Raw genomic sequence first — 285,475 nt, 5'->3', positions numbered from 1 at the left:
CTTGGCAGGGTTGGGAGGAAGGATTGACTCTGACTTCCTGCTGATTGTACGTTTGGTGGCAACCCTGGGTTTCCCCTGGGCAATGCTATCTCAGGATGTGGCCAGAAGGCATGCAGTACAGCAGTTGGGCTGAAGATGAGCAAAGGCTGAGGCTAGTGAATGCCTGGGTGGGGGACCGTTTGGGGAATCTGAGCCGTGGAAGAAAGAGGAAATGAAATAATCGAAATAAAGCAATATATTTCAAACAGTCTTAATAAGTTCCCAAGGACAGGCATTTCTGTGCATATATACATAGCACTGTGTGATGAATTTCAAAGTTTTTGCTGGATAAGCCCATTTTTAAATCTACACCATGGTTGAAATGAGAGCTACCCACTGAAATCAATAGAGAAATCCAGGATGCTGTGTGATAACATGTTCCCTTGCCCCCACCCCCACCCCCCGCTCCAACAAAAAGTATCAGCAAAGAGAAAAAGTGTTATATTTTAAATATTGGAACATTTTGTGATTGATGTATTTTTAACCAATTCTTAAACATTTTAAGAAAACGGCCCTGAGAACACAAATTCCAGTGCTGTTCTTCCCATGCTTAGGAATATTCGCAATCTGCCTTCTGCCAGTGCAAACTATTTATCTATCAAACCCAGTGCTGTCGATTCTGACGGAGTGGATTAACAATCAATCCCTTTCCCCAGGGAACTCTGGGAATTGTAAGTCCGTGAGAGGGAAGAGGAGAACCCTAACAACTCTCAGCACCCTTAACAAACAACAACTCCCAGGATCCTTTGGGGGAAGACGCGACTGCTTGAAGCAGTATCGCTGTGCTTCAAAGGCATTGTGTGAACGCAGCCCTGGATGGCTTTTAAAGGTGATTGGACAAATCCACATCCGCTCTTGGGGATGGCATCTCTCTAAATACCAGTTCCTGAGAATCACAACTAGGCAGAGTTGTCCTCAGGTTCTGCTTGTGGGCTTCCCAGAGGCACAGCCTAAGGGTCCCAGGCCCTAAAGAAGCCAGACTATCCTCCACCAGGGCCAGGGCCTTTTCAGTGATGGCACCGACCTGGTGGAATGCTCTGTCCCATGAGACTAGGGCCCTGAGGGCATTGCTCTCCTTCCACAGGGCCTGTAAGACACAGTTATTCCGCCTGGCCTTCAATTGAGCCTGACCCTCCATTCCTGTTTCCCTTCCCTTTTTCTATGAAGAAACCTTTCTGGGTCCCCACATTTAAATACTTCCCTGGTCTCCTTGCTGGCCTTAGCAGGACTAACTTGGCCAGTTAGCCCTGGTGATGCTATATTTATGTTGTACTTTATGTTGTTTTAAAGCTGTTTTTAAGTCGTTTTTCATCAATGTTTTATATTTGTTGTTATATCATTCATCAATGTTTTATATTTGTTGTTATAACATTCATCAATGTTTTATATTTGTTGTTATAACATTATTATGTTATGTTATCCTATATAATAAAGTGCAAGTGTCTCTGCGTCCAGATTCCATGTGTCCCGTTTTCCGTGCTACTGAGCATGTGCCCCAGGGACACAGGGATTGGACGCAGAGACTGCACACACACACACACACACACACGCTCTCCCCACCCCCCACCCCTCTGCCCTGCACTGGCTCAATAAGCAGTTAAAACAGATGCCACCAGGTGGAAGGCAGGAGCAGGCAGCAAGGCCCCTAAGCAGGGCAGGCCCTCTCTCAACGTGCCCAAGGGCCTGAGGAGGAAGCCGGGATGCCAAAAAATCGAGGCCCCGGCTTCTCCTCACTAACAGGCCCGAAATTGAGGCCCAAACAGCGCAAGCAACCGGGAGACCCCCGCTGGGCCGGAACGGCCAGGAAAGGTGCAAAGCTCCCTTTCCTGACGCAGCAGGTGACTGAAAAACAGCCGCGGAGGCCAACAAAAGTAGCGGGAGCCACCCCCACCCCCGAAAAACTGGGCGTACACCCCAGAGCAGCCGCCCGGGCCGTCCAGGAGCCAGAATTCAGCCAATGGGCCCTGGCAGCAGCAGCGCTATTGACGGGGGGAAATTAGGAACCAAACGGCAGGCGCAAAAAGCGCACGAAAACAGGGTGGGGAGGGATCTGCACTCCAAACACAAGCTTCGGAGGGGGTAAAGGAAGAAATACCCCCCCCGCATCCCCCAGCCGAGCCCGGGCTATAAAGGTAAAAAAGGGGGGGGGACTTTGGCTTGGGGTTTGGGAACTGGGGGGGGGGAGAAAATTAGGGATAAATTAAGGATCAAAGGGAGGGGGGAAGGAACAATCAATTAGACAAGGAATAAAAGCCCCCCACGCGCCGCTGCCACCGAAAAAGGCCGAATGTTCTAGCGCCCGTTTATTAAATGGGCTGAATGACACTAGTAATATTATAATATTATATCAACTAATATATTATAACAATAATATTATTATGTGTTGTTGTTGTTGTTGTTGTTGTTGTTAGATGTTCATTTGCCCTGATCCAGCAGAACTCTTCTAAACTTTGGAAGTACCGGTAGTTTAAAAGTAGGTTACAGCAGGCTCACATGACTGCAGGAGATTAGTTAAAGTGGTTTTGTATGTGTGTGTGTCTCCACCCCCACCCCCCATAAAGGAAGGAAGTGGCATATTCTTTCTCAAATTCTAAACTTCCTTGATGTGGAAAACATTAGTATACCCTCAAAACCCTGCCAACAGAAAGAGATTACTGGCACGTAAGGAAAGCAGAATACCACATCCGCCTCTTCCTGACCGCAGAGCAAGCATGCATGTGATCGGAGGAAGCAGATCGTAAAAGGCAAGAGTTCTATCTCACGTTGCATACAAAAGCACTCCACATCTGCATTTCTAAGTTGCAGTATAAAGAGGCTTCCACAGTAGTGTCGCTTTCCGGTTTGTTTTCCTTCGTTTTTATATTTGAGACGATGACAGGTCTCAGTTTCCCAAGAAGTGTTGACCAGCTTCTCTTAGCGTTGGTTCCATCAAGTCTGGCTTGCGCAAAACATCACAGCAACAGCCTACTTTCACGAGAGCAATGTAGCATGGGGGCAGCGCGGACCCACACAAGATCACACCCTTCCTTTCCACAAGAAATCACCAGAAGAGACCCCTTATTTTGGAGACTGTCCAGTTTCTCAGCTGGAGTTCTCATTGGGTTCCACGAGGCTCCTTGTGATAATACCCACCTATTCAAGGCCTAGAGAGGATGTGCAACATTTCCAAGAACATGGAGTCCTCTTGTGGTCAGGAGGAGGCAGTAAATAATAGAACAGCTCCTTATCAGCTGCTGTTTGGGTCTCTTATCTGTAGCTCTGGCCCAATCCCCACCAACGGCAAGGGCACAGGGATGCAGCCAATAAAGAGATTCCTGGAAGCCTAGATTTGCCAATGTTGTAAGAGGGGAGGTATGGAAGAGACTGAAAAGGGGGTGGGAAAGGAGTGGGTGGTGGTATGAATTAATAAGAACAGAATAGTACAAATATTTAGCACGTATACAACAAAACCCCAGAGTTCAAAACACTTATGCCGTGCATGGTTTTGCTTTGAGCATTTGCCCTGAAAAACTTGGACCCATGTTACAGATTTCTCTGCTTGGCCACTGCACTTGTCAGATGGGGCACTGCCGAGAGTATTGCCTGCCCCAGGTGTCTATTTCGTTTGTACTAGTAATCTGGCCTTTAGTGTTGCAGCTCCAGCCCTCTGGAATGAGATGCCAGTTTTTGTTCAAGGCTATCCCCGAAGTGTGCCCCAGTCATTTATGGAATGTTACCTGAACAAATTTTCAGAAATAGTTGCATTGTTTTTATAGTCTCCATCTTTTATTATATTTTATCTCTTGTCAACTTCTGGTACACCACTTTAGTGGCTTCTGGTTACGAAGCAGTTCATAAATCTGTTAATAATAACAATAATAATAATAATAATGTATTATTTATACCCTGCCCATCTGGCTGGGTTTCCCCAGCCACTCTGGGCGGCTCCCAACAGAATGAAAAGCACAATAAAACATCAGATATTAAAAACTTCCCTAAACATTAAAAGAACCCTGAGAGACTGATATAATTTAGATTTCTAGGCATTGAGTTACAGGAGGATCTGTCCTGGAGTGTTAATACAAGGGGGCTTGTGAAGAAGGCGCAGCAGAGACTGTATTTTTTGAGAATTTTAAGGAAAAACCATCTTCCACAAAAGCTGCTGTTTGCCTTCTATCACTGTGCCATACAGAGCGTGCTCACGTACGGTTTATGTGTGTGGTACGGAAGCTGTACTTCTCAGGACAGAGCAGGGCTGTGTAGAATTATTAAAACAGCAGAGAGCATTATTGGCTGCTCACTCACCACCTTAGAACAAATTTACACCACCAGGTGCCATAAAAAAGCACTAGACGTATCAAGAGATCCAACACACCCTGGTCACCATTTCTTTCAGCTCCTGCCATCGGGACGGAGATATAGAACTATGCAGGCAAGAACGAGCCGTCTCAGGAACAGTTTCTTCTCTAGAGCGATTTTGGCCTTAAATGGAAAGCCTGGACTTTGAAGTCATCTTATTTTACTTGTTATTTGTATTATATTTACTGTTTTTAATTAGGTTTTTAATTTTGGATTATGCGGAATGCTTTATCTGAGTGGATGTAGCAACCGAGTAATTTCGTTGTTCCCGCAAGGGGACAATGACAATAAAGGTATCTTATCTTATAATCCCCATGCTTTAAATGGGGCACTGGGGCTGACGGGATAGCTTTCGTTTCTTTCCCCATCAAATTTAAAAATTACCAAACCAAATCAAAAAAAGCATGCATTATAGATTTTTTTTACGGCTGCTTTGATTGTATACGGTAATCAATGTTACCACGCAACTGGAAGTATGACGCTGTGAGATTCATGTCTCTGAGGGTGGGAGGGTGGGGTCCTGCTACATAATGTGTTTTTTATGCTTCTTAAGGTCAAGTGGTGTGGGAGGTGACACAAGACTGCTGTTTTTGCTGCGAGGCACTGACAAGGCTTCCCCTCTAGTGATTTAATGACTGAGATCACACAGCCATTATGCAACGTTTTTGTTTACACAAGCCTATCAAGCCTATGTAGGATGCTGACAAAGTGTCTAAGTCTGGTTTCAAGCTTACCGTTGATTTCAATTATTATTATTATTATTTTGGAACGTTTTAAACAGTTGCTTTTAATTGTATGGTATGTCTGTCTCCCTCATTACTGATTTTTCAGGAGGAATTTGTAAAACATCCCTGTTTGCCTACCCCAGAGGTTTTCAACCTCTTGACCAATTGCAGCAGCCCTGTGGAGCTCAGGAGCCCAGTTATGTCACCCCTTGCAGAGCTGGCAGCCTCTCACCCTTTTTTGAACACGCTCCCTTGCGGGGTGTTCCCTTAGCCTTCTCTCCTCTCCCCTCTCCTTGGGAGTCCTCTGGGCAGCCACTGCTGCCGCCCTGGTTACTGAGCTGCCCCCCCCCTGCCCCAAAGAGAGGTGCTTCCTCACACTGCCCCACAAGGGCCTGGGAAGAGGATGCCACCAGTCTTAGTGGCCCAACAGAGACTGGCCAAAGGTCAGGCCAGCACCTTTCCGTAGGAAGCAGCAGTAGCAGCGGGCGCTGCCAGGCCTGCATGGCAGAAAGGCTCTCCTTCAGCACCGGGCACTCAGCTCCCAGGCAGGCCTTGCACACAGCAAACACAAGAAAGGCAAGCGCAGCACCTACCTGCCTGCCTGCTCGGCTTCCCACTTCTGCCCATTCCCAACAGCAAGGGCTGGAAGACTCGCTGGCTGGGCTCTCTCACCCACTTGCTTGCTTACTGCAAGGCCACCTCAGCTCCTGGCAACCAGCACCCGCTGGCTTGCCAGCCCCAGAGGCACCATTCACCTGGGGAGCTTGTAGCCAGGGCTGCTGCAACAAACAGCTGTGCAAGCCTTTGGGAGGCAGAGATGCAAGAGGGCATCAGAAGAGAAGAAGAAGAGTTTGGATTTGATATCCCGCTTTATCACTGCCCGAAGGAGTCTCTAAGCGGCTAACATTCTCCTTTCCCTTCCTCCCCCACAACACACACTCTGTGAGGTGAGTGAGGCTGAGAGACTTCAGAGAAGTGTGACTAGCCCAAGGTCACCCAGCAGCTGCATGTGGAGGACCGGAGACACGAACCCGGTTCACCAGATTAGGAGTCTACCACTCTTAACCCTACACCACAGGGACGGAAGGAAAGACAGAGGGGGGAGGGGGGAATGCTGCTGGCAAAGTGGGCCAGCTCCCCCCTTCCTCCAATTGCACGGGGTATGGGGTAGGCTTGGGAGTTGTGGGCAGGTGGCATGCCAAATGTCACCCCCCTCAGCGAAGACACCCGGGGCGTTCTGCTCCCACCATACCCCACTTCCTCTGACCCTGACCCCAGGGTGCCACGGCACACGTTCAAAACCACCACCTAGGCATTTGATGGCTGAAAGACATTGTTACTGGCAAAACCTTGAGATCCCTGGCTGGGAAAAGGGTCTTAAAAATATTTTCAGGATGCTTAAAAAAAGGTTTTATTATTGATGTGTTTGCCACACTGGGCACCTTCGGGAGGAAGGGTGTGATATAAATCGAAAAGACGATAACAATAATAATTCATACTTCGCTTGTTTGCACTGTATCCCACCAGGCCACTCACTAGGTGAGTTCTTAGTTGGTGGGTATGAAAGACGCAACCTTGATGGCAGAAAGTGAGGAGGAATTAAAGAACCTTTTAATGAGGGTGAAAGAGGAGAGCGCAAAATATGGTCTGAAGCTCAACATAAAGAAAACTAAGATCATGGCCACTGGTCCCATCACCTCCTGGCAAATAGAAGGGGAAGAAATGGAGGCAGTGAGAGATTTTACTTTCTTGGGTTCCATGATCACTGCAGATGGTGACAGCAGTCATAAAATTAAAAGACGCCTGCTTCTTGGGAGAAAAGCAATGACAAACCTAGACAGCATCTTAAAAAGCAGAGACATCACCTTGCCGACAAAGGTCCGTATACTTAAAGCTATGGTTTCCCAGTAGTGATGTATGGAAGTGAGAGCTGGACCATAAAGGATTGATGCTTTTGAATTATGGTGATGGAGGAGACTCTTGGGAGTCCATGGACTGCAAGAAGATCAAACCTATCCATTCTGAAGGAAATCAGCCCTGAGTGCTCACTGGAAGGACAGATCGTGAAGCTGAGGCTCCAATACTTTGACCACCTCATGAGAAGAGAAGACTCCCTGGAAAAGACCCTGATGTTGGGAAAGATGGAGGGCACAAGGAGAAGGGGACGACAGAGGACGAGATGGTTGGACAGTGTTCTCGAAGCCACCAACATGAGTTTGACCAAACTGCGGGAGGCAGTGGAAGACAGGAGTGCCTGGCGTGCTCTGGTCCATGGGGTCATGAAGAGTCGGACACGACTAAACGACTAAACAACAACAACATGAAAGAGTATCACCCACATCTTGACAGCTGTGTGCTTTCCTGCTTACACAAGCAACCAGCTAGGCAGTGACCCTGGAAAAAGATTCCCCAAAACAAACAAACTGGGCGTGTGGAAATCCTCCATAGAATGATAAGCTTCCTTGTATAATCACAAGATAGTGCTGTGTAAGCTAGGAAGAGCTGCTGACCTTTTTTTGTTTAATGCAAGATCTAGATTAAATGCTCTAGGTTCAAAACAAGTGGAAGGAAGTAATTCCTTCCCCACATCCACAAAGCATGTGTCATTGTGATATCCTTTGCCAGCAGGTGATGTGATGTCCAGTAGCAGAAGCTGCGGAAGTCACTTTCTCAAGAGGCACTCGCTTCCTGTCTTATTTCTAGGTATTTGCCCCTTCCATCCTGCCTATATCGCCTCCCTCCCCATTTCCGCTTCTGCTTTTGAACCTGTCATATTTGCACACGCTTTCTCCTCCTCAACTAGGCTTCTCCTTTTCTTCCAGTGCCGGCCCACCCAAGAGGCAACATGAGACGACTCCCTCAGGCGGCAGGATACACAGGGGTAGCAGATCCAGCTTCCAAGGAATGCATTGCTGACTGCCACTGCTGCAGTGTGCTCCTTCAAGGCCAGATCTGGTCTCCTCCTGCCCTTGTTAGTGATGTTGATCTCTATTCCCCCTCCCTTATTCCTTTTTTTTTAATGTTTCAAATCTTTATTGTTTCTTATTAAAAACATAATACAAATTTAAAATACAGAACTAATTACAAAAATTATTTCCCTTTACTTCCTTCTGCAACAAATTGTCCCCCTCCCTTATTCCTGATGGAGATCGTCACTCATCCATTCTTCCATGGTGGATGGGAGGCGCCATTTTGTGGTTTGCCTCAGGTGCTAGAACAGGCACCCCCAAACTTCGGCCCTCCAGATGTTTTGGACTACAATTCCCATCTCCCTGACCACTGGTCCTGTTAGCTAGGGATCATGGGAGCTGTAGGCCAAAACATCTGGAGGGCCGCAGTTTGGGGATGCCTGTGCCAGAATGTCTTGGGCCGGCCTTGCTTCTAGTCCTTGGTAGTTGGACAATATATTATATAGTTGCCTAGGAACTGCAATGCACACACACACACACACAGTTGAAGCCTGGCCTACACAGAGTGCAAGAGAGTGCAGAGCTACAGTTCCCAGCGCCCTGAACTTATCTCAGTTCCCAGGATTATTCAAGGGGACGCCACGGCCGAGTCTCATTCTACCCCCAAGTAGGCCTACTGAAATTAACGGGCATGACTAGGTCTCTTCATTTTGGTGACTCTACTTACAACTCAACACACTTGAAGTGCCGTGGCCTTCCTCCAGATTGTGAGAACTGCAGCTTGTTATTTATTCTGGGAATTGTAGCACTGTGAGTCTCTCAGCCTCACTCACCTCACAGAGTGTTTGTTGTGGGAGAGGAAGGGAAAGGAGATTGTTAGGCACTTTGAGATTCGTCAAAGGGTAGTGATGAAGCAGGATATCAAATCCAAACTCCTCCTCCTCCTCTTCCTCTTCTTCTTCTTCATATGACATCACCTGAGGTTCAAAACATCAGCCATTTCCCTTCTACTTTTGCACCCTTTTTCATTTCCTCTGTTCTGCACAGACTCATCTCCTAGAGTCCCCTTTGGCTTCCTTCTCCAGTGCCTCCCTTCCTGTTTTGTACCATGTGGTTTCTATTAAGGGTTTACTTGGTGGTAAGGGTGCCCCGGGACAGAAAAATGTGATGGTATTAACAAATAGAGAATAAGAGAAGGGGCAGAACCATGGACGTAAACCATCACAGGCAAACAGCTCACAGTTAACAAGCCTTCCACGAAGGAGATTTCATAATTTCCCATGACTATCCTTTCGTTGAACATATTTTACAGGAGGGCTGCTTAGAATCATAGAATCGTAGGGTTGGAAGAGACCACAAGGGCCATCCAATCCAACCCCCTGCCGAGCAGGAAACACCATCAAAGCATTCTTGACATATGCCTGTCAAGCCTCTGCTTAAAGACCTCCAAAGAAGGAGACTCCACCACACTCCTTGGTAGCAAATTCCACTGCCGAACAGCTGTTACTGTCAGGAAGTTCTTCCTAATGTTTAGGTGAAATCTTCTTTCTTGTAGTTTGAATCCATTGCTCCGTGTCCGCTTCTCTGGAGCAGCAGAAAACAACCTTTCTCCCTCCTCTATATGACATCCTTCTATATATTTGAACATGGCTATCATATCACCCCTTAACCTTCTCTTCTCCAGGCTAAACATGCCCAGCTCCCTAAGCCGTTCCTCATAATGCATCGTTTCCAGGCCTTTGACCATTTTGGTTGCCCTCTTCTGGACACATTCCAGCTAGTCAGTATCCTTCTTGAACTGTGGTGCCCAGAACTAGACACAGTACTCCAGGTGAGGTCTGACCAGAGCAGAATACAGTGGTACTATTACTTCCCTAATTCTAGATGCTATACTCCTATTGATGCAGCCCAGAATTCCATTGGCTTTTTTAGCTGCTGCATCACACTGTTGACTCATGTCAAGTTTGTGGTCTACCAAGACTCCTAGACCCTTTCCACATGTACTGCTCTCAAGCCAGGTTTCACCCATCCTGTATTTGTGCCTTTCATTTTTTTGCCCAAGTGTAGTACTTTACATTTCTCCTTGTTGAAATTCATCTTGTTTGCTTTGGCCCAGTTCTCTAATCTGTTATGGTCATTTTGAAGTGTGATCCTGTCCTCTGGGGTATTAGCCACCCCTCCCAATTTGGTGTCGTCTGCAAACTTGCTCAGGATGCCCTCAAGCCCATCATCCAAGTCATTGATAAAGATGTTGAATAAGACTGGGCCCAAGACAGAAGCCTGTGGCACCCCACTAGTCACTATTCTCCGGGATGAGAAGGAGCCATTGATGAGCACCCTTTGGGTTCGGTCAGTCAGCCAGTCAGCTTAAGAACGTCAGCACAGCCTTGTTGGATCAGGCCAGAGGCCCATCTAGTCCAGCATCCTGTTCTCACAGTGGCCAACGAGTTGCTTATGGGGAACCCTCGAGGAGAACCTGGGCACAAGAACGCTCTCCCCCCCTGTAGTTTTCTTTTTAGAAGGATGATGCCTTTGACTCGAGCAGAGCAGAGCTGTTATGGCTGCAGACCCTCCAAGTCTCTATATTTTCCAGGGACCATCCCAGATTTACAGAAGCCATCTTGGTTTCTGACGTCCCTATTTTCATCAGAGTGATGTTGGAGGGTATGGAGTTATGCGCGCGCAAACCCCCCCCCCCCGAGTCAAGGAGATGAGTAGCTATACAACCTTTAGAAAACGTCTTAAGGCAGCCCTGTATAGGGAAGTCGGTTTTTTAATGTTTAATGTTTTATTATGTTTTTATATATCTTGGAAATCACCTAGAGTGGCTGGGACAGTCCAGTCAGATGGTATAATAATATGGTATAAATGAAATCCTAATGGCAGAAAAGGACTAACCCGGTTGAAATGTAATTATGATTAAGAGTATAAAGAATATAAGAAATCAAGGGATAAACAGAAATAATGTAGGACATCCCTATTTTCATCAGAGAAATGTAGCTGGTAGCCATTGATAACATTGTCAGTTTCCCATATTGATACTTGCACGTCTCTAGTCTGAGAGAGATGTAATAAATTACCACTTTCTCACAACCTTCAAGTAGAAACCGCGTATTCATTCCATAAAGAGGTGTCTTAAGAGTTTCAGTGGGTTGGATGACTTAATTTGATTTCTCTTGTGCAAGCGACCCTAAGGAGATTATCTTGCTGGGCATCTTGTTGTTTCTTTGGAAGAAGCTCCAAGGTGTTCAGAGAAATAAGGGTGTGAGTGCAAGGCAAAAAGCACACAGCTCAGGCTTAGAAATATCTGCTCCGCAGGTATTGCCCCCACCTCCTGTCACCTCATCAGATTCAGAAGGCAACAAAGATGGCCGAATGGCGAACAGGGAATGGTTGGCCTAGGTGAGGGAACATTTACCTCAGGGGTGTGATACCTGAGTTCTCAAGAAGTGATATGAAATGTTTACGAAGGCAACTGGAAGACGTCCCAACAAGTTCAGGTTGCAATAAAGCAGAGTTTAGGGTTTGGTGTTAGGAAATCAAAAGCTTCCTTGGCTGCCTGTCACAGTTCCGTGAGAGTGATTTAGTCACATTAGGTGTATGCAACAAAGGCAGGTGAAATGTGATGTAAAAAACCCACTCTTCTAAAAAAAACGACAACAAAAAAACGCTCAGACTTTTTTCAGCAAGGAAGGTGGTAGCACCCCTTTACCTAAAGTTTAGGGCAGGCACCCCCAAACTTCGGCCCTCCAGATGTTTTGGACTACAATCCCCATCATCCCTGACCACTGGTCCTGTTAGCTAGGGATCATGGGAGTTGTAGGCCAAAACGTCTGGAGGGCCGCAGTTTGGGGATGCCTGGTTTAGGGTGATGATCGATGGACGGGAAGTCAGGCAACCTCTCTGCAAACAAATCCGGATGACTGCTCAGTGAATAGCAGGTGTTGTACAATCTCCACGCAAGGTTTGTGGAAACAAATATGGATCAATGCTCAACAAACAGGCCGCCTGGGAGCTGCTAGGCACAATGGCTCTGCTCTCTGCTTCTACGGTCAAAGAGGCAGCAACGCTTCTGAATGCTAGGTGCTGGAAATGGCAGGAGGGGAATTGTGCTTGATATTTGATACTGCTTTAAATGTAAGGTGCCGGTGGGGCTTGTGTGATGCAAGAGAGAGGAGCCTCTAATATCTGGTGTGTGGCAACATGCTTTCGTTTTACCCACATGTTCACCACAGAAATGTGGTGAGGAAATCCAAGGCTGATGACAGCTTTTGAAATCCAAAATGAAACGCGTGTCATAGGGCAGCTTCACGCTTGGCTTTGTTGCAGGTTCGCCACAATAACACACTGGTCTCAGGTCACCGCACACACACAAAAGGCAGGGCGATCGCATAATGTGTCACTTCGTCGGTCCCATGTGAAAAATGGGCCTGCTGAGCATTATAGTCGTCAAAGGGTTTTGAATGGGGCTGCCATTGTGAGAGAACTGGAAACTTCATCACGAATTAGAGTGAAGTACAGTACACGATGAACTGTACAGTAGTTTTGTTTCCAGATTGCAGATCTGCTCCTGGTTGTTATTATTTGCCACGGCCACCAAACCTCAAATACGCCTTTCCCTTCCCTTCCTTTGCCTCCCACCGAAGCCTCAAGGAGGATGAACTTAACCTTCTTCCTCTTTCTGCCTCAAAATGGTGGGGCTATGATGTGTCCCTTGCATCAGACAGGATTTGCTCAGCCTGATAACTCCCTATCTTTTTTTAAAAGGGAATTTCTGCACTGCAGTTTATTTGTGCACTTGCTGCTGCCCTGGCCAGCACTTTCCTACACGGCATCATCCTCACCAAAATACCACCCCATTTTGTTTTCTCGTTTAATCCAGATGATTAATCACCAAGGGGTGGTTAGGATTTGTTTGGCTTGCCTTTTCAGGTTCAGACATAGCTGCCAAGTTTTCCCTTTTCTCACGAGGAAGCCTATTCAGCATAAGGGAATTTCCCTTAAAAAAAGGGAGAACTTGGCAGCTATGGGTTCAGGTGGAGTATAAATGGGGCTATCAACCATCAAGGCTTCTTTCCTTCTGGTTTCATATTTAGGGTTGCCAGACTCCATAGAGGACAGGACTTCTGTGCCTTTAATTGCCCTGCTCTCATTGAGTATGGAAACCTTAAAGATAAACCAGCAGACCCTTTGCTTGGAAATTAAACATAGGGTCTGCTGGTTTCTCTTTAAGGTTTCCAGACTCAAAAGAGAGCAGGGCAATTAAAGGCACAGAAGTCCTGTCCTCTATTGAGTCTGGCAACCCTAATATATTTTACTTTGGGGTCAGTGTCAAATAAAACCATAAGAAGAGCATAAAGGCCCTGGCCCATCCAGTCTGTCATTCTGTTGTCATAGTGGCTTCTTTCAAAAAAATCCTAGCTGGTGGCCATCACTACCTCTTGTTGGAGTTGTTATTTTATTGAATAATGCAACCATTTTGAACCAAAGGGGGCCTTTTTTAAATTGATTCCACAACCCAATTCACAGGCTGCACTCCACAACGCATCCAAAAAATATGTGGGATGACCAACTTGCAAAAGGTCTACCGTGTTTCTCATATTATAAGACACGTCTTATATTTATTTTTTCCTCAAAAAAACACACTATGGCTTATTTTCAAGGGATGTCTTATTTTTTTCCTCCTCCTCCTGCCGCGGCCGGCATTGCTGCTGCTCCTATCACTATGTCTTATTTTCGGGGTATGGCTTATATTCTTTGAATGCTTAAAAATCCTGCTATGGCTTATTTTATGGGGATGCCTTAAAATATGAGAAACAGGGTAGTCAAGGCACGAAGGGGTTAATGCCATAGAGTGAGCTGTCCTGCCAGGTTTAGCTAGGTCACTCCTCCACACTCTTCGAAACTTTCACCACTGTGACTAAGACAGTTTTACTGAATGATGTATGGAAAATCACATGAACCTGACCTTTGAAGGGTTTGTGAGTAAACCAATTGTTAATTTACCAAACGTGCGGTCTTTTCCTATGCTAGAGGAAAAGGGAAGCTTTATAACTCACAAGGGCATCATTTTAATGGTTTGATAGCCTTTATTTCCATGTTATACTTTGCTGCGTGTTTGTGTCCTGAAGTTGGGACTTCAGGGCACCACACACAGCAGCTGTGCTAAGCTGCTTGGCTGTGCTAAGGCGTTCACCACAGGGAACTCGTTTCTATGCTCAGTTCGGCACGCTTTGGGTGTTCCTCCACAGAAGCCTGTTCTCTGCAGGCATCAGGTGTGTGAGGGAGTTGCTTGCAAGGAACTCTCTTGCACATCTGATTCACCAGGTTTTGACTCTAGCTGAAACCTGCTTCCACTCGCCAGCTGGGTGTGCACTTTAATGCTGATTGTGCCTTGGCAGCCGCGTCTCAACACCCACAGATCTGATGTCACACATCAGGCGGCTGTAGCTTGGGGAAAACAGTCTCACAGGCCAGTTTTGAACCCCTGGTAAGTCAAGGTTAAAAGGTTTAAACCACGTGATTTCCCCCCCAAATAATCCTGAAGTTTATTAAGGGTGTTGGGAACTGTAGCTCTGCGATGGGTAAAAACTACTGTTCCCAGGCTTAGTTTTTTTGGAGAGGGGGAAGCTGTGTGCTATAAATTTGTGTTACATGTGTTTTTGATGCATGGTGTGGCTGTGACCTCCCTTTGCCCTGAGATCACAAACAGCTCTCAAGTCACCAGAAATATGAATCAAAGATATTTCCCCATAGCTTTTGCTCAACTGGTTTAAAAAGGACTGGATGAGCCAGCAGGGTGTCGTGGTTTGTGTCAGATTAGGACCAGGGACACCCTGGTAAATAATAATAATAATAAAAAAATCCCCACCCACTCATGAAGCTTATGGAATGACCTTCAGCCAGGGAGCTTATTCTGCCTCACAAGATGGATGGGAGGAGAAAACAGGCTGTTGGGTCATTACCTCCCCGTAGGAAGAGCAGGGTAGATATGACCTTTTCAAAAAGGGTGCAGTCATCTTGGTCCCCACCCCCCACCCCGTCTTCTCAGAGTATATGAGTGAAACTGAAGCTGTGGGCAGCTCAGGGGACCTCTGAGCAACAGCCTAGCACCCTAAATTCACATATATCCATATACCGACAGGCCTGCCAGTTCAGACAATAGTTTATGGGAAGTGGGTGTCCCCAAAAGCCTAGACTGGCACGAGTTTCCATGCTAAACTAGACCAGGCATCCTCAGACTACGGCCCGAAGGGCTCATTTTTCCGGCCTGTGGCGACACCCGCTGCTGCTGCTACCACCCACTCTTACCGGTGTGGCGCGGCTGCCCACTTCCGGGTCGCAGGAACACCGGAAATAGCTTGCGCGCAAGCGTCATTTCTGGCGCACTTCCAGGTCGGAGGAGGCCCGTGCGCATGCACACAAGCTATTTCCGGTGCTCCTGCGACCTGGAAGTGCACTGGAAATAGTGCGTGCGCACGCGTATGGGCGGGCGCTCCTGCACGCTCCCCCACCCTCCGGCCCACAGCGCGATCGGTGCTGCAGGCACTGGCCCTAAGCACGGTAAGTTTGGAGACCCCTGAACTAGACGTTCCTAGACCATTCTAGGAATTGTGGCTCTCTGAAGGGAACAGGGGTCTTCTAAACAACAGTCAACACCATTAACAAACTACAGCTCCTAGAATTCAATTGTTTATAGTGGCATTATAGTGTTTTAAATGTATGGTGCAAATTTGACCTATATCTGGCCTTTATCAAGCATTCATCCTGATTTGTTTATGGGGAAGTTATATGGCAAGGAAGGAGCAGTCCTGCTGTTTTGCTCGCAGGCTGTTTGCATGTCTTCCTGTTAATTGTTCATTCACACACACACACACACACACACACACACACACACACACACACCCCACATACTTTTCAACACGTTTCCTTGTAACTTTCCAACCTGCAAACAAACACCCCGCCCTCTGGCAAGTGGAATTCCCCCCCCCCACATTTTAACCCACATTAACTGTGCAAACCTAAAGTTATGGCATGTGCTTGAATTCCTCCTGCACAATGGAAGTACACCCTAAGTACATCAATGGTCAGATTGGTAACAAACTCCCGGGATTTTGCTTTTCCTTGAAGGATACGGCTTGACTTTGTTGAGCACGTCACCCAGAACCCTCTACTCTGCACACAACTAGACCACAGCCTCTCGTTTGCTTCTGATAGAGTGAGTTGATACAGTATGTAAGAGCTAGTTGGCCATGAGCCTTATGTTTAATTTGATTTGTTATTGGAGCCTTTCTTGGCCGTTTCTTGAGAGCCAGTGTGGTGTGGTATGGTGTAGTGGTTAAGAGCAGTGGATTTGTAATCTGGTGAACCGGGTTCGCATCCCCCCTTCTCCACATGCAGCTGCTGTGTTACCTTGGGCTGGTCACACTTCTTTGAAGTCTCTCAGCCCCACTCACCTCACAGAGTGTTTGTTGTGGGGGAGGAAGGGAAAGGAGATGGTTAGCCGCTTTGAGACTCCTTCGGGTAGTGATAAAGCGGGATATCAAATCCAAACTCTTCTTCTTCTTGGGTTCATTCAGCTACTCACAAAAATAAGAAATGTACCTAGCACAATTCTTGGTAGCATTACCGATGCTACTACCTACGGAAACAGAGGGTGGAATTCAACACTCTCTCTTGATCAACAGAATAACTTTTAACTGTGCAATTGAACATCCCCTCTCTGACTTCTTCCTGCGCCCCTCGCAAATCAGTTATTGATTTCCCCCCAACCCTCTGGAGCAATTTGGGGAAAAGGAGTGGGGAAGTCCCATTGAGCAGCTAAAGGTCCTTGCAGTGACAGAACGAGTGCATTGGATATCACCCAAAATCTCCCATCTTGGTGCTTATCACTCACACCTATGTAGTAACAGTGATGTAAAGGTAAAGGGTAAAGGGACCCCTGACAATTAGGTCCAGTCGTGACAGACTCTGGGGTTGCGGCGCTCATCTCACTTTATTGGCTGAGAGAGCCGGCGTACAGCTTCCGGGTCATGTGGCCAGCATGACTAAGCCACTTCTGGCAAACCAGCGCAGCGCACAGAAACACCGTTTACCTTCCCGCCGGAGCGGTACCTATTTATCTACTTGCACTTTGACGTGCTTTCGAACTGCTAGGTTGGCAGGAGCAGGGACCGAGCAACAGCTCACCCCGTCGTGGGGATTCGAACCGCCGACTTTCTGATTGGCAAGCCCTAGGCTCTGTGGTTTAACCCACAGCGCCACCCGCGCTGAAGTACTACTAGGCTATAGCCTGCTTGAGCAGGCTCTTGGTGACCATTAAATCCCTTCTGAACCTAGGAAACTGCCGTATGCTGAGCTGGTCCATTTAGCTCAGTGTTGTCTACAATGACTGGCAGTGGTTATCCGGGGTTTCAGATAGGGATGTCTCCCAACACTACCCAGCGATGTTGAGGATCGAACCTGGAACTGCCAGCAAATGCTTTTCTCCCTGAATTGCAGCCCAGAAGCCCCTCTTTGCAGTCATCTGGTCCCCCCCTTTTCTATTATATCTCCTAGCCCACTGGGCTATCCTCCTCCCACAACACTTTGACAGAAGTGTCAGTCAGACCAAAAGAAAAAAGAAAAAGTGTGTCTCATGTAAAACATTTATTCACTTTTGTTCACAGAACATACAGAGTTCAGACAATTCATCTGCAATAGCGTGGACACGCACAAGTGCAATTCGCAAAAGAAATCTACGGCAATTTCGGAAATGCTGGTGTGGAAGCGGTCACTGCTTTTGAGAGCATGCTTACACAGTAAGCAAACACTGCTGGCTAATATCCAGAGCAGAATAAATTTTAACTCAAGTCTCCTATGATGCCTTTGCTGTTCCTCTTCACTGTGTCCTTCTCTGTCAATGAGCCAGAATTGCTGTGGCTTGTTTTTTTCCATCAGCCACAGAATTGTCAGAGCTTGTGGGGGGGGGGGGTTGTTACCGGTCTGGTTTTCTGTACTCTCAGAGCTGTCACACTAATAATTTCCCCACCAGACCAGCTAATAACATCATAGCACCATCCTCCAATGTTCCCAACCCTACTTTAATCTTCATAATTTTTTAAAATATTTCCCCACTTAAGCTCTAATACGATTATGTTCGGCCACGACAGAGAAAGACGTACATTAAAAGTTGTGTGTGTTTTTATTTCAGCCCAACAGTGTAAGCCAGCCAGCATTTTCACTTGCAAACTCCCAGTTTCACGAAGATTTAAATTAAGTCAGTTTAAATTAAACACATTAAATTATACATATTATTAATTACTATTATTATTAATTAAATAAATATTAAATTAACATCCTTCACTCTGCCTGCCAGATGTCTGATCTGCTGCAGAAATAAAATAACATTTTTTAAAAAAACAACCTTCCCCTTTCCGTTCAAAATGTAGTGCTGGTTCAAGTTTCTTTTGACGTCAGTCTTGCTGGGTTTGGAGCAAAATTGCTCTAGAATGCCAGAAGGAGCTGGCTGTGTTTCAAACGGCATTTAACTCATTCGTGGCTTGAATTCTGCTTTTTTTCCCCTCAAGCCAGATGTGAGCACTCCAGCCTGGGCTCCCCCCTCAAAGTTCTCTCCCCTTAGGGGTCTTCAGAAAGCAGCTGGCCTCTGCTCCAAAAACTGAGTGATGTCGATGGCGGATTCGGCTGCCTCCCAATCTCCCCAGTCCCAACCGGTGCTATTGGCTGCCTCTTCGATTTCTAAGGAGGCCACGATGAGCTGCTCAAGGAGGTTCTCCCCCAGGGATCCCCTCATCTCTGGAGAGCAGACAGAGACGTTTTCCTCCGCATTCTGGGAGGCGTCCACGACAGCGAAGTCTTCCTCAGCACTGTAGACTTGGAAGAAGATGATAGTGAGAAGGATAACGAAAAGGTGTTTGACGTAGCTTCGCTCCTCTGCGGGATAGTAGCGCTTTACCTGTAAGGAGAGGAAGAGCAGGCAATTAGAAACACATTCCCATTTGCAGTTAAGCGTGTTTCCCAGAATCCCTTTCAGCTGGCAACAGCGGCAGCCTAGAAATCCAGGTGCAGGGCGGCCCTTTTCCCAGAATGCAATGCTGTTTCCCACTCTCCTTTGCACCAAACTCACCAGTTATTTCCCTCTGCTCTCAGCAGGCTGCATTTCTCAAAACACACCCCTCCTAATCTCACCTATGCAGTTACTTAGCTCCACCCCACCCCCACCCCAATTCACAATCACCCTTCCTCAGATCAAAATTCAAGGGGGGGGGGGAAACCCCAAAACAAATATTGGCTCTGCTCCACTAGGGAGAGTCCTTGCTACCAAAACCTTATAGAGGAGAGGGAACTATCTCCCCATTGCTTCAGTGGGGAGGGAAGCAGGTAACATGGGATCCTGCCTCTGTACCTGTCTCAGCATGTTTGACTGGGTTGCCATCTTCCCTGCTGGCAAAGCTCTTTGTTTTTTTCCCCTTCATCCACTCCCCCCGCCCCCACCTTTTTGGCAAAGCCCATGCGTTCCTGGCAGATGCATGACGTAAATCAAAGAGCTTGCCTCCTCACCTTGCAGATAGATGCAAGGATAGGGAAAGTTTTGCCCGTGGGGGGGTTTAGTCAGCCTCAGCCGTGCAACTTTGGGCAGCTCAGGAGGCTTGCCAGGAAAGGGTGGGAACTAGGAGTGGATATTATGGAATGCGCACCGTACACAGAAAACACATTCTGTCTCTACACAAAGAATCCTGGGAACTGTGTTGTTGTTGTTTTAAAAGAATGTGCTGGGAATTGTAGCTCTGTGAGGGGCAAACTAAAGTCCCCAGAATTCTCAGGGGTGTTCTTTAAATGTAGGGGTGTTTGCAAAACCTTATTTAGCTCCTCTTCCTTTCCCCCACCCTTCTTCTTAGAAACCTAGAATCCTGCTCTTGCCCTCTGCGTTATTCTCTTGAGGTGGATTGGGGAGAATCTGCTGATCTCCCCAAAAGCTGCCATCCTACCTGGGGGAAAAGCTCCCACTGAACTCATTGGGCTTACTTCTTGGGTAGAGGCGCTGTTAAGAGGAGACCCACTTCTCTGCCCCTCAGGAAAAACCGCGCCCCCACCCCCTTCCAGATGAACCCAGGAGTCCGAGCTCCCCTGCTGGGCGTGAGTGCGCTCACTTACCACTCGGGGATAAAGCACCCTCCGGGATCTCTTCTTGATCCTGCTCGGTTTGGAGAGGTTCCTGGGAGCCGGGCTTTCCCCGGCTTCCGGGAGAGGATCGAAAGTGAAGTATTGGGGCCCGGTGGGCTCAGGCCTGCCGGGGCCAGGGACCATCTTAAGGGCGGGCAGAGCTGGCGTGCAAGCGTAGCACATCGTCGCAGAGGCGCCGTACAAGGTATTGGTATTCATGCAGCGAGAGCAAGCAGAGAGCGAAGCGACCGTTTGTCAGATTGACTAAGGCGCCCGCCGGCCCGGGGTTTTTATGAATGGCAGAGGCCGCGCCCCCGCCGCCACCCGATTGGCCAAGGGAGCCTGATGCTCAGCAGACAGCTCAGCCTGGAAAATCCAGACCTTCCAAAGTGCAGAGCTGGCTGAGCGCCCGGGAGGAAATGTGAGGCAATGGCACGCACAGAGAGAGAGAGAGAGAGAGAGAGAGAGAGAGTGAAAACGGAGGGAAGAAGGCCAGCATTGCGTAATTTGCAAAGAGCAGAGCGATATAGGCTGAAAACAAACAAGCGCGCCAGTGCCCTTTCCTCATTTAATAGCTCGCTGCCTATATGGATGCACAAATCCAGGGCCGGATTTAGGTTTGATGAGGCCCTAAGGCAGCTACTGAAGGTAGTGGGGCCCTTTATATGTCCAGATGTCTTTTGTCAACAACAAATTGCCGCTGTTTTTTGTGTTGAATATACAGGTGAAAAACTCGGAAAATTAGAATATCGTCGAAAAGTGCATTTATTTCAGTAATGCAACTTATTATTTTTTCTTTTTCTTTTAATTTTTAGAAATGCTTTCTTTTGGAAATTCCACAGTAATAAAACAAATAGTTACAATAATACAAAAATAAACATTGCTATTACATTTCATTAATTACATTCCATTTATAAGTGACCCACCTAATGACAAATAATTACAGTTACAATACATAAAGGCTTGACATATCTTGCTTTGCATATAGCTTGTTTAGCTTATACAGTGGTACCTTGGGTTAAGAACTTAATTCATTCTGGAGTCCATTCTTAACCTGAAACTGTTCTTAACCTGAGGTACCACTTTAGCTAATGGGGCCTCCCAACGCCGCGCGATTTCTGTTCTCATCCTGAAGTAAATATCTTAACCCGAGGTGGTATTTCTGGGTTAGCGGAGTCTGTAACCTGAAGCGTCTGTAACCTGAAGCGTCTGTAACCCGAGGTACCACTGTACATAAATCCGGCACTGCACACATCCTGCCCTGGCCTTTGAAATACACAAAGAAGCCAGTGCAGAAGGTGAATAAAGAATGGATAATATTTAAAGAATATTTGAAAAACTATTATGATAGCAAACACCTCCTGGCAGACCTTAAATGATTCTTGTAATGTATAGACAACAAACTAAAAAATATTTCTCTGAAGGAAATTAAGAAAACAATGTAGAATAATATGATACTATGTGTCAGGGAGTTGTTGCGGCTACTGCCGAGTAAAGACACTCCAGTCCGTTGTGTCTTTAAAGGTTTTATTGTGCATACTATTTACAGTGCAGAGATAGCAGAAAACATGACCTCCTAGTCACTCTCAGAACCCGGCAATGGCGCCCATCGGCTTCGGGGCCAGCATAATAACCTGGGCACCCTGAAATGCCAGCCCCTCCCCTGCGTTTGGGTGCGCGCCTCAATTCGGGTGCCAGAAGGAGCGGTGCCCCTTCTTCCCCTTGCTGGATGGGGCAGTGCCTGGGCTCCGACGTCTCCCTGAGCCGTCCCTCCTCCACTTGTTGGTCAGAGGGCTCTGATGCCTCGCTGAGCCTTCCCTCCTCCATTCCCCTTCCCCCTGACCCGCAGCTAGCACTGTCGCTGGGCGAAGTGCTGGTCAGGATGATGGGGGGAGGCTCCCTGTAGGGAGTCCCCCTGACACTATGTAAAACAAACAAACAAACAAACAAATGAGACTTTGTTGTTTTGAGAGCAATCAGAAGTTTATTTTGTCCTTTTTATCTTCATTTTCTATTTCCTTTTCCTTTTCCTTTTTTGTTGTATTTTTCTTTTTCTTGCGCAGTGTTTGTGCATAAACTGTAATATGGCAAATTGTTGTGTAAATATGTGCTGAATGTTTCACCAAGATTTGTAAAAACAGAAAGGGGGGAAAAGAAATACACAAAGAGGCCAGTGACTTTTATAAATCTATGCAGCGCAACATCTGCACACACAGACAGGTGTTGTTGTTGATGATGATGTTGTTGGTGGTGGTGCACTGGGGTCTACTTGAACAGATAGAAGTGGACAGGGGTTCTGTCATGGATGCTTTAATAATAGAATTGTAGCGTTGGAAGGGACCCTGAGGATCATCTAGTCCAACCTGCTGCAATACAGGAATACGCAGCTGTACCTGATTTGCCTGGCAGGTCAAAATTTTAATAAGGAACGGTGAAAAATTATAACTTATCTTAAAAAACCATTGTAAACAGTTAAAATCGTTAGCAGGATTGGAATGGCACTTGTAGTTTAATGGTGGATTTTGCACACAAATGGAGGGGTAAAAGATTTTGGATTGTCATAAAGGATGCAGGAGGAAATGATTAACAATAGGGCCCACAAAGGGGAGGAGGGAAGGCCAAGAGATTCCTTGGAATCTTGTTTTTATGTCGTAAGTTGGACATCTGACTGTAAAATTTTAATTTGAGAAACAAAATAAATAAATAAATTAATTTAAAAAAGAGAAAAGAATAAGCAGCTGTCCCAAATGGGGATTGAACCCACAACCTTGGCATTATCAGCACCACAGTCTAACCAACGGAGCTATCTAGCTGACATATTTAACTGAGAATTCCCGCACTGCAGAGAGTTGGATGAGATTACCCTTCGGGCCCCTTCCAACTCTACAGTTCTACGATTCTATGAAAGCTTAAAGGTAAAGGGACCCCTGACCATTAGGTCCAGTCGCGGGCAACTCTGGGGTTGCGGTGCTCACCTCGCTTTATTGGCCGAGGGAGCCGGCGTACAGCTTCCAGGTCATGTGGCCAGCATGACTAAGCCGCTTCTGGCGAACCAGAGCAGCACACGGAAACGCCGTTTACCTTCCTGCCAGGGGGGGTACCTATTTATCTACAGTACTTGCACTTTGCTGTGCTTTTGAACTGCTAGGTTGGCAGGAGCTGGGACCAAACAACGAGAGCTCTCCCCGTCGCGGGGATTTGAACCACCAACCTTCTGATCGGCAAGCCCTAGGCTCTGTGGTTTAACCCACAGCACTACCTGCAACCCCTATGAAAGCTTACGGTGTAATAAATGACCGTGTTGGTCTTCAGGGCGCCACAAGACTCTGCTGTCCTACACACACACACACACACACACACACACACACACACACAGAGTGAATGGACAATGAAAGATTCCTGCATTGCCGAGGGGGGTTGGACTAGATGACCCCTGGGGTACCATCCAACTCTGCAATTCTATTATTCTATGGCTACAAAGCGCATGGCTATGTTCAGCCTCCACTGTTGGAGGCAGCATGACTCTTGGATACCAGTTGTCGGGAGCTGCAGGCAAGAGAAGACCTCACAAAGATGTGCCAAGAGGCAGTTCCAGGTAAGGAAAAGAACAGGAAAGAACAAAAGACCTTGGTATGACGGAGGAGATTTGGAAGTGGAGGTGCTGAAGGTCACAGACAGCATTGAGGTGAGGATAGAGAGAAATAAGGGCAGGAGAGAGGCAAGGAAGGCTTCAAAGGTAAACACAGGGCTTGGCTGCAGGTTGAAAGCCAGTGTAGGGACTGAAGGAGAGGACACTTTTTATACACTCTCAAAATATTGCCCTGAGTTTGGGGAGGGGAGAGTAGGCTCTATGCCGAGATCCCTCTAATGCCTGGGTCCTTTGAACAGCCAGGCTAGCTTCCTGGTGAGGTGATAGCTGGGTGTTGGGCTATTAAGGGGAACAAAGGAAGTGGCTCTGTGCCAGAGGACAAATGGGTAGGTCCCTTTGCCTCAACATGCTAGTAGTTACAAAGAGTCAGATTGATGCTTGATTTCTGTTTGAATCCAAGACTGCGGCTACAGATGAAGCTAGACCCTCTTGGGGTTTAAATGCTGTGAACCCCTCTGTTATAGGCTCAGGTTGAACGTACATATATGTAAATAAACCATACATCATAAAGACACAGCAGTCTACTGTACCTCATTCCAAAGAAAACACGATTCTTGGGTAAGTGACTGGAACCTCTGGAATCTTGCACCGCTCAGAGATTGGGGTTGAACATAACAATAGGCTTGTTGTATTTTAAGGTCTAGGGACGCGGGTGGCGCTGTGGTCTAAACCACAGAATCTCTTGGGCTTGCCAATCAGAAGGTCGGAGGTTCGAATCCCCGCGACGGGGTGAGCTCCTGTCCCAGCTCCTGCCAACCTAGCAGTTCAAAAGCACATCAAAGTGCAAGTAGATAAATAGGTACCAATCCGGCAGGAAGGTAAACGGCGTTTCTGTGTGCTGCTCTGGTTCACCAGAAGTGGCTTAGTCCTGCTGGCCACATGACCCAGAAGCTGTCTGGGGACAAACACCGGTTCCCTCAGCCAGTAAAGCAAGATGAGCACCGCAACACCAGAGTCGTCCGTGACTGGACCTAATGGTCAGTGGTACCTTTACGTTTACCTTATTTTAAGGTAAAAGGTAGAAAGGTAAAAGACCCCTGGATGGTTACATCCAGTCAAAGGCGACTATGGGGTATGGCGCTCATCTCGCTTTCAGGCGAAATGGGTCATGTGACCAGCATGACTAAGTCGCTTCTGGTGGAACGGGACATTGTGACGGAAACCAGAGCGCACAGAAATGCCGTTTACCTTCCCGCCGCAGCTGTACCTATTTATCTCCTTGCATTGGTGTGCTTTTGAACTGCTAGGTTGCCAGGAGCTGGAACAGAGCAATGGAGCTCACCCCATTGCGGGGATTCGAACTGGCAAGCCCAAGAGGCTCAGTGGTTTAGACCACAGCCCCACCCGAGGACCTTAAGGTGAAGAATGGATAAATAACAACAATCCTCAAAATAGGTAAAATTGATGATGCTTTCCAAAGACCATCACTTTACCAGGAAGGTATGAGGAAGCAACAGGGGTCAGATGTATAGCTGTGCACCCCCCATAATATGTCATTTCGGTCTCCCCCACATAAAAATTATTTTGCCAAATGTAACTTCTCTCTGGCACACACCCTCCGAGCGCATGAAATAAACAAGCAACTGTGGCAACACAAATATGCCCTCGTCCTGTCATAAACATCCTGCATGAGGTCCACCCCCACAGCATCCCACTGCTACCTTTAACACGCTCTCCGGCCTCATGAAATTTTGCAAACACACAAACAGTAAGGCCACATATTAGACATGTGCACTTGATGAAATATAGGTCTGACACATGAAAAGGAGAAGAAAGGGAGGCGTAAACAGGCCAAGAAGAAACGTAAAGTTCAGTAGTTGTGGTTTAGTCATTTAGTCGACTCTTCGTGACCCCACGGACCAGAGCACGCCAGGCACTCCTGTCTTCCACAGTTCAGTTACTGGAGGAAAAAGAAAAAGAAAGAAACTGTGGATACGAGAAACAAGTTTAAAGTTTGTAATACAGTCTCATTCACTATTCCCATTCATGTTTGATAGCTGTCAGCTGCCACACAACCTGATGGGGACTCAGGCAGCTGACATAGAATCACTGAAAAGCATGAAAAAAAACCCCACCATCCCTCCAAAGTTTAATTAATACTTACAACCAGCTTACAAAGTGTTGGTGGGGAAACTAAAATGACTGATAAAGTATATATTGCAGTGGAGAAGCAGCGATGAGGTGTGTGTGCTTAACCCAGGCATCCCCAAACTATGGCCCTCCAGATGTTTTGGCCTACAACTCCCATGATCCCTAGCTAAGAGGACCAGTGGTCAGGGATGATGGGAATTGTAGTCCAAAACATCTGGAGGGCTGAAGTTTGGGGGTGCCTGACTTAACCATTTCTCTGATAAGTTTTCCCACTGAAAAAACCCCCTCTACCCACCATCATGTATACACACACACACACACACACACACACACACAGAGAGAGAGAGAGAGAGAGAGAGAGAGAGATGCATTCAAGTCATTTTAGACTCTGGACGTAATGGTAGGGTTGCCAGACTCAATAGAGGACAGGACTTCTGTGCCTTTAATTGCCCTGCTCTCTTTTGAGACTGGAAACCTTAAAGAGAAACCAGCAGACCCTTTGCTTGGAAATTAAGCAAAGGGTCTGCTGGTTTCTCTTTAAGGTTTCCAAACTCAAAAGAGAGCAGGGCAATTAAAGGCACAGAAGTCCTGTTCTCTATTGAGTCTGGCAACCCTACTGCTGAGTTCTGCAAAGGCAAAACTGAAACGAAGGATGAGGAAGCAGACAGGTTTGTTAAGAAGGCAGGGAGGCAGGCTTGTGGTGACGGCAGCTGGCTAAGGTTGGTGTGGCTATGTGTCCGTCATCCTGATGGACCAGCCTCTGTTGCTTCTGAGTGCAGGCTGCCCGGATGCCTAATATTCAGGGCCATTATCCATGTCAAAGGATGGGCCAAACTGACAGTAGAATTAGTCTCCCATTGAACCATCATTGTCTCAGCCTCCCTGGTGTTCCGTGTAGATTAGGAACCTCCTTATATCTCAATTAATTGGCTCCACCCAGTTAAGGACCTCTCTCACTTCTTTTCAGCAGTAAATTTGGATTTCCCGTATCCAGGGGCGATCTGAATTGGGAGAACAATCCAGCGCCAGACTGTCATCATTTTGTTACCAGACGCATTGCAGTGGGATCCCCTCCCCTATCATGTGTCTGAGTCAGAACGCTTCCCCCCCCCCACCTTTTACATAGATGCTACTCCCCCTGTGTTTCTCATTGATTTCTCAGGAATGGATTGCCGCAATGCACTCCGCGTGGGGCTTCCCTTGTGCTTGGCCTGGAAACTAGAGCTAGTGCACAATGCTGCAGCATTGAGAGCCAGTGTGGTGTAGTGGTTAAGAGCGGTAGACTCGTAATCTGGGGAACCGGGTTCGATTCCCCGCTCCTCCACATGCAGCTGCTGGGTGACCTTGGGCTAGTCACACTTCTCTGAAGTCTCTCAGCCTCACTCACCTCACAGAGTGTTTGTTGTGGGGGAGGAAGGGAAAGGAGAATGTGAGCCGCTTTGAGACTCCTTAGGGTAGTGATAAAGCGGGATATCAAATCCAAACTACTCTTCTTCACGGTTGCTGACAGCACCACAACCCTGTCAGCATATTGCACTTCTGCTCAGATATCTGCACAGGTTGATTTGTTACTGACCCAAGCTTGAGGTATATAAAGCTCTTAATGGCTTGGGACCAGTTTATTTGGGGGGAACCATAGTATCCCATAGGAGAAGGGGGACAATGTGGATAGAGGCTAGTTCAGGGGTCAGTCAGCAACCTTTTTCAGCAGTAGGGGCTGGTCCACTGTCCCTCAGACCTTGTGGGGGGCCGGATTATATTTGGGGGGGGGGAATGAAGGGAAATGAACGAATTCCTATGCCCCACAAATAACCCAGAGATGCATCTTAAATAAAAGGGCACATTCTACTCATGTAAAAACCAGGCAGGCCCCACAAATAACCCAGAGATGCATTTTAAATAAAAGTACACATTCTACTCATGTGAAAACACGCTGATTCCTCAACCGTCTAGTTCACACGGACTACAGGTATGGACAGGAAACAGCAGTTTAGTGTGAAGAGCGTCGAGATCAAATGTGCTTTTTTTGTGGACTACACTTGGTCAAATGGTGGGAGGGGAATATACCCTGAACGTATTATATCCTGTTTGCGTCTAGACAGACCTTATATTTTATGAATGTATTTCTGACGGAGTGTCAACTGTATTCCTGAGAAGACCAAATGTGAACTGGAACTTGTTCGGTTTGCATCATCTCACATTCACAGTAAGTCAACCCCACGAACATAAAAGTTATAAATATCTCACAGCCCCTTACTCATCATTCTTGCCAAGAAGGGTGAGGAACAGAGAAAGTGCGGGAACTCAGCTGGCAGTAGCGGCAGTAGGAGGAACATTATTTTTCCCATCAAGGAAAGAATTGAAAGTTAGAACACACACACACACAGAGAGAGAGAGAGAGAGAGAGAGAGAGAGAGAGAGAGAGAGAGAGAGGAGGGCAAGGGGGGGGAACCGAGAAACTGTTCTATAGAATGCACCAGTTCAAAATGAACTAGTTCTATTTAACAAAGTTCATTGAATTAGTTCAAAAAAATCTCTGAACTAAACCTGAAGGTGGTTCCTACAATTTCTGGGTGAACCAAACGTGAATTAAGTTCATTTGGGGGCAGAGCTTTGAGTTTGTTCCCTCACCTGTGCTTTTTTTTACTCTTTTAAACTCTTTTGGCCTTTAAGCTGAAAGATAGGAATTGCAGGGCAAAATAAATTAAACAATTCACATTCCAGTGTGTGTGTGTGTGTGTGTGTGTGTGTGTGTGTGTTAATTTTTTTTGTGTTCTCAAGCATATTTAATCCCTAGACACAGCATTTTGTAACATTCCCGAATGCTGAAAATAAATTGCCAGATTTCATTTGAGTCAACTTGAATTTAACAGTGAACTGAAGTAGTTCGTTCCGTAAAGGGGACAGATGTGCACATAAATTCTTCTTTTCTACATTTTGAACTAGTATTATTTGTTCCTTTTTTTAAAATGAACTTTCCAAATTCTGCCTGTATCACATTTCATTTGGCCCTAAGTGAAGGTCTCTTTTAAAAATGGAAATTTTACGTGATTTGTTACTAATGTAGGTATATCTGACACGCTACATAGTCTACATTCCTCCCTATTGGTGGGTGTTTGCAGTACACAATCCCAAGTTTCCTCTTTCCTCCCACCACATGACCCAAGATGCCCCAAGAAACTGTGTTGTTGTTTTTTTAAACAGTGGGTGGATTTGACAAGGCAACTGTTTATAGGGAACCCTGGCACGAGATATTCTTTGTGTGCAGTTACTCTTCAAGCCATGTTTACATCTGGACCCAATTCATGGTTATACAACAAAGAATAGGAATTGGGGGGAAGTGTTATCTTGTTTCTTCCCAGTCACATAAATAGCTTGTGTGTCCAAGGGCAATTTGGGTAGATGAATGGAAAGGGGGGGGGAACCCTATTGGCAATCTTGCAGGCAGAGGAACTCTGCCATTCTAGAGGGAGAGCCAGCTCTGGGTTCCTTTCTCTCCCTCACTCAAAAACTATATTAAAAATTTACAGTCCAAGCAATCCAGATTCCCTTCATTGCAAGCCAGGGATGAGTGGGAAAGAAACATTTCTAAATTTTGCATCATATTTCTAGGAACCTCCTTCAGATGATGCCTGAAACCTATTTCTAGAAATATGAGTAGAAATATTTATTGGCACCTGAGTAGCCAGAACCATAGCAGGTCAAAAGCTTGTTCCAAGTTCAACCGCACTGTGTGCTTAATGTAAAATGAGCCACGGGGTCCTGCTATTCAAAGCTCACGTTGCATTTTGGGGAGGTATGAACTGATGCTCGCAGGCGAGCAACGAGCGCACCTGACTTTCAGTTCACCCTAAAGAACACGAGAAGAAGGCCCATGTTGCAGCTCAGTAACACGCTGAGTGTAAATGCAGAAGATCCCGGGTTCAATCTTTGCCATTCCCAGGAAGAGATTAGAAAATCACGGCTCTGAAACTACCAGCCAGTTTGGTCAGTGTCGAGCTAGACGGACCAATGGTCTGACTCCTGTGTAATGTAAGAAGAGCCCTGCTGGATCAGGCCAAAGGCAAATAGTTCTGTTTCCCAGTCTCCAACTAGATGTCTCACGGAGCAGCTGTTCAACTGCATCCAATGCAGCTGAATGTTGGAAGATTCAGGACAGATGAAAGAAAGCAGAATTAAACTATGGAACGTGCTCCCACAGGAGTCGGTGATGGTCACCAAGTTGGGTGATCTCACTCAGCTTTAACCCTACACTCTGCAAGGGATGTAGGGGACGTGGGTTTGCCGATTGGAAGCTCGGCGGTTTGAATCCCTGCGACGGGGTGAGCTCCCGTTGCTCCGTCCCAGCTCCTGCCAACCTATTATTATTATTATTATTATTATTATTATTATTATTATTATACATCCGACCCCTTTTGTTTCCTCATACCTTCCTGGTAAAGTGATGGTATTTGGAAAGCATCACCAATTTTACCTATTTTGAGGATTGTTGTTATTTACCCATTCTTCACCTTAAGGTCCTCGGGTGGGGCTGTGGTCTAAACCACTGAGCCTCTTGGGCTTGCCATTTCAAATCCCCTCAATGGGGTGAGCTCCATTGCTCTGTTCCAGCTCCTGCCAACCTAGCAGTTCGAAAGCACGCCAGTGCAAGTAGATAAATAGGTGCCACTGCGGCAGGCAAAAGGCGTTCCTGTGCGCTCTGGTTTCCGTCACAGTGTTCCGTTGCACCAGAAGTGGTTTAGTCCTGCTGGCCACATGAGCCAGAAAGCTGTCTGTGGACAAACGCCGGCTCCCTCGGCCTGAAAGTGAGATGAGTGCCGCAACCCCATCAATGCCTTTGACTGGACTTAATCCGTCCAGGGGTCCTTTACCTTTTTATCTTTATCTTTTGCATGAGAGAGAGAGAGAGAGAAGAAAGAAAGAAAGAAAGAAAGAAAGAAAGAAAGAAAGAAAGAAAGAAAGAAAGAAAGAGAGAGAGAGAGAGAGGGAGAGGGAGAGGGAGAGGGAGAAAGAAAGAAAGAAAGAAAGAAAGAAAGAAAGAAAGAAAGAAAGAAAGAAAGAAAGAAAGAAAGAAAGAAAAGTTATCATCAGGAAAGCCTATGGCTGCCATCTTGCAATTTAAGAAAAACTAGATTGAGGTGAGCCAGGGGCAAGTTTTAACTGGCTAGGATAGGAGTGGCGAACCTCCAGGATTGGCCTGCCAGGGGGTTCAAATTTGGCATGGGATACCGTTTCCCAAAAACTACACCCGCCGTGCCTGCACCTGATGTGATGTCTGATTTGGCAGATATGGAGACGAAGCTGCCATGCCCAAGCAGAAGTGTTAAAGTGCACTCCTAGCTGTGCATTGGCAAGAGAAAGCAGGTTTCAGCTGATGGGCCAAAACCTGCTGAATCAGGTGTGCCGGAGAGTCCCCCGCAAGCAACACCCTCGCACACCCAATGCCTGCAGGAAGCAGGCTTCTGTGGGCGGTACAGCCAAAGTCAGCTGAATCGAGTGCAGAAGGGAGTTCCTTGTGGTGAACACCGCAGCACAGCTGCTGGGCGGGGTTTCTCTGAAGTCCTAGCTTCAGGACTTCAAAGGGGCCAACCACCTGGTGCTGTCGTGACATCATGGGATGCGCAGGTGGGCACCTCCTGTTAGATTTGGTCCGGGAGGCCAGATGCTGATAAGGATTTGGCCTGTGGAGCAAGAAGTTCCCCCATCTCTTAATTCCATCTTAGAGTATGGTGAACTTTTAGGTAGTAGATGCTAAGGTACTTTTTGAGTATGTTGAAAGTGGAAACGAGGAACTTCTGAGAGTCTTGGAAGAATAGGCGCCAACTCCTAGGGGCCGAGGTCCCTTCGCCACCCCCCAAAAAATCTGAGGGGGCAAGCCCCCCCATTTGATGGGCATTGCCATTCAAATGAGGGGGGGTGCTGCATCTTGTGATGTGGGGCTTACAGACCCTCCAAGTGTCCCTATTTTCCAGGGATGGCCCCAGATTTACAGAAGCTGTCCCAGTTTCTGATTTGATCCTGGAATGTCCCACTTTTCCTTAAAAAGGTAAAGGTAAAGGGACCCCTGACCATTAGGTCCAGTCGTGACCAACTCTGGGGTTGCGCGCTCATCTCGCATTATTGGCAGGAGCTGGGACCGAGCAACGGGAGCTCACCCCGACACAGGGATTCGAACCGCCGACCTTCTGATCAGCAAGCCCTAGGCTCTGTGGTTTAACCCACAGCGCCACCTGGGCCCCCCACTTTTCCTTAGGACATCTCTATTTTCACTGGAGAAATGTTGGCGGGTATAGAGTTATCCAACCCCTGAACCAAGGAGATAAGTAACTCTTCAAACATTAGAAGACACCTGAAGGCAGCCCTGTATAGGGAAGCTTTTAAAATGTTTTATTATGTTTCTATATATGTTGGAACCTGCCTAGCATGGTTGGGGCAACCCACTCAGATGGGTAGGGTATAAGTAATAAAATTATTATTAGTAGCATTATTATTATTATTATTATTATTATTATTATTATTATTATTGAGCCAGTGTAATCTGGGGAACCAGGTTCGCGTCTCCGCTTCTCCACATGCAGCTAGTCCCACTTCTCTGAAGTATCTCAGCCCCACCCACCTCACAGAGTGTTTGTTGTGGGGGAGGAAGGGAAAGGAGAATGTGAGCCGCTTTGAGACTCCTTCGGGTAGTGATAAAGCGGGATATCAAATCCAAACTCCTCCTCCTCCTCCTCTTCTTCATATGACATCATCTGATGTTCAAAAGGTCACCCATTTCCCTTCTACTTTTGCACCCTTTTTCATTTCCTCTGTCCCGCACAGACTCATCTCCTAGAGTCCCCTTTGGCCTCCTTCTCCAGTGCCTCCCTTCCTGTTTTGCACCATGTGGTTTCTATTAAGGGTTTACTTGGTGGTAAGGGTGCCCCGGGACAGAAAAATGTGATGGTATTAAAAAATAGAGAATAAGAGAAGGGGCAGAACCATGGACGCAAACTATCACAGCTCACAGTTAACAAGCCTTCCACGAAGGAGATTTCATAATTTCCCATGACTTTCCTTTCGCTGAACATATTTTACAGGAGGGCTGCTTAAGAACGTAAGCACATAAGAACAGCCTTGTTTCTATATATGTTGGAACCTGCCTAGTGTGGTTGGGGCAACCCAGTCAGATGGGTAGGGTATAAGTAATAAAATTATTATTATTATTATTATTATTATTATTATTATTATTATTATTATTATGCCAGTGTAATCTGGGGAACCAGGTTCGCGTCTCCGCTTTTCCACATGCAGCTAGCTGCTGGGTGACCTTGGGCTAGTCACACTTCTCTGAAGTCTCTCGGCCTCACTCACCTCACAGAGTGTTTGTTGTGGGGGAGGAAGGAAAAGGAGAATGTGAGCCGCTTTGAGACTCCTTCGGGTAGTAATAAAGCGGGATATCAAATCCAAACTCTTATTATTATTATTATTATTATTATTATTATGGAATAGGACGTCCCTATTTTCATCAGTGTTGAAGGGTATGATTTTTATTCAAGTTGGCATCGCTGTTTTACAGTTAAGATCTTTCACAAATAACTTTGCACACCAACACACACACACATACACACACATACACAGAGAAAATTGGTTGTTTCATTCATGGTAAACTTTCCCCCCAACACGTACAAAAACAACTTTGGGGGGCAGGAGTTGGAGCAGATAAAGAGTGGGAGATGAAAGGGTTAAGCATCAGGGAAAGGGCTATAGCTCAGTGGTTACAGCCTCTCCATTGCCTCCAGATGTTCCCCAGAAAGGGAGAGAGTCCTTGTTTGAAATTCTGGAGGGCTGCTGCCAGTCAGTGTAGTCACTACTGAACTGGGCAGATCAGTGGTGTGACTCAGTATATGCCATAGCCGTGTTTCCTTCCCCTGGCCCCACGGCAGCCTCTGAATCTGCTTTTGATTCTTTATTTTTTTAAATAAAAAAAAACTGACTGAAACATGAGTAGAATCACGTCGCCGAGCATAATGTGTCGTTTGAGCTTACCGTATGGGAGTGGATGTGGTTGCAGCAGCCACAAAGCCAGCGCTGAGCGCCTTGCAAAGGCGTCATCTGCTACCAAGTGCTATTTCAGGCAGGATGTTTCCTGGAAAGAAAGTGGAAGTAAGCTAACATACTCCAGTAAGCTAACATGCTCCATTGCATCTCGCGCAATTCCACCGGTTCAATTGGGTCCCGCGAACAGGGAAAGAAAAAGGCGGGGGAGGTACGCGTGGGAGTGTTTTTTTGCTGATCCCGGGCTATCCATCATTTTGCTCTGAGGAAACCCATTCTACAAGTACCAGGGTGAACAAATGAAGTGGGAAGCATTGGGCAGAAGCGACACTATTCGTAATTCAAGTGAAAAAATAGGGCAGCTTCAAGAGAAACATTTCAATCTGAAAGTGATAAATGCCACAAATGCCAGAGGCTATAGAGTACAAACCCACATCTCATTTAGCAGGATTTCTGCCTATACAATCAAACCTCAGCTCCCCAACACTTCCGCCACTGTACGTTTCGGCTCCCGAATGCCGAAAACCCAGAAGTAAGTGTTCCAGTTTTCAAACATTTTTCGGAAGCCGATCGTCCGACGTGGCTTCAGTTTGAGAGCAGGAAGCTTCTGCAGCCAATCGGAAGCCGTGCCTCGGTTGTCGAACATTTCGGAAGCCAATCTGGAACAGATTAACTTCAACAACAGAGGTTTGACTGTATTACCAAAATCACCTATATTGCCAAAATATGCACATTTACATATTGCTATTATTATTATTATTATTATTATTATTATTATTATTATTATTATTATAACGTATTCTGCTTCTCCTGTTCATGGTGAAGAACGTTGATGGGCTGTGACATCCCTAAGACCACTGTCCCGAATCCTGTTCCTGCTTTGGAGATGCTTTGGAGGCAATGTCTGAAATCTTATGGTATAGAAACTTGCTTTGCCTTTTTTAAAAAGAAGCTGCTGAGAGTCTCAGGAGGCTGGATTTGGCATGCAAAACCAGTGTCCATGCTTGAGTGGTGAGTAGGGATGGGGAAGAAGTTTGACTCAGTTTGCACGTAATGGTGAATCGACCCAGTTTGCGCTTCCTGAAACAATATGGGAGTTGAAACACAGCCATCCTTTGACCTCCGCATTTCCCCAAATTTTGCAGGGCAGTTCTCTAACCAAGTAAAATGTACCAAAAAAAAAGTACCAGGGAAAAAGAAGGCATATAAATGTATGTATTAGTGAAAATAAGATACAAAATTGTATCATGCTGGGGGAAATTGCTTGCAGTTATCAAAACTGTATGCAAAATGTGTTTATTGGGAGAAATTCGCACTACAATGTTGATGCATTTCCCATTTAGGTGTTCTGCTCCCCAGCCTGCTAGAATTGGCCAGAGCCTGTGCCCTGCCATTAGGCAACAGGGTGAACTGGCCACACCCCAGCCCTGGCAAGAAAAAGGCTACCAATTGTCAATATGGATGTGGTGTGGGTTTTCATTCTGATTCATTCTCTGACTTAGCAAAGTATCTTAGGCCATCCCAGCCCAGAGCAGTTTTGGAAGTGTTCTTAAGGATTTAATTGCTTTTTAATTAACTGAAAGGATGAGCACCTCCTTGCATAAACATATCCACCTGCCTGAACATGTACGCAATCCTTTGAAAAGAAGAAGGAAAAGGCAAGGTGAATTCTTGTGATATTTCGGCAATGTTCAAGATCTTCCTCCATCCCTCCTTTCCTCTTTCCACTTGGGAATGGACTTGTCCACATGGCAGCACCAGGGGGGGGGAGCAAGGGGCAAGCACCCCCCAGGCAACCCTCTGCCCCCACCCCCATTGCTGGATTTTGTCAGTAGCATATACAGCCATACCTTGGAAGTTGAATGGAATCCAGTCCAGAAGTCCGTTCGACTTCCAAAACATTTGGAAACCAAAGTGCGGCTTCTGATTGGCTGCAGGAGCCAAGGTGTTTGAGATCCAAGGTACGACTGTAATGGTATTATTTCAGAGATGTTAACAAGTGGAACACAACTATGGGTGTAGCCGTAGGGGCAGGGGGGCAGCTGCCCCCTCAAATCAAGTAAATAAAGAAAAATACTTAACTAAAGTAGAAATTGCAGAAAGATTTTGACAGATTTTTCTGAGCACTTGGGGTCAAAAGAAAGTAATTTAAAAGAACTGTTGTTGAGACATGGTAGCTGACAGCGTTCGACACACACGATAAAAGAGCAAGCAATTAAATGTTAAAGAGAATGACAGTGCAGGGAAATGATTTGCTCCTCTGCTCAGGAGCTCAGCCAGAAAAGACATGATAGCTTTAGGAAGTAGTGGGCATGGAAAGGGGAGCAGCCGAAAGCGATGATTGATGCATCCACCCCAAAACCATTGAAACAAATCACCTGCGACCCTGAGTGGAACGCTTTGGAGCATGATTTTCCCCAGTTTATCCGATTGCCTCTGTACAGGGGAAACCCAGATTTACCTGAAGGTAAACCCAGTATACTTGAAGGAGCATCTCCACCCCCATAGTACTGGTTGGGGAAGAACCATTGGAACTGGGAGTGGCCGCAGAGACCATATAACACCGGTCCAGAAAGACCTACATTGGCTCCCAGTACGTTTCCACGCGCTGCTCTGGTTCGCCAGAAGTGGTTTAGTCATGCTGGCCACATGACCTGGAAGCTGTACGCCGGCTTCCTCAGCCAGTAAAGCGAGATGAACGTCGTAACCCCACAGTCGGTCACGACTGGACCTAACAGTCAGGGATCCCTTTACCTTTACCTTATGTTTCAAAGTGTTGGTGCTGACCTTTAAAGCCCTAAACGGCCTGGGCCCAGTATACCTGAAGGGGTGTCTCCACCTCCATCGCTCTGCCTGGACACTGAGGTCCAGCTCTGAAGGTCTTCTGGTGGTTCCCTCCGTGCGAGAAGTGAGGTTGCAGGGAACCAGGCAGAGGGTCTTCTTGGTAGTGGTGCCCGCCCTGTGGAATGCCCTCATATCAGATGCCAAGGAAATAAGCAACTATCCGACTTTTAGGAGACATCTGAAGACAGCCCTGTTTAGGGAAGTTTTTAATGTTTGAAGTTTTATTCTGCTTTTAGTGTTTTTGTTGGGAGCCGCCTAGAGTGGCTGGGGAAACCCAGCCTGATAGGTGGGGTATAAATAAAATCGTTGTTGTTGTTGTTGTTTCCATGGGAAAGCATCAAGATTGGTGTTGTTTGAGGGGAACATCGCACAGACTGCACAAATTAAATGGGAAAATAAGCAGCTGCAGCCACACAGTAAACTCTGGTGTGGAAAGACCCAAGGCCTGTAATTTATCCACAGAAAGAGGTAGACAGAGGCTGTCAGAGGCAGAGGCCCTTTGCATGAGAAGAGTCAGCATGAATGTCCATGTTGGCATTTTGCCTCTTTGAGGTGCACCTGGAATGCTGCTGGCACGACTGAGCTGGATTTGGAAAAATTTACATGCGGGCCCGCCATTTATTTTTAGCTCCAGGCAAGCGGAAAAGCTGCATGCCCGGGCAGCAACCTGGGCATTTCCCCTGAAATCTATTCCATCTTCCCTTTCGCTCTTCTAAACCCGAGGCACATCCTCCTTGGCTAAGGACCAGGAAACCTGGCGGGTGATGCTGTTATGTTTTAATCCTCGGTAGGAGTAGAGTGATTGATGACAATTAGGGAGCGGGACTAAGACAAGCTATAAGGAAGGTGTTATGTACACTCGGAGTCGAGAGTGAATTTCAGAAGGGATTATCAAACAACCATAGAGAGCAGCTCTCGCCCATGTGGGTCTCTACTCAGAAGTAAATCTCTACACATTGGAGTGGCTGCAGGGTAGGAGTGATGCAGGCTTCAGGAGAGATGCTGTGCAAGTCTTCCTCCAACCTCCAAATGTGCTTGGACTACAGCCCCCTTCACCCTCTGGACCATTCAGCCATGCTGGTGGCGGTTGATGGGAGCCCCAGGCAGCTGTTTTGAACAGGATGTAAATTTGCTTCCCGTCTGCGGTGTCCACTCACCATCTCCTTTTACCCAGAAGGCAATGCCCTGGCATATAGATCTAGGCAGATGTCTAGAATCCAAGGCTGCTCAGTGAATAGAGAGAAAGTGGGCCCATTGGCCAAATGGGTGGGCATGGGGTTAAAAAGCGAGACCCTTACTCCAAAACATCCCGTAGGCTGGTTTCCCATTGGGCTGATCCATCCAAGTGGTTGTGGAGTTGTGTGGCCAGACCCTCCGACATTTCCCCGATGAAAATAGGGATGTCCTATTCAACAACAACAACAACAGTGCTTTTTTTCTGGGGGGACGCAGGGCTACACATACCCCTAAACATTTTGTGAATCTTTGTACTTTTGTCCATTTACTGTATTTATTTCCCCCAGTTTGAACTATAAAATAGAGATTTTCTTGAGTCAAAATGAGAGTTTTTTAGTTTAGTCTAGTCGTTTAGTCGTGTCCGACTCTTCGTGACCCCATGGACCATAGCACGCCAGGCACTCCTGTCTTCCACTGCCTCCCGCAGTTTGGTCAAACTCATGTTCGTAGCTTCGAGAACACTGTCCAACCATCTCGTCCTCTGTCGTCCCCTTCTCCTAGTGCCCTCAATCTTTCCCAACATCAGGGTCTTTTCCAAGGATTCTTCTCTTCTCATGAGGTGGCCAAAATATTGGAGCCTCAGCTTCACGATCTGTCCTTCCAGGGTGCACTCAGGGCTGATTTCCTTAAGAATTGATAGGTTTGATCTTCTTGCAGTCCATGGGACTCTCAAGAGTCTCCTCCAGCACCATAATTCAAAAGCATCAATTCTTCGGCGACCAGCCTTCTTTATGGTCCAGCTCTCACTTCCATACATCACTACTGGGAAAACCATAGCTTTAACTACCGTATACGAACCTTTGTCGGCAAGGTGATGTCTCTGCTTTTTAAGATGCTGTCTAGGTTTGTCATTGCTTTTCTCCCAAGAAGCAGGCGTCTTTTAATTTCGTGACTGCTGTCACCATCTGCAGTGATCAAGGAGCCCAAGAAAGTAAAATCTCTCACTGCCTCCATTTCTTCCCCTTCTATTTGCCAGGAGGTGATGGGACCAGTGGCCATGATCTTGGTTTTTTTGATGTTGAGCTTCAGACCATATTTTGCGCTCTCCTCTTTCACCCTCATTAAAAGGTTCTTTAATTCCTCCTTGCTTTCTGCCATCAAGGTTGTGTCATCTGCATATCTGAGGTTGTTGATATTTCTTCCAGCAATCTTAATTCCGGCTTGGGATTAATCTAGTCCAGCCTTTCGCATGATGAATTCTGCATATAAGTTAAATAAGCAGGGAGACAATATACAACCTTGTCATACTCCTTTCCCAATTTTGAACCAATCAGTTGGTTCAAATGAGAGTACTGTACACCTAAATGTTTTGGGTTTTTATTTAAAGAAAAAAGGACTAATAATAATAATAATACCTCACCTATCTGACTGGGTTGCCCCAGCCACTTTGGGCAACTTCCAACAAATATAACAGCATAATATTTTATTTTATTTTATTTTATTCCATTTATTTATTGAATTTATATACCTCCCTATACCCGAAGGTCTCAGGACGGTTCACAGAACAAAAGCAGAAAGTTATATAATATAAACATTGAACACTGAAATTTTCCTTATGCAAGGCTACCTTCAGATGTCTTCTAAAGCTTGTCTAGTTACTTATCTTCTTGTCTCGGGAGTCGCTTAACTCCGCACCCTCCAACATTTCTCCAGTGAAAATTGGGACATCTCAAAGAAAAGCGAGACATTCTGGGATCCAATCAGAAACTGTAAATCCAGGACTGTCATTGGAAAACAGGGACACTTGGAGGGTCTGTGTGACTAGGGACATGGTGGGCTGATGAGCTGCCTAACACCTTACCTTCCAAGTCCCGGACTGCAGAATCCGGGACCGGCAGCCGTGTGACACCGGAAGTTGCGTTGACGCAACTTCCGGTGTCGTTCCGCCCATCTATGAGCACCAAAAATGGCCGCCGCCGACACTGGAAGTCGCGTCTATGCACTTCCTGTCTTGCATAGAAGTTACTTTTGAAGCCGGCGGCGGCCATTTTTGGTGCCCATAGAAGGGCAAATCAGAAAGAAAAAAATAGCCGCCGGCAGGAGAAAATAACGGAGAAAAACGGGAGACGAAGTGATACGGGGGACCACCGGGAAAAGGTAAGTAAAAACGGGGGTTTCCCGGGGTAAACGGGGTACTTGGCAGCTATGCCTAACACTGAGTCAGATCAGTGGTCCATGTATGTTGTCAATTCTGACCAGCAGTGGTTCTCCAGGGTTTTAGACAGGATCTCTCCCAGCCCTACCTGGAGATGCCACGGATTGAACCCGGGACCTTCTGTTACTCAGCTGTGGCTTTCCCCCAAGCCTTCCCATCCTCAGCTCTCCTAAGCGATTGTTGCTCAGCTGCAAATCTGTTATTCAGAAGAGTTTCCTCTGGAGGTGGGTTCTTGACCTCCAGGGAACACAATCATGGAAATCGGTTTGTTTTTATTTTGACCAGAATCCAGTGGGCAGCAGAAGGGGTGCTTTCCCTCCCTAACCAGGGACGCAATCCAAACTTTCCTTCCCATCTGCTTTGTGTAAAGCGAGGATGTCCTCACAACAGCAGCTGTAATCTCTCTCTCTGGCTCGGAAGATGCCTCACTAGAAGAACCCAAAAAGTAAACACATCGCATCAAGGCGCAGGAGTTGGGAAAGACCTCGTTTCTGGTTTCCGTCAACTCGGTTCGACTCTGTAGTCAACCTGGATTCCAGATGCAAACTCCCCACTCTGTTTATTTCGGTCACTCGCGGGGCCACAGAAAGCTATAACTGCCAAGTTTTCCCTTTTCTCGCGAGGAAGCCTATTCAGCATAAGGGAAAATCCCTTTAAAAAAGGGATAACTTGGCAGCTATGCAGAAAGCCCAAACCCAAGAATTCGCACGCAGCCCTCTGCCTTTGTCTGAAGCCGCTGACTCATACTTTGGAATCCGGAGAACGCTACTGTAAGATTTTCTCCCCCCTTTTCCTGCTCCATTATTAGAGCCTCTTCGCCCCTACGTCACCCGCTTGCTGAGTCATGCTGCACCAGCACAGAAGCCGCTCTGAGGTCATGCATGTCCAATTAGAGAGAGAGAGAGAGAGAGAGAGAGAGAGAGAGAGAGAGAGATGAAGGAAGAAGAAAGCAGTTTCTTGGGGTCATGGAGGAAAGATATTAGTGTAGGATTGAGCAGGTTATTTATGCCAAAATGCCCCCTCCCTAACCTTTGTGTGTCCGGCTTCACAGAGGAGCCATCTGTTTCATGTTCTGTCCTTTCCAAGTCTAGTTTAAGGTCTATTTAAAGAATCAGAGGAAGGGGACGCTGGATCCTTGAAGTTGCCCATCAACAGTTAGCATCCAACAGGCAGCAAACAAAGCAGGTACACTTGGCCACTGCCTTCCCCACCGTTGTGCTTTATCATAGTCATTATTTCTACTTCTGCAGCTGTACATACAAATTACCATACATGCATCTTATACAAATCTCTGTCCTCTTTTGTCCACCCCTCAACTGCCCCACACATCCTGTTTCTTCTCAGGAGAGCGCAGCAGCCATTTTGGGTGCTGTGATCTCACACGATTCCACGCTGTGATCTCACACGATTCCGCGCTGTGATTCCCCCCCCCCCGAAAACGATCTTGGTTTTGGGCATCATGCCTGAAAAAGCACTTTTTCAGACCCATGATTTTGTGTGGGTGATTTGACTCGCACAGGAGTTTGGCCCCGGAAGATGGCACCCCAGTTTTTCATTGTGACGTGTTTATGGTGACGTGTATGCGGCCAATTGGTGGCCTGGTTCACATAGCATGCCAAGCCAGACCATGGCTTCGCATGACTGCATAAGAATCCAGGTTCCAGAAGAGGCTGCTTCATGGCTCCCTGGTTGTTCTGCTGGTGTGCGTAGCTAAACCATAAGTTTCCCAAACCAGGCTTGTGGTTTATCTCCCCTGGACAAACCATGAATCATGAACCACTGAATAAACCTTGGTTACAGCTCATGTAAAGGTAAAGGTAAAGGGACCCCTGACCATTAGGTCCAGTCGTGACTGACTCTGGGGTTGCGGTGCTCATATCGCGGTTTTGGTACAGCTTCCAGGTCATGTGGCCAGCATGACAAAGCCGCTTTTGGTGAAGTTCCAGAGCAGCATACGGAAACACCGTTTACCTTCCTGCTGTAGCGGTACCTATTTATCTACTTGCACTTTGATGTGCTTTCAAACTGCTAGGTTGGCAGGAGCTGGGACTGAGCAACGGGAGCTCACCCCGTTGCGGGGATTCGAACCGCTGACCTCCTGAGCGGTGAGCCCTAGGCTCTGTGGTTTAACCCACAGCGCCACCCGCATCTGCTCTACAGCTCATGTAGAGAGAGCTAAACCACAAGTCCAGGTTCTGAGCACGTGCTAAACCAAATTATGGCTTAGCTCAGTGTGGTACAGTGTGCAAATTCACACAAGGCTGTGCCTTGGCTTAGCACGACTGTATCTGCTATTGTGTCGCCTAACATATATTACTATTTATTTATTTATTTGACCGATTTGTTGCCCGCTGTGAAAAAGCCACCCTTGTAAAAGGGGGTGAGTCAAAAAGGCGTAACACAGAAAACAGTACATTTCCATAAAACCATTCTGATAGCTCTTAAACAATCCCACCGGGGGCGGGGAATCGAACAAGAACATTCAATCGAATAGGCCAGCAAGCCAGCTTCTCATAATCCATCAGACGCTTGGCAGCAGATGTGAATTTTAATCTGGTGCTGAAAGGATGCAAATGATGGTGCCAGGCAGACCTCGGTGGGGAGAGCATTCCACAGTTGTGGAGCCACAACCAAAAGGACCCTTTCCCTTGCTGCTACTGAATCTCCCTCAAGGGAGATGGCCATATGTCACAGATGATTTAAGCTGCGATTCCTGCATTGCAGGGGGTTGGACTAGATGTCCCGTGGGGTCCCTTCCAACTCTACAATTCTATGATTCAAAGTAAATATATCTATCCTGAGAGCTGCTGGTGAAGGACTGGTAATAAATTTATTTATTTACTACTGCCTACTGATGATGATGATGATGATGATGATGATGATGATAAGTAGTAGTAGTCATTTTAAATGAGGTGTGGAGGATCAGACGGACTGGTAATAAATTTTTATTTACTACTGCCTACTGATTATTATGATGATAAGTAGTAGTAGTCATTTTAAATGAGGTGTGGAGGATTAGATAGATAGATAGCTAGACAGACAGAAATAAACACAAACTAAATGTAAAACCGTGAAATTCCCTGAAATGAGAAGTAATTGACTATAATAGGGGTTTACTGAAAATAATTACCACTTAAACAAATAACTAAGGAATATCAAAAACTTCTAGAACAAAACTAAACGATATAGAAAACTGGTTTGTAAAAGATTCAAAAACTGGGATGTAAAAGCTCCAGTGATCTGTGTTACTGATGTTTGGCAATGTCTGCTCACTTTGCCAAACATCAGTTTTTGAATTCTTTTAAAAGCTAATACAGCTTAATTTGAATTCCCCCTTGTTTTCTGCACTTTAGGTTTCCAAACCTTTTTGAAAATGCAGAATTAGAGTTTTTATGTTTGGGTGTCTAACCCCTTATTAAAGGTAAAGGTAAAGGGACCCCTGACCATTAGGTCCAGTCGTGACCGACTCTGGGGTTGCGGCACTCATCTCGCATTATTGGCCAAGGGAGCCGGCGTACAGCTTCCAGGTCATGTGGCCAGCATGACTAAGCCGCTTCTGGCAAACCAGAGCAGCACACGGAAACGCCGTTTACCTTCCCACTGTAGCAGTACCTATTTATCTACTTGCACTTTGACGTGCTTTCGAACTGCTAGGTGGGCAGGAGCTGGGACCGAGCAACGGGAGCTCACCCCGTCGCAGGGATTCGAACTGCCGACCTTCTGATCAGCAAGCCCTAGACTCTGTGGTTTAACCCACAGTGCCACCTGGGTCCCTAACCCCTTATTACTGGAATGTTATTGGCTTCCTTTAAGTCCAATTAAAATAATCATAAGTTTTTCTTTCGGTGGATTTTCTTACCCTTTATCTTTGAATTTTGGTCATTTAGAGTTTAGTATCTTTCTATTTCCTTCTGAGGAAACTGTTAATCACAGTGAAACGAGGTTTTGTAGCCGGCATCCTGTTAAGGTTTTTGATTGTTTCTTAAGTTATTTCTATATCGTGACTGTCTTTCTTGCTACTAGGCAGACAGATATGGCTTGCTTCAGTACAGGACATCTTCAGAAAGCAGAAAAGATTGCACTTGCTGACAACACTTCTCCTACGCAGCCATGAAAATGACAAGGAGACCTGACTTTTTTTGACACCTCCAAGGAATGCTAACGGTCAGGAACCTCCTCTTGCTGCAACCCAGGAATTGCCCTTCCGTGGCAGTCTCTGTTGCCTGCTGCTACCGCAACCTTTGCTAAATAATTAGTCAGGGGATAATTTAGGGTTTTGGTATGTGGCTTCGCCCTGGGCAGGTCAGTTGCATTGCGTAACAAGGGTGTTATTTAATGTGCAGGACAGAGATGGAAAAAGACTGATTGCCTGTCAGAGCAAAAAAAAAAAAAAACACCAACAAAGCTCGCATATACGTGCAGATCTATTAAAATGTTGGCGCTAGAAAGTAATAGCATGAAATACAAAAGGACTGTTCTCCACAGCACTAATTGGCAAATGCACAATCGTCTTAGTATTGCAGAGTGAAATGACAATACAATCAGAGTTTGAACATATGGGAAGTTAGCACAGTGACACCCCACCAACCTCAGCCAGCATGGCCCATAATAGTCAGTGATGGTGGGAGTTGAAGTTCTGAGAATGAAAGGTTCCCCACCCTTGTTTTTATTTTATTTTTCAAATAATATTTATTCGTTTTCAAACACTACAAAAAATCACAAAGAGCAAAAACAAAAAGACAAAAAGCAAAAACAATACATAGAAAACAACAAAAAAGGGAAAAAGAAAAAAACATATCAATTATAACATTTTTTACTTAACATTGTAGACTTCCTCGATCCCCCCCCCCCCGGGTCCATATTTAAATCCAAATTAAGCAATTTTCATATTATGTTGTTGTTGTTTAGTTGTTTAGTCGTGTCCGACTCTTCGTGACTCCATGGACCAGAGTACACCAGGCACTCCTGTCTTCCACTGCCTCCCGCAGTTTGGACAAACTCATGTTCGTAGCTTCGAGAACACTGTCCAACCATTTCGTCCTCTGTCGTCCCCTTCTCCTAGTGCCCTCAATCTTACCCAACATCAGGGTCTTTTCCAAGGATTCTTCTCTTCTCACGAGGTGGCCAAAGTATTGGAGCCTCAACTTCCCAATCTGTCCTTCCAGTCCTTTCTGTCCTTTTCATATTATCTCTTATATCATTTTACACATTTTTATCATTATCTCTCAATTACTTTTATTCTAAAAATATCAACTCTCCTAAACCTAAAATACGCCAATTAATCCAAATCTAACTTTATTTTTCCAACCATCTATCTACTTATTCCCCCTTAGCCTAAAATTTATTCCCAAAAATTCTCCATAAATTCTAATATTACTTCTTCTAACCTAATAACATTTAAACACTTAGATCTAATTCAGCCCCCCCCCTCCCCTGGACTCAGGGTCTCCCAGAAGAATCAGCCAGCTCCATAAGTCGTTCCAGTTTCGGACCATCTTAATCAGTCAAAAAATAACATCCATTATTACTTCTCACCCCACTCCCACTCTGTCACACCTTATCCACCACTCTTTGTTTTTAGAGAGAGAGGCACAGCGGCTGCTAAAAGAGTGAGCAAACCTAGTAACCACACCGTTCCACCGAGTTCAACTGGACTTCCAATTGGACAGTGTTGTGAGCTTATGGAAGCTATTCTCATCCCTGATCTACACTGCTGCTGGGGGTTGGGGTACAGTGGACTTTCCCTTCTCCTGCCCTCCGCCAGCCACTGCTAGCTGGGAGAGCCTCTGCCACCACCCCACAGCCTCCTGCTGCAGATGCAGAAAGCAGGACAGAAGAAAGGGTGCAATTGGTGGAGGCCCCTGAAATGGCAGACCCTCCAAGTGGCCCTATTTTCCAGGGATGGCCCCAGATTTATAGAAGCCGTCCTGGTTTCTGGTTTGATCCTGGAATGTCCTGCTTTTCCTTGTTGTTGTATAGTCGTTTAGTCGTGTCCAGACACTCCTGTCTTCCACTGCCTCCTGAAGTTTGGTCAAACTCATGTTCGTAGCTTCGAGAAAACTGTCCAGCCATCTCGTCCTCTGTTGTCCCCTTCTCCTTGGGCCCTCCATCTTTCCCAACACCAGGATCTTTTCCAGGGAGTCTTCTCTTCTCACGAGGTGGCCAAAGTATTGGAGCCTCAGCTTCAGGATCTGTCCTTCCAGTGAGCACTCAGGGCTGATTTCCTTCAGAAATGGATAGGTTTGATCTTCTTACAGTCCATGGGACTCTCAAGAGCCTCCTCCAGCACCATAATTCAAAAGCATCCATTCTTCGGCGATCAGCCTTCTTTATGGTCCAGCTCTCACTTCCATACATCACTACTGGGAAAACCATAGCTTTAACTATACTGTACGGACCTTTGTTGGCAAGGTGATGTCTCTGCTTTTTAAGATGCTGTCTGATTTTTAAGCTTATGTCTCTGCTTTTTAAGATGCTTTTCCTTAGGACGTCCCTATTTTCGTCGGAGAAACGTTGGAGGGTATGGCGTCATGCGACCCCCGAGCCAAGGAGATAAGTAACTCTATGACCTTTAGAAGACACCTGAAGGCGGCCAGAGTGGGAAGACATAAGGGAAGCCGCCCAGACTGGCTGAGGCTTCACAGTCAGGTGGGTGTAAAGATGATGGTGGAATATGTCCATATTTTATTGGAGAAATGTTGGAGGGTATGAAATGGGGGATTGGGGAGGTGGAGCTGAGCTGGCCAAAGATCCACCAGATCCTGATTCAGCCCAGTGCTCAGAGAAGGACCTACTTTAGACTTCTCTGCTGCATTGGTGCAGCAAAATGAATTTATGGATTTTACTGCTCCCCCTCCCTTAAATAAGAACAGCCTTGCTTGATCAATCCACTGGCCCATCTATAGTAGTAGTAGTAGTAGTAGTAGTAGTAATATATTATTTCTACCCCCGCCCATCTGGCTGGGTTTCCCCAGACACTCTGGGCGGCTCCCAACAGAATATTAAAAACACGATAAAACATCAAACGTTAAAAACCTCCCTAAAAGAGGGCTGCCTTCAGATGTCTTCTAAAAGTCAGATATTGGTTTATTTCCTTGACATCTGGTGGGAGGGTGTTCCACAGGGCGGACACCACCACCAAGAAGGCCCTCTGCCTGGTTCCCTGTAACCTCACTTCTTGCAGTGAGGGAACTGCCAGAAGGCCCTCGGCTCTGGACCTCGGTGTCCGGGCTGAACGATGGGGGTGGAGATGCTCCCTCAGGTATACTAGTCCAGCATCCTGTTCTCACAGTGACCAACCAGATGCCTGAAAGCAGGACCTGAGTGCAGGAAGCCCTCTCTCCCATTTTGTGATTCCTGCAGCTGGTATTCACAGGCTCAGGCAGTAGCAGGAGAGCATCTGGTCTAGAAGCCATTGCTAGCTTTATCCTCCATCTGCCCTGGCTGGCAGGAGAAGCTGGGTTTTGCATGCATGGTGGCTCCTGCTTCTCTGTTCCACTCTGTTGTTCAGAGTTAGAATTGCTCTGTAAACATGGGGTTTCAATGGGCCAATGCACGCTCTGTTGTGTTGCATCCCAACCAAGTTGCACAGCTCCAACTTGACCATGAAACTTTTTTTCGTTTTGGGGGGCAGGGATCAGATGCACCCTTCAAAGTTCGTGAGCCCCATGGGTCTCGGTTGCTGTGTATATGGGAGAGCTGCAAGCAACTCCTTTTGCCCACGATGTTCATTCGGCTAGTGAAAACCAGCTCTCCCTAAGGTGCGAGACTGTCCAGGTCACTTCCAAGAATTCATGCTCCAGCAAGCTCCGCATAAACACCTTGCAGCCCATTAACAACCAAAAAAGAAAAGAAAAAGCCCCCCTGGCATGTTTACCAAACACAGCACCTTAATAGCTCCTATTTCTTCCTTCCTGGCATTCTTTAGGCTTCTGGTATCCAGAGAGACTGTTCACAAGACTAATGGGCTGCAACTAGGTGACCAGAGGCAAATTGCAAGGTGGGGGGCAACTCCTGTAATGATGTACTTGGCAGTTTCGAAATACTTTTGCTAACATTCTTCCAGTAATCCCTGCAACAAACCAGAAAAGCATGCCAGCTCCCCTGCTCTGAAGACAAGATTGGCACTGCGATCTTATGCATGCCTACTCAGAAGTACACCTGAATGAGTTTAGCGGATCTTAAGCTCCGTTCACTACAAAACTTTGACAGGGGTTTGGAGTGAACGGGACAGTGCTGGGTTTCTAGGGGATACCTATGACGCCTAGTTTGAGTATCAGTTACTGATTTTGGGAGTTTGCCCTTCAAAACGACTACAAAGCATTGGCACAGATCTGGAGTGAATGGCGCAATGTTGGATTTAACTACGAAGTCTGGTTCGGTGTACAGTGGTACCTCGGTTTGTGACTGCAATCCGTTCCACGGAGGCGGTCGCTCCCCGAGGCGTTTGTTCCCCGAAGGCATCCGGGTTCTGCGCTGATACAGCGCTTCTGCGCACACACGAGCTGCACAGATCACATCTGCGCATCTGACGCCGCGGAACCCAGATGTAAACACTTCTGGGTCTGCAGCGGTCGTAAACTGAGGTGTTCACAAACCGAGGTAGTCGTAAACCGAGGTTCCACTATCAATTACTCAGTTTTTTTTTGGGGGGGGGGTTGCTACAAAACGCAGGGTTTGCCCTACAAAACGACTACAAAACCCTACAAAAGGGTTGGAGGGGATCCCAAATTTTGGGGTTTGTAGTTGACGAAGCTCAGGTTTTGCTACCCAGGTAAGTAAAAGGTAAAGGTAAAGGACCCATGGATGGTTACGTCCAGTCAAAGGCTTGCCAATCAGAAGGTCGAAGCTGGAAGTGTGAAGAAAAATAAGGCACCTTTTATCATATGTGGTGGTCTTTAAAGTAATAAAAGCATTCTGGGAAATAATATATAATGAATTGAAAATATATATTTAAACTAACCTTTATGGGGGGGGGGAACCCAGTGGCTTTTCTGTTAGGAATTGTAGGTGCTGATATTCCAAGGGGGCAGAAAAGACTTTTTATGTACACGTCGACAGCCGCACAGATGCTATTAGCCCAGAGATGGAAAGAAGATAAAGTCCCTACCAGAGAAGAATGGCAAATTAAATTGTTGGACTATGCCGAAATGGCAAAACTGACTGAAAAGCTCAGGAACAAAGAAGACCAAAACTTCAATAAAGAGTGGGAAAATTTTATAATTTATCTTGGAGACCACTGTAAGCAGATGAAAACATAAGCAGGATTGCAATAACACTTGTAGTGTAGCAAGTATTATGGAGATAATGGAGTTATATAAAAAATGGACTGTTGGAAAATATGCAGTAGAAAAGGTTAACAACAGGACACACGGAGGGGAAGGTGCGAAGTCCAGAGATTTGGAGGAATCTTTAAATGTGGATGTATGTGATTGTTTTATAATTTTATACTCGTAAAATCAAATACAAATTATTATTTTAAAAAACCCATCCCACCCTTTTCGTCAATGAATGGAAGGTAGTGTACATGATTCTCCCCACCACTCCAACCCTGTGAGGTAGGTTAGGCTGAGAGGCAGTGACATGCCCAGGGTCACCCAGTAAGCTTCATGGCCAAGTGGGGATTCGAACCCTGGTCTCCTGGTTCCTAGTCCAGCACTCTAACCACTGCACCAACACTTGAGGAATATGTTGAAGCATGAGTAGCAGGGGTATAGAGAGTGGCCGTGAATAAGCGCAGGACAATGTTTCTCTGTGAGGCTGGGTGCTGCTACTTTCTCCACGAGAAACATCATAGACAATCACATTGTTTCTTATTCCCAACCAACCCCCATCGCTAAACTAGGAGCGTTGCAAGCCAAGGGTTATAAACTGCCCCTGCTGGCCAAGTTCAGGAGAGGAAGGCTGTGATCTGGCTATGAGACAGTGGACCTTATACGTGAATAACGGGACCTTCGACGACTCAGAAAGTTGTCTTTGCTGATGTCAGGCCTGCTTGGCGTCTGGGCCGTGATCCCAGCGTCTGACCTGCCACTCCCCTCGTGGTCTAGACATGCCAAGAGAGGACATGTTGCACAATCCCTGAATTAGGGGTGGCCGGCCAAAACCAGTCAGCAGCAGCGACCGAGGAATTCCTAATTCTGATTCTGGTCTGTGACCGTAATAAAGTTCATTCATTCATTCCTAATTCTGCTTTCCTGTTTCTCTCCCTCCAGGCAACTGCTCACAACAGACAGACAGCAGCGCCCCCCCCAGCAAATTAATACTCTAATTGTATTGCGGGAGGTGAGAGTTATTGGGCTTTCTGGAATCCTGATATCACCAGCTTCCTGGATTAATTGCTGGGCCTTTACTCAGCTTCAAACAGAGCACATTTTGGGTAGCAACTTTTTTTAAAAAAGAAGCAAACAGTAAGGGATGGGGTTGGAATAGCAAAGCCATCCATATCAGTTTGCCTTGTCTTCTCATTTTGCAATCTTAAATTGAGTTCCGCATCAGTTTGTGATACTTTATTTTTTTAAGTGAAAATTCAATGTTTGAGTGTGAATTTTTCAAAAAAGGCACTTTTTTGGGTAATGCAGTTTTGCCTAATATCGAGAATGGTGCAAAGGAGTTTCCCCATTATTATGCATTTCTGTATGCGATTTTCACTCGTAAGCACATTTCACACTAGCGAATGCATGTCTCTCAACATCACTTGGCTAGAGTAACATTACTTGCAAAATTCAGAGAGGAGTGAATTTCGAAAGATTGTTGTTGTTGTTTAGTCGTTTAGTCGTGTCTGACTCTTTGTGACCCCATGGACCAGAGCATGCCAGGCACTCCTGTCTTCCACTGCCTCCCGCAGTTTGGTAGACTCCTGCTTCTTGTGAGAAAAGCAATGACAAACCTAGACATCATCTTAAAAAGCAGAGATATCACCTTACCGACAAAGGTCCGTATAGTTAAAGCTATGGTTTTCCCAGTAGTGATGTATGGAAGTGAGAGCTGGACCATAAAGGCTGATCGCTGAAGAATTGATGCTTTTGAATTATGGTGCTGGAGGAGACTCTTGAGAGTCCCATGGACTGCAAGAAGATCAAACCTATCCATTCTGAAGGAAATCAGCCCTGAGTGCTCCTTGGAAGGACAGATCATGAAGCTGAGGCTCCAATACTTTGGCCACCTCATGGGAAGAGAAGAATCCTTGGAAAAGACCTTGATGTTGGGAAAGATGGAGGGCACTAGGAGAAGGGGACGACAGAGGACGAGATGGTTGGACAGTGTTCTCGAAGCTACGAACATGAGTTTGACCAAACTGCGGGAGGCAGTGCAAGACAGGAGTGCCTGGCGTCCATGGGGTCACGAAGAGTCGGACACGACTAAACGACTAAACAACAAGTTGCTTTGGAAGACGATCATCAGGCATCGGCACAACATGACCAGTCCAACGAAGTTGATGTTGAAGAATCATTGCTTCAACACTGGTGATCTTTGCTTTTTCCAGTATTAGTTCACCTGTCTTCCCAAGTGATGTGTAAAAATTTCCGGAGACACTGTTGGTGGAATCTTTCGAGGAGTTGGATATGGTGTTTATAAGTGGTCCATGTTTCACAAGCATACATACATACCATAAAGAAATACATAAATAAATGACTCTTCTAGTTACAGAGGCCAGTCCACTACCACCAAAGCAGCAAGCTAGCTGGGGAATTGGGGGATAGGCTAAGCATACCCAACCCTGTACTCTAACAGAAGGAACAGATGGGGGTCGGTGGCTTGGGAGAAACAGCTAAGCGGCTGTGGCCTCTTCCCCTGCTCCCCCAGCAGAATCTGCCACTTGAGGCAGCAATGCCACTCTGCCCAATGGTAGGGCCAGCCCTGCCCGGTCCAGTTCAGCATCCATTCCATAGCATCAAAGTCTCGTTTCATAATGTGTTTGAGGTTTGCATTGCACTTTTCCGTTCCTGTTACCTTCATAATCACAACTGCATTGTGAACAGGATTTTCACTTTCCCACCCTGGCCTTCTCTTGAGCTTTCCAACAGCTGCCTTCTATACAAGAAATGTAGCCGAGGTAACATTTTAAATCACTCCATTTCCTTGCCAGGAAAGGCATTGCATTCTAAATCCCTGTGGGTCAAACTGGTGTTTAAAGGCACTCCAAGTATGGTAAGGGGGAAAGTGCATGACAACCCTACTTGTAAGATAGGTCAGTGATTTCCCCATTTAACAACTGAGATTCTGGGGCTGAGTCAGAGAGGTGACCATCTTCTGTCTTTCATTGAAGCTTCTCACCAAGATAAAAATAAACCATCGTGGGTCCTCCTTGCCAGCTTCCCAGAGACAAAGGGTTGCCACTGTGAAAACTTATTGTCTAGATGTATTTCAACCTGGGGTTTAGGCCTAGTTTTGGCACAGAGACCGCTTTGGTTGCCCTGTATGATGACCTCTGTGTTGGAATTTGTTTTTGGTTAAAAGTAAAATATGGTATGGGATACGGATGGCGCTGTGGTCTAAACCACAGAGCCTAGGGCTTGCTGATCGGAAGGTTGGTGGTTCGAATCCCCATGGCGGGATGAGCTCCTGTTGTTTGGTCCCAGCTCCTGCCCACCTAGCAGTTCGAAAGCACATCAAGTGCAAGTAGATAAATAGGTACCACTCCGGCGAGAAGGTAAACAGCGTTTCCGTGCGCTGCTCTGCTCTGCTTTGCCAGAAGCGGCTTAGTCATGCTGGCCACATGACTCAGAAGCTGTCTGCGGACAAACGCCGTCTCCCTCAACCTATAGAGCGAGATGAGCGCCACAACCCCAGAGTCGTCCACGTCTGGACATAATGGTCAGGGGTACCTTTATCTTTACCTAAAATATGATATATGTACGAGGGACTCCCTACAGGGACCCTCCCCGAGTTATCCTGACCACCAGCACTTCGCCCAGTGACAGCGCAAGCAGCGGGTCAGAAGGAGGGAATGAGGAATAGAGCGGAATGGAGAGGGGGCTCCAAGACGTATCAGAGCCTTGGCACCGACCCAGCTGGCCAGAGGAGGAAGGACAACGCAGCGAGGTGTCAGAGCCTCAGCAATGCTCCAGCCAAAAGGACGGGAGAAGGAACGCAGCCCCTTCCGGCACCTACATTGGGTCATGCCCCCAGACGTAGGGCAAGGGGACGGCGTTTTGGGGTTCCCAGACTATTATGCTGGCGCAAAGGCAGAAAAGCGCCATTGCCGGGTTCTGAATCAGACTAGGCAGTCATGTTTTCTGATGTCTCTGCACTGTAAATAGTATGCACAATAAAGCTCTTAAAGACGGACCAGGCTGGAGCGTCTTTACTCAAGAGTAGCCGCTACAATCCCCTGACAATATATAAAAGTAGAATTACCTGGGTGCCAAAAGCCAGGTTCGGGGCAAGTACTCTTTGGTGAGAGAACCCCCAGCAGAGATTTAAAATCACGAAACATGCAACAAAGTGTGGAAATAGAGGCTGTTAGACCTTTAAAATACCACCTTCTAAGTTGCTTCCAAAGTTCCCCTCTTCCTTTAGCATAGAAAGAGACCACATGTTTCTTAACAATGGTTTACTCGCAAACTCTTCAAAGGTCAGATTCACGTGCTTTTCCATACAGCAGTCAGAATGCACAGGCAGTGAAACTTAGGTTCCAAAGTGGTAAGTGTTTCTAAACACAAAGATGGCTTGCTGAAGCCACGCAGTCTGAGCTTGGAGCATCCAGCTTGCGGGCTTCTCATAGGCATCTGATGGGCTACTGTGGGAAAGGAGAGGATAGACTAGAGTGGCCTTTGGTTTTGCTCCAACAGCTGCACCTTATTGTACGTTAGGAACATAGGAAGCTGCTTTACACTGAGTGGGACCATTGGTGCAACTAGCTCAGTTGTGTCCACACTCACTCACTCACTGCTTTGTGATCCCCTTCTGTTTCCTTTGTTGGCTGCAGCCCTACTGGAAGTTTCTCACTTTTCCTCCCCACCCACCATCTGCCTTCTTGCAGATGCTGAACAGGCTTCTCACTGACCTTTTCAGGAAGTTTAAACAGGGCCCCAGGGCAGCTCTGTGCATGCAGAATGTGGCAGTGAGTTTAAAAGCCTGGGAATGGAGGAGAGACGGGGAGAAGAATAAGTCATTAAAAAGTGATTGATTTCTCTCTCTCTTTCTTCTCTCCAGCTACATCTGTTTAATATACATTAGTTCTATTTCCCCCTGCTTTTCATTCTATGCACAAGTTTCTGGAGAGCCCAGAGGTGCCATTTAAAGGTTGCTGTTTTTTTGGGGGGAGGATGGGGAAGAGATTTAGAGCACACAGTCAGGCCCGTCTTTGCCACTGGGTTTACTGGCGCAATGCGCCAGGGCACTGGGCGCTCAGGGGCGCCCCAGCAAGTGGGGGAGCTGCGCGACGGCCTCCCCTTTCCCTCCTGCACACCCGCCAGCTGCGTTGCTCAGGGGAGAGCAGGGAGGTAAGCGAGGCAGAACAGGGGCACTAGGACCCTGTTCCGCTCTGCAGCGCCTGGGTCATCCCTCATCCCGGTGCTGCGTTTCATTGGTAGAGGCGGGACTTCCAGCAAGGCAAGATGGCGATGGGTACGCTGCCACGGAACTCTTGAGAGCGGCTGGCTTGCTCACACTGCCTGAGCGGCCCCCGAGCCACCGAGACCACGGCCCCTGCCACTGCGTGGGTGCTGGAGGAACCTGGTGGACCGGCCGGGGAACCGCTGCCTGCCCCCCAGCGATTGCGCCAGGCCGGAGCCGAGGGCACCCGGCTGTCGACCACGCGGAGCTCTGAGGCCTGGGGCAGCCCAGCCTGCAGAGCACCGGTGCTCCGGAGGGGAAGAGGGAGAGCCCCGGTCTCGTGGCCACTGCCGCTGCTGTCCCCGCCCTGGACGGGGAGAAGGGGAGGAGCCTCAGTCTTGCTGCCCCTGCCGCTGCCACCGCTATCACCACCTTTTTTATCATTATTATTACTGTTATTTTTACTTTTTTACTTTCATTTTTTTTTAAAAAAAATGCTTATTTAAAAAAATAAATGCCCGCCACCTGCCCTTCCTCATTGCGGGCAGGGTACAGCAGGTAATCATTCCTGGAGTTGAGTTCAGGCCGGAGGAAAATGGGGGGGTGGCGCCGGAGGGATTTTTGCACCATGGCGCTGCATACCCTTAAGACGGCCCTGCACACAGTCTTATGCAAGCCTATTTAAGGGCGCCTCCTGGTGATGTGTTTGTTGAGGGTTCATCCCGAACTACTTGTGCAAAGTATACTTTGCATTTAGATTGTATCTGGTCTTTAAGGAACATTCCATCTGATGACAAGGAATAGCATTCATCCTGCAATCCTAATTTGCCTCTGGGTCATCCCACACTTCGATGCATCACCTTGTCACTTTCCAAAAAAAAATAAAAATGAATTTGTTGTGTTAGGGCAACAACAGAGAACTTCAATCCACTTTAAAGGGGGAAACCTACATTTCCTGGTATGCGGGTGAATCCCTCCTGCAAAATATTGACAGGTTGGAGTCACTTAAGCCTCATTGCATCGCTCTCTAGGAGAGGAAGGGAGGGGAACCTGGGTCCCACCAAAACCAGTTCATCATCATCATCATCAATCATAATAATAATCATCATCATTTATTATTTCTACCCCGCCCATCTGGCTGGGTTTTCCTAGCCACTCTGGGCGGCTCCCAACAGAATATTAAAAACACAATAAAACATCAAACATTAAAAACTTCCCTAAACAGGGCTGCCTTCAGAGGTCTTCGAAAGATCCGATAGTTGTTTATTTCCTTGACATCTGAATGGAGGGTGTTCCACAGGGCAGGTGCCATTACTGAGAAGGCCCTCTGCCTGGTTCCCTGTAGGGTCACGGGTTTGGGCCCAATGTTGGGCAAAAGATTCTTGCATTGCAGGGGGTTGGACTAGATGACCCTCCTGGCCTCTTCCAACTTCCCAATTCTGTGATTCTGCTAAAGTGGTTTATTTTGTTATTTTATTTTGTCACCTTGGAGGCTTCTAATTCGCAGTGGGTTACGAGTGCTTTAAGGAATAAAACTATTCAGCAAAAGCAGCTCACCCATCTCTCGTGAGGGGCAAGTGCGGAGCTGACCGGGAGTCACCTCTGTCGGGGAATCAGCTGGATGGCTGTCACGCAATAGAGAGATAAAGAGGATAAAGGAGGCCTTGGCTGGTTATAGGCAAATCACATGGCCAAATAGGGTGACAAAATCTTGGATGTGGCAATTTGTAGAGCAATGAGGGAGAGATGTAAGATTGTATGCACTTGAAAACATTCCTAACCGATTAACCAATCAGATAGAAAAGCACAGGCGGTGATCATGCAGATTACAATGGGGCAGGAAGAAAGTTGGGTGGAGTTGGAATGACGTCCAACTCAGGGACGTCCAACTTGCAAGAGACTGCGATCTACTCCCAGAGGGGAAAAACTAGCAGTGATCTAGCCGGGGGGGGGGGGGCGCAAGGCAGTATCGTTGAGCTTTTTTTAGGGGGGGGGAGCCAAAGTTTTTTTGGGGGGGCAAGACAAATAGTTCTGCTGCTTTGGGAGGGGCCATAAATCGCTAAACAAGTATTAATCCCGCCAGCGGTGACTGCGTCTTCCGTTTTTGAAATTGTGCGTGAATAAAGAACAGGAACAGAGTGAGGGGGTGGGGCCGGGTGCTCCTTTCCCTCCACGGAGGAAAATGAGGCCACGATTAACTGCTATCAACCGGGGATTGACTTGTCAATCGTGGTAGACAGGTTGGACATCCCTGATCTATCCTATTATTATTATTATTATTATTATTATTATTATTATTATTATTATTATCTCTTATTAACCACCTTTGCTCACTGGAAGGACAGATCGTGAAGCTGAGGCTCCAATACTTTGGCCACCTCATGAGAAGAGAAGAATCCTTGGAAAAGACCCTGGTGTTGGGAAATATGGAGGGCACAAGGAGAAGGGACGACAGAGGACGAGATGGTTGGACAGTGTTCATAGCTGCCAAGTTTTCCCTTTTCTCGCGAGGAAGTCTATTCAGCATAAGGGAAAATCCCTTTAAAAAGGGGATAACTTGGCAGCTATGACAGTGTTATCGAAGCTACCAACATGAGTCTGACCAAACTGTGGGAGTGAGTGGAAGACAGGGCTGATTTCCTTCAGAATGGATAGGTTTGATCTTCTTGCAGTCCATGGGACTCTCAAGAGTCTCCTCCAGCACCATAATTCAAAAGCATCAGTTGTTGTTGTTGTTGTTGTTGTTGTTGTTGTTGTTGTTGTTGTATTGGTGGCCTCTCTCTGGTTCTGGAACTTCCTCCCCCTGGAGGTATATGGGGTGCAAATGTAGAGATCTGTTCAGTCCACAGAGATACTGTTATGTACTGAGCTGAATCCTAGAACAATAGGATTCAGAATCAGCGGGAGCTACCCAATCCAACTCCAGGTGGAAGTGAATCCGCAACCTGATTGGCCTGCTGGAGCAGCCAATCAGGCGGCTGGCAGAAGTGAATCTGCTACCTGATTGGCCTGTAGGAGCAGCCAATCAGGCTGCAGGCAGAAGTCAATCCACAATATAATTGGCCCACAGGTGTAGCCCTGAAGCAGCCAATCACGCAAGGCCCATTGTGTAAATAATGTATATAAGCAGATGGTTTTGGGAAAAGAGCCATTCGTCTTCTCTTCTTCTCCTTGATGAATATGAGCTGAATAAAGAGCATGAAATTCACTCTCGACTCCGAGTATATTTCACTGGCGACGAAGGTGGGATCCTGCTGAGCTGACTGCCACCACGCACTGCACCGCAGCACCGCCACCTGCTGCACCGCTGCATCGCACCGTGCATCCAGGCTTCAGCTCCAGGACCCAAGGAACCCAGAATGGCAACCGACAGCAGCTTCTTGCCATTCAAACCAGCATCAGGAGACTGGGAAGGGTACGCCGCCCGTTTCAACTTCCTCCTGCAAGCGAAAGAAGTCACCAACGATGCCATGAAGAGGGCGACATTCTTCAGCGTCTGTGGAGAGGAGACGTTTGAAATCGCCCGGGCTCTCCTTGCACCTAGAGATGTCGCTACCGTCTCTTACAAAACAATAATGGAACGGCTGAAGGAGCACTTTTCACCACAGCCCTCGGTGGTAGCTTGCCGAAATGCCTTCTACGCAAAGCGGCAAGCCCCGGGGGAAACCATAACTGGGTTTGTGACCTCCCTCCGCCAAGCCGCCCGGTTATGCAACTTCTCAGAGTTGGAGAACATGCTTCGTGACCGCCTCGTCGGTGGCCTGAGGGACGAGATGTTGCAACGACGCCTCTACGCCAAAAAAGACCTCACGTTCCAGATTGCTCTGGAGGAAGCCCTGGCAACCGAAGCCGCCGAGAGGTCAACGCAAGAGGCACGACCGGCCCCGCCATCCCAACCGAGGGTCTACCACGAAGACCTCACCGACGAATCCGAATCTGACAGGGAGGAAGTACACCGAGTACAGCGGCGCACTCAAGCAGCACACACACCACAGCAGCCTCGACGAGAAGGAGGGAACTGTGCAAGCTGCGGGGAGAACCACGAGAGGAGGACCTGTCGTTTCCGCAACGCAGAGTGCAGGCAGTGCAGAAAATTGGGACACATCGCCCGGGTGTGTCGGGCTCGACTCACCCGTCGACAAGCATCAGATGACCGACCCAGGAGCCCCAGGTCACACGGCACCATGCACCAAGGCAACTCGACGGAGATCACGGACTACCAGGTATTCCAGTTGCCCCATCCCAGCACAGAGAAAATTTATATAGAGGTACAGATAGAGGGAGCCCCATGCCGCATGGAGCTGGACACGGGTTCAACTCTATCCATAATCTCGGCCCGAACATTAAGGGAACTGTGCCCTAATGGGGGTCCCAAACTAAGGCCGGCCCCATTCACCCTCCGGGACTTCCAGAAACGTAAGGTCCCTACAATGGGGGTGGGGACCTTCAGGGTGCAATATCGAGGGCGAAAGCAACAATTGGACTTGCTGGTAGTTAAGGGCCCCTATGTCAGCTTACTGGGACTGGCATGGTTTGGACCTCTGGGGCTAGCCGTTACCGGGGTGAACCGCACTAGCTTACAAGTGGACGTGGACGCCATATGCAAAGAGTTTCCAGGGGTTTTCGATGGGGCATTGGGACGATATACAGGACCCCCCATTGCCCTACAGCTAGACCCCGCTGTACGACCCATCAGGCACAAGGCCCGCCGGGTCCCGTTCGCCCTGAAACCCCGCATAGACGAGGATTTGGACCGGCTCGTGGAGCAAGGAGTGCTGGAGCCGGTGCCCAACGCCCCCTGGGAAACTCCAATTGTCACACCCGTCAAGCCTAACGGTTCGGTCCGCATCTGTGCAGACTACAAATGCACCATAAACAAGGCTCTCACGGCCCATGCATACCCAGTGCCAGTGGTCAGCCATGTCCTCGCCACCCTGGCTGGGTCAAAAATCTTTGGCAAACTGGACTTGGCCCAAGCGTATCAACAGTTGCCTGTGGACGAAGCCACAGCAGAGGCTCAGACGATTGTGACGCACAGAGGGGCATTCAGAGTAAAGCGGCTGCAATTTGGCGTTAGCGTGGCACCAGGCATATTCCAGAATCTAATGGACTCTCTCCTTAAAGGGATTCCTGGCGTCACCCCCTTCTTCGATGATGTACTGATCGCCGGGCCCACACCAGAGGAATTTGAGGACCGCCTCCGCTCCGTCCTGCACCGTTTCCAGACGGCGGGCCTCAAGGTGAAGCGGGAAAAGTGTTTACTGGGAGTGCCGCAGGTGGACTTTCTGGGATTTAAGGTGGACGCAGAAGGGGTCCATCCAACCGGTGACAAGGTACGGGCCATTTGTGAGGCCCCAGCGCCCAAGAGCAAGCCCGAACTTCAGTCATTCTTGGGACTATTGAACTTTTACCATGCCTTCCTTCCCCATAAGGCAGCGGTAGCGGAGCCCCTACACAGACTCCTAGATAAAAGGGCCCCTTGGGTGTGGGGCCAGCGACAAAGGGCCGCATTCCAGGCAGTCAAGGACTTGCTCGTCTCGAACTCGGTCTTGGCACACTTCGACGAGAGGCTGCCAGTGGTGCTGGCATGCGACGCCTCTCCTTATGGCATCGGCGCTGTCCTGGGACACCAACTCCCGGATGGAAGAGAGGTGCCGGTGGCATACTTCTCCCAGACGCTTGCTGCAGCCGAACGAAACTACTCACAGATTGACAAGGAGGGTCTGGCAATCGTGAAGGGCGTAAAAAAATTCCATGATTTCTTGTACGGGCGGCCCTTTACCATAGTGTCTGACCACAAGCCGTTGCTTGGCCTGTTTGCCCCCGAGAAGCAGACCCCCCAAGTGTTGTCTCCACGTGTCCTCAGGTGGTCAATTTTCCTTGCCGGCTACCAGTATGCACTAATCCACCGCCCTGGGAAGGCGATGGGCCACGCAGACGCACTCAGCAGGCTACCACTACCAGAAACAGGCCCCGACCCAGCGCCTGCGCAAGAGGTTATGACCCTGGAGCTGCTTCCCGACCGACCCATTCAGGCACAAGAAGTTGCGCACCATTCCACAAAAGATAGGGTCATCTCCCGGGTCCTGGACTGGGTGTGGCGAGGATGGCCCAGCAGCAGCCCCGGGCCAGAATTCGCTGGCTACACAAACCGCAAACATGAACTGTCGGCCCACAAGGGGTGCCTGTTATGGGGAAGCAGGGTTGTTGTTCCCCAGCCCCTCCGCAAAAGGGTCCTCACAGCCCTACACGAGACACACCCAGGGGTAGTGAGGATGAAGGCCCTTGCCAGGAGTTATGTGTGGTGGCCGGGGATTGACAGAGAGATAGAGGCCTGGGTCCAACACTGCCAGACCTGCCAAGAATCCTGCCCGGATCCCCCAAGGGCCCCAGTCCAGCCCTGGGAGTCCGCCCGACATCCATGGTCACGCTTGCACGTGGACTTCGCTGGCCCCTTCCAGGGAAAAACATTCTTCATAGTGGTGGATTCCTACACCAAATGGCTGGAGGTCGCACTGGTACCGTCCACTTCTATGGCGGCAGCCATCCGGGTACTACGTAAGCTGTTTGCAACCCACGGGCTCCCTGACACCCTCGTCTCAGACAATGGAACCGCATTCACGTCAGAGGAGTTCCAGACCTTCACAGCGCAGAACGCCATCCGCCACATCCGCTCAGCACCATTCCACCCTGCCACCAATGGCCAAGCGGAGCGCATGGTGCGGACCACCAAGGACAGCCTCCGCCGCATAACACAAGGGGACTGGGAATACCGCCTTGCCGCATTTCTTCTAGCACAGCACAGCACCCCAAGCACAACGACGGGCCGGAGCCCAGCTGAACTACTCATGGGCCGGCGCCTTGCAACTAGACTGGACCGACTTCACCCCGACAGAGCTCAGGATGAGGTAGTGGTGGGGAAAGGCAGGAACCCCCGGACATTTGTGGCCCAGGACCCAGTGTATGCAAAGAATTTTGGGGCAGGCCCAGCATGGGTACCCGCCACAGTCACCAAGGTGACCGGTCACGTGTCGTACGAGGTACTAACGGAAGGGGGGCAATGTTGGCGCCGCCACTGCGACCAGCTACGACGACGATTCCCAGGAGGAACCCGGGAGGAGAGCGGGACAGAGGGGTCCCAAGGGGACAGCAGGGCAGTGAGGCCTGTAGAGCGAGAGGGGTGGGCAGGGGAAGCAGAAGCAGTAGGCACAGAGGGGCGCCCCGAGGCTGGAAGGACACCGGAACCAGAGTCACAACCTAGTGGTTCAGTGGCGCCAGACCAGACAGCCCCGGCACAGCCAGCAGCCTCGGAACACGAGCCAGAACCAGAACCCCTGACCAAGGAACACCCCAGGCCACAACGCACACGGAGGCGGCCAGCAGACCTTGGGGACTACGAATGCAACTTCCCGGGCAGGACTGGAACTTAGAGGGGAGGGGTGTTATGTACTGAGCTGAATCCTAGAACAATAGGATTCAGAATCAGCGGGAGCTACCCAATCCAACTCCAGGTGGAAGTGAATCCGCAACCTGATTGGCCTGCTGGAGCAGCCAATCAGGCGGCTGGCAGAAGTGAATCTGCTACCTGATTGGCCTGTAGGAGCAGCCAATCAGGCTGCAGGCAGAAGTCAATCCACAATATAATTGGCCCACAGGTGTAGCCCTGAAGCAGCCAATCACGCAAGGCCCATTGTGTAAATAATGTATATAAGCAGATGGTTTTGGGAAAAGAGCCATTCGTCTTCTCTTCTTCTCCTTGATGAATATGAGCTGAATAAAGAGCATGAAATTCACTCTCGACTCCGAGTATATTTCAGATACAATAATACTTTGCCTCAGAATCTAGTTGATTGGCTTCTGCTCTTAATTATTCTTATGTAGATAGAAGCCCACTTCCTCTACTGCAGACTGAAGTATATTTCTTAAACCTACGTGTCCCAATTTCCCAAAGGACCACAGGCCCTGGGTGAGTGCTTGGACCTCCTCGGCAGAGCGAGCGAGACACACTCCGCTTTTGTAACAATACGATTCTTGCCCATGGGTGATTGTGCCCAAATATAGACCTCTCCTGTCCTTCACTGCAAGATTCCTTAATGGTCACCATAATGGTGAGGGAATGAATCACCAAGCTATATAGGATGAGGAGCTAGTCACCATTTTGGATGAGAATTACACAAGAGCAGTCAGCGGGGGGGGGGCTGAACAGAGTCACCCACCTTCCGATGGGGATGGGCGGGGTCTTCCTCCAACCAGTCACATGAGATGAAGGTGACTCAGGAGGACCTAAGGAAAGCTCTCTCACCAGAGGCGTGGACTTGCTGGAACCACCTCAGAAGTTCCGCTGAAGCAAAACACCAAGTTATTTTTATTGTGTGTCATGCCTCTAGGGCCAAGCATCCTTTTCGTCTAAGGGCGCCCTCCCCCACCCACCCAGCATCAAGCGAGACCAACTTCAAAGCTTTGGCCTCCTCAATCACCACCTGGATGAGCTCACCCCTCCCTCACCATCAGAGACAGGGCCATATAGCCAGACTTTCTCACTAGGTGGGGCTTCAAAGGAAGAAACGAATGGAAAACCAGCCATCTCCTCACTGCCAATGCAAACCTCTAGGCGCCAGCCCCCAACCAATTTTAGCCTGTGATTCATTTGCACCAGAAATGTGTATGTTGCACAGCGGCAATTCCTTTGAGGGCCTCTCTTTTAGTGTGTGCGGAGGGCGGGGGGGGGGTATTTCTCGGCATGCCTATTCGGCCTTACTAATTTTTTCCGTGATAGTTCCCCATTGCTACCACATAATTGCTCCAGCGCAATGAAAACAGGAGAAAAATAAAACCACTCGTGAAAAGGTTTTCATTCCTGAGAAAGAAGCAGGGCGACTGGGGTGCAAAGGGTATTTAACGTGGAATCATGTATCACTGTCCCAATAGCGTCGTGAGCACAATAAAAAGGTCATCTTGGTGGGTCCTAAGTCCAGAAGCTTTCTTCTCCTTCTAAGCTGGAAGGTGTGCAAAGGAGGGCAACCAAGGTGATCAAGGGTCTGGTAACAAAGCCTTAAGAGAAATGGTTGAGGGAGTTGGGTATATTTAGCCTGGGAAAGAGGAGACGGAGAGGAGATATGCCATCTTCAAATATCTTGAGGGCCATCTTCAAATATCTTGAGGGCTGTCACATGGAAGATGGAGCAAGCTTGTTTTCTTCTGCTCTGGAAGGCAGGATAAGCCAATGGCTTCAAGGACTAAACATCAGGAAGACCTTTCTGACAGTAAGAGCTGTTCAACAGAGGGAGGGACTCCCTTAGGAGGTTGCGGACTCTCCTTCCTTGGAGGCTTATAAGGAGAGGTTGTCTGGCCATCTGTCACACATGCATTGCAGCGAACTGGACTAGGTGACCCTCAGGGTCCCTTCCAATTCTACAGTTCTATGGTTCTAGCTCTCCTGTCTCCCAAATGTCTGGTTTCCTCAGCCTATCCTGCAACAAACTTTCCCATGTCCTGTCTGTGTGCCCTGTGTGGGATGTTTCTACCCAACCAACCCAACACAACCTTCCATTTCCCTTGCAGCAGCTGTGCTGAAAGCCAACTTTCCACAACTGATTCATCCGCACCAAGTGTCACAATTCACACGAACCTTCTGTGACATCACAGCTGCTCAGCCAGTGGCTAATGGAGCTTCGTAGAAAGATATCTTTTTAGTTTTGTCAGTCATTCCCTTCGTGTTGCAAGGGAAGCAGCGTTCTGTGTGTGAGAGAGAGATAAATAGAAATACAGTCATACCTTGGTTTAAGCACGCTTCGGTTTGAGTACTTTCAGTTTAAGTACTCCGTGGACCCGTCTGGAACAGATGAATCCACTTTCCATTAATTTCACTGGGAAAGTTCGCTTCAGGTTAAGTACGCTTCAGGTTAAGTACAGACTTCCGGAACCAATTACACTCATACTTCGGGTTAAGTATGCTTCAGGTTGAGTACTCCACGGACCCGCCTGGAACGGATTAATCCACTTCCCATTACTTTCAATGGGAAAATTCGCTTCAGGTTAAGTACGCTTCAGTTTAAGTACAGACTTCCAGAACCAATTGCGTACTTAAGCCAAGGTACCACTGTAGTTATTAGCAGCTTTGATGTGCAGAACAATGGGAATACCACACTTTGTTGTTGTTTAGTCATTTAGTTGTGTCCGACTCTTCGTGACCCCATGGACCAGAGCACGCCAGGCACTCCTGTCTTCCACTGCCTCCCGCAGTTTGGTCAGACTCATGTTGGTAGCTTCGAGAACACTGTCCAACCATCTCATCCTCTGTCGTCCCCTTCTCCTTGTGCCCTCAATCTTTCCCAACATCAGGGTCTTTTCCACACTACCTACGGCCCAACAAGATCTCTCAACCTCCAGATTTTCTGGTGTCTCCTTCCACTTTCCTGCCTCCCCCTTGTATGAATCAGTAACACTCCATTAGTCTGCAAAGAGGATTTTGAATCAAGTTACTTATTATCAGTCCCTGGGTTCCAATTTCCTTTTTCCACAGCCAGGGGGGTGGGGGTGGGGGGTCTGAACATTAAGAGTCCTGCTTGGTGACTGCTAATTCTGAGCTCCATTTGAAGCCAGAGGGAGCTAGACTGGAACCTCTTAAAACTAATATACTTCATAATGACGCATTGTTTTTTCAGATTGAAAAACAGTGCCGAAGGCAGAGAAAGACTACCATTATTGCGACTCCCAAGTGATAAGTACCGGATGCAAGAAGGCAGAGAAAGACTACCATTATTGCGACTCCCAAGTGATAAGTACCGGATGCAAGAATTTCTTATTTAGTGACACCCTGCTCCTGTCCAAAATGCCTTCATACCTGACTGAGTCTTCTGGAGGGGAATAATTCTTTTTCAGGAAGCCTCTGGTCCTCACCACCATAGAAGGGAAGTTCTTACAGTGAAGTTATGGCAAACTATCTTACAAAGCCTTGGTGGGACAGCGGGATTGTTCAAGCAGTCCTCAGAGAACTGTCTAGAGAGCAGAATGGCCCCTTAGGACATAGGCTAGCCTCCCCCAAAACTGCTGCCCTCCAGATGGGAGCCAGTGTGGCACAGTGGTTAGAGTGTCGGACCAGGACTTGGAAGACCAGGGTTCAAATCCCCACATGGTGATGGTGCTCACTGGGCTGGTCACTGCCCCATTGTGTGGTATTCCCATTGTTCTGCACATCAAAGCTGCTAATAACCTTGGGCTGGTCACTGCCCCATTGCCAACCCTAGCTTCACAAGGTTGTTGTGCAGATTAAAAACGGCAGAGGAGGACCTTATGGGCTCCCTTAGAGGAAAACAGGTGGGATATGAACACAAAGTAGGCCAGACTGAGAGAGATTGGCCCAAGGTCGCCCAGTGAGCTTCACAGCTGCTCAGAATTTGCATTCGGCTCTTAGTCCAACATTCTAACCGCTAGACCACACTGCTCATCTCTGATAAACTTCCTGACAGTAAGAGCTGTTCGACAGTGGAATTTTGCCGCTGTACTATTTTTGCAAGAGATCTCCCCCTGGTGGAATAAATCTGTGTGCATCTCTCAGAATAATAGGATTCCCTCTAGGAATGTGGATGGTTTTTAACATAAGGCCTCCCCTTCTGTCCTTATTGCTGCTTCTGATCTTAAATGGAACTGGTTTCTAACTGATATGCCAGGTGAAAAGGACTATCACCACAGTGGTGCAGAAATGGAGAGGTGCTGCTCTCTTAACTGCCAAGTATCCCGTTTTTCGCGGGAAACCCCTGGATTTTAATCCATTTCTCGCTGTTCTCCCAAATGGAGAAAAATCCCGGAAATCCCCCGGATTTCCTACCTGCCAGGGAGCTTCCATTTTGGATGCTGCTCTTCCCATGTGTGGGCACCGGAAATCGGGCAGAGCGGCACCAGAAGTCACTTCTACGCATGCCCGGCGGCCATTTTGGTGGTGGCCGCATGGCGGCGGCCATCACCAAGATGGCTGCTGCTATGTGGCCACCACCAAGATGGCCGCCGGGCATGCATAGAAGCGACTTCCGGTGCCGCTCTGCCCAATTTCCGGTGCCCACACATGGGAAGAGCGGCCCCAGAAGTTGCTTCTACGCAACTTCCGGTGCCGCGCCGCTGCTGATCCCGCATTTTTCAGCGGGAGACTTGGCAGGTATGGCTGCTCTATTTGCCCACAGAGAACCACAGCCAACTGCAGCTTTTAATTCTATACCAGCAGCACAGACTGTGTGTTATACTCTAATATTTTCTTACCTGTGTGGTTTTCTAGGTACTACAGTGGTACCTCGGGTTACAAATGCTTCAGGTTACAAACGCTTCAAGTTACAAACTCCGCTCACCCAGAAATAGTACCTCAGGTTAAGAACTTTGCTTCAGGATGAGAACAGAAATCGTGCTCTGGCTGCGCGGCAGCAGCGGGAGGCCCCATTAACTAAAGTGGTACCTCAGGTTAAGAACAGTTTCAGGTTAAGAACGGACCTCTGGAACGAATTAAGTTCTTAACTAGAGTTACCACTGTATAGCACTCCTTTAGGCACTTTCCCACAGGCTGTGAAGCTGTGTGGAGTCATTGCCCCACATTTCTCTACTATGTGATGTAGGTTTAATCCTCAACAGATTATTTCCAACAACTCCTAGAAGCATGTATACAAGGCCAACTTCCAGGGAGACTTCCTGTCCTTTGCAAAAGTGTAACAAGCGCTCTTCTGGATCAGTCCAAAGACTCCTCTAGCCCTGCATCCTTCTCTCTTCAGGGAAGACTGCAAACAGAATTGTAACACTTAAAAAAAAAATAGGAGGAAGGATTTTGGCAGGTATATATGTTTTGTCATGCAAAGACAGGGGAAACATTTTTCCCTAGCTGAAAATGACTGAAAATTCATTTCCCACTCATTCAGGTATTATACATACTCAGTGCTTTTTTTCCTTTAAAAAAATGTTTAGGGGTACTTTCATTTTCCTACTCATATTGAAATACTGCCCCTCAAGGAGGCCAAACTTAGATTCACAAATTGTTTAGGGGTATGCGTACCCCTGTGTCCCCCCCAGGAAAAAAAGCACTGTACGTACTTGAGCATGGTCCTCCTTTGCATACAATGACCCACAGAAACATTATCTGCATTAGAACTGGTATCCTTCTCTCCTTTGCTGGGTTCCTGGGACGATACGGCAGGCAGAAATTCAACAGGCAAAGCTTCCTCTTCCTTGCATCTTCACGCTGTGCGTTTGTGAAGGTGTGTGGCAGCCCCTGCAGTAACCTGCGTTACTGGGACATTACATGTGTTATTTATATTTATTTGCACTGGGAGCAAATGACACACAAAAAAGTGGCAGGCCTGCTTCCTGTTCAGTCTTTTTTAAACCTGGTTTTCTTAAAAGTGCGGTAAATTCGCCCAAGCTGAAACAACCCAGTGAGCTGTAGTGTGAGTAGGTGCCGCCACCTGCTGATCAAACTTAGTTATTGCACAGTACCCTTTGGGCTTAATACAATTACAGTAGATGTGGCTCTCAAATGATTGAGGCACTCATGATGGCACTGGGGCAGATGTGAGTGATCTCACTTTCAATAAAATGTGTGCCTGCAAAAGCTTCCAGGCAGGGTGGTTGGGACAGTTCATGTCCCATAGCTTCCTGCTGAAATCCTGTAATGTTTCTACAACAAATGTTTCGGGTTTGTTTTTGGTTCTGCTTTTGTTCCATTACAGCAGCATTTCCCAACCTTGGGCCGCCAGCTGTTTTTGGACTACAACTCCCATCATCCCTAGCTAGCAAGACCAGTGGTCAGGAATGATGGGAATTGTAGTCCGAAAACAGCTGGAGGCCCAAGGTTGGGAAACACTGCATTACAGTGCAAGAATGCCCCCTCCCCGATGGTAGTCCCTCCCTCTGTTGAACACCGTTACGGAAACCAGAGTGCATGGAAACACCATTTACCTTCCTGACGCAGTGGTACCTATTTATCTACTTGCACTGGCATGCTTTCAAACTGCTAGGTTGGCAGGAGCTGGGACAGGAGCTCACCCCTTCGTGGGGATTTGAACCGCCGACCTTCCGATCAGCAAGCCCAAGAGGCTCAGTGGTTTAGACCGCAGCACCATATAATGCAGCAACATTGGTGGAGCATTGCAGGACAACAAATAAAGTGGCATGGTTTGTGGAGAATCCAGTGTAGAGTGGAATTGTGCCCCCCCCCCCAGCACTATTATTGCATCTATGACATGTTGCCAACCGCAAACACACTCGCCAACAAACACACACACACATCCAGTCTGGAGAGATTTTACTTCCCTGTATGTCCCTCAAGCTCTGAACTCGCCATCTCTCTTGCATGAGGGTTTGCTTTTAGAACAGGCATAGGAAAACTCGGCCCTCCAAATGTTTTGAGACTACAATTCCCATCATCCCTGACCACTGGTCCTGTGAGCTAGGGATGATGGGAGTTGTGGTCCCAAAACATCTGGAGGGCCGAGTTTGCCTATGCCTGATTTAGAACATCCTTGCGCAGAATCGTGTGTGTGGACTGCGGCACTATTCCAGCAGCAGAAAAGACGCAAGGCAACCTCGCCACCTCCTAAGCCCATGCACATTAAGATGTTATTAGAACAAAGCAGTCTCTTTGTGGGTGTCATGGACTGGTTAGGCATGGAGGAATGGTGGGAGGAACCAGCTGGGGAACCAGCAAGGAAAGAAGGCTCAGCGTCCGGGGAGTGGGGGGTGGGTGGGACGGTGATGACTGGTCAGAGGGCAGGTGTCTGAAGCTGAAGAGGTAACAGGGCTTAGTGAGCTGGGAGAGTCTGCGGCAGAGAGAAGTTCAGGATCAGAGGCAGAAGCTAAAGCAGGACGGAGGCCAAGAGGCAGAGAGGAGTCCAGCTGGCGAAGAGCCACAAGTGTATCTCTCTCCTGCTGCGACCAGCTCCCCTCCCCCCTGGCCTCCCAGAACCAGGAGAGGCATGAAAAGGATGGAGGAGAGGTTGGCCTCACACCATAGCTGCCAAGTTATCCCTTTTTTACAGGGATTTTCCCTTATGCTGAATAGGCTTCCTCGCGAGAAAAGCGAAAACTTGGCAGCTATGCTTCACACAGGTGCAGTCTCTGATTACTTGGGGGGGGGGGACCTGGAGAGGAGGGAACTTAGGACAGCTGTGGGGAGATGGGGACTTTCAGTCTTGGCAACCGACCTATGGGACAAGACCTACTGGGGGTGTGCTGCTGTGTTCATTAGGCCCCACACTCCACCAAGTCTGTGCAGGTCCTAACTCTTTATTGCTAGTAAAAAGTTAAGTCCAACTTGAACAGTGTGATTTACCGACGGCTCCCTCCTGAGAGTGGGTCTCCTTCTTCCCAAATCAGTATGGATTGATGGAGCAGTGGGGGGGAAGCATCTTTTCCTCCACAAACGTAGTGTGGATCTATGAGGATCCTCTCCTAGAGGGCATTCAGCGTACCCAGTTGCTGGCTGGTAAGAGAAAGCCTCCATCGGCCTCAGGTGCACTTCCCTAAAACTTCTCACACACCCTCTCCAAGTGCCCTGTGCCCCCTTGACGGTAACATGCACAAGATGAGCAAACATGTGGAGGCTGGTCCATTACGGGGATTGGGGCACTGCCCAATCAACCTGGTTATGCCCTCATTCAGCTTCCACCTGCCTGCTTGCTTGCTTGCATACATCCAGTCCAGGAGTGGCGCTAGCTCTCAGCAACCATTAACACATAGCTGCCAAGTCTCCCGTATTCCCCGGGAAATCCCCGTTTTTCCAGCTGTTCCTAGCTGAAAAAACTGATTTTTTTGTTTTTTCCCAGTTTATTCTGGCGCGGCGGCCATTTTGGAACTGGGCAAAGCAGCATCAAAAGTCACTTCTGAGCATGCTCCGCCCAGTTCCAAAATGGCGGCAGCGCTGCTTCTGGTCTGCTACTTCCGCCCGGTCCCTTATTTCTCCGACAGCAACTTGGCAGGTATGCATTAACAGCCACATTCACTAGGAAGTGACCCATCTATGAAAACAACACATAGGTGGCACACACACACACACACACACACACACACACACACACCCTGCATGGTCCAGAACTGAGCTGGGGCATCCAAACAAGTCAGCTCAATATGTTTTGCCGTCTGAGGCAAAGGACAAGATTGTGTCTTCCTTCTATTCCATGTACAGAAACTGACCAGGTTGGGGATAAGACAGTGTCTTGCCCCAACCTGAGGGCAGCAAGCAAGCTTGGGGTGGGGGGCAGGTGCACAGCAGGTTGAGCAACATATACGCCAACATCTTGCTCTGCTTCCCTGGCCTCCAGCACCTGCCTTCTGAGTGGACTGGCTCACATTGTCACATTGCAATGACATAAGGGGGCCCAGAGGCCTCATAGAATAATAGAATCATAGAGTTGGAAGAGACCACTAGGGCCATCCAGTCCATCCCCCTGCCAAGCAGGAAACACCATCAAAGCATTCTTGACATATGCCTGTCAAGCCTCTGCTTAAAGACCCCCAAAGAAGGAGACTCCACCACACTCCTTGGCAGCAAATTCCACTGCCAAACAGCTCTTACTGTCAGGAAGTTCTTCCTAATGTTTAGGTGGAATCTTCTTTCTTGTAGCTTGAATCCATTGCTCCGTGTCCGCTTCTCTGGAGCAGCGGAAAACAACCTGTCACCCTCCTCTATATGACATCCTTTTATATATTTGAACATGGCTATCATATCCCCCCTTAACCTTCTCTTCTCCAGGCTAAACATGCCCAGCTCCCTAAGCTGTTCCTCATAAGGCATCGTTTCCAGGCCTTTGACCATTTTGGTTGCCCTCCTCTGGACACGTTCCAGCTTGTCAGTATCCTTCTTGAACTGTGGTGCCCAGAACTGGACACAGTACTCCAGGTGAGGTCTGACCAGAGCAGAATACAGTGGTACTATTACTTCCCTTGATCTAGACGCTATACTCTAGATCCTTTCGCAGTGATATAAAAGGAGGAATTTCAAGAACCAAGGCCCCGAAGAACAGCATAATTTCCTCGTCAACACAGACCACAAATGCACACACAAACACTCTCTCTCACACACACACACGGACCACACACAGACCACACACACACACACACACACACACACACACACACACAATGTGCATGCACAGAGGGAGAAAGATTGGCGCTGACATTTGGTAGTGCTGCTTTTATTAGCTCCGCCCTCCCGGGCTGAGTCAGTCTGCAAACAGCTTCGCAGAGGGCTGTGTTGTCGTGCTAGCCTCCGTAATGGATACTGGATCTATGTGCAGTATTCCAGCTATGCGCCACATGCGTAAATACGATAGCGAACATGGGCCGCCAGCGTGGCCCATGCAGGGATTGCTTCTCGGGAATGCTCCCTCTTCCAGAGCAAAGGTTACAAAGCAATAAAGCTGCCGCAGAAATATGTCACTGGTTGTCCCACACCGACGAACAGCAGATTCTGTCTTCTTCTATGCTCTTACTATATAGGTCACCCTGATTTCCCTTCCAACAGCGATATAAATATCTTACTTGCAGGGCTAAATAGTAGTTTTCCCAACCAGCGTTTCTGTATGAGTCAGGGAAGAAACATTCCCCGCTCCCTGCTTGGAAAACTTTGACTACCCAACGTTCTGTCTCGCGACAGAAGCGTAAAACTGTTAATTCTAACCTATGCATTCAGCAACTGAGTGTCAGGTCCAAAATACATCTGGACTGATCTCAGGATTGCAAGGTTTTAGAACTGGTGCAGCTTGACACTTGTTTCACTGGCCATTCAGTGGCTGAGATTTGGGTCGTGCTCTGCTGAAGAATTTCACCTTCTGTCCTGGGGACCACAAACCTGCCCATGATTTCATCTAAAAGGAAAGCTGAGGCGGTCATCTTCATCAAAGGCCATTATTCTTAAAACTGATTAGAGAGTGCCTGCACTAAAACAGAGACACAACCCTCTGCATAGTTACCCAGAAGCAAACCCCACTGAGTTCAATGGGACCGACTCTCAAGAAAGTTATGCTTAAGATTGCAACTGCAAGAACGACACAAGAAGATTTCTAAAAACAGAATGCGTTAGGATGTTTTCTTGCATCGCCTGGTTTTTCGGCTTACTGGCTCTCATAGCAGCAATGCCACGAGAAAGCATTGATCGCGTGCTCAAATCCCCAAAGGGAAGCTACCCTCTAGGATGCGAGCTTGGTCACTTGGGTTGGTGACTGATTTATCACTGCACACAAACGCAGAGGGAGTGGCAGCTAGGAACAAGGTAAAAGCGTGGAAAGGTCCTTTGGCACACGGTCAGCTATTAAAGTTTCACGTCCCAAAACAGGGCTGTGGGATCCCCTTCTTGTCTGTGCTTTCCAGCTGCAGAGCCCCTTCTTCTCAGCTGAGCAGTCTGCACTGTTCAGGACCCCCTTGCTTAGGAAAGCGCAGTCTCCAACGCCTTCCACTTCCGAACTGCAAAGGGAGAGTAAACAGACACGTAAACAATACAGCTGTTTGCCTGCGAAAATTCAGAGCTGCTTTCCCAACCGATAGGCCCAAAGCGACATGCACTATTAGTTTACTTATATATAGCTCAGTTGGTAGAGCGTGGGACTCTGAATCTCAGGGTCATGTGTTCGAGACCCATGTTGGGCAAAACATCCCAGCCTTGCTTGCTTTGCTTTGCGCTGCACTCAGAGCTGTCGTTTTTGCTTTCCTGGGAAACCTGATGGAGAAGCAAGATCTGCTAAGAGTGTTAATGCTGTGAACCCCTCCAGCATGTGCTCAGGTTGTGTCAATATATGTGTCAATAAAACCATATAAGGTAAAAAGGTAAAGCACCACTGGATGGTTAAGTCCAATCAAAGGCGACTCTGGGGTTGTGACACTTATCCCGCTGTCAGGCCAAGAGAGCCGGCATTTGTCCACAGACGACTTTCCGGGTCATGTGGCCAGCAGGACTAAACCGCTTCTGGTGCAATGGAACACCATGACGGAAAAGCTGGCATGCTTTCGAACTGCTAGGTTGGCAGGAGCTGGGACACAGCAACAGGAGTTCACCCCGTCACGGGGATTCGAACCACCAACCTTCCGATCGGCAAGCCCAAGAGGCTCAGCGGTTTAGATCACATATGGTATATCCTAGACTGACACCACAACTCCCACTGACCTAAGAAAACAAAACCCTGGTAACCATTGGTGCCTCTTGCCATTCAGAGATTGGGGCGAGCACAACAAGCTAGATGGCAGGGTGTTGTTGCTGTTGTTGTTGTTAGTTTTACTATTATTATTAAGCTAAACAACAACTACACAACCCACTATGAATGCCTCCAGGCCAGGGGTCCCCAAACTAAGCCCCGGGGGCTGGGTGCAGCCCAATCGCCTTCTAAATCCGGCCCGCGGACAGTCCGGGAATCAGCATGTTTTTATATGAGTAGAATGTGTCCTTTTATTTAAAATGCATCTCTGGGTTATTTGGGGGCATAGGAATTCATTCATATATATATTTCAAATTATAGTCCGGCCCCCAACAAGGTCTGAGGGACAGTGGACCGGCCCCCTGCAGAAAAAGTTTGCTGACCCCTGCTCCAGTCTGTTACTACTTTGCAGGCGGGATTCAAGCACTCACCAGATATTAGGTTTCCGGAGTCCATGCAGATTAAATGTCACCCTAGCACAGCCAATCCATTACGGAAAAAATACCCCTCCCTTTCTGTGGTTAGGAAATGTGCTGAAAAGTGTGGGGCGAACAAATGGTGAAAAGGAAGACATGTAAACACCCTGCAAAAAGATCAGGATGAACGCTCTCTGCGGTACAACTGGTCCGTAAACAAATCAGAACAGCTGATCAATCAAGACTAGGCATAGTCTAACCGCTACGTAAGCTTTGAGTAAGCAAATCAGGAAGTATGCTGCCTGAACAGGATTTGTGGAGGAGCTTATAAATTGTCAAAGTATTTCAACACCAGAACAAACGACACCGAAACAGCACAAGAACGCCACCAAGCACAATTCCCAATGATGTCTAGCAAATGGCTGTTGAGAACAAGAGTCTTTAGCTGATGGTGCAATGGATGTATGGTGGGGACTAAGCTAAGCTCCCCAAGGGTGTCATTTCATAGCATTATAGAATCGTAGAGTCGGAAGGGACCCCAAGGGTCATCTAGTCCAACCCGCTGAAATGCAGGAATGTCAGCAGTTGCCCAGTTGTGGGTGCTCAGGCATGAAGAACTCACAGGTTGTTGAAATCTGTCCCATCGATCCATTTCCAGCTCCCTCCCGATTCTCTGAGGAGGCCAACCCAGTGGTCAAAGGGGCCTTTGTCTTGCATGGCGACATTCTGGTTCCGAAAGAGAGAGAATGTGGGGTTCAGAATGTTTCAGGGCTGGATTTTGTACATTTAGGATAGCCAAGAGACATGACTTAAAAATAACTAAATACTGGGCCAACTACCAAATTTATGCATATTATGTGTTTATATGAAAACCAGACCAGAGTTGAGAGATAATAGCTAGATTTCCTCTCGGGAGTACGGGGGACCAAGCTCACATATTTGTTTGTTTGTTGGACTGATCAAAATTCTTAAATACCACGATTTCATACTATCAAAGTGGTATACGATTGTCTGTGCATGTGTGCATACATGTGCGTCTACACACACACGCTAAAAAAAAACACCTCCTAAAGATAAAAATTATAGATTATTGTGCTTGGTGACATAGAGAAGTTTTCATCCAGTGTTGTGTGGGAATATTCAGGGAGGCAGGAGAGGATATATTGTTTATTAATATCCTTATATTAATATCAATATCCTTATTAATATTGTTTATACCGTATAATATACTTAGCAGAGTTTCACATTCCCCTTTTAACACACAACGGGTAGCTAGTTGCAGGCTTGTTTAAGCCTCTCAATATCATACAAATCAGTATTGAATTGTATGTTCCTGGTAAGTCCCCTTTATATCCCTCCTAAAAGAATAAACACGTCACAATCTTGTGTGAAGTACTGTAAATAAAAGACGTTTACTCACATCATCATCAGTTCACAGTTGGATCCCTGAAGGTAGACTTAGTTACAAAGTATATACATGTGGAACTATCCCATATGGGGATAATCCCAGCGTCCTCTGTTGGCTGGAAGTCAACAGAGCATCTTTAGCTAAAAAGCTGCTCCAAAGATGGAGGAAGTAAAAAAGAGAGTCGAAGAGAGAGAGAGGGTGCTGCGTGCCCTGTCCTTTTGTTACCTGGACAGGTAAGGTCATGCCCACCTCTAGTCACATGCAAAGGAAGTATGTCCCAGCCCAGGAGGAAACAGGAAGTTCCGACTAGCTGGACCAAGCATTCCCTTGCATGTCCCCTCTAGGAAAACAAGGAATGTTGTACTTGACTGCTACTTATGTATCACATCCCACATGTTGAAACGTTAAAACTGAAGACACATCTTCCAGTTTGGATATAGCAGTGCAGGAACTGCTGTCGTGATGCCTTCCAGACATTGCTGGACTCCAACTCCCATCAGTTCCAGCCAGTTGGAGTTGTGGTCAGACGACACCTGGAACGAACCACATTGGCTACTGCTGCATATTAACAGGATGCATGCTCTGAAATGAAGCCTTTAAAAAAGTATAAAGCATGCAATCTGAGCACCTTCTCTTACCAGTTTTTCCAAGTTTGCAACCACAGCCAGGGAGGCACTGAGCGAGGAACAGTGGCGCTGGCTGGTATCCCAGGACCCTTCCAGTTGCAAGTCGTGATAGCAGCTCCCTTGGTTCACGATCCAGCCAGATGGGCAACAAGGGGCTGGAAGCTCAACTTTAGCCTCTGACAACGAGAACCATCATTGTTTCATTTGTTATAGAAACCCGTCCACTTCCTGAGGAACTCAAGGGGCATGGCAGGAGACACAAAGATTCCCCACCACCCACAATGCAACTGGCCAGTTGTCATGTAACTTCCTCCCTCATGGTACTCGCTCCCATCCATTGCTATTCTACCTGATCATTATATGAATGCATTGTATGACTGTCCTGAACCGCAGTCCCAAAGGAGGGCTCCTGGGAGCAGTTGGGTGCAGGGATACCAAGGAAGGATGTCCACAATGCCAGAGTGATCGGTTCTAGTGCTTTATTAAAGAGAGGTGCAGAATTACAGCAAATCAGCCTACTTTACAGATTCAGGACCGGCACCGCATCAAGAAGATGGCATGTCCACACCCAAGCAAACATTCATACATTCTGTATACACAAAGCAGCACACGTCACTCTAGCCAGAGCTTCCCATCTCTTCACCTGTTGTCAGGCTTCGGGGAAACAACTTCCTCCCTCCCTTTGGCTGTGGATAAGCAGAACAAAGCGAAAATAGTCTCTTACCAGTTAAAGAGATGTTTAATGTTCACAGAGAAAGAACAAAGACTCCCTTCTCGGAGGAAAGGCATAGCTGCCAAGTTTTCCCTTTTCTCCCGAGGAAGCCTATTCAGCATAAGGGAAAATCCCTTAAAAAAAGGGATAACTTGGCAGCTATGAGGAAAGGTGCTCCCAATTAAGGTTTCCACCCACTTCGCTCTGAGCCACCCCTGTCACTTCCTCGTCTGGCAACCTGATCTCACAACCATTTGGCCTTCTGCATAGCTACCTTATCTGCTCTCCTTGACCTTAGACTGAGCGCTGGGACACTTTCCAGAGAAAGGGAGTCTGTTAATTCTCTCTCTCCCTGTTCTTCTCCTAGCTCTTCCCCACTCAGTTCTGCCCAGCTGTTGCCTTCCAAACTATGTCCCTCTGCAAACCACTGCTCCAAATCTATACTGCTCCACTGCTCCTGGACAGCTTCAGGATCCTGGTCAGGAGCAGGAAGAGGGGGAGGCTCCCACCATTCCCCACCAGAGTAGCTTTCCTAGCCTGGTCTCTGACATCTGCCCAGGTGAGGTCATAGGTGGCAAATACCCAAATCTTACAGATAGCTCCCCTTTCCTGGGCTTTTCAGAGCCCAGCACCCCAGTCCCGCAGATAAGGGTAACATCAAAGGAAGCCAATTAGCTAATAGCAAAGCAAGCGAATATAATAATTTATGAGCTTGTTGCTGCAACAATTACCAATCTATTGACAATACTTGGTTGTTTCCCACTCACTTGTGAAAACGAATATTGTTGTCACCAAGCCCACAATCTGGATGATGAACAGTACCAGGAGGATCCATGTCATGGAATTTTGGACCCTGGAGTTTGTTGCAGTGCCTGTGAAGAAGGGGAACACACTCTGCTTATTTATTTACTTTGGGGTTTGGGTTTGTTTGTTTGCTCGCTTGCTTTTGCTGCGTGCCCGAATTTCCACTCCGTATGTGCTCCCTAGGTGATGTGCGACTAAAGCAACAACGAACACAGATGCGAAACCAATATGACTTTAAAAATACAATAAGAAGAAGAAGAGAAGAGTTTGGATTTGATATCCCGCTTTATCACTACCCGAAGGAGTCTCAAAGCGGCTAACAATCTCCTTTCCCCTCCTCCCCCACAACAGACACCCTGTGAGGTGGGTGGGGCTGAGAGACTTCAGAGAAGTGTGACTAGCCCAAGGTCACCCAGCAGCTGCATGTGGAGGAGTGGAGACGCGAACCCAGTTCCCCAGATTACGAGTCTACCGCTCTTAACCACTACACCACACTGGCTCTCAATATAATACCACACTGGCTCTCAGTATAATACCAAAACCCAGGGAACACCACCACCAGGCAGAGTATAAGACAGCCATGCCACATAAATCCAATCCTAGTAAGCGCTAAAACAATCTCATGAGCCCCATATCCAATTGTCATAGCAGCAGAGTCAATAATAAAACATCAGGCTGTTAAATGCTATGATTGATGGTTTAAACCAGGCATCCCCAAACTGCGGCCCTCCAGATGTTTTGGCCTACAACTCCCATGATCCCTAGCTAACAGGACCAGTGGTTGGGGAAGATGGTAATTGTAGTCCAAAACATCTGGAGGGCCGAAGTTTCGGGATGCCTGGTTTAAACGATCACAATATTATATTGCTTAAGAGGCCGGGGAGAATAAAAAAGACTTAGCTTGGCGCCAGAAATGCATCAATGTAGGCAGCCCAAGGTAAGCGTCTCTGGGGAGAGCACTCTACAGAACCAGGGGGCCACCGCTGACAATTAAAATAAAGTTATTTTGATTGCTTGGCAGATTATTCTGGAGGCTGATGCCATAACCCAGAACTCCATAGGTCCAGAAGACTAAAGAGAGCTCTGCAGAAGGCTTTAGTGTATTGCCTACTGACTGGCAGTGGCTTTTCAGATTTCAGACAAGGGTTTCTCCCTGCCCAGAGATTTTGGGAATCGAAACTTGCACCTGCTGAATGCAAAGCAGAGGCCCAAAATGCCTCTGTGACAGAGTCCTGGTTTCTGCTTTGCCAGGGCCAGTTCTCCTTTCTCAGTGGCCAAATCCTGACAAGTTGTGTCAGATGTCTAACAATAGCTTAGGGTTTCTCCCGTTCGTCACAATATTGTGGGAGGAATTCAAGCACATACCAGAAATGTAGGTTTGTGCAATTAAGAGTGGATTGCAGTGCGCTGTTGTCCGAGCACAGTAAATCACTTTAAAAACATTCAGACTCGAGGTGAGCTGTGAATAGTTGTATCACTCTCTTTATGCTGCGTATATCTTATTACACTGATTTCTCTCTTTTGGGGGGGGGGGGAACTATACAAAACAACAACAACGCAGAGTTTTTGCTGTTAGGAAAGCAATGGGACAATGCAATGAAAAGTGTGGAGCGGATGAAGATGTTTAAACGTCCCGCAAGCAAATCAGGATTGCTCATTGTTGTATAACTGCCTCATAAGCAAACCAGAACAAATGCTCAATAAAGACCAGCCGTAGTCGAACCCCTGCATAAGTTTTGTGCAAGCAAATCAATAGACAGGCTACCTGAAGGAGTTGCAGACCCTTGGGTAGCTCCAAGCAGGCAACTTCTTCCAACAAGCTCTGAAGCTCACACTTCAATCCCTCTTGGGCCAAACTATACAACCCAGGGCCAACCACCTTCTTGAAGGTGTTTCAAAGGTGCAGTAGTCTGACCTGGATGCTCAGTCAGTTCCCACCTTGTGCGTTGCCTGTGCTGGTGAGCAGGAACCAGAGGCTGTACAAGGGTTCTTCAGAGGAATGTGGCTTTGAAGGGGCTGTCTACGGGGGTCCCATCTCGGCCTGCTCTAGCTCAAGGGGTCTTGGTCTGCCTTGGGTCTGAGTCTAGGTCTGGGCTCAGCACCTTCATGCCTTGCACTGCTGGCCTTTGTGGTACAGCTGGTTCAAAACAGAACACAGGAGCTACCTTACACAGAGTTGGTCCATCTAGATTTGTCAACAATGACTGGCAGAGGCCGTCCAGTTTCAGAGGGAGGTCTCTCCCAGTCCTACCCGAAGATGCTGAGGATTGAAGCTGGGGCCTTCTGCATGCAGATATGCTCTACAGTCTTTCCCCATCCTCCTCCATATCAGAGTCTTAGCAGCTTCTCAGCCAAGTCCTGTATCCCTTTATCCAAAATGACCTACCAGGTGCCTATGGGATGCTCACGAGCAAGGCTCGGAGGCAGCCTTTTCCTATGAGGAACAAAGGCTATGTCCTACCACCAGTGGCTGGGAATCACAAGTGAGGAGAGTGCTCTTGTGTTCAGGTCCTGCTTCCCAGCTTCCCATAGGCATCTGGATGCTGGGCTAAATGGACCACTGGCCTGATCCAACAGAGCTCTCCTGGCGTATTGCTTCTCTCCCCAGTGGCATGTTGAGCTATGTGGCTCTGACATTCTTAGCAAAGCTTTTTACCTTCTTCCTTATTTTCCTCCAAGTTGAAGTCAACCTGCGGCTCGATCAGCTGCATGAGCTTATCTGTGTTGTTCTTCTCATTCCCACCAAGGACCTCTCCTTTGAAGGCAAAACACAAACCGACAATGATTTCTGAACTTATCTTCTGCAGCCGTTGGAAACATTTTGTCCAGATATGTATTCATATCCAGAAACATTTTATCCGGATACGTATTTTCTTATGTATCCAGGTGTCATTGGTAAGCAGTGAGATCAGGTACGGGGCAATGTTTAAACTTTTGGTGGTGACTGTGGCGTTTTACCTCTAGGGGACCAGCAAGGGTTAATTAGTAAGGGAGAGTGAAGAGGCAATAGGAGCTCAGTAGGCAGAAGCAGGGAGGATATAAGGAAGAGAGTCAGAGAGTTGAGGGGGAGAGGGTTAGAACAGAGCTAGAGAGGTGAGCTATTGTGCTGAGTCTGAGAGAGAATTAAGAAGGGAATTTCAGAGTCAGGAGGACGTTGGGGGAACTAATAGGAAAGGATAAGTTTAAGCAAATGTACCTGAGAAACTGTGAAGAATTTATTTGCTTGTGTGATCATCTTAAATAAACTTAGTTGTTTGGTTTACCTTTCACCTGACTGGGATCCAATATATGTGTACCAGTAGAGTTACTGGTTGGTGGCAGCAAATGAGTATAAAGGCATGGGAAGCTCTGGATCAATAGATCGTGAAACGTCCGGGGGCCCTTTGCCGGTTTATCACGCCACAGTGACTGAGAGAGCTTGGAGACTGTGCTTTGCAACTAATGCTGCTTTTGAATCTGCTCACCCTGTCTGTTTGGGAATAAAAAAAATGCTCACATTGATCCAGCTAGGGACCATATGTGCAAGAAAGGAGGCTTTTTTCTGTGCATGGAACCTTAACTGGCTATGGGACTCCATGCCCAAACAGATGTCACATGCCAGATTTCCTATTCTGATCCAACCAGTGGTGTAGCATTGGAAGCCACAGGGGCGTTTGACCCAGGCACAAAATTATTAGGAGTGCAAAATTTCAACACCCAGTGCTGCCTCAGTACAGCTGCTTGCTTCCATTGCTGGGCTCTGTTGAAAACAGCTTATCCATGAGAACTAGGAAGTGACCTCTCCAGACATTGGAACAACTCTTATTTTCTTATCTCTGCAGCTGTGGTGACGCAGATGCCGCTAGGCAGTTGAATGTGCATGCACACTTATTTAGGCAGTTGAATATGCATGCATACTCTGTCTGCTTCCCTCCCTCACACCCACCCCTCCACGTGGCCCCGGGCACTGGCAACCCATGCTACGCCACTGGATCCAACACCCAGGGATACACAAGTATAGTTCCCTTTAAAAAGGCATGAAATCAATGGGGGGGATGTTCTGTATCCTTTCCTCCCTCTCCACCCCCAATAAGTTGATTAGTGCAAAGGCTCCCAGTGTTCCCCCCCCCATTGGCCGCTTGAAAAATGCCGACGGTCTTAGTGGCTCACATCTGCCTGTTGCAGCAATTGCAATGCACTGTGCTAGGTACTAGATCAGGCATCCCCAAACATCAGCCCTCCAGATGTTTTGGACTACAATTCCTGTCTTCCCCGACCATTGGTTCTGTTAGCTAGGGATCATGGGAGTTGTAGGCCAAAACATCTGGAGGGCCGCAGTTTGGGGATCCCTGTACTAGATTCACTATTTAATTGCATCGAGATTAAGCTTCTTAATTCTAGCCTCCCATCAACTTCACTTCTCATCCTCTCCACCCCTTTTAAGTGACTTCTCCCCTGTTGCTTCTGGTCTGTCCTGCTCACCTTCTGGGTGGTGGATCTACTGTACCCCACTGTTCTTCACAGACATGCCGCAGAACCCCCTGAATTAAACTCAGTGGTCTGCAGGCCATAGTCTGGGAATCCCCGGATTAGTGCAATTCTTCTTCTTCTTCTTCTTCTTTTTTGGGGGGGAGTGCCACTATAATTATACTAAACATTTTACTACCTAGAAAAAACTACCATGTTTATGTTCTAAATCAGGACTACAACTCCCACCACCCCTAGCTAACAGGACCAGTGGTCAGGGATGATGGGAATTGTAGTCTCAAAACATCTGGAGGGCTGAGTTTGCCTATGCCTGTTCTAAATCCAATGCATGGTTTCTGTTTATCTTTAAAATGTTCTCTTTCTTGTCTGCCTTCACTTGCTCTAATCAATTCTGGAAGCTCGTACACCGCTGCTACCGTCCAGATTTTTGTGAGCTATTCTTTGACTGTCGGTGGGGACTTATTTTTTCCGTTTTTGTGCTGCGAACCTTTGAAGAGCTATGCTTGCAGAGTTGAATCCCCACCTCCACCTCAAAAGAAACCAGTTCTGCAAAGCTGCCCTGGTATATCTCCCTCCCCTCGACGGGCATGGAACCATATGCCGGCGTGAGGATAAACCTGTAGGTTTTTACTTCCAGACATTTATCTAACAATTCCCATAATGTTTGCTTCAGGATATCACGAGTCATGCACTTTTCGTTACAAAATGCCATATTTCTTTACCGTTTCCTTTGTTGCAAGGCACAGTGTTCGGGTATCCTATAATGCCAGCATTGGAAGGCTCTGATCTTGGAAAACTGTCCTCCCATCTGGGAATCACAGTGTGTGATGAATGATCCCGGGATTTTCTGCAGACTGAACAAAGTGGGGCTTGATCCTCAACACAGAAAAGATTTGATATTTCCTTGTGTATCTCACAGATACTCTGAGCTGACTCTTTCGTTTCATCCACTGTGGTCAGCCGGGTGGCCTCTTCCGTTTTCCCAAGAGGTTCATAAGAGTCAGGCTTATTTCTCAGAAAGGTTTCTCTGCATCCAGGGCAGGTGACTTTTTCCTTTAGATCATCCGCCCTGGATCGGTTGGAGCACGGCGGGCAAAAGCTGTGCCCGCAGGGTTGCGTGGCTGGGCCTTGGCAAGGCTTCAAGCAGATCAGACAAACCCTTTCCCCACTGGGACTTATTAGAGAGTGTGCATCCATCACGCTGGCTAGAAAAAAAGAGGAGGAGAAAAATCTTACATGTCTAGTAGGGAGCATAATTGTAAACTGGTTGTATTACAGCATGGGTAGCCAAGATGTTTTTGGACTACAGCTTGCATTAAGCTAAAAGGTAAAGGACCCCTGGACGGTTAAGTCCAGTCAAAGGCGACTATGGGGTTGCAACACTCATCTCGTTCCAGGCCGAGGGAGCCGGCGTTTGTCCACAGGCAGCTTTCCGGCTCACGCGACCAGCATGACTAAATTGCTTCTGGTGCAATGGAACACCGTGACGGAAACGAGTGCTCATGGAAATGCCGTTTACCTTCCCACCACCTATTTAGATAGATGCTTTATTGTCATTGTACATAGTACAACAAAATTGAATGCCATCCCATAAAAACAAAACAAAAACACAATTACAGTCACACACACACACACATACATACACACCCATCACAACTCCCCAAGATAATATTATTTCGTTACAGCATTTAAGATGGTTATTGGACAGAAACTGTTTTTTAATCTATTCGTTCTTGATTTAATTGTTCTGAATCTTTTGCCCGAAGGCAACGGTGCAAAAGGACTATATCCAGGATGAGATGAATCCTGTAAAATATTATTTGCTTTTTTAAGACAACGGGAATTGTATAGAGATTTATCTACTTGAACTGGCCTGCTTTCAAACTGCTAGGTTGGCAGGAGCTGGGACAGAGCAACGGGAGCTTACTGCATTGCGGGGATACGAACTGACAACTTTCTGATCGGCAAGCCCAATAGGCTCGGTGGTTTAGACCGCAGCGCCACCCGCGTCCAGCTTGCATTAGCCGTAGCCAGAATGACCAATGGACAAGGAATCTGGAAGGCACCACTCTGGCTGCTCCTGCGTCAAGAGCCTTTTCAGCCGAGGGTGAGCAGTAGGAACAGAAACTGGTCAGTTCAAGCTTGGGTGGAAGAGGAGTTCAGGGGAGAGAACCTGCAGTTTTCAGGTGTGGGAAGCACAGCTCTTGGGTAGATCACTTGCTTTGCATATTCAATCTTACGTTTAAAAGGATCTGAGAGCAAGTGAAGTGAAAGATTTCTGCTGGAGACCCACAATACTAGGCTAGATGGACAAATATCTGGCCTGGTATAAGGCATGTTGTGTTCTTAAGTCCGACCCCATTTACAGGTGAAACTCAGAAAATTAGAATATCGTCGAAAAGTGCATTTATTTCAGTAATGCAACTTATAATTTTTTAAATTTTTCTTTTAATTTTTACAAATGCTTTCTTTTGGAAATTCTACAGTAATAAAACAAATAGTTAAAATAATACAAAAATAAGCATCGCTATTACATTTCATTAATTACGTTCCATTTGTAATTGACCCGCCTAATGACAAATAATTACAATTACAACAAATAAAGGCTTAACATTTTATGTTAGGACACCAACATAAAAATTATAAAGGAGGTGCGACCAACCCCATCATGAAAAACAGTGAGGATGAGGTGGAAAAAAGATCGGTAAGGAAAGAACAACAGAGTGAAGTCTCAGAATCATAGAATCATAGAGTTGGAAGAGACCACAAGGGCCATCCAGTCCAACCCCCTGCCAAGCAGGAAACACCATCAAAGCATTCTTGACATTTGCCTGTCAAGCCTCTGCTTAAAGACCTCCAAAGAAGAAGACTCCACCACATTCCTTGGCAGCAAATTCCACTGTCGAACAGCTCTTACTGGAGAATGTTCCACTGTTACCTTTAGTTGTCCCTCACATCAAGCTGTTACAAATTCTTGGTGACATACCTGGAATTTCACCTTCTCGACTTCCTCTCGAACCGGTTTAGGGGAAAAGTTGGGCTCCTGGCTGAATCCTAGTTTCCCACCCTAACCTCAGGCCTTCTCTTCTCTCTTTCTCAGACCAAGGAGATTTGGTCGGTTCTGACAGCTCCCAAGGAAACCGGCAACGAACTGAAAGAGGAGCTCAGCTCAGCACTGGTCCTAGGAGGGAGCTTGAGGCATAAGAGTGCTCATCCTGCCTAACGGAGCAGGCTAAATCGGGCCCAGCTTGGTTTTGCCAAGGCCAGCAGACATTAAATAACAGAGGGATGTCAACACCAAGGAGGCCGAGGGGATTTTTGGAGCGACAGGCACAAGTGCGACCCACAGTGACCCATGTGGAAGGAGGGAACATTTTAAGGGAACAATTTCAAATCCTGGGCAGTAAACAGGTCAGGTCAGCCAGCTCCAATTACAAACCTACAAACCTACAAACCTCCAATTACAAGCTCTGAAATTACAAACCTGAATCCCTTGAGTCAGTACGCAACGGGGCCCCTCAAAATGACAGTAGTATGAAAACCGGAATGCATTTTTATTCGCCACCGTTCTGGTTCCTGGGGCCTTGGGTCAAACGAAGGCTTGGGTCTTTTGGCAGTGATGTGTGTTCCAGTGCCCTTCTGAGCAGTGGGTGCCTCCAGACTGTGACAGATATTTGGCATCTGAGCGCTTATGCCTTGCGTTTCGTGGAGCTGCAAGCGTAGCTCCCTAGGCTGAAGGAGAGAGAAGGCTGACTTGCAGAAAATTCTCCCTTGCATAAGAGAGCTTAAGTTTCTTGCAGAATTTGGCCAGTTTGCAGAAGCACCCAGGGACTTGCACCCTCAAAAGTTATTTTACCAGCCCAAATATAGGGACCGACCAAAGGGCCTCAAAGGAATGTGGACTCAAAAAGTATTTATATACAGCTTTTATCACGGGGGAAAGTTATGGAAATAAGATTTAAAATTTACAGCTTGCTGTACGTTGAAAGAAAATTATATGAAAATGATGTGCCGCTGGTATCTAGAACAACTAGTAAATCAGCAAGAATGTATAGAACCGCTTCAAATATATGTTGGGAATGTAAAAAGAAAGATGTGGTGGACATGTGGGGAGGTATGTGGTGGACATGTGGGGGGGGGGTAAAAGCATTCTGGGGAATGATATACAATGAATTGAAAAAAATGTTTAAGATGACTTTAGTTTTTTTAAAAAAAACAGCTTTCTAATTAGGAATTCTAGGTATGGAATTACCAAAAGAGAAGAAAAGACTGTTTATGTACGCGACAACAGCAGCAAGGATGCTTTTAGCCCAGAGATGGAAAGAAGACAAAGTCCCGACCAGAGAAGAATGGCAGACCAACTTGATGAACTACCGTATATTCTGGCGTATAAGACGACTGGGTATATAAGACAACCCCCAACTTTTCCAGTTAAAATATAGAGTTTGGGATATACTCGCCGTATAAGAAATACGACCTGGCGTATAAGATGACCCCGACTTTTGAGAATATTTTCCTGGCTTAAAAAGTAGTCTTATATGCAGGAATATACGGTATGCCAAAATGGCAAAAATGACGGGGAAGATCAGAAATCAGGAAGACCAATTTTTTATTAAGGACTGGAATAATTTTATAACATATCTTAGAGACCAACATAAACAGGAATACAATAACACTTTTAAAGTGAAGATCTCCCTTCTATCAATCAATAATGCAAGTAAACAGTCATGCAATAAAAAGTCATTGGTGAATTTCAACAACCTGTCCTCTGTAAAGAGATCAAGGTGCGAGTTCAAGATCTCGGTATCAGTTGTAGTACAATGCATGTCAGGTGTAATGTGACTCTTTACCCTCAGGGATGTCACATCAGGTACGAGAGAAGCTTTTGTTTTCTTTCTTTCTTTTTCCTTTGGAATTGTTATGTTTGTTGGGTATAATCATTATGTAAAACTAAATTTAAAAATTTGAAAAACAAAAAAAACAACAAAAAGCATTCACACACACACACACACACACACACCACTGCACACATGAGTAACGTGTCTTCCATAAATGCTAAGTTGGATCAGGCAACAAAAGATGGGCAGAGACCCCAGGGACCTGCTGCCAGTCAGTGTTGGAAATGCTGGGCTAGATCATAGAATCATATAATTGCAGAGTTGGAAGGAACCCTAAGAATCATCTAGTCCAACCCCCTGCAGTGCAGGAATTTGCAGCTGTCCCATACGGGGATCGAACCTGCAACCTTGGCATTATCAGCACTATGCTTTCTATATTCCTAAAGTCTAAGCAAAACATAAACAAATATAAGGTTGTCTCACCAGGCTCTCACTGTCAAAACTGTTGGGATAATCAGACCTAAGAGAGAGGAGGCAGATGTTCAGTGGCAGGAGGTCTGAGTTCCCTCGTCTTGTGAGGTATTTGAAAAGCCTTCCTTCTAGTGTTCGGGTTCTTACCACGGGGCATAGACCCTTTCAGTCACATGGATGGGTCATGTGACGTTTATCACTTTGGATGCCGAGTCGAACCAGACCAAACCGAAGCAATCTAGTTCCAGCGTCCCAAAAGTTCGCCTGGTGGGGTTGTGTGTGCATGGGAAGCTGGGTGATTTTGCTCCACCCAAGGTTGGGTGGCGTGACGTCACCAGCAGTGTGCTTATCTGTTCCCAACAGCTGAGAAATTAAGTTCTGACTTGACATCCTGTATGCATCAGTCTACCCTGATCTAGTCTCATTCGCTTATCAGGCATCCCCAAACTTCGGCCCTCCAGATGCTTTAGATTACAATTCCCATCATCCCTCACCACTGGTCCTCTTAGCTAGGGATCATGGGAGTTGTAGGCCAAAACATCTGGAGGGCCGCAGTTTGGGGATGCCTGGCTTATACCGCTTTAATTCTAGAACAATTTAAGGTATGTAAATCCTTTTTGACATGTCAAGGGGACTCCGTACAGAGAGCCTCCCCCAGTCATCCTGACCAGCACTTCGCCAAGAGACAGCACTAGCAGTGGGTCTGGAGGAGGGAATGAGGAATGGAGCGGAAAGGGAGGGAGAGCGTAGTGAGGTGTCTGAGCCATGAGCAAACAGTGGAGGAAGTGCTCAGCAACGCTACAGAGCCCCTGCCCCGACCTGGTCAGCAAGAGGAAGAAGGGGCAGCGCTCCTTCCGGCGCCTGAAGTGAGGCGTGCACCCAGACGTAGGGCAAGGGGGCGGCGTTTTGGGGTGCCCAGGCTATTATGCTGGCGCAGAAACAGACGGGCGCCATTGCAGAGTTCTGAAAGTGACTAGGCAGTCATGTTTCCTGTTATCTCCGCACTGTAAATAAGATGCACAATAAAACTCTTAAAGACAGAACGGATTGGAGCATCTTTACTAGAGAGTAGCCGCAACAACCCCCTGACACATCAGGTAGAGCTTTCTGACAGCAAGAGCTGTTAGATGGTGGAACGGACTCCCTCAGGAGGTTGTGGACTCTCCTTCACTGGGGGATTTTAAGCAGATGTTGGATGGCCATCAGTCATGGACGCTGTAGTTGTGACTCTTGCATTGCAGAGAGTTGGACTATATGACCCTCCGTTCTCCGATTCCTTATTTTTTGATATGTTTATCAGGGGAGTTGCCTTGCATATCTGTGCCACTGGTGCTCTGAGCACCATACAATATTTACACAATAGCTGACACACAACAAGCGTGCAAATCAATTTATCAAATATACTGGAAAATTGCAAAAAGTTGCAAGAGGATTTCAACAAGTTACTAAAACGGGCTATACAATCCTTTTAAAATCAGCTTGTTTAGCAGCTTACCATCCGTGGTTACTGCTCATGTGGTTAGAGCAGAATATGAACCAAGCAAACAGCACCTTCACACACACACACACACACACACACACACACACACACACACACACCAACCTTTGGTACCTACACATTTTAACAGTGGATCAGAGCAAAGCTCATTTGTCAATTATCTAAAATTCGAGGGCTTACTGATTTTTCTAAATAAAAAAAATTCCTTTCAGCAGCACCTTAAGAGACCAACTAAGTTTGCCGTTGGGTATGATCCTTTCGTGTGCATGCATACTTCTTCAGATACGTTTTTTCTAAGAGTCTGAAAGCAGGACCTGCTTCTTTGGAGTTTTATAAGTTTCATCTTTTAACTATACCTATTTGCTTCATTTCTATGGTTTATTTTAGTGGCAGAACACTGGATTTTCATTGGGGTGGGGAGTTAAACCAAGTAAAACACACATAACCCTCAGGGTGAGCATCTCACTTTTATTATAATACAGCCAAAGAGCATGAAGAAACAGCAGCATAGATGCAGGAACTTTCCAAACAGCGAAAAGGTACCAACAACATCAGTTTAAAAAAACAACTATGCAAATCCCTGGGTACAATATGTAAAATAATAATAATAACAATAACAATAAGAGTTAAAGTTGGTGTTAAAAAAACAACCCAAGAAAAGGCAACAAAAAAAGAGTATTATGGCACCCCAAAAACAAATTTATTATGGCATAAGCTTTTGTGGACTACAGCCTACTTTGTTAGATGCAGAAAATGAAATCATAGTTGGCAGGTATATATGAGAAAATGATTAGGTGGGAGCTGGATGGCAATGAGACGAGAAAATTACAGTGAGTGATAATAGGGAGTTTAAATGTATGTTCAGCTGCCGCACCTCTTACAGTGAGAAAGTTACATTAACACCGAAAGTGGGAAACAGAACAGAGAACCTCCACTGCTTTATCAGCCCAATGCACTTCAAAGCAACACAATATTTTTGCACACTCTGCCGCAAAGGGGTTTTGCACAGAACACAGCACAGAGAAAACCAGAGAGTATTGTTTTCTTTGACAGTGCCTCAAGGGAGACTTGTGTGGGGCTGAACGAGTAAAGGATTTCTTATTTTGATGTCGGTGCCTTCCCTCCACTTCAGTGCCAAACTCCAGCACCATAGGGAATGTGGAGTGTGTGTGTGTGTGTGCGTGCATGTGCCACTGCCAACCTTGTGCCCTCCAGATGTTCTAAACTCCAGGTGGCCATGCTGCCTGAGGCCAATGAGACTTGTAGTCTAAAACATCTGGATGGTTCCAGGTTGGCAACAGTATTGATAGAGAGACACCTCACTAAAGCAATGCACATTGCATTCCACCCCACTCCACCTCCCCCCCAAAAAAACAAGGCACGCACAGGCACGCACCAAAAATATGTCCTGATTTATTCCACACCCAGCGTTGCATGGATATGCATGAAGCTTAGGGAAGTGTTCGCCAATGCATCCCGCCAGCACCAGAATTTCTACTTGCACAATGAGACTTCCCCCCCTCCCCCAAACTGCTGCAGAGGGTTGGGAGGACCCCAAAATAGGTTGGAGGGAGCAGGGGAGCAGTTCTCACATTCCATCGCACAAGCAGAAATCCCAGCGCATCACTAGGTTGGCTACAGCCCCACACGTACAACTGCTGCAATCGTTTGTGCGCCTTTCCCTTCTGAACTGACTGCCTCTCGAAAAGAAACAGGGTCACGTGCTTAACCACCTGACCGGTACTTAAGATTTCCATACAGGGAGATGCCCTGATGCCGTTGAGGTGACAGGTGATGGTTCCCACCCGAGTGATTTAAGTAGAGGAAGCAAGGAGGGAGGTGGCCACAGACCCCAACCGATAGAGGGGAACGTATTGCAATGGGAAGGAAGAGTGCTTAGGAGTTGCAAATCCAAGGAATGCCTACAAAGAGGAGATTCCTCAGAAATCATAGTAATCCCAAGGTTGAATAATCCCAGCCTCTAGCAGCTTCAACTCAATATCTTCTGGTTCTAACTGGCATATTTTGATGGGGCCCTTGCCAACCCAGAACCAGGGATAGATTTTTTCTCCTTTGAACGCAGCCGGAGGGAAGGTAAAGATTAAGGTTGCGGCATCGGTGGCGTTGCAAAATGACACCTCCCCTTTATCGTAATCGAGATACACCTGGATCTTCTTGAGGGGTTTTGGCACGGTCAAAGGAATAGGCCCTTGAAGGGTGAAAGCCCAGTACCCCTTCTCTGACCCAACTCTGTCTAGGCCTACTCCCCAGATTCCGTCATCAGGGTTAAAGTACAGAGGGCCCTTCCTCTCCACGGATTCCCTGGCCACCCCAGCACCCCATTCTTTTGCCTTTTCCACATCAACTTCCCAGTAGACTCTCCCTGAGGTGTATCCGTCGCAGCCCAGCACACACTGACGTTTCTCAAATCTCTTGGGGTGATAAGGCATCTCCTCAAACGACTCGTACGACTCCCAGGCACTTCCCAGGTCCTCGGAAAGGACCAGCAAGGTGTGTGCTGTGTCACGATCCAAGTACACACTTTCTGCAAGAAGAAGGGGAGGTTATAAGATGAATTACTGTATTTATTTAAAATACTAGCTGTACCCGGCCACGTGTTGCTGTGGCTCATCCCTGTGACTCCCCCCCCCCCCTGTCCCGACCCATGACCTATCCTGTCCCCTCCTCCCCCCACCCCCGGCTCATCCCTGTGACTTCCCCGACTCTGTCCCGACCCATGACCTATCCTGTCCCCTCCTCCCCCCCACCCCCGGCTCATCCCTGTGACTCCCCCCACCCTGTGTTCACCTTTCCCGCGGGGCCTCCGAATTCTGCTTGCCTCCTCCCACTCTGCCTGCCCTACAGCTGGGAGGGAAGCTGGAGGCCAGGGGTCAGCAAACCTTTTCAGCAGGAGACCGATCCACTGTCCCTCAGACGTTGTGGGGGGGGCAGACTATTGGGGGGGGGATGAACAAATTCCTATGCCCCACAAATAACCCAGAAGTGCATTTTAAATAAAAGGGCACATTCTACTCATGTAAAAACACTCCAATTCCCGGACCATCCACAGGCCGGATTTAGAAAGTGATTGGACCGGATCCGCCCCCCGGGCCTTAGTTTGCCTACCCATGCTGTAGAAGTACAGTAATATCCCCCCCTCTGCGCCTTTAACATCAGCGAAACATCCTTGCGCTCCTCCTGTGTAATGTTGCGCCGCCCGCGCACAAATGGAGCTGCGCGAAGACGCAGCGCAGGAAAAACAGATCGCACACAACCTCCCCCACAGCTGTAAGGCGGGCAGAGTGGGAGGAGGCAAGCAGACTAACAAGGCCACGCAAGAAAGGTGCGGAGGGGAGAAATATCTTTGATCGCTGCGGCCAACTGGAGTGGCAGCGCCTTTCTCGTGGGGCATTCTCAGTCTGCTTGCCTCCTCCCCCGGTAATAAATACTTTCCTATGCAGTTAACTTTTTAAAAATTGTAATAAAAATGTACTGTTTTTATTGTCATTAGATAGATGATAGATAGATACGATAGATGATTGATACATAGATAGATAGATAATGATAGATAGACAGAGATAAAAATCCTATCAATGTTTAATTGTTTTTTAATGATTGGTTTTCCTGTTTTTAGTGATTCTTATTTTTATCGGTAAGCTGCCTTGATGTAACGATCTCAGGCAGGCAGGCAAGCCTCGATAAGAATTAATGACTCCCTGGCAGTTTTATGACACATTTATTTACAAGTTACACTCAGAGAGTGGTTCCCAGCCTGCCGCTCTTGAAAGGAGTTGCTCATTCTGAAACTGCCTTGGTCACAACAGGAAATACGCCAACGTCCAGCCTTTCCCCCTGTTGCACTTCCATTGCATTCTGACCTTTACAGCTCTCCTGGAACGAGGAGAAGGAGGGGGGAGTTCCCCCACCCCATTCTCTAAGGATGAACTCTCTGACCTCTGACTCTCTGCTGGTTGCCTAGCAACTTCCCTACTGCCTATTCCTCCCCCTTCTTGTGAGCTGTCCATGTCTGCTCTAGCTGAGTCAGAGAACTCTTGGTGAAGGGGGAGAGTCGAGCCCACGACTCTTCTCCGTCCGATTTAGCCACGTCCCTGACACTTGAGGCTGTCAGGGGAAAAGGCAGAATATAAATAAATACATAAGAGGAAGAAGAATTTCCTTCACCTCTAGCCATGATTGCAAGGGATGCTGGGTTCAGCAGCATCTGGAGGGAAAAGGTTCCCTGCATCCTTTGAGTACCATGACCATTTCTGGGCTCCATCACCATAGTAACCATAACAGCACCCCAATGGTGTACAACTGCCATCGCAAGGGGTCCTGTTCGTGGATCTGCCACACCAAGTCCAGTTTGACTATCAGTTATCCCCCAGGGAACTCACCTTGTTCATATTCTTTCAGGAGTTTGTTTCTGGCTTCCCACATCTCAGTTGGCATCTGACCTAGAAAGGGGAGGGAGGATAACAGAAAGCATTAGAACAGGGGTCCCCAAACCCATTTGTGGGTGAATTTCAGTGATGTTTTCCGCAGCTTGTCTGAGGATTTGTGACTGAAGATGAGGGACTGCACATCCATCACACCAAATATTGCTATTGATTTTTAATTGCATGTTTGTGGTTGTAATTTAGTGTGCCGTATCACAATTTAAATTCTGCTCTGCTGCGAGTGAATGGGCACTGAAGAGATCTGTGAGGAGGAGAGGGCCTTCTCAAGAGTAGGGGTCCACCAAGGGCATCACGCCCAAAGGCGTTCCAGGACTGTGAGCCAGGATTGAAGCCGAGAGCCTTGTTCCACTCTTATCACAGGAAGTGAACCATCCCCTTCTCTCCTGCTTCCCGATACCTTTGAATTTCTGAAACGTCTTCTTCAAAGTTGTATTTAGCTCAGTGATTTCATAGCATTTGTTTTCCAGATCCCCAGTACTGTTTTCCTCATAATGGTCTTCACCAATCCTGGAGAGGGGAAAACAATAGCATGCTGTTCACTTGTCTTCTGTTGATTTGCTTCTGCAAAAATGAACATTTGAGGAACACAAAATTACACACACACACACACACACACACACACACACACACACACGTCACTGAAGGTATTGAACCATCAGGAAAATAGCCCAAGTGTATCTCCCACCACACTTATGTTTTAGGACAGGGGCCAGCAAACTTTTTCAGCAGGGGGCCGGTCCACTGTCCCTCAGACCTTGTGGGGGGCCGGACTATATTTTGGAAAAAAATATGAACGAATTCCTATGCCCCATAAATAACCCAGAGATGCATTTTAAATAAAAGGACACATTCTGCTCATGTAAAAACACCAGACAGGCCCCACAAATAACCCAGAGATGCATTTTAAATAAAAGGACACATTCTATTCATGTAAAAACATGCTGATTCCCGGACCGTCCGTGGGCCGGATTTAGAAGGCGATTGGGCTGCATCCGGCCCCCGGGCCTTAGTTTGGGGACCCTTCCTAAAAATACACAAAGGACTTACCCACATTGAAGCTTCAATCTATGCCCTCCCCCCTAAAAAAATCTGGACTACAATTCCTATCAGCCCCAGCAACACTCCTTGTGAAAATTGGTCTCATGGGAGCACCCACTTGCATGGCCAATAGCACCCAAACCATAAATTTCTCTTGGTAACAAACAGTGGTGCTGGCACAGAGGACAAACACAAAAACCACAACATCCTGTAAGTGAACCTGCAATTTCTCTTTAGAATGTTAAGACGGTGAAACTGATCTGTAAAAATGTTACAAGAGACATTGCACATATTTCTGTAAACCAAGAAAATCCTTAATAAATAATAATGATGATGTTAAGATGGTGATAACGGACAGATCAAAAGGAAGGAGGCAATGATTAGTGCAAAAGATCCTCTGGAGAGAGACGTCAAAAATTCTACTTGTGGAAGGTGGAGGGAGGAGGCGAAAGGATGAGATAGAGTACATACCAGTTGATTCTTGACCTCCCCTGCAAAATGAATGAGCCATGTGTAGTCATAGCTATGTTATTCTGTCTGATACCGAGGAAAAGAGAGGGGAGGCATTTGATTTATGCTCAACAAAGGATTTAACAATGTTTTATTATGTCGTCCCCCCTTGGGCAAGGCTGAATGGACTTAATTTAAATTATCTTTGGACTGGACCAGGAGTCTAAGGGAGCAATTAAAAGAAGATGAATGGCTGCTACCGGTAACTAAATCTGGCAAGAGCTTGCATTTGTGAAAAGGCTTTTTTTTTTAACTGCGTGCTGAGGAAGAACCCCAGAGTGAAATTTTAATGGGAGAGATTGGTCATCTGGTTGGGGAGTTATTTATAGTCGCAGCCTGTTGGTGAACAGCAGAAGGAATGATCCCAAAGGAATGGAATGTGACTTTGTAAACATTGAAGAAAGATGAACAGAGGAGGATGGCAATTAACTATCTCAACATACCAGGTCTGGGAATAATGTTTATGAAGGACTACACACTCGAAATGGATTTTATATTTATGAAAAGTAGCAGAGGTGCTGAATGTGAGGAAACTAGCAAGGTCAGCTGTGAGAATGGACTAACATCAAGAGAAGGATGAAGAGGAGTCTGAAGAAGAATGAAGTGGCTACATCAGGAAGCAATGGACATACGTTTGCAACAGGAGTGGGAAAACTATTTTTTTTTAAAAAGAAATTGTATTAAATTTAAATAATTTGGACTGGTTTGCAATAATTTGGAAAACCAATAAAAATAATATATATAAGATACATACCAGTTGGTGATCATGTCATATTCCTAGAAGAAGGAGAAATAGAGAAAACGAGTAGTCACGTTTCTAGCGATATGAAAAAAGGGTATCTGTGAAGTTGTAAAATCCGATTAAAATCCATCAGGATCCCGGTTTGGTGTGTCTTATCATTTTGCCGGGCTCTATGGTGACGTGGGAGAATTTCCACCCCGCAAGTGCACCCCGCCAGCCTCATGTTTAATTGTATGAAAAGATTCCAAGAGCTCTGGCCAGGTAAAGGAATAATTTTTAGAACGTTTTAAGTTGATAATAATAAGACAAATTCCAGTAGCAGTCCAGTTTTTAGAAATCCAGGACAAGGCCCTGTTTCAGTTTATTCTTCATCAGCTCTAGTTTCATAGTTTCAAGGTCAAAGTGTACCATTCATGTTTTTCTCTTGGAATCTTTTTATTTGATTTTCTCAACTCTCCAAGGACTCCAATTTATTTGTATTTCATGTTTAATTGTAGCACAGAGATTGGCGCAGCTAGGAACTGCAGTTGCCACACATTGAACAGATTTAATCCTTAGACCTCATGGCCATGTGAGGGAGTCCGAACAAATGCGGTTTCCTCATTGTTCAAATCTTGGGGTGGATTAAAACCCCAAGGTGCCATGCATACCTGCCAAGTTCCTCTCTGAAAAATAAGGGACCGGACCGGAAGTAGCATACCGGAAGTAGCGCGGTGGCCATTTTGGAACTGGGCGGAGCATGCTCAGAAGTGACTTTTGATGCTGTTGTGCCCAGTACCAAAATGGCTGCCGCACCAGAAGTCGCGCTGCAGCCATTTTGGAACTGGGCAGAGCAGCATCAAAAGTCGCTTCTGAGCATGCTCCGCCCAGTTCCAAAATGGCCGCCGTGCCAGAATAAACTGGGGGGAAACAAAAAAATCCATTTTTTCGGCTGGGGACAGCTGGAAAAACGGGGGTTTCCCGGGGAAAACGGGAGACTTGGCAGCTATGGTGCCATGTGAGGTAGCACATGGCACAACCCTGCTTGCAATCTACCACTTCGGACGGGGCGGGGGAACCCTCATTGGATTGCTCTGCCATATTAAACACACACATATACCTCCCTCGAGGTGGAAAGCTAGAACAGAAAGATAAGCTTAAAACCCTTCACTTGGATGGGCTTGTTTCTAACGTGCAGATATTTGGGGTTGATGCATTCTAGCATGGAACCGCCTCACTTGTTTTCTGAAAGCACTGCTTAGGAAGGCCTATTCCACATTCTGTACATGCATGTTCTTCAGGGTTCTTTGTTTGGTTAGTTTGTTTGTAAGTGACTTTGGGTTGCCTTGGGCAAGATAAAGTGACTTAACAAATGTAAATAGTAGTAGCAGCAGTAGTAACAGCAACAACCGAAATGTGATCAGTTTGGCTGACAGGAAAAGCAGTCTACTTATTTCTATCAGCTTTTCCAACCTGTTCCCGCATCAATTGGCATTTTTAAAAACACACCCGTACGCAAAATTGCATAATTTTTAGCATACCGTTCTTTTCTGTCTATAAGACAATGGGGTTTTTTAACCTTAAAACAATGCATAAAAATTGGGGTCTTCCTATACATGGGTAGTGCAGAGGGGGGATGGTGGAAATGATTTCTGTCTTGAGTAGTAGATTGTCACTGGCATTATTGCGGGTGATAGGCTGCTGCGGCAATGCCCGCTTGTGATTGGACGTTGCTGCGGCAATGTCCGCTTGCAATTAGTCGCTGCGGCGAGAATGTCCGCTGGCGATTGGTCACTGCTGCAGCAATTGGGTGTGTGATTGGCGGTTGCTGGTGTCGATCGGAAATAAGGTAGGAGACTTCTGCGTTGCGTTCAATCGCAAGTGTTTGGAATTTGGGTGAGCTTTCTTTTGGCATTCCTCCCATTCTGGACACACACACCCCATTTTCTTAATACTGGGTCCCCAAAATTAAGGGGCGTCTTATAGACGGAAAAGTATGGCATTTTTCTCAAATGTGCATTTGAGAAATGCACGTTTCCCCTTAATAGGCACATTTTTGCATGGCATTCAACTTAAAATACATGTTCTGGGATGCTTTTCTGAGCCCACGCCTGCATCTCAAAATTTGGAGAAGTGCGGACTCTGAAGCCTAACTGTGTTCTGATCCGCATACCAGTCTCTGGAAGTTCGCATCTAACTTGTTTGCTTAAAAATGCAAATTAAGAGCAATCTTTGAGCACCAGGAGCAGTAATGGATTGTGCTGCACAGGGTTCAATTCCCCGCAACAGGATAGGGATTACGACTGCAAATCGGGTCCTCCCTAACAAGAGGGCACGTGTTGCGGTGGGACCTGCCAATTAGTCCCTGTGTTGTGGGTGGGAACTTTGGAGCGGCCACAACACCCTATTGGTGGTCCCTCAATCTTGGGTGCAATTGGGCTAACGGGACGCCAGTCAAAGTGATCGAGGGACCACTATATATCCAGATGCACGTGTCCCTGAGCTTCCTCTTTCGGGCTCAGTGCATCGGAAGACCCGCCCACCTCTCCCTGTTTTAGGGCTTGCGCTTAACGCTTAACCTTGCTATGCCGTCATGTGTCGCCTGTCGTTGGGACAGGGGCACGGCAGGATTTTTCCCCACTTGGCTGATTGGCTGGTGCCATTTGGGTTTCGCCTGCCGCATAGCAAACCATCACAACTTGTAAGGTTGCGGATAGGCAGGGTGCCTAGCCATCCCTATGCGTTGGGTATTCCTTTAAGAAGGAATCCACGGACTCATGGTTGGTCTCGCCGTGTGGGGTTGTGCCCTGAGCCTCAGTTCAGGGCTCATCTGGGTGGGGGTGTAGCAGGGCTCCTGCTTGCCACTGTCCCAGGTGTTCACCCAAGGCTGACTTACGGTTGGTGCCCAGAGTCAGCGCTTCCTGCAGGGCTGCGGGTAGCTAGTCCAGGCATCCCCAAGCTTCGGCCCTCCAGATGGTTTGGACTACAATTCCCATCTTCCCTGACCACTGGTCCTGTTAGCTAGGGATCATGGGAGTTGTAGGCCAAAACATCTGGAGGGGATGCCTGAGCTAGTCGAACCAGAGCCTATGCAACCACTCACTTGATTTGTAATCAATAAAGCTGTGGCCTAAATTCTGCCAAAAACCAAACCAAAAATTTGAGTCTTGCCTGAATTTATTTCTGGGGGTGGTTAAAAGGCCTCCACACGCAAATGAACCATGTCTGCAATTTACACTTTGAAAGCCGCTCATGCCGTTGCTAATTGCACGAGCAGTGCAAAATCCCATGGTGATTTCTGAAACCTGGGGTTCGCAATACTCACTGCAGGAGCTTGCCTTTTTTACAACATTCTCACCTTGCAGAACTCAGCCCGTCGGTGACTATGTATCTTCTCTGCCTCACTGATCAAGGCATTGACTTGAGGGGATGGCCCTTTCAGGAGTTCAGCCCCTAGCTGAGTGCACATCTTCTCTACAGCACTGGTCAAGACATCGAGCTGAGTTACATCCCTGGTATATTCACGGTCTTCTTCCTCCTTCTTCTTTAAGATTGTGCTTTTCAGTTCTTCCAGGTAGAGCACCAGGAATTGTGCTTGATCCTTCAAAGACTGGCACAAGTTTTCGACCTCAGTCACTAACGCCTGGTGTGCAAGGCTTGCTTTATCCTGTAGTGGGACAGAAACAAAGAACAAGCCAAACAAGAAAATTATTCCTCACAGCAGAACTGTAGGGGCAAACTATATATGCTAAACCTATGATGACTGGATCATAGGCCTGCAAGCGTCTTACCCACTGCCTTTTCCAACAGATTTCATGTTAATATTTGGCTGCCTACACACAATGCATTTAAAACACATGACTTAGCCCCAAAGAATCCTGGAAACTGTAGTTTATAAAGGGTGTTGAGAAGCGTAGCTCTGTGAAGGCTACAGTTCTCAGGATTCTTTGAATGAAGCTGTATGCTTTAAATGTATGGTATGTCCCTGGCAAATCAAGTTAATGGAATATCCCAAAATGGCAAAATTAACTGGAAAGCTCAGAAGCCAAGATGACAAGAAATTCAGAAAAGAATGGGAAATGTTTATTGTCTATATGCAAAAGTATTGTAAACAAGTTAACACACTGGCAGGATTTTAAGAACGCTTGTAATTTTAGAAATACAGTAGGAAAAACTGGATGATTTTTTTTTAATAGTGATGATTAGCAGTTGAAAAGAAAAATTAAGGGACCAAAGGACAGGGTGGAGGGAAGTCCCGGGATTTGGAGAATCCCTATTTTTGGATTTGAAATTATTTTGACATACAGTTGTTGTTGTTGTTGTTGTTGTTGTTGTTGTTGTTGTTGTTTTGTGTGTGTGTGTGTGTGTGTGTGTGTGTGTGTTACTATTGTTCCTGTTTCTTCCAACCTTTGTATGGTTGGAAGAAAATCTAATAAAATATATTTTAAAATAAAATAAATGTATGGTATGTCTGCAGCCTTTATTTGATTTATTTCACACATACGTGAGTATTGCTCTGCTTTCCTTCGGACCACACCAGCAAGGCCGAGGGATGTGTGTGTCTTGTTGTCTGGGCAGCCCAGGACCTCCATACACACCACCCAGGCTTGCACCCTGGGGAGGTCACTTCATTGCTGCTAATGTTTGACTTCACCCTCAGAGGCGCACTCCATTGTCTCTTGTGACAGGCAGGTGCCAACAACATGAGTAGATAGATAGATAGATAGATAGACAGACAGCTTGTACTTGCTTTCAGTGCAACATATAAACAAGCCGCAAACTGGTGGGCAGTTCATACTGTCAGGAAGCTCTTTCTAATGTTCAGGCAATAACTTTTTGTTCTTACGTGAGGACTGAAGGACTGAAATAAAAAATGGTGATGCGCTTTTTAATGGACTGGAAAGTGTGCAAGCAAAGTGTGGTGGTTTGGACAGGACTTCTGCCCTGGGTACTCATAGCTTGCTTGTTTTGATGGTTTTATTATGCTGTGTTACTGCATAATGAAAATAAACACACGGAGAGATTGTGTGTGTGTGTGTGTGTGTGTGTGTGTGTGTGTGTAACTTGAACCCATTGGTTTGGGTCTTACCATCCAGGGCAACAGAAAATAAAATTTGGTCTCTTGAATAAGTGCCTGACCTTCAGTTACTTGACAATGACTATCAAATTGCTTAACTCTCTCTCTCTCTCTGTCTCTCTCTCTCTGTCTCTCTCTCTCCTCCTGGGGAATGAGATAAGGCATAGCAGGGGGGGGGCAGGGACATCCCCCAGCCCACAGCAGGCCTAGTACGCTGTCTGGTGTAAACCAAGCATCCATCTGTAGGTGCTGAGTGCTTATGCAAGACTTACCAGCAGGTCTTGGCCACCACATGCAGAAGCTTCTTTGAACTTTTCAACCGAAGCTTGTTGTAGCTTCAACTTGCTCAGAATTTGCTCCTAAGAGGAAGTTGTGAAGGGGAGGGGAGAATTGGATTTTAGTTTGTTCCTGCCTTCAGACACATTAGTTAGACTTCTCAGGTGTAAGAACTTGGAGAAAAGATTGTAGCATTCAGGATTCAGAGATAGTTGCAACTGGCCCCAACAACATCCAACATACCATCCCAGGACTATTTAATTGCTCATCCTCTAACATTGTGTATGCCATCAAATGCCAACAGTGCCCTTCAGCTCTCTATATTGGACAAACAGGCCAAACCCTGCGCTAAAGGATAAATGGACATAAATCTGACATCAGAAATTACAAGACAGAGAAACCAGTAGGAGAGCACTTCAATCTCCCAGGACATTCTGTACAAGATCTCAAAGTAGCTGTCTTACTACAGAAGAAAGAAAAAGAAAAGCTGTCTTACTACAACAGAAGCTTTCTTACTGGGATTAATATCGGATGACATCCCCAAAAATTAGAAAAATATGCTCCTTTATGCAACGGCAGCAGCCAGATTACTTATTGCGAAAAACTGGAAAGGGGAAAAACTCCCAACAGTATTAGAATGGAGGTTTAAACTAGTAGAGTTTGTGTAAATGGCTAAACTAACATCAAATATCAGAGGTCGCTCAAATCAGGAAACAAGGAAAAAATGGGAAGGATTAAAGGAATAAATGGGAAGGTACTGCTCTGGAATGGATAATTTACAGTAAAATAAGGTAGAAAAAACACACAGAAAGCAAAGATAAAGAAATAAGATGAAATGGGTGTATAATATATAAGAAACACAACTGATAGAAGTGGAAATAAGAAAATGGGAATGAAAGCACACAAGGGTGAGAGGAAGTCAAGAGGAGGATGTAGGAGGGAGGGAGTAATAAGGGAATGTATTGAAGTGGATTGAAATAGATTATTTGAAATGTTATTGATTTTTGTTTGTAATCTAAGTAAGCTTTGTTTTGCTTTGTTTGCTTAATGATGTATGAAGTAAAATCAATAAAAAATAGGTGGGGGAACTTCCCTAAACAGGAACCGTCTGCCACAGGGCACCCAAGCAGTTGTAGTTTTGCCATGGCACACGTAATCCCCACACATTCTAAAAAAAAGGATGGGGTGCAGCAGACACTCAGTGCTGAGGGAAACACACATTCATAAGTGATAAGGGCAAAACTTGGGGTACGGTACTTACCGTAAGTTTCCCAACTTTGCTAGGGTCTAGCCCTGCTAGTTCAGAATAAGCAAGAGACCTCAGCCAGGGCAATTGAAGCAAAACAGCAGCTTGGAAGCCTGATCGTTTATTGTTGAAACAAGGTTCCAACTCCCAAGCAAAAACAAAACAAGGAAGAAGAAAACCAGAACAAAGGACCCATGAGTAAATCTCATGGGAATGTGTGCGGCTGGTGTTATCTGGTTTTAAAACTTTCAGCACAGCTTGACCTTGCCAGAATGCTTGGGTGCTTGACCGATAACACCCAAGGTTCTGAGTAGGAGGAGGAAGGCATGAAGGTGCTGAAATAAAAAAAATGGAAAATGGTTCACACACATCTGTTTTCTGGCCTGTCTGCTCCAAGATGGATATTGAGGCTTAGAACTCATGCTGATAGCCTTTGAGCTGGACCAGAGGAAATTAGAAAGAAAATTAAGCGGGGAGGAGAGAGAGAGATATTAAAAATTAATGTTCTGGAATATTGCACTCTGCGTTTAGTGTAAAAAATCTGCCAGAAGCACCTTTTATTACAGTATACAAGCGAGTTGGGTCACTCAAACCATCAGGAGGCTTCCCCAGGAAGTTCCAAGCAGATCAGACGCCTTATATAAAGGCATTTCAAAGTTTCACTAACAGCAGGCATAAAATAAAGACCAACTAAGTTTTTATTTTGGTATGAGCTTTCGTGTGCATGCACACTTCTTCAGATACCAAGCATAAAAGTACAGAATAGGTGCAGAAAGATTCTTGCTGTGAAGACAGCAAAACAGCTGCTCTTTTCAGTTCCATTTTCTGAAAACTCATGACTTATATGTTTCCGTAACCTCACCCACTTTTGTTAGAACTTGAGAAGTGGTGAGGCCCAGGCAGCCCCCCCCCCCCCGCAACAACATATTGATTAAATAAATAAACGAAACAGGGATAAAAAGGAAGGGAATAGGAGTGGAAAGCTCTTATACGGTAGGAGGCAGAAGTGAATGTGAAATGACCAGGGCAGGGGGAGGGATGAAAGAAAACTAGCAGTTTGGGGATGAGGAATAAGGTATCAGTTGAATGCAAAAGGGGATTGGGAGAAGAAAATTACAGGAGATGGGTAAAAATAATTTGAGAGACAGGTGGGAATGGGAAGGGATCACTAAATTCTGCCTAACATGGGGAGGCTGAGTCATGATACCTCCAGAGCAGATGGAGGAAAACTGAGCTATGGAACTGCTTGCCACAAGGAAGAAATTGTGGGAAAGAATTCACCTATTTCCAAAGATGGATCAGAGAGCAGTAAAAAGTGATGTTAGTAATTGCCAGTGGATTATGCCAACCTTGGCCTCCATTTTGTGTCTGGCTCTGCCCTAAACCACCATTAGACACTTGTGGAGTGGGTTATTTATTTATTTTTTTGGCATTTAATAAGTCTGGTGGCTTGTTTTTCAATTTAGGGCTGCATATTTAAGCAAATGAGAGATGTGATTTGGCAAAAGACATTTCTTTTTGTTAACTAATACAGATTCTGCCACATTAAAAAGTTTAAAATGTTGATAAATAAAATATGTTCTGAAGGCATAAGGTTAGACCAGGGGTCAGCAACCTTTTTCAGCCGTGGGCCAGTCCACAGTCCCTCAGACCATGTGGTGGGCCAGACTATACTTTTGAAAATAATAATGAACAAATTCCTATGCCACACAAATAACCCGGAGATGCATTTTTAAATAAAAGGACACATTCTACTCATGTAAAAACACGCTGATTCCCGGACCGTCCGTGGGCCAGATTGAGAAGGCAATTGGGCTGCTGCATCTGGCCTACGGGCCTTAGGTTGCCTACCCCTGGGTTAGACCATCACGAACACATCCTCTCAGATTGGTTGATTATATAAACAAACCACTCAAACCCCCCCCCCTTTTTGGTGCCTTAATTTCATTTTGTGTATTGCCATTTTTTATTTTTATTTTATGGCTAGTGGCCTCAAAAGCTGTAAGTTGAATGGTTCTCTCTGGCCCTCTTGTGAGGGCACTGAGGCAGAGTCCTGGCTGAAATTTGACTTCGGGCAAGAAGATGCAACCTATTCTAAAATAACATTAATAACAATTACATAGTTTTGCCGCCACCCCACTCTATCTGAAAAAGCTCCGTCTATTATTACCTTTCGCTCCTCAATAGCCTTCTGTATGGACAGGATGGTGTGGTCCCGATGCTGACCCTCGCACTTCGCACAGATCAGGATGCTGTCCTTTTGGCAGAAAAGTGTCAGAGGCTCCTTGTGCAAAGGGCAGGAGGTGCTCTCGCATGCGGCTGGCTCTTTCAGGCTTCGCCAGGTGAGCTGCCGACTTGCCTCCACCATGTTCTTCAGCTGCCCGTTTTGCTGCAGCTTGGCCTTCATGAAACACCGCTTGCACTGAGGGCAGCAGGCGTTCCTAAAGGAGCCTTTCCAGTGCTTAGTGATGCAAGCCTTGCAGAAGTTATGCCCGCATCCGATGAGCATCACTGGGTCAACGAACTCCTTCAGGCAGAGGGAGCAAGTGAGGGCGTCGAGAAGGGACTGGACTGGGTTCGCAGAAGCCATGGCTTTGCTTGCAGAACGAAAGAGAAAAGTAGTCTGAAGGTGCCAACAGTTTCCTGCTATAAAGAGGGAGGAGGAGGAGGAGAGGGGAGTGTCAATTCTTGTGCTGAGATTCTCTTTTGTGATGACTTGCATCCCGCCCACTCGGGGTGGGGGTGGGGGTGGAAGAGAGACACCCCTACCTAACCCCCCCCCTTTTTTTTTGGTGTGCACAAGTCTGACTCCGGCCATATTTACACAGGGGACTACTTCAGTTTGATTAAAAACGATAATACATGGTTTAACACATTTTTAAACTTGTTTTTAAGTTTGGCAAACTGTGGGGGAATGCAGAAGCTGCCCAAGTCAAAGTCATTAATTATTTGGGAAGATACATTCAAGCAGTTGTTGAAATCCCAAGATTGGCTGTATGGTTCCATAACATGCATTATCCTCAACCATAATGTTTACATCGAACATAGCAAAATATCTGGCTCAACTTTAAAAAAATATTTATTGCATTTATATCCAACTTTTCTCCTCCAAGGAGCTCAAAGTGGGTGTAAATGGTTCTTTCTGACACGAAAATATGAAAGCATGTAATTTTAACATGCTCCCATACATTCTTATAATAAATTTGATGATATTTTGCTACGTCTTCTTCTTCCTATATTGTATACAGTGCTCTTTTTCTGGGGGGACGCATACCTCTAAACATTTTGTAAATCTAAGTTGGGCCTCATTGAGGGGCAGTATTTTAATATGAGGAGGAAAATGAGAGTACCCCTAAACATTTTTTTTAAAAAACAACCACTGATTGTATATATTTTTATATTGCTTCTTTCTACACATTTTTGTACCTTTTTATGTTTCTTTTATTTTCCTCTTTATCTTTGCATCACTTTATAATTGAAACCTTTTCAATAAAAAGATTAAATATGAAAATATGAAACCCTGCCTAAAATTTAGGAGATTAATCTTGACGCCTTGGACCACCAGAAATGTAGAAACAAATTTCCCTGTGTTAAGATGTTTCCCAACATTTACATACTTTCCTGTTTTCCTAAAGAGCATATGTTCCATTTACTACCGGGTATTTAGGCTTCCTCATCTAAAACCCATTTTCCCTCAGGCATTCCGATGAATCCCAGACAGGCAGATTCACCGCAGACAAAAGTATCAAAAGAATCATAGATGGTTTTATTTTCGACTTTATTGAAACGAAACTAAGAGGCTCACACAGTCAAACAGAAACAATAGCTATGCAAAAACGTCTCCACCTCAGAGCAGCGGAAAGGGTTTAATAAGCAGTCAGGAAGATCTGTCTTCAAGGGGACAGGCATAGATAGAATCAGAATCAGAATGCTAGCATTTCATGAAGATTATACAGGAAGATTATCATTCAGAAGAACCGCCCAAGATCTCTCTGAGGGCTCCCACCTTTAGGGTGTCAGGAAACTCAAAGTAAATGGAGAACAGTAAGATGGATGACGTAGAAATCATAGCAAACACTGACATTCCATAATGGAAGAAAGGATTGTGTTAAATTGACAGGAGATTGATTGAATCAATCAGCCAAAAAGCCACTCCACCCACCCTTTTAAAATACCAGGAAATTCAAATGCTTCTAAAAACATTCTTTTTCTAAAAAGAAGTTGTAGTGATTTTAGAGCAGGCATCCCCAAACTGCGGCCCTCCAGATGTTTTGGCCTACAACTCCCATTATCCCTAGCTAACAGGACCAGTGGTCGGGGAATATGGGAATTGTAGTCCAAAATATCTGGAGGGCTGAAGTTTGGGGGTGCCTGTTTTAGAGGATGTGGTGATATTGGAAAATCTCTGGGTGTTCAACTTTGGTTCATGAACCGTGTGGGTTTGTGAGATGGATGAACTGCAGCCTTCTGGAAAAAGGGGCCCTTTGAAAGTGAATCCTCAGCTAATTGCTTTCTGACTCTCCAAGCAAGGGAGATGCTTATCTGATTTACAGCATAAAAGTGTGAAACAGTACAAGCTGTGATTTAAGATGTGTATTGCGGCTGTAAAACTATGCTCACGAGGTTATCAGGGCTGTGATTTAAAGTATGTGCCAGAAGTGCCAACATAAGAATTTGGGGAGTCTCTAACTTTCAAGGTACTTTGAGTATAAACAGAGTTCAGCTGTGTCAGTTTTGACAATAATACAATATTTGTTTTACCTTCTGCTATTGTTGTTGTTTAGAAAGAATTAATCCTCTTCGTGACCCCATGGACCATGAAGGAAATCAGCCCTGAGTGCTCACTGGAAGGACAGATCCTGAAGCTGAGGCTCCAATACTTTGGCCACCTCATGAGAAGAGAAGACTCCCTGGAAAAGACCCTGATGTTGGGAAAGATTGAGGGCACTTGGAGAAGGGGACGACAGAGGACGAGATGGTTGGACAGTGTTCTCGAAGCCACCAACATGAGTCTGACCAAACTGCGGGAGGCAGTGCAAGACAGGAGTGCCTGGCCTGGCGTGCTCTGGTCCATGGGGTCACGAAGAGTCAGACACGACAAAACGAGGAAACAACAAGTTGTTCACAGTCAAATGAAGCCAAACACCTCTTTAGCTATCAAGTTCAGCTTTAAGGCTTGGCGGGCTGACTCTAATGGGTCTACAATAGTTAACAGATTTGGGGGAGGGGGGGGCTTGGTTTCATTGGGGCCTTGTCCTCTGCTTGACAAGAGTCTGGCTGAAAGGGGAAGCACTGACCAGCAAAAGCTGTTTGTGCACATTGTGTCACCAAAATCCTTATCAGTACATCAGACTCCGATGGGGATGGACAACTGTTATAATGATGTAATGAAACCAATATAATGACACAATAAATCAAACATAACTGATGCTGCAGAAGTTAGCCTTGGACATAAGGTAAAAGTATGACGAGAGGGCCTGATGAACACGGTTTCCAGCAGTGTTTCCCAAGCTTGGGTCTCCAGATGTTTTTGGACTACAACTCCCATCACCCCTAGCTAGCAGGACCGGCGGACAGGGATGGTGGGAATTGTAGTCCAAAATCAACTGGAGACCCAACTGGAGACCCAAGTTTGGGGAACACTGGTCTATAAGGAAATGAGGCAAGCTATTACTAAAGGGGTTTAAAAGGTAAAGGGACCCCTGACCATTAGGTCTAGTCGTGACCGACTCTGGGGTTGCAGCACTCATCTCGCGTTATTGGCCGAGGGAGCCAGCATACAGCTTCCAGGTCATGTGGCCAGCATGACAAAGCCGCTTCTGGCGAACCAGAGCAGCGCACGGAAACACCGTTTACCTTCCCACCGGAGCGGTCCCTATTTATCTACTAGCACTTTGACGTGCTTTCGAACTGCTAGGTTGGCAGGAGCAGGGACCGAGCAATGGGAGCTCACTCCGTCACGGGGATTTGAACCGCCGACCTTCTGATCGGCAAGCCCTAGGCTCAGTGGTTTAACCCACAGCGCCACCTGTGTCCCATACTGTTGTAGGAATTTCTCCACCCCACCCCACTGAATCACACACACACATTTCCACATGACTATCAAAAGGGGGACTTGGGAGCCATAATCTCTAAGCCTTATGACATGTAGGCAGGAGGCTCTGCCAACTGGACATTTCCCCATCAGTGGTGCCAGACTGCTAGCCATCTCATTCACAATGGAAGACTCCTCCGAACAAAAGACAGTGATCAACTCTTAGGAAACTGTTAATTTCTCTTTGTGTTTAGGAATTCACACCTGGGAGGGGGTGAGAGGAGGACTAGGAGAGGTGTCAAAGGTGCTCAGATTTCTACCTTGAACCCTCCCTTTTTGTGAGGTATTGATTACGTAGCTGTGATGTAGGAATGATGTATTTTGGGGGTGTTTCTTGGTGATGGGAAAACTGGTAAAAGTGGAGGTTCTCTTTTGTTCGGGGTCTCCATCTTGCTTCACTTCGTTGCAGGTGGGGCCCTGTCACGACAGTATTTTTCTTTAATTAAGACCAAGCCTACTGGCTGCTGTTTTGCTCTGATATTCTTGGCTGGAGTCTTGTTTCGTCCAAGGGAGCCCTCAGATTTCAGTTAACAATACTAAAGGGGTTAAAGTTTATGATCATGTTTAGAATTAAGTCACTTTAACTGAAGGGGTTAAAGTGACTTAATTATAAACATGATCATAATCAGACACGTTGATGAGCTTTTGCGAACTTATTGTTTAGGATTCGCATACGGTTCCGCTGAATTTGCTCTATCGCCTTTTCTGACACTGCCGGCTGACATATACCGTGTTTCTCATATTTTAAGGCATCCCTACAAAATAAGGCATGGCAGGATTTCCAAGGGTTGGTGAAATATAAGGCATACCTTGAAAATAAGCCGTACCGGCTTGTGGTGGGAGGAAAAGGAAGATGTCTCCTCAGAACCGGATGCTGCTGCCACGTGCAGCTCCGTCCGAGTGGGAGCCGGCAAGAGCGGCAGCACACCCGGCTGGACCCACAGCTCAAGCCGCAAAAAGCCCCGGCAGCTGGCAGGCAGCTGCACCAAAAGGGCGCCAAAGGGGCACGTAATGGCTGGTGTCCAGCTGAGCGCGGCAGCCAGGAGCTCCATGCAAGGCGGCAAAAGCTTCCTCTCCTCCTCTTCTTGCAGAACCAGCGAGACTATTGCCTAGAGTGGCAGCAGGCACGTGGTGCCACTCTAGGCAAGCGTCTTGCTGGTTCTGCAAGAAGAGGAGGAGAGCTCCATCCCCGGGAAGGCGCCCACTTCCGCCCGCCCGCCCTGCTGGCCATGCTGAGTGTTCCCTGCCCTGGCAGCACAACAAGCACTAAAAAGTGTGGGGGCCACCTGCCTCACCCCTCTCTGCCTCCTGCTAGCTTGACCCGGGAGCTCCTTGGGGACACATGGAGCCATGGGAGGAGGAGGGGGGAGAGAGAAAGAGAAGAGAGCCCAAGGAAATGGAGGTGATGATAGAGGAGGAGGAGGAGGAGGAGGAGGAGTGGTGGTGGGGCTGCGAGAAAAGAAAAGAGGCACAAGGTTGTGCCGGGGTTATCTGTTTTCACTGGAGAGGAGCAGGGAGGCTGGTGGTGGGAGTGAAACGGAAATCACGGGGGGGGGGGGGAGATCGCGACTGTTTTCCAACAACCCAAGAAGAAAGTGGGGAGGTGTGCGCGCACGGTTTTTTGTGGTGATGGTGGGGGAGAGACATTCCCCAGGCAGCTTGGATTGGGGCCAGTGGCGGAAGCGATAGCAGTAGCAGCAACAACAACATACAGTAATAAGGGACTTAACACCACAGACCAAGTCTGCTTCTCTCTCTCTCTCTCTCTCTCTCTCTCTCTCTCTCTCTCTCTCTCTCTCTGTGTGTGTGTGTGTGTGTGTCTTCTCCCCTGCTGGGCGATCTCTTCCTTTCGCCTGCGCGCTTCCCGATCTCTGTCTTTCCCCCTGATCAGAGTGGGTCGCTGAGAAGGTCTCCCTGGTGGCCGTAGTTTCCCCCCTCCCTTCCCGAAACCAAGGCGATTTTGAGGGTGAGCGGAAAAGGTGGTTTGAGGTGGATCCCAGCCAAGGCAAGGCGGCCGTGCTGAGCATTCAGCTGCCCGAGCAGCCGGCCAGGGTTTCTGTTTTCTGGTTTTGCCTCCCTTTTTGGGTGTGTGCGGGATCTTGCCCGCTGCGCCTTACAAGAAGGCTGTTTACCAAAGGGAAAAGGGGGGAGCTGCACCTGACGAGCTGCTGCCTGCAATTGCAGCAGATGAAGATGCAGGCACTCGGTGCAGGGTCCGAGAGTGAAAATGGAAGTCCCAAGCTGGCAGGGGGGCGCTGGAGGGATCCTTGAACCAAGGCGCCAGAAAGGCTTAAGACGGCCCTGCTGGCTGGAGCCGTGGTGCGCGAAGTTCAAGGCTTGTTGGGCTGAAAACATTGAGCTTGCACGGTATGCATGCAATGCTATTCTGTGATGCAGGAAAAGTTTGTGAAAAGCATGCTTTTATCATGCTTGTTTGGGCTCTGTTCTGCTGCTTTTGATCTCAGAAAACTTTCACTTTGTGCATGTTTAATGCAAGCTTTAATTGCATGCAATTGCTCCCCCTCAGTGTGCTTTTGCTTGGTGCAAAAGTACAATATTTATGCATGGTTTACCATACTTAATTAAAAAATAAGACATCCCTTGAAAATAAGCCATGGTGTGTTTTTTTGAGGAAAAAATAAATATAAGACGTGTCTTATAATATGAGAAACGCGGTATATATATATATATATATATATATATATATATATATATATATATGTGTGTGTGTGTGTGTGTGTGTGTGTGTGTGTGTGTGTGTGTGTGTGAAGGGGCCCCTGACCATCAGGTCCAGTCGTGTCCGACTCGGGTTGCGGCGCTCTATAGGCCGAGGGAGCCGGCGTTTGTCCGCAGACAGCTTCCAGGTCATGTGGCCAGCATGACAAAGCCACTTCTGGCGAACCAGAGCAGCACACGGAAACACCGTTTACCTTCCCACCGTAGCGGTCCCTATTTATCTACTTGCACTTTGATGTGCTTTCAAACTTATAGGTGGGCAGGAGCTGGGACCGAGCAACAGGAGCTCACCCCGTTGCAGGGATTCGAACTGCCGACCTTCTGATCAGCAATCCCTAGACTCTGTGGTTTAACCCACAGCGCCACCTGATATATATATATATATATATATATATATATATATATATATATATATATATAATTAAAGATTTCTTGGTTTAAAAAATTATGTGCAATGTCTCTTCTTTCAAGTTACATTTTCTACAGATCAGTTTCATTTGTTGAGATAATTATGTTACATTAGGAAGAAAAGTGGGAAAGAGGTGGAGGGGGGAATTGTGAGTGGGGTGGGGTGGGGTGACAATGCTCCTCTTCTTCTACTTACCTGTAGAGTATGTGTGGGGTTTTGTGTCACCGTCACTTGGGTGGGTTCTCTTTACTATTCGCTTGTATTCCTTTGGTGGTAAGAGAGGTTTGGGGTGGCCCCGAGGGTGGTTGGCTGCCTTCGATTGCCTGTAGTGAAATTTGTTTTTATGTGTGTTGTGTTTGGATCAGGTTAGCCAGATTGATACATATGCTGTTGCTGGGTTGCCGGCTGACATCATGAGATTGTTTGGGTGACTTTGGTATTGTAGGAGTGCATAGGAAGGGGCCTCCATCTGTGTACACTTGCTCTCTTGAAGAAAGTAGTGTTGCATCATGACTTTGGATGAATATCAAATTCCGAACTGAATTGGGCTTATTCCAAAGCGAGTCAAAGCAACTCTGGACCAGTTTGAAGTGGATCAGATTGATCCAGAGTGGTTTGGACTGGTCTGCATCTCAAAACCCTCTCAAAGTAAGCAGGGACTGATGGAGGAGTGGGGAGACAGACCCACCCTTCCCGCCAGTGGCACCCACAGCATCAGTACATGCCCCCACCATACCCTCCAACTCCTGGTAATAAAAATCCAGGATCAGCAGTGGCACGGTACCAGAAGTCGCTTCTACGCATGTCTGGACATGCGTAGAAGCGACTTCCGGTGCCGCTCTGCCCGATTTCCGGTGCCCAGACACGGGCAGAGCGGCACTCAAAATCGGTTCTGCGCATATCCAGACATGTGCAGAAGAAGCCTCCCTGGCAGGTAGGAAATCGGAGGATTTACGGGATTTTTCTCTATTCAGGATAACAGTGGGAAACGGGTTTAAATACGGGCGTTTCCCACGAAAAACGGGAGACTTGGCAGCTATGGCCCCCACCCCAATATTATCATTGTTATAATAATTGTAAGTTCTTAGGTATATAATAACTGTTCATAAATGTACAAGGCAAACACGTACATAAATATATAAACCACGTCTGAAACAGTACAGGAAGACAGTCCTGAAACCATTTTGACTCCCAAGCTGACCAAGTGTTCCTCTGCAAGGAGGGAGGAGGTGAAAAAAACCTTCCCATTGTCTTAGGAATTAAGTAATTACCATCTCAAAGAAATGGCCAGACTACCAGGAAAGGCAGTCAGATAAGGCATTATCAGATAACCTGGCAGGAAAAACAACAACATTCAAATTTCTGTTGTAGACCGCCTTTTCTGTGATGTAGGTATGATGTATCTGGGGGGTGGTCTTGGGCTACACCCCTTCTGTGATGTATGTATGATGTACAGAGGGGTGGTTTTGAGCTCCAGGGCAGGGAATTTCAAAATGTCCATATATATATATATATATATCAATTTGTTCTGGGTCCTCTTCCTTTCTCCAGTCCGTGAGGGAGCACCCTGTTGTAACAGTTCAATAAAGATCTGGCTTACTAGCTGCTTTGCTTCTCAATATTCTCTGGTTGGCCTCTGTTATTTCTCCTACCGACGGAGAACCTACAAAGGACTCTATAAGGGCGGATTTTGTTTAGAACATCGTCATCATTATTAGAAAATAAAATAGAAAAGTTCTGGGGAAATGGTTGTCCCTCAACAAATATCAAATGGACACCAAGCACTTCTTCCACCAGGTGGCAGCAGGTTGCCACATACAGTACACACATAAACCTTTGCAGTCTCCGTTCATGTTTATTGTTGCTTTAATGAACATACAGAACGAAGGTATTTCTGTTTCATGTTTGCAGCAGTGGTGAAGTGGAACCTTTTGACCTGTGAGTTCATCACCAGCAGTCTCTCGGTTGCAGCCCTGCCTCCTAAAGCCTTCTCAGACAACACCCACCCACAGTTTGGAGCCCTTTCTTCAGGACTTACAGAAACTTGCCTTCCTCCTCCAGGCTGAGCTCTCTCAGGTGCGGCTCAGCGTCCCCGTTTGCAGGCAGCACAGCTCTGATCTCCCTTTCAATGGCCTGTGCTCTGGCCTCCAGCCCTCTCTCGAACTCTGCCTTCTTCTCCAGCACCAGCTCCTTCACCGCTTTCCGTGCCGCGTCGCAGCCTTCAGCTAATGCGGCTCGCTCGGCAGCCAGGCTTGGTTGGTCAGCTTCCATGGCGAGGAGGCGGCCTAAGCTGCTCACACGGTCCATAAGGTACTTCTCCGACACCAGGGTGTAAGTCTCGGAAATCATGGCTACCAGCTGGGCCATGCTGGAGGCATTAAAAACATGCCCGTAAACCAGGTCAGCTGTGAAGGCCTTGGATGAGTAGCTGGAGATCTTCTGGGCTCCATCCACAGTGTCAGAAAATTCTTTCACGCTCCAGACCAAGCAGGAATCAATTAAGTTGGAGATCATTTGGAAAAACCTCACCATCTTCTCCCATTGCTCCTTCACCCTCCCCAGAGCTTCCAGGCCCTTGATGAGCATTTTTCTGGCCGTGTCAAAGTCCACCTCCTTAACTTGATAGCCTCTCATGGTACAGAGAATCTCCACCAATTCCTCGTTCTGCTTCTTGAAGTTTTCAAAGCTCCTCTGGTACTCCTCCCTCGTGGCCTTCAGCGTCTCCCGGCTCTGCTGTACTTTCAGACGGGCACTTTCCACCCCTGAGTTTGCTGCTTCCCCCATCTTGGACACGTTGGGTGGTTTGGGGGTAAAGGCCGGAGACCGAGTGTAGGCCTTGCTATAGGAGTCGAACTCCAAGGCCTTCTTGTGGAGTCGGTGTATCTCATCCAGCAAGCTCTTCCCCACAGAACCAAGGCCACCCACCGCCAAGGCCACCTTCTCCAGCTGTTGGCAAATATCCAACCCACCTTGGCAAATCTCCTGGGCTTTGACTTTGGGGTCACACCCTTCCTCTTTCTCAATGGAGTCTCTCAGCCTCTGTAGGTTCTTCTTCACCCAGTCTGTTTTGACCTCCCCACTCTTCTCATCAACAATCATAGATGCCTTAAGGCCTCCGTGTTCATCCAAGACGTTCTTCAAGCTGGTAGCAAACGTTAACAGCTCAGCAGACTTGGAGCAGATGACACTAGCTGATATAAATGGAATCATGCTGGCCAGTCCCTCCCCACTGCCCGTACCAGCTGCTTCTCCCAGACTCCCCTGCCTCCCTGCTGCCATCCGTGTAAACTCAACCGAAAAAGCACTAAGGGTCTGAGTGAGGGTGGTGACCAGCTCCATTCCCACTGCATCCCAGCCTGTGGGGATGGATTCCATGGCTTTCTTGTACTGTTGGAAGGACTCTTCCACGTGCTCCCTCATCTGGTGGTGGTACCTTTCAGCCATCTCCTTGGCCTCCTTGGCCGACTTTTCTCTGATCTTGGCTTGTTCCAGAGCCGTCTGCACTTCCTCCAGCTCCTTCTCGTAGCCCTGCTTGGCGTTGAGACAAGCCTCGAGGAGTTCCTGGATGAGGTTGATCACATCGGTGAACTTGGCCCTCACTGCCTTGGCCAGCCCACCACACTGCTCTGTCGCCGTCTGGAGGTTCCTCAGCTGGTTAGGAAGCAAGGCGGTGACCACCTCGGCCTCCTGGATGAGAGTCCGCACAATCGTTTTCATCTGTTCCGGAAGGCCGTTTGCGAGCAGCCTGATTTGGTCCATGTTGACGTGAGCCTCGTTGAAGGCAGTCCAACCTCGATTGCTGACTTGGCACAAAGAAGCCTTGAAGGATTCTGGGTACTTGAGGTGCTGGAAGCCTCCCTCTGGTGGAAGCAGGTTGATGGAGAAGTCGCCCTGCCCTGTTGAGATGAAGATCAGCTCCCCCAAGATAGCAATGGAGATGGGTGCTGGCATGAGAAACTCTTCCCAGTTGGCGTACGGTTTCATGAGAAGCTCGGTTTCTTTGCGTACGTCATGTCCTTTGCTGAGGGTCTCCACAGCCTTGACCAAACCATGTGGTTTTCCTTCTGGCAATGCCATTGTGCGAAGCCTGGGGGACAAAAGTGACATGTCAGTCGGGAAAGAAGACCTTGAGAACGAGCCCATCACATTTTTTCACTCACTCACTCACTCACTCACTCACAAACATTACTCTTTTAACCTAACAGATCCAAAGGCCATAGCACCTGAAAACAGGAGCCTGAGTCACAAGGGGCAGTCACCTAACTAGTGATAGGTCTCATAAAACCAACAAATTCCTCATCAAGTGTAGGTTGTTGAGACAAGCAAAATCTTGATACTATAGGGAACCAGAAGTTGTAAGTCTCTGAGCATATTCTCAGAGTCCCATGGACTGCAAGAAGATCAAACCTATTCGTCCTGAAGGAAATCAGCCCTGAGTGCTCACTGGAAGGACAGATCCTGAAGCTGAGGCTCCAATACTTTGGCCACCTCACGAGAAGAGAAGACTCCCTAGAAAAGACCCTGATGTTGGGAAAGATGGAGAGCACAAGGAGAAGGGGACGACAGAGGACGAGATGGTTGGATAGTGTTCTTGAAGCCACCAACATGAATCTGACCAAACTGCGGGAGGCAGTGGAAGACAGGAGTGCCTGGCGTGCTCTGGTCCATGGGGTCACGAAGAGTCAGACACAACTAAACGACTAAACAAAACAAAGAGCATATTCTTGTCAACGTGTATCTGAAGCTGCAAGATTATAACTCTATCCATTTACCAGAAATAATGCTTAGGGGGTTGTATGAGCCAGAAAACTGGTACCATGAATTGGTTTCTTGAACAAACACAAGGGGCCATGATTCTAAGATTGGTAGGCTGCTTCGCTTCCCCTTGAGAGATGGCCAGCAGGTGGCTTCTTCTGCCTAGACTCCCAACAGTCATAATTCTACAGATCTGATTTGTGTTAGGTCACCTGATACCTTCTGCATCCATGGGCAATATTGATTAAATAAATCATCCTCCCCCAACTTGGTGTCCTTCATGTATTTTGGACTACAACTCCCATCATGCCTCATCATTGGCCATGCTGGCTAGGGCTGACAGGAGCTGGAATCCAACAACATCTGGAGGGCAGAGTTTGTCATAGGCTACACACAGCCTTGGAGACTCCCAAGTCAGATCAGAGCATGGTGAGAGCTGGGTTCTTTTGAACAGAGGTGGGGAGAAGGTTGATTGGCATCTACTAGTAGATCTCTGGGCGATTTCCAGTGGATAAGCAACTCCTGTTTAACAAGAGCAGCGTCAAAATGATTCTTCTCCTTGCCACCACAATTAGACTGCTGAAATGAAGAAAACTTAGGTGTGGGTTTTTATGTGGAATGTCTGTGAGCATAGCTCACTTCTGGCATGCAAAACAAGCCAGTGTGCTCAGCAGCAGCAGCAGTTCACAGGTAGGGATGGATGGATTTGTCAATTGCAATTCTCCCATTTGTCCAACCTTAGATTTGAGATGTGGGGGTCATGTCGGATTGCTATGAGGAATTAGGAAAAATGAAGCAGGCCATGTGTGTTAATGGTGAAAGCATCATTTGACTGGGTCTGGTTTCATAAACATAGTTTCTGATCGAATCCCACAGGGCTTTTGCATCCCTGCCATTTTCTCAATGCCTGACAGTCACGTACACAAGCATCCCACACAGGCCATTTCCATGCCAGGCATCCTTGTACCATAAAGATACAAGATAGTTTTGATGTAGCTTTGTAAGCTTTAGATAGATTTTAGTGCCAGGTAAACAGTTAGCATAAAAGGGACGCGGGTGGCGCTGTGGGTTAAACCACAGAGTCTAGGGCTTGTTGATCAGAAGGTCGGTGGTTCAAATCCCTGCGATGGGGTGAGCTCCCGTTGCTCCGTACCAGCTCCTGCCAACCTAGCAGTTCAAAAGCACATCAAAGTGCAAGTAGATAAATAGGTACCGCTACAGCGGGAAGGTAAACGGCGTTTCCGTGCGCTGCTCTGGTTTGCCAGAAGTGGCTTGGTCATGCTGGCCACATGACCTTGAAGCTGTACACCAGCTCCCTCGGCCAATAAAGCGAGATGAGTGCCACCGCAACCCCAGAGTCGGTCACGACTGGACCTAATGGTCAGGGGTCTCTTTACCTTTAAACAGTTAGCACGGAAGTGCTATCTTTCCCTTTCCTGGAGTTTATTGCCTCCAGGATTTCCTACGTGCATTCCTTCTTGCCTCCTGTTTATTTGTTTTTATTATGTATGCATGCTCAAGTAGTCTTTATAGTTTAAACGTTTCCTGTTACCTCGCTGTGTCCCATGTGGGGACTTTTTGGATATGTCCAGAGAGAATTTGATTGGTTCTTTCAAATGCTGTGTTGAAATTCATTTGTTAATAAAACGACCTGGGGGCTGTGAGTGAGAACGCACTTTTCCCCCAGAGTCTTGCTGGTCAAGCCTCGTGTCTGTTTTTTAATCCCAGAATTCAGTTCTTCCTCTGCACTCAGAAAGCTACATTGGTCCTCCAGTTTCCGCAGCAAATTTGCAACTTTAGAAAAGTCTCATGAAAATCCACAGCATTTTAGTGGCAATTTCTCCTGATGCGTTCACGTATGCTATTTTCACGAATATATGCAATATATGCATTTTCATGTCCACTTTATCTTAAAACAAAAATTCCTGTACACATTGCTTGGGTGGAGAACTACACTGCAAAATTCAGAGAAGTGTGTAATTTGAATGGTGGCGTGCTTTGGAAAGTGCCAATTTGGTAGGTGTTATGTACTGAGCTGAATCCTAGAACAATAGGATTCAGAATCAGCAGTCTGATTGGTCCACAGGAGCTACCCAATCCAACTCCAGGTGGAAGTGAATCCGCAACCTGATTGGCCTGCAGGAGCAGCCAATCAGGAGGCTGGCAGAAGTGAATCTGCAACCTGATTGGCCTGTAGGAGCAGCCAATCAGGCTGCAGGCAGAAGTCAATCCACAACCTGATTGGCCCACAGGTGTAGCCCTGAAGTAGCCAATCACGCAAGGCCCATTGTGTAAATAATGTATATAAGCAGATGGTTTTGGGAAAAGAGCCATTTTTCTCTTCTTCTCCTTGATGACTATGAGCTGAATAAAGAGCATGAAATTCACTCTTGACTCCGAGTATATTTCAGTAGGTTTGCCTTCAAAAGCAAATGTAATCTCCCACATCCCTAATCACAGGGAAACATGTTCTTTAGTTCTAAGCATATGTTGTTTTGCATCTTGGTCCGTTTTGTGGCTCTTTGAGTTCCAGTAAAAAACAAGCAAGGTACTGCAAACCTGATGCCTGCTCTCCCTTCACTATGGATGGTGCTTGCTATCTAAAGGCAACATAGGGGGCCAGAATGTCAGGATTTTCCTAAAACTTAGTGGTGTCTGTGAGTTACAGCTGGGGTGGAAGAGGCCACTGGTCCCCCTCTCTGGATTCTCTTGGAAGGTAGCAGGTGCTGGAGCTACAACCAAATAACTTACGGTAGACTCAGGAGGATTCTAGAAAAGAGAATCTGAAGAAGTGTGCATGCACACGAAAGCTCATACCAATAACAAACTTAGTTGGTCTCTAAGGTGCTACTGGAAGGATATTTTTAAAAAATTTTGTCTAGAAAAGAGAGTTATAAGAAAGAGACCAGGCAGGGGAGTTTGGGAGCAGTCTAATGGGTTAGTTAGATGGAAGAAATGATACTGAAAGTTGGGGTTTCTGCGTTCTCTGAAATGGGAAGAAGATGTAGCAATTCATGGAAATGAATGGATTTGACAGCTTTGTGCATTTAATCTGAAATGCGCCTGCTTTTAGTTTACTGAGTCAATTTGCCATTTGACTGACTGGTTTATGGACTCAGACAACTCTGGGGAATTGTTGCGACATAATTTGCCGCCCTCACTTTTTGTTATCCTTCTTCAAGGATTGACAGCCTTGGATTGCCTTTGGGTTTACAAAAACACTGACGCCGTTAATCAACCACCCCTGGTAAGAACAAACAGGGTCTGGGTTGGGGAAGGGCAATGGGAACAGATGGAAAAAGCAGATAGCCATAAAAGTGGATGGGTTTATTGGCCCTTGCTTAACATTGCCTGTAAAAGGCTGAGAGAGGCTTCCTCTGTTTTGAGGCTATAAAACATTATCTTGCAGATAGGAATACCGTAGTTCCAAACATGTGGCCTATTAGTTAAGAGCCATGCAGACAAATGGATATTCAGGTACCAGTGATGCGTCCACAAACAAACAATTACTGTAGTTTGGATTCATAATATTGAAGGGGAAAAAAGAACTACGAAATTCTCAAGTTCATGTAACACAGCTTTAAACTACAAAAATAAAAAATAAAATCACACTTTAATATAGGTAAATATCAGTCCCTTCGTATGATGCAAACACCAGCTGATAACCATTTGCCCTGAGTGCATTCTTGTGCATATCTCTCTTTCTCAGGGTTTACACACTTTTCTTCTCGTCCTGCTGCTTTTGCCTGGGGGAAACTGCTTTTTTACACCAAATTGGAGCAAACAGCAATGGGCTTTTCCACAGATTGAGGTTTGTTCTGATTAAAAGCTAAAGAGCAGGTCAAGTGGGAAACTTCCCAGACCCGTGCTTTGCAGGGACAAAGGACAAGCAGAGTGGTCAGTGGGCTGTTTGCCCTTTTCATTTTTCCCATTACAAAACATGTTGCACAAATGTGTGAACTTTCAAATGGTCTACTTCTAAAAAAATACGGTACACCCCACCGAGTGCAAGTGGGGGCAAGCTTCGTGTCGCCTCCCTAGTATACACCAGACATTCAAAGCACATCTCCCCCCACCAGTCTGAGAATTGTACCTTACACCTCACAGAACTAGAACTCCCAGCACCATTAACAAGCTACAGTTTGCAGGATTCTTGGGAGGGGCAAATGTGCCCTGAACGCGCCTTAAAGGTCTGGTGTGGATAGAGCCCCCATTCCTAGCATTCAGCCCCTTACCCTTTTTCACTAGAATCTACTTCCTTTCCCCCAATAAAACTAGGAATCTGTTGTGGCAGGCAGGTGCCAATGCTCTCTGTGTTGCCCTTGTGGAACTCAGCAGAGCGAAGGATGTGAGCTAAATCTCCTGTCATTACTCTGGCTCCACCTACTGTTATTGGCTTCTTTTTGTCTTTTCCCGATAGGCATCAGTCACTACAGTGGTACCTCTGATTAAGAACTTAATTCGTTCTGGAGGTCCGTTCTTAACCTGAAACTGTTCTTAACCTGAAGCACCACTTTAGCTAATGGGGCCTCCTGCTGCCGCCACACCACTGAAGCACGATTTCTGTTCTCATCCTGAAGCAAAGTTCTTAACCCAAGGTACTGTTTCTGGGTTAGTGGAGTCTGTAAGCTGAAGCATTTGTAAGTGGAAGCATTTGTAACCCGAGATACCACTGTACTGTGTTGACCCCCTACTCAGCTACTGAAAGGTGTCTAATGATGGCTAATGTTTTTCCATAATCTTCCCCATACGCTATCCCTTTTCTTACCCTCCCTTTCATAAGCTTACTTATTAGTGTTGTTCTCTTTAACAACAACAACAACAACAACAACAACAACAACAACAACAACAACAACAACAACAACAACATTATTGGTTTTACAAATTCATTCCCATAAATAAAATTGTTGCAAATATCAACATTAAAAGAAGATTCTTCCGAATCTCAAGTCTTCTCCCTTCCCCTCTGTGGGCTCTTAAAATACCTTTGTCAACTGCATACAGTGGTACCTTGGGTTACAAATGCTTCAGGTTACAAATGCTTCGGGTTACAGACTCCGCTAACCCAGTAGTAGTACCTCAGGTTAAGAACTCTACCTCAGGATGAGAACAGAAATTGCATGGCGGTAGCGGGAGGCCCCATTAGCTAAAGTGGTACCTCAGGTTAAGAACGGTTTCAGTTTAAGAACGGACCTCCAGAACAAATTAAGTTCTTAACCCGAGGTACCACTTTAGCTAAAGGGACCCATGACCATTAGGTCCAGTTGTGACCGACTCTGGGGTTGCGGTGGCGCTCATCTCACGTTATTGGCCAAGGGAGCCGGCGTACAGCTTCCAGGTCATGTGGCCAGCATGACAAAGCTGCTTCTGGTGAACCAGAGCAGCACACGGAAACGCCGTTTACCTTCCCTCTTGGAGCAGTACCTATTTATCTACTTGCACTTTGACGTGCTTTCGAACTGCTGGGTTGGCAGGAGCTGGGACCGAGCAACGGGAGCTCACCCCATCACAGGGATTCGAACCGCCAACCTTCTGATCAGCAAGCCCTAGGCTCTGTGGTTTAACCCACAGCGCCACCTGCGTCCCTACCACTGTATTATAAATTCATCCAAATTACAGTCCTCCATTATGTCCAAAGTCTCTGTTACATTGCAAGAGTTATTAAAAGCCTGCCAAAGAGTTCGCGTGTTTACAGTGTTGTTTTATACATAATCTATATTTGTCCCAATCGATTGAAGTTTTCTGCTTTTTAGTAATGTTCTCCATCCAGTTCCCATGCCGCTCCATTAAAATCCCAAAGCCCACAAATTTGTAGCGCCTCAATAGTCACCCTCGCCACCCTGTTCATTTTGCACTAATTTTTACAGTAAAATGAGCTGGTAGTGCTAAAATCTCCAGGGATCCCCTCTTGCATCAAAGCTCACTCACCTTTCGTCGAGCCAAAAGACAAGGGTGCCGTGTGTTCAGGTCCCAACTTAGGGCCCCATTAAATAGGCTGTGGGCTGTGGGTGTGTTAAGCCACATACCCCAAGCATTTCGAAATACCTGGCTGCACAAGGACATAAATCCTAGTTCCTCCCAAGCTGATTTTTAAACCTTTGGGCTGGGTAGTGAGGAATGGGATGAGCTGCCGCGTCGTCTGCATTTTACATTCCGATTGGCTTACCATCCCTGTTATTTGCAGGTGGTCTCAGAAAGCAAAGCGTAGATTTGGAAGCACGGACGAGATCCAGAGCAAACGAGGATTACGCAAGTAACAGCTTCCAACAGGGTAAGTCTCTACAGCAAAGGAAAAGTTGGATGGGCAGTAACATTGAGTTTCTGGCACCAAATGAAAAGCATATATGTTTTATGACAGGTGACTTCTATTCCCACGCCCCAGGAATTTAAGTCAGTAGCAAGTATAATAGGGCAGGGACCGCAGGATTTTGAAAGGAGGAATTGAGTTTGAATGCGGAAATTCCAAGATTCAATCCCTGGTATCTTCGCTTGGAGATGAAAGGGAGTGGAATTGATCGGGACGGCCGCTGGCTACCAGTCATAGAATCATAAGAGTTGGAAGAGACCACAAGGGCCATCCTGTCCAACCCCCTGCCGAGCAGGAAACACCATCAAAGCATTCTTGACATATGCCTGTCAAGCCTCTGCTTAAAGACCTCCAAAGAAGGAGACTCCACCACACTCCTTGGCAGCAAATTCCACTGCCGAACAGCTCTTACTGCCAGGAAGTTCTTCCTAATGTTTAGGTGGAATCTTCTTTCTTGTAGTTTGAATCCATTGCTCCGTGTCCGTGTCAGAGTAGGCAATACTGAAGTGAATGGACAAATAGTCTGAGCTGGTATATGCAAGTTTCCAAATAATGCAGTATGGTTTTTTTCAGGCAGGACAAATCGAACAAAAAAAGGTGGGGTATGTTCAACCTTACAAGACTTGCCAATACTATTACATGAAGTCAGAATGTATTTTTTTTAAAAAAAAAAGAATGTATTTTAGAGCAAACTGGGGAAGGGGAGAAATAAGCAAGCCCATTGCTAAACTGGTGACTGGTAGCGAAGAGGGCATAATTTGTTCAGTTCAGCCTAATATGTACACAAACCAAAACATAGCTAGCTAGCCTTTCAAATTCATATTTCTCCAAATACTGCCATGCGGTTCCTTGACCCAAAAATGGGTACCCAAAAACAAACAAAAAAAGCATGTGTTAGTGGAAGGTGCACATGAAAATGAATATATTGCTCAATGTAATGTACAAAAATGCATTGTTTTAGAGGGAATTCCTTGTAGGATGTTACATCTGGCAATGTTATTCTGCACAGAAATGCACAAAATTGTGTGCATTACTGTACATAAATTAGGTGAAATGTGCATGAGGCGGTGAACAAATTTTTAATGCGTTTTTTTTAAAAAAGCAAACAAATGCAGTAACTAAGGCATTTCAGGGCTAAAGATTGGTTTTAGAAAGCATGGTGAAAGAACAAAAAAAAATTATAGTAAAATGTTTAGAAGAGGATAGGTTCCGCCACCTGATATATCACTTTACTTGTCAAAACCACGCCATAGAAAGGTAGTGCAATGTTGCCTGTTCTTTCAACACAAAAAAGGCCAGGTTTTCTGAAGACTGAGAAGGATGGAGAGACACGGTAAGTCAATGATTTGATGGCATCATATAGACGCCCAGTAAAATGTGAGTGAGTGAATCAGGCCACTGCTGGGGTTCAGGACACCAAAGAGTTACTTTGGCAGGTTACAAACAGATGATTAACTTGCCACACTATCCTCCAGTTCCCCTTTCGGACGACATTTCATAAAGACAGCTATGGTCCTCAGGTGGGTCTTGTCTTAACTTCTGACCTGATATCCTTGGACAACGGGTTTGCATTCCTGAGTGGGGTGGTAAGAGAGGACCCTCTCCCTTAATCTGAGCAAACACGAGCCTGCATGCCATATAAATGGTCTCATCTCAATTCTAGTCAGGGATCCTCCGTAGCTGTTGGACTACATTATCCCCATAATTCCTGGCTGTTTGTTATGCTTGAGGGTAAAGGGCCTTCTCGGCAGTGGCACCTGCCATGTGGCACGCCGTCCCGTCAGATGTCAAGGAAATGAACAAGTATTATTATTATTATTATTATTATTATTATTAATTGAATTTAAATATTTATTTATATCACAGAACAAAATCAAAATATAAAACCACAAAATATATAATCAAAATAAAAACAGCAGCCCAATAATGCCTCCCAAACCACAGTTTGAAAGGGCATATCTGATTTTAGAAGACACCTGAAGGCAGCCCTATTCAGGGAAGTTTTTAATGTTCAATGTCTTACTTTTCAATGTTCAATGTCTTACAATGTTTTCATTTGTTGGAAGCCGTCCAGAGTGGCTGGGGCAACCCAGTCAGATAGGTAGCTGCTTCTTCTTCTTCTTCTTCTTCTTCTTCTTCTTCTTCTTCTTCTTCTTCTTCTTCTTCTTCGTGCTGATGGGAATCATAGTCCAATTTTGGGAAGGAATCACACTGGCTTTCTCTTGCATTTGACATCTCCCTCCCTCCCTCCCACACACGCACACACAGTCCAGGCATATGATGCAAATTTTATTTTAACCCACCAAGTTGACCCACCTGCCTGGTTCTACACCTCTACGTTTTATTGACCCTCAGGGCCTTTTTGAGTTTATTCCTTATCAGCATGATGGCGATTTGCCTCTATTACTTGACTAAAAGGAATGTGGAGGCCGTTCCCTTAGGGTGGTTGGCACATCTTTGCTGATCTCAGGAGAAATTGTTTTATTACGTACAGAAACCGAGCCCTCCTTCCGATACACTGAGGAGGGAATTCCCCCTGCCAAGGGTGGGAATTAAGGCTGTTCACGAGAGAGGAAGAGGATTCCATGGCTATGAGAGCTGATATTATCTTAGGGTCGTTTTTTACAGGCCCATGTTGCAATTCAGGATGAAATGAGGCTTACGATGGGCTCCTCCAAGCACGTTCCAAGTTATTGCGTTTGGGCCAATGGGCTTCACTGACCAGAGCCAAGAAGAAAACGAGTGAATGAGTAATGTCCTGTTGCTGCATCCACATTGGGTGGTTTCTGCTTTGATCAGTGACGCTCAAGGAAGTACAATATAATGCACCAATAACTCGATCTTATGGATGTTTATTTTAATTTCAATTCAATTTGTATACAGTCGTACCTCAGAAGTCGACTGGAATCTGTTCCGGAGGTCCGTTCAACTTCCAACATGTTCAGAAATCAAGGCGTGGCTTCCGATTGGCTGCAGGAAGCTCCTGCAGCCAATCGGAAGCCGCAGAAGCCTCGTCGGACGTTTGGGTTCCAAAGAACATTCGCAAACCAGAACACTCACTTCTAGGTTTGCAGCGTTTGGGAGCCAAAACGTTCGACTCGCAAGGCATTCACAATCCAAGGTATGACCGTACTGCCTTTCTATATAACTATACTCAAGGAATGACTAAATATCCAACAACAGGAAAAATCACATTATTGTCCTATAACAGAGAAATCCTAACTTACTAGAAAGCAGCAGCTTCTTATGTTTGTTCCTGGGGGAATAAAAATGTAAGTACTGTAATAAAAACTTTTGGGAGACAAACTGGGGGCTCCATCTCTCTGGGTGGTGGTCATTTCGGGATTAGGGATGCACATCTTTCTTTCATAGTTAATGTGAAGAACCGGTGTGATATAGAATCAGGGGTCAGCAAACTTTTTCAGCAGGGGGCTGGTCCACTGTCCCTCAGACCTCGTGGAAGGCCGGACTATATTTTTTTGGGGGGGGGGGAGAACAAATTCCTATGCCCCACAAATAACCCGGAGATGCATTTTAAATAAAAGGATACATTCTACTCATGTAAAAACACGCTGATTCCCGGACTGTCTGTGGGCCGGATTTAGACGGTAATTGGGCCGGATCCGGCCCCCGGGCCTCAGTTTGCCTACCCTTGATCAAGATGCTGCCTAATGTGTGGAGTACAGCGAGGACTATTCCGTCAGGGCATTTGTTGAGCGACATTTTCATAAATTCACAACTGTGTCCCAAATTAGCCACCTTTCACTAAGTTCTGAATCTGGCTTTCTGCATGAAGCTTGCTACACAAGTGTCCTTAATACGCCCTCCACTTCTGTTTCCCCTTCCAGCTCCCATCCAGCATGGCTCTTGTGCATGATACGACTTACAACTCCTCCATCAAGGAACACTTGGAGGCGGGAATGCAAGAGCTTGCGCTCCTCGCCGGGCTTCTGCTCCTCCCATGGTCAAATAAGGAGGAGATGTGTGCTAAAACCCGCGGCCATGTCACCAAAGGATCGAATCATTTTTCCGAGGCTGAGCAGAGTCTCGAGTCTCGCCTGCGGCTACTCGATTCCCAGTCAGAGGCCCTGATAGCAATGAAGAAACTCATGCAAGATGACCTGCAGGAGAAGAAGGAGGACTTAGCAGACCTCGGAACCCAGATCGTTGCCCTCAAGGAAACTGAGAAGAAGTCCCAGGAAATGCTGGAAACAGCGGGGCTGCATCTGGAACATACAGAGGAGCAGCTGAGACTGGCTCGTGAGGGAGTGGCAAGGAACCGTGCAGGCCGGGAAATCGGCCTCCAGATGATGGCCCTGCCAGGGCTTGGGTCGTTCATTGGTAGGTCATCCCCTGAGCCAGCAAGTCTTGAACCAGAAGTGGTACCTTCAAGATACCAGAACATCTCACCCCAACCCATTCCCTCAATACCCCTAGATGAAATTCTCACTGATTTGTCTATCCTTTTAGGAGCTAGCATGGCTATTGGTTATCAAGCGGCCTTGGACTCAGCGGAGAAACTAGTAATTGAGGCACAACAGGCTGTGGACCTCTGCACAGCAGAAGTGGCTGGCTGCAGGGACAAGATAGCATGCCTCTCCCGAAAGCAGCAGAAGGTGCAAACTGGAATCAACTCCGCAAATCAGAGGATCCCCCAGATTGAAGCCCAGTGTGGTGAGCTGCTTGCTCTCCAGAGGGAGGTGACAGTGCAGCAGTCCTGGATCAGAAGCTGCCTTTCCCTGTTGGATCTATTGGTAGGCAAGATTCACACGGCTGAAGTCATGTCCAGCTACGCCTGTGTCCCTGAGTTCCTGGTGGGTGTCTTAGAGGAAATCGCAGCCGTGGTGGGAGGGAAGGATGGAGCAGCATTCCATGGTGATAAGGAACTCCAGGCCTCCGTTCTGGAAATCAACAAAGCTGTGAATTCTCTGAGAGCCAGGGCAGGGAAGAATGTGTCCATTGATGATTAACCTCTCCGTGGTCTCTCCGATCAAAATTATTTTAAACAGTACTGGCCTGTACCTGTTTTCCCATTCCATTTCCCCATTTCTGATGTGTACTAGATGCGTACCTAAATGCTGCTTACCTACACAATTTGTAAGGATTTTGGTAGCAGGATTTTGTATTGGAGTAGACAAAGTCCAAGAACTCTACTAGGTCATGCTGTATTTTAAAAGTCTGCAAATGCAGATGTCCTGAAAAAAATCTGGATACTGTATTGAGTGTGAAAAGAAATTGTCTTATGTGTATTGATCCTATATATTTCTTAGTGCAGAGGAGCCTCGGATGTAATCCATCACACTATTTCCTCTTCCAGAAACGTATGTGAACGCCCCGGTTGCCTGGCAATGAGCCATTCCAGATCACACTGCCAAAACTCATGTACAGTTTGGCAAGGCCAACTCCAGAGTCATTTATATAGGAGTCTTTAGAATATAATGGGTCAGAGAAATGTTTAGGCAAGGGGTCTCTGTGTCAAATCCTACCTCCCTCACAAACTCAAGATTGCCCTTGCCCACTCTTGCATTAAAATCACCTGACATTAACAAGCCAATGGTGTGGAATTCCAGTTCTAATTCCTCAAGAAAGAAAGTGAGTTGGTTTGAGTAGCCCAATAGGGCAAGGAGGAATAAATACATTAAGTATGATTAGGACTAAATCTTAAAAACCCAGTAAGAAATGCCTGGGCAATGTCATCCCATGTCTGGAGGGGACTCACTTTAAATTTAGTCTCCCTTGCACAAATAAAGGTTAATCCCACTTTCTAACGGGCCCATGATGTTCTATTTGTGGGCTAGAAGGGAATATGATTTTTATCCCTCCAAACAGATTTCATAATGAACCCACCTTTCTTCTAATAATATGATATCAAAAGACTTGATAACACCAATTATTATTATTATTATTATTATTATTATTATGGGTGGCTCCCAACAGAATATTAAAAACATGATAAAACGGGGCTGCCTTCAGATGTCTTCTAAACATCCGATAGTTGTTTATTTCCTCACAGAGCAAGTGCCACTACCAAGAAGGCCCTCTGCCTGGTTCCCTGTAACCTCACTTCTCGCAGTGAGGTAACCTCCAGAAAGCCCTCGGAGCTTAACCTGAGTCTCCAGGCTGAATGATGGGAGTGAAGATGCTCCTTCAGGTGTACTAGGCCAAGGCCATTTAGGGCTTTAAAGGTCAGCTCCAACCCTTTGAATTCTGCTCAGAAACGTACTGGCAGCCAATGTAGGTCTTTCAGGACCGGTGTTATATGGCCTTCTGGTGGTTCCCTTGTTGCGAGAAGCCAAGTTGCAGGGAACCAGGCAGAGGGCCTTCTCGGTAGTGGCACCTGCCCTGTGGAACGTCCTCCCACCAGATGTCAAAGAGAAAAACAACTACCAGACTTTTAGAAGACATCTGAAGGCAACCCTGTTTAGGGGAAGCTTTTAATGTTTAATAGCTTATTGTATTTTAATATCCTGCTGGTAGGCGCCCAGAGTGGATGGGGAATAAATAAATTATTATTATTATTATTATTATTATTATTATTGTTATTATTGTTATTATTGTTATCTATGGTATACTAGATGTTGCCCATGCCTCTTTGGCTAACGTTTTTGCTACAGCACTGGAGACTGCCTCCCCAGCCTGACCCTTCCAGGGAGGAGGAAGAGGAACACAGTATAGATTTACAACATGGTTTGAGGGAGGTCTCAACTCAGAGGCAGGTGAGAGGGAAAGATGAGAAATAATGGGAGAGCCAGAGCAACACCTGGTCGACACGTTGTCACTAGAAATCATCGCTGACACACCATCTCCCAGAACCCGGCGAGTCTTGAAAGTAGGAGAGCAGAGAGCTCAAAGATAGAGGACACACAGCAGCATCTGTAGAAGTGGCAAATGAGGAAGTGAGAGAGATGGGGGTGGAGACAACACCATTCTCCAAGAGGCTGGGTTCTATAGCCCCTCTTTGTAAATTCTGAATAAAAAAAAAACACAATAGGAAATCTTCCCTTGTCTTTATACTTTCTTGGGCAACAGCCAGGAGTCGCTGTCATCATCCAGAAATAATCTTACCAACACTGCTTCCAAACACCACCACCAGTCTCACACTAGTCTGTTGATGTACAGTAAAGTGTGAACTCTGACTGACACTCGTTCCACACTCCTGTGAGTCTCATTGTAGATTTTGTGTAGTTCTTCTGGAATTTGTGACAGCTCATGAGAAGTTGTCCACATGAGCCGGAAAGCTCTCTGGCTCTGAAAGTGGAGATGAGCACCACACGCCATAGTCGAACTCGACTGGACTTAACCGTCCAGGGATCCTTTACCTTCTACCTATATATAAACCCTGAATGTATTGCACATCATCATCACCTTCGTTCAACCATGCAGTGGAAATAAGAGCTAAAACTGGAAGCCTGAGAGAGGGAGCCTGATTTGGTATAGTGCTGCACCTGCGTCTCCAAGGCAACAGCTGACCTGAACCATGTAGGTATGTGGTGGGGGAAGTGGACCCCCCTTTTCAGGGATCCCTCTGTTGAAGAACTTGGAGGAGTAGCAGATTCCTCGCCAGGAGGGAGAAGCTGGGCAGCCCCTCCGCACATTCCCCCGTCAGGGCCCAGGATGGAGAGGGCTCTCCAAAAGGCCACGTCTCTCTCTCACTCACTGTCAGTGTCTTGCTGGGCTTCCCTCCCCCCCCCCCACGTTGCTTCCATTCCTCCCTCAGCCCCCCCCCCAAACTTCCTCCTCCATCTGCCCCCCCCCCCGAGCTCGGAGGGACCTACCAAGACGAGGAGGGTGAGGGGAAAGGGAGGAGGGTCTCTATCTAGACCTCTCTCGCGTCCTTCAACCCTTCCACCGAAAGATACTAACGGCGCACTCGCCGGAAGCCCGGAGCGCCCCACGGATTCCTGACGAGGGATGTGTCGCGAGGGGAGCCAGACCTGCCTTTGTTCACCTGAGAAATGGAAGCAGAACTGGCGCCGCTACCTGACCTGCATTGCAGGATCCTGGTGCGAGTCAGGAGGAGGTCTCACCCCCATAGCGGGGAGTCGGATGAGCGGTACAATGAGGGGTACATCTGCCACTGAGCTGCGCCCCTCCCCCCTCATGAGCAAAGCAAAGCCCAAGTTCATGACGACACTGGACTACCCTTTAGGGTTGTCGTAAATTACTGTTCCAAGCCCCACAAATTCGGTCTACGTTGCAGGGCTGTTGTAACGGGGACACCCCACGCCGCGGCCCTGCCTCCCCCACGTTGTGTAAGGGGTGTGAAAATGAACGGATTTCCCCCTCTCCCGGCAAGGGATTAAAAGAGGAACAGAGGGAATGTAAACTGTGCCACCTTCGTGCCCTGGAGGACTTTGTCGGAGGTTGGGGGGGGGGGCGTCTCTTTCCCTGTCGTCTCCGGGGATCAAACCTGGGACCTTCTCAGCAAAGAAACAGCATAACGGAGTTTGTTTGGAAGGAGGAGAATTTGTGTGTTCTGGGAGGGAGGCGTCACTCATTCCTCCCCATGGGTCAGTGAGCTCCGCTTCCTAGAGAGGCAGGAAGGCTTGGAGGGAGGGAGGGAGAGCCAAGGTTGGAGGGGGAGGGGCCTCCATCCACATTCCCGGAAGAGGAGCAGGTCTGCAGAGGAGGAGGGGGAAAAGGTGCAAAATATATCTATATTTTGGGGGGGGGGTGAGAGAAGGATGTGCTTTTCTCCCCCTTAATCTACAAACAGGGCAGCTGGGAAGGGAGGGCGGGATTTGGGGCGAGGTTGGGGGATGAAAGAATAGTAGGGGAGTGCCCCCTCCCCCTTCCTCCTGTTGAAGGGCTGAGGCTTGAACCGAGGCCCCAGTTCCGCGACTCTCTGCGAGATCAGGGTTCTCCCTGGCAAGAATCCCTGGGGCACTTTTGACTCCACGATTCTGGCTCCCCTTTGTGTGGAGAATCAGAGAGAGGGAGTCCATGGAAGGGGTTAAAGGAGGCGAGAGAGGCCTGAATAGAGAACCCCCCCTCCCGTCTCCCTCCTCTCCCCCCTCCCTGCTCTTCCTGCGAGGCTCCTCCGGATGGAAAGGTGGGAGCACTTGGGAGCAATTCCGCAAGAAGGGTGAGCGGCCAGGGGGGCATCTGGGCAAAGGGGACCCCCAGGGGAGGAGGGCAGAGGAAGTTAGGGGGCTGAGGGAGGAAGGGAAGCATCCCTGGGGGAGGAATCGAAGCCATCTTTGAGAAAGAGAGAAAGACTTGGGGGCTGCCTGCCTTGACTTCTTCCTCCTGCCCAGGAATCTGCCATGATTTCAAGTCGACCAGGGAGAGATCCCTGAACAGGAGGCCTGATCCACCCACCCTCTCCTCCCTTGAAGCTCAGTCCTTGCCCTGCCATAAGTCCCAGATCAGCAGCTTCATGGGGCGCTGGGGGCTGTTATAGCGAGTCAAGCCATTGGGGGAAAGAGGAAAAGGAGGAGGCCCACTTTATTATTTCCACCGTTTGAGGCTTCTGTCTTGTCAACTACAGTCTCACCCACATGCCTGTGTTTCTGTGGAGAAACATCGAAAGGGTCCCTACCCAGAGATAAGTGTGCCCAACTCCTTCTCTCCATTCCACCAGGTTTCCATTATTGCCACTATTTCAGATCTCTTAAATCTGTGGGATTTAAGGGATTGGGAAGATTGTTATGGAAATGGGTGGGGTTCCTAAGGCCCCCCCCCCGTGTAATTGTTACTACAATTGTTATTTTTATTTATTTTTTGAATCTGTTAGTCGCTTTCTCTTGCCCAGGGCAGCCCAAAGTGACTTACAACCAGTTGTTGTTGATGATGTTGTTGTTATGTTCCACGGTGACACTCCAAGGTTCTCTTTGTTGTGTTTCCTGTATTTTGGGGGGCAGAGAGAAGGCTGTTCTTAGGGCCTGCTCCACCGTGAGGGAGACTGATGCAGCCCCCTCAGGCAGCAGATGCAGAGAGGGGCAAGGAGGGGACTGAGCTGAGTGCCATTTGGCCTGCCCTGATTTAACCCTCTACCCTCTCATCCAGTGGAAGGTGCTGTCCCATTGCCAGTGTCCTAGACACAATATAGCAGCCTCGGGAATTCAGAGGTTCAGGATGATTTGGGAATGTGTGCAGTTGGTAGGACTGCATCAGGAAGATGTTGGAGGTCATGGAGGAAGGAGGAATCGAAATACAGATATTCAGCATTTTCAGAAGAGGGGGAAGAAGGGGAAAGTGTGTATATTCCTGCGTATAAGACTACTTTTTAACCCAGGAAAATCTTCTCAAAAGTCGGGGGTCGTCTTATACGCCGGGTCTTATACAGCAAGTATATCCCAAACTCTATATTTTAACTGGAAAAGTTGGGGGTTGTCTTATACGCCCAATCATCTTATACGCCGGAATATACGGATAAGACTCCCATCATCCCTGGCCATGGACCATCCTTGCTTTGGCAGGTGGTACTTTGTGTCCAACCACAACTTGAGGGTCAAAGATGCCTCACCTAAGCATAGAAGCTTCTTCTAGGGCAGCACTTCTCTCTTTTTTTTTAAAAAAAATAAACTTTATTGGAATTCAAATTAAAATACATTCACAAATACACTAAAGAAACAATAATACAGAAATAATAACATACAGAATCATATATAAGTAATAATGATAATATAACATAGATACAATATCATACAACTTCAAATATAAATAATAATAACAAATATAAATTATATATAAATAATAATAAATCATAATCGTAAAGAAATCACGAAAAAATCATACATTTAGATATTCATTCATATCAAATATCAAAATAATCAAAATACATTTCAGCTATATTCCTAATTTTCTATTTATCTTACGCCTTATTTATTCCCCTATATCTCCTCCTCCCCGTTAGACTTCCACTTATCTCCCTCTCAGGTTCTTTAATTACTGTACTCTGGCACTGCTTCCCCTCAATCCTACATATATATATCCTATAGTTCTCAAATAAATCATAGCTCACAAAAAAGAGAAAAAAAGAAGGAATTCATCATCATTCAGCTTTGTCAGCTTAAATTAAATCAGCTCAGTACGAGGCATTAGAAGTAGACCCAATATTTTACCGTGGGGCACTGTCCCTTCATGTACTCTGCAAATTTTTCCCAGTTCTGATGAAATTTCTTATTAGAATACCCTCTAATTGAATTGGTCTAAATAGCCAAATAATTTCTCCTGCCATTCCAAAATATTGGGTATTTCTTTGTTCTTCTAATAGGATGCGATCAGAGTTCTTTCAGCTGTCATGGCATACAAGAACAATGTCTCATCTGGTTTTTTAATTGTATTATCCATTATCCCCAACAGGAAAGATTCAGGGTTTTTCTTTATATTATATTTGAGTATTTTTTTTATTTCTTCAAATACTTGATTCCAAACGTTCTTTATTTCCCCACAGTGCCACCACGCATGCATAAATGTTCCCGTCTCCCTCCAGAATTTCCAACATAAATTATCCTTAGTCTTATACATTTTGTGAATTTTTACAGGGGTTAAGTGCCATCTATAAAACATTTTAATCATATTCTCCCTAATTCCCTCCGAGACTGTGAATTTCCAGGTTTGTTTCCATAGTCGTTCCCATTGATCCATTTGTATATTTCCCCCCATATCTATGGCCCATTTCGTCATCGTCTCTTTCACCATCTCATCTTTAGTCTCCCATTCAAGTTGCGTATTATACATTTAAGAAATTATTTTGTTTTCAGGCTGTAATAGATTTTTTTTCCTAATAAGGAAGGTTCCTCCAAAAATCCTTGTCTTTGTTTATGTTCATTAAATTTGCTATAAATTTGATGATATTGAATCCATCCAGTTAAATGATGTTTTATTTTCTCATATTCCTTTAATTTAAGTGTCTCGTCCTTTTCTTCTAATAAATCTTCATAATTTCCCCAATTTCTATCTGTATTTACCTTCCTTACTGTAATTATTTCCGTAGGTGACCCCCATCTGGGAGTTTTAGGTTCTAGCAATCTCTTATGTTTATTCCAGATCTTCAAAAGAGATCGTTTAATAACATGGTTATTAAATCCTTTGTGCTCTTTCACTTTATCTTCTATCTACCAGATAGGTGTGTCACCCGAATTTATTTTCGAAGCCTTCCAAATCTAATAGTTCGCTATTTTCTAATGTCAACCATTCTTTTAGCCACACAAATCCTGCAGTGTCGTGATATAGGTTGAGGTCTGGCAAAGCCAGGCCTCCCCTTTATTTAACATCAATTAGTAATTTGTATTTTATCCTTGCAGGTTTGTGATTCCAAATGAATTTTTCCATTGTTTAAAAATATTATTCCCCTTTCCCAATATTGGTATCATTTGAAAAAGGAATAACATTTTGGGAAGTATATTCATTTTTACTGCTGCAATTCTCCCTAAAAATGATAATTTTAATCGCTCCCAATTTTCCAAATATTTTTTTGCTTCTTTCCAGACTCTATTATAATTATCTTTTACTAAATTATTTGTATTGTTGGTGATCCAAATTCCAAGGTACTTTGCTTTATCCACTGCCTTCAATCCTACTTTTTCCTGTAAACGATCAATTTCTTCTTTTGTTAATTTTTTGGTCAGCATATTGGTTTTATTCATATTCAAATTAAATCCCGATAATTGTCCAAATTATTTTATTGTTTTTAATATTTGGGGAATGGTATCCATCGGCTCCTCTGTTGTAATAATGACATCATCTGCAGATGCTTTTATTTTATGGACATTTTTCCCAATTCCATTAATTTTTTCATCTTTCCTTATATTTTTAATAAGAATTCAAGGCTCAAAATGAATAAAAGTGGTGATAGGGGGCATCCCTGTCTGTTGCCTCTTTGAATAATAATTTCTCCAGATATCTCATTATTTATTATGAGTTTGGCTCTTTGAGTCTTATAGATTGCCTCTATCCCATTACATATCCCCCCCAATCCTAGAAAACTTATGCTTTTTTATAAAGATGCCTGATACTTTATCAAATGCCTTTTCAGCGTCTAATAACAAAAACACAACTTTTTAAAATTAATCTTCACATTAAGATATTCTAATATGCTTATAACGTTTCTCAGGTTGCTATGCATAGATCTTTTTGGCAGGAAGCCTGTTTGATCTTTATTAATTAATTTCCCCATTGCTTTTTTCATTCTATTAGCTAATAGATCTGCAAATATCTTATAATCATTATTTAGCAAAGAAATTGGTCTAAAAATTTTAATTTGATTATTATCTAAACCTTGCTTTGGTATCACCGCAATATATGCCTCTTCCCAAGATTTTGGAATGTCGCCTTCTTCAGTAATTTTATTCATTAGAATCCTCATAGGTTCAATCAAGATTTTTTCAATTTTTTTTATAAAATAAAGCTGACAAACCATCAGTTCCAGGTGACTTCCCAATTTTTGCTTTCCTAATTATTCTTTGTACCTCCAAAGGTGATAATGGCTCATTCAACGATTTGGTGTTTTCTTCCTCTACTCTTATTACATTTGTCATTCTTAAATATCTTTCTGTCTCCTCCTGGTTGACCATTTCCTCACTATACAATTTTGTATAAAAATGGACAAAAGAATCCTTGATTTCCTTAGGGTCCACTATCACATTCCCATCTTCTATTAGTTTGTCTACAACTCTTTCGTTCTGTTTTTTCCTCAACTGCCATGTGGGGACACAAGGTTGAGAAAGGCTGCTCTAGGGCTCTGTTATTTGTGAGTTGGTGAAACTGGATCTTAAGGGTTCTTGAGAAATTTCCCAGGGATTATGATTGGTATCTAGACCAATCTGTGGTCATCAACAGGTTTACGTAAGACACCTATCAGCCAATCACCCATTCCCACCATCCTTCTGAGTAATACCCCTCCCCACCCTCCCACTATATATAAGGGTCTGGTGACTTCTGTTTCAGTGTATCTGAAGAAGTGTGCATGCACACGGAAGCTCATACCAATGACAAACTTAGCTGGTCTCTAAGGAGATGAGCGCTGCAACCCCAGAGTCGGGCACGACTGGACCTAATGGTCAGGGGTCCCCCTTACCTTTTAAGGAGCTACTGGAAAGAATTTTTCTATTTTATTTTTATTTTTATCTAGACCCTAACACTATAAATCCAATATTCCCACACTCGGCAGGGGTGGAGGATTATTGTGCAGAGGATGAAGAACTTCAAGATGAACTTAGGACCCTGATAAATAGTGGGCAGGTTGACGGACATAAAGCAGCTCCCTTTCCTGTGACAAACCACTTTTCATAAAAAGTAAACTCCACAGTTCAACCGTATTCTAAGATAATGCTTCTTCATTAACGTTGATTAAGTGTTAAGAAAGATTGATGATTCATTACCATTATTTAACATTTCATTTGCCTTTCCTAAAAATTTGGAACATATGGAGGACAGCAGATAATGTACGAGATGTTAAAATAAGAGCAGGTGCCAATTGATGTGTCTAATATCCCTTTGTTATATTCCTAGGAAACAAATAGGATTTTCTCTCCCCCCACCCCACCCCCGTCGAAAAAAGACAGTAGAGAAGGCAGTCACATGGAGTGGGAAAAGAGAGAGGATATTTGAAAGTATGGAGTGTGGAAAGAGATTCACTGACAGTGGAACACTTAGAAAACATCAACAGACTCACACGGGGGAGAAACCATTTAAATGCATGGAGTGTGGAAAGAGCTTCACAACTATTGGAAACCGTAGAATTCATCAACGGACTCACACGGGAGAGAAACCATTTGAATGCATGGAGTGTGGAAAGAGCTTTGCTGAGAGTGGAAAACTTAGAATTCATCAACGGACTCACACTGGGGAGAAACCATTTAAATGCATGGAATGTGGAAAGTGCTTCAGTAGGAGTGGACACCTGAATGTACATCATCAGACTCACACGGGGGAGAAACCATTTAAATGCATGGAGTGTGGAAAGAGCTTCACTACTATTGGAAACCGTAGAATTCATCAACGGACTCACACGGGGGAGAAACCATTTAAATGCATGGAGTGTGGAAAGAGCTTCACTGAGAGTGGAAAACTTAGAATTCATCAACGGACTCACACGGGGGAGAAACCATTTAAATGCATGGAATGTGGAAAGTGCTTCAGTTGCAGTGGAACCCTGAATTTACATCATCAGACTCACACGGGGAAGAAACCATTTAAATGTATGGAGTGTGGAAAGAGCTTCAGTCAGAGTGGACACCTTAGAATTCATCAACGGAGTCACACAGGGGAGAAACTATTTAAGTGCATGGAATGTGGAAAGAGCTTCACTGAAAATGGAACACTTAGAATTCATCAACGGACTCACACAGGAGAGAAACCATTTGAATGCATGGAATGTGGAAAGAGCTTCAGTGAGAGTGGACACCTTAGAAGCCACCAACGGAGTCACACAGGGGAGAAACCATTTAAATGTATGGAGTGTGGAAAGAGCTTCAGTCAGAGTGGACACCTTAGAATTCATCAACGGAGTCACACAGGGGAGAAACCATTTAAATGCATGGAATGTGGAAAGAGCTTCAGTGATAGTGGAAACCTTAGAAAACATCAACGGACTCACACGGGGGAGAAACCATTTAAATGTATGGAGTGTGGAAAGAGCTTCAGTCAGAGTGGACACCTTAAAATTCATCAACGGAGTCACACGGGGGAGGACCCATTTAAATGCATGGAGTGTGGAAAGAGCTTTCGTCAGAGTGGAGACCTTAGAAAACATCAGCAAACTCATACAGGGAAGTAACAGTATAATTTCTAGGGAAGTGGACAGAGGATCAGTTGAAGTGGAGGAAGAAAAAGAAGAAGAAGAAGAGTTTGGATTTGATATCCCGCTTTATTACTACCCGAAGGAGTCTCAGAGCGGCTAACATTTTCCTTTACCTTCCTCCTCCACAACAAACTACTGTGTCTGTTCGTTAAATCTCCTTACAGTTGTCAGTCATTTTTCAATTGGAGTTCGCACCGAAAGTGACCACTCTCCTCTATTGCTGACCATCCAATGTGAATCCGATACTAAGGTATCGCAATCTAGTCACTCCGATCACTCCTCTTACAACGTCCTTAAACGGATTAGGTGGTCAAACGAATCTGAGGGGGCGATTACTAAACTCTTGACTTCTGATAGAATGTTACTCTTGAGAGCTTCCCTTATTAACTCTGACTCGCCATATGCAGCACTCTCAACCTATTCGCAAATGATAGATCAGTGTGATACAATAGCTAAACCTATAATTGCTACCCCCTCTAATCGTCTTTCTTGGTTTGATCGGGAATGTTATACAGCGAAAAGATGGCTTAGAATAGCCTTCAGTGACTTTTGCAAAAAGAGTGATGAGATAAGCAAAACAACTTACTTTGTTAGTAGGAAGATATACAACGAACTTATAGTCAGGAAAAAAATGCATATTATCTAAAAGAAATGGTCACGTTTAATTATCGCTATAAATTCGAATGACCATAAAACATTCTGGCAAATAACCTCCGGTCATCTAAATAATAATCTATTTCCTACTGCCCCTACTATTTCCCAACAATCCTGGGTCGATTATTACAGCAACAAACACTCTGAGAGGTGAGTGGTGCTGAGAGACTTCAGAGAAGTATGACTAGCCGAAGGTCTCCCAGCAGCTGCATGTCCCGGTTCCCCAGATTACGAGTCTACCGCTCTTAACCACTACACCACAGTGGCTCTCTGGAAGTCTTAAAAACCATCGGGTAATAGCTGTAAGAGTGGAAACTCTACAAAGCATCAATTAACTCAAAGAAGAGAAATGGTTTAAATAGAAGGATTGTAGATTCTGCTTTGGTTATTATGGAACACTTTTTAGAGTGTAGAACCTGTTTCTCTCAGAGTTGACACTTTCACATCAATAACAGGAAATCAATCTTAAATGCATGCAGCGTATTTGAGTTTCTGTTGTTTGCATGTAACACTGTCTAGACATGCTTTAAAAGTAATGAGGGTAACATTTCACAAAAGTAAGCATAATATAATATTTAATGTACTGTTAGATAGGGAGGGGGAGTGTGTGAGTCTGGAGCACAGGTGTCAAACCCAAGGTCCGCGGGCCAAATCCGGCCCGCCAGACCTCCTCATGTGGCCCGCCGAGCGCCCCAGCCAGCAGGACCCAGCAGCGGGACCTTGCTGCTGAAGCGCTGCGCCGACAAACAGGCCGCTATCTGGAGGCGCGCGGGGAGCGCTCCGCTTGGAGACTACAGCTCCCAGGGGCTCCTTTCAGGAAACCGATCTCGCCTGTTACTCTCGCGAGATGGCCCGCCGCCGCTCCCTTCCCCAACCCCACCTCTCGCAACTTCGCGCTCGCTTTCGGCGCGGTGGTTGAATGTGGGGCGGGGTGGTGGCGGCGATGGCAACGCGCTCCGCTGCCGCGTCGTCTCCTCCGACGAAGCTGTCCTTGTCGCCGTTCGTCCGGAAGCTCCGTAAGTCCTCCAAAGCCCCTCTCCCTTTCTGGCTAGAGGAGACAAGCGCGCTGGAGCCGCAGCCGTGGCTTCCAGGGGCGCCGGAATGAGCGGCAGAGGCAGGGCTGGCTGCTGCTTCTCCCTCTCGCTCGCTCGCTCGCTCTGAACTACCCAATGAAGGGTTGCTTCACTTGGAAGGATCAAAAGAGCAGCGAGGGGTGTGGGAAGGGAGGGGTGTGGGAGAAATGCAACAGTGGAGAAACTGAGGTCGGGCTGCCTTTAAATGGGAGTTTTTTAAAAAAAGGTTTCAATCCAAGTAGGGGGGGGGGGAGAAGGAAAAAAATCAACTCCTCCTGATTCCCGAGGAAATCAGAAGCAGATTTCAAGACATTTAATCACACACAGGGTGTCACTCTTGTGTGTGTGTGTGTGTGTGTGTGCGTTAAGCTTTTCAAAATCTGCTTCACCCAACAAGGACAGCGAATTTGGGTTTCCTGTAAATTTCCCAAATGGAGAGGGATTGATTGGCGAAAAAGGGGAGGGGGAAGGGGTGGGCGGCTAGCAAAGGAGCAGAGAAGAATGGCATATTATCTGGCAGGGGAGGGGTGGCAGGAGGGAGGCAGCCCTCCATTCCTCCCTGGATAGTTTATATAGATCAGGGGTGGCCAACTCCAGAGAGACTGCTTGAGTTGTTGAGCTTTTTTTAGGGAGATATATGGTCCGTTTTCTGAGGAACGAACAGAAGCAGCCACTAACGTTATGGAAAGGGTTAAACTCCAGCTTCACTTCCGCACAGGGAGAGGGGGCGGGGCCAGAAGGGCAGAGCCTCGCAGGGATCGACCAATAGACTAACTTGAAGGCTGCAGCTAGCTGCAACAGAATATTCTAAAGTAGAGCGGTTTGAGAATTTCGTTGAATATAAAACATTTTTACTTGTCCTAGATACCTGCGTGCTTTGCTGATTACTGGATCCATGGTCCCTTGTGTTCACATTAATGTTTGCATATCGTATGACTTATGAGGCTCAACCCAAGGCTGCCCTTCCACACCCATTTATACAAACCTAAGCTCCATTGGGTATTAAAGATACATAGGCTTGCAGTGCAGAGAATTCTTACATTTGCCCTCTGCTCCATGAAGCGCCAGAGCAGGAGCCCCACCCAGCCCCCTTCTGCCCCCCCCAACCAGCAGGAATGAGGAAGGGCTGAAGGCTTCCTCACTCAGCCCCACACCCAAGCCCCTCTCCCCAGAGAACCCTGTGAGGCGCAGGGGGATGATGGGGGACCCTTGTAAATCCATCTTCCTGAACAGCAGCTCCAAGCGTTTGACAATATTTGTATGTTAAAAAAAATACTGTCTGTTACCAAAAATCATTTTTCAATAAATTGTACAATAATTGTACATTTGAATATCTACTTGCCATTATTCTGACTATGTTTCTGCTTTCAGAGCTAGTTATTACTTACATTATTACAAAAAACAGTAATAATTGAATGCAGTGACAATAATTTATGATAATAAAGAGTGGACACATAGTCCTACAGATGCAACCGGCCCTTTGTGGGTGACCAAACTGCTGATGCGGCCCCCGATGAATTTGAGTTTGACACCCCTGGTCTGGAGTGTTTCTTCTGAATGAGGATTGACTGAGAGTGAGCTGGTTTTGGTGTTTGGTGGAGGGAGTTGGAAATGTTTGTATCCGGGAATGGAGAGTTGCACAAAGTGGAGCTGAGACTGGTGGTGTTGCTTTGGAAGCAGAGTTGGTTAGATTAATATTATAGGAACAGCAGCATAACTCCCACTGTTATAATTGCAATAATGGAACCATGAAGACACAGAAAGATTGATAGCACCTACTTATATGCCCAAGGTAATCTTTCAACCCTCATCTATTGTTTTGATATATGGATATACTAGCTGGCCCTGCACGCGTTGCTTTGTGTTAGTCTGTGAAATTGAGGGTAATAGCCCCCCTTCAGATCCCCCTGAGCCTCAGAGTCGCCCTGAGTCGAGGCGAGACACTGTGGAGAGGGCAGGTTTCATCCCTGTGTCTCCCCCCACCCTGTTCTGACCCATTACTTATCCTTGCCCTCTATTTGCCCCCCCCCACCTCCACTTGGCCTAGTCTGGAAAGCGGCCTAGTCTGCAAAGCCGAGGTGAGATATTGTGGAGAGGGCAGGTTTCATCCCTGTGTCTCCCCCCACCCTGTTCTGACCCATTATGTATCCCTGCCCTCTATTCACCCCCCCCACCTCCACTTGGCCTAGTCTGGAAAGCGGCCTAGTCTGCAATGCCGAGGTGAGATATGTCGGTTTTTTGGTGGGGTTTTTTTGGGGGGGTAGTGGTGCTAAATGGTAAAGTAAAAACCCCTTGCCGTGCCCCCAAGTGCGTTGCTGTGGGTTCCCCCCCCCCAAGGCCTGTCAGGTGCCTACATAAAACAAAGGCCTAGATAATGGCCACCTTGGTGTTTTCAGTTGTTTGGTTGATGGTGATGTCATTTGGTTTGTGGGTGTGGCTTAGATTTCACAGGACGGGAGGGGGTGTACTGTGGGAGGAATTCCACTTGAGGGCGCTGTTTGAGTTGGTGGAAAACCAGGTCTGTACCTGCGCAGGTGTGCTATTTGAGGGATTTTTGCCCCCAACAACGCGCAGGGAGTGGCCTGGATCGTTGTGTCCAAATTTCAGGACGATCAGTCAAGCGGTTATGGAGAAAAGTGGAACCCAGGATTTCACAATTTTTACATTTATATATATTTAGATTATTATTATTATTATTATTATTATTATTATTATTCTGGGCGGCTCCCAACAGAAAAACATGATAAAATGGGGCTGCCTTCAAATGTCTTCTAAACATCAGATAGTTGTTTATTTCCTCAGAGAGCAGGTGCCACTACCAAGAAGGCCCTCTGCCTTGTTCCTTGTAACCTCACTTCCAGAAGGCCCTTGGAGCTGGACCTGAGTGTCCAGGCTGAATGATGGGGGTGGAGATGCTCCTTCAGGTGTACTAGGCCAAGGCCAGTCAGGGCTTTAAAGGTCAGCACCAAAACTTTGAATTGTGCTCGGAAACATACTGGGAGCCAATGTAGGTTTTTCAGGACCGGAGTTATATGGCCTCGGCAGCCGCTCCCAGTGAACTTCACTGGCCTTTTCCTTCAACCTGCAATGTTCCAGGAAAGGATCTTAATCACCTGGGACTTGGAGTCACCGAACAGTCAAGCAATTTCAGTAAGCCTAAATGGCCTCGGTCCATTATACCTAAAGGAGCGTCTCCACCCCCATCGTTCTGGCAACAGCTGACCTGAGCCATGTAGGGGGGGTAGTGGACCCCCCTTTTCAGGGATCCCTCTGTCGAAGAACTTGGAGGAGTAGCAGATTCCTCGCCAGGAGGGAGAAGCCAGGGCAGCCCCTCCGCACATTCCCCCGCCAGCATCCAGTAGGGAGAGGACTCGCCACAAAAGGCCATGTCTCTCTCTCTTACTCGCTGCCAATGTCCTGCTGGGCGAGCAGGGAGGGAAGAGACGGAGGGGGTCTCACCCTCCCCCCTCATGAGCAAAGCCCAAATTCAAACACCAGGTCCTATTTTTAAAAGACACCCATAATGACGACACTGGACTACCCTTTAGGGTTGTCGTAAATTACTGTTCCAAGCCCCACAAATCCGATGTACTTTGCAGGGCTGTTGTAACGGGGACACCCCACGCCACGGCCCTGCCTCCCCCACGTTGTGTAAGGGGTGTGAAAATGAACGGACCTCCCCCCTCCACCGGCAACGGATTAAGAGAGGAAAAGAGGGAATATAAACTGTGCCACCTTCGTGCCCGGAGGACTTTTTCGGAGGTTGGGGGGGGGGTTCCCTGCCGGCTCCGGGGATCGAACCTGGGACCTTAGAATCATAGAATGATAGCGTTGGAAGAGACCACAAGGGCCATCCAGTCCAACCCCCTGCCAAGCAGGAAACACCATCAAAGAATTCTTGAAATATGCCTCTCAAGCCTCTGCTTAAAGACCTCCAAGAAGGAGACTCCACCACATTCCTTGGTAGCAAATTCCACCTTCTCAGCAAAGAAACAGCATAACTGAGCTTGTATGGAAGGAGGATAATTTGTACGTTCCGGGAGGGAGGGGTCTTTCATTCCTCCCTATGAGTCAGTGAGCTCCGCTTCCTAGAGAGGCAGGAAGGTTTGGAGAGAGGAAGGGAAAGCCAAGGTTGGAGCGGGAGGGGCCTCCATCCACATTCCCGGAAGAGGAGCAGGTCTGCAGAGGAGGAGGGAAAAAAGGTTCAAAATATATCTATATATTGTGGGGGCGGGTGAGAGAAGGATGTGCTTTTCTCCCCCTTAATCTACAAACAGGGCAGCTGGGAAGGGAGGGCAGGATTTGGGGCGAGGTGGGAGGATGAAAGGAAAGTAGGGGAGTGCCCCTCCCCCTTCCTCCTGTTGAAGGGCTGAGACTTGAACTGAGGCCCCAGTTCCGCGCATCTCTAGGAGTTCCGGGTTCTCCCTGGCAAGAATCCCTGGGGCGCTTTTGAATCCACGATCCTGGTTCCCCTTTGTGTGGAGAATTAGAGTCCATGGAAGGGGTTAAAGGAAGCGATAGAGGCCTGGATAGAGACCCCCGTCTCCCTCATCTCCCCCCTCCCTGCTCTTCCTGCGAGGCTCCTCCTGCCTCCGGATGAAGAGGTGGGAGCGCTTGGGAGAGATTTGGCAAGAAGGGTGAGCCTCCCAGGGGGGCCTCTGGGCAAAGGGGAAACTCGGGGGTGGAGGAATGAGAGCAGAGGAAGTTAGGGGGCTGAGGGAGGAAGGGAAGCATCCCTGGGAGAGGAATCGAAGCCACCTTGGAGAAAGAGAGAGAGACTTGGGGGCTGCCTGCCTTGATTTCTCCCTCCGGCCCAGGAATCTGCCATGACTTCCAAGTCGACCAGGGAGAGATCCCTGAACAGGAGGCCTGATCCACCCACCCTCTCCTCCCTTGAAGCTCAGTCCTTGCCCTGCCATAAGTCCCAGATCAGCAGCTTCCTGGGGCGCTGGGGGCTGTTATAGCGAGTCAAGCCATTGGGGGAAAGAGGAAAGGGAGGAAGCCCACTTTATTATTTCCGCCCTTTGAGGCTTCTGCCTTGTCAACTACAGCCTAACCCACATGCCTGTGTTTCTGTGGAGAAACACCGAAAGGGTCCCTACCCAGAGATAACTGTGCCCAACTCCTTCTCTCCATTCCACCAGGTTTCCATTATTGCCACTATTTCAGATCTCTTAAATCTGTAGGATTTAAGGGATTGGGAAGATTGCTATGAAAATGGGTGGGGTTCCTCCCCTCCCCAGCCTGTGTAATTATTACTACAATTGTTATTTTTATTTATTTTATGAATCTGTTAGTTGCTTTCTCTTGCCCAGGGCAGCCCAAAGTGACTTACCAGCAATTGGTGGTGCTGCTGTTGTTGTTATATTCTATGGTGACACTCCAAGGTTGTCTTTGTTATGTTTCCTGTATTTTGGGGGGCAGGGAGAAGGCTGTTCTTAGGACCTGCTCCACCGTGAGGGAGACTGATGCAGCCCCCTCCGGCAGCAGATGCAGAGAGGGGCAAGGAGGGGACTGAGCTGAGTGCCATTTGGCCTGCCCTGATTTAACCCTCTACCCTCTCATCCAGTTGAAGGGGCTGTCCCATTGCCAGTGTCCTAGACACAACATAGCAGCCTCGGGAAGTCAGAGGTTCAGGATGATTTGGGAATGTGTGCAGTTGGTAGGACTGCATCAGGAAGATGGTGGAGGTCATGGAGGAATCGAAATACAGATATTCAGCATTTTCAGAAGAGGGGGAAGTAGGGGAAAGTGTGTCCAACTAGATAAGACTCCCATCATCCCTGGCCATGGGCCATCCTTGCTTTGGCAGGTGGTACTTTGTGTCCAACCACATCTGGAGGGTCAGAGATGCCTCACCTCATCATAGAAGGTTCCTCTAGGGCAGCATTTCTCAACCTTGGATCCCCAGATCTTCTTGGACTGCAACTTCCATAAACACTGACCATTGGCCCTGATGGCTGGGAATGATGGGAATTGAAGTCACACAACATCTGGGGACCCAAGGTCGAGAAAGGCTGCTCTAGGGCTCAGTGTTATTTGGCAGTTAGTGAAACTGGATCTTAAGGGTTCTTGAGAAATTTCCCAGGGATTATGATTGGTATCTAGACCAATCAGCGGTCGTCAACAGGTTTACCACACCTATCAGCCAATCACCCATTCCCACCACCCTTTGCGTAATACCCCTCCCCACCCTCCCACTATATATAAGGGTCTAGTGACTTCTGTTTCAGTGTATCTGACGAAGTGTGCATGCACACGGAAGCTCATACCAATGACAAACTTAGTTGGTCTCTAAGGAGATGAGCGCCGCAACCCCAGAGTTGGGCACGACTGGACCTAATGGTCAGGGGTCCCCTTTACCTTTTAAGGAACTACTGGAAGGAATTTTTCTATTTTATTTTTATCTAGACCCTAACACTATAAATCAAATGTGCTCACACTGGCAGGGGTGGAGGATTATTGTACAGAGGATGAACTTAGGACCCTGATGAATAGTGGGCAGGTTCATGGACATAGACCAGCTCCCTTTCCTGTGAGAAACCACTTTTTATAAAAAGTAAACCCCACAGTTCAACTGTATTCTAAGATAATACTGCTTCATTAACGTTGATTAAGGGTTAGGAAATTCTGATGATTGTTGTTGTTCAGTCGTTTAGTCGTGTCCGACTCTTCGTGACCCCATGGACCAGAGCACGCCAGGCACTCCTGTCTTCCACTGCCTCCCGCAGTTTGGTCAAACTCATGTTCGTAGCTTCCAGAACACTGTCCAACCATCTCGTCCTCTGTTGTCCCCTTCTCCTAGTGCCCTCAATCTTTCCCAACATCAGGGTCTTTTCCAAGGATTCTTCTCTTCTCATGAGGTGGCCAAAGTATTGGAGCCTCAGCTTCACGATCTGTCTTTCCAGTGAGCACTCAGGGCTGATTTCCTTCAGAATGGATAGGTTTGATCTTCTTGTAGTCCATGGGACTCTCAAGAGTCTCCTCCAGCACCATAATTCAAAAGCATCAATTCTTCGGCGATCAGCCTTCTTTATGGTCCAGCTCTCACTTCCCTACATCACTACTGGGAAAACCATAGCTTTAACTATACGGACCTTTGTAGGCAAGGTGATGTCTCTGCTTTTTAAGATGTTGTCTCAGTTTGTCATTGCTTTTCTCCCAAGAAGCAGGCGTCTTTTAATTTTGTGACTGCTGTCACCATCTGCAGTGATCAAAGAGCCCAAGAAAGTAAAATCTCTCACTGCCTCCATTTCTTCCCCTTCTATTTGCCAGGTGATGGGACCAGTAGCCATGATCTTGGTTTTTTTGATGTTGAGCTTCAGACCATATTTTGCGCTCTCCTCTTTCACCCTCATTAAAAGGTTCTTTAATTCCTCCTCACTTTCTGCCATCAAGGTTGTGTCATCTGCATACCTGAGGTTGTTGATATTTCTTCCGGCAATCTTAATTCCGGCTTGGGATTCATCCAGTCCAGCCTTTCGCATGATGAATTCTGCATATAAGTTAAATAAGCAGGGAGACAATATACAACCTTGTCGTACTCCTTTCCCAGTTTTGAACCAATCAGTTGTTCCATATCCAGTTCTAACTGTAGCTTCTTGTCCCACATAGAGATTTCTCAGGAGATAGATGAGGTGTTCAGGCACTCCCATTTCTTTAAGAACTTGCCATAGTTTGCTGTGGTCGACACAGTCAGAGGCTTTTGCATAGTCAATGAAGCAGAAGTAGACGTTTTTCTGGAACTCTCTAGCTTTCTCCATAATCCAGCGCATGTTTGCTATTTGGTCTCTGGTTCCTCTGCCCCTTCAAAATCCAGCTTGCACTTCTGGGAGTTCTCGGTCCATATACTGCCTAAGCGTGCCTTGTAGAATTTTAAGCATAACCTTGCTAGCGTGTGAAATGAGCGCAATTGTGCGGTAGTTGGAGCATTCTTTGGCACTGCCCTTCTTTGGAATTGGGATGTAGACTGATCTTCTCCAATTCTCTGGCCATTGCTGAGTTTTCCAAACTTGCTGGCATATTGGGTGTAGCACCTTAACAGTATCATCTTTTAAATTTTAAATAGTTCAGCTGGAATATCATCACTTCCACTGGCCTTGTTATTAGCAGTGCTTTCTAAAGGCCCATTTGACTTCACTCTACAAGATGTCTGGCTCAAGGTCAGCAACCACACTACCTGGGGTGTACGAGACCTCCATATCTTTCTGGTATAATTCCTCTGTGTATTCTTGCCACCTCTTCTTGATGTCTTCTGCTTCTGTTAGGTCCTTATCACTTTTGCATTACCATTATTTAACATTATTTCATTTGCCTTTCCTAAAAATTTGAAACACATAGAGGACAGGAGATAATGTACGAGATGTTAAAATAAGAGCAGGTGCTAATTGATGTGTCTAATATTCCTTTGTTCTCTTCCTAGAAAACAAATAGGATTTTCTCTCCCGCCACCCCCGTCGAAAAAAGGCAGTGGAGAAGGGAGTCAAAATTCTGGTGGGCCATGTCCAATGGGAATAACGAAGAAACCATTTAAATACATGGAGTGTGAAAAGAGAGAGGATAAACAATTTGAAAGTATGGAGTGTGGAAAGAGCTTCACTGATAGTGGAACACTTAAAATTCATCAATGGAGTCACACAGGGGAGAAACCATTTAAATGCATGGAGTGCGGAAAGAGCTTCACTACTATTGGAAACCATAGAATTCATCAACGGACTCACCTGGGGGAGAAACCATTTAAATGTATGGAGTGTGGAAAGAGCTTCAGTCAGAGTGGAAGCCTGAATTTACATCATCAGACTCACACGGGGAAGAAACCATTTAAATGTATGGAGTGTGGAAAGAGCTTCAGTGGTAGTGGACACCTTAGAAGCCATCAACGGATTCACACGGGGGAGAAACCATTTAAATGCATGGAGTGTGGAAAGAGCTTCAGTCACAGTGGAACACTTAGAATTCATCAACGGAGTCACACAGGGGAGAAACCATTTAAGTGCATGGAGTGCGGAAAGAGCTTCACTGATAGTGGAACACTTAAAATTCATCAACGGAGTCACACGGGGGGGAAACCATTTGAATGCATGGAATGTAGAAAGTGCTTCAGTGGGAGTGGAACCCTGAATTTACATCATCAGACTCACATGGGGAAGAAACCATTTAAATGTATGGAGTGTGGAAAGAGCTTCAGACAGAGTGGACACCTTAGAATTCACCAACGGAGTCACACGGGGGAGAAACCATTTAAGTGCATGGAGTGTGGAAAGAGCTTCACTGAGAGTGGACACCTTAGAATTCATCAACGGTCTCACACAGGGGAGAAACCATTTCAATGCATGGAATGTGGAAAGAGCTTCAGTCAGAGTGGACACCTTAGAATTCATCAACGGAGTCACACGGGGGAGAAACCATTTAAGTGCATGGAATGTGGAAAGAGCTTCACTGATAGTGGAACACTTAAAATTCATCAACGGAGTCACACGGGGGAGAAACCATTTAAATGCATGGAGTGTGGAAAGAGCTTCACTACTATTGGAAACCGTATAAATCATCAACGGACTCACACAGGGGAGAAACCATTTGAATGCATGGAATGTGGAAAGAGCTTCACTGAGAGTGGAAAACTTAGAATTCATCAACGGAGTCACACGGGGGAGAAACCATTTAAATGCATGGAGTGTGGAAAGAGCTTCACTACTATTGGAAACCGTATAAATCATCAACGGACTCACACAGGGGAGAAACCATTTAAATGCCTGGAATGTGGAAAGAGCTTCAGTCAGAGTGGACACCTTAGAATTCATCAACGGAGTCACACGGGGGAGAAACCATTTAAGTGCATGGAGTGCGGAAAGAGCTTCACTGATAGTGGAACACTTAGAATTCATCAACGGAGTCACACAGGAGAGAAACCATTTGAATGCATGGAATGTGGAAAGAGCTTCAGTGAGAGTGGAAACCTTAGAAAACATCAACGGACTCACACAGGGGAGAAACCATTTAAATGCATGGAATGTGGAAAGTGCTTCAGTGGGAGTGGAAGCCTGAATTTACATCATCAGACTCACACGGGGAAGAAACCATTTAAATGTATGGAGTGTGGAAAGAGCTTCAGTGATAGTGGAGACCTTAGATGCCATCAACGGACTCACACGGGGGAGAAACCATTTAAATGCATGGAATGTGGAAAGAGCTTTAGTCAGAGTGGAGTTCTTAGAAAACATCAACAAACTCATACAGGGAAGTAACAGTATACTGTGTTTCCCCTATTTTACGACGTAGTCATAAAATAAGCCATAGCAGGATTTTTAAGCATTTGTGAAATATTAGGCATACCCCGAAAACAAGCTATATTCCTGAGCCCCGCAGAGCGAGACCGCCAAGCACCCCAGCCAGCTGCCTCCAGGATCCAGCAACAGCAAAGGCTTCCTCTGTCCCCTTGTTTTTTGGGTTGATGAGTTGGTATGGAGAGCAGACGGCAGAAAGAGTGTGTGTGTGTGTGTGTGAGAGAGAGAGAGAGAGAGAGAGAGAGAGAGAGAGAGAGAGAGAGAGAGGAGAAAACAAGCCCTCCCTTGCCGATCAGGGGGTGGGAGAACGGTCCCAGATTCTCAAGGTTCCCCCTCCGAGTTTAATGGGTGTTTGGCAGCGGCACCCCAAGTCCACCAATGTGAGCAAGATGAGAAGCGTGAGAGCTGTGGAATGCCGTCCTGCAACTGTTGAAATTACCATTGTAATTTCTCCTCCCTGCTCTGTTGCCTCGCTCGCTTTCTCACTTCCGCGAACCTTCCCCGCCCCATCCTTCTTTATTACTCTCCCTTTTCAGCGGTCCTCTTTCAGCGGTCCTCTTTCCCTCTCTGCCCCCCCCCCCGCACTCCGGTGTCTGATTAAACGAGAAGGAAGTTTGGGAGTGAAGGCTGTGAAGCTCTCCCTTTAAGAGGCAGCCTGCAATGACTAATTGTTGAAATTGCCATTGCAGGCTGCCTCTTAAAGGGAGAGCTTTGCAGCCTCCACTCCCACACTTCCTTCTCATTTAATCAGACACTGGAGCGCAGGTGAGCGAGGCAACAGAGCAGAGCAGGGAAGGGACGTTTGTTCAAGTGGGCGGGGGAGGAAACCCATCTGATCGCTTCTCGGAGTCGTTCAAAGCCACAGCGTCCCCTGGTAAAAGGCTGAGATTTCTTCACCAGCCCTGTCTACTTGCTACAGCCTTTCACTTTCTTCCCCCAGTGTCCTACCAGGTTGGCCCCTGATCCTGTTATGGCACTTGGTAGGTCTTTATTGGGCGGGTGATGAGACAACTTTATAGGGACAGGAAAAGGCAGGATCTTCCTAAAACTTTCTTTCTTTCTTTCTTTCTTTCTTTCTTTCTTTCTTTCTTTCTTTCTTTCTTTCTTTCTTTCTTTCTTTCTTCTGCTGCCTCTGTGCAGCAGGAGGTGGTAGGCGCCCAGAACCATATGGTACTTAAGGTAATAAAAAAATAAAACACCCCCTGAAAATAAGCCATATGCTTATTTTATTGAGTAAAATAAATATAAGATGGTGTCTTAAAATAGGGGAAACACGGTAAATGCTAGGGAAGTGGACAGAGGTTCAGTTGAAGTGGAAGTCTTACGAACCATTAAAAAAAACTCTGAGGGGTAAGAGCTGTAAGAGTAGAAACTCTACAAGCCATCAATTAACACAAAGAAGGGAATTAGGTTAAATAGAAGGATTGTAGATTCTGCTTTGGTTATTATGGAACACTTTTTAGTGTGTAGAACCTGTTTCTCTCAGAGTTGACACTTTCTCTCACATCAATAACAGGAAATCAATCTTAAATGCATGCAGCGTATGTGAGCTGTTGTTTGTATGTAACATTGTCTAGACATGTTTTAAAAGTAATGAGGGTAACATTTCACAATAGTAAGCATAATATAATATTTAATATACTGTTAGATAGGAAGGGGAGTGTGTGAGTCTGGAGTGTTGCTTCTGAATGAGGATGGACTGAGAGTGAGCTGGTTTTGGTGTTTGGTGGAGGGAGTTGGAAATGTTTGTATCTGGGAATGGAGAGTTGCACAAAGTGGAGCTGAGATTGGTGGTGTTGCTTTGGAAGCAGAGTTAGATTAATATTTTAGGAGCAGCAACATAACTCACACTGTTATAATTGCAATAATGGAACCATGAAGACACAAAAAGATTGAAAGCACCTACTTATATGCCCAAGGATATCTTGAAACCCTCATCTGTTGTTTTGATATATAGATATATTGTGCATAGGTACGTTTTGTGGCAGGAGAAATAAAAGGGATATTTAGTGGCATAACAAGGAAAGGCTCTGTTCCTAGCTGCACGTCTTGCATGAGGAGGGAAGGGGGCACAGGCAAGAAGGGGCCGTACCAGAGCATCTCAAAGCAGTGGGGGGGGCACAGTGACACAAGTGTGTGTAGAATGCTACCCCCAAAATGACACAAGGGAGAAACAATCATGTGGAAGGAGGCAGGTCCCAAACCAAGAGTGCTAAGGGTCAACTTCCTCCAAATCCACCAGCTGCCCCAAGAGAGTATCCACCTCTGGGCCCTGAGGGTGGAAAGCCTCCCTCCAGCTTTGCAACTGGAGATGCTCCTAGGAAATCCTCCTGCCAGCAGACCACAATGCGTATTATTGAAGGGCTTCTGGTTTGCTTCTGATCTGAATGGCGGTGTGATCTGTGTTGTCTTAACAAAGGCAATCTTTTCGTGGCTTTTGTCCAGCCTGCTGCTGGATGTGCCTCAATCTATAAAACAGTGTTGGGGAGGCTGCCTTTCTTTTTTGGTGGGGAGAAGATAGTTGTCCCCAGGTAACTGCTCAGTGTCCCAGTAAGGCTGCTTTGGGGGGGGGGGGAGCACTCCTCTCTGGTTCCTCTCAGGCAGCAAATGTCTTCCCCCCCCCCCCCATGGCTGGCTCCACAACTGCGCTTCAAAGAGGATCTTTCAATGCAAACATTGGGAGGCGTCTCCCTACCCCAGCCCTTGTCTACTGTTAACAGAAAATCTGAGGGCTCCCTTGGACAAAACAAGACCCCAACCAAGCATATCAGAGCAAAACAGCAGCCAGTAGGCTTGGCCTTTATTAAAGAAAGTACTGTCGCAACAGGACCCCACCTGCAACAAGGTGAAGCAAGATGGAGACCCTGAACAAAGGGGGTCTTCCCTTTTTATTAGCATCCCACCACCAAGGTACACCCCTAAAGATACACCACTAATATGTCATTGATACATCACAAAAAGTAGGGGTCCAGAGGTAGAAATTTGAGTACCTGGCCAGCTGCTCCTGGCCTCTTCTTGCCCCCTCCCTGTTACATTCCACAGGACAAAGAGAAGTTTCACAGTCATTATGAAGGTGATAGCTGTTCTTTGATTAGATCCTGAGTCAATCCAATGTCTCTCAAAGCAAAGAAATGTTGGAATGATGAAAATCCACCACAGTAGTGATTTTATATGAATTTCCATACCTTTCTACTGAATAAAAGGAGACTAAAAGGTGCTGTGAGTTAAACCACAGAGCCTAGGGCTTGCTGATCAGAAGGTCAGCAGTTCGAATCCCTGCGACGGGGTGAGCTCCCGTTGCTCAGTCCCAGCTCCTGACAACCTAGCAGTTCGAAAGCACCTCAAAGTGCAAGTAGATAAATAGGTACTGCTACTGCGGGAAGGTAAACAGCGTTTCCATGTGCTGCTCTGATTCGCCAGAAGCGGCTTAATCATGCTGGCCACATGACCTGGAAACTGTACACCGGCTCCCTTAGCCAATAACGCGAAATGAGCACCGCAACCCCAGAGTCTGTCACGACTGGACCTAATGGTCAGGGGTCCCTTTTGTTAGGATTCTGTTCCACCTCAAGAGGAACAGGCATGTAAAGTGTTGCTGTGTGTCACATGATTGTACACTTCCGTTTTGCGCTTATTGTATTTGCTATGCAGTACGCACTTGCTATGCTTATGCTGATGAAGAAAGACACGTTTGGTCTTGCTGAATAAATGCTTGTAAATATGCAAGAGAACGTTTCCGTGTCTCCTCTTGTTGCTGCTGCTGCCAACCACGCTAAACGCTGGAGTGGACTCTGCAGATAACGTGTCCAAGGTCACAGAGAAATTGGACCGATTTCAGCTGGCTACACCGGAGGGAGAAGACACCTGGCAGATGCTAACCGGGGGGCTTGGAGGCCAGGTCTTCAGCGTGTATGCCAACACCTTTACCTTTAAAACTCAACTGGTTACAAAATAGCAACCTTAGATACAATGTAGCAAGCATCGACAGCTGTAGTACCCAAGTGGCCATTGCTAGGGGGCGCTGTTTTGCAACTGCTTCTGATACCCTGCTTCTGATTGGTTGGGAAACCAGGTAGCTGTCAGAAATAACTGACAGCTTGCTGATTGGAGATTGCCAGCCCATGGAGAGGATGAGGTCCTGCAGGAAAAAATCCTTCCTGTTATAAATTAAAAAGATCATTGCATTTCAAACTTGCCTTTGAACCAGCTGTCCTCCAAGCAGCTCCCATGTGAAATAAGCGGATATATCTATTTCTATATCTATAATGGCAAGGGATAAAACCTCAACAGGGTGCTAATTAGCTGTGCAAAATTGGAAGTTGCAAGCTCTGAGATCAGGTCTTTGCAGAGCCTGCTTGTCCTGTTTTCACCATGAATGGCTGCTGTTTCGTAAGGGGATCCTGAAACATGATCATTGACAAACTGCTTTGGGCAGCATTAATGGTGGTTCTCTGTGGGTCGCCCAGGCAGCCTTATAATCAAAATAAATGCCTAGGCATTTAAACTACTTATCTAGCTGAATGGTGTCTCCACTTATCACCCACTTATATGCTCTCCATGTTGTTGTTTAGTCGTGTCCGACTCTTCGTGAGCCCATGGACCAGAGCACTCTCCATAAAGGTAAAGGGACCCCTGACCATTAGGTCCAGTCGTGACCGACTCTGGGGTTGCGCGCTCATCTCGCATTATTGGCCGAGGGAGCCGGCGTATAGCTTCCAGGTCATGTGGCCAGCATGACAAAGCCGCTTCTGGCAAACCAGAGCAGCACACGGAAACGCCGTTTACCTTCCCGCTGTAGCGGTTCCTATTTATCTACTTGCACTTTGACGTGCTTTCGAACTGCTAGGTTGGCAGGAGCTGGGACCAAGCAACGGGAGCTCACCCCGTCACAGGGATTCGAACCGCCGACCTTCTGATCAGCAAGCCCTAGGCTCAGTGGTTTAACCACAGCGCCACCTGGGTCCTAGCACTCTCCATATACCGGTAAGACCATAATTTCTAACTTCTCCAAATTTAGTACAAGTTTGCTACCTTCACAGTAAGGTGGTCGCTCTCAATCCAGTCCCCCCCCCCCCGAAGGTTTCAACCTGGTTTCTTAGTGCAGAGGAGCCTCAGATTTAACTTATTTCCTCTTCCAGAAATGTATGTGAACTCCCCTGGCTGGGTTGCCTGGCAATGAGCCATTCCAGATCAGTCTGCCAAAACTCATGTACAGTTTGGCAAGACCGACTCCAGAGTCATTTATATAGGAGTCTTTAGAATATAATGGGTCAGAGAAACGTTTAGGCAAGGGGTACACAGTGTCAAATCCTAGCTCCCTCAGAAATTCAAGATTGCCCTTGCCCACGCTTGCATTAAAATCACCTGCCGTTAACAAGCCAATGGTGTGGAATTCCAGTTCTAATTCCTCAAGAAATAAAGTGAGTTGGTTCGAGTAGCCCAATAGGGCAAGGAGGAATAAATACATTAAGTATGATTAGGACTAAATCTTAAAAACCCAATAGAAATGCCTGGGCAATGTCATCCCATGTCTGGAGGGGACTCACTTTAAATTTAGTCTCCCTTGCACAAATAAAGGTTAATCCCACTTTCTAACGGGCCCATGATGTTCTATTTGTGGGCTAAAAGGGAATATGATTTTTATCCCTCCAAACAGATTTCCTAATGAACCCACCTTTCTTCTAATAATATGATATCAAAAGACTCGATAACACCTTTTATTATTATTACTAGCTGGACCTTGCACGCGTTGCTGTGCCTCAGATTGTTAAATGGAGGGTCAGAGTCCCCCTTCAGACTCCCCTGACCGTCAGAGTCCCCCTGTTTTTTGTGTGTGTTATGTTTAGATAGGGGTATCCCTGTGTCTCCCCCCCCCCACTTTGTATTGACCCATTAGGTATCCCTGTCTCCTATTCTGGTCCCACCCCCACCCCAGGCAGGGAAGGGTTGACCTATCCATGTCTCGTATTAGGTCCCCCCACTATATCTGGGGACGGCCTTACCTATCCCTGTCCCCTATTTGGTCCCCCACAACCCAGGCAGGGAAGGGGTTACGTATCCCTGTCCCCTATTGCGGTCCCCCCCCCACCCCACCCATGCAAGGACTTACCTATCCCTGCCCCCTATTTCCACCACCCCCACCTCAATCAGGGAAGGACTTACCTATCCATGCCCCCTATTTTGACCCCCACCCCACCCCAACCAGGGAAGGCTTTACCTATCCCTGACCCCTATTTGGGCTCCCCACCGATTGAGGGTAATATGGAGGGGGTGGGGGTTTGGTGGGTGGTGTTGTAGAGCGAGGGTAATATGGAGGTGGTGTGGGGTGTCGAGGTGGGATTTCTGTGTGTGTTGGGGTGTGGGGGTGGATTGGGGAAGGTGGAATGGTAGGAAGTTCTAGAGGGTGGGTGGTGTTTTAGATTGAGGGTAACATGGAGGCGATCTGGGTTTATGAGGTGGGAGTTCTGTGGCGGGCGTAGTGGGGTAAGGTGGAATGTTAGGAAGTAATTGAGGGTGGGTGTTGTTATAGACACATTGTAATATTGAGGTGGTCAGGTGTCCCGAGGTGTGAGTTACGTGTGTGTGGTGGATTTGAGGGGTAATGGGGAAGGTGGAATTTTAATAAATTTTTGAGGGTGGGCGGTGTTGTAGATGGAGGGGAAGATGGAGGCGGTCAGGTTTTATGAGGTACAAGTTATGTGTGGGGCGGGTGTCGGGTGGGGTAGTGGGGTAAGGTGGCATGGTAAGAAGTTATTGAAGGTGGGTTGTGTTGTAGAGTGAGGGCAATATGGAGGTGGTCAGGGGTCCCGAGGTTGGAGTTATGTAGGGGGGTAGGGGTTAGGAGGGGGGAGTTGTAGTGAGGGTAATATGGAGGGGGTGGGGTGGGTTTGGTGGGTGGTGTTGTAGACTGAGGGTAATATGTAGGTGGTTAGGGGTCCCGAGGTGGGAGTTATGTTTGGTGAGGATGGGGGTTATGGTGTATGAAGTTTGCGGTGGATGGCGGGGCGGTTGGATCTCCTGGGTGGAATTTTAATAAATTTTTGAGGGTGGGCGGTGTTGTAGATGGAGGGGAAGATGGAGGCCGTCAGGTTTTATGAAGTGGGAGTTATGTGTGGGGTGGGTGTCGGGTGGGGTAGTGGGGTAAGGTGGCATGGTAAGTTATTGAAGGTGGGTTGTGTTGTAGAGTGTTGTTGTAGAGTGAGGTAATAATCTTACCAACTCTGCTTCCAAAGCACCACCACCAGTCTCTCACTAGTCTGTTGAAATACAGTAAAGTGTGAACTCTGACTGAAGCTTGTTCCACACTCCTGTGAGTCTCCTTGTAGATTTTGTGTAGTTCTTCTGGAATTTGTACCAGCTCATGAGAAGTTGTCCACATGAGCTGGAAAGCTCTCTGGCTCTGAAAGTGAGATGAGCACCACATGCCATAGTCGAACTCGGCTGGACTTAACTGTCCAGGGGTCGTTTACCTTCTACCTGTACAGTATATAAACCCTGAATGTCAGGCAACAGCTGACCTGAGCCATGTAGGGGGTGGGGGAAGTGGACCCCCCTTTTCAGGGATCCCTCTGAAGTATAATGTGATGTTTTGATGCAACACATAATATGAGTGGTGTTTTATTGTTTATTGTTTATGTTTACTTGTTTAGTACACCGTTTGCTTAATTGTTCCATATAATTTGTTCAAAAACATTGGTTTTTTCATGTAAATTATCAACATGTTTCATCTTAAATAAATAAATATTGCATAAAATAATAGTATGCAACTATTATTGCTCTACATAAAATCTAAAATTTATGTTTATTAGTTCACAATTTAACATACTGAGAGTAAATGAGTCAAATTCCTATGTTTTCATCACTCGTAGTGAGGCAAAATTTCAATCTGTAGGAGCAGGGTCTAAATATTAACCGATTTGTCCCAAATTTGAAATTAGACTATGTTTATACCATACGCCTGATATAAGATCAAGGGAGGAAACATTTTCCAAAAAAAGTTTTTTATGACCCACCCTAATGCCTATACTTTGGAACTCCCTGCCTCTTGACAGCAGGTGGTCACCTTCCCTGTACTCTCTTCGCTGGTCACCCAAAACATTTTATCCTGTCCAGATGTTTAGAGAGCTGGTGCAAGTTTTGCTCTGCTTTCAGCCGGTTGCTATTTTAGCTGCTTGAGGTCTTACATTATTCTTGTTAATTCTTCTTGGAAACAATGCCTTATGAGGAACGGCTTAGGGAGATGGGTATGTTTAGCCTGGAGAAGAGAAGGTTAAGGGGTGATATGATAGCCATGTTCAAATATATAAAAGGATGTAATATAGAGGAGGGTGAAAGGTTGTTTTCTGCTGCTCCAGAGAATTGGACACGGAGCAATGGATTCAAACTACAAGAAAGAAGATTCCACCTAAACATTAGGAAGAACTTCCTGACAGTAAGAGCTGTTCGGCAGTGGAATTTGCTGCCAAGAAGTGTGGTGGAGTCTCCTTCTTTGGAGGTATTTAAGCGGAGGCTTGACAGGCATATGTCAAGAATGCTTTGATGGTGTTTCCTGCTTGGCAGGGGGTTGCGACTGGGCTCTGACTCCCAGCATTGCCCCCGATCCTGGAGGGTGCTGGCTGCAGGGGCTGATGGGAGCTGGAGCCCAGCGACACCTGCAAGGGTGGCCCTGGGTGCTCACCATCCCTCGCTCAGGTGGGCCTCCTACGTTTCTGACCCAGCAAGGCAGCAGCCTACAGCAATGTTGCAGGTCTTTTGGGGGGACGGAGAGCCTTGGCTGTTGTGCTATGCAAAGAAATGGGCTTGGTTTGAACTTAAGAAGAGCTTGCTGGACCAGGCCAGCGTCCTTCTCTCACAGAGGCCAACCAGATGTTAGTGAGATGCCCACAAACAGGATCCAAACACAAGAGCCCTCTCCCTTCCTGCAGTTTTCCGCAACTGGTCTTCGGAAGCATTGCCCCTTCCGACTGTGGAGGCAGAGCAGACCCAAGGTTACCAGTAGCCACTGAGAAGCCTTACCCTCCACAAATCTGCCCACTGCTCTTCTAAAGCTGTCCGAGTTGGTGGCCGCTTCTGCCTCCAGTAGGAAGGAATTCCACAGTTTACCTATGTCTTGGCGCCTCCCTTGGGAAGCAGCAGTTGTGTGTCCTGCCCGGGGCCCGAGTGGCATTCAAAGGTTCAGCAATTTGTTGCTTTCTCAGTAAACAGTTTATTGCCTTTGTAATTACTGTGATTAAGCGCCTACCCGGCGGTGGCAGGCTGCTTTTTCTGGTGTGGCAAGCGAGTTCCCTGCCACAACGAAGGGTGGGTTGCTTTCTGCCCCCCCCCCCCATTCCACTGCCTCCTACTTTTTCCCAGATCCTGGCATGCCCTCCTGGTGGTTGTGTTATTGTGGGTGAGGAGTTGTTTAAGATTGGGTGGCTGTCTGTAGGCAATGAAAGGTCTTCCTCCCAGAGCTTGAAAAAGAGAGCTGTCATTGTCTAGGAGAGGTTTTTACTGTTTTAACTTGGGAGCTGTATGTGATTACTAGTGTTCTGTTATTTTCTTTTTTGGGTCTGTCTTGCAGCAAGTTCTCGCTGGGTATCAGTCTGGCTCTGTTGATCTGTTGTTTAACTTCATCAGGTGGATATTTTAGTTCTAAAAAGGTTTGCTGTAGATCTCTTGGGTGACAGTCTCTGTCTGTAGAGTTGGAACAGATGCGGTTGTAACGTAGGGCCTGGCTATATACAATGGATTGTTTGGTATGTTTGGGATGGTAGCTAGAAGCATGTAGATATGTTTGTCGGTCAGTTGGTTTTCGGTATAAGGTGGTTGGTGTCTATACACCCATCCTGTATTTTTACAGTAGTGTCCCAAAAACGTATTTCTTGCATAGATTGGTTCATTTGTTAGGTTGATGGTGGGGTGAAAGTCATTGAATGTCTGGTGGAAGGTTTCCAGGGTCTGTTGACCATGTGTCCAGATAATAAAAATATTGTCAATGTATCGCAGGTACAAGAGAGGTTTGAGTGGGTGGGAGTTTAGGAAACGTTCTAAATCTGCCATGAAGATGTTGGCATACTGTGGGACCATGTGGGTGCCCATGGCTATGCCGCTGATCTGGAGGAACAGGTCCTCACCAAATTTGAAGTGGTTGTGGGTAAGGACAAAATGGCAGAGTTTGGTAGCAAAGTCCTCTGTGATTTTATCTGAAATGGTGTTCCTTATGGCTTGTAAACCATGTGTAAATCGCAGGCTTGTATGTGTGGAGTGTGTTTTACTTTGAGGGGTGGTTTGGGGACCTCGGCACACAATAAATGGGCAACAAAAATAGTTTGTTTATGTTTCCTGTTTTCTTTCCCCAAGCAGAGATAATATGTAAGTGTGGTGTCAGCTCTCTAAAAAGGTCAACAACTTTGGGAAAGGGGGGAGGGGCGCCGGAGGGATCTTCGCACCACGGCGCCGGATATGCTTAAGACGGCCCTGGGACTACCCTTTAGGGTTGTCGTAAATTACTGTTCCAACCCCGGTTTTTTTGCCCGTGACGGCGGCAAGGCACTGGAGCTAACTTTGGCAAGGCGAGGGGCCGCCCTTGTGGCAAGTGCTTGTCGGTGGCCGGGCAGCGAAGAGCCCCGGAGGGCAGCTTTGGCGCTTATTTGCTCCGAGGATCGAGGCAGGCGCAGCCATGGGCAGGGTCTCCGGGGAGCCGGCGGCAGCTTTATAAGCCGGCGCCCTTCGTGGGGATGGCCTTGTCTGGCGCCACCATGCCTCCTGTCACCACCTTCCGCAAGTTGGGCCCCGAGCTCTAAATTTTGGGAAAGGGAGGGGGCACAGGAGGGATCTTTGCACCAAGGCGCTGGATGAGCTTAAGACGGCCCTGCATGGACTCCCTCTCTTTCCCTCCCCCACCGAAAGATGCGAAAGGCGCACTCGCCGGAAGGCCGGAGCGCCCCACGGATTCCTGCCGAGGGATCCGTCGCGAGGGGAGCCAGACCTGCCTGTGTTCGCCTGGGCTGGGCTGTTAGAACTGGCGCCGCTACATGACCTGCATTGAAGGATCTTGGTGCGAGTCAGGAGGGGGTCTCACCCTCATAGCGGGAGCCGAATGAGGGGTACATCTGCCACTGAGCTGCGCCCCTCCCCCCTCATGAGCAAAGCCCAAGTTCAAACACCAGCCCCTATTTTTAAAAGGCACCCGTAATGACGACACTGGGCTACCTTTTAGGGTTGTCGTAAATTACTGTTCCAAGCCCCACAAATCCGGTCTACTTTGCAGGGCTGTTGTAACGGGGACACCCCACGCCATGGCCCTGCCTCCCCCACGTTGTGTAAGGGGTGTGAAAATGAACGGACTCCCCCCTCTCCCGGCAAGGGATTAAAAGAGGGAATGTAAACTGTGCCACCTTCGTGCCCCGGAGGTTGGGGGGGGGGGCGCGTCTCTTTCCCTGCCAGCTCCGGGGATCGAACCTAGGACCTTCTCAGCAAAAAAAAAAAAAACAGCATAACGGAGCTTGTTTTGAATGAGAATTTGTGCGTTCTGGGAGGGAGGGGTCATTCATTCCTCCTCATGGGTCAGTGAGCTCGGCTTCATAGAGAGGCAGGAAGGTTGGGAAGGGGGAGGGGGGAATAAAGGTTGGAGGGGGAGGGGCGCCATCCACATTCCCGAAAGAGGAGCAGGTCTGCAGAGGAGGAGGGGAAAAAGGTGCAAAATATATCTATATATTGGGGGGGCGGGTGAGAGAAGGATGTGCTTTTCTCCCCCTTAATCTACAAACAGGGAAGCTGGGAAGGGAGGACAGGATTTGGGGCGAGGTGGGGGGGATGAAAGGAAAGTAGGGGAGTGCCCCCCTCCCCCTTCCTTCTGTTGAAGGACTGAGACTTGAACCGAGGCCCCAGTTCCGCGCCTCTCTCTGCGAGTTCAGGGTTTTCCCTGGCAAGAATCCCTGGGGCGCTTTTGACTCCACGCTCCTTTGTGTGGAGAATCAAAGAGGGAGTCCATGGAAGGGTTAAAGGAGGCGAGAGAGGCCTGAATAGAGACCCCCCCCATCTCCCTCCTCTCCTCCCTCCCTCCCCTTCTGTCGAGGCTCCTCCGGATGGAGTGGTGGGAGCACTTGGGAGCAATTCGGCAAGAAGGGTGAGCCGGCCATGGGGCCTCTGGGCAAAGGGGACCCCCAGGGAAGGAGGGCAGACGAACTTAGGGGGCTGGGGAGAAAGGGAAGCATCCCTGGGAGAGGAATCGAAGCCATCTTGGAGAAAGAGAGAGAGACTTGGGGGCTGCCTGCCTTGACTTCTCCCTCCTGCCCAGGAATCTGCCATGACTTCAAGGCAACCAGGGAGAGATCCCTGAACAGGAGGCCTGATCCACCCACCCTCTCCTCCCTTGAAGCTCAGTCCTTGCCCTGCCATAAGTCCCAGATCAGCAGCTGGAAGGGAGCGCTGGGGGCTGTTATAACGAGTCCAACCATTGGGGGAAAGGGAAAAGGGAGGAAGCCCACTGTAATATTTCCACCCTTTGAGGCTTCTGTCTCATCAACTAGTCTCTCCCATATGCCTGTGTTTCTGTGGAGAAAGATCAAAAGGGTCCCTACCCAGAGATAACTGTGCCCAACTCCTTCTCTCCATTCCACCAGGTTTCCATTATTGCCACTATTTCAGATCTCTTAAATCTGTGGGATTTAAGGGATTGGGAAGATTGTTATGGAAATGGGTGGGGTTCCTCCCCCCCAGCCTGTGTAATTATTATTGCAATTGTTATTTTTTATTTATTTATTGAATCTGTTAGCTGCTTTCTCCTGCCCAGGGCAGCCCAAAGTGAGTTACAACCTGTTGTTGTTGTTGTTGTTGTTATGTTCCACGGTGACCTTGTCGTCTTTGTTATGTTTTCTGTATTTTGGGGGGGGGCAAGAGAAGGGTGTTCTCAGGGCCTGCTCCACTGTGAGGGAGACTGAGGCAGCCCCCTCAGGCAGCAGATGCAGAGAGGGGCAAGGAGGGGACTGAGCTGAGTGCCATTTGGCCTGCCCTGATTTAACCCTCTATCCTCTCATCCAGTGGAAGGTGCTGTCCCATTGCCAGTGTCCTAGACACAATATAGCAGCCTTGGGAAGTCAGAGGTTCAGAATGATTTGGGAATGTGTGCAGTTGGTTGGACTGCACCACCAGGAAGATGTTGGAGATCATGGAGGAAGGAGGAATCAAAATACAGATATTCAGCATTTTCAGAAGAGGGGGAAGAAGGAGAAAGTGTGTCCAACTACTGTATATTCCTGTGTATAAGACTACTTTTTAACCCAGGAAAATCTTCTCAAAAGTCGGGGGTCGTCTTATACGCCCAGTCGTCTTATACGGATAAGACTCCCATCATCCCTGGCCATGGGCCATCCTTGCTTTGGCAGGTGGTACTTTGTGTCCAACCACATCTGGAGGGTCAGAGATGCCTCACCTCATCATAGAAGGTTCCTCTAGGGCAGCATTTCTCAACCTTGGATCCTCAGATGTTCTTGGACTGCAACTTCCATAAACACTGACCCCTGGCCTGATGGCTAGGAATGATGGGAATTGTAGTCCCACAACATTTGGGGACCCAAGGTCGAGAAAGGCTGCTCTAGGGCTCAGTGTTGGTGAAACTGGATCTTAAGGGTTCTTGAGAAATTTCCCTGGGATTATGATTGGTATCTAGACCAATCTGTGGTCGTCAACAGGTTTACGTAAGACACCTATCAGCCCATCACCCATTCCCACCACCCTTCTGAGTAATACCCCTCCCACCCTCCCACTATATATAGGGGTCTGGTGACTTCTGTTTCAGTGTATTTTATAAAAGGTTCGTTGATGATTTATTTTTGGTCTTTAAGAATGTCAATAAGATTAATAGTTTTTTTGCATGGTGTCAGGAGATGCACCCCAATATTCAATTTACCACCCATTATCATAGTCAACACATTATCTTTCTGGATACAGTTGTATACCGGGATAACACTAACCAACTGGCAACTAGAACCTATAGAAAGCCTACAGATAGGCTGTCTTATCTGCACTACAAATCATTTCATCCTTTTCATCTTAAATGTAATTTACCATACAGACAATTTTTGAGAATTAAAATAAATTCTACCACTCTGAAGGATTAAAACATAAACTGCAACCAAATGCAGTGGCGTAGCGTGGGTTGTCAGCACCCGGGGCAAGGCAAGTAATTTGCGCCCCCTAACCCGTGGATTTTAGCACTCGAGTCTCTTCCACTAGATTAGTTAAAGAAACCCTTACCCCCTAAGCACATGTATTGTTTGTTATGAAAATACTGATGTAATTAAAGTAAAATGCATCTAAATACAAGTTTATTTTCAAACACTTTATTGAGTGATGAGTGATCATAAAAAAAAAATTTAGAGAAGCAAATCTATACATGCACTGGTAGTCGTTAAAGTACCACAAGACTGTGGCTTTCATGAACCATTTCATCAGCTGCATGGCAAGATGAGATGAGAGGCAGATATTTGCTATTACAAATTCAGGCTGGAAAGACTAGCAATGCAAGATGTATTGTAAGTGTTACTTTGCAGGGCACAACTTCAATTCAAGATCCACATTTTAAAAAAAGTTATCTGAGTGGTCTCTGAATTCCTGCATTGCAGGGGGTTGGACTAGATGTCTTCAGGGTCCCTTCCAACTCTATGATTCTATAGTCGTGCCATCTATGATTCTGTGTCATTGACTGAACCTGGGACTTTCTGTGTACAAAGCATGTGTTCTACCACTGAGTTGTGAACCTCCCCCCTTTTATTTTTAAAATCCTGTTGCATTAATACTGTCACAGCTGTGTAAAGCAGCCTTTGTCAACCTGGTGCCCTCCAAGAGACTTTGAATCAGCACCAACCAGCAAGAGATTTATTGTATTGAAGTATGTATTGAAGGGGGAGAGAGCTGATATTGCAGCTATAGAACAGAAGCAAGCAAAAAAGGAGGGTGAATGAAAGAACAGTGCTCAAGAATGTGAAGGGTAGGTTTATATTGTAGCAGAGCAGAAAGAAGAACTTATTCAAGCTCCAGTTCTGACATGCGAGGAAAGGGGGCAGGGGGGACAAACAAAGTCTGTCTGTCTGTCTGTCTCTCTCTCTCTCTCTCTCTCTGTGTGTGTGTGTGTGTGGCAAAGGGGGGCAGAGAAAAGAAGGATGCAATGAGGATGGGGGGGATAGAAGAAAAGGAGGACCAGTTTGAGAGGGAAACACCGTGAAGGGGGGGGGAGCGAGGCGAAAACTGAAAATCCTAAAAGGAATTTGGGGGGAGGAGGAGTGTGGGGATTGGGGAAAGAGAGAGAGAGAAGCATGGGGAAAGGGGTGGAAAGAGAAAATAAAAGAGAAAAGTCACTATCAGGTTTGGATTGGAAAACAGCCTTGCATCCTGTGGAATACACTTCAAATGGTAGATCTTGTTAAAGGAAACCACTTTTTTATCATTCAAACAAAAGGTCAAAACACCCCAACATTTAATTGTTATTTCCTCCGTCCTGTCATCAAAAGGGGGCAGGAAAAAGGACCTTATGCATTTTATGAATGAGTAACAGATGGGACTCCAAGACTGAGGAAACCCGTTTTCACAAAGGCGATGGAGAGATAGGTGTGCATTCCAAACCCGCTGGTGTTACAATGGACTGATCAACGAAAAGCAGCCAGCAAGGAGGCTTTACTTTAACAATTAATATAAAATTGAGATTTTAACCGATTCACAAAATTCCAGTGCCAGCTCCCCTCTGCTACACAGAACTCATAAATAAAGCGAACCAAGAGCACTCGACCACCCTCCTACCCCTCTTTCCCCCCTAGGAATGAGACGAGCCCCCACCCCTTACACACCTCTCCCGCTCGTCCCCACCTCTGCCTCCCGAGCAGGAGAGGCGGGAGCAGCAGCAGCAGCAACACCATTTCAGCGGCTCCTCAAAAGCTGCCCTTTCTCGCAGCCGCGCCCACCTCTCTCTTTCCCAGCAAGCGTGTCTCTTTAACCCCATCAGGGCTGGGCTGTCCGTGCCTCTGCCACCCAACTCTTCCAGCCTCGGCAAGTCCACCATTTCGGAGCCGGCAAGTGGGAAGCCCCGATAGGGTTAAAGAGGCTGCGTGAGCCAGGCAAGGGCAGAGAGCTGCGAGCGCGAGCGCGCGCCCACCCCAGATGTTGCGCCCGGTGCGGCTGCCCCCTGGCCCCCCCACGCTACGCCACTGACCAAATGGCGTGTGAATTTGCGAACAGAGGCTATCCTCAACAAATAATAAGAACAGCACAGGCAAGGACGCACAATAGGCCTAGGCCCTAGATATACTGGTACACTCTTTGCAGAACGATCTAAACCTAAATATCGTCTCCTAACTTGATCCTTAGATTTTACCCCATTATCCAACTCAATAGCCAGAATTATTGGAAAACACTGGCACATTTTACAAGAAATCCCAGGTTGTCCAAGTATGCCTCCACACATTGGTTTCCGCAGAACCAAGAATCTGAAAGACATTTTAGTACATGTGGATATGACCAGCGAGAGCCAACCTCAGGCAAGTAAGATCAAAGGTCATTTTAAATGCGGGCGTTGTGCCATATGTAGCCTAACCATCAAACAAAAAGAATTTACCATCCCGAACACCAATAAAGTAATTCAACTAGATACATTTACGAACTGTAATTCTCGGGGCGTGGTATATGCCATCCAATGCAAATGCAGCCTATGGTACATAGGGAGCACAATAAGAACGGTAAAGACTAGAATATTAGAGCACAAAAGCCGCATTGCAAACCAAGTGGTAGAGGCACCGCTCACGTCCCATTTTATAGGAGCTAACCATAGAGTCACAGACTTCAGGTGGTTTGTTATCTACAAATATACAGTGGTGCCTCGCTTAACGAATGCCCTGTAAGACCAATTTTTTGCTAGACGAATGGATTTTGCGATCAGAGGTTGCCTCGCAAGACGACGAGGTTTTCTATGGCTGCCGCTTCGTCTTGCGAAGCGTGGCCATAGAAAAATGAACCTCCGACTGCAAAGTCCAACGTGCAGCAAAAAATTGTCAGGGCTTTTTGCCACCTGCCTTCCCCTTGGCAGCTCCCTTTCCTGTGAGAAAACACTTTTTATAGAAAGTAAACCCCACAGTTCAACCGTATTCTAATATAATGCTGCTTCATTAACGTTGATTAAGGGTTAGGAAAGGCTGATGATGCATTACAATTATTTAACATTATTTCATGTGCCTTTCCTAAAAATTTGGAACATATGGGGGACAGGAGATGTACGAGATGTTAAAATAAAAATAGGTGCTAATTGATGTGTGTAATATCCCTTTGTTCTTTTCCTAGAAAACAATTTCTCTCTCCCCCACCCCCGTCGAAAAAGGACAATGGAGAAGGCAGTCAAAATTATGGTGGGCCTTGTCCAATGGGAATAACAAAGAAATCGTTTAAATACATGGAGTGTGGAAAGAGCTTCACTGACAGTGGAAAACTTAAAATTCATCAACAGACTCACACGGGGGAGAAACCATTTCAATGTATGGAGTGTGAAAAGAGCTTCAGTCAGAGTGCACACCTTAGAATTCATCAACGGACTCACACGGGGGAGAAACCATTTAAGTGCATGGAATGTGGAAAGAGCTTCAGTCAGAGTGGAGACCTTAGAAAACATCACCGGACTCACATGGGGGAGAAACCATTTAAATGCATGGAATGTGGAAAGAGCTTCACTGATAGTGGAACACTTAAAATTCATCAACGGACTCACACAGGGGAGAAACCATTTAAATGCATGGAATGTGGAAAGTGCTTCAGTGAGAGTGGAAGCCTGAATTTACATCATCAGACTCACACAGGGGAGAAACCATTTAAGTGCATGGAATGTGGAAAGAGCTTCAGTGGGAGTGGAAACCTTAGAAAACATCAACGGACTCACACGGGAGAGAAACCATTTCAATGCATCGAGTGTGGAAAGAGCTTCAGTGAGAGTGGACACCTTAGAATTCATCAACGGACTCACACGGGAGAGAAACCATTTCAATGCATCGAGTGTGGAAAGAGCTTCAGTGAGAGTGGACACCTTAGAATTCATCAACGGAGTCACACGGGGGAGAAACCATTTAAGTGCATGGAATGTGGAAAGAGCTTCAGGAGGAGTGGACACCTGAATTTACACCACCAGACTCACACGGGGGAGAAACCATTTCAATGCAACGAGTGTGGAAAGAGCTTCAGTCAGAGTGGACACCTTAGAATTCATCAACGGACTCACACGGGGGAGAAACCATATAAATGCACAGAGTGTGGAAAGAGCTTCAGTCAGAGTGGAACACTTCGATTTCATCAACGTACTCACACGGGGGAGAAACCATATAATTCCAAGGAAGCGGACAGAGGTTCAGTTGAAGTGGAAGTCTTACAAACCATCAAAAGACTCTGAGGGGTAAGAGCTGTAAGAGTGGAAACTCTACAAGCCATCAATTAAAGAAGAGAAATGGTTTAAATAGAAGGATTGTAGATTCTGCTTTGGTTATTATGGAACACTTTTTAGAGTGTAGAATCTGTTTCTCTACGAGTTGACAATTTCTCTCACATCAATAACAGGAAATCAATCTTAAATGCATGCATCGTATGTGAGCTGTTGTTTGTATGTAACATTGTCTACACTTGTTTTTAAAGTAATGAGGGTAACATTTCAGAAAAGTAAGCATAATATAATACTTAATGTAGTGTTAGATAGGGAGGGGAGTGTGTGCGTCTGGAGTGTTGCTTCTGAATGAGGATTGACTGAGAGTGAGATGGTTTTGGTGTTTGGTGGAGGGAGTTGGAAATGTTTGTATGTGGGAATGGAGAGTTGCACAAAGTGGAACTGAGATTGGTGGTGTTGCTTTGGAAGCAGAGTTAGATTAGCATAACTCCCACTGTTATAATTGCAATAATGGAACCATGAAGACACAGAAAGATTGAAAGCACCTACTTATATGCCCAAGGTAACCTTGAAACCCTCATCTGTTGTTTTGATATACTGTATAGATATATTGTGCATAGGTACGTTTTGTGGCAGGAGAAATAAAAGGGATATTTAGTGGCATAACAAGGAAAGGCTCTGTTCCTAGCTGCACGTCTTGCATGAGGAGGGAAGGGGGCACAGGCAAGAAGGGGCCGTACCAGAGCATCTCAAAGCAGTGGGGGGGGGGCACAGTGACACAAGTGTGTGTAGAATGCTACCCCCAAAATGACACAAGGGAGAAACAATAATGTGGAAGCAGGCAGGTCCGAAACCAAGAGTGCTAAGGGTCAACTTCTTCCAAATCCACCAGCTGCCCCAAGGCAGGAGCCACCTCTGGGCCCTGAGGGTGGAAAGCCTCCCTCCAGCTTTGCAAGTGGAGATGCTCCTAGGAAATCCTCCTGCCAGCAGACCACAATGCGTATTATTGAAGGGCTTCTGGTTTGCTTCTGATCTGAATGGCGGTGTGATCTGTGTTGTCTTAACAAAGGCAATCTTTTCGTGGCTTTTGTCCAGCCTGCTGCTGGATGTGCCTCAATCTATAAAACAGTGTTGGGGAGGCTGCCTTTCTTTTTTGGTGGGGAGAAGATAGTTGTCCCCAGGTAACTGCTCAGTGTCCCAGTAAGGCTGCTTTGGGGGGGGGGAGCACTCCTCTCTGGTTCCTCTCAGGCAGCAAATGTCTTCGCCCCCCCCCAATGGCTGGCTCCACAACTGCGCTTCAAAGAGGATCTTTCAATGCAAACATTGGGAGGCGTCTCCCAACAGCAACCCTTGTCTACTGTTAACAGAAAATCTGAGGGCTCCCTTGGACAAAACAAGACCCCAACCAAGCATATCAGAGCAAAACAGCAGCCAGTAGGCTTGGCCTTTATTAAAGAAAGTACTGTCGCGACAGGGCCCCACCTGCAACAAGGTGAAGCAAGATGGAGACCCTGAACAAAGGGGGTCTTCCCTTTTTATTAGCATCCCACCACCAAGGTACACCCCTAAAGATACACCACTAATATGTCACTAATATGTCATTGATACATCACAAAAAGTAGGGGTCCAGAGGTAGAAATTTGAGTACCTGGCCAGCTGCTCCTGGCCTCTTCTTGCCCCCTCCCTGTTACATTCCACAGGACAAAGAGAAGTTTCACAGTCATTATGAAGGTGATAGCTGTTCTTTGATTAGATCCTGAGTCAATCCAATGTCTCTCAAAGCAAAGAAATGTTGGAATTATGAAAATCCACCACAGTAGTGATTTTATATGAATTTCCATACCTTTCTACTGAATAAAAGGAGACTAAAAGGTGCTGTGAGTTAAACCACAGAGCCTAGGGCTTGCTGATCAGAAGGTCAGCAGTTCGAATCCCTGCGACGGGGTGAGCTCCCGTTGCTCAGTCCCAGCTCCTGACAACCTAGCAGTTCGAAAGCACCTCAAAGTGCAAGTAGATAAATAGGTACTGCTACTGCGGGAAGGTAAACAGCGTTTCCATGTGCTGCTCTGATTCGCCAGAATCGGCTTAATCATGCTGGCCACATGACCTGGAAACTGTACACCGGCTCCCTTAGCCAATAACGTGAAATGAGCACCGCAACCCCAGAGTCTGTCACGACTGGACCTAATGGTCAGGGGTCCCTTTTGTTAGGATTCCGTTCCACCTCAAGAGGAACAGGCATGTAAAGTGTTGCTGTGTGTCACATGATTGTACACTTCCGTTTTGCGCTTATTGTATTTGCTATGCAGTACGCACTTGCTATGCTTATGCTGATGAAGAAAGACACGTTTGGTCTTGCTGAATAAATGCTTGTAAATATGCAAGAGAACGTTTCTGTGTCTCCTCTTGTTGCTGCTGCTGCCAACCACGCTAAACGCTGGAGTGGACTCTGCAGATAACGTGTCCAAGTTCACAGAGAAATTGGACCGATTCCAGTTGGCTACACCGGAGGGAGAAGACACCTGGCAGATGCTAACCGGGGGGCTTGGAGGCCAGGTCTTCAGTGTGTATGCCAACACCTTTACCTTTAAAACTCAACTGGTTATAAAATAGCAACCTTAGATACAATGTAGCAAGCATCGACAGCTGTAGTACCCAAGTGGCCATTGCTAGGGGGTGCTGTTTTGCAACTGCTTCTGATACCCTGCTTCTGATTGGTTGGGAAACCAGGTAACTGTCAGAAATAACTGACAGCTTGCTGATTGGAGATTGCCAGCCCATGGAGAGGATGAGGTCCTGCAGGAAAAAATCCTTCCTGTTATAAATTAAAAAGATCATTGCATTTCAAACTTGCCTTTGAACCAGCTGTCCTCCAAGCAGCTCCCATGTGAAATAAGCGGATATATCTATTTCTATATCTATAATGGCAAGGGATAAAACCTCAACAGGGTGCTAATTAGCTGTGCAAAATTGGAAGTTGCAAGCTCTGAGATCAGGTCTTTGCAGAGCCTGCTTGTCCTGTTTTTCACCATGAATGGCTGCTGTTTCGTAAGGGGATCCTGCAATGTGTGATCCTTGACAAACTGCTTTGGGCAGCATTAAGGATGGGTCTCTGTGGGTCGCCCAGTCAGCCTTATAATCAAAATAAATGCCTAGGCATTTAAACTACTTATCTAGCTGAATGGTGTCTCCACTTATCACCCACTTATATGCTCTCCATGTTGTTGTTTAGTCGTGTCCGACTCTTCGTGAGCCCATGGGCCATAGCACTCTCCATATAAGACCATAATTTCTAACTTCTCCAAATTTAGTACAAGTTTGCTACCTTCACAGTAAGGTGGTCGCTCTCAATCCAGTCCCCCCCCCCCGAAGGTTTCAACTTGGTTTCTTAGTGCAGAGGAGCCTCTGATTTAACTTACTTCCTCTTCCAGAAATGTATGTGAACTCCCCTGGCTGGGTTGCCTGGCAATGAGCCATTCCAGATCAGTCTGCCAAAACTCATGTACAGTTTGGCAAGACCGACTCCAGAGTCATTTATATAGGAGTCTTTAGAATATAATGGGTCAGAGAAACGTTTAGGCAAGGGGTACACAGTGTCAAATCCTAGCTCCCTCAGAAATTCAAGATTGCCCTTGCCCACGCTTGCATTAAAATCACCTGCCGTTAACAAGCCAATGGTGTGGAATTCCAGTTCTAATTCCTCAAGAAATAAAGTGAGTTGGTTCGAGTAGCCCAATAGGGCAAGGAGGAATAAATACATTAAGTATGATTAGGACTAAATCTTAAAAACCCAATAGAAATGCCTGGGCAATGTCATCCCATGTCTGGAGGGGACTCACTTTAAATTTAGTCTCCCTTGCACAAATAAAGGTTAATCCCACTTTCTAACGGGCCCATGATGTTCTATTTGTGGGCTAAAAGGGAATATGATTTTTATCCCTCCAAACAGATTTCCTAATGAACCCACCTTTCTTCTAATAATATGATATCAAAAGACTCGATAACACCTTTTATTATTATTATTACTAGCTGGACCTTGCACGCGTTGCTGTGCCTCAGTTTGTTAAATGGAGGGTCAGAGTCCCCCTTCAGACTCCCCTGACCGTCAGAGTCCCCCTGTTTTTTGTGTGTGTTATGTTTAGATAGGGGTATCCCTGTGTCTCCCCCCCCACTTTGTATTGACCCATTAGATAGCCCTGTCTCCTATTCTGGTCCCACCCCCACCCCAGGCAGGGAAGGGTTGACCTATCCATGTCTCGTATTAGGTCCCCCCACTATATCTGGGGACGGCCTTACCTATCCCTGTCCCCTATTTGGTCCCCCACAACCCAGGCAGGGAAGGGGTTACGTATCCCTGTCCCCTATTGCGGTCCCCCCCACCCCACCCATGCAAGGACTTACCTATCCCTGCCCCCTATTTCCACCACCCCCACCTCAATCAGGGAAGGACTTACCTATCCATGCCCCCTATTTTGACCCCCACCCCACCCCAACCAGGGAAGGCTTTACTTATCCCTGACCCCTATTTGGGCTCCCCACCGATTGAGGGTAATATGGAGGGGGTGGGGGTTTGGTGGGTGGTGTTGTAGAGCGAGGGTAATATGGAGGTGGTGTGGGGTGTCGAGGTGGGATTTCTGTGTGTGTTGGGGTGTGGGGGTGGATTGGGGAAGGTGGAATGGTAGGAAGTTCTAGAGGGTGGGTGGTGTTTTAGATTGAGGGTAACATGGAGGCGATCTGGGTTTATGAGGTGGGAGTTCTGTGGCGGGCGTAGTGGGGTAAGGTGGAATGTTAGGAAGTAATTGAGGGTGGGTGTTGTTATAGACGCATTGTAATATTGAGGTGGTCAGGCGTCCCGAGGTGTGAGTTACGTGTGTGTGGTGGATTTGAGGGGTAATGGGGAAGGTGGAATTTTAATAAATTTTTGAGGGTGGGCGGTGTTGTAGATGGAGGGGAAGATGGAGGCGGTCAGGTTTTATGAGGTACAAGTTATGTGTGGGGCGGGTGTCGGGTGGGGTAGTGGGGTAAGGTGGCATGGTAAGAAGTTATTGAAGGTGGGTTGTGTTGTAGATTGTTGTTGTAGAGTGAGGTAATAATCTTACCAACTCTGCTTCCAAAGCACCACCACCAGTCTCTCACTAGTCTGTTGAAATACAGTAAAGCGTGAACTCTGACTGAAGCTTGTTCCACACTCCTGTGAGTCTCCTTGTAGATTTTGTGTAGTTCTTCTGGAATTGGTACCAGCTCATGAGAAGTTGTCCACATGAGCTGGAAAGCTCTCTGGCTCTGAAAGTGAGATGAGCACCACATGTCATAGTCGAACTCGGCTGGACTTAACTGTCCAGGGGTCCTTTACCTTCTACCTGTACAGTATATAAACCCTGAATGTCAGGCAACAGCTGACCTGAGCCATGTAGGGGGTGGGGGAAGTGGACCCCCCTTTTCAGGGATCCCTCTGTTGAAGAACTTGGAGGAGTAGCAGATTCCTCGCCAGGAGGGAGAAGCCACGGCAGCCCTCCTCACATTCCTGCCAGCGCCCATAATGGAGAGGGCTCCCAAAAAGGCCACGTCTCTCTCTCATTCGGTGTCAATGTCCTGCTGGGCTTCCCTTCCCCCATGTTGCTTCCATTCCTCCCTCACCCCCCCCCCATGAACATTCTCCTCCATCCGCCCTTGAGTGGGGCCTCCCAAGACGAGCAGGGAGGGGGGAGAGGGGGCATCTCTATCCAGGCCTTTCTCAAGTCCTTTAAACCTTCCATGGACTCCCTCTCCCCCACCGAAAGATGCGAAAGGCGCACTCGCCGGAAGCCCGGAGCGCCCCACGGATTCCTGCCGGGGGATCTGACGCGAGGGGGGCCAGACCTGCCTGTGTTCGCCTGGGAAATGGAAGCAGAACTGGCGCCGCTACCTGACCTGCATTGCAGGATCCTGGTGCGAGTCAGGAGGGGGTCTCACCCTCACAGCGGGAAGCCGAATGAGGGGTACAATGAGGGGTACATCTGCCACTGAGCTGCGCCCCTCCCCCCTTATGAGCAAAGCCCAAGTTCAAACATCAGCCCCTATTTTTAAAAGGCACCCGTAATGATGACACTGGACTACCCAGGGCCGGCTCTAGGGCAAGGCTCGGTGGCGCAATGCACCGGGGTGCCAGGGGCCCCGGGCCGCTACGCTCGCGGCAGTTGCACGGCGCCCACCCGCCAGCCGCAGCCTCACGGCGCCTAGCACAGTGTACAGGCGCGCTGTGCCTAGTAGAGTGCATAGGCGCGCTGTGCGCCTGCGCCTGGTAGAGCGCACAGGCGCGCTGTGCGCCTGCGCCAGCCAGCCAGCAGCCCTGGCGCCCGCCCGCCAGCTGCAGCCTTGTGGCGCCCCTGTGCGCATGCGCCTGGCACAGTGCATAGGCGCGCTGTGCCCCTGCACCTGCCAGCCATCAGCCCGGCGCCCGCTCGCCAGCTGCAGCCTTGTGGCGCCCCTCTGCGTGTGCGCCCGGCACAGTGCATAGGCGTGCTGTGCACCTGCGCCAGCCAGCCAGCAGCCCGGCGCCCGCCAGACAGCCACAGTACGTGTGTACCCGGCAGAGTCCACAGGCGCGCTGTGCCCATGTGCCCGCCTGCCAGACAGCAGTCCGGCGGTCTCTGATGTTCTGTGCACTGTGATCCTGCAGATAAAATTAACCCAACCGCCTAATGACCCCACCCTCCCCTCTTCCCCTGAGAACTCTTAATGAATCAAAATTAATTCCTCAGATTATTTGCCCAAGGAAGAGGAGAGGGTGAAGGAAGGCACCCAGAGGACCAGAAATGCAGGCGACTCCAAAGCTAAGCTGGAATCAGATAAGTTTTCTCTTAATAGTGCATTTAGTGATTCTGTTCTGCTGTTTTGTGTGTTGAATCCCTGAGCAAAAACTAAAACCTCCCAACCTGCCATTTTGGGGTAGGCTGGGAAAACTGGTGGCCTTCCAGTTGTTGCTGACTACACATCCCATCAGCCAGCGTAGCAGCTGCAGTCCATCAACAGATGGCAATGCCTATTAGGGTGGGTCATAAAAAACTTTTTTTGGAAAATGTTTCCTCCCTTGATCTTATATCAGGCGTATGGTATAAACATAGTCTAATTTCAAATTTGGGACAAATCGGTTAATATTTAGACCCTGCTCCTACAGATTGAAATTTTGCCTCACTACGAGTGATGAAAACATAGGGATTTGACTCATTTATTCTCAGTATGTTAAATTGTGAACTAATAAACTTAAATTTTAGGTTTTATCTAGAGCAATAATAGTTGCATACTATTATTTTCTGCAATATTATTTATTTAAGATAAAACATGTTGATAATTTACATGAAAAACCAATGTTTTTGAACAAATTATATGGAACAATTAAGCAAACGGTGTACTAAACAAGTAAACATAAACAATAAACAATAAAACACCACTCATATTATGTGTTGCATCAAAACATCACATTATACTTAATACTTAAGTATAAATTGTACTAAATGCTTACATTTTGTGTAATTAATAAAATTTTGCCTTATGCAATATTATACATTGTACATTTACACCATATTATATCATGCTAAAAATATGCTTTTATGCCTTACACTAAACGTCTATTTTGGTGCAAAGTCCTTATTTGTCTCTTGTTTTGGGAATTTAGAGCGATTGTTCATTGTTGTTTTGATGGTAGCATCACGTGTTTTCTCTCCAATAACTATCCTAGATGCTCTAGTAACCTCCTTCACTGCACGTTCAACCATTTGCAAATGGCACTTGAATTTTGGAATTGTTAATGAAGTGGTCACAATATTTAACAGTTCATTGTTTGTCATGTTCCTGATGGTTGGTGGCTCATATGTGTCAGTTTCCGACCATTTTATCATTTGTTCCATACAGCCGGCAGATACGACAGGCACTAGTGAGCCACCTGCTATGGCTGCATGGGCCAATTCTGAGCAGCTGTAAGTCACTGCTGAATTCTACAGAGATGAGTGCAGATGTAACTTGCCACAAATACTTTTTGTCAGTAGATAGATTTTTCCAAACTACTTATGGCATTTCTGGGATTGAAACTGATTGTGCAAAGCATTTATATTCAACAACTGGCAAATCGGTGACACTGGGCAGTAATTTCCCAATATGCCATGAAAAGGTGTTAGCCCCAGATGTGGGTCCATCTAGTTCAATGAAGAGATGTTGTAGAGGCAGTTCATTGGCAGGAAGGAGGCAAATATTCCATTGCAATGGCCGGCCAATGTCTATTTCAATAAGATGCTTAATTCCTCCCAGGGCACCTATGTTTGTGTTTGTCCCATCACAAGCAACTGCTGCAAGTTGACTCATACTAGGTCTTTTTCTCTGAGAAATGAGTTAAGAGAATTTGCAATAGATTTCACCTTGCTATCAACCGGTGTAACATGACCACCAATGTAATTTCCATCAGGCAATGAAACAATTGAAATATGCTCCTCTGTTAAATTTTATTAATTACACAAAATGTAAGCATTTAGTACAATTTATACTTAAGTAATTAAGTATAATGTGATGTTTTGATGCAACACATAATATGAGTGGTGTTTTATTGTTTATTGTTTATGTTTACTTGTTTAGTACACCGTTTGCTTAATTGTTCCATATAATTTGTTCAAAAACATTGGTTTTTTCATGTAAATTATCAACATGTTTCATCTTAAATAAATAAATATTGCATAAAATAATAGTATGCAACTATTATTGCTCTACATAAAATCTAAAATTTATGTTTATTAGTTCACAATTTAACATACTGAGAGTAAATGAGTCAAATTCCTATGTTTTCATCACTCGTAGTGAGGCAAAATTTCAATCTGTAGGAGCAGGGTCTAAATATTAACCGATTTGTCCCAAATTTGAAATTAGTCTATGTTTATACCATACGCCTGATATAAGATCAAGGGAGGAAACATTTTCCAAAAAAAGTTTTTTATGACCCACCCTGATGCCTATATTTTGGAACTCCCTGCCTCTTGACAGCAGGTGGTCACCTTCCCTGTACTCTCTTCGCTGGTCACCCAAAACATTTTATCCTGTCCAGATGTTTAGAGAGCTGGTGCAAGTTTTGCTCTGCTTTGAGCCGGTTGCTATTTTAGCTGCTTGAGGTCTTACATTATTCTTGTTAATTCTTCTTGGAAACAATGCCTTATGAGGAACGGCTTAGGGAGATGGGTATGTTTAGCCTGGAGAAGAGAAGGTTAAGGGGTGATATGATAGCCATGTTCAAATATATAAAAGGATGTCATATAGAGGAGTGTGAAAGGTTGTTTTCTGCTGCTCCAGAGAATCGGACACGGAGCAATGGATTCAAACTACAAGAAAGAAGATTCCACCTAAACATTAGGAAGAACTTCCTGACAGTAAGAGCTGTTCGGCAGTGGAATTTACTGCCAAGAAGTGTGGTGGAGTCTCCTTCTTTGGAGGTATTTAAGCGGAGGCTTGACAGGCATATGTCAAGAATGCTTTGATGGTGTTTCCTGCTTGGCAGGGGGTTGCGACTGGGCTCTGACTCCCAGCATTGCCCCCGATCCTGGAGGGTGCTGGCTGCAGGGGCTGATGGGAGCTGGAGCCCAGCGACACCTGCAAGGGTGGCCCTGGGTGCTCACCATCCCTCGCTCAGGTGGGCCTCCTACGTTTCTGACCCAGCAAGGCAGCAGCCTACAGCAATGTTGCAGGTGTTTTGGGGGGACGGAGAGCCTTGGCTGTTGTGCTATGCAAAGAAATGGGCTTGGTTTGAACTTAAGAAGAGCTTGCTGGACCAGGCCAGCGTCCTTCTCTCACAGAGGCCAACCAGATGTTAGTGAGATGCCCACAAACAGGATCCAAACACAAGAGCCCTCTCCCTTCCTGCAGTTTTCCGCAACTGGTCTTCGGAAGCATTGCCCCTTCCGACTGTGGAGGCAGAGCAGACCCAAGGTTACCAGTAGCCACTGAGAAGCCTTACCCTCCACAAATCTGCCCACTGCTCTTCTAAAGCTGTCCGAGTTGGTGGCCGCTTCTGCCTCCAGTAGGAAGGAATTCCACAGTTTACCTATGTCTTGGCGCCTCCCTTGGGAAGCAGCAGTTGTGTGTCCTTCCCGGGGCCCGAGTGGCATTCAAAGGTTCAGCAATTTGTTGCTTTCTCAGTAAACAGTTTATTGCCTTTGTAATTACTGTGATTAAGCGCCTACCCGGCGGTGGCAGGCTGCTTTTTCTGGTGTGGCAAGCGAGTTCCCTGCCACAACGAAGGGTGGGTTGCTTTCTGCCCCCCCCCCCCATTCCACTGCCTCCTACTTTTTCCCAGATCCTGGCATGCCCTCCTGGTGGTTGTGTTATTGTGGGTGAGGAGTTGTTTAAGATTGGGTGGCTGTCTGTAGGCAATGAAAGGTCTTCCTCCCAGAGCTTGAAAAAGAGAGCTGTCATTGTCTAGGAGAGGTTTTTACTGTTTTAACTTGGGAGCTGTATGTGATTACTAGTGTTCTGTTATTTTCTTTTTTGGGTACCAAGTTCTCGCTGGGTATCAGTCTGGCTCTGTTGATCTGTTGTTTAACTTCATCAGGTGGATATTTTAGTTCTAAAAAGGTTTGCTGTAGATCTCTTGGGTGACAGTCTCTGTCTGTAGAGTTGGAACAGATGCGGTTGTAACGTAGGGCCTGGCTATATACAATGGATTGTTTGGTATGTTTGGGATGGTAGCTAGAAGCATGTAGATATGTTTGTCGGTCAGTTGGTTTTCGGTATAAGGTGGTTGGTGTCTATACACCCATCCTGTATTTTTACAGTAGTGTCCCAAAAACGTATTTCTTGCATAGATTGGTTCATTTGTTAGGTTGATTGTGGGGTGAAAGTCATTGAATGTCTGGTGGAAGGTTTCCAGGGTCTGTTGACCATGTGTCCAGATAATAAAAATATTGTCAATGTATCGCAGGTACAAGAGAGGTTTGAGTGGGTGGGAGTTTAGGAAACGTTCTAAATCTGCCATGAAGATGTTGGCATACTGTGGGACCATGTGGGTGCCCATGGCTATGCCGCTGATCTGGAGGAACAGGTCCTCACCAAATTTGAAGTGGTTGTGGGTAAGGACAAAATGGCAGAGTTTGGTAGCAAAGTCCTCTGTGATTTTATCTGAAATGGTGTTCCTTATGGCTTGTAAACCATGTGTAAATCGCAGGCTTGTATGTGTGGAGTGTGTTTTACTTTGAGGGGTGGTTTGGGGACCTCGGCACACAATAAATGGGCAACAAAAATAGTTTGTTTATGTTTCCTGTTTTCTTTCCCCAAGCAGAGATAATATGTAAGTGTGGTGTCAGCTCTCTAAAAAGGTCAACAACTTTGGGAAAGGGGGGAGGGGCGCCGGAGGGATCTTCGCACCACGGCGCCGGATATGCTTAAGACGGCCCTGGGACTACCCTTTAGGGTTGTCGTAAATTACTGTTCCAACCCCGGTTTTTTTGCCCGTGACGGCGGCAAGGCACTGGAGCTAACTTTGGCAAGGCGAGGGGCCGCCCTTGTGGCAAGTGCTTGTCGGTGGCTGGGCAGTGAAGAGCCCCGGAGGGCAGCTTTGGTGCTTATTTGCTCCGAGGATCGAGGCAGGCGCAGCCATGGGCAGGGTCTCCGGGGAGCCGGCGGCAGCTTTATAAGCCGGCGCCCTTCGTGGGGATGGCCTTGTCTGGCGCCACCATGCCTCCTGTCACCACCTTCCGCAAGTTGGGCCCCGAGCTCTAAATTTTGGGAAAGGGAGGGGGCACAGGAGGGATCTTTGCACCAAGGCGCTGGATGAGCTTAAGACGGCCCTGCATGGACTCCCTCTCTTTCCCTCCCCCACCGAAAGATGCGAAAGGCGCACTCGCCGGAAGCCCGGAGCGCCCCACGGATTCCTGCCGAGGGATCCGTCGCGAGGGGAGCCAGACCTGCCTGTGTTCGCCTGGGCTGGGCTGTTAGAACTGGCGCCGCTACCTGACCTGCATTGCAGGATCTTGGTGCGAGTCAGGAGGGGGTCTCACCTTCATAGCGGGAGCCGAATGAGGGGTACATCTGCCACTGAGCAGTGCCCCTCCCCCCTCATGAGCAAAGCCCAAGTTCAAACACCAGCCCCTATTTTTAAAAGGCACCCGTAATGACGACACTGGGCTACCTTTTAGGGTTGTCGTAAATTACTGTTCTAAGCCCCACAAATCCGGTCTACTTTGCAGGGCTGTTGTAACGGGGACACCCCACGCCACGGCCCTGCCTCCCCCACGTTGTGTAAGGGGTGTGAAAATGAACGGACTCCCCCCTCTCCCGGCAAGGGATTAAAAGAGGGAATGTAAACTGTGCCACCTTCGTGCCCCGGAGGTTGGGGGGGGGGGCGCGTCTCTTTCCCTGCCAGCTCCGGGGATCGAACCTAGGACCTTCTCAGCAAAAAAAAAACAAACAGCATAACGGAGCTTGTTTTGAATGAGAATTTGTGCGTTCTGGGAGGGAGGGGTCATTCATTCCTCCTCATGGGTCAGTGAGCTCGGCTTCCTAGAGAGGCAGGAAGGATGGGAAGGGGGAGGGGGGAATAAAGGTTGGAGGGGGAGGGGCGCCATCCACATTCCCGAAAGAGGAGCAGGTCTGCAGAGGAGGAGGGGAAAAAGGTGCAAAATATATCTATATATTGGGGGGGGCGGGTGAGAGAAGGATGTGCTTTTCTCCCCCTTAATCTACAAACAGGGAAGCTGGGAAGGGAGGACAGGATTTGGGGCGAGGTGGGGGGGATGAAAGGAAAGTAGGGGAGTGCCCCCCTCCCCCTTCCTTCTGTTGAAGGACTGAGACTTGAACCGAGGCCCCAGTTCCGCGCCTCTCTCTGCGAGTTCAGGGTTTTCCCTGGCAAGAATCCCTGGGGCGCTTTTGACTCCACGCTCCTTTGTGTGGAGAATCAAAGAGGGAGTCCATGGAAGGGTTAAAGGAGGCGAGAGAGGCCTGAATAGAGACCCCCCCCCCCCATCTCCCTCCTCTCCTCCCTCCCTCCCCTTCTGTCGAGGCTCCTCCGGATGGAGTGGTGGGAGCACTTGGGAGCAATTCGGCAAGAAGGGTGAGCCGGCCATGGGGCCTCTGGGCAAAGGGGACCCCCAGGGAAGGAGGGCAGACGAACTTAGGGGGCTGGGGAGGAAGGGAAGCATCCCTGGGAGAGGAATCGAAGACATCTTGGAGAAAGTGAGAGAGACTTGGGGGCTGCCTGCCTTGACTTCTCCCTCCTGCCCAGGAATCTGCCATGACTTCAAGGCAACCAGGGAGAGATCCCTGAACAGGAGGCCTGATCCACCCACCCTCTCCTCCCTTGAAGCTCAGTCCTTGCCCTGCCATAAGTCCCAGATCAGCAGCTGGAAGGGAGCGCTGGGGGCTGTTATAACGAGTCCAACCATTGGGGGAAAGGGAAAAGGGAGGAAGCCCACTGTAATATTTCCACCCTTTGAGGCTTCTGTCTCATCAACTAGTCTCTCCCATATGCCTGTGTTTCTGTGGAGAAAGATCAAAAGGGTCCCTACCCAGAGATAACTGTGCCCAACTCCTTCTCTCCATTCCACCAGGTTTCCATTATTGCCACTATTTCAGATCTCTTAAATCTTTGGGATTTAAGGGATTGGGAAGATTGTTATGGAAATGGGTGGGGTTCCTCCCCCCCAGCCTGTGTAATTATTATTGCAATTGTTATTTTTTATTTATTCATTGAATCTGTTAGCTGCTTTCTCCTGCCCAGGGCAGCCCAAAGTGAGTTACAACCTGTTGTTGTTGTTGTTGTTGTTGTTATGTTCCACGGTGACCTTGTCGTCTTTGTTATGTTTTCTGTATTTTGGGGGGGGGGAAGAGAAGGGTGTTCTCAGGGCCTACTCCACTGTGAGGGAGACTGAGGCAGCCCCCTCAGGCAGCAGATGCAGAGAGGGGCAAGGAGGGGACTGAGCTGAGTGCCATTTGGCCTGCCCTGATTTAACCCTCTATCCTCTCATCCAGTGGAAGGTGCTGTCCCATTGCCAGTGTCCTAGACACAATATAGCAGCCTTGGGAAGTCAGAGGTTCAGAATGATTTGGGAATGTGTGCAGTTGGTTGGACTGCACCACCAGGAAGATGTTGGAGATCATGGAGGAAGGAGGAATCAAAATACAGATATTCAGCATTTTCAGAAGAGGGGGAAGAAGGAGAAAGTGTGTCCAACTACTGTATATTCCTGTGTATAAGACTACTTTTTAACCCAGGAAAATCTTCTCAAAAGTCGGGGGTCGTCTTATACGCCCAGTCGTCTTATACGGATAAGACTCCCATCATCCCTGGCCATGGGCCATCCTTGCTTTGGCAGGTGGTACTTTGTGTCCAACCACATCTGGAGGGTCAGAGATGCCTCACCTCATCATAGAAGGTTCCTCTAGGGCAGCATTTCTCAACCTTGGATCCTCAGATGTTCTTGGACTGCAACTTCCATAAACACTGACCCCTGGCCTGATGGCTAGGAATGATGGGAATTGTAGTCCCACAACATTTGGGGACCCAAGGTCGAGAAAGGCTGCTCTAGGGCTCAGTGTTGGTGAAACTGGATCTTAAGGGTTCTTGAGAAATTTCCCTGGGATTATGATTGGTATCTAGACCAATCTGTGGTCGTCAACAGGTTTACGTAAGACACCTATCAGCCCATCACCCATTCCCACCACCCTTCTGAGTAATACCCCTCCCACCCTCCCACTATATATAGGGGTCTGGTGACTTCTGTTTCAGTGTATTTTATAAAAGGTTCGTTGATGATTTATTTTTGGTCTTTAAGAATGTCAATAAGATTAATAGTTTTTTTGCATGGTGTCAGGAGATGCACCCCAATATTCAATTTACCACCCATTATCATAGTCAACACATTATCTTTCTGGATACAGTTGTATACCGGGATAACACTAACCAACTGGCAACTAGAACCTATAGAAAGCCTACAGATAGGCTGTCTTATCTGCACTACAAATCATTTCATCCTTTTCATCTTAAATGTAATTTACCATACAGACAATTTTTGAGAATTAAAATAAATTCTACCACTCTGAAGGATTAAAACATAAACTGCAACCAAATGCAGTGGCGTAGCGTGGGTTGTCAGCACCCGGGGCAAGGCAAGTAATTTGCGCCCCCTAACCCGTGGATTTTAGCACTCGAGTCTCTTCCACTAGATTAGTTAAAGAAACCCTTACCCCCTAAGCACATGTATTGTTTGTTATGAAAATACTGATGTAATTAAAGTAAAATGCATCTAAATACAAGTTTATTTTCAAACACTTTATTGAGTGATGAGTGATCATAAAAAAAAAAAATTTAGAGAAGCAAATCTATACATGCACTGGTAGTCGTTAAAGTACCACAAGACTGTGGCTTTCATGAACCATTTCATCAGCTGCATGGCAAGATGAGATGAGAGGCAGATATTTGCTATTACAAATTCAGGCTGGAAAGACTAGCAATGCAAGATGTATTGTAAGTGTTACTTTGCAGGGCACAACTTCAATTCAAGATCCACATTTTAAAAAAAGTTATCTGAGTGGTCTCTGAATTCCTGCATTGCAGGGGGTTGGACTAGATGTCTTCAGGGTCCCTTCCAACTCTATGATTCTATAGTCGTGCCATCTATGATTCTGTGTCATTGACTGAACCTGGGACTTTCTGTGTACAAAGCATGTGTTCTACCACTGAGTTGTGAACCTCCCCCCTTTTATTTTTAAAATCCTGTTGCATTAATACTGTCACAGCTGTGTAAAGCAGCCTTTGTCAACCTGGTGCCCTCCAAGAGACTTTGAATCAGCACCAACCAGCAAGAGATTTATTGTATTGAAGTATGTATTGAAGGGGGAGAGAGCTGATATTGCAGCTATAGAACAGAAGCAAGCAAAAAAGGAGGGTGAATGAAAGAACAGTGCTCAAGAATGTGAAGGGTAGGTTTATATTGTAGCAGAGCAGAAAGAAGAACTTATTCAAGCTCCAGTTCTGACATGCGAGGAAAGGGGGCAGGGGGGACAAACAAAGTCTGTCTGTCTGTCTCTCTCTCTCTCTGTGTGTGTGTGTGTGGCAAAGGGGGGCAGAGAAAAGAAGGATGCAATGAGGATGGGGGGGATAGAAGAAAAGGAGGACCAGTTTGAGAGGGAAACACCGTGAAGGGGGGGGGGAGCGAGCCGAAAACTGAAAATCCTAAAAGGAATTTGGGGGGAGGAGGAGTGTGGGGATTGGGGAAAGAGAGAGAGAGAAGCATGGGGAAAGGGGTGGAAAGAGAAAATAAAAGAGAAAAGTCACTATCAGGTTTGGATTGGAAAACAGCCTTGCATCCTGTGGAATACACTTCAAATGGTAGATCTTGTTAAAGGAAACCACTTTTTTATCATTCAAACAAAAGGTCAAAACACCCCAACATTTAATTGTTATTTCCTCCGTCCTGTCATCAAAAGGGGGCAGGAAAAAGGACCTTATGCATTTTATGAATGAGTAACAGATGGGACTCTAAGACTGAGGAAACCCGTTTTCACAAAGGCGATGGAGAGATAGGTGTGCATTCCAAACCCGCTGGTGTTACAATGGACTGATCAACGAAAAGCAGCCAGCAAGGAGGCTTTACTTTAACAATTAATATAAAATTGAGATTTTAACCGATTCACAAAATTCCAGTGCCAGCTCCCCTCTGCTACACAGAACTCATAAATAAAGCGAACCAAGAGCACTCGACCACCCTCCTACCCCTCTTTCCCCCCTAGGAATGAGACGAGCCCCCACCCCTTACACACCTCTCCCGCTCGTCCCCACCTCTGCCTCCCGAGCAGGAGAGGCGGGAGCAGCAGCAGCAGCAACACCATTTCAGCGGCTCCTCAAAAGCTGCCCTTTCTCGCAGCCGCGCCCACCTCTCTCTTTCCCAGCAAGCGTGTCTCTTTAACCCCATCAGGGCTGGGCTGTCCGTGCCTCTGCCACCCAACTCTTCCAGCCTCGGCAAGTCCACCATTTCGGAGCCGGCAAGTGGGAAGCCCCGATAGGGTTAAAGAGGCTGCGTGAGCCAGGCAAGGGCAGAGAGCTGCGAGCGCGAGCGCGCGCCCACCCCAGATGTTGCGCCCGGTGCGGCTGCCCCCTGGCCCCCCCACGCTACGCCACTGACCAAATGGCGTGTGAATTTGCGAACAGAGGCTATCCTCAACAAATAATAAGAACAGCACAGGCAAGGACGCACAATAGGCCTAGGCCCTAGATATACTGGTACACTCTTTGCAGAACGATCTAAACCTAAATATCGTCTCCTAACTTGATCCTTAGATTTTACCCCATTATCCAACTCAATAGCCAGAATTATTGGAAAACACTGGCACATTTTACAAGAAATCCCAGGTTGTCCAAGTATGCCTCCACACATTGGTTTCCGCAGAACCAAGAATCTGAAAGACATTTTAGTACATGTGGATATGACCAGCGAGAGCCAACCTCAGGCAAGTAAGATCAAAGGTCATTTTAAATGCGGGCGTTGTGCCATATGTAGCCTAACCATCAAACAAAAAGAATTTACCATCCCGAACACCAATAAAGTAATTCAACTAGATACATTTACGAACTGTAATTCTCGGGGCGTGGTATATGCCATCCAATGCAAATGCAGCCTATGGTACATAGGGAGCACAATAAGAACGGTAAAGACTAGAATATTAGAGCACAAAAGCCGCATTGCAAACCAAGTGGTAGAGGCACCGCTCACGTCCCATTTTATAGGAGCTAACCATAGAGTCACAGACTTCAGGTGGTTTGTTATCTACAAATATACAGTGGTGCCTCGCTTAACGAATGCCCTGTAAGACCAATTTTTTGCTAGACGAATGGATTTTGCGATCAGAGGTTGCCTCGCAAGACGACGAGGTTTTCTATGGCTGCCGCTTCGTCTTGCGAAGCGTGGCCATAGAAAAATGAACCTCCGACTGCAAAGTCCAACGTGCAGCAAAAAATTGTCAGGGCTTTTTGACGCCTGCCTTCCCCTTGGCAGCTCCCTTTCCTGTGAGAAAACACTTTTTATAGAAAGTAAACCCCACAGTTCAACCGTATTCTAATATAATGCTGCTTCATTAACGTTGATTAAGGGTTAGGAAAGGCTGATGATGCATTACAATTATTTAACATTATTTCATGTGCCTTTCCTAAAAATTTGGAACATATGGGGGACAGGAGATGTACGAGATGTTAAAATAAAAATAGGTGCTAATTGATGTGTGTAATATCCCTTTGTTCTTTTCCTAGAAAACAATTTCTCTCTCCCCCACCCCCGTCGAAAAAGGACAATGGAGAAGGCAGTCAAAATTATGGTGGGCCTTGTCCAATGGGAATAACAAAGAAATCGTTTAAATACATGGAGTGTGGAAAGAGCTTCACTGACAGTGGAAAACTTAAAATTCATCAACAGACTCACACGGGGGAGAAACCATTTCAATGTATGGAGTGTGAAAAGAGCTTCAGTCAGAGTGCACACCTTAGAATTCATCAACGGACTCACACGGGGGAGAAACCATTTAAGTGCATGGAATGTGGAAAGAGCTTCAGTCAGAGTGGAGACCTTAGAAAACATCACCGGACTCACATGGGGGAGAAACCATTTAAATGCATGGAATGTGGAAAGAGCTTCACTGATAGTGGAACACTTAGAATTCATCAACGGAGTCACACGGGGGAGAAACCATTTCAATGCATGGACTGTGGAAAGAGCTTCAGTCAGAGTGGACACCTTAAAATTCATCAACGGACTCACACAGGGGAGAAACCATTTAAATGCATGGAATGTGGAAAGTGCTTCAGTGAGAGTGGAAGCCTGAATTTACATCATCAGACTCACACAGGGGAGAAACCATTTAAGTGCATGGAATGTGGAAAGAGCTTCAGTGGTAGTGGACACCTTAGAAGCCATCAACGGACTCACACGGGAGAGAAACCATTTCAATGCATCGAGTGTGGAAAGAGCTTCAGTGAGAGTGGACACCTTAGAATTCATCAACGGAGTCACACGGGGGAGAAACCATTTAAGTGCATGGAATGTGGAAAGAGCTTCAGGAGGAGTGGACACCTGAATTTACACCACCAGACTCACACGGGGGAGAAACCATTTCAATGCAACGAGTGTGGAAAGAGCTTCAGTCAGAGTGGACACCTTAGAATTCATCAACGGACTCACACGGGGGAGAAACCATATAAATGCACAGAGTGTGGAAAGAGCTTCAGTCAGAGTGGAGACCTTAGAAAACATCAACGTACTCACACGGGGGAGAAACCATATAATTCCAAGGAAGCGGACAGAGGTTCAGTTGAAGTGGAAGTCTTACAAACCATCAAAAGACTCTGAGGGGTAAGAGCTGTAAGAGTGGAAACTCTACAAGCCATCAATTAAAGAAGAGAAATGGTTTAAATAGAAGGATTGTAGATTCTGCTTTGGTTATTATGGAACACTTTTTAGAGTGTAGAATCTGTTTCTCTACGAGTTGACAATTTCTCTCACATCAATAACAGGAAATCAATATTAAATGCATGCATCGTATGTGAGCTGTTGTTTGTATGTAACATTGTCTACACTTGTTTTTAAAGTAATGAGGGTAACATTTCAGAAAAGTAAGCATAATATAATACTTAATGTAGTGTTAGATAGGGAGGGGAGTGTGTGCGTCTGGAGTGTTGCTTCTGAATGAGGATTGACTGAGAGTGAGATGGTTTTGGTGTTTGGTGGAGGGAGTTGGAAATGTTTGTATGTGGGAATGGAGAGTTGCACAAAGTGGAACTGAGATTGGTGGTGTTGCTTTGGAAGCAGAGTTAGATTAGCATAACTCCCACTGTTATAATTGCAATAATGGAACCATGAAGACACAGAAAGATTGAAAGCACCTACTTATATGCCCAAGGTAACCTTGAAACCCTCATCTGTTGTTTTGATATACTGTATAGATATATTGTGCATAGGTACGTTTTGTGGCAGGAGAAATAAAAGGGATATTTAGTGGCATAACAAGGAAAGGCTCTGTTCCTAGCTGCACGTCTTGCATGAGGAGGGAAGGGGGCACAGGCAAGAAGGGGCCGTACCAGAGCATCTCAAAGCAGTGGGGGGGTGGCGCACAGTGACACAAGTGTGTGTAGAATGCTACCCCCAAAATGACACAAGGGAGAAACAATAATGTGGAAGCAGGCAGGTCCGAAACCAAGAGTGCTAAGGGTCAACTTCTTCCAAATCCACCAGCTGCCCCAAGGCAGGAGCCACCTCTGGGCCCTGAGGGTGGAAAGCCTCCCTCCAGCTTTGCAAGTGGAGATGCTCCTAGGAAATCCTCCTGCCAGCAGACCACAATGCGTATTATTGAAGGGCTTCTGGTTTGCTTCTGATCTGAATGGCGGTGTGATCTGTGTTGTCTTAACAAAGGCAATCTTTTCGTGGCTTTTGTCCAGCCTGCTGCTGGATGTGCCTCAATCTATAAAACAGTGTTGGGGAGGCTGCCTTTCTTTTTTGGTGGGGAGAAGATAGTTGTCCCCAGGTAACTGCTCAGTGTCCCAGTAAGGCTGCTTTGGGGGGGGGGGGAGCACTCCTCTCTGGTTCCTCTCAGGCAGCAAATGTCTTCGCCCCCCCCCCAATGGCTGGCTCCACAACTGCGCTTCAAAGAGGATCTTTCAATGCAAACATTGGGAGGCGTCTCCCAACAGCAACCCTTGTCTACTGTTAACAGAAAATCTGAGGGCTCCCTTGGACAAAACAAGACCCCAACCAAGCATATCAGAGCAAAACAGCAGCCAGTAGGCTTGGCCTTTATTAAAGAAAGTACTGTCGCGACAGGGCCCCACCTGCAACAAGGTGAAGCAAGATGGAGACCCTGAACAAAGGGGGTCTTCCCTTTTTATTAGCATCCCACCACCAAGGTACACCCCTAAAGATACACCACTAATATGTCACTAATATGTCATTGATACATCACAAAAAGTAGGGGTCCAGAGGTAGAAATTTGAGTACCTGGCCAGCTGCTCCTGGCCTCTTCTTGCCCCCTCCCTGTTACATTCCACAGGACAAAGAGAAGTTTCACAGTCATTATGAAGGTGATAGCTGTTCTTTGATTAGATCCTGAGTCAATCCAATGTCTCTCAAAGCAAAGAAATGTTGGAATTATGAAAATCCACCACAGTAGTGATTTTATATGAATTTCCATACCTTTCTACTGAATAAAAGGAGACTAAAAGGCGCTGTGAGTTAAACCACAGAGCCTAGGGCTTGCTGATCAGAAGGTCAGCAGTTCGAATCCCTGCGACGGGGTGAGCTCCCGTTGCTCAGTCCCAGCTCCTGACAACCTAGCAGTTCGAAAGCACCTCAAAGTGCAAGTAGATAAATAGGTACTGCTACTGCGGGAAGGTAAACAGCGTTTCCATGTGCTGCTCTGATTCGCCAGAATCGGCTTAATCATGCTGGCCACATGACCTGGAAACTGTACACCGGCTCCCTTAGCCAATAACGTGAAATGAGCACCGCAACCCCAGAGTCTGTCACGACTGGACCTAATGGTCAGGGGTCCCTTTTGTTAGGATTCCGTTCCACCTCAAGAGGAACAGGCATGTAAAGTGTTGCTGTGTGTCACATGATTGTACACTTCCGTTTTGCGCTTTTTGTATTTGCTATGCAGTACGCACTTGCTATGCTTATGCTGATGAAGAAAGACACGTTTGGTCTTGCTGAATAAATGCTTGTAAATATGCAAGAGAACGTTTCTGTGTCTCCTCTTGTTGCTGCTGCTGCCAACCACGCTAAACGCTGGAGTGGACTCTGCAGATAACGTGTCCAAGTTCACAGAGAAATTGGACCGATTCCAGTTGGCTACACTGGAGGGAGAAGACACCTGGCAGATGCTAACCGGGGGGCTTGGAGGCCAGGTCTTCAGTGTGTATGCCAACACCTTTACCTTTAAAACTCAACTGGTTATAAAATAGCAACCTTAGATACAATGTAGCAAGCATCGGCAGCTGTAGTACCCAAGTGGCCATTGCTAGGGGGTGCTGTTTTGCAACTGCTTCTGATACCCTGCTTCTGATTGGTTGGGAAACCAGGTAACTGTCAGAAATAACTGATAGCTTGCTGATTGGAGATTGCCAGCCCATGGAGAGGATGAGGTCCTGCAGGAAAAAATCCTTCCTGTTATAAATTAAAAAGATCATTGCATTTCAAACTTGCCTTTGAACCAGCTGTCCTCCAAGCAGCTCCCATGTGAAATAAGCGGATATATCTATTTCTATATCTATAATGGCAAGGGATAAAACCTCAACAGGGTGCTAATTAGCTGTGCAAAATTGGAAGTTGCAAGCTCTGAGATCAGGTCTTTGCAGAGCCTGCTTGTCCTGTTTTTCACCATGAATGGCTGCTGTTTCGTAAGGGGATCCTGCAATGTGTGATCCTTGACAAACTGCTTTGGGCAGCATTAAGGATGGGTCTCTGTGGGTCGCCCAGTCAGCCTTATAATCAAAATAAATGCCTAGGCATTTAAACTACTTATCTAGCTGAATGGTGTCTCCACTTATCACCCACTTATATGCTCTCCATGTTGTTGTTTAGTCGTGTCCGACTCTTCGTGAGCCCATGGGCCATAGCACTCTCCATATAAGACCATAATTTCTAACTTCTCCAAATTTAGTACAAGTTTGCTACCTTCACAGTAAGGTGGTCGCTCTCAATCCAGTCCCCCCCCCCCCGAAGGTTTCAACTTGGTTTCTTAGTGCAGAGGAGCCTCGGATTTAACTTATTTCCTCTTCCAGAAATGTATGTGAACTCCCCTGGCTGGGTTGCCTGGCAATGAGCCATTCCAGATCAGTCTGCCAAAACTCATGTACAGTTTGGCAAGACCGACTCCAGAGTCATTTATATAGGAGTCTTTAGAATATAATGGGTCAGAGAAACGTTTAGGCAAGGGGTACACAGTGTCAAATCCTAGCTCCCTCAGAAATTCAAGATTGCCCTTGCCCACGCTTGCATTAAAATCACCTGCCGTTAACAAGCCAATGGTGTGGAATTCCAGTTCTAATTCCTCAAGAAATAAAGTGAGTTGGTTCGAGTAGCCCAATAGGGCAAGGAGGAATAAATACATTAAGTATGATTAGGACTAAATCTTAAAAACCCAGTAAGAAATGCCTGGGCAATGTCATCCCATGTCTGGAGGGGACTCACTTTAAATTTAGTCTCCCTTGCACAAATAAAGGTTAATCCCACTTTCTAACGGGCCCATGATGTTCTATTTGTGGGCTAAAAGGGAATATGATTTTTATCCCTCCAAACAGATTTCCTAATGAACCCACCTTTCTTCTAATAATATGATATCAAAAGACTCGATAACACCTTTTATTATTATTATTACTAGCTGGACCTTGCACGCGTTGCTGTGCCTCAGTTTGTTAAATGGAGGGTCAGAGTCCCCCTTCAGACTCCCCTGACCGTCAGAGTCCCCCTGTTTTTTGTGTGTGTTATGTTTAGATAGGGGTATCCCTGTGTCTCCCCCCCCACTTTGTATTGACCCATTAGATAGCCCTGTCTCCTATTCTGGTCCCACCCCCACCCCAGGCAGGGAAGGGTTGACCTATCCATGTCTCGTATTAGGTCCCCCCACTATATCTGGGGACGGCCTTACCTATCCCTGTCCCCTATTTGGTCCCCCACAACCCAGGCAGGGAAGGGGTTACGTATCCCTGTCCCCTATTGCGGTCCCCCCCACCCCACCCATGCAAGGACTTACCTATCCCTGCCCCCTATTTCCACCACCCCCACCTCAATCAGGGAAGGACTTACCTATCCATGCCCCCTATTTTGACCCCCACCCCACCCCAACCAGGGAAGGCTTTACTTATCCCTGACCCCTATTTGGGCTCCCCACCGATTGAGGGTAATATGGAGGGGGTGGGGGTTTGGTGGGTGGTGTTGTAGAGCGAGGGTAATATGGAGGTGGTGTGGGGTGTCGAGGTGGGATTTCTGTGTGTGTTGGGGTGTGGGGGTGGATTGGGGAAGGTGGAATGGTAGGAAGTTCTAGAGGGTGGGTGTTGTTTTAGATTGAGGGTAACATGGAGGCGATCTGGGTTTATGAGGTGGGAGTTCTGTGGCGGGCGTAGTGGGGTAAGGTGGAATGTTAGGAAGTAATTGAGGGTGGGTGTTGTTATAGACGCATTGTAATATTGAGGTGGTCAGGCGTCCCGAGGTGTGAGTTACGTGTGTGTGGTGGATTTGAGGGGTAATGGGGAAGGTGGAATTTTAATAAATTTTTGAGGGTGGGCGGTGTTGTAGATGGAGGGGAAGATGGAGGCGGTCAGGTTTTATGAGGTACAAGTTATGTGTGGGGCGGGTGTCGGGTGGGGTAGTGGGGTAAGGTGGCATGGTAAGAAGTTATTGAAGGTGGGTTGTGTTGTAGAGTGAGGGCAATATGGAGGTGGTCAGGGGTCCCGAGGTTGGAGTTATGTAGGGGGGTAGGGGTTAGGAGGGGGGTGTTGTAGTGAGGGTAATATGGAGGGGGTGGGGTGGGTTTGGTGGGTGGTGTTGTAGACTGAGGGTAATATGTAGGTGGTTAGGGGTCCCGAGGTGGGAGTTATGTTTGGTGAGGATGGGGGTTATGGTGTATGAAGTTTGCGGTGGATGGCGGGGCGGTTGGATCTCCTGGGTGGAATTTTAATAAATTTTTGAGGGTGGGCGGTGTTGTAGATGGAGGGGAAGATGGAGGCCATCAGGTTTTATGAAGTGGGAGTTATGTGTGGGGTGGGTGTCGGGTGGGGTAGTGGGGTAAGGTGGCATGGTAAGTTATTGAAGGTGGGTTGTGTTGTAGAGTGTTGTTGTAGAGTGAGGTAATAATCTTACCAACTCTGCTTCCAAAGCACCACCACCAGACTCTCACTAGTCTGTTGAAATACAGTAAAGTGTGAACTCTGACTGAAGCTTGTTCCACACTCCTGTGAGTCTCCTTGTAGATTTTGTGTAGTTCTTCTGGAATTTGTACCAGCTCATGAGAAGTTGTCCACATGAGCTGGAAAGCTCTCTGGCTCTGAAAGTGAGATGAGCACCACATGCCATAGTCGAACTCGGCTGGACTTAACTGTCCAGGGGTCGTTTACCTTCTACCTGTACAGTATATAAACCCTGAATGTCAGGCAACAGCTGACCTGAGCCATGTAGGGGGTGGGGGAAGTGGACCCCCCTTTTCAGGGATCCCTCTGAAGTATAATGTGATGTTTTGATGCAACACATAATATGAGTGGTGTTTTATTGTTTATTGTTTATGTTTACTTGTTTAGTACACCGTTTGCTTAATTGTTCCATATAATTTGTTCAAAAACATTGGTTTTTTCATGTAAATTATCAACATGTTTCATCTTAAATAAATAAATATTGCATAAAATAATAGTATGCAACTATTATTGCTCTACATAAAATCTAAAATTTATGTTTATTAGTTCACAATTTAACATACTGAGAGTAAATGAGTCAAATTCCTATGTTTTCATCACTCGTAGTGAGGCAAAATTTCAATCTGTAGGAGCAGGGTCTAAATATTAACCGATTTGTCCCAAATTTGAAATTAGACTATGTTTATACCATACGCCTGATATAAGATCAAGGGAGGAAACATTTTCCAAAAAAAGTTTTTTATGACCCACCCTAATGCCTATACTTTGGAACTCCCTGCCTCTTGACAGCAGGTGGTCACCTTCCCTGTACTCTCTTCGCTGGTCACCCAAAACATTTTATCCTGTCCAGATGTTTAGAGAGCTGGTGCAAGTTTTGCTCTGCTTTCAGCCGGTTGCTATTTTAGCTGCTTGAGGTCTTACATTATTCTTGTTAATTCTTCTTGGAAACAATGCCTTATGAGGAACGGCTTAGGGAGATGGGTATGTTTAGCCTGGAGAAGAGAAGGTTAAGGGGTGATATGATAGCCATGTTCAAATATATAAAAGGATGTCATATAGAGGAGGGTGAAAGGTTGTTTTCTGCTGCTCCAGAGAATTGGACACGGAGCAATGGATTCAAACTACAAGAAAGAAGATTCCACCTAAACATTAGGAAGAACTTCCTGACAGTAAGAGCTGTTCGGCAGTGGAATTTGCTGCCAAGAAGTGTGGTGGAGTCTCCTTCTTTGGAGGTATTTAAGCGGAGGCTTGACAGGCATATGTCAAGAATGCTTTGATGGTGTTTCCTGCTTGGCAGGGGGTTGCGACTGGGCTCTGACTCCCAGCATTGCCCCCGATCCTGGAGGGTGCTGGCTGCAGGGGCTGATGGGAGCTGGAGCCCAGCGACACCTGCAAGGGTGGCCCTGGGTGCTCACCATCCCTCGCTCAGGTGGGCCTCCTACGTTTCTGACCCAGCAAGGCAGCAGCCTACAGCAATGTTGCAGGTCTTTTGGGGGGACGGAGAGCCTTGGCTGTTGTGCTATGCAAAGAAATGGGCTTGGTTTGAACTTAAGAAGAGCTTGCTGGACCAGGCCAGCGTCCTTCTCTCACAGAGGCCAACCAGATGTTAGTGAGATGCCCACAAACAGGATCCAAACACAAGAGCCCTCTCCCTTCCTGCAGTTTTCCGCAACTGGTCTTCGGAAGCATTGCCCCTTCCGACTGTGGAGGCAGAGCAGACCCAAGGTTACCAGTAGCCACTGAGAAGCCTTACCCTCCACAAATCTGCCCACTGCTCTTCTAAAGCTGTCCGAGTTGGTGGCCGCTTCTGCCTCCAGTAGGAAGGAATTCCACAGTTTACCTATGTCTTGGCGCCTCCCTTGGGAAGCAGCAGTTGTGTGTCCTTCCCGGGGCCCGAGTGGCATTCAAAGGTTCAGCAATTTGTTGCTTTCTCAGTAAACAGTTTATTGCCTTTGTAATTACTGTGATTAAGCGCCTACCCGGCGGTGGCAGGCTGCTTTTTCTGGTGTGGCAAGCGAGTTCCCTGCCACAACGAAGGGTGGGTTGCTTTCTGCCCCCCCCCCCCATTCCACTGCCTCCTACTTTTTCCCAGATCCTGGCATGCCCTCCTGGTGGTTGTGTTATTGTGGGTGAGGAGTTGTTTAAGATTGGGTGGCTGTCTGTAGGCAATGAAAGGTCTTCCTCCCAGAGCTTGAAAAAGAGAGCTGTCATTGTCTAGGAGAGGTTTTTACTGTTTTAACTTGGGAGCTGTATGTGATTACTAGTGTTCTGTTATTTTCTTTTTTGGGTACCAAGTTCTCGCTGGGTATCAGTCTGGCTCTGTTGATCTGTTGTTTAACTTCATCAGGTGGATATTTTAGTTCTAAAAAGGTTTGCTGTAGATCTCTTGGGTGACAGTCTCTGTCTGTAGAGTTGGAACAGATGCGGTTGTAACGTAGGGCCTGGCTATATACAATGGATTGTTTGGTATGTTTGGGATGGTAGCTAGAAGCATGTAGATATGTTTGTCGGTCAGTTGGTTTTCGGTATAAGGTGGTTGGTGTCTATACACCCATCCTGTATTTTTACAGTAGTGTCCCAAAAACGTATTTCTTGCATAGATTGGTTCATTTGTTAGGTTGATTGTGGGGTGAAAGTCATTGAATGTCTGGTGGAAGGTTTCCAGGGTCTGTTGACCATGTGTCCAGATAATAAAAATATTGTCAATGTATCGCAGGTACAAGAGAGGTTTGAGTGGGTGGGAGTTTAGGAAACGTTCTAAATCTGCCATGAAGATGTTGGCATACTGTGGGACCATGTGGGTGCCCATGGCTATGCCGCTGATCTGGAGGAACAGGTCCTCACCAAATTTGAAGTGGTTGTGGGTAAGGACAAAATGGCAGAGTTTGGTAGCAAAGTCCTCTGTGATTTTATCTGAAATGGTGTTCCTTATGGCTTATAAACCATGTGTAAATCGCAGGCTTGTATGTGTGGAGTGTGTTTTACTTTGAGGGGTGGTTTGGGGACCTCGGCACACAATAAATGGGCAACAAAAATAGTTTGTTTATGTTTCCTGTTTTCTTTCCCCAAGCAGAGATAATATGTAAGTGTGGTGTCAGCTCTCTAAAAAGGTCAACAACTTTGGGAAAGGGGGGAGGGGCGCCGGAGGGATCTTCGCACCACGGCGCCGGATATGCTTAAGACGGCCCTGGGACTACCCTTTAGGGTTGTCGTAAATTACTGTTCCAACCCCGGTTTTTTTGCCCGTGACGGCGGCAAGGCACTGGAGCTAACTTTGGCAAGGCGAGGGGCCGCCCTTGTGGCAAGTGCTTGTCGGTGGCCGGGCAGCGAAGAGCCCCGGAGGGCAGCTTTGGTGCTTATTTGCTCCGAGGATCGAGGCAGGCGCAGCCATGGGCAGGGTCTCCGGGGAGCCGGCGGCAGCTTTATAAGCCGGCGCCCTTCGTGGGGATGGCCTTGTCTGGCGCCACCATGCCTCCTGTCACCACCTTCCGCAAGTTGGGCCCCGAGCTCTAAATTTTGGGAAAGGGAGGGGGCACAGGAGGGATCTTTGCACCAAGGCGCTGGATGAGCTTAAGACGGCCCTGCATGGACTCCCTCTCTTTCCCTCCCCCACCGAAAGATGCGAAAGGCGCACTCGCCGGAAGCCCGGAGCGCCCCACGGATTCCTGCCGAGGGATCCGTCGCGAGGGGAGCCAGACCTGCCTGTGTTCGCCTGGGCTGGGCTGTTAGAACTGGCGCCGCTACCTGACCTGCATTGCAGGATCTTGGTGCGAGTCAGGAGGGGGTCTCACCTTCATAGCGGGAGCCGAATGAGGGGTACATCTGCCACTGAGCAGTGCCCCTCCCCCCTCATGAGCAAAGCCCAAGTTCAAACACCAGCCCCTATTTTTAAAAGGCACCCGTAATGACGACACTGGGCTACCTTTTAGGGTTGTCGTAAATTACTGTTCTAAGCCCCACAAATCCGGTCTACTTTGCAGGGCTGTTGTAACGGGGACACCCCACGCCACGGCCCTGCCTCCCCCACGTTGTGTAAGGGGTGTGAAAATGAACGGACTCCCCCCTCTCCCGGCAAGGGATTAAAAGAGGGAATGTAAACTGTGCCACCTTCGTGCCCCGGAGGTTGGGGGGGGGGGGCGTCTCTTTCCCTGCCAGCTCCGGGGATCGAACCTAGGACCTTCTCAGCAAAAAAAAAACAAACAGCATAACGGAGCTTGTTTTGAATGAGAATTTGTGCGTTCTGGGAGGGAGGGGTCATTCATTCCTCCTCATGGGTCAGTGAGCTCGGCTTCCTAGAGAGGCAGGAAGGTTGGGAAGGGGGAGGGGGGAATAAAGGTTGGAGGGGGAGGGGCGCCATCCACATTCCCGAAAGAGGAGCAGGTCTGCAGAGGAGGAGGGGAAAAAGGTGCAAAATATATCTATATATTGGGGGGGCGGGTGAGAGAAGGATGTGCTTTTCTCCCCCTTAATCTACAAACAGGGAAGCTGGGAAGGGAGGACAGGATTTGGGGCGAGGTGGGGGGGATGAAAGGAAAGTAGGGGAGTGCCCCCCTCCCCCTTCCTTCTGTTGAAGGACTGAGACTTGAACCGAGGCCCCAGTTCCGCGCCTCTCTCTGCGAGTTCAGGGTTTTCCCTGGCAAGAATCCCTGGGGCGCTTTTGACTCCACGCTCCTTTGTGTGGAGAATCAAAGAGGGAGTCCATGGAAGGGTTAAAGGAGGCGAGAGAGGCCTGAATAGAGACCCCCCCCCATCTCCCTCCTCTCCTCCCTCCCTCCCCTTCTGTCGAGGCTCCTCCGGATGGAGTGGTGGGAGCACTTGGGAGCAATTCGGCAAGAAGGGTGAGCCGGCCATGGGGCCTCTGGGCAAAGGGGACCCCCAGGGAAGGAGGGCAGACGAACTTAGGGGGCTGGGGAGGAAGGGAAGCATCCCTGGGAGAGGAATCGAAGACATCTTGGAGAAAGTGAGAGAGACTTGGGGGCTGCCTGCCTTGACTTCTCCCTCCTGCCCAGGAATCTGCCATGACTTCAAGGCAACCAGGGAGAGATCCCTGAACAGGAGGCCTGATCCACCCACCCTCTCCTCCCTTGAAGCTCAGTCCTTGCCCTGCCATAAGTCCCAGATCAGCAGCTGGAAGGGAGCGCTGGGGGCTGTTATAACGAGTCCAACCATTGGGGGAAAGGGAAAAGGGAGGAAGCCCACTGTAATATTTCCACCCTTTGAGGCTTCTGTCTCATCAACTAGTCTCTCCCATATGCCTGTGTTTCTGTGGAGAAAGATCAAAAGAGTCCCTACCCAGAGATAACTGTGCCCAACTCCTTCTCTCCATTCCACCAGGTTTCCATTATTGCCACTATTTCAGATCTCTTAAATCTTTGGGATTTAAGGGATTGGGAAGATTGTTATGGAAATGGGTGGGGTTCCTCCCCCCCAGCCTGTGTAATTATTATTGCAATTGTTATTTTTTATTTATTTATTGAATCTGTTAGCTGCTTTCTCCTGCCCAGGGCAGCCCAAAGTGAGTTACAACCTGTTGTTGTTGTTGTTGTTGTTGTTGTTGTTGTTGTTGTTGTTGTTGTTGTTATGTTCCACGGTGACCTTGTCGTCTTTGTTATGTTTTCTGTATTTTGGGGGGGGGCAAGAGAAGGGTGTTCTCAGGGCCTGCTCCACTGTGAGGGAGACTGAGGCAGCCCCCTCAGGCAGCAGATGCAGAGAGGGGCAAGGAGGGGACTGAGCTGAGTGCCATTTGGCCTGCCCTGATTTAACCCTCTATCCTCTCATCCAGTGGAAGGTGCTGTCCCATTGCCAGTGTCCTAGACACAATATAGCAGCCTTGGGAAGTCAGAGGTTCAGAATGATTTGGGAATGTGTGCAGTTGGTTGGACTGCACCACCAGGAAGATGTTGGAGATCATGGAGGAAGGAGGAATCAAAATACAGATATTCAGCATTTTCAGAAGAGGGGGAAGAAGGGGAAAGTGTGTCCAACTACTGTATATTCCTGTGTATAAGACTACTTTTTAACCCAGGAAAATCTTCTCAAAAGTCGGGGGTCGTCTTATACGCCCAGTCGTCTTATACACCGGAATATACGGATAAGACTCCCATCATCCCTGGCCATGGGCCATCCTTGCTTTGGCAGGTGGTACTTTGTGTCCAACCACATCTGGAGGGTCAGAGATGCCTCACCTCATCATAGAAGGTTCCTCTAGGGCAGCATTTCTCAACCTTGGATCCTCAGATGTTCTTGGACTGCAACTTCCATAAACACTGACCCCTGGCCTGATGGCTAGGAATGATGGGAATTGTAGTCCCACAACATTTGGGGACCCAAGGTCGAGAAAGGCTGCTCTAGGGCTCAGTGTTGGTGAAACTGGATCTTAAGGGTTCTTGAGAAATTTCCCTGGGATTATGATTGGTATCTAGACCAATCTGTGGTCGTCAACAGGTTTACGTAAGACACCTATCAGCCCATCACCCATTCCCACCACCCTTCTGAGTAATACCCCTCCCACCCTCCCACTATATATAGGGGTCTGGTGACTTCTGTTTCAGTGTATTTTATAAAAGGTTCGTTGATGATTTATTTTTGGTCTTTAAGAATGTCAATAAGATTAATAGTTTTTTTGCATGGTGTCAGGAGATGCACCCCAATATTCAATTTACCACCCATTATCATAGTCAACACATTATCTTTCTGGATACAGTTGTATACCGGGATAACACTAACCAACTGGCAACTAGAACCTATAGAAAGCCTACAGATAGGCTGTCTTATCTGCACTACAAATCATTTCATCCTTTTCATCTTAAATGTAATTTACCATACAGACAATTTTTGAGAATTAAAATAAATTCTACCACTCTGAAGGATTAAAACATAAACTGCAACCAAATGCAGTGGCGTAGCGTGGGTTGTCAGCACCCGGGGCAAGGCAAGTAATTTGCGCCCCCTAACCCGTGGATTTTAGCACTCGAGTCTCTTCCACTAGATTAGTTAAAGAAACCCTTACCCCCTAAGCACATGTATTGTTTGTTATGAAAATACTGATGTAATTAAAGTAAAATGCATCTAAATACAAGTTTATTTTCAAACACTTTATTGAGTGATGAGTGATCATAAAAAAAAAAAATTTAGAGAAGCAAATCTATACATGCACTGGTAGTCGTTAAAGTACCACAAGACTGTGGCTTTCATGAACCATTTCATCAGCTGCATGGCAAGATGAGATGAGAGGCAGATATTTGCTATTACAAATTCAGGCTGGAAAGACTAGCAATGCAAGATGTATTGTAAGTGTTACTTTGCAGGGCACAACTTCAATTCAAGATCCACATTTTAAAAAAAGTTATCTGAGTGGTCTCTGAATTCCTGCATTGCAGGGGGTTGGACTAGATGTCTTCAGGGTCCCTTCCAACTCTATGATTCTATAGTCGTGCCATCTATGATTCTGTGTCATTGACTGAACCTGGGACTTTCTGTGTACAAAGCATGTGTTCTACCACTGAGTTGTGAACCTCCCCCCTTTTATTTTTAAAATCCTGTTGCATTAATACTGTCACAGCTGTGTAAAGCAGCCTTTGTCAACCTGGTGCCCTCCAAGAGACTTTGAATCAGCACCAACCAGCAAGAGATTTATTGTATTGAAGTATGTATTGAAGGGGGAGAGAGCTGATATTGCAGCTATAGAACAGAAGCAAGCAAAAAAGGAGGGTGAATGAAAGAACAGTGCTCAAGAATGTGAAGGGTAGGTTTATATTGTAGCAGAGCAGAAAGAAGAACTTATTCAAGCTCCAGTTCTGACATGCGAGGAAAGGGGGCAGGGGGGACAAACAAAGTCTGTCTGTCTGTCTCTCTCTCTCTCTGTGTGTGTGTGTGTGGCAAAGGGGGGCAGAGAAAAGAAGGATGCAATGAGGATGGGGGGGATAGAAGAAAAGGAGGACCAGTTTGAGAGGGAAACACCGTGAAGGGGGGGGGGAGCGAGCCGAAAACTGAAAATCCTAAAAGGAATTTGGGGGGAGGAGGAGTGTGGGGATTGGGGAAAGAGAGAGAGAGAAGCATGGGGAAAGGGGTGGAAAGAGAAAATAAAAGAGAAAAGTCACTATCAGGTTTGGATTGGAAAACAGCCTTGCATCCTGTGGAATACACTTCAAATGGTAGATCTTGTTAAAGGAAACCACTTTTTTATCATTCAAACAAAAGGTCAAAACACCCCAACATTTAATTGTTATTTCCTCCGTCCTGTCATCAAAAGGGGGCAGGAAAAAGGACCTTATGCATTTTATGAATGAGTAACAGATGGGACTCTAAGACTGAGGAAACCCGTTTTCACAAAGGCGATGGAGAGATAGGTGTGCATTCCAAACCCGCTGGTGTTACAATGGACTGATCAACGAAAAGCAGCCAGCAAGGAGGCTTTACTTTAACAATTAATATAAAATTGAGATTTTAACCGATTCACAAAATTCCAGTGCCAGCTCCCCTCTGCTACACAGAACTCATAAATAAAGCGAACCAAGAGCACTCGACCACCCTCCTACCCCTCTTTCCCCCCTAGGAATGAGACGAGCCCCCACCCCTTACACACCTCTCCCGCTCGTCCCCACCTCTGCCTCCCGAGCAGGAGAGGCGGGAGCAGCAGCAGCAGCAACACCATTTCAGCGGCTCCTCAAAAGCTGCCCTTTCTCGCAGCCGCGCCCACCTCTCTCTTTCCCAGCAAGCGTGTCTCTTTAACCCCATCAGGGCTGGGCTGTCCGTGCCTCTGCCACCCAACTCTTCCAGCCTCGGCAAGTCCACCATTTCGGAGCCGGCAAGTGGGAAGCCCCGATAGGGTTAAAGAGGCTGCGTGAGCCAGGCAAGGGCAGAGAGCTGCGAGCGCGAGCGCGCGCCCACCCCAGATGTTGCGCCCGGTGCGGCTGCCCCCTGGCCCCCCCACGCTACGCCACTGACCAAATGGCGTGTGAATTTGCGAACAGAGGCTATCCTCAACAAATAATAAGAACAGCACAGGCAAGGACGCACAATAGGCCTAGGCCCTAGATATACTGGTACACTCTTTGCAGAACGATCTAAACCTAAATATCGTCTCCTAACTTGATCCTTAGATTTTACCCCATTATCCAACTCAATAGCCAGAATTATTGGAAAACACTGGCACATTTTACAAGAAATCCCAGGTTGTCCAAGTATGCCTCCACACATTGGTTTCCGCAGAACCAAGAATCTGAAAGACATTTTAGTACATGTGGATATGACCAGCGAGAGCCAACCTCAGGCAAGTAAGATCAAAGGTCATTTTAAATGCGGGCGTTGTGCCATATGTAGCCTAACCATCAAACAAAAAGAATTTACCATCCCGAACACCAATAAAGTAATTCAACTAGATACATTTACGAACTGTAATTCTCGGGGCGTGGTATATGCCATCCAATGCAAATGCAGCCTATGGTACATAGGGAGCACAATAAGAACGGTAAAGACTAGAATATTAGAGCACAAAAGCCGCATTGCAAACCAAGTGGTAGAGGCACCGCTCACGTCCCATTTTATAGGAGCTAACCATAGAGTCACAGACTTCAGGTGGTTTGTTATCTACAAATATACAGTGGTGCCTCGCTTAACGAATGCCCTGTAAGACCAATTTTTTGCTAGACGAATGGATTTTGCGATCAGAGGTTGCCTCGCAAGACGACGAGGTTTTCTATGGCTGCCGCTTCGTCTTGCGAAGCGTGGCCATAGAAAAATGAACCTCCGACTGCAAAGTCCAACGTGCAGCAAAAAATTGTCAGGGCTTTTTGACGCCTGCCTTCCCCTTGGCAGCTCCCTTTCCTGTGAGAAAACACTTTTTATAGAAAGTAAACCCCACAGTTCAACCGTATTCTAATATAATGCTGCTTCATTAACGTTGATTAAGGGTTAGGAAAGGCTGATGATGCATTACAATTATTTAACATTATTTCATGTGCCTTTCCTAAAAATTTGGAACATATGGGGGACAGGAGATGTACGAGATGTTAAAATAAAAATAGGTGCTAATTGATGTGTGTAATATCCCTTTGTTCTTTTCCTAGAAAACAATTTCTCTCTCCCCCACCCCCGTCGAAAAAGGACAATGGAGAAGGCAGTCAAAATTATGGTGGGCCTTGTCCAATGGGAATAACAAAGAAATCGTTTAAATACATGGAGTGTGGAAAGAGCTTCACTGACAGTGGAAAACTTAAAATTCATCAACAGACTCACACGGGGGAGAAACCATTTCAATGTATGGAGTGTGAAAAGAGCTTCAGTCAGAGTGCACACCTTAGAATTCATCAACGGACTCACACGGGGGAGAAACCATTTAAGTGCATGGAATGTGGAAAGAGCTTCAGTCAGAGTGGAGACCTTAGAAAACATCACCGGACTCACATGGGGGAGAAACCATTTAAATGCATGGAATGTGGAAAGAGCTTCACTGATAGTGGAACACTTAGAATTCATCAACGGAGTCACACGGGGGAGAAACCATTTCAATGCATGGACTGTGGAAAGAGCTTCAGTCAGAGTGGACACCTTAAAATTCATCAACGGACTCACACAGGGGAGAAACCATTTAAATGCATGGAATGTGGAAAGTGCTTCAGTGAGAGTGGAAGCCTGAATTTACATCATCAGACTCACACAGGGGAGAAACCATTTAAGTGCATGGAATGTGGAAAGAGCTTCAGTGGTAGTGGACACCTTAGAAGCCATCAACGGACTCACACGGGAGAGAAACCATTTCAATGCATCGAGTGTGGAAAGAGCTTCAGTGAGAGTGGACACCTTAGAATTCATCAACGGAGTCACACGGGGGAGAAACCATTTAAGTGCATGGAATGTGGAAAGAGCTTCAGGAGGAGTGGACACCTGAATTTACACCACCAGACTCACACGGGGGAGAAACCATTTCAATGCAACGAGTGTGGAAAGAGCTTCAGTCAGAGTGGACACCTTAGAATTCATCAACGGACTCACACGGGGGAGAAACCATATAAATGCACAGAGTGTGGAAAGAGCTTCAGTCAGAGTGGAGACCTTAGAAAACATCAACGTACTCACACGGGGGAGAAACCATATAATTCCAAGGAAGCGGACAGAGGTTCAGTTGAAGTGGAAGTCTTACAAACCATCAAAAGACTCTGAGGGGTAAGAGCTGTAAGAGTGGAAACTCTACAAGCCATCAATTAAAGAAGAGAAATGGTTTAAATAGAAGGATTGTAGATTCTGCTTTGGTTATTATGGAACACTTTTTAGAGTGTAGAATCTGTTTCTCTACGAGTTGACAATTTCTCTCACATCAATAACAGGAAATCAATATTAAATGCATGCATCGTATGTGAGCTGTTGTTTGTATGTAACATTGTCTACACTTGTTTTTAAAGTAATGAGGGTAACATTTCAGAAAAGTAAGCATAATATAATACTTAATGTAGTGTTAGATAGGGAGGGGAGTGTGTGCGTCTGGAGTGTTGCTTCTGAATGAGGATTGACTGAGAGTGAGATGGTTTTGGTGTTTGGTGGAGGGAGTTGGAAATGTTTGTATGTGGGAATGGAGAGTTGCACAAAGTGGAACTGAGATTGGTGGTGTTGCTTTGGAAGCAGAGTTAGATTAGCATAACTCCCACTGTTATAATTGCAATAATGGAACCATGAAGACACAGAAAGATTGAAAGCACCTACTTATATGCCCAAGGTAACCTTGAAACCCTCATCTGTTGTTTTGATATACTGTATAGATATATTGTGCATAGGTACGTTTTGTGGCAGGAGAAATAAAAGGGATATTTAGTGGCATAACAAGGAAAGGCTCTGTTCCTAGCTGCACGTCTTGCATGAGGAGGGAAGGGGGCACAGGCAAGAAGGGGCCGTACCAGAGCATCTCAAAGCAGTGGGGGGGTGGCGCACAGTGACACAAGTGTGTGTAGAATGCTACCCCCAAAATGACACAAGGGAGAAACAATAATGTGGAAGCAGGCAGGTCCGAAACCAAGAGTGCTAAGGGTCAACTTCTTCCAAATCCACCAGCTGCCCCAAGGCAGGAGCCACCTCTGGGCCCTGAGGGTGGAAAGCCTCCCTCCAGCTTTGCAAGTGGAGATGCTCCTAGGAAATCCTCCTGCCAGCAGACCACAATGCGTATTATTGAAGGGCTTCTGGTTTGCTTCTGATCTGAATGGCGGTGTGATCTGTGTTGTCTTAACAAAGGCAATCTTTTCGTGGCTTTTGTCCAGCCTGCTGCTGGATGTGCCTCAATCTATAAAACAGTGTTGGGGAGGCTGCCTTTCTTTTTTGGTGGGGAGAAGATAGTTGTCCCCAGGTAACTGCTCAGTGTCCCAGTAAGGCTGCTTTGGGGGGGGGGGGAGCACTCCTCTCTGGTTCCTCTCAGGCAGCAAATGTCTTCGCCCCCCCCCCAATGGCTGGCTCCACAACTGCGCTTCAAAGAGGATCTTTCAATGCAAACATTGGGAGGCGTCTCCCAACAGCAACCCTTGTCTACTGTTAACAGAAAATCTGAGGGCTCCCTTGGACAAAACAAGACCCCAACCAAGCATATCAGAGCAAAACAGCAGCCAGTAGGCTTGGCCTTTATTAAAGAAAGTACTGTCGCGACAGGGCCCCACCTGCAACAAGGTGAAGCAAGATGGAGACCCTGAACAAAGGGGGTCTTCCCTTTTTATTAGCATCCCACCACCAAGGTACACCCCTAAAGATACACCACTAATATGTCACTAATATGTCATTGATACATCACAAAAAGTAGGGGTCCAGAGGTAGAAATTTGAGTACCTGGCCAGCTGCTCCTGGCCTCTTCTTGCCCCCTCCCTGTTACATTCCACAGGACAAAGAGAAGTTTCACAGTCATTATGAAGGTGATAGCTGTTCTTTGATTAGATCCTGAGTCAATCCAATGTCTCTCAAAGCAAAGAAATGTTGGAATTATGAAAATCCACCACAGTAGTGATTTTATATGAATTTCCATACCTTTCTACTGAATAAAAGGAGACTAAAAGGCGCTGTGAGTTAAACCACAGAGCCTAGGGCTTGCTGATCAGAAGGTCAGCAGTTCGAATCCCTGCGACGGGGTGAGCTCCCGTTGCTCAGTCCCAGCTCCTGACAACCTAGCAGTTCGAAAGCACCTCAAAGTGCAAGTAGATAAATAGGTACTGCTACTGCGGGAAGGTAAACAGCGTTTCCATGTGCTGCTCTGATTCGCCAGAATCGGCTTAATCATGCTGGCCACATGACCTGGAAACTGTACACCGGCTCCCTTAGCCAATAACGTGAAATGAGCACCGCAACCCCAGAGTCTGTCACGACTGGACCTAATGGTCAGGGGTCCCTTTTGTTAGGATTCCGTTCCACCTCAAGAGGAACAGGCATGTAAAGTGTTGCTGTGTGTCACATGATTGTACACTTCCGTTTTGCGCTTTTTGTATTTGCTATGCAGTACGCACTTGCTATGCTTATGCTGATGAAGAAAGACACGTTTGGTCTTGCTGAATAAATGCTTGTAAATATGCAAGAGAACGTTTCTGTGTCTCCTCTTGTTGCTGCTGCTGCCAACCACGCTAAACGCTGGAGTGGACTCTGCAGATAACGTGTCCAAGTTCACAGAGAAATTGGACCGATTCCAGTTGGCTACACTGGAGGGAGAAGACACCTGGCAGATGCTAACCGGGGGGCTTGGAGGCCAGGTCTTCAGTGTGTATGCCAACACCTTTACCTTTAAAACTCAACTGGTTATAAAATAGCAACCTTAGATACAATGTAGCAAGCATCGGCAGCTGTAGTACCCAAGTGGCCATTGCTAGGGGGTGCTGTTTTGCAACTGCTTCTGATACCCTGCTTCTGATTGGTTGGGAAACCAGGTAACTGTCAGAAATAACTGATAGCTTGCTGATTGGAGATTGCCAGCCCATGGAGAGGATGAGGTCCTGCAGGAAAAAATCCTTCCTGTTATAAATTAAAAAGATCATTGCATTTCAAACTTGCCTTTGAACCAGCTGTCCTCCAAGCAGCTCCCATGTGAAATAAGCGGATATATCTATTTCTATATCTATAATGGCAAGGGATAAAACCTCAACAGGGTGCTAATTAGCTGTGCAAAATTGGAAGTTGCAAGCTCTGAGATCAGGTCTTTGCAGAGCCTGCTTGTCCTGTTTTTCACCATGAATGGCTGCTGTTTCGTAAGGGGATCCTGCAATGTGTGATCCTTGACAAACTGCTTTGGGCAGCATTAAGGATGGGTCTCTGTGGGTCGCCCAGTCAGCCTTATAATCAAAATAAATGCCTAGGCATTTAAACTACTTATCTAGCTGAATGGTGTCTCCACTTATCACCCACTTATATGCTCTCCATGTTGTTGTTTAGTCGTGTCCGACTCTTCGTGAGCCCATGGGCCATAGCACTCTCCATATAAGACCATAATTTCTAACTTCTCCAAATTTAGTACAAGTTTGCTACCTTCACAGTAAGGTGGTCGCTCTCAATCCAGTCCCCCCCCCCCCGAAGGTTTCAACTTGGTTTCTTAGTGCAGAGGAGCCTCGGATTTAACTTATTTCCTCTTCCAGAAATGTATGTGAACTCCCCTGGCTGGGTTGCCTGGCAATGAGCCATTCCAGATCAGTCTGCCAAAACTCATGTACAGTTTGGCAAGACCGACTCCAGAGTCATTTATATAGGAGTCTTTAGAATATAATGGGTCAGAGAAACGTTTAGGCAAGGGGTACACAGTGTCAAATCCTAGCTCCCTCAGAAATTCAAGATTGCCCTTGCCCACGCTTGCATTAAAATCACCTGCCGTTAACAAGCCAATGGTGTGGAATTCCAGTTCTAATTCCTCAAGAAATAAAGTGAGTTGGTTCGAGTAGCCCAATAGGGCAAGGAGGAATAAATACATTAAGTATGATTAGGACTAAATCTTAAAAACCCAGTAAGAAATGCCTGGGCAATGTCATCCCATGTCTGGAGGGGACTCACTTTAAATTTAGTCTCCCTTGCACAAATAAAGGTTAATCCCACTTTCTAACGGGCCCATGATGTTCTATTTGTGGGCTAAAAGGGAATATGATTTTTATCCCTCCAAACAGATTTCCTAATGAACCCACCTTTCTTCTAATAATATGATATCAAAAGACTCGATAACACCTTTTATTATTATTATTACTAGCTGGACCTTGCACGCGTTGCTGTGCCTCAGTTTGTTAAATGGAGGGTCAGAGTCCCCCTTCAGACTCCCCTGACCGTCAGAGTCCCCCTGTTTTTTGTGTGTGTTATGTTTAGATAGGGGTATCCCTGTGTCTCCCCCCCCACTTTGTATTGACCCATTAGATAGCCCTGTCTCCTATTCTGGTCCCACCCCCACCCCAGGCAGGGAAGGGTTGACCTATCCATGTCTCGTATTAGGTCCCCCCACTATATCTGGGGACGGCCTTACCTATCCCTGTCCCCTATTTGGTCCCCCACAACCCAGGCAGGGAAGGGGTTACGTATCCCTGTCCCCTATTGCGGTCCCCCCCACCCCACCCATGCAAGGACTTACCTATCCCTGCCCCCTATTTCCACCACCCCCACCTCAATCAGGGAAGGACTTACCTATCCATGCCCCCTATTTTGACCCCCACCCCACCCCAACCAGGGAAGGCTTTACTTATCCCTGACCCCTATTTGGGCTCCCCACCGATTGAGGGTAATATGGAGGGGGTGGGGGTTTGGTGGGTGGTGTTGTAGAGCGAGGGTAATATGGAGGTGGTGTGGGGTGTCGAGGTGGGATTTCTGTGTGTGTTGGGGTGTGGGGGTGGATTGGGGAAGGTGGAATGGTAGGAAGTTCTAGAGGGTGGGTGTTGTTTTAGATTGAGGGTAACATGGAGGCGATCTGGGTTTATGAGGTGGGAGTTCTGTGGCGGGCGTAGTGGGGTAAGGTGGAATGTTAGGAAGTAATTGAGGGTGGGTGTTGTTATAGACGCATTGTAATATTGAGGTGGTCAGGCGTCCCGAGGTGTGAGTTACGTGTGTGTGGTGGATTTGAGGGGTAATGGGGAAGGTGGAATTTTAATAAATTTTTGAGGGTGGGCGGTGTTGTAGATGGAGGGGAAGATGGAGGCGGTCAGGTTTTATGAGGTACAAGTTATGTGTGGGGCGGGTGTCGGGTGGGGTAGTGGGGTAAGGTGGCATGGTAAGAAGTTATTGAAGGTGGGTTGTGTTGTAGAGTGAGGGCAATATGGAGGTGGTCAGGGGTCCCGAGGTTGGAGTTATGTAGGGGGGTAGGGGTTAGGAGGGGGGTGTTGTAGTGAGGGTAATATGGAGGGGGTGGGGTGGGTTTGGTGGGTGGTGTTGTAGACTGAGGGTAATATGTAGGTGGTTAGGGGTCCCGAGGTGGGAGTTATGTTTGGTGAGGATGGGGGTTATGGTGTATGAAGTTTGCGGTGGATGGCGGGGCGGTTGGATCTCCTGGGTGGAATTTTAATAAATTTTTGAGGGTGGGCGGTGTTGTAGATGGAGGGGAAGATGGAGGCCATCAGGTTTTATGAAGTGGGAGTTATGTGTGGGGTGGGTGTCGGGTGGGGTAGTGGGGTAAGGTGGCATGGTAAGTTATTGAAGGTGGGTTGTGTTGTAGAGTGTTGTTGTAGAGTGAGGTAATAATCTTACCAACTCTGCTTCCAAAGCACCACCACCAGACTCTCACTAGTCTGTTGAAATACAGTAAAGTGTGAACTCTGACTGAAGCTTGTTCCACACTCCTGTGAGTCTCCTTGTAGATTTTGTGTAGTTCTTCTGGAATTTGTACCAGCTCATGAGAAGTTGTCCACATGAGCTGGAAAGCTCTCTGGCTCTGAAAGTGAGATGAGCACCACATGCCATAGTCGAACTCGGCTGGACTTAACTGTCCAGGGGTCGTTTACCTTCTACCTGTACAGTATATAAACCCTGAATGTCAGGCAACAGCTGACCTGAGCCATGTAGGGGGTGGGGGAAGTGGACCCCCCTTTTCAGGGATCCCTCTGAAGTATAATGTGATGTTTTGATGCAACACATAATATGAGTGGTGTTTTATTGTTTATTGTTTATGTTTACTTGTTTAGTACACCGTTTGCTTAATTGTTCCATATAATTTGTTCAAAAACATTGGTTTTTTCATGTAAATTATCAACATGTTTCATCTTAAATAAATAAATATTGCATAAAATAATAGTATGCAACTATTATTGCTCTACATAAAATCTAAAATTTATGTTTATTAGTTCACAATTTAACATACTGAGAGTAAATGAGTCAAATTCCTATGTTTTCATCACTCGTAGTGAGGCAAAATTTCAATCTGTAGGAGCAGGGTCTAAATATTAACCGATTTGTCCCAAATTTGAAATTAGACTATGTTTATACCATACGCCTGATATAAGATCAAGGGAGGAAACATTTTCCAAAAAAAGTTTTTTATGACCCACCCTAATGCCTATACTTTGGAACTCCCTGCCTCTTGACAGCAGGTGGTCACCTTCCCTGTACTCTCTTCGCTGGTCACCCAAAACATTTTATCCTGTCCAGATGTTTAGAGAGCTGGTGCAAGTTTTGCTCTGCTTTCAGCCGGTTGCTATTTTAGCTGCTTGAGGTCTTACATTATTCTTGTTAATTCTTCTTGGAAACAATGCCTTATGAGGAACGGCTTAGGGAGATGGGTATGTTTAGCCTGGAGAAGAGAAGGTTAAGGGGTGATATGATAGCCATGTTCAAATATATAAAAGGATGTCATATAGAGGAGGGTGAAAGGTTGTTTTCTGCTGCTCCAGAGAATTGGACACGGAGCAATGGATTCAAACTACAAGAAAGAAGATTCCACCTAAACATTAGGAAGAACTTCCTGACAGTAAGAGCTGTTCGGCAGTGGAATTTGCTGCCAAGAAGTGTGGTGGAGTCTCCTTCTTTGGAGGTATTTAAGCGGAGGCTTGACAGGCATATGTCAAGAATGCTTTGATGGTGTTTCCTGCTTGGCAGGGGGTTGCGACTGGGCTCTGACTCCCAGCATTGCCCCCGATCCTGGAGGGTGCTGGCTGCAGGGGCTGATGGGAGCTGGAGCCCAGCGACACCTGCAAGGGTGGCCCTGGGTGCTCACCATCCCTCGCTCAGGTGGGCCTCCTACGTTTCTGACCCAGCAAGGCAGCAGCCTACAGCAATGTTGCAGGTCTTTTGGGGGGACGGAGAGCCTTGGCTGTTGTGCTATGCAAAGAAATGGGCTTGGTTTGAACTTAAGAAGAGCTTGCTGGACCAGGCCAGCGTCCTTCTCTCACAGAGGCCAACCAGATGTTAGTGAGATGCCCACAAACAGGATCCAAACACAAGAGCCCTCTCCCTTCCTGCAGTTTTCCGCAACTGGTCTTCGGAAGCATTGCCCCTTCCGACTGTGGAGGCAGAGCAGACCCAAGGTTACCAGTAGCCACTGAGAAGCCTTACCCTCCACAAATCTGCCCACTGCTCTTCTAAAGCTGTCCGAGTTGGTGGCCGCTTCTGCCTCCAGTAGGAAGGAATTCCACAGTTTACCTATGTCTTGGCGCCTCCCTTGGGAAGCAGCAGTTGTGTGTCCTTCCCGGGGCCCGAGTGGCATTCAAAGGTTCAGCAATTTGTTGCTTTCTCAGTAAACAGTTTATTGCCTTTGTAATTACTGTGATTAAGCGCCTACCCGGCGGTGGCAGGCTGCTTTTTCTGGTGTGGCAAGCGAGTTCCCTGCCACAACGAAGGGTGGGTTGCTTTCTGCCCCCCCCCCCATTCCACTGCCTCCTACTTTTTCCCAGATCCTGGCATGCCCTCCTGGTGGTTGTGTTATTGTGGGTGAGGAGTTGTTTAAGATTGGGTGGCTGTCTGTAGGCAATGAAAGGTCTTCCTCCCAGAGCTTGAAAAAGAGAGCTGTCATTGTCTAGGAGAGGTTTTTACTGTTTTAACTTGGGAGCTGTATGTGATTACTAGTGTTCTGTTATTTTCTTTTTTGGGTACCAAGTTCTCGCTGGGTATCAGTCTGGCTCTGTTGATCTGTTGTTTAACTTCATCAGGTGGATATTTTAGTTCTAAAAAGGTTTGCTGTAGATCTCTTGGGTGACAGTCTCTGTCTGTAGAGTTGGAACAGATGCGGTTGTAACGTAGGGCCTGGCTATATACAATGGATTGTTTGGTATGTTTGGGATGGTAGCTAGAAGCATGTAGATATGTTTGTCGGTCAGTTGGTTTTCGGTATAAGGTGGTTGGTGTCTATACACCCATCCTGTATTTTTACAGTAGTGTCCCAAAAACGTATTTCTTGCATAGATTGGTTCATTTGTTAGGTTGATTGTGGGGTGAAAGTCATTGAATGTCTGGTGGAAGGTTTCCAGGGTCTGTTGACCATGTGTCCAGATAATAAAAATATTGTCAATGTATCGCAGGTACAAGAGAGGTTTGAGTGGGTGGGAGTTTAGGAAACGTTCTAAATCTGCCATGAAGATGTTGGCATACTGTGGGACCATGTGGGTGCCCATGGCTATGCCGCTGATCTGGAGGAACAGGTCCTCACCAAATTTGAAGTGGTTGTGGGTAAGGACAAAATGGCAGAGTTTGGTAGCAAAGTCCTCTGTGATTTTATCTGAAATGGTGTTCCTTATGGCTTATAAACCATGTGTAAATCGCAGGCTTGTATGTGTGGAGTGTGTTTTACTTTGAGGGGTGGTTTGGGGACCTCGGCACACAATAAATGGGCAACAAAAATAGTTTGTTTATGTTTCCTGTTTTCTTTCCCCAAGCAGAGATAATATGTAAGTGTGGTGTCAGCTCTCTAAAAAGGTCAACAACTTTGGGAAAGGGGGGAGGGGCGCCGGAGGGATCTTCGCACCACGGCGCCGGATATGCTTAAGACGGCCCTGGGACTACCCTTTAGGGTTGTCGTAAATTACTGTTCCAACCCCGGTTTTTTTGCCCGTGACGGCGGCAAGGCACTGGAGCTAACTTTGGCAAGGCGAGGGGCCGCCCTTGTGGCAAGTGCTTGTCGGTGGCCGGGCAGCGAAGAGCCCCGGAGGGCAGCTTTGGTGCTTATTTGCTCCGAGGATCGAGGCAGGCGCAGCCATGGGCAGGGTCTCCGGGGAGCCGGCGGCAGCTTTATAAGCCGGCGCCCTTCGTGGGGATGGCCTTGTCTGGCGCCACCATGCCTCCTGTCACCACCTTCCGCAAGTTGGGCCCCGAGCTCTAAATTTTGGGAAAGGGAGGGGGCACAGGAGGGATCTTTGCACCAAGGCGCTGGATGAGCTTAAGACGGCCCTGCATGGACTCCCTCTCTTTCCCTCCCCCACCGAAAGATGCGAAAGGCGCACTCGCCGGAAGCCCGGAGCGCCCCACGGATTCCTGCCGAGGGATCCGTCGCGAGGGGAGCCAGACCTGCCTGTGTTCGCCTGGGCTGGGCTGTTAGAACTGGCGCCGCTACCTGACCTGCATTGCAGGATCTTGGTGCGAGTCAGGAGGGGGTCTCACCTTCATAGCGGGAGCCGAATGAGGGGTACATCTGCCACTGAGCAGTGCCCCTCCCCCCTCATGAGCAAAGCCCAAGTTCAAACACCAGCCCCTATTTTTAAAAGGCACCCGTAATGACGACACTGGGCTACCTTTTAGGGTTGTCGTAAATTACTGTTCTAAGCCCCACAAATCCGGTCTACTTTGCAGGGCTGTTGTAACGGGGACACCCCACGCCACGGCCCTGCCTCCCCCACGTTGTGTAAGGGGTGTGAAAATGAACGGACTCCCCCCTCTCCCGGCAAGGGATTAAAAGAGGGAATGTAAACTGTGCCACCTTCGTGCCCCGGAGGTTGGGGGGGGGGGGCGTCTCTTTCCCTGCCAGCTCCGGGGATCGAACCTAGGACCTTCTCAGCAAAAAAAAAACAAACAGCATAACGGAGCTTGTTTTGAATGAGAATTTGTGCGTTCTGGGAGGGAGGGGTCATTCATTCCTCCTCATGGGTCAGTGAGCTCGGCTTCCTAGAGAGGCAGGAAGGTTGGGAAGGGGGAGGGGGGAATAAAGGTTGGAGGGGGAGGGGCGCCATCCACATTCCCGAAAGAGGAGCAGGTCTGCAGAGGAGGAGGGGAAAAAGGTGCAAAATATATCTATATATTGGGGGGGCGGGTGAGAGAAGGATGTGCTTTTCTCCCCCTTAATCTACAAACAGGGAAGCTGGGAAGGGAGGACAGGATTTGGGTCGAGGTGGGGGGGATGAAAGGAAAGTAGGGGAGTGCCCCCCTCCCCCTTCCTTCTGTTGAAGGACTGAGACTTGAACCGAGGCCCCAGTTCCGCGCCTCTCTCTGCGAGTTCAGGGTTTTCCCTGGCAAGAATCCCTGGGGCGCTTTTGACTCCACGCTCCTTTGTGTGGAGAATCAAAGAGGGAGTCCATGGAAGGGTTAAAGGAGGCGAGAGAGGCCTGAATAGAGACCCCCCCCATCTCCCTCCTCTCCTCCCTCCCTCCCCTTCTGTCGAGGCTCCTCCGGATGGAGTGGTGGGAGCACTTGGGAGCAATTCGGCAAGAAGGGTGAGCCGGCCATGGGGCCTCTGGGCAAAGGGGACCCCCAGGGAAGGAGGGCAGACGAACTTAGGGGGCTGGGGAGGAAGGGAAGCATCCCTGGGAGAGGAATCGAAGACATCTTGGAGAAAGTGAGAGAGACTTGGGGGCTGCCTGCCTTGACTTCTCCCTCCTGCCCAGGAATCTGCCATGACTTCAAGGCAACCAGGGAGAGATCCCTGAACAGGAGGCCTGATCCACCCACCCTCTCCTCCCTTGAAGCTCAGTCCTTGCCCTGCCATAAGTCCCAGATCAGCAGCTGGAAGGGAGCGCTGGGGGCTGTTATAACGAGTCCAACCATTGGGGGAAAGGGAAAAGGGAGGAAGCCCACTGTAATATTTCCACCCTTTGAGGCTTCTGTCTCATCAACTAGTCTCTCCCATATGCCTGTGTTTCTGTGGAGAAAGATCAAAAGAGTCCCTACCCAGAGATAACTGTGCCCAACTCCTTCTCTCCATTCCACCAGGTTTCCATTATTGCCACTATTTCAGATCTCTTAAATCTTTGGGATTTAAGGGATTGGGAAGATTGTTATGGAAATGGGTGGGGTTCCTCCCCCCCAGCCTGTGTAATTATTATTGCAATTGTTATTTTTTATTTATTTATTGAATCTGTTAGCTGCTTTCTCCTGCCCAGGGCAGCCCAAAGTGAGTTACAACCTGTTGTTGTTGTTGTTGTTGTTGTTGTTGTTGTTGTTGTTGTTGTTGTTGTTATGTTCCACGGTGACCTTGTCGTCTTTGTTATGTTTTCTGTATTTTGGGGGGGGGGCAAGAGAAGGGTGTTCTCAGGGCCTGCTCCACTGTGAGGGAGACTGAGGCAGCCCCCTCAGGCAGCAGATGCAGAGAGGGGCAAGGAGGGGACTGAGCTGAGTGCCATTTGGCCTGCCCTGATTTAACCCTCTATCCTCTCATCCAGTGGAAGGTGCTGTCCCATTGCCAGTGTCCTAGACACAATATAGCAGCCTTGGGAAGTCAGAGGTTCAGAATGATTTGGGAATGTGTGCAGTTGGTTGGACTGCACCACCAGGAAGATGTTGGAGATCATGGAGGAAGGAGGAATCAAAATACAGATATTCAGCATTTTCAGAAGAGGGGGAAGAAGGGGAAAGTGTGTCCAACTACTGTATATTCCTGTGTATAAGACTACTTTTTAACCCAGGAAAATCTTCTCAAAAGTCGGGGGTCGTCTTATACGCCCAGTCGTCTTATACACCGGAATATACGGATAAGACTCCCATCATCCCTGGCCATGGGCCATCCTTGCTTTGGCAGGTGGTACTTTGTGTCCAACCACATCTGGAGGGTCAGAGATGCCTCACCTCATCATAGAAGGTTCCTCTAGGGCAGCATTTCTCAACCTTGGATCCTCAGATGTTCTTGGACTGCAACTTCCATAAACACTGACCCCTGGCCTGATGGCTAGGAATGATGGGAATTGTAGTCCCACAACATTTGGGGACCCAAGGTCGAGAAAGGCTGCTCTAGGGCTCAGTGTTGGTGAAACTGGATCTTAAGGGTTCTTGAGAAATTTCCCTGGGATTATGATTGGTATCTAGACCAATCTGTGGTCGTCAACAGGTTTACGTAAGACACCTATCAGCCCATCACCCATTCCCACCACCCTTCTGAGTAATACCCCTCCCACCCTCCCACTATATATAGGGGTCTGGTGACTTCTGTTTCAGTGTATTTTATAAAAGGTTCGTTGATGATTTATTTTTGGTCTTTAAGAATGTCAATAAGATTAATAGTTTTTTTGCATGGTGTCAGGAGATGCACCCCAATATTCAATTTACCACCCATTATCATAGTCAACACATTATCTTTCTGGATACAGTTGTATACCGGGATAACACTAACCAACTGGCAACTAGAACCTATAGAAAGCCTACAGATAGGCTGTCTTATCTGCACTACAAATCATTTCATCCTTTTCATCTTAAATGTAATTTACCATACAGACAATTTTTGAGAATTAAAATAAATTCTACCACTCTGAAGGATTAAAACATAAACTGCAACCAAATGCAGTGGCGTAGCGTGGGTTGTCAGCACCCGGGGCAAGGCAAGTAATTTGCGCCCCCTAACCCGTGGATTTTAGCACTCGAGTCTCTTCCACTAGATTAGTTAAAGAAACCCTTACCCCCTAAGCACATGTATTGTTTGTTATGAAAATACTGATGTAATTAAAGTAAAATGCATCTAAATACAAGTTTATTTTCAAACACTTTATTGAGTGATGAGTGATCATAAAAAAAAAATTTAGAGAAGCAAATCTATACATGCACTGGTAGTCGTTAAAGTACCACAAGACTGTGGCTTTCATGAACCATTTCATCAGCTGCATGGCAAGATGAGATGAGAGGCAGATATTTGCTATTACAAATTCAGGCTGGAAAGACTAGCAATGCAAGATGTATTGTAAGTGTTACTTTGCAGGGCACAACTTCAATTCAAGATCCACATTTTAAAAAAAGTTATCTGAGTGGTCTCTGAATTCCTGCATTGCAGGGGGTTGGACTAGATGTCTTCAGGGTCCCTTCCAACTCTATGATTCTATAGTCGTGCCATCTATGATTCTGTGTCATTGACTGAACCTGGGACTTTCTGTGTACAAAGCATGTGTTCTACCACTGAGTTGTGAACCTCCCCCCTTTTATTTTTAAAATCCTGTTGCATTAATACTGTCACAGCTGTGTAAAGCAGCCTTTGTCAACCTGGTGCCCTCCAAGAGACTTTGAATCAGCACCAACCAGCAAGAGATTTATTGTATTGAAGTATGTATTGAAGGGGGAGAGAGCTGATATTGCAGCTATAGAACAGAAGCAAGCAAAAAAGGAGGGTGAATGAAAGAACAGTGCTCAAGAATGTGAAGGGTAGGTTTATATTGTAGCAGAGCAGAAAGAAGAACTTATTCAAGCTCCAGTTCTGACATGCGAGGAAAGGGGGCAGGGGGGACAAACAAAGTCTGTCTGTCTGTCTGTCTCTCTCTCTCTCTCTCTCTCTCTGTGTGTGTGTGTGTGGCAAAGGGGGGCAGAGAAAAGAAGGATGCAATGAGGATGGGGGGGATAGAAGAAAAGGAGGACCAGTTTGAGAGGGAAACACCGTGAAGGGGGGGGGGAGCGAGGCGAAAACTGAAAATCCTAAAAGGAATTTGGGGGGAGGAGGAGTGTGGGGATTGGGGAAAGAGAGAGAGAGAAGCATGGGGAAAGGGGTGGAAAGAGAAAATAAAAGAGAAAAGTCACTATCAGGTTTGGATTGGAAAACAGCCTTGCATCCTGTGGAATACACTTCAAATGGTAGATCTTGTTAAAGGAAACCACTTTTTTATCATTCAAACAAAAGGTCAAAACACCCCAACATTTAATTGTTATTTCCTCCGTCCTGTCATCAAAAGGGGGCAGGAAAAAGGACCTTATGCATTTTATGAATGAGTAACAGATGGGACTCTAAGACTGAGGAAACCCGTTTTCACAAAGGCGATGGAGAGATAGGTGTGCATTCCAAACCCGCTGGTGTTACAATGGACTGATCAACGAAAAGCAGCCAGCAAGGAGGCTTTACTTTAACAATTAATATAAAATTGAGATTTTAACCGATTCACAAAATTCCAGTGCCAGCTCCCCTCTGCTACACAGAACTCATAAATAAAGCGAACCAAGAGCACTCGACCACCCTCCTACCCCTCTTTCCCCCCTAGGAATGAGACGAGCCCCCACCCCTTACACACCTCTCCCGCTCGTCCCCACCTCTGCCTCCCGAGCAGGAGAGGCGGGAGCAGCAGCAGCAGCAACACCATTTCAGCGGCTCCTCAAAAGCTGCCCTTTCTCGCAGCCGCGCCCACCTCTCTCTTTCCCAGCAAGCGTGTCTCTTTAACCCCATCAGGGCTGGGCTGTCCGTGCCTCTGCCACCCAACTCTTCCAGCCTCGGCAAGTCCACCATTTCGGAGCCGGCAAGTGGGAAGCCCCGATAGGGTTAAAGAGGCTGCGTGAGCCAGGCAAGGGCAGAGAGCTGCGAGCGCGAGCGCGCGCCCACCCCAGATGTTGCGCCCGGTGCGGCTGCCCCCTGGCCCCCCCACGCTACGCCACTGACCAAATGGCGTGTGAATTTGCGAACAGAGGCTATCCTCAACAAATAATAAGAACAGCACAGGCAAGGACGCACAATAGGCCTAGGCCCTAGATATACTGGTACACTCTTTGCAGAACGATCTAAACCTAAATATCGTCTCCTAACTTGATCCTTAGATTTTACCCCATTATCCAACTCAATAGCCAGGATTATTGGAAAACACTGGCACATTTTACAAGAAATCCCAGGTTGTCCAAGTATGCCTCCACACATTGGTTTCCGCAGAACCAAGAATCTGAAAGACATTTTAGTACATGTGGATATGACCAGCGAGAGCCAACCTCAGGCAAGTAAGATCAAAGGTCATTTTAAATGCGGGCGTTGTGCCATATGTAGCCTAACCATCAAACAAAAAGAATTTACCATCCCGAACACCAATAAAGTAATTCAACTAGATACATTTACGAACTGTAATTCTCGGGGCGTGGTATATGCCATCCAATGCAAATGCAGCCTATGGTACATAGGGAGCACAATAAGAACGGTAAAGACTAGAATATTAGAGCACAAAAGCCGCATTGCAAACCAAGTGGTAGAGGCACCGCTCACGTCCCATTTTATAGGAGCTAACCATAGAGTCACAGACTTCAGGTGGTTTGTTATCTACAAATATACAGTGGTGCCTCGCTTAACGAATGCCCTGTAAGACCAATTTTTTGCTAGACGAATGGATTTTGCGATCAGAGGTTGCCTCGCAAGACGACGAGGTTTTCTATGGCTGCCGCTTCGTCTTGCGAAGCGTGGCCATAGAAAAATGAACCTCCGACTGCAAAGTCCAACGTGCAGCAAAAAATTGTCAGGGCTTTTTGACGCCTGCCTTCCCCTTGGCAGCTCCCTTTCCTGTGAGAAAACACTTTTTATAGAAAGTAAACCCCACAGTTCAACCGTATTCTAATATAATGCTGCTTCATTAACGTTGATTAAGGGTTAGGAAAGGCTGATGATGCATTACAATTATTTAACATTATTTCATGTGCCTTTCCTAAAAATTTGGAACATATGGGGGACAGGAGATGTACGAGATGTTAAAATAAAAATAGGTGCTAATTGATGTGTGTAATATCCCTTTGTTCTTTTCCTAGAAAACAATTTCTCTCTCCCCCACCCCCGTCGAAAAAGGACAATGGAGAAGGCAGTCAAAATTATGGTGGGCCTTGTCCAATGGGAATAACAAAGAAATCGTTTAAATACATGGAGTGTGGAAAGAGCTTCACTGACAGTGGAAAACTTAAAATTCATCAACAGACTCACACGGGGGAGAAACCATTTCAATGTATGGAGTGTGAAAAGAGCTTCAGTCAGAGTGCACACCTTAGAATTCATCAACGGACTCACACGGGGGAGAAACCATTTAAGTGCATGGAATGTGGAAAGAGCTTCAGTCAGAGTGGAGACCTTAGAAAACATCACCGGACTCACATGGGGGAGAAACCATTTAAATGCATGGAATGTGGAAAGAGCTTCACTGATAGTGGAACACTTAGAATTCATCAACGGAGTCACACAGGGGAGAAACCATTTAAATGCATGGAATGTGGAAAGTGCTTCAGTGAGAGTGGAAGCCTGAATTTACATCATCAGACTCACACAGGGGAGAAACCATTTAAGTGCATGGAATGTGGAAAGAGCTTCAGTGGGAGTGGAAACCTTAGAAAACATCAACGGACTCACACGGGAGAGAAACCATTTCAATGCATCGAGTGTGGAAAGAGCTTCAGTGAGAGTGGACACCTTAGAATTCATCAACGGAGTCACACGGGGGAGAAACCATTTAAGTGCATGGAATGTGGAAAGAGCTTCAGGAGGAGTGGACACCTGAATTTACACCACCAGACTCACACGGGGGAGAAACCATTTCAATGCAACGAGTGTGGAAAGAGCTTCAGTCAGAGTGGACACCTTAGAATTCATCAACGGACTCACACGGGGGAGAAACCATATAAATGCACAGAGTGTGGAAAGAGCTTCAGTCAGAGTGGAGACCTTAGAAAACATCAACGTACTCACACGGGGGAGAAACCATATAATTCCAAGGAAGCGGACAGAGGTTCAGTTGAAGTGGAAGTCTTACAAACCATCAAAAGACTCTGAGGGGTAAGAGCTGTAAGAGTGGAAACTCTACAAGCCATCAATTAAAGAAGAGAAATGGTTTAAATAGAAGGATTGTAGATTCTGCTTTGGTTATTATGGAACACTTTTTAGAGTGTAGAATCTGTTTCTCTACGAGTTGACAATTTCTTTCACATCAATAACAGGAAATCAATCTTAAATGCATGCATCGTATGTGAGCTGTTGTTTGTATGTAACATTGTCTACACTTGTTTTTAAAGTAATGAGGGTAACATTTCAGAAAAGTAAGCATAATATAATACTTAATGTAGTGTTAGATAGGGAGGGGAGTGTGTGCGTCTGGAGTGTTGCTTCTGAATGAGGATTGACTGAGAGTGAGATGGTTTTGGTGTTTGGTGGAGGGAGTTGGAAATGTTTGTATGTGGGAATGGAGAGTTGCACAAAGTGGAACTGAGATTGGTGGTGTTGCTTTGGAAGCAGAGTTAGATTAGCATAACTCCCACTGTTATAATTGCAATAATGGAACCATGAAGACACAGAAAGATTGAAAGCACCTACTTATATGCCCAAGGTAACCTTGAAACCCTCATCTGTTGTTTTGATATACTGTATAGATATATTGTGCATAGGTACGTTTTGTGGCAGGAGAAATAAAAGGGATATTTAGTGGCATAACAAGGAAAGGCTCTGTTCCTAGCTGCACGTCTTGCATGAGGAGGGAAGGGGGCACAGGCAAGAAGGGGCCGTACCAGAGCATCTCAAAGCAGTGGGGGGGGGGCACAGTGACACAAGTGTGTGTAGAATGCTACCCCCAAAATGACACAAGGGAGAAACAATAATGTGGAAGCAGGCAGGTCCGAAACCAAGAGTGCTAAGGGTCAACTTCTTCCAAATCCACCAGCTGCCCCAAGGCAGGAGCCACCTCTGGGCCCTGAGGGTGGAAAGCCTCCCTCCAGCTTTGCAAGTGGAGATGCTCCTAGGAAATCCTCCTGCCAGCAGACCACAATGCGTATTATTGAAGGGCTTCTGGTTTGCTTCTGATCTGAATGGCGGTGTGATCTGTGTTGTCTTAACAAAGGCAATCTTTTCGTGGCTTTTGTCCAGCCTGCTGCTGGATGTGCCTCAATCTATAAAACAGTGTTGGGGAGGCTGCCTTTCTTTTTTGGTGGGGAGAAGATAGTTGTCCCCAGGTAACTGCTCAGTGTCCCAGTAAGGCTGCTTTGGGGGGGGGGAGCACTCCTCTCTGGTTCCTCTCAGGCAGCAAATGTCTTCGCCCCCCCCCCCAATGGCTGGCTCCACAACTGCGCTTCAAAGAGGATCTTTCAATGCAAACATTGGGAGGCGTCTCCCAACAGCAACCCTTGTCTACTGTTAACAGAAAATCTGAGGGCTCCCTTGGACAAAACAAGACCCCAACCAAGCATATCAGAGCAAAACAGCAGCCAGTAGGCTTGGCCTTTATTAAAGAAAGTACTGTCGCGACAGGGCCCCACCTGCAACAAGGTGAAGCAAGATGGAGACCCTGAACAAAGGGGGTCTTCCCTTTTTATTAGCATCCCACCACCAAGGTACACCCCTAAAGATACACCACTAATATGTCACTAATATGTCATTGATACATCACAAAAAGTAGGGGTCCAGAGGTAGAAATTTGAGTACCTGGCCAGCTGCTCCTGGCCTCTTCTTGCCCCCTCCCTGTTACATTCCACAGGACAAAGAGAAGTTTCACAGTCATTATGAAGGTGATAGCTGTTCTTTGATTAGATCCTGAGTCAATCCAATGTCTCTCAAAGCAAAGAAATGTTGGAATTATGAAAATCCACCACAGTAGTGATTTTATATGAATTTCCATACCTTTCTACTGAATAAAAGGAGACTAAAAGGCGCTGTGAGTTAAACCACAGAGCCTAGGGCTTGCTGATCAGAAGGTCAGCAGTTCGAATCCCTGCGACGGGGTGAGCTCCCGTTGCTCAGTCCCAGCTCCTGACAACCTAGCAGTTCGAAAGCACCTCAAAGTGCAAGTAGATAAATAGGTACTGCTACTGCGGGAAGGTAAACAGCGTTTCCATGTGCTGCTCTGATTCGCCAGAATCGGCTTAATCATGCTGGCCACATGACCTGGAAACTGTACACCGGCTCCCTTAGCCAATAACGTGAAATGAGCACCGCAACCCCAGAGTCTGTCACGACTGGACCTAATGGTCAGGGGTCCCTTTTGTTAGGATTCCGTTCCACCTCAAGAGGAACAGGCATGTAAAGTGTTGCTGTGTGTCACATGATTGTACACTTCCGTTTTGCGCTTTTTGTATTTGCTATGCAGTACGCACTTGCTATGCTTATGCTGATGAAGAAAGACACGTTTGGTCTTGCTGAATAAATGCTTGTAAATATGCAAGAGAACGTTTCTGTGTCTCCTCTTGTTGCTGCTGCTGCCAACCACGCTAAACGCTGGAGTGGACTCTGCAGATAACGTGTCCAAGTTCACAGAGAAATTGGACCGATTCCAGTTGGCTACACTGGAGGGAGAAGACACCTGGCAGATGCTAACCGGGGGGCTTGGAGGCCAGGTCTTCAGTGTGTATGCCAACACCTTTACCTTTAAAACTCAACTGGTTATAAAATAGCAACCTTAGATACAATGTAGCAAGCATCGGCAGCTGTAGTACCCAAGTGGCCATTGCTAGGGGGTGCTGTTTTGCAACTGCTTCTGATACCCTGCTTCTGATTGGTTGGGAAACCAGGTAACTGTCAGAAATAACTGATAGCTTGCTGATTGGAGATTGCCAGCCCATGGAGAGGATGAGGTCCTGCAGGAAAAAATCCTTCCTGTTATAAATTAAAAAGATCATTGCATTTCAAACTTGCCTTTGAACCAGCTGTCCTCCAAGCAGCTCCCATGTGAAATAAGCGGATATATCTATTTCTATATCTATAATGGCAAGGGATAAAACCTCAACAGGGTGCTAATTAGCTGTGCAAAATTGGAAGTTGCAAGCTCTGAGATCAGGTCTTTGCAGAGCCTGCTTGTCCTGTTTTTCACCATGAATGGCTGCTGTTTCGTAAGGGGATCCTGCAATGTGTGATCCTTGACAAACTGCTTTGGGCAGCATTAAGGATGGGTCTCTGTGGGTCGCCCAGTCAGCCTTATAATCAAAATAAATGCCTAGGCATTTAAACTACTTATCTAGCTGAATGGTGTCTCCACTTATCACCCACTTATATGCTCTCCATGTTGTTGTTTAGTCGTGTCCGACTCTTCGTGAGCCCATGGGCCATAGCACTCTCCATATAAGACCATAATTTCTAACTTCTCCAAATTTAGTACAAGTTTGCTACCTTCACAGTAAGGTGGTCGCTCTCAATCCAGTCCCCCCCCCCCCCGAAGGTTTCAACTTGGTTTCTTAGTGCAGAGGAGCCTCGGATTTAACTTATTTCCTCTTCCAGAAATGTATGTGAACTCCCCTGGCTGGGTTGCCTGGCAATGAGCCATTCCAGATCAGTCTGCCAAAACTCATGTACAGTTTGGCAAGACCGACTCCAGAGTCATTTATATAGGAGTCTTTAGAATATAATGGGTCAGAGAAACGTTTAGGCAAGGGGTACACAGTGTCAAATCCTAGCTCCCTCAGAAATTCAAGATTGCCCTTGCCCACGCTTGCATTAAAATCACCTGCCGTTAACAAGCCAATGGTGTGGAATTCCAGTTCTAATTCCTCAAGAAATAAAGTGAGTTGGTTCGAGTAGCCCAATAGGGCAAGGAGGAATAAATACATTAAGTATGATTAGGACTAAATCTTAAAAACCCAGTAAGAAATGCCTGGGCAATGTCATCCCATGTCTGGAGGGGACTCACTTTAAATTTAGTCTCCCTTGCACAAATAAAGGTTAATCCCACTTTCTAACGGGCCCATGATGTTCTATTTGTGGGCTAAAAGGGAATATGATTTTTATCCCTCCAAACAGATTTCCTAATGAACCCACCTTTCTTCTAATAATATGATATCAAAAGACTCGATAACACCTTTTATTATTATTATTACTAGCTGGACCTTGCACGCGTTGCTGTGCCTCAGTTTGTTAAATGGAGGGTCAGAGTCCCCCTTCAGACTCCCCTGACCGTCAGAGTCCCCCTGTTTTTTGTGTGTGTTATGTTTAGATAGGGGTATCCCTGTGTCTCCCCCCCCACTTTGTATTGACCCATTAGATAGCCCTGTCTCCTATTCTGGTCCCACCCCCACCCCAGGCAGGGAAGGGTTGACCTATCCATGTCTCGTATTAGGTCCCCCCACTATATCTGGGGACGGCCTTACCTATCCCTGTCCCCTATTTGGTCCCCCACAACCCAGGCAGGGAAGGGGTTACGTATCCCTGTCCCCTATTGCGGTCCCCCCCACCCCACCCATGCAAGGACTTACCTATCCCTGCCCCCTATTTCCACCACCCCCACCTCAATCAGGGAAGGACTTACCTATCCATGCCCCCTATTTTGACCCCCACCCCACCCCAACCAGGGAAGGCTTTACTTATCCCTGACCCCTATTTGGGCTCCCCACCGATTGAGGGTAATATGGAGGGGGTGGGGGTTTGGTGGGTGGTGTTGTAGAGCGAGGGTAATATGGAGGTGGTGTGGGGTGTCGAGGTGGGATTTCTGTGTGTGTTGGGGTGTGGGGGTGGATTGGGGAAGGTGGAATGGTAGGAAGTTCTAGAGGGTGGGTGTTGTTTTAGATTGAGGGTAACATGGAGGCGATCTGGGTTTATGAGGTGGGAGTTCTGTGGCGGGCGTAGTGGGGTAAGGTGGAATGTTAGGAAGTAATTGAGGGTGGGTGTTGTTATAGACGCATTGTAATATTGAGGTGGTCAGGCGTCCCGAGGTGTGAGTTACGTGTGTGTGGTGGATTTGAGGGGTAATGGGGAAGGTGGAATTTTAATAAATTTTTGAGGGTGGGCGGTGTTGTAGATGGAGGGGAAGATGGAGGCGGTCAGGTTTTATGAGGTACAAGTTATGTGTGGGGCGGGTGTCGGGTGGGGTAGTGGGGTAAGGTGGCATGGTAAGAAGTTATTGAAGGTGGGTTGTGTTGTAGAGTGAGGGCAATATGGAGGTGGTCAGGGGTCCCGAGGTTGGAGTTATGTAGGGGGGTAGGGGTTAGGAGGGGGGTGTTGTAGTGAGGGTAATATGGAGGGGGTGGGGTGGGTTTGGTGGGTGGTGTTGTAGACTGAGGGTAATATGTAGGTGGTTAGGGGTCCCGAGGTGGGAGTTATGTTTGGTGAGGATGGGGGTTATGGTGTATGAAGTTTGCGGTGGATGGCGGGGCGGTTGGATCTCCTGGGTGGAATTTTAATAAATTTTTGAGGGTGGGCGGTGTTGTAGATGGAGGGGAAGATGGAGGCCATCAGGTTTTATGAAGTGGGAGTTATGTGTGGGGTGGGTGTCGGGTGGGGTAGTGGGGTAAGGTGGCATGGTAAGTTATTGAAGGTGGGTTGTGTTGTAGAGTGTTGTTGTAGAGTGAGGTAATAATCTTACCAACTCTGCTTCCAAAGCACCACCACCAGACTCTCACTAGTCTGTTGAAATACAGTAAAGTGTGAACTCTGACTGAAGCTTGTTCCACACTCCTGTGAGTCTCCTTGTAGATTTTGTGTAGTTCTTCTGGAATTTGTACCCGCTCATGAGAAGTTGTCCACATGAGCTGGAAAGCTCTCTGGCTCTGAAAGTGAGATGAGCACCACATGCCATAGTCGAACTCGGCTGGACTTAACTGTCCAGGGGTCGTTTACCTTCTACCTGTACAGTATATAAACCCTGAATGTCAGGCAACAGCTGACCTGAGCCATGTAGGGGGTGGGGGAAGTGGACCCCCCTTTTCAGGGATCCCTCTGAAGTATAATGTGATGTTTTGATGCAACACATAATATGAGTGGTGTTTTATTGTTTATTGTTTATGTTTACTTGTTTAGTACACCGTTTGCTTAATTGTTCCATATAATTTGTTCAAAAACATTGGTTTTTTCATGTAAATTATCAACATGTTTCATCTTAAATAAATAAATATTGCATAAAATAATAGTATGCAACTATTATTGCTCTACATAAAATCTAAAATTTATGTTTATTAGTTCACAATTTAACATACTGAGAGTAAATGAGTCAAATTCCTATGTTTTCATCACTCGTAGTGAGGCAAAATTTCAATCTGTAGGAGCAGGGTCTAAATATTAACCGATTTGTCCCAAATTTGAAATTAGACTATGTTTATACCATACGCCTGATATAAGATCAAGGGAGGAAACATTTTCCAAAAAAAGTTTTTTATGACCCACCCTAATGCCTATACTTTGGAACTCCCTGCCTCTTGACAGCAGGTGGTCACCTTCCCTGTACTCTCTTCGCTGGTCACCCAAAACATTTTATCCTGTCCAGATGTTTAGAGAGCTGGTGCAAGTTTTGCTCTGCTTTCAGCCGGTTGCTATTTTAGCTGCTTGAGGTCTTACATTATTCTTGTTAATTCTTCTTGGAAACAATGCCTTATGAGGAACGGCTTAGGGAGATGGGTATGTTTAGCCTGGAGAAGAGAAGGTTAAGGGGTGATATGATAGCCATGTTCAAATATATAAAAGGATGTAATATAGAGGAGGGTGAAAGGTTGTTTTCTGCTGCTCCAGAGAATTGGACACGGAGCAATGGATTCAAACTACAAGAAAGAAGATTCCACCTAAACATTAGGAAGAACTTCCTGACAGAGCTGTTCGGCAGTGGAATTTGCTGCCAAGAAGTGTGGTGGAGTCTCCTTCTTTGGAGGTATTTAAGCGGAGGCTTGACAGGCATATGTCAAGAATGCTTTGATGGTGTTTCCTGCTTGGCAGGGGGTTGCGACTGGGCTCTGACTCCCAGCATTGCCCCCGATCCTGGAGGGTGCTGGCTGCAGGGGCTGATGGGAGCTGGAGCCCAGCGACACCTGCAAGGGTGGCCCTGGGTGCTCACCATCCCTCGCTCAGGTGGGCCTCCTACGTTTCTGACCCAGCAAGGCAGCAGCCTACAGCAATGTTGCAGGTCTTTTGGGGGGACGGAGAGCCTTGGCTGTTGTGCTATGCAAAGAAATGGGCTTGGTTTGAACTTAAGAAGAGCTTGCTGGACCAGGCCAGCGTCCTTCTCTCACAGAGGCCAACCAGATGTTAGTGAGATGCCCACAAACAGGATCCAAACACAAGAGCCCTCTCCCTTCCTGCAGTTTTCCGCAACTGGTCTTCGGAAGCATTGCCCCTTCCGACTGTGGAGGCAGAGCAGACCCAAGGTTACCAGTAGCCACTGAGAAGCCTTACCCTCCACAAATCTGCCCACTGCTCTTCTAAAGCTGTCCGAGTTGGTGGCCGCTTCTGCCTCCAGTAGGAAGGAATTCCACAGTTTACCTATGTCTTGGCGCCTCCCTTGGGAAGCAGCAGTTGTGTGTCCTGCCCGGGGCCCGAGTGGCATTCAAAGGTTCAGCAATTTGTTGCTTTCTCAGTAAACAGTTTATTGCCTTTGTAATTACTGTGATTAAGCGCCTACCCGGCGGTGGCAGGCTGCTTTTTCTGGTGTGGCAAGCGAGTTCCCTGCCACAACGAAGGGTGGGTTGCTTTCTGCCCCCCCCCCCCATTCCACTGCCTCCTACTTTTTCCCAGATCCTGGCATGCCCTCCTGGTGGTTGTGTTATTGTGGGTGAGGAGTTGTTTAAGATTGGGTGGCTGTCTGTAGGCAATGAAAGGTCTTCCTCCCAGAGCTTGAAAAAGAGAGCTGTCATTGTCTAGGAGAGGTTTTTACTGTTTTAACTTGGGAGCTGTATGTGATTACTAGTGTTCTGTTATTTTCTTTTTTGGGTCTGTCTTGCAGCAAGTTCTCGCTGGGTATCAGTCTGGCTCTGTTGATCTGTTGTTTAACTTCATCAGGTGGATATTTTAGTTCTAAAAAGGTTTGCTGTAGATCTCTTGGGTGACAGTCTCTGTCTGTAGAGTTGGAACAGATGCGGTTGTAACGTAGGGCCTGGCTATATACAATGGATTGTTTGGTATGTTTGGGATGGTAGCTAGAAGCATGTAGATATGTTTGTCGGTCAGTTGGTTTTCGGTATAAGGTGGTTGGTGTCTATACACCCATCCTGTATTTTTACAGTAGTGTCCCAAAAACGTATTTCTTGCATAGATTGGTTCATTTGTTAGGTTGATTGTGGGGTGAAAGTCATTGAATGTCTGGTGGAAGGTTTCCAGGGTCTGTTGACCATGTGTCCAGATAATAAAAATATTGTCAATGTATCGCAGGTACAAGAGAGGTTTGAGTGGGTGGGAGTTTAGGAAACGTTCTAAATCTGCCATGAAGATGTTGGCATACTGTGGGACCATGTGGGTGCCCATGGCTATGCCGCTGATCTGGAGGAACAGGTCCTCACCAAATTTGAAGTGGTTGTGGGTAAGGACAAAATGGCAGAGTTTGGTAGCAAAGTCCTCTGTGATTTTATCTGAAATGGTGTTCCTTATGGCTTGTAAACCATGTGTAAATCGCAGGCTTGTATGTGTGGAGTGTGTTTTACTTTGAGGGGTGGTTTGGGGACCTCGGCACACAATAAATGGGCAACAAAAATAGTTTGTTTATGTTTCCTGTTTTCTTTCCCCAAGCAGAGATAATATGTAAGTGTGGTGTCAGCTCTCTAAAAAGGTCAACAACTTTGGGAAAGGGGGGAGGGGCGCCGGAGGGATCTTCGCACCACGGCGCCGGATATGCTTAAGACGGCCCTGGGACTACCCTTTAGGGTTGTCGTAAATTACTGTTCCAACCCCGGTTTTTTTGCCCGTGACGGCGGCAAGGCACTGGAGCTAACTTTGGCAAGGCGAGGGGCCGCCCTTGTGGCAAGTGCTTGTCGGTGACCGGGCAGCGAAGAGCCCCGGAGGGCAGCTTTGGCGCTTATTTGCTCCGAGGATCGAGGCAGGCGCAGCCATGGGCAGGGTCTCCGGGGAGCCGGCGGCAGCTTTATAAGCCGGCGCCCTTCGTGGGGATGGCCTTGTCTGGCGCCACCATGCCTCCTGTCACCACCTTCCGCAAGTTGGGCCCCGAGCTCTAAATTTTGGGAAAGGGAGGGGGCACAGGAGGGATCTTTGCACCAAGGCGCTGGATGAGCTTAAGACGGCCCTGCATGGACTCCCTCTCTTTCTCTCCCCCACCGAAAGATGCGAAAGGCGCACTCGCCGGAAGGCCGGAGCGCCCCACGGATTCCTGCCGAGGGATCCGTCGCGAGGGGAGCCAGACCTGCCTGTGTTCGCCTGGGCTGGGCTGTTAGAACTGGCGCCGCTACCTGACCTGCATTGAAGGATCTTGGTGCGAGTCAGGAGGGGGTCTCACCCTCATAGCGGGAGCCGAATGAGGGGTACATCTGCCACTGAGCTGCGCCCCTCCCCCCTCATGAGCAAAGCCCAAGTTCAAACACCAGCCCCTATTTTTAAAAGGCACCCGTAATGACGACACTGGGCTACCTTTTAGGGTTGTCGTAAATTACTGTTCTAAGCCCCACAAATCCGGTCTACTTTGCAGGGCTGTTGTAACGGGGACACCCCACGCCACGGCCCTGCCTCCCCCACGTTGTGTAAGGGGTGTGAAAATGAACGGACTCCCCCCTCTCCCGGCAAGGGATTAAAAGAGGGAATGTAAACTGTGCCACCTTCGTGCCCCGGAGGTTGGGGGGGGGCGCGTCTCTTTCCCTGCCAGCTCCGGGGATCGAACCTAGGACCTTCTCAGCAAAAAAAAAAAAAACAGCATAACGGAGCTTGTTTTGAATGAGAATTTGTGCGTTCTGGGAGGGAGGGGTCATTCATTCCTCCTCATGGGTCAGTGAGCTCGGCTTCCTAGAGAGGCAGGAAGGTTGGGAAGGGGGAGGGGGGAATAAAGGTTGGAGGGGGAGGGGCGCCATCCACATTCCCGAAAGAGGAGCAGGTCTGCAGAGGAGGAGGGGAAAAAGGTGCAAAATATATCTATATATTGGGGGGGCGGGTGAGAGAAGGATGTGCTTTTCTCCCCCTTAATCTACAAACAGGGAAGCTGGGAAGGGAGGACAGGATTTGGGGCGAGGTGGGGGGGATGAAAGGAAAGTAGGGGAGTGCCCCCCTCCCCCTTCCTTCTGTTGAAGGACTGAGACTTGAACCGAGGCCCCAGTTCCGCGCCTCTCTCTGCGAGTTCAGGGTTTTCCCTGGCAAGAATCCCTGGGGCGCTTTTGACTCCACGCTCCTTTGTGTGGAGAATCAAAGAGGGAGTCCATGGAAGGGTTAAAGGAGGCGAGAGAGGCCTGAATAGAGACCCCCCCCCATCTCCCTCCTCTCCTCCCTCCCTCCCCTTCTGTCGAGGCTCCTCCGGATGGAGTGGTGGGAGCACTTGGGAGCAATTCGGCAAGAAGGGTGAGCCGGCCATGGGGCCTCTGGGCAAAGGGGACCCCCAGGGAAGGAGGGCAGACGAACTTAGGGGGCTGGGGAGGAAGGGAAGCATCCCTGGGAGAGGAATCGAAGCCATCTTGGAGAAAGAGAGAGAGACTTGGGGGCTGCCTGCCTTGACTTCTCCCTCCTGCCCAGGAATCTGCCATGACTTCAAGGCAACCAGGGAGAGATCCCTGAACAGGAGGCCTGATCCACCCACCCTCTCCTCCCTTGAAGCTCAGTCCTTGCCCTGCCATAAGTCCCAGATCAGCAGCTGGAAGGGAGCGCTGGGGGCTGTTATAACGAGTCCAACCATTGGGGGAAAGGGAAAAGGGAGGAAGCCCACTGTAATATTTCCACCCTTTGAGGCTTCTGTCTCATCAACTAGTCTCTCCCATATGCCTGTGTTTCTGTGGAGAAAGATCAAAAGGGTCCCTACCCAGAGATAACTGTGCCCAACTCCTTCTCTCCATTCCACCAGGTTTCCATTATTGCCACTATTTCAGATCTATTAAATCTGTGGGATTTAAGGGATTGGGAAGATTGTTATGGAAATGGGTGGGGTTCCTCCCCCCCAGCCTGTGTAATTATTATTGCAATTGTTATTTTTTATTTATTTATTGAATCTGTTAGCTGCTTTCTCCTGCCCAGGGCAGCCCAAAGTGAGTTACAACCTGTTGTTGTTGTTGTTGTTGTTATGTTCCACGGTGACCTTGTCGTCTTTGTTATGTTTTCTGTATTTTGGGGGGGGGGCAAGAGAAGGGTGTTCTCAGGGCCTGCTCCACTGTGAGGGAGACTGAGGCAGCCCCCTCAGGCAGCAGATGCAGAGAGGGGCAAGGAGGGGACTGAGCTGAGTGCCATTTGGCCTGCCCTGATTTAACCCTCTATCCTCTCATCCAGTGGAAGGTGCTGTCCCATTGCCAGTGTCCTAGACACAATATAGCAGCCTTGGGAAGTCAGAGGTTCAGAATGATTTGGGAATGTGTGCAGTTGGTTGGACTGCACCACCAGGAAGATGTTGGAGATCATGGAGGAAGGAGGAATCAAAATACAGATATTCAGCATTTTCAGAAGAGGGGGAAGAAGGGGAAAGTGTGTCCAACTACTGTATATTCCTGTGTATAAGACTACTTTTTAACCCAGGAAAATCTTCTCAAAAGTCGGGGGTCGTCTTATACGCCCAGTCGTCTTATACACCGGAATATACGGATAAGACTCCCATCATCCCTGGCCATGGGCCATCCTTGCTTTGGCAGGTGGTACTTTGTGTCCAACCACATCTGGAGGGTCAGAGATGCCTCACCTCATCATAGAAGGTTCCTCTAGGGCAGCATTTCTCAACCTTGGATCCTCAGATGTTCTTGGACTGCAACTTCCATAAACACTGACCCCTGGCCTGATGGCTAGGAATGATGGGAATTGTAGTCCCACAACATTTGGGGACCCAAGGTCGAGAAAGGCTGCTCTAGGGCTCAGTGTTGGTGAAACTGGATCTTAAGGGTTCTTGAGAAATTTCCCTGGGATTATGATTGGTATCTAGACCAATCTGTGGTCGTCAACAGGTTTACGTAAGACACCTATCAGCCCATCACCCATTCCCACCACCCTTCTGAGTAATACCCCTCCCACCCTCCCACTATATATAGGGGTCTGGTGACTTCTGTTTCAGTGTATTTTATAAAAGGTTCGTTGATGATTTATTTTTGGTCTTTAAGAATGTCAATAAGATTAATAGTTTTTTTGCATGGTGTCAGGAGATGCACCCCAATATTCAATTTACCACCCATTATCATAGTCAACACATTATCTTTCTGGATACAGTTGTATACCGGGATAACACTAACCAACTGGCAACTAGAACCTATAGAAAGCCTACAGATAGGCTGTCTTATCTGCACTACAAATCATTTCATCCTTTTCATCTTAAATGTAATTTACCATACAGACAATTTTTGAGAATTAAAATAAATTCTACCACTCTGAAGGATTAAAACATAAACTGCAACCAAATGCAGTGGCGTAGCGTGGGTTGTCAGCACCCGGGGCAAGGCAAGTAATTTGCGCCCCCTAACCCGTGGATTTTAGCACTCGAGTCTCTTCCACTAGATTAGTTAAAGAAACCCTTACCCCCTAAGCACATGTATTGTTTGTTATGAAAATACTGATGTAATTAAAGTAAAATGCATCTAAATACAAGTTTATTTTCAAACACTTTATTGAGTGATGAGTGATCATAAACAAAAAAATTTAGAGAAGCAAATCTATACATGCACTGGTAGTCGTTAAAGTACCACAAGACTGTGGCTTTCATGAACCATTTCATCAGCTGCATGGCAAGATGAGATGAGAGGCAGATATTTGCTATTACAAATTCAGGCTGGAAAGACTAGCAATGCAAGATGTATTGTAAGTGTTACTTTGCAGGGCACAACTTCAATTCAAGATCCACATTTTAAAAAAAGTTATCTGAGTGGTCTCTGAATTCCTGCATTGCAGGGGGTTGGACTAGATGTCTTCAGGGTCCCTTCCAACTCTATGATTCTATAGTCGTGCCATCTATGATTCTGTGTCATTGACTGAACCTGGGACTTTCTGTGTACAAAGCATGTGTTCTACCACTGAGTTGTGAACCTCCCCCCTTTTATTTTTAAAATCCTGTTGCATTAATACTGTCACAGCTGTGTAAAGCAGCCTTTGTCAACCTGGTGCCCTCCAAGAGACTTTGAATCAGCACCAACCAGCAAGAGATTTATTGTATTGAAGTATGTATTGAAGGGGGAGAGAGCTGATATTGCAGCTATAGAACAGAAGCAAGCAAAAAAGGAGGGTGAATGAAAGAACAGTGCTCAAGAATGTGAAGGGTAGGTTTATATTGTAGCAGAGCAGAAAGAAGAACTTATTCAAGCTCCAGTTCTGACATGCGAGGAAAGGGGGCAGGGGGGACAAACAAAGTCTGTCTGTCTGTCTGTCTGTCTGTCTCTTTCTCTCTCTCTCTGTGTGTGTGTGTGTGTGTGTGTGTGTGGCAAAGGGGGGCAGAGAAAAGAAGGATGCAATGAGGATGGGGGGGATAGAAGAAAAGGAGGACCAGTTTGAGAGGGAAACACCGTGAAGGGGGGGGGGAGCGAGGCGAAAACTGAAAATCCTAAAAGGAATTTGGGGGGAGGAGGAGTGTGGGGATTGGGGAAAGAGAGAGAGAGAAGCATGGGGAAAGGGGTGGAAAGAGAAAATAAAAGAGAAAAGTCACTATCAGGTTTGGATTGGAAAACAGCCTTGCATCCTGTGGAATACACTTCAAATGGTAGATCTTGTTAAAGGAAATCACTTTTTTATCATTCAAACAAAAGGTCAAAACACCCCAACATTTAATTGTTATTTCCTCCGTCCTGTCATCAAAAGGGGGCAGGAAAAAGGACCTTATACATTTTATGAATGAGTAACAGATGGGACTCTAAGACTGAGGAAACCCGTTTTCACAAAGGCGATGGAGAGATCAGATAAGACAATAGGTGTGCATTCCAAACCCGCTGGTGTTACAATGGACTGATCAACGAAAAATAGCCAGCAAGGAGGCTTTACTTTAACAATTAATATAAAATTGAGATTTTAACCGATTCACAAAATTCCAGTGCCAGCTCCCCTCTGCTACACAGAACTCATAAATAAAGCGAACCAAGAGCACTCGACCACCCTCCTACCCCTCTTTCCCCCCTAGGAATGAGACGAGCCCCCACCCCTTACACACCTCTCCCGCTTGTCCTCACCTCTGCCTCCCGAGCAGGAGAGGCGGGAGCAGCAGCAGCAGCAACACCATTTCAGCGGCTCCTCAAAAGCTGCCCTTTCTCGCAGCCGCGCCCACCTCTCTCTTTCCCAGCAAGCGTGTCTCTTTAACCCCATCAGGGCTGGGCTGTCCGTGCCTCTGCCACCCAACTCTTCCAGCCTCGGCAAGTCCACCATTTCGGAGCCGGCAAGTGGGAAGCCCCGATAGGGTTAAAGAGGCTGTGTGAGCCAGGCAAGGGCAGAGAGCTGCGAGTGCGAGCGCGCGCCCACCCCAGATGTTGCGCCCGGTGCGGCTGCCCCCTGGCCCCCCCACGCTACGCCACTGACCAAATGGCGTGTGAATTTGCGAACAGAGGCTATCCTCAACAAATAATAAGAACAGCACAGGCAAGGACGCACAATAGGCCTAGGCCCTAGATATACTGGTACACTCTTTGCAGAACGATCTAAACCTAAATATCGTCTCCTAACTTGATCCTTAGATTTTACCCCATTATCCAACTCAATAGCCAGGATTATTGGAAAACACTGGCACATTTTACAAGAAATCCCAGGTTGTCAAAGTATGCCTCCACACATTGGTTTCCGCAGAACCAAGAATCTGAAAGACATTTTAGTACATGTGGATATGACCAGCGAGAGCCAACCTCAGGCAAGTAAGATCAAAGGTCATTTTAAATGCAGGCATTGTGCCATATGTAGCCTAACCATCAAACAAAAAGAATTTACCATCCCGAACACCAATAAAGTGATTCAACTAGATACATTTACGAACTGTAATTCTCGGGGCGTGGTATATGCCATCCAATGCAAATGCAGCCTATGGTACATAGGGAGCACAATAAGAACGGTAAAGACTAGAATATTAGAGCACAAAAGCCGCATTGCAAACCAAGTGGTAGAGGCACCGCTCACGTCCCATTTTATAGGAGCTAACCATAGAGTCACAGACTTCAGGTGGTTTGTTATCTACAAATATACAGTGGTGCCTCGCTTAACGAATGCCCTGTAAGACCAATTTTTTGCTAGACGAATGGATTTTGCGATCAGAGGTTGCCTCGCAAGACGACGAGGTTTTCTATGGCCGCCGCTTCGTCTTGCGAAGCGTGGCCATAGAAAAATGAACCTCCGACTGCAAAGTCCAACGTGCAGCAAAAAATTGTCAGGGCTTTTTGACGCCTGCCTTCCCCTTGGCAGCTCCCTTTCCTGTGAGAAAACACTTTTTATAGAAAGTAAACCCCACAGTTCAACCGTATTCTAATATAATGCTGCTTCATTAACGTTGATTAAGGGTTAGGAAAGGCTGATGATGCATTACAATTATTTAACATTATTTCATGTGCCTTTCCTAAAAATTTGGAACACATGGGGGACAGGAGATGTATGAGATGTTAAAATAAAAGTAGGTGCTAATTGATGTGTGTAATATCCCTTTGTTCTCTTTCTAGAAAACAATTTCTCTCTCCCCCACCCCCGTCGAAAAAGGACAATGGAGAAGGCAGTCAAAATTATGGTGGGCCTTGTCCAATGGGAATAACAAAGAAATCGTTTAAATACATGGAGTGTGAAAAGAGAGAGGATAAACAATTTGAAAGCATGGAGTGTGGAAAGAGCTTCACTGACAGTGGAAAACTTAAAATTCATCAACAGACTCACACGGGGGAGAAACCATTTCAATGTATGGAGTGTGAAAAGAGCTTCAGTCAGAGTGCACACCTTAGAATTCATCAACGGACTCACACGGGGGAGAAACCATTTAAGTGCATGGAATGTGGAAAGAGCTTCAGTCAGAGTGCACACCTTAGAAATCATCAACGGACTCACACGGGGGAGAAACCATTTAAATGCATGGAATGTGGAAAGAGCTTCTCTGATAGTGGAACACTTAGAATTCATCAACGGAGTCACACGGAGGAGAAACCATTTCAATGCATGGACTGTGGAAAGAGCTTCAGTCAGAGTGGACACCTTAAAATTCATCAACGGACTCACACAGGGGAGAAACCATTTAAGTGCATGGAATGTGGAAAGAGCTTCAGTCAGAGTGGAGACCTTAGAAAACATCACCGGACTCACATGGGGGAGAAACCATTTAAGTGCATGGACTGTGGAAAGAGCTTCAGTGGGAGTGGAAACCTTAGAAAACATCAACGGACTCACACGGGAGAGAAACCATTTAAATGCATGGAATGTGGAAAGTGCTTCAGTGGGAGTGGAAGCCTGAATTTACATCATCAGACTCACATGGGGAAGAAACCATTTAAATGCATGGAATGTGGAAAGAGCTTCACTGATAGTGGAACACTTAGAATTCATCAACAGAGTCACACAGGGGAGAAACCATTTCAATGCATGGACTGTGGAAAGAGCTTCAGTCAGAGTGGACACCTTAAAATTCATCAACGGACTCACACAGGGGAGAAACCATTTAAGTGCATGGAATGTGGAAAGAGCTTCAGTGGGAGTGGAAACCTTAGAAAACATCAACGGACTCACACGGGAGAGAAACCATTTAAATGCATGGAATGTGGAAAGTGCTTCAGTGGGAGTGGAAGCCTGAATTTACATCATCAGACTCACACGGGGAAGAAACCATTTAAATGTATGGAGTGTGGAAAGAGCTTCAGTGGTAGTGGACACCTTAGAAGCCATCAACGGACTCACATGGGGGAGAAACCATTTAAGTGCATGGAATGTGGAAAGAGCTTCAGTGGTAGTGGACACCTTAGAAGCCATCAACGGACTCACACGGGAGAGAAACCATTTCAATGCATCGAGTGTGGAAAGAGCTTCAGTGAGAGTGGACACCTTAGAATTCATCAACGGAGTCACACGGGGGAGAAACCATTTAAGTGCATGGAATGTGGAAAGAGCTTCAGGAGGAGTGGACACCTGAATTTACACCACCAGACTCACACGGGGGAGAAACCATTTCAATGCAACGAGTGTGGAAAGAGCTTCAGTCAGAGTGGACACCTTAGAATTCATCAACGGACTCACACGGGGGAGAAACCATATAAATGCACAGAGTGTGGAAAGAGCTTCAGTCAGAGTGGAACACTTCGATTTCATCAACGTACTCACACGGGGGAGAAACCATATAATTCCAAGGAAGCGGACAGAGGTTCAGTTGAAGTGGAAGTCTTACAAACCATCAAAAGACTCTGAGGGGTAAGAGCTGTAAGAGTGGAAACTCTACAAGCCATCAATTAAAGAAGAGAAATGGTTTAAATAGAAGGATTGTAGATTCTGCTTTGGTTATTATGGAACACTTTTTAGAGTGTAGAATCTGTTTCTCTACGAGTTGACAATTTCTTTCACATCAATAACAGGAAATCAATCTTAAATGCATGCATCGTATGTGAGCTGTTGTTTGTATGTAACATTGTCTACACTTGTTTTTAAAGTAATGAGGGTAACATTTCAGAAAAGTAAGCATAATATAATACTTAATGTAGTGTTAGATAGGGAGGGGAGTGTGTGCGTCTGGAGTGTTGCTTCTGAATGAGGATTGACTGAGAGTGAGATGGTTTTGGTGTTTGGTGGAGGGAGTTGGAAATGTTTGTATGTGGGAATGGAGAGTTGCACAAAGTGGAACTGAGATTGGTGGTGTTGCTTTGGAAGCAGAGTTAGATTAGCATAACTCCCACTGTTATAATTGCAATAATGGAACCATGAAGACACAGAAAGATTGAAAGCACCTACTTATATGCCCAAGGTAACCTTGAAACCCTCATCTGTTGTTTTGATATACTGTATAGATATATTGTGCATAGGTACGTTTTGTGGCAGGAGAAATAAAAGGGATATTTAGTGGCATAACAAGGAAAGGCTCTGTTCCTAGCTGCACGTCTTGCATGAGGAGGGAAGGGGGCACAGGCAAGAAGGGGCCGTACCAGAGCATCTCAAAGCAGTGGGGGGGGGGCACAGTGACACAAGTGTGTGTAGAATGCTACCCCCAAAATGACACAAGGGAGAAACAATAATGTGGAAGCAGGCAGGTCCGAAACCAAGAGTGCTAAGGGTCAACTTCTTCCAAATCCACCAGCTGCCCCAAGGCAGGAGCCACCTCTGGGCCCTGAGGGTGGAAAGCCTCCCTCCAGCTTTGCAAGTGGAGATGCTCCTAGGAAATCCTCCTGCCAGCAGACCACAATGCGTATTATTGAAGGGCTTCTGGTTTGCTTCTGATCTGAATGGCGGTGGGGAGAAGATAGTTGTCCCCAGGTAACTGCTCAGTGTCCCAGTAAGGCTGCTTTGGGGGGGGGGAGCACTCCTCTCTGGTTCCTCTCAGGCAGCAAATGTCTTCGCCCCCCCCCCCAATGGCTGGCTCCACAACTGCGCTTCAAAGAGGATCTTTCTTTTTTTTTTTTAAATACATTTTATTCCAATTTTCCAAATTCGACAACTTAACAAAACCAATCTTTTATACAAAATCTTATATTCACATCTTTTACCTTGCTCCGCCGAGCTATGACTTCCCCCCCTCCCTTCATGCGGGTTTCTTGTTAATTCCCTTTTTTGCAGTTCCTTTTTTAACATATTGGTCAATTCGTAAGGTTTATTTTAATCCTGCGAGAGTTTTTAATGATCTACAGTTTTTCTCCATATAGTCCACATATTTACTCCAGTCCTTTTGAAACCTTGTCTCCCCCTGGTCACGAATCTTGCATGTCAATCTAGCAAGTTCAGCATAGTCCATCATTTTCATCTGCCACTCCACAATTGTAGGTAATTCCTGTAATTTCCATTTTTGGGCTAACAAAGTCCTAGCCGCGGTTGTTGCATACATAAACAGTGTTTGATCTTCTTTTCTAATCTCTCCTCCTATTATTCCTAACAAAAATGCTTCTGGTTTTTTTGGAAAGGTATATCTAAACATCTTTTTCAATTCGTTATATAAACTTTCCCAAAATCTTTTAACTTTTTCGCATGTCCACCACATATGATAAAATTCACCATCTTTCTCTTTACATTTCCAGCAACTTTTATCACTCATTCTATACATTTTAGCTAATTTAACTGGAGTTAAATACCATCTGTACATCATCTTATATACATTTTCTTTCAAGGCAGTACATGCTGTAAATCTTAAAGTTTGATTCCATAATTTCAACCACGCATCATATTCAATATTATGCCCCAAATCTTTTGCCCATTTAATCATCACTTCTTTTGTCAACTCATCTTTTGTATACCACTCCAACAACAGATCATACATCTTTGCCAAAAGCTTTGTTTTGCCTTCTAGCACTTCTATTTTAAATTTGGATCTTTTATCCTCAAAACCTATTTTTCTATCTTCTTTAAGCACATCATTTATTTGATGGTATTCTATCCATCCTGTTAACACTCCTTTAATGTCCTCAAAAGGTTTTAAACTCCATCCTTTTTCAGTTTTCGTCAAGATTTCCTCATACGTGGCCCGCCTCTTCTCCATATTTACTTTCTTAACTGTTAATACCTCTGCTGGTGAGACCCACCAGGGTGTTTTAGTCTCTAACAGCCTTTTATTTCTTTCCCACACCTCGTACAGAGATCTTCTTATCACATGATTCGTAAACCCGGTATGTGATTTCTTTTTGTCATAACATAAATATGCATGCCATCCAAATCTATTGTTAAAACCTTCCAAATCTAACAAGTCCGTATTCTCTAGAGTTATCCATTCTTTTATCCAACAGATACAGGACGCTTCATAATAAAGTCTCAAGTCTGGCAGGGCGAATCCACCTCTTTCTTTCTTATCTACCAAAATCTTATGTTTTATTCTAGGTTTTCTCCCCTGCCAGACAAATCTTGATAAAATCTTTTGCCACTCTTGGAATTGTCTCGTACCTTTAACCACAGGTATAGTTTGAAATAGGAATAACATCTTAGGTAATACATTCATCTTTATTGTTGCAATTCTTCCTAAGAATGACATTTTCATATTAGTCCATCTTTCCAGGTCTTTCTTTATTTCCTTCCATACTTGTTCGTAATTATCACTGTAAAGATTGATATTCTTTGCTGTCATCCATATTCCCAAATATTTTACCTTTTTAGCCACGTCGAGTCCATGTTTTAACTGTAATTCCTGTTTTTCTTCTTTCGTCATATTCATTGCCATAACCTTGGTTTTTTGTCTATTTAATTTGAATCCTGCCAATTGGCCAAATTTCTCCATTACTTCTATAGCTTCTGCAACACTTTCCTTTGGATTTTCCAATGTTAAAACTAAATCATCTGCGAAGGCTTTCACTTTAAATTGCTTTGCACCTACCTTAATACCTCTAATTGTAGATAGGTCTCTTAATCTGATCAATAATATTTCCAGGACCATGATGAACAATAACGGCGATAAAGGGCAGCCCTGTCTAGTTCCTTTTGTGATTTCAAAATATTCTGTTAGGGTGTTATTAATTATCAATCTTGCCTTTTGCTCTGAATAAATCGCCTCGATCCCATTCACGAATGTATTCTTCCCAACCATTGATTCCAAATTCCTCTTCATGAATTGCCAAGATATATTGTCAAAAGCTTTCTCAGCATCTACAAACATCAAGACAGCTGGTTTATCTATCTTGGTCTCCAGATATTCTATTACATCTATTATGTGTCTTACATTATCCTTTAGCTGTCTACCAGGAAGAAAACCAGCCTGATCCTTATGTATTATTTGATTTAAAACTTCTTTCAATCTCTTGGACATTATATCTGCAAAGAGTTTGTAATCATTATTCAATAATGAGATTGGTCTGTAATTTTTAACTTCTAAGCCATCCGTATCCGGCTTTGGGATCAATGTTATGTATGCCTCTTTCCATGTATTTGGGATCTTTCCCCCCAACAGAATATCATTCATCATTTCCTCTAAAACTGGAACCAACAGTTCATTCAGTACTCAAAGAGGATCTTTCAATGCAAACATTGGGAGGCGTCTCCCAACAGCAACCCTTGTCTACTGTTAACAGAAAATCTGAGGGCTCCCTTGGACAAAACAAGACCCCAACCAAGCATATCAGAGCAAAACAGCAGCCAGTAGGCTTGGCCTTTATTAAAGAAAGTACTGTCGCGACAGGGCCCCACCTGCAACAAGTTGAAGCAAGATGGAGACCCTGAACAAATGGGGTCTTCCCTTTTTATTAGCATCCCACCACCAAGGTACACCCCTAAAGATACACCACTAATATGTCACTAATATGTCATTGATACATCACAAAAAGTAGGGGTCCAGAGGTAGAAATTTGAGTACCTGGCCAGCTGCTCCTGGCCTCTTCTTGCCCCCTCCCTGTTACATTCCACAGGACAAAGAGAAGTTTCACAGTCATTATGAAGGTGATAGCTGTTCTTTGATTAGATCCTGAGTCAATCCAATGTCTCTCAAAGCAAAGAAATGTTGGAATTATGAAAATCCACCACAGTAGTGATTTTATATGAATTTCCATACCTTTCTACTGAATAAAAGGAGACTAAAAGGCGCTGTGAGTTAAACCACAGAGCCTAGGGCTTGCTGATCAGAAGGTCAGCAGTTCGAATCCCTGCGACGGGGTGAGCTCCCGTTGCTCAGTCCCAGCTCCTGACAACCTAGCAGTTCGAAAGCACCTCAAAGTGCAAGTAGATAAATAGGTACTGCTACTGCGGGAAGGTAAACAGCGTTTCCATGTGCTGCTCTGATTCGCCAGAATCGGCTTAATCATGCTGGCCACATGACCTGGAAACTGTACACCGGCTCCCTTAGCCAATAACGTGAAATGAGCACCGCAACCCCAGAGTCTGTCACGACTGGACCTAATGGTCAGGGGTCCCTTTTGTTAGGATTCCGTTCCACCTCAAGAGGAACAGGCATGTAAAGTGTTGCTGTGTGTCACATGATTGTACACTTCCGTTTTGCGCTTATTGTATTTGCTATGCAGTACGCACTTGCTATGCTTATGCTGATGAAGAAAGACACGTTTGGTCTTGCTGAATAAATGCTTGTAAATATGCAAGAGAACGTTTCCGTGTCTCCTCTTGTTGCTGCTGCTGCCAACCACGCTAAACGCTGGAGTGGACTCTGCAGATAACGTGTCCAAGTTCACAGAGAAATTGGACCGATTCCAGTTGGCTACACCGGAGGGAGAAGACACCTGGCAGATGCTAACCGGGGGGCTTGGAGGCCAGGTCTTCAGTGTGTATGCCAACACCTTTACCTTTAAAACTCAACTGGTTATAAAATAGCAACCTTAGATACAATGTAGCAAGCATCGGCAGCTGTAGTACCCAAGTGGCCATTGCTAGGGGGTGCTGTTTTGCAACTGCTTCTGATACCCTGCTTCTGATTGGTTGGGAAACCAGGTAACTGTCAGAAATAACTGATAGCTTGCTGATTGGAGATTGCCAGCCCATGGAGAGGATGAGGTCCTGCAGGAAAAAATCCTTCCTGTTATAAATTAAAAAGATCATTGCATTTCAAACTTGCCTTTGAACCAGCTGTCCTCCAAGCAGCTCCCATGTGAAATAAGCGGATATATCTATTTCTATATCTATAATGGCAAGGGATAAAACCTCAACAGGGTGCTAATTAGCTGTGCAAAATTGGAAGTTGCAAGCTCTGAGATCAGGTCTTTGCAGAGCCTGCTTGTCCTGTTTTCACCATGAATGGCTGCTGTTTCGTAAGGGGATCCTGCAATGTGTGATCCTTGACAAACTGCTTTGGGCAGCATTAAGGATGGGTCTCTGTGGGTCGCCCAGTCAGCCTTATAATCAAAATAAATGCCTAGGCATTTAAACTACTTATCTAGCTGAATGGTGTCTCCACTTATCACCCACTTATATGCTCTCCATGTTGTTGTTTAGTCGTGTCCGACTCTTCGTGAGCCCATGGGCCATAGCACTCTCCATATAAGACCATAATTTCTAACTTCTCCAAATTTAGTACAAGTTTGCTACCTTCACAGTAAGGTGGTCGCTCTCAATCCAGTCCCCCGCCCCCCGAAGGTTTCAACTTGGTTTCTTAGTGCAGAGGAGCCTCGGATTTAACTTATTTCCTCTTCCAGAAATGTATGTGAACTCCCCTGGCTGGGTTGCCTGGCAATGAGCCATTCCAGATCAGTCTGCCAAAACTCATGTACAGTTTGGCAAGACCGACTCCAGAGTCATTTATATAGGAGTCTTTAGAATATAATGGGTCAGAGAAACGTTTAGGCAAGGCGTACACAGTGTCAAATCCTAGCTCCCTCAGAAATTCAAGATTGCCCTTGCCCACGCTTGCATTAAAATCACCTGCCGTTAACAAGCCAATGGTGTGGAATTCCAGTTCTAATTCCTCAAGAAATAAAGTGAGTTGGTTCGAGTAGCCCAATAGGGCAAGGAGGAATAAATACATTAAGTATGATTAGGACTAAATCTTAAAAACCCAGTAAGAAATGCCTGGGCAATGTCATCCCATGTCTGGAGGGGACTCACTTTAAATTTAGTCTCCCTTGCACAAATAAAGGTTAATCCCACTTTCTAACGGGCCCATGATGTTCTATTTGTGGGCTAAAAGGGAATATGATTTTTATCCCTCCAAACAGATTTCCTAATGAACCCACCTTTCTTCTAATAATATGATATCAAAAGACTCGATAACACCTTTTATTATTATTATTACTAGCTGGACCTTGCACGCGTTGCTGTGCCTCAGTTTGTTAAATGGAGGGTCAGAGTCCCCCTTCAGACTCCCCTGACCGTCAGAGTCCCCCTGTTTTTTGTGTGTGTTATGTTTAGATAGGGGTATCCCTGTGTCTCCCCCCCCACTTTGTATTGACCCATTAGATAGCCCTGTCTCCTATTCTGGTCCCACCCCCACCCCAGGCAGGGAAGGGTTGACCTATCCATGTCTCGTATTAGGTCCCCCCACTATATCTGGGGACGGCCTTACCTATCCCTGTCCCCTATTTGGTCCCCCACAACCCAGGCAGGGAAGGGGTTACGTATCCCTGTCCCCTATTGCGGTCCCCCCCACCCCACCCATGCAAGGACTTACCTATCCCTGCCCCCTATTTCCACCACCCCCACCTCAATCAGGGAAGGACTTACCTATCCATGCCCCCTATTTTGACCCCCACCCCACCCCAACCAGGGAAGGCTTTACTTATCCCTGACCCCTATTTGGGCTCCCCACCGATTGAGGGTAATATGGAGGGGGTGGGGGTTTGGTGGGTGGTGTTGTAGAGCGAGGGTAATATGGAGGTGGTGTGGGGTGTCGAGGTGGGATTTCTGTGTGTGTTGGGGTGTGGGGGTGGATTGGGGAAGGTGGAATGGTAGGAAGTTCTAGAGGGTGGGTGGTGTTTTAGATTGAGGGTAACATGGAGGCGATCTGGGTTTATGAGGTGGGAGTTCTGTGGCGGGCGTAGTGGGGTAAGGTGGAATGTTAGGAAGTAATTGAGGGTGGGTGTTGTTATAGACGCATTGTAATATTGAGATGGTCAGGTGTCCCGAGGTGTGAGTTACGTGTGTGTGGTGGATTTGAGGGGTAATGGGGAAGGTGGAATTTTAATAAATTTTTGAGGGTGGGCGGTGTTGTAGATGGAGGGGAAGATGGAGGCGGTCAGGTTTTATGAGGTACAAGTTATGTGTGGGGCGGGTGTCGGGTGGGGTAGTGGGGTAAGGTGGCATGGTAAGAAGTTATTGAAGGTGGGTTGTGTTGTAGATTGTTGTTGTAGAGTGAGGTAATAATCTTACCAACTCTGCTTCCAAAGCACCACCACCAGTCTCTCACTAGTCTGTTGAAATACAGTAAAGCGTGAACTCTGACTGAAGCTTGTTCCACACTCCTGTGAGTCTCCTTGTAGATTTTGTGTAGTTCTTCTGGAATTGGTACCAGCTCATGAGAAGTTGTCCACATGAGCTGGAAAGCTCTCTGGCTCTGAAAGTGAGATGAGCACCACATGTCATAGTCGAACTCGGCTGGACTTAACTGTCCAGGGGTCCTTTACCTTCTACCTGTACAGTATATAAACCCTGAATGTCAGGCAACAGCTGACCTGAGCCATGTAGGGGGTGGGGGAAGTGGACCCCCCTTTTCAGGGATCCCTCTGTTGAAGAACTTGGAGGAGTAGCAGATTCCTCGCCAGGAGGGAGAAGCCACGGCAGCCCTCCTCACATTCCTGCCAGCGCCCATAATGGAGAGGGCTCCCAAAAAGGCCACGTCTCTCTCTCATTCGGTGTCAATGTCCTGCTGGGCTTCCCTTCCCCCATGTTGCTTCCATTCCTCCCTCACCCCCCCCCCATGAACATTCTCCTCCATCCGCCCTTGAGTGGGGCCTCCCAAGACGAGCAGGGAGGGGGGAGAGGGGGCATCTCTATCCAGGCCTTTCTCAAGTCCTTTAAACCTTCCATGGACTCCCTCTCCCCCACCGAAAGATGCGAAAGGCGCACTCGCCGGAAGCCCGGAGCGCCCCACGGATTCCTGCCGGGGGATCTGACGTGAGGGGGGCCAGACCTGCCTGTGTTCGCCTGGGAAATGGAAGCAGAACTGGCGCCGCTACCTGACCTGCATTGCAGGATCCTGGTGCGAGTCAGGAGGGGGTCTCACCCTCACAGCGGGAAGCCGAATGAGGGGTACAATGAGGGGTACATCTGCCACTGAGCTGCGCCCCTCCCCCCTTATGAGCAAAGCCCAAGTTCAAACATCAGCCCCTATTTTTAAAAGGCACCCGTAATGATGACACTGGACTACCCAGGGCCGGCTCTAGGGCAAGGCTCGGTGGCGCAATGCACCGGGGTGCCAGGGGCCCCGGGCCGCTACGCTCGCGGCAGTTGCACGGCGCCCACCCGCCAGCCGCAGCCTCACGGCGCCTAGCACAGTGTACAGGCGCGCTGTGCCTAGTAGAGTGCATAGGCGCGCTGTGCGCCTGCGCCTGGTAGAGCGCACAGGCGCGCTGTGCGCCTGCGCCAGCCAGCCAGCAGCCCTGGCGCCCGCCCGCCAGCTGCAGCCTTGTGGCGCCCCTGTGCGCATGCGCCTGGCACAGTGCATAGGCGCGCTGTGCCCCTGCACCTGCCAGCCATCAGCCCGGCGCCCGCTCGCCAGCTGCAGCCTTGTGGCGCCCCTCTGCGTGTGCGCCCGGCACAGTGCATAGGCGTGCTGTGCACCTGCGCCAGCCAGCCAGCAGCCCGGCGCCCGCCAGACAGCCACAGTACGTGTGTACCCGGCAGAGTCCACAGGCGCGCTGTGCCCATGTGCCCGCCTGCCAGACAGCAGTCCGGCGGTCTCTGATGTTCTGTGCACTGTGATCCTGCAGATAAAATTAACCCAACCGCCTAATGACCCCACCCTCCCCTCTTCCCCTGAGAACTCTTAATGAATCAAAATTAATTCCTCAGATTATTTGCCCAAGGAAGAGGAGAGGGTGAAGGAAGGCACCCAGAGGACCAGAAATGCAGGCGACTCCAAAGCTAAGCTGGAATCAGATAAGTTTTCTCTTAATAGTGCATTTAGTGATTCTGTTCTGCTGTTTTGTGTGTTGAATCCCTGAGCAAAAACTAAAACCTCCCAACCTGCCATTTTGGGGTAGGCTGGGAAAACTGGTGGCCTTCCAGTTGTTGCTGACTACACATCCCATCAGCCAGCGTAGCAGCTGCAGTCCATCAACAGATGGCAATGCCTATTAGGGTGGGTCATAAAAAACTTTTTTTGGAAAATGTTTCCTCCCTTGATCTTATATCAGGCGTATGGTATAAACATAGTCTAATTTCAAATTTGGGACAAATCGGTTAATATTTAGACCCTGCTCCTACAGATTGAAATTTTGCCTCACTACGAGTGATGAAAACATAGGGATTTGACTCATTTATTCTCAGTATGTTAAATTGTGAACTAATAAACTTAAATTTTAGGTTTTATCTAGAGCAATAATAGTTGCATACTATTATTTTCTGCAATATTATTTATTTAAGATAAAACATGTTGATAATTTACATGAAAAACCAATGTTTTTGAACAAATTATATGGAACAATTAAGCAAACGGTGTACTAAACAAGTAAACATAAACAATAAACAATAAAACACCACTCATATTATGTGTTGCATCAAAACATCACATTATACTTAATACTTAAGTATAAATTGTACTAAATGCTTACATTTTGTGTAATTAATAAAATTTTGCCTTATGCAATATTATACATTGTACATTTACACCATATTATATCATGCTAAAAATATGCTTTTATGCCTTACACTAAACGTCTATTTTGGTGCAAAGTCCTTATTTGTCTCTTGTTTTGGGAATTTAGAGCGATTGTTCATTGTTGTTTTGATGGTAGCATCACGTGTTTTCTCTCCAATAACTATCCTAGATGCTCTAGTAACCTCCTTCACTGCACGTTCAACCATTTGCAAATGGCACTTGAATTTTGGAATTGTTAATGAAGTGGTCACAATATTTAACAGTTCATTGTTTGTCATGTTCCTGATGGTTGGTGGCTCATATGTGTCAGTTTCCGACCATTTTATCATTTGTTCCATACAGCCGGCAGATACGACAGGCACTAGTGAGCCACCTGCTATGGCTGCATGGGCCAATTCTGAGCAGCTGTAAGTCACTGCTGAATTCTACAGAGATGAGTGCAGATGTAACTTGCCACAAATACTTTTTGTCAGTAGATAGATTTTTCCAAACTACTTATGGCATTTCTGGGATTGAAACTGATTGTGCAAAGCATTTATATTCAACAACTGGCAAATCGGTGACACTGGGCAGTAATTTCCCAATATGCCATGAAAAGGTGTTAGCCCCAGATGTGGGTCCATCTAGTTCAATGAAGAGATGTTGTAGAGGCAGTTCATTGGCAGGAAGGAGGCAAATATTCCATTGCAATGGCCGGCCAATGTCTATTTCAATAAGATGCTTAATTCCTCCCAGGGCACCTATGTTTGTGTTTGTCCCATCACAAGCAACTGCTGCAAGTTGACTCATACTAGGTCTTTTTCTCTGAGAAATGAGTTAAGAGAATTTGCAATAGATTTCACCTTGCTATCAACCGGTGTAACATGACCACCAATGTAATTTCCATCAGGCAATGAAACAATTGAAATATGCTCCTCTGTTAAATTTTATTAATTACACAAAATGTAAGCATTTAGTACAATTTATACTTAAGTAATTAAGTATAATGTGATGTTTTGATGCAACACATAATATGAGTGGTGTTTTATTGTTTATTGTTTATGTTTACTTGTTTAGTACACCGTTTGCTTAATTGTTCCATATAATTTGTTCAAAAACATTGGTTTTTTCATGTAAATTATCAACATGTTTCATCTTAAATAAATAAATATTGCATAAAATAATAGTATGCAACTATTATTGCTCTACATAAAATCTAAAATTTATGTTTATTAGTTCACAATTTAACATACTGAGAGTAAATGAGTCAAATTCCTATGTTTTCATCACTCGTAGTGAGGCAAAATTTCAATCTGTAGGAGCAGGGTCTAAATATTAACCGATTTGTCCCAAATTTGAAATTAGTCTATGTTTATACCATACGCCTGATATAAGATCAAGGGAGGAAACATTTTCCAAAAAAAGTTTTTTATGACCCACCCTGATGCCTATATTTTGGAACTCCCTGCCTCTTGACAGCAGGTGGTCACCTTCCCTGTACTCTCTTCGCTGGTCACCCAAAACATTTTATCCTGTCCAGATGTTTAGAGAGCTGGTGCAAGTTTTGCTCTGCTTTCAGCCGGTTGCTATTTTAGCTGCTTGAGGTCTTACATTATTCTTGTTAATTCTTCTTGGAAACAATGCCTTATGAGGAACGGCTTAGGGAGATGGGTATGTTTAGCCTGGAGAAGAGAAGGTTAAGGGGTGATATGATAGCCATGTTCAAATATATAAAAGGATGTCATATAGAGGAGTGTGAAAGGTTGTTTTCTGCTGCTCCAGAGAATCGGACACGGAGCAATGGATTCAAACTACAAGAAAGAAGATTCCACCTAAACATTAGGAAGAACTTCCTGACAGTAAGAGCTGTTCGGCAGTGGAATTTGCTGCCAAGAAGTGTGGTGGAGTCTCCTTCTTTGGAGGTATTTAAGCGGAGGCTTGACAGGCATATGTCAAGAATGCTTTGATGGTGTTTCCTGCTTGGCAGGGGGTTGCGACTGGGCTCTGACTCCCAGCATTGCCCCCGATCCTGGAGGGTGCTGGCTGCAGGGGCTGATGGGAGCTGGAGCCCAGCGACACCTGCAAGGGTGGCCCTGGGTGCTCACCATCCCTCGCTCAGGTGGGCCTCCTACGTTTCTGACCCAGCAAGGCAGCAGCCTACAGCAATGTTGCAGGTCTTTTGGGGGGACGGAGAGCCTTGGCTGTTGTGCTATGCAAAGAAATGGGCTTGGTTTGAACTTAAGAAGAGCTTGCTGGACCAGGCCAGCGTCCTTCTCTCACAGAGGCCAACCAGATGTTAGTGAGATGCCCACAAACAGGATCCAAACACAAGAGCCCTCTCCCTTCCTGCAGTTTTCCGCAACTGGTCTTCGGAAGCATTGCCCCTTCCGACTGTGGAGGCAGAGCAGACCCAAGGTTACCAGTAGCCACTGAGAAGCCTTACCCTCCACAAATCTGCCCACTGCTCTTCTAAAGCTGTCCGAGTTGGTGGCCGCTTCTGCCTCCAGTAGGAAGGAATTCCACAGTTTACCTATGTCTTGGCGCCTCCCTTGGGAAGCAGCAGTTGTGTGTCCTTCCCGGGGCCCGAGTGGCATTCAAAGGTTCAGCAATTTGTTGCTTTCTCAGTAAACAGTTTATTGCCTTTGTAATTACTGTGATTAAGCGCCTACCCGGCGGTGGCAGGCTGCTTTTTCTGGTGTGGCAAGCGAGTTCCCTGCCACAACGAAGGGTGGGTTGCTTTCTGCCCCCCCCCCATTCCACTGCCTCCTACTTTTTCCCAGATCCTGGCATGCCCTCCTGGTGGTTGTGTTATTGTGGGTGAGGAGTTGTTTAAGATTGGGTGGCTGTCTGTAGGCAATGAAAGGTCTTCCTCCCAGAGCTTGAAAAAGAGAGCTGTCATTGTCTAGGAGAGGTTTTTACTGTTTTAACTTGGGAGCTGTATGTGATTACTAGTGTTCTGTTATTTTCTTTTTTGGGTACCAAGTTCTCGCTGGGTATCAGTCTGGCTCTGTTGATCTGTTGTTTAACTTCATCAGGTGGATATTTTAGTTCTAAAAAGGTTTGCTGTAGATCTCTTGGGTGACAGTCTCTGTCTGTAGAGTTGGAACAGATGCGGTTGTAACGTAGGGCCTGGCTATATACAATGGATTGTTTGGTATGTTTGGGATGGTAGCTAGAAGCATGTAGATATGTTTGTCGGTCAGTTGGTTTTCGGTATAAGGTGGTTGGTGTCTATACACCCATCCTGTATTTTTACAGTAGTGTCCCAAAAACGTATTTCTTGCATAGATTGGTTCATTTGTTAGGTTGATTGTGGGGTGAAAGTCATTGAATGTCTGGTGGAAGGTTTCCAGGGTCTGTTGACCATGTGTCCAGATAATAAAAATATTGTCAATGTATCGCAGGTACAAGAGAGGTTTGAGTGGGTGGGAGTTTAGGAAACGTTCTAAATCTGCCATGAAGATGTTGGCATACTGTGGGACCATGTGGGTGCCCATGGCTATGCCGCTGATCTGGAGGAACAGGTCCTCACCAAATTTGAAGTGGTTGTGGGTAAGGACAAAATGGCAGAGTTTGGTAGCAAAGTCCTCTGTGATTTTATCTGAAATGGTGTTCCTTATGGCTTATAAACCATGTGTAAATCGCAGGCTTGTATGTGTGGAGTGTGTTTTACTTTGAGGGGTGGTTTGGGGACCTCGGCACACAATAAATGGGCAACAAAAATAGTTTGTTTATGTTTCCTGTTTTCTTTCCCCAAGCAGAGATAATATGTAAGTGTGGTGTCAGCTCTCTAAAAAGGTCAACAACTTTGGGAAAGGGGGGAGGGGCGCCGGAGGGATCTTCGCACCACGGCGCCGGATATGCTTAAGACGGCCCTGGGACTACCCTTTAGGGTTGTCGTAAATTACTGTTCCAACCCCGGTTTTTTTGCCCGTGACGGCGGCAAGGCACTGGAGCTAACTTTGGCAAGGCGAGGGGCCGCCCTTGTGGCAAGTGCTTGTCGGTGGCCGGGCAGCGAAGAGCCCCGGAGGGCAGCTTTGGTGCTTATTTGCTCCGAGGATCGAGGCAGGCGCAGCCATGGGCAGGGTCTCCGGGGAGCCGGCGGCAGCTTTATAAGCCGGCGCCCTTCGTGGGGATGGCCTTGTCTGGCGCCACCATGCCTCCTGTCACCACCTTCCGCAAGTTGGGCCCCGAGCTCTAAATTTTGGGAAAGGGAGGGGGCACAGGAGGGATCTTTGCACCAAGGCGCTGGATGAGCTTAAGACGGCCCTGCATGGACTCCCTCTCTTTCCCTCCCCCACCGAAAGATGCGAAAGGCGCACTCGCCGGAAGCCCGGAGCGCCCCACGGATTCCTGCCGAGGGATCCGTCGCGAGGGGAGCCAGACCTGCCTGTGTTCGCCTGGGCTGGGCTGTTAGAACTGGCGCCGCTACCTGACCTGCATTGCAGGATCTTGGTGCGAGTCAGGAGGGGGTCTCACCTTCATAGCGGGAGCCGAATGAGGGGTACATCTGCCACTGAGCAGTGCCCCTCCCCCCTCATGAGCAAAGCCCAAGTTCAAACACCAGCCCCTATTTTTAAAAGGCACCCGTAATGACGACACTGGGCTACCTTTTAGGGTTGTCGTAAATTACTGTTCTAAGCCCCACAAATCCGGTCTACTTTGCAGGGCTGTTGTAACGGGGACACCCCACGCCACGGCCCTGCCTCCCCCACGTTGTGTAAGGGGTGTGAAAATGAACGGACTCCCCCCTCTCCCGGCAAGGGATTAAAAGAGGGAATGTAAACTGTGCCACCTTCGTGCCCCGGAGGTTGGGGGGGGGGCGTCTCTTTCCCTGCCGGCTCCGGGGATCGAACCTAGGACCTTCTCAGCAAAAAAAAAACAAACAGCATAACGGAGCTTGTTTTGAATGAGAATTTGTGCGTTCTGGGAGGGAGGGGTCATTCATTCCTCCTCATGGGTCAGTGAGCTCGGCTTCCTAGAGAGGCAGGAAGGTTGGGAAGGGGGAGGGGGGAATAAAGGTTGGAGGGGGAGGGGCGCCATCCACATTCCCGAAAGAGGAGCAGGTCTGCAGAGGAGGAGGGGAAAAAGGTGCAAAATATATCTATATATTGGGGGGGCGGGTGAGAGAAGGATGTGCTTTTCTCCCCCTTAATCTACAAACAGGGAAGCTGGGAAGGGAGGACAGGATTTGGGTCGAGGTGGGGGGGATGAAAGGAAAGTAGGGGAGTGCCCCCCTCCCCCTTCCTTCTGTTGAAGGACTGAGACTTGAACCGAGGCCCCAGTTCCGCGCCTCTCTCTGCGAGTTCAGGGTTTTCCCTGGCAAGAATCCCTGGGGCGCTTTTGACTCCACGCTCCTTTGTGTGGAGAATCAAAGAGGGAGTCCATGGAAGGGTTAAAGGAGGCGAGAGAGGCCTGAATAGAGACCCCCCCCATCTCCCTCCTCTCCTCCCTCCCTCCCCTTCTGTCGAGGCTCCTCCGGATGGAGTGGTGGGAGCACTTGGGAGCAATTCGGCAAGAAGGGTGAGCCGGCCATGGGGCCTCTGGGCAAAGGGGACCCCCAGGGAAGGAGGGCAGACGAACTTAGGGGGCTGGGGAGGAAGGGAAGCATCCCTGGGAGAGGAATCGAAGACATCTTGGAGAAAGTGAGAGAGACTTGGGGGCTGCCTGCCTTGACTTCTCCCTCCTGCCCAGGAATCTGCCATGACTTCAAGGCAACCAGGGAGAGATCCCTGAACAGGAGGCCTGATCCACCCACCCTCTCCTCCCTTGAAGCTCAGTCCTTGCCCTGCCATAAGTCCCAGATCAGCAGCTGGAAGGGAGCGCTGGGGGCTGTTATAACGAGTCCAACCATTGGGGGAAAGGGAAAAGGGAGGAAGCCCACTGTAATATTTCCACCCTTTGAGGCTTCTGTCTCATCAACTAGTCTCTCCCATATGCCTGTGTTTCTGTGGAGAAAGATCAAAAGAGTCCCTACCCAGAGATAACTGTGCCCAACTCCTTCTCTCCATTCCACCAGGTTTCCATTATTGCCACTATTTCAGATCTCTTAAATCTTTGGGATTTAAGGGATTGGGAAGATTGTTATGGAAATGGGTGGGGTTCCTCCCCCCCAGCCTGTGTAATTATTATTGCAATTGTTATTTTTTATTTATTTATTGAATCTGTTAGCTGCTTTCTCCTGCCCAGGGCAGCCCAAAGTGAGTTACAACCTGTTGTTGTTGTTGTTGTTGTTGTTGTTGTTATGTTCCACGGTGACCTTGTCGTCTTTGTTATGTTTTCTGTATTTTGGGGGGGGGGGCAAGAGAAGGGTGTTCTCAGGGCCTGCTCCACTGTGAGGGAGACTGAGGCAGCCCCCTCAGGCAGCAGATGCAGAGAGGGGCAAGGAGGGGACTGAGCTGAGTGCCATTTGGCCTGCCCTGATTTAACCCTCTATCCTCTCATCCAGTGGAAGGTGCTGTCCCATTGCCAGTGTCCTAGACACAATATAGCAGCCTTGGGAAGTCAGAGGTTCAGAATGATTTGGGAATGTGTGCAGTTGGTTGGACTGCACCACCAGGAAGATGTTGGAGATCATGGAGGAAGGAGGAATCAAAATACAGATATTCAGCATTTTCAGAAGAGGGGGAAGAATGGGAAAGTGTGTCCAACTACTGTATATTCCTGTGTATAAGACTACTTTTTAACCCAGGAAAATCTTCTCAAAAGTCGGGGGTCGTCTTATACGCCCAGTCGTCTTATACACCGGAATATACGGATAAGACTCCCATCATCCCTGGCCATGGGCCATCCTTGCTTTGGCAGGTGGTACTTTGTGTCCAACCACATCTGGAGGGTCAGAGATGCCTCACCTCATCATAGAAGGTTCCTCTAGGGCAGCATTTCTCAACCTTGGATCCTCAGATGTTCTTGGACTGCAACTTCCATAAACACTGACCCCTGGCCTGATGGCTAGGAATGATGGGAATTGTAGTCCCACAACATTTGGGGACCCAAGGTCGAGAAAGGCTGCTCTAGGGCTCAGTGTTGGTGAAACTGGATCTTAAGGGTTCTTGAGAAATTTCCCTGGGATTATGATTTGTATCTAGACCAATCTGTGGTCGTCAACAGGTTTACGTAAGACACCTATCAGCCCATCACCCATTCCCACCACCCTTCTGAGTAATACCCCTCCCACCCTCCCACTATATATAGGGGTCTGGTGACTTCTGTTTCAGTGTATTTTATAAAAGGTTCGTTGATGATTTATTTTTGGTCTTTAAGAATGTCAATAAGATTAATAGTTTTTTTGCATGGTGTCAGGAGATGCACCCCAATATTCAATTTACCACCCATTATCATAGTCAACACATTATCTTTCTGGATACAGTTGTATACTGGGATAACACTAACCAACTGGCAACTAGAACCTATAGAAAGCCTACAGATAGGCTGTCTTATCTGCACTACAAATCATTTCATCCTTTTCATCTTAAATGTAATTTACCATACAGACAATTTTTGAGAATTAAAATAAATTCTACCACTCTGAAGGATTAAAACATAAACTGCAACCAAATGCAGTGGCGTAGCGTGGGTTGTCAGCACCCGGGGCAAGGCAAGTAATTTGCGCCCCCTAACCCGTGGATTTTAGCACTCGAGTCTCTTCCACTAGATTAGTTAAAGAAACCCTTACCCCCTAAGCACATGTATTGTTTGTTATGAAAATACTGATGTAATTAAAGTAAAATGCATCTAAATACAAGTTTATTTTCAAACACTTTATTGAGTGATGAGTGATCATAAACAAAAAAATTTAGAGAAGCAAATCTATACATGCACTGGTAGTCGTTAAAGTACCACAAGACTGTGGCTTTCATGAACCATTTCATCAGCTGCATGGCAAGATGAGATGAGAGGCAGATATTTGCTATTACAAATTCAGGCTGGAAAGACTAGCAATGCAAGATGTATTGTAAGTGTTACTTTGCAGGGCACAACTTCAATTCAAGATCCACATTTTAAAAAAAGTTATCTGAGTGGTCTCTGAATTCCTGCATTGCAGGGGGTTGGACTAGATGTCTTCAGGGTCCCTTCCAACTCTATGATTCTATAGTCGTGCCATCTATGATTCTGTGTCATTGACTGAACCTGGGACTTTCTGTGTACAAAGCATGTGTTCTACCACTGAGTTGTGAACCTCCCCCCTTTTATTTTTAAAATCCTGTTGCATTAATACTGTCACAGCTGTGTAAAGCAGCCTTTGTCAACCTGGTGCCCTCCAAGAGACTTTGAATCAGCACCAACCAGCAAGAGATTTATTGTATTGAAGTATGTATTGAAGGGGGAGAGAGCTGATATTGCAGCTATAGAACAGAAGCAAGCAAAAAAGGAGGGTGAATGAAAGAACAGTGCTCAAGAATGTGAAGGGTAGGTTTATATTGTAGCAGAGCAGAAAGAAGAACTTATTCAAGCTCCAGTTCTGACATGCGAGGAAAGGGGGCAGGGGGGACAAACAAAGTCTGTCTGTCTGTCTCTCTCTCTCTCTGTGTGTGTGTGTGTGGCAAAGGGGGGCAGAGAAAAGAAGGATGCAATGAGGATGGGGGGGATAGAAGAAAAGGAGGACCAGTTTGAGAGGGAAACACCGTGAAGGGGGGGGGGAGCGAGCCGAAAACTGAAAATCCTAAAAGGAATTTGGGGGGAGGAGGAGTGTGGGGATTGGGGAAAGAGAGAGAGAGAAGCATGGGGAAAGGGGTGGAAAGAGAAAATAAAAGAGAAAAGTCACTATCAGGTTTGGATTGGAAAACAGCCTTGCATCCTGTGGAATACACTTCAAATGGTAGATCTTGTTAAAGGAAACCACTTTTTTATCATTCAAACAAAAGGTCAAAACACCCCAACATTTAATTGTTATTTCCTCCGTCCTGTCATCAAAAGGGGGCAGGAAAAAGGACCTTATGCATTTTATGAATGAGTAACAGATGGGACTCTAAGACTGAGGAAACCCGTTTTCACAAAGGCGATGGAGAGATAGGTGTGCATTCCAAACCCGCTGGTGTTACAATGGACTGATCAACGAAAAGCAGCCAGCAAGGAGGCTTTACTTTAACAATTAATATAAAATTGAGATTTTAACCGATTCACAAAATTCCAGTGCCAGCTCCCCTCTGCTACACAGAACTCATAAATAAAGCGAACCAAGAGCACTCGACCACCCTCCTACCCCTCTTTCCCCCCTAGGAATGAGACGAGCCCCCACCCCTTACACACCTCTCCCGCTCGTCCCCACCTCTGCCTCCCGAGCAGGAGAGGCGGGAGCAGCAGCAGCAGCAACACCATTTCAGCGGCTCCTCAAAAGCTGCCCTTTCTCGCAGCCGCGCCCACCTCTCTCTTTCCCAGCAAGCGTGTCTCTTTAACCCCATCAGGGCTGGGCTGTCCGTGCCTCTGCCACCCAACTCTTCCAGCCTCGGCAAGTCCACCATTTCGGAGCCGGCAAGTGGGAAGCCCCGATAGGGTTAAAGAGGCTGCGTGAGCCAGGCAAGGGCAGAGAGCTGCGAGCGCGCGCCCACCCCAGATGTTGCGCCCGGTGCGGCTGCCCCCTGGCCCCCCCACGCTACGCCACTGACCAAATGGCGTGTGAATTTGCGAACAGAGGCTATCCTCAACAAATAATAAGAACAGCACAGGCAAGGACGCACAATAGGCCTAGGCCCTAGATATACTGGTACACTCTTTGCAGAACGATCTAAACCTAAATATCGTCTCCTAACTTGATCCTTAGATTTTACCCCATTATCCAACTCAATAGCCAGAATTATTGGAAAACACTGGCACATTTTACAAGAAATCCCAGGTTGTCCAAGTATGCCTCCACACATTGGTTTCCGCAGAACCAAGAATCTGAAAGACATTTTAGTACATGTGGATATGACCAGCGAGAGCCAACCTCAGGCAAGTAAGATCAAAGGTCATTTTAAATGCGGGCGTTGTGCCATATGTAGCCTAACCATCAAACAAAAAGAATTTACCATCCCGAACACCAATAAAGTAATTCAACTAGATACATTTACGAACTGTAATTCTCGGGGCGTGGTATATGCCATCCAATGCAAATGCAGCCTATGGTACATAGGGAGCACAATAAGAACGGTAAAGACTAGAATATTAGAGCACAAAAGCCGCATTGCAAACCAAGTGGTAGAGGCACCGCTCACGTCCCATTTTATAGGAGCTAACCATAGAGTCACAGACTTCAGGTGGTTTGTTATCTACAAATATACAGTGGTGCCTCGCTTAACGAATGCCCTGTAAGACCAATTTTTTGCTAGACGAATGGATTTTGCGATCAGAGGTTGCCTCGCAAGACGACGAGGTTTTCTATGGCTGCCGCTTCGTCTTGCGAAGCGTGGCCATAGAAAAATGAACCTCCGACTGCAAAGTCCAACGTGCAGCAAAAAATTGTCAGGGCTTTTTGCCACCTGCCTTCCCCTTGGCAGCTCCCTTTCCTGTGAGAAAACACTTTTTATAGAAAGTAAACCCCACAGTTCAACCGTATTCTAATATAATGCTGCTTCATTAACGTTGATTAAGGGTTAGGAAAGGCTGATGATGCATTACAATTATTTAACATTATTTCATGTGCCTTTCCTAAAAATTTGGAACATATGGGGGACAGGAGATGTACGAGATGTTAAAATAAAAATAGGTGCTAATTGATGTGTGTAATATCCCTTTGTTCTTTTCCTAGAAAACAATTTCTCTCTCCCCCACCCCCGTCGAAAAAGGACAATGGAGAAGGCAGTCAAAATTATGGTGGGCCTTGTCCAATGGGAATAACAAAGAAATCGTTTAAATACATGGAGTGTGGAAAGAGCTTCACTGACAGTGGAAAACTTAAAATTCATCAACAGACTCACACGGGGGAGAAACCATTTCAATGTATGGAGTGTGAAAAGAGCTTCAGTCAGAGTGCACACCTTAGAATTCATCAACGGACTCACACGGGGGAGAAACCATTTAAGTGCATGGAATGTGGAAAGAGCTTCAGTCAGAGTGGAGACCTTAGAAAACATCACCGGACTCACATGGGGGAGAAACCATTTAAATGCATGGAATGTGGAAAGAGCTTCACTGATAGTGGAACACTTAGAATTCATCAACGGAGTCACACGGGGGAGAAACCATTTCAATGCATGGACTGTGGAAAGAGCTTCAGTCAGAGTGGACACCTTAAAATTCATCAACGGACTCACACAGGGGAGAAACCATTTAAATGCATGGAATGTGGAAAGTGCTTCAGTGAGAGTGGAAGCCTGAATTTACATCATCAGACTCACACAGGGGAGAAACCATTTAAGTGCATGGAATGTGGAAAGAGCTTCAGTGGGAGTGGAAACCTTAGAAAACATCAACGGACTCACACGGGAGAGAAACCATTTCAATGCATCGAGTGTGGAAAGAGCTTCAGTGGGAGTGGACACCTTAGAATTCATCAACGGAGTCACACGGGGGAGAAACCATTTAAGTGCATGGAATGTGGAAAGAGCTTCAGGAGGAGTGGACACCTGAATTTACACCACCAGACTCACACGGGGGAGAAACCATTTCAATGCAACGAGTGTGGAAAGAGCTTCAGTCAGAGTGGACACCTTAGAATTCATCAACGGACTCACACGGGGGAGAAACCATATAAATGCACAGAGTGTGGAAAGAGCTTCAGTCAGAGTGGAACACTTCGATTTCATCAACGTACTCACACGGGGGAGAAACCATATAATTCCAAGGAAGCGGACAGAGGTTCAGTTGAAGTGGAAGTCTTACAAACCATCAAAAGACTCTGAGGGGTAAGAGCTGTAAGAGTGGAAACTCTACAAGCCATCAATTAAAGAAGAGAAATGGTTTAAATAGAAGGATTGTAGATTCTGCTTTGGTTATTATGGAACACTTTTTAGAGTGTAGAATCTGTTTCTCTACGAGTTGACAATTTCTTTCACATCAATAACAGGAAATCAATCTTAAATGCATGCATCGTATGTGAGCTGTTGTTTGTATGTAACATTGTCTACACTTGTTTTTAAAGTAATGAGGGTAACATTTCAGAAAAGTAAGCATAATATAATACTTAATGTAGTGTTAGATAGGGAGGGGAGTGTGTGCGTCTGGAGTGTTGCTTCTGAATGAGGATTGACTGAGAGTGAGATGGTTTTGGTGTTTGGTGGAGGGAGTTGGAAATGTTTGTATGTGGGAATGGAGAGTTGCACAAAGTGGAACTGAGATTGGTGGTGTTGCTTTGGAAGCAGAGTTAGATTAGCATAACTCCCACTGTTATAATTGCAATAATGGAACCATGAAGACACAGAATATTGAAAGCACCTACTTATATGCCCAAGGTAACCTTGAAACCCTCATCTGTTGTTTTGATATATAGATATATTGTGTCAGGAGATTCAGTTCCACCTTAAGACTTAGGCATGTTGCTGCTGATATATGTCACATGTCTAGGTATATCCTTTTATGGACTCTTACTTTCAGTTCTGTTCTGAGTTCTGTTCTGAACTGTTTGATCTGATGGAAGAGAGAAAGCATCGTTCGCTCTCTCTTCATGCTGTAATATAGCTGTAAATAAACCACTTTAAAATGCCTCTCTGCTGCTGCCTTATCATCTCCGCTGCAACCGCTGAAACTGCGTGGGCATCTCTGCTGATTGCGTGCTCAGGTTGCTGAGACCCTGAGTCGTGTTTGTGTTCCATGGGAATCACCGGGACTGAGACGAAGAGGGAGCTGCCGGCTGGACCTCCCAATGGTGAAATCCCATCAAAAGGGTTCCGGGCCCAGAAGTACAAGGGTCGTCAAGCCCAGAGGAGATGGTTGGTGGTCTCTGGACCAGTCAGTTATGGATCCAGGAGCAGGCAGTGTGTTCCGAATGCGGCTTTGATCAGTGCTGAAAACATCGGAGCATTTGAGAGGTATGTGTGGAGAGCGAAGGCAGCAAAATGTTTATTCAGCAAGCTGCTGGCTGCTGCCGGAGAAAGCTTTGAAACAGTCGTAAACCTGTCCCAGTGATTAATTGACTGTGAGATAGAGCTGGAGCGGAGGCATTTTTCCAAAGTGATTGCCTGTAACGGGTGGCTGGAAAAATGGAGAATATGCTTGGAAGCTCTAACCAGATAATTCTTCTGGATGGGACTAATTATCATACATGGAAAATATATGTAGAAGGCAAGTTAAGACTTGCAAAGCTCTGGCATGTGATTGATGAGAACCCCCCCCCCCGTGCCAGTGACGAATGCTTGGGCTCAATGTGACTCACAAGCTCGCGGTTTGATTATTGGATGTGTCTCAGCTACAGAATTAATTACCCTTGCTAACAGAGCGTCTGCGAGACAAATGTGGGAGGGACTACGTGAAGCTCATGAACGCAAACAGGCAGGGTCAGTTCTATTGTTTTTTCGGACTCTGCACAACATGAAACTCCAGCCGGGAGGTGATTTACGTGCCCACATTCTTGAAATGCAGCGGCTGAGGGAGGAACTGGTGAATCGTGAATTTGTTTTGCCAGAAGCTGTGTTTGCAGTGTTGATTCTGGACTCTTTAGACCACAGCTTTGATGCCATTGCTAGCCAGTTAGCAGCCCTCCCCACAAGAGATTTAACAGCAGCTAGAGTAATTGCTGTATTGCAAAATGAGTGGGATCGGAGGAGAGCAGAGGGCGCCAGTTGCAAATCACAGGAGCCAGCTGCTACGTGCCAATCTCAAGCTGATAACGCTAGAGCCTTCACGATCAAATGCTATGGTTGCGGAGGTCAGGGTCACGTAAAGCGAAACTGCAGAAAGAAGCAAGATAAGCAAAGACCAATAGCTGCTGCAAATTTCAAAGGCAAGCAAGGAAAGGGGGGTGGCAGCGGTGGAAAGCAGCCAAGTGGACAGCGTAAAGCTATGCTGGCTAAGATAACAGCAACTTCAAAGGCTAATAACTTATTTGTTGTTGATTCTGGTGCGACTCATCACATCTGCCGAGACCGACATCTTTTTGTTTCATTTCAAGCCTATAAGGGGAAGATTTTACAGGCAGGTGGATCATCTTTGGACATTCAAGGAACTGGGACAATTGTGTTAGAATCTCTAAACCTAGAGATTGCTGATGTGCTTTATGTGCCAAAAGCAAAGGATAATTTACTTTCAGTTCCACAGCTGGACAGAAAGGGTTTTCACATCTCTTTCAGGAATGGCATTGCCATTATCACTAAGAACAATGAAGAATACGTACGTGCTGAAAAGGTTGATGAACTGTTTTTGATGACTTTTGATGATGTAAAAGTGTCTGAGGGTGAACCTGATGAAAATGTTGCTTATGTTGCTAACACAACTAATAGGCCTCTTCATGCAGGTTGTATTCACGAATACCATCGCATTTTTGGACACTTAGGCTGGCAAGCAGTGTCCAAGATGCCCAAGGTTGTGCAGGGCTTGAAGCTTAAACCCTGCAAGTATCATATGAAGTGTGTTTCCTGTGCACAACATAAGGTGAAAGTTGCACCCAAAGGGAAAGTGTCTGGGAGGAAGGCAACCCAGCCTTATCAGGTGGTCCATGCAGACCTGGTAGGTCCACTATCACCATCTGTGAGTGGATCTAGGTATTTTATGATCCTAATAGACTCCTACACCAGATATGTTCACGTGTTTGTGCTAAAACAGAAATCAGAAGCCTTTTTAAAGTTCAAAGGTTTCTGTGCATGGCTTGAAAATGCCAGGGGCCAAAAGATAAAGTGCCTATTCAGTGACAATGGAGGGGAGTTCACTTCTCATGAATTTAAAGCTTTTCTGTCTGAGAAGGGAATTCAACACGATCTGGCATGCCCCAGAAGTCCTTGGGAAAATGGTCTGTGTGAAAGGGCAGGACAAACCTTACAGCAGGGACTTAAAACCTTGCTGCATGATGCCAATTTGCCACAACAGTATTGGGCCGAAGCACTATCTAATTTTGTATACACTCTTAATCGCAGGTGGCATTCAGCGATTGAGTGTACCCCTTATGAGAAGATGTTTGGCAAACAGCCTTACATCAAACACATGAGGATCTTTGGATCTGACATGTGGGTAAACACCCCACAAAGTGGTAAGCTGGGGACACGAGGTGAACCTGGTATATTCTTGGGATACGAAAATGGAGCGTACAGAGTGTTAATGAAAAACACTCAAACTGTAAGAATCACCAAGAGTGTCCAGTGCAATCCCAAATGGGGGAAAAATGTGGGGATTTTTCAGATTCATCCTGTTGATGAAGAAGAAGAAGAAGAAGCACAAGCTGAGGATGATGATGAGCAGGATTCTGGTTCTGATTCTGATTCAGTAAGAGGCGCAGGTGCACTATCAGCATCTGATAGTGACACTGCAGATTATTTAAGTGCAAAAGCCTCAATCAGACCATCAGATGCGTCTGACACTGAACCAGAAGAACCTCTGTTCACCATTGGTCGCTTTTCTCCTAAAAAGGAGGAGTTAAGTAAAGATGAAGAACTGACTGTTCGAAGGTCCGAGAGGGCCACAAAGGGGAAACCGCCCAAGAGATATGCTGACGAATATGCAAAGACAGCTGTTGCTGTTCTTGGTACCTCTGAAAAAATCTTTGAACCTGCTAGTTTCCAAGAGGTTCAGGAATTGAACCCAAAGCAGGCTCAGCCATGGCTGGAAGCCATGAAGGCTGAAATTGACTCCTTAGATAGAAATCAAACCTGGGAGCTAGTTCCAGTTGTCCCGGGAATGAGGCTTGTTGACAGCAAGTGGGTGTTTAAAGCCAAGACTAACCAGAATGGAAAGATTATGAGACACAAAGCAAGGTTGGTCGCCAGAGGATTTTCGCAGGTACTGGGGGAGGACTTTCACCAAGTCTTTGCTCCTACCGTGAAATACGAGACGGTGAGACTCATGCTTAAATTTGCGTCTGAACAAAAGTTTCAGGTCGCCCATCATGATATTGATACAGCTTTTTTATACGGGGTTTTGCAGGAAGATATATTTTTACTGCCCCCTGCTGGTGTGGATGTACCAAAGGGAATGGTATGCAAACTAAAGAAATCACTGTATGGGCTCAAACAGAGTGCCAGGTGTTGGAACACCAAACTTACAGAAACATTGCTTTCCTTAGGATTTAAGCAAGGTATCGCTGATCCGTGTGTATTTGTCAAACAAGAGGGGGAGCAAAAACTATATTGTATTTGTTTTGTTGATGATTTGCTGTTCTTCTGGAAGAACAAAGAGTTGTACCAGAGTACACTTGCTCAGTTGAAGGAACACTTCAATATGAAAGACCTAGGTGAGGTTTCCAATTATCTTTCTCTACAGGTTGAGAGAAACAAAGAAGGTACTTTTCTGGTACACCAAACTCAAAAGATTACTGATGTGCTGAACCAACTGAATTTAATTGATGCAAATCCTGTTGACACACCTATGGTACAAGGTTATAAAGTTGATGATGATGCAGAACCATTTACCGACACTACACTGTATAGATGTGTGTTAGGTAAGTTAAACTTCATCGCAAGAGTTTCAAGACCTGACATTGCTGTTAGCTGTAATTTGCTGAGCAGACGTGCCAACAATCCTACTGTTCAGGATTGGCGTGCTTTGAAACGCATTTGTAGGTACTTAAAAGGAACCATGCACTACAGATTGCGTTTCACAAGTCAAAAGACTGGAGGTCTGGAAATCTTTGCAGATGCAAGTTTTGGTAGTGATGTCACAGATAGCAAAAGCACTTCAGGTGTTTGTTATGTATACAACCATTGTCTTTTTGATTGGATGTGCAGGAAACAGACAACCGTTTGTCAGAGTTCCTGTGAAGCAGAGCTCAACGCTCTCTCACTCTCCTTAATGGATTGTGAATGGTTGTTGCAACTGTTCAAGGATATTGGAGTTAATGTGTCTTGTCCTATTCAGGTATATCAAGACAATCAGTCCTGTTTAGCTTTGCTAGCATCCGAGAGTTGCAAGCAGAGGACCAAATATTTGCAGATAAAATTACATCGTGCAAGGGAATGCATAAAGAAAGGACTGGTCCAAATATCATACATGCCAGGTAATGAAATTCCGGCTGATATGTTGTCCAAGGTTGTAAATAAAGAACAGTTGCACAGTTATATGCAAAAGCTACAGTTTGGAACTGCTGAGCTTAAGGTTTCACAGAATGGGGGAGTGATGTCAGGAGATTCAGTTCCACCTTAAGACTTAGGCATGTTGCTGCTGATATATGTCACATGTCTAGGTATATCCTTTTATGGACTCTTACTTTCAGTTCTGTTCTGAGTTCTGTTCTGAACTGTTTGATCTGATGGAAGAGATAAAGCATCGTTCGCTCTCTCTTCATGCTGTAATATAGCTGTAAATAAACCACTTTAAAATGCCTCTCTGCTGCTGCCTTATCATCTCCGCTGCAACCGCTGAAACTGCGTGGGCATCTCTGCTGATTGCGTGCTCAGGTTGCTGAGACCCTGAGTCGTGTTTGTGTTCCATGGGAATCACCGGGACTGAGACGAAGAGGGAGCTGCCGGCTGGACCTCCCAATGGTGAAATCCCATCATATTGTGCATATATACATTATGTGGCAGGAGAAATAAAAGGGATATTTAGTGGCATAACCAGGAAAGGCTCTGTTCCTAGCTGCACGTCTTGCATGAGGAGGGAAGGAGGCACAGGGAAGAAGGGGCTGTACCAGAGCATCTCAAAGCAATGTGCTGGGGGTGGGTGGGGTGGCGCACAGTGACACAAGTGTGTGTAGAATGCTATCCCCAAAATGACACAGGGGAGAAACAATATGGATGAATATAAAGCGGAAGGAGGTTCAGGCAGGTTCCAAACCAAGAGTGCTAAGGGTCAACTTCCTCCAAATCCACCAGCTGCCCCAAGGCAGGAGCTGTTAGGATTTCATAGTAGATTCTGTTCCACCTTAAACAGGAACAGGCTTGGAAGAGGATGTTGAATGTATCACATGATGTATATTTCCGTTGGTTGTACTATTGTAATGTAGTCTTGCTTTCACTTTGCTGATGGAGACAGACACGTTTGTCTTGCTTCCGAGATGCTTTAGAATAAAACGCTTGTAAATATGCAAGGACTTCTCTCTGAGTATTTCTTCCTTGCTGCTGTTGCTGCCAAACCACGCTAACGCTGGAGATGAGCTCTGCAGATAACGTGTCCAGACTCCAAGGAGCCTGGATCGTGTTACAGCTGGCTACCGGAGGGATAAGACGCTACCGGCAGAGGCTTACTGGGGGGCTTGGTGGCCCAGGTCTTCTGCGGTTTTGCCAACAGGCGCTATCTCTGGGCCCTGAGGGTGGAAAGCCTCCCTCCAGCTTTGCAACTGGAGATGCTCCTAGGAAATCCTCCTGCCAGCAGACCACAATGCATATTATTGAAGGACTTCTGGTTTGCTTCTGATCTGAATGGCCCCTTCCCGGAAAACATAATTTTCCTTCCCTCAAAACAAGCTCTATAATTCCATTTCTTTGCTGAAAAGGTCTCAGGTTCTGTCAGAAGAGGAGGAGTGGTGGCACAGCCCCCCTGAGAAGGAGGCAGCAACAGAGGAATGTGAGGAATTCATGCCGGGGGAAGACTGGTGGAGGCACTCCTCAGAAGAAGAGGAATCCGACAGAGAAAGATCAGGAGAAAGATCAGAGCTGGGAGAAGTTGGGTCAAGCAGGTCCCAGTCAGGGAGGGGATCAGCCAGCCCCCTCGCCCCGCCCCCCATTCACAGCTCGACATCGCAGAGCGGAGAAAAGAAGATTGCAATTAGAAACAGCTGCAGCTCGTAGAAAGCGTGGGAGTGAATCAGATACTTAAGGGGAGGTCAGATAACCATTATCTAGCATCTGCAACTGCCGTGCTGAAGGCATAGCTGAAACGCTCACCGTGTGTTTATTCCTGTATTCTGACTCCTGGCTAACCCTGACCTCGGCTTCCTGATTTCGGCCATTCTGACTCCTGGATAACCCTGACTGAACGGACTTCGGCTTTATCTGACCCTGACTGCTGGCTTTGACCTGGACTGTGTACTTCGGCTTTATCTGACCCTGACTGATGGCTTGACCTGGACTGCATACCTCGGCTTCATCTGGCCCTGACTGCTGCTCTTCAGCGCGCCAACTTGTCAGCGTCCTAACAGGTTCCATCCCCAGCAGCAGCATGGAAAAGACTCCCCATCTCTGAAAATACTCTTCCTTGGGGCATGAAAGTCGCACAGCTGGACACGCCCTCCTCTGGAGTAACCCCCCTACTGCCCTCATTTCAACTCTGGGGTGCAGACCAACGCAGAACTCGCACCAGGAGCCCCCGATGCAAGTCATGCGCATATCTTCTCCAGTGACCCCCCCAGTAAATAGGGATGTGTCCCCAAAAGGCAGCTCCGTCACATCTACTTCAAAAAGACTGGGTGAGGTGGGGGCTGCTCTAAGGCGAAGTGTTTCCAGGTCGGAGGGACCAGAGAGAGGAAGTTTTGGGAAGGGGAGGAGGGGCAACAGTGGACAACCTCCCCCTTTATATTGCTGAAAATGAAATTGGAGTGATATCAGCAAGGGAGGCGGAGGGCAATAGAGGACACAGAGATAAAGAGGCCAAGCGGGGGAAGCAGGAGAAGGGGTGGAGGGAAAGGGGCAGAGACTCCTGTTCCTGGGACCCCTCAACAGGGGCCCAGATCCATGCAACTCTACTGCAAAAGGGGGGGTGTCTGAGAAGATGAGAGAATGCAGTCACAAGCAGGGCCAGAATGGGTGAGTTTAGCCCCCTTTTCTTCAGAGTTTCAAGTCGATAGAGCAGCAGAACCAGGAAGTTCGCAGTCTGAGAATGAGGGGGGGAGACAACCTTGAGAGGGGTTGCTATGCAATCAGGAGGAAGGCAGTGTTTAGAGGACTCTTCTTTTAAGGAGGGGGGTAAAATGCAACGGAAAGGCAAGGGAGGGACAACCAGACATTGCCACCCTTCGTGGATGGCAGACTGAGCAACTCGTAGCCAAGAGTAGCTGGTGGAGTGCTGTTCTCTCTGTGTTAATCTATATATATATGTTCCCACTGCGTGCGTGGATGTCCCAACTTTTCACCGTAACCGCTGAACCGAATTGCATCAAATTAGGGCAAAGCGTACCTTGCCCATCAGGGAGGGATCTGGCATAATTTCCCCCCAAAAAACCCACACCTTTCACACCTAAAATAATGATTAAACACAAAAAAGTGGCACCCAGATTAGATGTCACCACCAGAAGCTCTGAAGACTCCAGCAGCATGCAATAGAAATGCAGATCGCACACTGCCGCTTCCAAAGCTGCGCCGCCAGATGACACCACAAAATTCCACAGCAACCAACTGAAAACAGTTCTTTTGCAGCAACAAGGCCCAGCTTTTTCAATAGGCTGCAGCATTGCCAAGCAGGGAAAACTGAGTAGGCCACACCATTCAGTAGGCCACAGGCAAAAACAATCAGAATAGGGCCTTTCACACTGGGCAGGGGACACAGGGATGAGGCACAACAAAGGGAGGGGGAAAACACATAGCCATGGGGGGAGGAGGACCCTGAGTCAGTCAAAACAGTGGGGGTGGGTTGGGACAGGGAAAACGGAGTAGGCCACAACATTGCCCAGTAGGCCACAGGCAAAACAAACAGAATATGGGCCTTTCACAGGGTGGGGGAATCACAGGGATGAGGCACAACAACGGGAGGGGGGGTTCACACGGATGAGGCACAACAAAAGGAGGGTGGGAACACAGCCATGGGGGGGAGGTACAGTAGGACCCTGAGTCAGCCAAAGCAGTGGGGGTGGGGACATTTACAGGAACATGCGTGGGTGGGGGAGTCTTATTTTTGAAACATACAGTAGGGGAGTCGGGGTTGGGACAGGGCAGGTGAGGGGACTCTAAAGGGAGACTCTGAAGGTCCATTTAACAGAAAAAGGTCCATTTAACACAAAAACCCACAGCAACGCATGGCTGGGCCAGCTAGTTGTAAATAAACATGTAAATCTACTGAATGCTCAGTAATTCTTATCAGAGCTTGCTTGCCTGCCTGAGATCGTAACACCATGTGGCAACCCCGAGGCTGCTGTCTCTAACCAACTGAACTATCCCTAGATCTGACAGCACGTACACGGGCCTCTCCTGTTGAACCATTAATGGGAAATACCGGACTTGACAATACAGTGGTACCTCGGGTTAAGAACTTAATTCGTTCTGGAAGTCCGTTTTTAACCTGAAACTGTTCTTAACCTGGGGTACCACTTTAGCTAATGGGGCCTCCCACCGCCACCGCCGCACGATTTCTGTTCTCATCCTGAAGTAAATATCTTAACCCGAGGTGGTATTTCTGGGTTAGCGGAGTCTGTAACCTGAAGTGCAGCCTTACTGCTCTAGCCGGGTTCTACGTTGCGCCCAGTAAGAAATGACAGGAAGCAGTCAATAAAGACTCTGAGGTTCTTCTCTGAAGGAGAAAGGCTTTATTTTGCATGCAAAGGCACTTGGTGAGCGAAGTCACAAAGCAAGTACAAAGAAAATGGTTTTCAAACTCAGTTCTTATACCTTTTCTCTTCCCTCCCTCCCTTGGAATTTCTTCTAAAACATAGGTGCAAAGGGAAGGGTCAAGGGGTAACATAAACAGGAATATAGGGGACCTTGGTGATCTACACATCCTCACCCAAACTTCATCTATACGTGTCGTCAATTACTGTCAAACTCATATCTCTGACTGGCACCGGTGCCCTTGAGTGTCAGGCTAGGATTCCTGTATCATTTCAAAGAGTTAGTTTGTATCTCTGGGTAAGTTCCGTGTCTCTGGCAGCTAATGCATCATTCCCTCTGATAAGAGGATCCTTGTCAGGGATGTTTACCTTCTACATTGCCAGGGATGTTTACATTTGACAAGGCTGCTCTGTCTTCCTGTCAGTTCTATGCAATGCCTCCCTCTCAAGGTTTTTACATCTTGGGGCCTCTGGCATAGCCGGGGAATAATAAGCCGGGACAATAAGCAAATGGGCAAAGGGTGACACAGGGTGCAAGGGGTGCTAGAAACAGTTTGGAATGTGAACCAGGCCCTGCTTTGGGATTCCTATATCAACCTATGCAAGGCATAATAAGCTGCGCTCAATTTAAATGGCCATCATCACCCCCTTCAAGTTATCTGCTTGTGAATGGGGGAGTATTTCAACAAGTGACTAGGTGAATAGAACAGGGCTGGGACTGTGGGAAACAGAACAGAGCAGAATATGATCACAAGCACCCCAACTAGAGGACATGGGGCACTGACTCTTATAGTTAAAGTAGGGGGTGGAGATTTCCATCGACAAGGTCTTGCTGAAGGCCAGCCATACATAGGCTGTGGATATAGCCTATCTTGATATCAGCAAGGCCTTTGACAAGGTGCCCCATGATATTCTTGTAAAGAAGCTGGTAAAATGCGGGCTAGACAATGCTACCATTCAGTGGATTTGTAACTGGCTGACTGACCGAACCCAAAGGGTGCTCATCAATGACTCCTTCTCATCCTAGAGAGTAGTGACTAGTGGGGTGCCACAGGGTTCTGTCTTGGGCCCAGTCTTATTCAACATCTTTATAAATGACTTGGATGATGGGCTTGAGGGCATCCTGAGCAAGTTTGCAGATGACACCAAATTGGGAGGGGTGGCTAATACCCCAGAGGACAGAATGACACTTCAGAATGACCTTAACAGATTAGACAATTGGGCCAAAGCAAACAAGATGAATTTTAACAAGGGGAAATGTAAAGTACTACACTTGGGCAAAAAGAAAGAAAGACACAAATACAGGATGGGAGACACCTGGCTTGAGAGCAGTACATGTGAAAAGGATCTAGGAGTCTTGGTAGACCACAAACTTGACATGAGTCAACAGTGTGATGCAGCAGCTAAAAAAGCCAATGCAATTCTGGGCTGCATCAATAGGAGTATAGCGTCTAGATCAAGGGAAGTAATAGTACCACTGTATTCTGCTCTGGTCAGACCTCACCTGGAGTACTGCGTCCAGTTCTGGGCACCACAGTTCAAGAAGGATACTGACAAGCTGGAACGTGTCCAGAGGAGGGCAACCAAAATGGTCAAAGGCCTGGAAACAATGCCTTATGAGGAACGGCTTAGGGAGCTGGGCATGTTTAGCCTGAAGAAGAGAAGGTTAAGGGGTGATATGATAGCCATGTTCAAATATATAAAAGGATGTCATATAGAGGAGGGTGAAAGGTTGTTTTCTGCTGCTCCAGAGAAGCGGACACGGAGCAATGGATTCAAACTACAAGAAATAAGATTCCACCTAAACATTAGGAAGAACTTCCTGACAGTAAGAGCTGTTCCACAGTGGAATTTGCTGCCAAGAAGTGTGGTGGAGTCTCCTTCTTTGGAGGTCTTTAAGCAGAGGCTTGACAGCCATATGTCAAGAATGCTTTGATAGTGTTTCCTGCTTGGCAGGGGGTTGGACTGGATGGCCCTTGTGGTCTCTTCCAACTCTATGATTCTATGATTCTGGGACCAGGATGGAATCGGTCCCCACCGTTTGTAACATGCAGCTGAGCTCACTTGCCAGAGCCACCTGGAGGGCTTGGCTCCACAGGCAACTAAGTGTAACCCACCGGCTCCCTGCTTGTGCCCGAGCTTGGCCTGCACTGCTTCCTCTGCCAGGGGTGGGGTTACTTCTGAAGTGCAAAGGGTGTGTGCCATGGCCTCTTCCTCCTTGTCCACCTCGTGAGAAAGAGGTGAAAACCAACACGTCGTGCTGTCCTGGGAGGTACCTCGTGGCTCTCCCACCCATTAGCTGCTGGGAAGAATAGTGAGTTAGAATCATAGAATCATAGAGTTGGAAGAGACCACAAGGGCCATCCAGTCCAACCCCCTGCCAAGCAGGAAACACCATCAAAGCATTCTTGACATATGCCTGTCAAGCCTCTGCTTAAAGACCTCCAAAGAAGGAGACTTTTATGGGTCCCTTTTAGATCCAGGAGAAGGACCTGGTGTGGCCAGTTTTCAGGGCTCTTTCCAGGAAAGGCTGAACCCATCATTCACAATTGCTGCCTGGTTTAAGGCATACCCACAATCTCCCACTCCCCAGGCCAAGTTAACTACCCTCCTTAGTTTCTCTCAGTATCCAAATACACAAAGGCCGGGTGGACATTGTTCTCTTAATGGTTTTGAGTCACACTCTAGAGTCAGGAAGGTGAGAATTAACACCTATGCAGTGCAGCGGTGAGGTAGGTATCTGACCACAGCTTCCCGGATTATGGCTGGCCTAGGCCCCTCTTCTGGTGGCCTTTTCTCTCTAAGCAAAGCAATGTTGGAATGTGTGAATCCACCACAGTAGTGATTTTATATGAATTTCTAAACCTTTCTACTGAATAAAAGGAGACTAAAAGGCGCTGTGGGTTAAACCAGAGAGCCTAGGGCTTGCTGATCAGAAGGTCGGTGGTTCGAATACTCACGACGGGATGGGTTCCCGTTGCTTGGTCCCTGCTCCTGCCAACCTACCAGTTTGAAAGCACCTCAAAGTGCAAGTAGATAAATAGGTACCGCTACGGCGGGAAGGTAAACGGTGTTTCCGTGTGTTGCTCTGGTTCGCCAGAAGCGGCATAGTCATGCTGGCCACATGACCTGGAAACTGTACACCAGCTCCCTTAGCCAATAACGCGAAATGAGCGCCGCAACCCCAGAGTCAGTCATGACTGGACCTAATGGCAGGGGTCCCTTTTGTTAGGATTCCGTTCCACCTTAAGAGGAACAGGCATGTAAACTGTTGCCATGTGTCGCATGATTGTACACTTCCGTTTTGTGCTTATTTTGTGCTTATGGTCAGGGGTCCCTTTACCTTTAAAACTCAACTGGTTACAAAATAGCAACCTTAGATACAATGCAGCAAGCATTGACGGCTGTAGTACCCCAGTGGCCATTGCTAGGGGGCGCTGTTTTGCAACTGCTTCTGATACCGTGCTTCTGATTGGTTGGGAAACCAGGTAGCTGTCAGAAATAACTGACAGCTTGCTGATTGGAGATTGCCAGCCCATGGAGAGGATGAGGTCCTGCAGGAAAAAAATCATTCCTGTTATAAATAAAAAAGATCATTGCATTTCAAACTTGCCATTGAACCAGCTGTCCTCCAAGCAGCTCCCATGTGAAATAAGCGGATATATCTAGATCTAGATCTATAATGGCAAGGGATAACACCTCAAGAGTGGAAGTTGGAAGTTGCAAGCTCTGAGATCAGGTCTTTGCAGAGCCTGCTCGTCCTATTTTTTACCATGAATGGCTGCTCTTTCGTAAGGGGATCCTACAACGTGTGATCCTTGACAAACTACTTTGGGCAGCATTAATGGTGGTTCTCTGTGGGTCGCCCAGTCAGCCTTATAATCAAAATAAATGCCTAGGCATTTAAACTATGTGGCGCTGTGGTTAAACCACTGAGCCTAGGGCTTGCTGATCAGAAGGTCGGCGGTTCGAATCCCTGTGGCGGGGTGAGCTCCCGTTGCTCGGTCCCAGCTCCTGCCAACCTAGCAGTTCGAAAGCACGTCAAAATGCAAGTAGATAAATAGGAACCGCTACAGCGGGAAGGTAGACGGCGTTTCCATGTGCTGCTCTGGTTTGCCAGAAGCGGCTTTGTCATGCTGGCCACATGACCCGGAAGCTATACGCCGGCTCCCTCGGCCAATAATGCGAGATGAGCGCGCAACCCCAGAGTCGGACACGACTGGACCTAATGGTCAGGGGTCCCTTTACCTTTACCTTTTAACTAGCTGAATGGTGTCTCCACTTACCACCCACTTTGGCAAGACCGACTCCCGAGTCATTTATATAGGGGTCTTTAGTATATAATGGGTCAGAGAAACGTTTAGGCAAGGGGTCTCAGTGTCAAATTCTAGCTCCCTCACAAACTCAAGATTGCCCTTGCCCACTCTTGCATTAAAATCACCTGCCATTAACAAGCCAATGGCGTGGAATTCCAGTTCTAATTCCTCAAGAAATAAAGTGAGTTGGTTCGAGTAGCCCAATAGGGCAAGGAGGAATAAATACATTAAGTACGATGAGGACTAAATCTTAAAAACCCAATAGAAATGCCTGGGTAATGTCATCCCATGTCTGGAGGGGACTCACTTTAAATTTAGTCTCCCTTGCACAAATAAAGGTTAATCACACTTTCTTTTTCTTTTCTTTTTTGACCTTCAGTGAAGTTTAATTATAGGCCTCCTTTGTTTCTACATTTGTTTTTTGTTTTTATAATATTTTTATTAGAATTTTTACAAAATTAACAACAATGTAGAATAAAAAAAAAGATAAGAAAAAAAGAAGAAAAAAGAATAAGTAAAAATAGAACAGGAATTCTTATATCACATCACATGGTATAATGGGACCTCCTCGGGGTCCCCTCCCTGTGGTTCTTTAACACATTTATACTTAGCAAATTCTAACTCATTTTAATCACCTTATATAATCTTATTTTCTTCCTCTCATATAACATAATCCTAAATTCCACAGTCTATTTACATCTTCATTTCTGTTCTAAAATGTTACTTTAGCATGTTTCTTTAAATACAGTTTTAAATATTTCCATTCTTCTTCCATCGCTTCCTCTCCCTGGTTGCGGATTCTTCCGGTCATCTCAGCTAATTCCATAAACTCCATCATCTTCATCTGCCAGTCATCGATCGTTGGTAATGTTTGTAGTTTCCAGTTCTAGGCAATCAAAAGTCTAGCCGCTGTCGTAGCATACATAAAAAAAGAAACATTCTTCTTTGGAATCTCCTTCCCGACGATGCCCACTAGAAATGTTTCTGGTTTCTTAACAAATGTGTTTTTCAACACTTTCTTGAGTTCATTATAAATCTTATTCCAGAGGTCACTCACTAGTGGACACGTCCACCACATGTGGTAAAAAGGAACCTTCTTCTTTTTTACATCTCCAGCATTTATTATCATGGTTATGGTAAATCTTTGCTAATTTTACTGGTGTAAGATACCATCTATACATCATCTTCATTAAATTTTCCTTTAGTAAACTACATGCAGTAAACTTAATATTCTCATGCCACAATTTTTCCCAATCCTCAATCATAATATTATGACCAACATCCTTTGCCCACAAAATCATAACATTTTTTGTTTGTTCATCTTTCGTATGCCACTCAAGCAACAGTTTATACATCCTGGAAAGTGTTTTTGTCTTAGGTTCTAGCAATTCTGTTTCCAACTTTGACTTTTCTGTCTGAAAACCAAGTAATCTATCCATTTTGAAAACTTCATTAATCTGATGGTATTGGAGCCAATCATCTAGTTTACATTTCAGCTCCTCATATGTCTTTAACTTAAATTGGTCTCCTTCTTCAATCAATAAATCTCTATATTTTGGCCAACTGGTTTCCATATTTAGTCTTTTACGGACCTTGGCTTCCAATGGTGAAATCCATTTAGGTGTTTTTCTTTCTAACAAATCTTTATACCTGGACCAAACATTATACAATGATTTTCTAATTATATGACTTTTGAAGCCTCTGTGGGTCTTTACTTTGTCATACCATAAATATGCATGCCAACCATAAACATTGTCATAGCCTTCTAAATCCAAAATATCTATATTTTCCAGCAAAAACCAATCTTTCATCCAGCAAAAGGCAGCAGCTTCATAATAAATTTTAAGATCAGGCAGGGAAAAGCCTCCTCTTTATTTGTCATCAGTCAGTATATTATATTTAATTCTTGGCTTTTTCCCTTGCCATATGAATTTCGATAACACCTTTTGCCATTCTTTAAAGCAATCCAACTTATCAATTATTGGCAAAGATTGAAACAAAAACAACATCTTTGGCAAAACATTCATTTTAACAGTAGCTATACGGCCCAACAAAGACAATTTCAAATTGGTCTAGGTTTCTAAGTCATTCTTAACTTCATTCCACAGTTTAACATAATTGTCCTTAAACAGATTCAAATTCTTTGACGTCATATTAACACCAAGGTATTTCACTTTCTTAACAAAAGATAAACCAGTTGCTTCTTGTAATTTTTCTCTTTCCTTACTATCCAAATTTTTATCTAATACTTTGGTTTTTTATTTATTCAATTTAAACCTGCTACCCTTCCGAATTCTTGAATTGTTTCCAGAGCCCGTTGGACACTGGACTCTGGATCTTGTAAAGTCAAAACAAGATCATCTGCAAAGGCTTTAAGCTTATATTGTTTCTTCCCTACAGTCACACCTTTTATTTCCTCATCCTTCCTGATCCTATCGAGTAAGACCTCCAGGACCGATATAAAAAGTAAGAGGGGAGAGGGGACACCCTTGTCTTGTGCCTTTTTCAATTCTAATTTCTTCTGAAACCATATTATTTACAATTATCTTAGCTTTTTGCTCGGAATAGATCGCATTTACTCCATTCAGAAAACTTTGGCCCATCTCCATTTTTTCTAAATTCCTTTTCAAGAACAGCCAAGAAATATTGTCGAAAGCCTTCTCTGCGTCGATAAACATCAAAATGGCCTTTTTATTTATTTTCTGCTCCAGCATCTCTAAGATGTCCACCACATTGTCCTTCATATGTCTTCCTGGCAAAAAGCCAGCTTGGTCGTGATGGATAAAATCTTTTAAAACCTTTTTCAATCTAGAAGCTAAAATATTGGCAAATATTTTATAGTCCACATTCAACAAGGAGATTGGGCGATAATTCTTAACTTGCGTTCTATCCGTATCCGGTTTAGGTATCAGTGTGATATACGCCTCTTTCCAAGACTCGGGGGCCTCTCCTCCTTTCAGAATTTCATTGCATAAGTCTTTCAATGGTTGGACTAGCCAGTCCTTCATTGTTCTATAGTATGTTGCAGTAAGTCCGTCTGGTCCTGGGGTTTTACCCAGTTGCATTTGTTGTATTGCTTGTTCAACTTCTTGTACTGAGATTTGTTGTGAAAGTAGGGATCTCTTTTCCTCCGGGATTTTCTGCAGTCCATGTTTGTCCAGAAATTGCTCCACTTCATCTTTATCTTGCCTTTCTTGTTTGTACAGTTGTTTAAAATATTTTTGAAAACATTTTCGAATCTCTGTCGGGTGCTCCAGATGTTTTTCTCCTTGCACAAGATTTGTGATGGTGTTCAACTTCTGCCTCTTTTTCAATTGCCATGCCAGTAGTTTTCCACATTTGTTTGCTGATTCAAACGATTTTTATTTCATCCATTTAATTTTTGATTCAATTTCTTGGTTCATCAGTTGAGAAAATTGAATTTGCAATGCCTTAATCTCTTTCTGCACCTGTAAATTATTAGGATTACATCTTAATTTCTTTTCCTTTTCTTTCATTTGATTTAAAATATCTTCTTTTCTTGCATTCTGTTCTTTTTTCCTAATTGCATTCTGTTGGATCAAAAATCCTCTCATCACAGCTTTACTGGCGTCCCAAACCACTTTTTTAGCAACTGTTGTCCTGGAATTTATGTCAAAATAGTCTTTTAGGTTTTTTTTTTTGCATTTTCCACTATTTTCTCATTTCTTAAAAGAGCATCGTTCATTCTCCATCTGAAAGTACCCTGTAGAGATATTTTTAAGTCCAATAGTACCGCATTGTGATCGGAGCAAGTTCTTGGGCATATTTCCACATTTCCACATTGTTTATCCTCGGTCCCAACTCTCTTGTAATCCAAATATAGTCAAGACGACTCCACGATTGTTTGGCATTTGAGAAAAAAGTTTGGTCTTTTTCCAGTGGGTTTTTCAATCTCCATGTGTCAATCAGATCAAAGTTCTCAGTCAATTCGAAGAAAGACTTTGGCAATCTTCCTTCATTACTACCTTTCTGTCTTTGTGATCTGTCCATTAATGTTGAGACCACTCCATTCAAGTCTCCCAACAAACATAGTTTACAATCCAAATAATCCAAGAGTTTTTCGTGTAGCTTTTAAAATAAGTCTGATTTTCCTTCATTTCGTGCATAGATTCCCAGAATTAAGATTTTTTTCACCTTGCGATGTTATTTCAACTGCAACATATCTTCCCTCTTCTTCTTTAAATATTAATTTAGGGCTTAGTTTCTCCTTTACATAAATCACCACTCCTCGCTTCTTAACTTCATCTGAAGAGATAAATTCTTCTCCCAATTTTTTGTTTTGTAGAATTTTTCGATGCGCTCTTGTGACATGTGTTTCTTGTAGACATATTATGTCCAGTCTTTGTTTTGCTAAAATATGGTAAACCTGGTTCCTTTTCCGTTTTGAGTTCAGTCCATTCGAGTTCCACGACAGAATCCTCAATGACATCTTATCTTGCAGCAGTTGCACCTTCTCCCAAGTCAGAATCGGAGTCTAGCTCAATTGGGTCGTTCAGTAATCCTGGAGTTGAAGTTAGAAGTCCTGGTCCTAGTAGTTCTCTCTCGTATTTCTGAAGAAATTCTTTATTTTGGTCCACCATCTTAATCTTAAACTTCTTCTGTCGAAATTGGAAGTTCAAGCCCTCCGGAAAATCCCACTTGAAGTTGATTCCTTTCCTTTTTAAAATGGTTGCCAAATCAGAATATTGGGTTCTCAGGTCCAGAAAGAATTTTGGTAAATCTTTAAAAAGGATGATCTGTGTTTCTTGAACCTTCAGGGTTTTTTGATAATGTAAATCGAGGATTCTATCTCTTTGTTCTTTGGTTTGGAAAGATATCATACAGTCACTCACAAAATTTTTGTCTTTTTTCGATCTTGCTCCAAACCTGAATGCTTTAATAATCTGTAGTTCCAATTCTTCCTTCGATAGATCCCAAGTTTTCGCAAATTCTTCAATTATCGTGGCTTTCAGGTCACCCTTTTCTATAGGAGGAAATGCTCTGATCCCGAGATTCACCTCTCTCTGTTTCATCTGAACAAAGGCAAGAGAAACCTGTGTCTGATAGGCTTGTCTCCAAGTCCAGGACCTTCCCTTCCTCCAGTTGTGTAACTCTTTGTTCAACTCCAGTTACTTGAATTTTAACTTGAGAAATATCTTTAGAGATAGCTCCCAATTCTTCCCTCAATTGCTTTAATTCTTGTGTGGTGCGCTGCTGTTCTTGAATATTACGTTCTAACCCCTCCTTCAATGCTGGTAGTGTTCCTAAAGCACTTAACACTTGTTCCTCAAATGAAGAAGAAAGGGAAGACTTTTTCTTTGTCTTGCCAGTAGAGGTCTCTGTTCCTGACATATTTTCAACTCAATAATAAGCAAAAGACTGTCTCTCAGTCAGCAAGCCAGATGTCTTTTTATCAGCACCAGAAAGGAATACTCAGACAGTCTTTCTATTGTCAAGCCAGGCTTTCAAGGTCAGTGTTATCTACAGGCTCCCAGGATAAGCCAGCTGCACACAGTCACAACAAGCTGGTCTATGCTCCATAGTTGGAGCAGTTTTTTTCCACAGAAAAATCAATGTACCCTTAAGCTTCTTAAGTATTTTGAGGGTAAAAAGTTGTAAGTTCCAGTTAATTCAGCTTTTATTCCTTTAGCGGAAGGCTGCAGGCAGATCAAAGCCTGTCAAAGGGTAAACAGAAGTTCATAGGCAAATTTCTTCTATGACGTCACAATGAGTGTCTGGCTGAGATGAGCGGAGCCCCGCTCCCAGGCTTGGGGGAAGCGATTTTTCTAAACGTTTTAAAAGTTCAATTCCGCAGGGTTATTTCAGAGCCCTGCTCTCTCTGGTTAGTTAAAAAGTGTCCAAGAAAAGAAGGATACAAAGTCTCTATAAACAGTTCACTGCGGAGGCTGATTTTTGCTTTCAATTCTGCCGCGGGGGGGGGGGGGAGCCCGACCTCCATGTTTGAGAGCTCTCCCGATGGCCAAATTAATTCTAATTTTAAAGCTTTGGTTCAGTACTCACAGTAGCCAAGGTGGTTTCAAATTATCAGTGGTTTTTTGAAGAAAGTTGATCGCTGTTCTGCCGCCAGTCCACGGAGCTGCTCCTTTGAAGGGAAGCGGTTTGCTTGCCATGTCCGCGCCTCCACCTTGCCCGCTCTTGCGCCCTTATTAGAGCTCTTTGGGGGGAAAGGAGGTCTGTTAAGGACAATTGCCAAGTCTTCAAGGCTTCAGGTCGCTCTACCTGAAGTTTTGGGGGGCTGCGCGCTCTGAAGACCCCCCCCCAGGACCCTTCAAAGGACCGGGAGAATAATCCCCCGCTGCCGCCGGCGCTCGCGATCAACCCGGAAGTCTGGTTAATCCCACTTTCTAACGGGCCCTTGATGTTCTATTTGTGGGCTAAAAGGGAATATGATTTTTATCCCTCCAAACAGATTTCATAATGAACCCACCTTTCTTCTAATAATATGATATCAAAAGACTCGATAACACCTATTATTATTATTATTATTATTATTATTATTATTATTATTATTACGGTATTACTAGCTGGCCCTGGCACGCGTTGCTGTGCCTCAGTTTGTTAAATGGAGGGTCAGAGTCCCCCTTCAGACTCCCCTGACCGTCAGAGTCCCCCTGTTTTTTTGTGTTATGTTTAGATAGGGGTATCCCTGTGTCTCCCCCCCACTCTGTATTGACCCATTAGGTATTCCCTGACTCCTATTCTGGTCCCACCCCCACCCCAGGCAGGGAAGGGTTGACCTATCCATGTCTCGTATTCGGTCCCCCCACTACATCCAGGGACGGCCTTACCTATCCCTGACCCCTATGTGGGCTCCCCATCGATTGAGGGTAATATGGAGGGGGTGGGGTGGGGGTTTGGTGGGTGGTGTTGTCAAGTGAGGGTAATATGGAGGTGGTATGGGGAGTCGAGGTGGGATTTCTGTGTGTGTTGGGGTGTGGGGGTGGATTGGGGAAGGTGGAATGGTAGGAAGTTCTAGAGGGTGGGTGGTGTTGTAGATTGAGGGTAACATGGAGGCGATCTGGGTTTATGAGGTGGGAGTTCTGTGGCAGGGGTAGTGGGGTAAGGTGGAATGTTAGGAAGTTATTGAGGGTGGGTGTTGTTATAGACGCATTGTAATATTGAGATGGTCAGGCGTCCCGAGGTGTGAGTTACGTGTGTGTGGTGGATTTGAGGGGTAATGGGGAAGGTGGAATTTTAATAAATTTTTGAGGGTGGGCGGTGTTGTAGATGGAGGGGAAGATGGAGGCGGTCAGGTTTTATGAGGTACAAGTTATGTGTGGGGCGGGTGTCGGGTGGGGTAGTGGGGTAAGGTGGCATGGTAAGAAGTTATTGAAGGTGGGTTGTGTTGTAGAGTGAGGGCAATATGGAGGTGGTCAGGGGTCCCGAGGTTGGAGTTATGTAGGGGGGTAGGGGTTAGGAGGGGGGTGTTGTAGTGAGGGTAATATGGAGGGGGTGGTGTGGGTTTGGTGGGTGGTGTTGTAGACTGAGGGTAATATGTAGGTGGTTAGGGGTCCCGAGGTGGGAGTTATGTTTGGTGAGGATGGGGGTTATGGTGTATGGAGTTTGCGGTGGATGGCGGGGCGGTTGGATCTCCTGGGAGCCCTTATTTTTGTGACTGCGTGGTCTCCCAGGCGGGATGCCTCCTGGGGTGGGTGGATCTCTGTGGAGGGCGGCAGCTGCTGGGCGAGCGGCCTGGGTCGAGGCGGCCTGGATTTTGGTTGAGTGGTGTCCGGAAAGGTATGGATCCGACATTTCCGGGAGGGTGGATCGAGGGGTGGGATTGATAGGGGTGGTTTTGGTTGTATTGGGGGGTGGGTTTGATTTCGGTGAGGTGGGTGGAGGGGGGGGAGTTGGATCTCCGGGGCTGGCTGGATCGCGGGGTGGATTTTCTTGGGGTGGGTTTGCTTGGATCGTGGGATGGGTTTGATTTCGGTGTGGTGGGTGGTGTGGGGATTGGGGGCTGGCGTCAGGATTCGGGGTTGTGGGGCAGCATGGTAGGGTTTGAGGGAGAGGGCTTACTCGAGAGGAGGGGAATGTGAATGGGGGTGGTGTGGTAGGGTCTGAGGGAGAGGGCTTGCTCGCGAGGAGGCAATTGTGGACGGTGTTGTTGGCGAGGAGGCAAGTCCGATAACGTCTTCCAAACCTCTGGGATGGCTGGTCCTGGCCTACCCAGAGGGTTCAAATAGATCTCTGTGATTGGTGTATCTCGTGGCAGAGGCGGGGTTTGTGGGTGTGAGCTAGTCTCCATGGGGAGGGAGGAGGTGGAGGAGGAGCAGCAGCTGTGGGAATAATGCTACTGGAGGGCACTGTTTTAGTTTGTGTAAAAACAGGGTTTGACCTGTGCAGGTATGAGATGTGAGCAATCCAAGGTTATACAAACACTCGGGTAGTGGCATGGACCGTTGTGTCCAAATTCCAGCACAATCGATCAAGCGGTTTCGGAAAAAAGTGGAACCCACAATTTGACCTTTTCTACATTTATATATATATATATATATATAGACTAGCTGGCCCTGCACGCGTTGCTGTGTGTTAGTCTGTCAAATGGAGGGTAATCGCCCCCCTTCAATTTCCCCTGAGCCTCAGAGTCCCCCTGTTTTACAGGATCTCATGGCAGAGGCGGGGTTTGTGGGTGTGGCGCGTTGTTGTGACTAATCCCTGTGACTGCCCCCACCGTGTCCCGATCCATGATCTATTCTGTTTGTGTCCCCTCCCTCTCCATGAATGGCGTATCTCATGACGTTTTGAAGGATGGTATTTATTTTTGTCTTGTGGTTATTTGGTGGGGGATTTGGGGGGTAGTGGTGAAGGTGGGATGTAAGAAGTTGGTGAGGGTGGGTTGGTTTGTGAATAGTGGGAAGTATGTTGGATCATAGGTGGACAGTCCTTTGTGGAATGGAAGAGATGTAGGGGTGTGAGGAAGGCGTTGATCTGTGGTGTTGGTCTGGTTTAGATTTTTTAGAGTGTGTTGGCTGGGCTATCAGTGGGGAGAAAGTTATTGAGGGTGGGTGGTATTGTTGAGACAGGGTAATATGGAGGTGGTGGGGAGTTAGAGGTTTTTTGGGGGGGGGGTATTACCTGGACACTTCTGTGGAATGTAAGTCTGGGATGTGGTCTGTCTCCCTGGGCAGTCTGGATGGAGGGGTGGGGTGGATCTGTGACCCAGGCTGTCTCCGTATTATTATTATTATTACTATTAGACAGTTATCTATGGTATAGTAGATGTTGCCCTTGGCCCTTTGGCTATTCGAAGCGGTCAAGAATCAAAATTTTTTGCTACAGCACTGGAGACTGCCTCCCCAGCCTGACCCTTCCAGGGAAGGGGAAGGCAGTATAGATATACAACAGGGGTTTGAGGGAGGTTTCAACTCAGAGGCAGGTGAGGGGGGAAATGGGAACTCATGGGGGAGCCAGAGCAACACCTGGCTGACACATTGTTCCTAGAAAGCGTCCCTGATACACCATCTTCCGGCGAGCCTTGAAAGTAGGAGAGCAGAGAGCTCAAAGACAGAGGGCACGTAGTAGCATCTGTAGAAGTAGCAAATGAGGAAGTGAGAGAGATGGGGGTGGAGACAACGCCATTCTCCAAGAGGCTGGGTTCTATAGCCCCTCTCTGTAAATACTGAATTTTTAAAAAGCGCAGTAGGAAATCTTCCCTTGTCTTTATACTTTCCTGGGCAACAGCCGGGTGTCGCTGACAACATCCGGACGTAATGTTACCAACACTGCTTCCAAAGCACCACCACCAGTCTCACACTAGTCTGTTGATGTACACTAAAGTGTGAACTCTGACTGAAGCTCGTTCCACACTCCCGTGAGTCTCCTTGTAGATTTTGTGTAGTTCTTCTGGAATTGGTACCAGCTCATGAGAAGTTGTCCACATGAGCTGGAAAGCTATCTGGCTCTGAAAGTGGAGTTGCGCACCACATGCCATAGTCAAACTCAGCTGGACTTAACCATCCAGGGTCCTTTACCTTTTACCTATATATAAACCCTGAATGTATTCCACATCATCCTCACCTTCGATCAACCATGCAGTGGAAATAAGAGCTAAAACCGGAAGCCTGAGAGAGGGGAGCCTCTCCTCTCCCAGGTGGTCCAATGGTTTGATTTGGTATGATGCAGCGCCCTGCGTCTCTGAGGCAACAGCTGACCTGAACCATGTAGGGAGTGGGGGAAGTGGACCCCCCTTTTCAGGGATCCCTCTGTCGAAGAACTTGGAGGAGTAGCAGATTCTTCGCCAGGAGGGAGAAGCCAGGGCAGCCCCTCTGCACATTCCCCAGCCAGCGCCCAGGATGGAGAGGACTGTCCAAAAGGCCATGTCTCTCTCTCTCTCTCTGTCTGTCTGTCTCCCCGCTGTCAATGTCCTGCTGGGCTTCCCTCCCCTCACGTTGCTTCCATTCCTCCCTCAGTCCCCCAACTTCCTCCTCCATCCGCCCCCGAGCGCAAGAGGAGCAGGGATGGGAGGGGGGGGGGTCTCTATCCAGGCCTCTCTCGCTCGCATCCTTTAACCCTTCCACGAACCCTCTTTCTCTCCCCCACCGAAATATACGAAAGGCGCACTCGCCGGAAGCCCGGAGCGCCCCACGGATTCCTGCAGAGGGATCCGTCGCGAGGGGAGCCAGACCTGCCTGTGTTCGCCTGGGCTGGGCTGTTAGAACTGGCGCCGCTACCTGACCTGCATTGCAGGATCTTGGTGCGAGTCAGGAGGGGGTCTCACCTTCATAGCGGGAGCCGAATGAGGGGTACATCTGCCACTGAGCAGTGCCCCTCCCCCCTCATGAGCAAAGCCCAAGTTCAAACACCAGCCCCTATTTTTAAAAGGCACCC

The 285,475-nt window shown here is 46.8% G+C and overlaps 10 protein-coding genes across 14 annotated transcripts; 6 read left to right on the top strand and 4 right to left on the bottom strand.

The window, feature by feature from the left end:
• Positions 1–17,644: 17,644 nt before the first annotated feature.
• On the bottom strand, positions 17,645–20,421 carry IER3 (immediate early response 3). The gene is made up of 2 exons (XM_035107897.2): positions 20,165–20,421; positions 17,645–18,965 (listed from the first exon to the last, which is right to left on the bottom strand). Exons 1-2 carry the CDS (start codon positions 20,390–20,392, stop codon positions 18,639–18,641), a joined length of 555 nt encoding a protein of 184 aa, XP_034963788.1. The 5' UTR covers positions 20,393–20,421; the 3' UTR covers positions 17,645–18,638.
• A 51,404-nt stretch (positions 20,422–71,825) lies between these two features.
• On the bottom strand, positions 71,826–87,758 carry LOC118081328 (uncharacterized). 3 transcript variants are annotated; one of them, XM_035107798.2, is made up of 7 exons: positions 87,593–87,758; positions 82,994–83,476; positions 80,461–80,559; positions 77,768–77,872; positions 76,301–76,464; positions 74,877–74,980; positions 71,826–73,113 (listed from the first exon to the last, which is right to left on the bottom strand). In XM_035107798.2, exons 2-7 carry the CDS (start codon positions 83,466–83,468, stop codon positions 72,912–72,914), a joined length of 1,149 nt encoding a protein of 382 aa, XP_034963689.2. In that variant the 5' UTR covers positions 83,469–83,476; positions 87,593–87,758; the 3' UTR covers positions 71,826–72,911. The 3 variants fall into 3 exon arrangements, 2 of the variants coding, with proteins under 2 accessions (XP_034963689.2, XP_034963688.2); XM_035107797.2 differs by lacking the exon at positions 87,593–87,758 and adding an exon at positions 85,258–85,544; XR_009557072.1 differs by lacking the exon at positions 87,593–87,758 and adding an exon at positions 85,258–85,546 and having other exon boundaries at positions 73,059–73,113; positions 74,877–76,195.
• A 1,774-nt stretch (positions 87,759–89,532) lies between these two features.
• Positions 89,533–105,012, bottom strand: LOC118081256 (E3 ubiquitin-protein ligase TRIM39-like). The gene is made up of 7 exons (XM_035107653.2): positions 104,577–105,012; positions 101,157–101,243; positions 99,166–99,474; positions 95,841–95,863; positions 93,936–94,045; positions 93,476–93,535; positions 89,533–91,623 (listed from the first exon to the last, which is right to left on the bottom strand). Exons 1-7 carry the CDS (start codon positions 104,994–104,996, stop codon positions 91,019–91,021), a joined length of 1,614 nt encoding a protein of 537 aa, XP_034963544.2. The 5' UTR covers positions 104,997–105,012; the 3' UTR covers positions 89,533–91,018.
• Positions 105,013–113,238: 8,226 nt separating this feature from the next.
• On the bottom strand, positions 113,239–150,692 carry LOC118077457 (uncharacterized). The gene is made up of 2 exons (XM_060271166.1): positions 150,566–150,692; positions 113,239–115,732 (listed from the first exon to the last, which is right to left on the bottom strand). Exon 2 carries the CDS (start codon positions 115,720–115,722, stop codon positions 113,680–113,682), a length of 2,043 nt encoding a protein of 680 aa, XP_060127149.1. The 5' UTR covers positions 115,723–115,732; positions 150,566–150,692; the 3' UTR covers positions 113,239–113,679.
• Positions 126,562–127,768, top strand: LOC118080140 (uncharacterized). The gene has a single exon (XM_060271001.1). It carries the CDS (start codon positions 126,568–126,570, stop codon positions 127,675–127,677), a length of 1,110 nt encoding a protein of 369 aa, XP_060126984.1. The 5' UTR covers positions 126,562–126,567; the 3' UTR covers positions 127,678–127,768.
• Positions 131,360–142,465, top strand: LOC132591683 (zinc finger protein OZF-like). Its single transcript, XM_060271167.1, has 2 exons — positions 131,360–131,792; positions 137,165–142,465. Exons 1-2 carry the CDS (start codon positions 131,752–131,754, stop codon positions 138,429–138,431), a joined length of 1,308 nt encoding a protein of 435 aa, XP_060127150.1. The 5' UTR covers positions 131,360–131,751; the 3' UTR covers positions 138,432–142,465.
• LOC132591686 (zinc finger protein 709-like) lies at positions 144,398–172,206 on the top strand. The gene is made up of 4 exons (XM_060271174.1): positions 144,398–145,569; positions 148,605–150,376; positions 158,360–158,363; positions 168,073–172,206. Exons 1-4 carry the CDS (start codon positions 145,394–145,396, stop codon positions 168,863–168,865), a joined length of 2,745 nt encoding a protein of 914 aa, XP_060127157.1. The 5' UTR covers positions 144,398–145,393; the 3' UTR covers positions 168,866–172,206.
• Positions 172,207–181,511: 9,305 nt separating this feature from the next.
• LOC132591685 (oocyte zinc finger protein XlCOF6-like) lies at positions 181,512–209,541 on the top strand. The gene is made up of 3 exons (XM_060271173.1): positions 181,512–181,913; positions 187,104–188,142; positions 203,928–209,541. The coding sequence occupies exons 1-3, from the start codon at positions 181,873–181,875 to the stop codon at positions 204,903–204,905; spliced, it is 2,058 nt and encodes a 685-aa protein (XP_060127156.1). The 5' UTR covers positions 181,512–181,872; the 3' UTR covers positions 204,906–209,541.
• Positions 209,542–211,561: 2,020 nt separating this feature from the next.
• LOC132591684 (zinc finger protein 239-like) lies at positions 211,562–226,176 on the top strand. Of its 3 annotated transcripts, none has more exons than XM_060271168.1 (2): positions 211,562–214,858; positions 220,533–226,176. In XM_060271168.1, exons 1-2 carry the CDS (start codon positions 214,677–214,679, stop codon positions 221,539–221,541), a joined length of 1,191 nt encoding a protein of 396 aa, XP_060127151.1. In that variant the 5' UTR covers positions 211,562–214,676; the 3' UTR covers positions 221,542–226,176. The 3 variants fall into 3 exon arrangements, with proteins under 3 accessions (XP_060127151.1, XP_060127152.1, XP_060127153.1); XM_060271169.1 differs by lacking the exon at positions 211,562–214,858 and adding an exon at positions 214,869–215,290; XM_060271170.1 differs by lacking the exon at positions 211,562–214,858 and adding an exon at positions 214,870–215,967.
• Positions 226,177–226,969: 793 nt separating this feature from the next.
• LOC132591639 (zinc finger protein 729-like) lies at positions 226,970–264,045 on the top strand. Its single transcript, XM_060271000.1, has 4 exons — positions 226,970–231,497; positions 237,171–238,887; positions 253,746–253,927; positions 259,563–264,045. Exons 1-4 carry the CDS (start codon positions 231,316–231,318, stop codon positions 260,653–260,655), a joined length of 3,174 nt encoding a protein of 1,057 aa, XP_060126983.1. The 5' UTR covers positions 226,970–231,315; the 3' UTR covers positions 260,656–264,045.
• Positions 264,046–285,475: the final 21,430 nt, after the last annotated feature.

Source organism: Zootoca vivipara, chromosome 2 (assembly GCF_963506605.1).
Source record: "Zootoca vivipara chromosome 2, rZooViv1.1, whole genome shotgun sequence".
NCBI lineage: Eukaryota > Metazoa > Chordata > Lepidosauria > Squamata > Lacertidae > Zootoca > Zootoca vivipara.
The sequence above is the reverse complement of the archived record's forward strand: the minus strand, read 5'-3'. Positions and strand labels throughout refer to the sequence as shown.

Bases quoted from the DNA above. Each gene is read 5' to 3' on its own strand.
- IER3 (XM_035107897.2), bottom strand. From the start codon at position 20,392: ATGAATACCAATACCTTGTACGGCGCCTCTGCGACGATGTGCTACGCT. The intron at 18,966-20,164 runs GTAAGTGAGCGC...CTCTCCTTACAG, and splicing joins GGGTGCTTTATCCCCGAGTG to GTAAAGCGCTACTATCCCGC.
- LOC118081328 (XM_035107798.2), bottom strand. From the start codon at position 83,468: ATGGATGCACACTCTCTAATAAGTCCCAGTGGGGAAAGGGTTTGTCTG. The intron at 77,873-80,460 runs GTAAAAAGCTTT...CCTTCTTCACAG, and splicing joins GGAGGAAAATAAGGAAGAAG to GCACTGCAACAAACTCCAGG. The intron at 73,114-74,876 runs GTGAGTTCTTCA...CTCCCTTTGCAG, and splicing joins GGGACAGATTTCAACAACCT to TTCGGAAGTGGAAGGCGTTG.
- LOC118081256 (XM_035107653.2), bottom strand. From the start codon at position 104,996: ATGGCTTCTGCGAACCCAGTCCAGTCCCTTCTCGACGCCCTCACTTGC. The intron at 99,475-101,156 runs GTAAGTCTTGCA...GTCCCACTACAG, and splicing joins GTGGTGGCCAAGACCTGCTG to GATAAAGCAAGCCTTGCACA. The intron at 94,046-95,840 runs GTATGTATCTTA...TCCCCTCTCCAG, and splicing joins TATGACATGATCACCAACTG to GATTGGTGAAGACCATTATG.
- LOC118077457 (XM_060271166.1), bottom strand. From the start codon at position 115,722: ATGGCATTGCCAGAAGGAAAACCACATGGTTTGGTCAAGGCTGTGGAG.
- LOC118080140 (XM_060271001.1), top strand. From the start codon at position 126,568: ATGGCTCTTGTGCATGATACGACTTACAACTCCTCCATCAAGGAACAC.
- LOC132591683 (XM_060271167.1), top strand. From the start codon at position 131,752: ATGGAAAGGTGGGAGCACTTGGGAGCAATTCCGCAAGAAGG. The intron at 131,793-137,164 runs GTGAGCGGCCAG...TTATATTCCTAG, and splicing joins GGAGCAATTCCGCAAGAAGG to GAAACAAATAGGATTTTCTC.
- LOC132591686 (XM_060271174.1), top strand. From the start codon at position 145,394: ATGAAAATGGGTGGGGTTCCTCCCCTCCCCAGCCTGTGTAATTATTAC. The intron at 145,570-148,604 runs GTTGTCTTTGTT...TTCTCTTCCTAG, and splicing joins TTCTATGGTGACACTCCAAG to AAAACAAATAGGATTTTCTC.
- LOC132591685 (XM_060271173.1), top strand. From the start codon at position 181,873: ATGGAGTGGTGGGAGCACTTGGGAGCAATTCGGCAAGAAGG. The intron at 181,914-187,103 runs GTGAGCCGGCCA...TTCTTTTCCTAG, and splicing joins GGAGCAATTCGGCAAGAAGG to AAAACAATTTCTCTCTCCCC. The intron at 188,143-203,927 runs GCGGACAGAGGT...AAATACATGGAG, and splicing joins AACCATATAATTCCAAGGAA to TGTGGAAAGAGCTTCACTGA.
- LOC132591684 (XM_060271168.1), top strand. From the start codon at position 214,677: ATGAGAATTTGTGCGTTCTGGGAGGGAGGGGTCATTCATTCCTCCTCA. The intron at 214,859-220,532 runs GTGCAAAATATA...TTCTTTTCCTAG, and splicing joins CAGAGGAGGAGGGGAAAAAG to AAAACAATTTCTCTCTCCCC.
- LOC132591639 (XM_060271000.1), top strand. From the start codon at position 231,316: ATGAGAATTTGTGCGTTCTGGGAGGGAGGGGTCATTCATTCCTCCTCA. The intron at 238,888-253,745 runs TGAGGGGTAAGA...AGCTTGTTTTGA, and splicing joins TACAAACCATCAAAAGACTC to ATGAGAATTTGTGCGTTCTG. The intron at 253,928-259,562 runs GTGCAAAATATA...TTCTTTTCCTAG, and splicing joins CAGAGGAGGAGGGGAAAAAG to AAAACAATTTCTCTCTCCCC.